Source organism: Amblyomma mixtum, chromosome 1 (genome assembly GCF_055824585.1).
Source record: "Amblyomma mixtum isolate Tamu chromosome 1, ASM5582458v1, whole genome shotgun sequence".
Lineage (NCBI taxonomy): Eukaryota > Metazoa > Arthropoda > Arachnida > Ixodida > Ixodidae > Amblyomma > Amblyomma mixtum.
Window position 1 is genome coordinate 157,087,574 of NC_143012.1, and position 258,497 is coordinate 157,346,070.

At 47.4% G+C, this 258,497-nt stretch overlaps 1 protein-coding gene across 6 annotated transcripts; it reads right to left on the reverse strand.

Annotated features, from left to right (window-relative positions):
• Nucleotides 1–32,943: 32,943 nt before the first annotated feature.
• On the reverse strand, nucleotides 32,944–144,971 carry LOC149369481 (luciferin 4-monooxygenase-like). 6 transcript variants are annotated; one of them, XM_089558853.1, is made up of 11 exons: nucleotides 131,533–131,656; nucleotides 131,270–131,279; nucleotides 129,926–130,078; nucleotides 121,549–121,750; nucleotides 101,707–101,810; nucleotides 92,015–92,217; nucleotides 75,342–75,510; nucleotides 72,951–73,232; nucleotides 51,631–51,775; nucleotides 47,494–47,763; nucleotides 32,951–37,769 (listed from the first exon to the last, which is right to left on the reverse strand). In XM_089558853.1, the coding sequence occupies exons 3-11, from the start codon at nucleotides 130,046–130,048 to the stop codon at nucleotides 37,651–37,653; spliced, it is 1,617 nt and encodes a 538-aa protein (XP_089414979.1). In that variant the 5' UTR covers nucleotides 130,049–130,078; nucleotides 131,270–131,279; nucleotides 131,533–131,656; the 3' UTR covers nucleotides 32,951–37,650. The 6 variants fall into 6 exon arrangements, with proteins under 6 accessions (XP_089414981.1, XP_089414982.1, XP_089414983.1 ...); XM_089558852.1 differs by lacking the exons at nucleotides 131,270–131,279; nucleotides 131,533–131,656 and adding an exon at nucleotides 144,812–144,971 and having other exon boundaries at nucleotides 32,952–37,769; XM_089558854.1 differs by lacking the exons at nucleotides 129,926–130,078; nucleotides 131,270–131,279; nucleotides 131,533–131,656 and adding an exon at nucleotides 144,812–144,940 and having other exon boundaries at nucleotides 32,950–37,769.
• Between the last annotated feature and the right edge of the window lie 113,526 nt (nucleotides 144,972–258,497).

The window sequence follows — 258,497 nt, forward strand, 5'->3', positions numbered from 1 at the left end:
CAGACGATTTAAAAGAAGCAAAGTTCCAACCCATTCCTAAATCTAGAGGTACAAACTTACCCTCTAACTACAGACCTATTTCGCTTACTAGTGCGCCGCGTAAAATTATGTAGCAGATCATCTCAAAACACTTTACGCACTTTCTGGGTAGCCTTGACTTATTATCACCTCATCAGCATGGTTTCTCGACGTGGCTTATAAACTGATTACTCATTGACATCCACCCGAGCGCAGCCATACGGCCTAGAACAAAGGCTTGGACCAAGCGGCGGAGGTCGTATTCCTTCCTCGCCCCGAGGAGGACAAAGTAAACAACCTCATTCGCCAGGCGTATAAGTTGGCCCTACCCCTTCCCACACTTACCTCGATGACTCTACTCTTGTCCATGGGCGTCCACAACTTCCTTAGGAGATGACGGAGGCAGGCCCATCGTATGGCGCAGCTCCTCCGTCTCTCCCGCAGCCGTCCGGGTCGCGCACTTCTCTCCACCTTTAAGCTCTACCCTCTTATCCCCCTTCCCACCTCACTGCCCATCCCTCACCAAGTCTCCTCCCTCCTAACCGTTCCGCACGGTTCCTCCTGTGCGCTTCAAAATTTAACTGTTGATTTCACAAAGTACAGCTGAACATACACTGCGGTAGCAGTCATGCAACATTTATTTCTCTAGGAACGCTGAAGGGCTCAGACAAAATGCTCAAAATGGTGTCCTTGCATGCCAATACATAACTGCGCGTGATCTTTCACTGAACGCACAGAAAGCACGATCATGTCCACGGGGACTTTGGCCAGAGCTGGTGTGATTTGGCCCTTGAGATCCTAAAGGCTTCTCGTAGGTGTTTCATACTCTTTGCTTTTTACATGCCCTCAAAGAAAAAGTCCCATGGGGTCAAATCAGTGACATCGGTGGCCGTGGAATGTACCCGAGGCACCCAATACATTGCGCAGGAAAGTTCACGTCAAGAAAACGCACAGCACGATAAGACGTATCTGGTGGCACTCCATCGTGTTGGTACCACATCGAACGCACAAAGCTGAGTGGAAGTTCCGATACGAGGCCCGACACCATATCCTTTAGAAGAAGTCTGTGGGATGCTTGCCTTCAGGAAGTATGACCCAAAGATGCGGGAGCGAAAAATTCGACGCCACACATTTACAGAAGTTCACACTCGTGCCTGTGTTCTTGCAGCCAGTGTAGGTTTCCTGCTGACCAGTAGTGCACGTTCTGCAAGTTAACTCCCGCATCTCTATTGAAGTGTGGCTCCTCGGTCCAAAGGACAATATACAGAAAATTTTCATCTTGGTGACAGTGATGAGGCACCAGTTGCAGAAGTCCAGCCTCCGCTGAAAGTCGCTGTCTGTTAATTCCTGACGTAGAGATAGGCGATACGGGTATCACTGATATTTACACAACACTCTCCAAATTGAAGCGACATTCCATTGACACTTTTCAGCGACTTCTGTCACGCTCGCCTCTGGCTTCCAGCTAACGTAGGCCTAGACGCCGGTCTCAAGATCTTCGCTGAGGATATGGTGCCGTCTAGTTCTTTGAGGATGCACCGCTCCGGCGTTCGCGATGACCGGGGAGTCGTGTAGCATAAAGACGTGCGGCTAAAGTGAGCTTTCCATCCGCGTTCACGTATGCAGTAACCTTGTCGCTTCTCTCAGCCGTCAAAAAATGGCCACACGCAGCTGCTGCCATGCTGAGTGGCGGACAGGACAAAACAGACAATATTAATGAGCTCCGACAAAGTTTGATATTGCGGATTTATAGTCCGCACATTTCTAACTTGAGTGAGTGACGTGAGTGACGTGAGTGACGTCAGCATTTGTGAGTCATGTCAACAAGGGGGCGTGACTTTGGGGCGCGCAATTGATGCACGGAGCCCGTGCGCGCGTCAGGAGAGCCCAGACTCTGAGCACTGTAGTTCGGCACGCAATTACATTTTCGGAAAGCTAACGACGGATAACGGCTTGACTGATGATCGTCTAGAATTTCCCAATTACAAACAGACACCTAGTTGCAATAACAAAAAAAAAGCCAATGAACAAAGTACACTTAATTATTCTCCTAAATACCACTTGAAACGCGTTTTACAGCGCCGGCTACGGCCCCTGATCACTTCATGCAGGAAAAACAATTTTACTGTAGAAAGCCTATCTTGAAAACAACTTAGTCTTCCCTGTGACACCCTGTATATGAAAGACGTTCAGCGTTGTGGTCAGTCCGTGCCCCAATTTAAGTTCGGAGCATAGCTACCGCACGCCTCCCAGGTCAACACCACTCGCCCAGCCACGAACCAGCGAGGCAGCGTGCGCCTGTCTTCGGGACGGCCCTGTCGGTTCCTCGGGTCGCATTGTCGCAATGCCCGGCGAACAAATTGCGCTGTATTTTGTTTGTCTGTCTCGTGTGTTACTGCAGAAAGAGAATGGCTTTTTGTTTCAAATGAGGAGATAGGGTATCGCATGCCGGTGCCTCTTTGTACAACAGCGAGAAGGAAGTCGTGAGTGCCGACCGCGCTGAGCGGATGTGCTAAAAGAAAAGTCTAATGTCATGCATAGTTGCGTACATCTGAACATCTCTAACCGATGAAAAGCCGGTTATGATTGGAAAAATTCGAAGATTCTGTTTTGAGAAGCATAGGATGCACCGGTGTTTTAATCAAAATGAATTGGTTACCGATGAAGGACTTACTGGAGAGATGAGCCCTGTGCATTTCTTGGATGGTTCTGTTCAGCTGTTTCTTCAAAGCTGAGTGCACGTGAAGACACTGCACTTTATCGAGAAGTGACAGAGCTGTGCATGGAACACCGGCTGTATGACCTAATCCCGGGTAACATCAAGGGCGTGAGATCCTCGAGCGACCCAGAAGTATGGACGACCGATGTAGTTGCCAAGGCTGTCAGAGTTGTTGAGTGCTGTCGTCAGCCCGTGCCGCAGTTTAAGCTTCGGAGGAGCGCGCCCGCACGACTCCCGGGCCAACACCACTCGCCCAGCCACGAGGCACCGCGCGCCTGTCTTCGGGATGGCCACGTCGCTGTCCTCCGGTCGTCCGACTGTCGCAGTGCCCGGTGAACAAATTGTATTCTGTTTTGTTTGTCTCTCTCGTGTATTAGCGAGCTTAAGGTGCAAGGTTTCTCTCCTGTATTGTAGTATCTCTCCTGGCTCCCTTTGCATAAGGTGCATTTAGTGCATTCACTTTGTAAAAGTGCTATTACGAGTAAATACAAAATACTATGTATTATCTCTTTGCTATATAGAGCTTTTTTTGTGAACCTTTTGCTCTGACCTATTCTCTGGCTTGTGACCGGCGAAAGCTGGGCACCAAACGCTCCCCCCCCCTCCCCCTTTGCCACATGGTAGCTAGTTTCTGGTTGAAATTCATCGTCGGCAATACCTTTTAGTAGTTGCCGACCGTATTTGCCGGGGACATGTGTTTGTCCACCTTACAGTACAAGGCCAGGACGTCCTGGATGTAGGCGATATAAGTTGTGGATGACGTTTGGGTGCGCGAACCGAGAGTATTCTTGGCGACGAGTTGACGCTCGACAGGCTTGCCGAACAGGTCGCGGAGTTTCTGCGTACACGTGTCCCACCACGTCAAATCATCTTCATGTGTTTCAAACCACACTCTCGCGATACCGGTCGGATAAAATGCCACCTTTGGAGCATCGGCGCCGCATACCACGTGTAATGCGTGCTGACACGTTCATAGAGGGTGAGCCAGTGTTCCACATCAACTTCGTTGGTCCCGGAGAACGTATCTGGTTCGCAGGGGTGGGCTAGGGCGATGGTTGGCATTGCTGGCGGACATGAGGCAGATTCGCTATATATGGTGATGGTGGCGAGGTGGCAACCACTGCAGAGATCCAGCTTGCAGCCCGGGTCGACAAGCCCGTGGCCGTCAATGGTGTTCCTCGTCAGAAAGAAAGACCCCACCTTAAGATTTTCTGTCAGTTACCGTAAACTGAACAACGTGACCAAGAAAGACGTTTACCTGCTCCCCAAGATTAATTACCCACCCGACAGTCTACGTGATGCCAGGTTCTTTTCTTCATTACATCTCAAAAGCGGCTACTGGCAGATGGAGGTGGACGAGCGAGACCGCCAGAAAACTGCTTTTGTGACGCTTGATGGTCTATACGAATTTCAGGTGCTGCCGTTTCGTCTTTGCTCAGCGCCGGCCACGTTCCAACGCATTATGCACACTGTCTTATCTAGGCTCAAGTGTTATACACGCCTCGTATACCTGGACGAACTCGTCATTTTCTTGCCAACCTTCGAGAAACACTTGGAGCGGCTGCAGACATTGCTCCGGGCACTCCAATGTGCGAAACTTACGATCAAACCTGAGAAACGCTATTTCGGTTTTGAGAAGCTTGGCTTCCTCGGGCATGTTGTCAGCATGCGTGGTATTCTGATATATCCCGACAAGACCGCTACTTTCTCCAGTTACCAACGACCCACTGACAAGACTCTTTGACGGTGTTTGGGGCTGTGCTCTTACTATCGACGATAGGTCCAAGATTTCTCCAGAGCAACTGAACCCTTAACAGTTCTGACCAGAGGCGAAACACCCTTCTTGTGGGGAAGCGACCACGAAGAGGCTTTCGGGGAGCTCCGCCGCCGCCTGCAACGTCCACCGATACTCGAAAATTTCGATGAGGCCGCATGAACCGACATACACACCGATGCCAGCAACGTAGGCCTTCGGGCGGTCCTGCTACGGTGACAGAACAGCGCCGAACGAGTCTTCGAGAGAGAGACACTCTTTAATGAAATGCAGAGAATTTAGCCGGCGTTTCAAAATATCTGGCATTCTACTCCGCGTTGGGAGGCGAATTCGAGAGATAAAGACAGAAGGAGAGCATTGTGGAAGGGGTAAAAAACGAAGATAAAATGCGGCCATGAAATGGGTACTAAGGATGCAATGGCGAGTATTGATGTAACCTATGGAATGATGCAATGCTTAGTCCGGCAAATGGGCTGACGAAGTTCACTGCATGAAGAATGCATGAAGGTAACGTGCAAGTGAATTTAAAGCTTATCAAGATGTCCAAAGTCTTTTAAATATGTAAAGTTCATTGCAAGTCTCTGTTGCCTAAGGCAGGCTAAGGGACCTAAAACTTCTATTGTTAGGGGCACTGGGCAGAGCATCTGCATGCAATGTTCATGGTACGCACGCTCGGTAGCATACGCAAGGCACTCAAGCAGGATATTGCCACGTATCATTGCAGTGTGTGTTCGTTCACGCTCAAGGCAGCAGGAAAGGGTCGTTATCACTTTTGTTCGTGGCGCGAGAAGCGACGAGACTAATCTCGATTGTTCGCAGCCATGAAAGGCTGCATCTAGGTTTTTCCAGATTACCGTAGATGATCTTGACCTGTTATCTGGAAGTTTCCTTGCCGGCTTTAAATTGAGCGATGCCGCGAGCGGCGGACATTCGTAGTTCGACTACCGACGAGCACGTTTGTTGCTTACGCCGCCGCCGAGTGATTCAGTTCTTTTGTGGGCGCAAGCCAGCCCAAATAAAGAGCTTCGTTTCCAAGACTGGTTGGTGTCTTCCTGACCGCTGGACTGCCGTCACTGTCTAGGCACAGTTGTCAAAATGCGGACTGTTCATTTCTCCAAAACGGTATCGCAAGCCGTTTGCATGTGCAACATTCAGACGAAGTCGACGATAAAGTGTTTCCAGATGTCGAGGAATTCCGGGTGAGTCTTGATCTAAGATGTGGGTCGATTGAGTGAAGAAATTGGTACTGATGTGTCGGCAAACTCCAAAGACGATACGTTTCTTCGGAAGTAAAACTTTTAGTCATTTGGGACGCATCAGATTTCGTGAAAAAAGTTCGAATGTATCTCCGATGTTGATGGCCGTTACGGGTAGCTTCATCTGCTTTTTCATTAGCCTGAATGCCACAGTGAGCAGGTACCCTCTGAAATGTAGCGATAGCTAAATGATGTAGATACCCGTTGTCCAGGGAAACTGGCTCGTGATTCGTTTTCTTCAACAAGTTGGCCAGGATCTGCAGAGATGCTTTTGAATCGGTGAAGATAACCCAACGGCCGACGGTTCGGCGCAGGATGTAAGAAACAGCTTCCTTAATGCCGTGAAGCTCAGCTGTCGTAGAGGATGTCCTCCGCTGCATCCAGTAAGCAAGGGCATGGCCTGTTGAGGGCACATAAAGGACACAAGAAGAGGTTTCTTTAGTAGTTGAACCATCGGTAAAGATATGGGTGTGCTGCCTATATTGCTTGGCTAAGTAGGCGAGAGTAGCTTGCAGAAGCGCTGCCTGTGGCATGCGGCTCTTTGCATTCACACCTGGAATAAACTTCTTCACCTTTAGATGAGAGAGTGTCCATGGAGGAAAGGCCGGAGGTAGTAGTTTCTGTGGCTGATTAATAGTAGAGAGGGGCAGGAGCTGCACTGCCTGCCTAAGCTAGAGTTGCTGTGAGTTAGGTGGACACGTTGCAGGAAGTGCTTCTTCCCTTGCAGGACATGGCGGAGATGGGTACGCATAGTTTCCTGGGCGGCAATCACCTCTAGTGGGAGGCTTCCTGCCTCCGCTACTGTTCCTGACGCAGAGGAACCCTTCGGGAGGCCAAGACATATTCGCAGGCAGTTGTTCCGTGCGGCATTGAGAGTCTTATTGCTTGATGTAGATAATCTTTGAAGCACTGGTAGAGAGTAGCGCAAGGTTCCTTCAGCGTAGGCTTTTTCAAGCATTGATCGGCAGTTGCTACCCCACCTTGTTCCCGCCATGAACCTAAACACTTGCGATGCTTTAGTGATGCGCTCACGGAGTTTTTTGATCTGAGGTGACCATGACAGATTATAGTCGAATACAACACCCAGGAATCGCTGAGATCGTACATGTGGTAGCGATCGTCCGCCTAGGAGCAGCGGATATCGGGTCATCGTTTTTCTCGTAAACGCCATTGCAACACTCTTTTCTGGCGAGAGACAAAGACCTCTGGAAGCCAGGTACATCAAAATGTTCAACAGCGCTCTCTGAAGACGTTGCTGGGTAATATAGTGCGAACGGGATGCGGTACAGATACAGATATCATCAGTATAAATTGTTATGCGGACCCCTCTCGGTAGGTTTCTTCATATGTGTATAAGGACAATACTGAACAGGAGAGGGCTGAGCACTGCTCCCTGTGGTACGGCCCTCTCCACTGCGTCAAAGCGTGTTGGACCGTTTGGAGTGGTCATAAAAATTTGCCGTTCTTTTAAATAATGCCCAATCCATTTGTATAGCTTTCCTCCAAGGCCAAGACTGGCAAAGGCTGCGAGAATTGCATGGCGAAAGACAGAGTCAATGGCGCCCTTGATGTCTAGGAAAACGGCTGTCGGAATGTACCCAGCATGAAGTTACTCCTCAAGTGAAGAGAGGAGGGCGATGATATTGTCAGTCGCGGACCTGTTTTGACGGAACCAGTTCATTTCTTGGAGGAACTCATTTCGGCTTTCTAAGAACCAAGTTATGCGTTTGCAGATCATGCGCTCCATGAGCTTACCTACGCAGCTCAGTAGGGCAATGGGCCGGAATGATGCGTAGTTTGTTGGCTGCTTACAGGGTTTCAAAACGGGCACAATTTTCGCCAGCTTCCATTCCGTGGGGACCTCACCAGTCATCCAGGAAGAATTGTAATACTCCAGGAGTCGAAGACGGGAGGTGTGGGGTAGCTTTGCAATGGCGTCATAGGTCACCTCATCATGACCCGGAGACGCGTGTCTGTTTGTCTCCGCGATAGCTGTGGGTAGTTCTTCCATTGTGAAAGGCAGGTCTAACGCTGGCACTGCCGCTTTTGGGATGCCTGTTGGGCCATCTGCGGAGAGTGTCGAATGCCGTGACCCTGCTGATAGTAGCCTGCAGTATTCTTCTCAGACTTTTTTAATAGATTTTTGTTCGTGAGGGGAGAGTGCAGCGAAGGGGTGGAGTTGTTGAAGTGGCGTGCGCATACCTCTAACTAACCGCCAAACATTAGTTACTGATTGGCGCACATCTAGCGTAGAACAAACGTCATGCCACTTTTGCCGACTGATTTTATCCATATAGCGTCGAATGTGACGTTGTGCCCGTCGGCATGCACGTAGGTCATCGAGGCTTTTTGTGCGCAGAGCTTTCATTTCAGCTCGCCTGCGTATAGCGCAAAGCCTTTGAAATGTGTCATCATTTGAAGGTAGGCTATCATATTTAGCTGTAATTTGTGTACTCGCTCTCAGGCAATACGCCATTGTCGATGCTAATTCCTCATTGCGAGTTGCCGCAGTAACTCCTCTCCTTACAGCGTCCTTGTATGCGTCCCAGTCCGTAGATTTTATAAGGAATTTCTTTGGGATCCTCTGCGTATAGAGTATTGGGTAATGGTCGCTTCCGCGTGTCTCCCGATCAGTGCACCAGCCAAAGTTGTGGGCGAATTAACTTGTGACAACGCCCGCCGCGGTGGCTCAGTGGTTACGACGCTCGGCTGTTGACCCGAAAGACGCGGGTTCAATCCTGGCCGCGGCGGCTGAATTTGTTGAAGGCGAAATTTTAGAGGCCCGTGTGCTGTGCGATGTCAGTGCACGTTAAAGAACCCCAGGTGGTCGAAATTTCTGGAGCCCTTCACCACGGCGTCTCTCATTGCCTCAGTCGCTTTGGGAAGCTAAACCCCAACAAACCAAACTTGTGACAAATGTCACGTCGATGCTTGGTTGTCGTCGGGCCTCGGAGTTAGGTGATGTTGCAGTCATTTAATGGCTGAACTGAATGCTTGGAGAGAAGTTTTGCAAGCTTGGCACCACGGGCACATGCATGTGAGCTGCCCGAAATTTCATTATGAGCATTGAAGTCGCCGCATATAATATGCGATGTGGGCGTCCTTGCTATGAAGTTTTGAAGTCTCAAAGCATCAAATGGCGTGCCTGGCTTAAGATATACTCCAATTAAAGTGTATTGTTTTCCGGCAATAACTGAGACAGCGCACACGTAATCATTGTCGCTGTGAGGCGGGACATCAACCCATGAGGCCGGGATATCCTTGCGAAAGCCTATCAGCAATCTGCTGACGTTATCTGGTCGTTGTGAATGATGGAAATAGTATCCGTGCAGTCGGAAAGTTTCCTCGACGCGTGATTCACAGATTACTATGAAGGGGAAGCGGTACACTCGCATGAGCTGTCGGAAATCTGAGTGTTTTGAGCGTAGCCCGCGAGCGTTCCACTGGAAAATAGTGCATGTACGAAAGATTTTGTGGATTGTCAGCTGTGGCGAAGTTCTCGCTGTTGAAGCCATGATTACTGAAGTGTGGTATTACGCTCCTGCGGAGCGTAGGAGACCGACACCAACGGCTCCATTGCAAGGACAGCTTCTACTTCTGGGAGCCCTCCTAACGAGGGGTTTGCACGAATAAGAGCCTTGATGGCTGCAAACTGCATCGGAATCAGTAGGCATGTGATATCTTGTTCAGAGCTTCCGGTTTGCTGCCTGTCACTGATCTTCCTGTCATGTTGTGGCGCCTTAGACTCAGAGCGAGCGACGCTGTTTGTCGGGTCTTGTGCAGTGCCTTGCAGCAGCTTTGATGCAGGAGAGGAACCAACGGACTTCCCATGCTTCTTTTTTACCGCATCTGCGTAGGTCTTGTCAGCTGCTTTGCCACGCTGTGCTGACTGATTCTCGGAAAGAGCTGCCGTAGTCGTGAAAACCAAGTCGGGGTAAGGTGGTGGTTCATGGCGCTTAGGGGGTTTTTCTTGTGTTTGCTCTGCCGTGCGAGCAACTGTGGCTGCTTTCTTTTTATAACACCCTCCATAGGAAGCACGGTGTGGGCCACAGCAGTTAGCGCATTTAGGTTGCGCTCTCGAAGTGCATTATTTGTGCGAGTGGGGGCCAGCACACACTTTGCATCGCACGGGGCCGTTAAAATGCCTTGATATGTGGCAATGCCTCTGACATTTATAGCACTGAGTTGCTGTTCCGACGTATTCAGTTACAGGGTAACTACAGAACCCAAGCGTTACTGGTTTTGGTAGCGGCGCATCTTTTGCGAATTCCAATATAACTGTGCGACGGCGTACCTCTTTGATCTTTCCACCATCCTCAGGAGTGTAGGCGGTTAGCCTCCTTGCTTAAAGGACACCTTGGTCGCGCAGACATTCCTGCAGAGCTTCGTCTGTGTAGGTGACAGGTACATCTTGTATTTTGCCATAGCTTGCCATGTAAGAGTATGGGACTCGGGCCTCTACAGTCACTCCAGCCAGCTTAGTTACCGTGAGCAGACGGTTGGCGGCGGGCAGCGTCGATATTGTAACCTAAAGGCTCTCATCCTTGTGAATGCTATGGCTGAGGATTTTTCTTGAGCCGACGCTACAACCGCCGAAGCCACAATGTTGGGGTTGGCTTTCCATAGGCTTCCTCCTTCCTCCGTGGACCTGAAGACTACAGGAACACCGGTAGCTCTCTTTTTCTTGTACGAGACAACTGTGAACGATGCTTGGTCCATGCCCTCTGGATGGTCGGTCAGAGGCTCGTTGCTGGCTTGGTCGTCGCGCAGTTTCTTGTTTGCCGGGCCCTGGTCTGTAGTCGCAACTACAGGGGCCGCTGGACCCGCCGCTGCCGCTGCCGCCATCAGTGCAGCATGGAGTTCAGCTGATCGTGATGTTCCGTGTCGGCGTGGATACGGCGCACAGCGCCGAGGAGGTCGCTTGACGTGCTTTTGCCGGCGGCCAGGGACCCCCAGGTCGTCGCACGTCGAGGACACACGCCAAACAAAACTGAAAAACCTCGGAAGTGAGAAAGTAAAGCCGAAAATTACGGACCGGTGTCAGACAGCCAGTCCACCACGAGTCTTTGCATACGCAAGGCGTACACTTTCGCGCTCGGTATGCAACTATTTAACGACTGAGAAAATCGCGGTAGTCTGAGCCATCAGTATGTTCCGCCCATACCTTTAAAGAAGACCCTTTCGCGTTGCCAACGATCACCACTCGTTATGCTGGCTGGCCAACCTAAAAGGCTCATCTGGGCGGTTGGCAAGGTGGAGCCTCCGTTTACAGGAGTACCATGTAACGGTTGCGTACAAGTCGGGTCGAAGCACCAAGATGCGGATTGTTTTTCACGCGCGCCAGTGGACCTGGCTTCCCTGGAACTCATTGAAGACTTCTCTCTCCTGGGTGCTGTTAGCTTAACCGACATGGCGAAGCTTCAAAGGGTGGCCCCAGAGTTAGCGCTGCGCATCGAGTACCTGGAAGGCTGCGATGGTTCCCGTTGTCCTCGTGTTTTCCTTCGTGGGCTCCAATATTTCTCTCTGCAAAACGGCACCATCTAGAAGTGAAACATTGAGAGCAACACCTTAATATTTCTGCTCGTAGTCTCGTCACAGCAAAGACCCAATTTTTTGAGCGCTTGCCACGATCAACCATCTGCCGGCCACCAGGGAGTTAGTCGTACCTTAGCAAGGACTAGGCAGAGGTACTACTGGCCGAGATTACTTCCATCAGTACGGACACACGTCAAATCCGGCCTCGACTGCCAACGCTGTAAGCCTTGTGGGGATTGAGCTTCTCTGGATACCAGACAGCGCGCTCGCTTCGGCCGTTTCGTTCGTTAGAGAGATTCCCCGTGGGAAGTCTGCGAGCGGAATGCGGGCAGCCGCGCTGCTTGTCCTCCGTTGCAAGGGAAGCTCTTTCGAGAACCGCAGTAAATAATCCTCCCTTCTCTTCTTCCCGTTTCGACCTCGCGTACCTATTGGGTCACTCCGAGTGACAATATATTTCGAGGCGTAAAAAATTAATAAGAAAATTTGCCTCTCCCGCACCACTGATGTATCGCGGGTGTAAGCCCAGTAGTAATATATAAAAGATTTGGCCCGAGGGCAATTGCGATTTTGCCACCCGTAGGTGGAAAGAAATCAATAGGGGAGCTCTACTGTAGCGACCCACGACCGGGGGAGCAGGCCCGGGGAGACTCCCCAAGTCTCCCCTGGGAAGTAGAGGGCTGGGATGGGCTGTGGGAATGGGAAGTTGGAAATTGGTTTGGGTTGTGGGAATTAGGTGGGATTGGGGACAGCAGGGATTTTGACGAGATTTGATTTGATCCTGAATTTCTTTTCAGGCCTCCTTGGAGGGCGAGCACTCAGTTCACCAATAGTGGGCCCTCGGCGTCGAGCGTACTCCCACACCACAGAGAACGTATCGCCGGCGATCTCCGACCGTCCGAGAAAGGGAAGAACCTACAGGGGCTCGACTAGGATCCCCTCCCCCAAGCCATGTTCCGCCACCCCGACCGTCCCACCGTACTAAGATGACGGATGATTCGCAGCACTCGTTCGGTACTTCGGCTCTTACTCCACCAGTACTCGCACTCGCAACAGCTATCCCTTCACGGTTTTCGCGGCGTTCGTGGCCCCAACGATCGCCCCTGGCATAGTATGTGAAACTCCAATCCATTCTCCCACACTTTCATGGTTGAAGTCTCGGTTGATGTCCGCAGTTATCATCACTCCGAGTGACAGTTGTAAGGGGGGGGGGGGGGGGGGCGTTGTTTCGGCTAGAGGTCCAGAGCGGGAAAAGAATGTGGAGATCGCCACCGACTCGGGCAGCAGAAAGGTGCGTAGGGTATGGGTCCCGGCAGAGGGACCAAGAGCGCGGGTGTTTTAACGCCCTCACCTAGTACGTATGCTTGAGTCCAGGCCTGAACCTCCGGAGTCGGGCCCGCTTGTGCGGCGCGGACGTTCTCTGAATTCGGAAGGGCCTGATTTGGCTGGTTCTCCGTCATCGCCGGCCATCGCCCGTGACGGTGCGCGATGAGCCATCGACGTGCGACCTGCGTCGTCGAGATGTGCTCCGCGTGTTCCCCATCCTCCCTCGTGTTGTGCTGCACGCGAATTGACCCTTTGGTTGGCCGTACGGCATGCCATTGCCCCTTGCTGGGCCGTCACGCGCGTATATAGTCTTTGCTTTGCGCGCGCGGCTCCACGGGTACTGTGGCTGGGCTATGGGTTGCAGAGAGGTCTGGGATTAGTGCAGTGTTCTGTAATGCAGCTTACTGTGTAAAAATCACTTGTGCTTTTGAATAACTACGCCTTCTTTCCCTCAGAGCGAGAGCGCTGATGCGCACCAAACACTGGCAGTGCCCGCAGCTTGCTCTGGCCCGAACCCGCGTTATGTGGGCGAAGTGCCACCTAAGTGACACACCGTCACTTGGTGCTGGTAAAGCTCCACTAAACTTGGGATTCCACATAATTTGGGATATACGCACGTGACGGTGCAGCTAAGGGAGATCGCATGCCACACGGCCAACCGAACGGTCAATTCGCGTGCACCACAACACGAGGGAGGATGGTGAACACGCAGAGCATGTCTCGACGACGCAGGTCGCACGTCGATGGCTCTTCGCGCGCCGTCACGGGCGATGGCCGGCGATGACGGAGAACCAGCCAAATCAGGCCCTCCCAAATCCGGAGCGCGTCGGCGCCGCAAAGGCGGGTGACACGACCCCGGAGGTTCGGGCCTCGACTCAAGCGTACGTACTAGGGGGGCACGTTAAAACACCCGCGCTCTTCGTCCCCCGGCAAAGGCCGGGGCACCTGGGAGCAAAACCCTACGCACCTTTCTGCTGCCCGAGTCGATGGCGATCTCCACGTTCATTTCCTGCTCTGGACCTCTCGCCGAAAAAACGCCCCCTTCCAACTGTCACTCGGAGTGACCCGATGGTGACGCGAGGTCGAAGCGGAAAGAACGGAAGGGAGGGTGATTTACCGCGGTTCTCGAAAAAGCTTCCCTTGCAAGGGAGGACAAGCAGCGCGGCTCCCGCATTCCGCTCGCAGACACCCCACGGGAGGTCTTTCTAACGAACGAAACGGCAGAAGCGAGCGCGCACTCGGGTAGCCCAAGAAGCTCAATCCCCACAGCCTCCACCCTTAAAACCCGCCGGATTTATTCACTCGATAGCGCCTCCGAAGATGCCTTTCCAACAAGTAGGTATGTACCTACTCGGCCCTTTCTGGAGGTCTTCCACTAGAGCGTTGGATTGCTCTCGCGACGGATTGTTTGACGCTGTGTGGTCATGATTACTGCGCTTGGAGCTGCTTTGACGGCCCGCTTGACTAAGGCAGTCCTAGATCTAACCCACACCAGCCATAGGCGTACTACGGCGTTCCACCCACAGACAACTGGCTTGGTGAGGGCAGCGGTAGCCTACAGGTCTGAGCATCCGCCTCGGATGCGGGAGGCGCGGGGTTCGATTCCCAGTGGCGTCAGGTACCCACCGGTGATACAATGGGCACAAGCTTTCTCCTGGTCTGGTGCTCGGCCTATTAGGGTGAAATGCTGGGGAAATTGGTCCTGGACCCCACCTTCAGTAGAAATGCTTGTGCCATGGCGCGCTTTGCTGCAGATGCCCTTGCGCCATAAAAATCCACCATCACCATCAGAAATGGCTTGGTGGAACGCCTTAACAGAATCCTGCCGACATGCTCTTCATGTGTGCGGATGTGGAGCATAAAACGGGGGACCAAATTCTCTCATACGTAACGTTCGCTTACAATACGGCCCTCCAGGAGACAACGCGGCTCACGCCCTTCCAGCTTGTCTTCGGTCGTCCAGTTATTACTTATTTGGATGCCATGTTGCCCGTCGACCCTCAGTGTGACCGAAAGCCTGATCTTGACATCGCCGCTTTCGTTCAGCGGGCTGAAAAAGCACATAAACTGGCAAGGCAGCGAATACACCGTCAACAGCACGTCGACGCTGACCGCGACAATCTCGGGCGGCGATTTGTTGCGTACAAGCCAGGCGACCATGTGTGGGTTTGGACACCATTTCGTCGCCATGGGTTATCTGAAAGATTACTGCGCCGATACATCGGGCCTTACCGTGTTCTACGCCGCATTAGCGACGTGACGTGCGAAGTTTCACGGGCAACCCCGGCCCGCTCGCCACGCAGACCACTGCATCCGGATGTTGTGCACGTCGTTCGTATGAAGCCGCACCACGACCGTCCTGCTGATTGTACTGTAGTCTGAGTGCCGCCGTTTCTGTGTCATGATAACCGGTTTAATCTTGTGCGTATAGCCCCATTTTTCTCACTGTGAAAGCAGGGCGCATCGATGCGTTGCTGCAGAGGAGGGAGCAATGATACAGCTCAGAAAAGGAGGAAGTATAAGTTATTCCTCATTGTGCTTGTGACCGCTTGGCAGCCTGGAGCAGTTCTGTCCCCGATTGTGTGGAGCGTAATATTCGAGATAATATATCGCCCCTATTTGATGGTTCGCATAACGGCTCTACCTGTCCTCTGTTCTCCCGATATTGCCAGTTCCACTTCGTTACACTAGCAACTATTTCTGTTTCACTATTTCCCACTATTTCACTATTCCGCTGTTTCTCCGGACTGGCAGTGACGTTCCGTTGCATCCTAATAATGGCCCTGGATGTCTACTGTGCCACTCCTATTAGCATCACCATTGTGTTACGCTGACAACGATGATCTTCGATGTGTAACCTTTTCCTTGGTTTTGCAACGCCATTTTAACAAGCTGGCCAAAATGGACGATTGCTTGCCACTAATCCTGAACCTGAACCAATGATTTCAAGAAAGGTGCACCGGAGCTGCCTGAAAACAGCGACACACTGTTTTTGTGGTCGTGTGGCACTCCTTGGATTGTTTTTAAACTTCGAATAATACGTTACATTGTTAAGATTCATTATGCTAAATTTTAAATAATCACTTTAGGATGACGTTTGTTTAGTTAACTTGTACAGGTGGTTTGGCAAGAGCTGGTCCTGTTTTTTGCAGTAGCGTGCCTATTACGGGGTCATTTTGTTGGATCTTAAAGCCCCCCAAAATATAAAAATCGCATGACTGTGCTCATGCGCTACTAGGGTCCCTGTATGCTCCAAAGGTAGCGCGAACCATTGGGCGCATTTGTTTTTCTGTCCCGGACTGTCCGGGACTACTTGCGGACTCGAGTCTGGTATTTGTTTTTCTCGGGCAGCCCGAAAGCTCCGCCTACCTGCCTGCATCGCCATAGCAACGCGTTAGTTTTTAGCCTATGGCAGTCCGCGGGCTGCTTGGGGCTGCTGAGAAGGCAGCAGACGATAGCTGCGCGCCGCGCTGGCAGCCATATTGAGTTAGACTCCGTGTGCATTTTGAGTATTTTTCGTGTTCCTTGAGGTCGATATCATGCGTTAAACCTTCACATGAGCTCCGTAGCTGCTCTCTGAGCCATCGCAATACATTTTGTTCTTGCATCTTCGTTTATTTTCTTGAAATCCACCGCACAGGGACGCGCGTTCGAAGCTGCGAGCGCGTATTGTTTGCTCGTGTCGTCAAGAGGTTCTCGTTCGCTTGTTTTGCGACATGCTGTCTGTACGCTTACCTGAAAGCATCGCAGGTGAACCACTCGTATACTGGAGCAGCTATAGAGCTTGTTGTCAACATTTTTGCGAAGGTTTTCGTCTATCTGCCAATCCGCAACGAGTTGGGCTACTTTGTGCGAACTTCGCCGCAAGCAGTAGCGGCGAGCATACCTCCAAAGCTGAGTTATGTAATGCACCTACGCTAAGCTGACAGTACAGTCTTTAAATCGACTCAGTATCATGATCGAGCGCACGGCGTTGCTTCGGCGTCGTGGTGGCCGTGGCTTGCGTCGTCTGCTAGCAGATGACAGCGTCCTAGTACGGTAACCGAGGGGGAGCCCGGCTCTGGCGCCGAGTTCGAAAGCAGCCTATGGCAAGTAGGTCATGTGACCATGACGTTGTTTCCTGTCAGAGCGGAAGCCGAGACCTGTCAGCAAGTAGTCCGGGACTGGAAAAACAAATGCGGCCATTGTTCAAATAGGAAAGGAGAATTTCTTCCCCGCCCTCTACCCCTGTCCTGACTTCTTCGCCGTTTTCACCTCTCCCATTGGACGAGGCTTACTACGTGACGAAGAACACGCGCGGCTTTCGTTATCGCTAAGTTATCGCGGGAAAACGGTGCCATTAGTGAGCGTAGAAACAAAGCGACGCATGTGCGTTGTGCGTGACGTAGGCTTTCTAGATTCTTGAAGACGCGCTAGGCTGTCTTATTTTATCTTACATACTGCCGCGTATCATTGTAGTGCCCGTTCGTTCGCGCAAGGCAGCAGGAAAGGGGTGTTATCATTTTTGTTCGCGACGCGAGAAGCGACCGGACTTATCTCGATTGATCACAGCCATGAAGAGCTGCATCTACGTTTTTCCAGATTAATCTAGATGATCTCGACCTGCTATCTCGAAGTTTCCTTGCCGGCTTTAAATTGAACGATGCCGCGAGCAGCGGGCATTCGTAGTTCGACGACCGACGAGCACGCTTGTTGCTTACGCCGCCGCCGAGTGATTCAGTTCTTTTGCGGTCGCAAGTCAGCCCAAAAAAGGGCTTCGTTTCCAAGACTGGTTGGTGTCTTCCTGACCGCTGGACGGCCGTCACTACAACGTGACATCTGGCGGAGGTGCTGGGTAGCCTTCTATGTTCCGGACACCCCCTACAAGTCGTGACGCCAGCCCTCAGAGTCATTCACCGCAGGACGTGAGTCCAGTCCACCGCGCATGCCGGCGTCTGCAAGGGGACGCACCTGAGTTCGGGATTCTGCCGGACCCTACCCTGAAGCGAAAACCAGTAGCAACGTCCACCATGAGCTTGCCCCGGACGACGACTCCAATCATTCTTCAGCAGCCCCGGGTGCCACCAACCTCCGACGCTTTGCCTGGCGCCGACCCCGAAGAATGGCTGGAACAGTTCGAACGTGTGGCTGTCTTTAACAACTGGGACGATGCAATGAAAATTAGGTACGTCTTCTTCGCCTTGGAGGGACCAGCAAGAATCTGGCTTGAGAATGAGGAAGCGAGCCTTACGGATTGGGAAACCGTCAAGGAGGAGCTTCTCAAGACCTTCACAAACGTCGTGAGAAAGCAGAGAGCCCAGCAGCTGCTACAGTCTCGCATACAACACCCAAACGAGACCGTTGCAGTGTACACTGAGGAGATGAAGCGTCTCTTCCGGCGTGCCGACTCGAGCATGAAGGAAGTTGAAAAGGTCAAGCTGCTTATGCGAGGAGTTCAAGAGGAACTCTTTGCGGGCCTCGTGCGGAACCCACCCAAAACCGTCGCGGAATTCGTCGAAGAGGCATCCACCATGGAAAAAAACTCTTGATGCCCGAGCCCGCCAGTATGACTGCCAGCAGCGTGTTTTCTCATCAAGCTGCCTGGGCACCGCTAATAATGATAACCTGCGGGAGGTTATACGCCAAGTTGTGCGAGAAGAGCTCCGACGATTGCTGCCAACGGGAACGCAGCCGCAGCTTACATCACTCACTGACGTAATGCGGGACGAGGTTCAACAGGCCTTGGGTGTGACGCCGACACCCACGCAGCCTCTGCAGCCTCCAGCCATGACTTACGCCGCAGCTGTGCGCCGTCCTGCACCTCGACGACGGGACCCAAGCCCCTATCGTCCTCAGCCAGCAGCGTTGGGCCGCCGCCCTCTCGCCTTAACCCGCCCGTCCTACGAGCGTCGCACACAGCCGAGGAAATGCGACTAGTGGAGAACTCCCGACCAGCGCCGCCCACTATGCTTCCACTGCGGCGAAGCCGGTCACGTCCTCCGGCACTGCCCATACAGAAGACTGGGCATCCGAGGGTTCTCTTACGACGCTCGACAACCCCGACCCGGCCAGCGACCAGCCAAAATCGAGGAGTTTTTGCGTCTGGAAGAATACTCATCGCCGAGCCGCCTATCACGTTCCCAGTCGCCATCGTCCCCGCGCTTTGTATCTCCTAGCCGAGGTTACGCCGTGCGTGGACGCTCCCCCAGCCCCCGAAGGTTAAACTAAATAAAGCAGCCTCTGGAGGTGAGGTTGCTTCTAAGCGCAATGACAATGATCCTCCATCGACGAGTACTCAAGACCATGCCTCAACTACGACGACAGCACCGACGACGACGACGCGGCCGGACTTGAAGCTTTTACCGCCGGAGTACCGGAGGAAGTAACGTCGGAGTACGCCCACCGCAGCCTCACTACTCGACGAAGGCGAGATCGGAAACCGAAGACAACGTACAATACGAGAACGCGAACGAGCGATCTTGAAGTTACGGTCGACGGTCACGCGGTTACTGCCTTGGTCGACACGGGATCTGACTACTCTGTGATGAGCGGGCCACTCGCTGTCCGACTCAGGAAAGTGACAACCACTTGGGATGGCCCGCTGATCCGCACCGCAGGTGGTAACCTTATTACGCCGTCAGGACTCTGCACCGCGAGAGTTAGAGTAAATGGGCGAACATATGCTACAACCTTCCTGGTCCTACAGAAATGCTCGCGAGACGTGATTTTGGGAATGGACTTCCTGAATGAACATCGGGCGATCATCGACCTTAGATCCAAGTCGATCAAGCTTTCCACGGACAAAGCCATATCTGCCGCGACGACAGCGACTCATCACATTGCCTTAAACGTCCTCAACGAAGCATTGAGCGTGCCGCGCCGATCAAGTGTCGTCGCCTGCATAGGTACTGGAGACATCGAAACTGCCGAAGGCGTCGTCGAGGGGAACACCCAGTTACTCCTTGATCGAGGACTGGGGGTCGCAAGGGGATTCGCCCAAATCCGAAATGGCCAAGCCCAGGTGCTGCTAACCAACTTCACCGAAGAGTACCGGCATCTAAACAAAGGTACGACGATCGCTTTCCTCGATGAGCTGGCAGACATCGGAGACATATTTGCCCTACCTGACCAACCCATAGAACCAACTGACCAAGGCCATCACCCCACGTTTGATATCAACCCAGCATTAACCCGGAGGAGACAAGACCAAATACGCAGCCTTCTTGAAAAGTACAGCGACTGCTTCTGATCAGCATCGAATGTGCGACGAACCAGCCTTGATAAGCACCGCATTGTCACAGACGAACACGCCCGACCACTGCGGCAGAGCCCCTACCGCGTATCGCCGTTAGAACGCCAAGCTATCCGCAAGCAATTTGAGGAAATGCTTCGTGACGACGTCATCCAACCATCGAGGAGCCCCTGGGCAGCACCAGTCGTCCTAGTGAAAACGAAAGACGGCACCCTTCGCTTTAGCGTCGATTACCGCCGCCTGAACAGCATTACGAAGAAGGATGTCTACCCCCTCCCCCGCATCGACGACATATTGGATCGGCTATGCAACGCTAAGCACTTCTCATCGATGGACCTGAAGAGCGGCTACTGGCAAATTGAAGTCGACGAAAGAGATCGCGAGAAGACTGCGTTCATCACACCAGACGGACTCTTCGAGTTCAAGGTGATGCCATTCGGCCTCTGTTCTGCCCAAGCGACGTTCCAGCGAGTAATGGATACGGTGCTCGCAGGCTTGAAGTGGCAAATTTGCCTAGTCTACTTAGATGACGTTGTTGTCTTCTCCTCAAGCTTTGAAAACCACCCCAGAAGGCTTCGGATAGTGCTGGAAACAATCAAGTCTTCAGGCCTAACACTGAAACCACAGAAGTGCCACTTCGCCTACGAAGAGCTGCTGTTCCTTGGTCACGTCGTAAGCAAGTATGGAGTTCGCCCAGACCCTCAGAAGACGGCGCGATCGCAGAATTTCCACAGCCTAATGACAAGAAAGCTATACGCAGATTCCTTGGATTGTGCGCTTATTACCGGCGATTCGTCAAGAACTTTTCGCGCATCGCTGAACCTTTGACCAAACTTGCCAAGGCTGACGTGCCCTCTAAATGGGAAAGGCCGCAAGAGGAAGCTTTCAAAGAGCTGAAGCGCCGCTTACAGTCCCCTCCTGTGCTCGGGCACTTTGATGAAAACGACGAAACCGAAATCCAAACCGATGCAAGCAGTGTGGCCTTAGGAGCGGTCCTCGTTCAGAAAAATGGAAGACAGGATGAAGTAATCGCGTACGCTAGCCGTTCACTGTCGAAAGCCGAGGTCAACTATTCGACCACCGAGAAAGAATGTCTCGCCATTATTTGGGCCACGTCGAAATTTCGCCCCTACCTGTACGGACGACCATTCAAGGTTGTGAGCGATCACCATGCTCTGTGCTGGCTAGCCAATTTGAAAGATCTCTCCGGCCGCCTTGCTCGTTGGAGCCTGCACATTCAAGAATTCGACATAACTGTAGTCTACAAATCTGGCCGCAAGCATTCCGATGCAGACTGCTTGTCACGAGCCCCTGTGGACGCAGCACTCGAAGAAGACGACGACTTTTTCTTAGGGCCGGTAAGCGCCAGCACTTTCCCCCGTAGTGGGTATGTGCCATTCTACTTGAGGCCAACCAACCAACCAGTTTCCCTTGGAGCGAGAGGCGTTGCGCCTTTGTTTGGGCCTTCCAAAATTTGTGGCGAATTCCGTTTTGTACCTGGAAGCGCGTATTCCATCATTGACTTCTAGATTTCGGCTCTTAACGGTGAAAACCTTCTTAAGAATGTGCGATTCTTCGCTTCATGCCTCCAATTTTATCTTCCTTCGTCAGCCTCGACCATTTTTCAACGAATCCTGGTCTCGTTTCCGTACCCCTCAAATATGTTTTGTGCAATCCCTTCTTGACCCCTTAAACGTCCGCATTTCGGACATCCGTCCGGTATGCGCCAACTCTTTATCTATTCAGATTGTCTTCGATGACATCTTTCCAAAACACGCAAATTAATGCGTTTCCATTTGCTCAGCGGTTTATTGCAGGATTACCTGCTGTGCTTTAAATCTCATGTGCTCATAGCGACAGACGCCTCACAGTGTGAAGAAAAGGCCGGGGTTGACATTTTCTGCATGTCCCTTTACTGGTCATTCTCACTCCGCCTTCCCGATTACATCATCATCATCATCATCATCATCATCATCATCAGCCTGACTACACCCACTGCAGGGCAAAGGCCTCTCCCATGTCCCTCCAATTAACCCTGTCCTTTGTCAGTTGCCGCCACTGTATCCCTGCAAACTTCTTAATCTCATCCGCCCACCTAACTTTCTGCCGTCCCCTGCTACGTTTGCTTTCTCTTGGAATCTACTCCGTTACCCTTATGGACCAGCGGTTATCTTGCCTTCGCATAGCATGCCCTGCCCAAGCCCATTTCTTCCTCTTGATTTCAACTAAGATGTCATTAACCCGCGTTTGTTCCCTCACCCACTCCGCCCTGTTTCGATCTCTTAACGTTACACCTATCATTTTCCTTCCCATAGCTCGCTGCGTTGTTCTTAACTTAAGCTGAACCCTCTTTGTTAGCCTCCACGTTTCTGCCCCATAGGTGAGTACCGGTAGGATACAGCTGTTGTATACTTTTCTCTTCAGGGATATTGGTAAGCTACCATTCATGATCTGAGAGAACCTGCCATATGCGCTCCACCCCATTCTTATTCTTCTAGTTATTTCCCTCTCATGATCCGGATCTGCGGTCACTACCTGCCCTAAGTAGACATATTCTCTTACCACTTCGAGTACCTCGCTACCAATGGCGAACTGCTGTTCCCTTGCTAGGCTGTTGAACATTACTTTCGTTTTCTGCATGTTAATTCTTAGCCCCACCGTTCTGCTCTGCCTGTCTAACTGATTGATCATGCTTTGTAGTTCTTGTCCTGAGTGGCTTAACAAGGCAATGTCATCAGCGAATCGCAAATTACTCAGGTATTCTCCATTAACTCTTATCCCCAACTGTTCCCATTCCAGTCCCCGGAATACCTCCTGTAAGCAGGCAGTGAAGAGCATTGGCGAGATCGTGTCTCCCTGCCTGACACCTTACCGTATTGGAATTTTATTGCTGACTTTATGGAGAACTATAGTAGCTGTGCAATCGGTATAAATATCTTCCAATATTTTCACATAGCACTCTTCTACACCCTGATTCAGCAATGCCTGCATGACAGCTGAGGTTTCCACTGAGTAAAATGCTTTCTCATAATGAATGAAGGCTATATATAGGGGTTGGTTATATTCTGCGCATTTCTCTATCAGCTGATTGATAGTGTGGATGTGATCTATTGTCGAGTATCCTTTACGAAAGCCTGCCTGATCATTTGGTTGACTAAAGTCCAAGGTTGTCCTGACTCTATTAGCGATTACCTTAGTAAATACCTTGTAGGCGACGGACAATAAGCTGATTGGTCTGTAATTCTTCAAGTCCTTGACGTCTCCTTTCATATGAATTAAGATAATGTTAGCGTTCTTCGAAGCTTCAGGTATTCTCGAGGTCACAAGGCATTGCGTATACAGGGTGGCTAGTTTTTGTAGCACAATCTCTCCTCCGTCCTTCAACAAATCTGCTGTTACTTGATTCTCACCGGCTGCTTTCCCTCTTTGCATTGCTCCTAAGGCTTTCTTTACTTCCTCCTTCGTTACTGGCAGGATGTCCCATTGCTGTGCTCGACTGCCTCCCTCAGTAACTTGATGATTAGATTCGCTACTGTATAGATTTTTGTAGAACTCTTCGGCTAATGCAACTATCTTATCCATATTGCTGATGACATTGCCCTGTTTGTCTTTTAGCGCATACATCTGGTTTTTACCTATGCCTAGTTTTCTCTTCACTGATTTTAGGCTACATCCGTTCCTTAGAGCATGCTCGATTTTCTCCATGTTAAACTTTCTTATGTCGGCTACCTTGCGCTTATTTATTAACTTCGATAGCTCTGCTAGTTCTATCCTGTCTGTGGAGTTAGACGTCCTCATGCTTTGACGTTTCTTAATCAGATGTTTAGTCTCCTGAGATAGCTTGCTGGTATCCTGTCGAACAATCCTACCACCTACTTCTGCGGCGCACTCTGTAATGATAGCTGTAAGATTATCATTCATTGTTTCAACACTACGGTCATCTTCTTCAGTTAAAGCGGAAAATCTGTTTTGCAGCGACATTCTGATTCCTCTACCTTCCCTCTTAATGCTAACTCGTTAATAGCCATTCTCTTCACCAGTTTCCTCCGTTCCCTCTTCAAATCTAAGCTAACACGAGACCTTACCATTCTGTGGTCGCTGCAACGGACCTTACCGAGGACCTCCACATCCTCTACGATGCCAGGGTGTGCACACAGTATGAAGTCTATTTCATTTTTAGTCTCACCATTGGGGCTCTTCCACGTCCACTTCCTGTTTGCTCGTTTGCGGAAGAAGGTATTCATAATCCGAAAATTATTTCTATCTGCGAACTCTACTAATAACTCTCCCCTACTGTTCCTAGAACCTATGCCATAGTCACCTACCGCCTTGTCTCCAGCCTGATTTTTACCTACCTTTGCATTAAAGTCGCCCATCAGTACAGTGTACTGTGATTTTACTTTGGTCATTGCCGATTCCACATCCTCATAGAAGCTTTCAACTATCTGGTCATCATGGCTTGATGTAGGCGCGTAGGCCTGCACCACCTTCAGCTTGTACCTCTTATTAAGCCATAGCTGCCACTCTCTCGTTAATACTGTAAAACTCCTCGATGTTGCCAGCTATATCCTGATTAATGAGGAATCCCACACCTAGTTCTCGCCTATCTGCTAATCCACGATAGCACAGTACATGCCCGCCCTTTAGTACTGTATACGCCTCATCTGTCCTCCTAACTTCACTAAGCCCTATGACATCCCATTTAATACCAGCTAATTCCTCCAATAGCACTGCTAAGCTAGCCTCACTTGATAAGGTTCTTGCGTTAAACGTTGCCAGGTTCAGTTTCCAATGGCGGCCTGTCCGCAGCCATAGATTCTTAGCACCCTCCGCTGCGTCACAGATCTGACCGCCGCCTTGGTCAGTTGCTCCGCAGCTGCTGGGGACTGAGGGCCGAGAGTTAATTGGTTTGTTTATAGAAGGTTATGGCCATGTACTACACCAGGGTGGCCAAATCCTGTTCTTGTGAGGAAGTGCGTTGTTGGTTAGGTTCACCGAAATCAGGCCGCACTCCAAGCCTGGGTATGCAATTCCATCGACACGCGGATTTTTTTTTTTACACCCCCGATTACACCCCTACAGCGATTACACCGATTACACCCCTATTTATTTGGCCGAATTTCTAGCAGTAGCCTTAGCGTTGCGCAAATTAAACAGCTCCTTGTCATCTGTCATAATTATGAGAGATTCATTATCGTTGTGTTCCTCTCTCACCGCGTCTACAACATCTCAGGCATTTCGGTTACTCAAATGATTGGTTCCACCCCACGTGTGTTCATTACGGTTGGTCTGGGTGCCTGGGCACAGAGGATTCCATTTGAATGAGGTTGCCGATACCCTGGCGAAGGCATCTCTTCAAGGCCCAGTCGTATCTGTGCTTCCACCCAGCGCATATATTACGGCGGCCAGGTTTCGCAGGTATCGCAGGTAACAGCTCTAGTGCATATGTTTTAATGTACACAAAACAAAGAATTGATTTGGTAACACAGGTTGTTGCTGCTGCCGGACGGCGCCCTACAAGCCCAATTGAGGCTTTGGCGCGTCCGCGTCTTGTATTGTTTCTTTGGTGTGAATAAAGTATTTATTATTATTATTATTATTATTCTCTTGAAGGAATTCGCAGCATCAGCTCTGACCTCCTCTCCCGAATTCCGGCATCTCCTTTACCCGCGGTGCAGTAAAGGATGGCGATCACGCAAGCTTGAGGTTTCCTTCACGCGTCTACGTTGTCGCGTGCCTCTCTTAAACTTCTACCTTTATAGATCTGCTCTGGCGGTCTCCCCATTGTGCCCGTTCTGCGGAGAACCCGAAACGATAGATCATTTCTTGTTGACCTGCCACCGTTTCTCCTCTTTACGGAGCCGCCTGCTGGAGCTTCCGTTACGACAGCTTGGTCTAAGTCTGTCTGCCGGGGTTGCTCTGTCTCTTGGGGCTTCCTCCCTTGGGCACAGCAACTGGAATGTGCTCTCCGCCATGCAAAACTTCCTTACAGACACTAAACGGCTGCCGTCTTAAGCTCTGCTCTTTTTCATGATCAATATTCCTCTGGAACGAAAGCTTTCTGAAACGTGGAATATTTAGCCCCGTTCTCTATTTCAGTCACCGATCTCACAGCATTTGTTTAGCCTATTTTAATTACACATCTGAGATCCTTTCATTTATGTCCTAATTGCTATTATTATCATAATTATTTTATTTTTCCCAACCATTATTTTCTTGTTTATCATTTTGTGCACCTATCAGTTGCCGCCTCTGTCTTGGCCAATCCCCCGCAGTGGGTACGCGCCATTATCTAGAGGACAACAACAACAGTTTTGCGCAGCAGCAGCACTCGGATCCTTACTTGCAAAGCCTAGTTGATTATCTGAAAGGCAAGACCGCATCGCCTCCCCGAGGGTTCAAGCGGCAACTGTCGTCCTTCGTCCTTCACAATAATGTCCTCCTGAAGAACTTCGCGCCGAACAGGAGAGTGCATCTTGTCGTGCCCAAAAATCTCAGGCAAGAAATTATGCAGGCATGTCATGATGAGCCGACTGCAGGGCATCTCGGGATTGCTCGCACGTTGCAAAGCATCCAGGAGAAGTACTATTGGCCGCGGCTAGGTACCGACGTTTCCCATTACGTGAAAAGGTGCCGTGAGTGTCAGCGACGCAAAACGCCTCCGACTAGACCAGCCGGACTCCTGAACCCCATACCACCACCAACTAAGCCCTTTCAGAAAATAGGGATGGACCTCCTCGGCCCCTTTCCGACCTCTTCATCAGGAAACAAGTCGATCATCGTGGCCACCGACTACATGACCCGCTACGCCGAAGCAAAAGCGTTGCCTAGTGGTACCGCAACAGAAGTCGCAAAATTTTTTGTCGAACAAATTCTCCTGCGACACGGTGCCCCGGAAGTGCTCATCACAGATAGAAAAACGGCGTTTACAGCGGAGCTGACGCAAGCCATTTTAAACTACAGCCAGACAAGCCATCGGAGGAGGACTGCCTATCATCCGCAAACCAACGGACTCACAGAGGGTCTGAACAAGACCATCGCAGGCTTGCTCTCCATGTACATCGACGCCGAACACAAGACGTGGGACTCCATTCTGCCCTACGTGATCTTCGCCTATAATACTGCCGTTCAGGAGACAACCAGGTTTACCCCATTCCAGCTGGTATACGGCAGGAAGCCCACAACAACACTCGACGCAATGCTCCCGCACGTTTCCGACGAAGACAACCTCGACGTCGCCGCCTACGTTCATCGCGCCGAGGAAGCCCGCAGACTGGCGCGGCTTCTCATTCAAGACCAGCAGCACACCGACGCCCGACGCTACAATCTGCGCCGACGAGACACGCATTACAAGCCAGGTGATCGTGTTTGGATATGGACGCCAGTTCGCCGCCGTGTATTGAGTGAAAAGTTACTGCGACGCTACTTTGGCCCGTACAGGGTTCTCCGTCGCATCGGTGACCTCGACTATGAAGTCATCCCCGACGGCACGACAGCATCTCAGCGACGCCGCACACGCCCGGAAGTCGTACATGTCGTACGCCTGAAGCCATATTATGAACGCTAAAGGACTCGAAGTTTGCATTCTCCATGCTTTTTTTCATTTTAAAGCATCGAGACGATGCTTCTTTGGGAGGGGGGTAATGCCGCGTATCATTGTAGTGTCCGTTCGTTCGCGCAAGGCAGCAGGAAAGGGGTGTTGTCATTTTTTTCGTGACGCGAAAAGCGACCGGACTTATCTCTATTGATCACAGCCATGAAGAACTGCATCTACGTTTTTCCAGATTAGTCTAGATGATCTCGACCTGTTATCTCGAAGTTTCCTTGCCGGCTTTAAATTGAACGATGCCGCGAGCGGCGGGCATTCGTAGTTCGACGACCAACGAGCACGCTTGTTGCTTACGCCGCCGCCGAGTGATTCAGTTCTTTTGCGGTCGCAAGTCAGCCCAAATAAAGGGCTTCGTTTCCAAGACTGGTTGGTGTCTTCCTGACCGCTGGACTGCCGTCACTACGATGTGACAATACGAACAGCCTTGTGAAAATGCGCTCGGAACAGTCGCGTTTAAAGCAAGCGCTCCAACGCGCCGCATACGACAAGAAATGAAGCGGGCGGTGGCGGCCGCGCGCTTCGCTCACTAATGGCAGCCGAGAGGGAGAGAGGCGAGGAGGAAACGGCGACGAGAGGAGGAGTTCGCGCTACCTTAGAAAAATACAGGGACCTTATGCGCTACCATATTCCTGCGCTCCCCAGCGCATTTTCAACGAACGAAACATGCTGGCTGACAGTGCCCCAGTGAGCGACGGGCGCTGAGTTCTACGGGCTGCAGAACGACAAAGATAGAGGAGGCTACTTTGAAATACCCGACTTCACTGCTTTCCCTTCATTTGTTGTTTTGTATGCGCCGTGTCTCAGTAAAAGCCGAGTGTAGATAGGCTGTCAATGATGTGCATACCCCTTATCGCAGATCACGCCGTGCATTTATCATTTTCAGGAATAATGTGCAAACGCACTTTTAAGACTATGCTGAGAGCGGGGCCGCCACTTCAAGACAGTGAGTGTGCCCGCATCGCTCACTCAGAACGCGCTTGGTACCGCTTGTCACTGTCAGGAATTGAATGAAGTGGCGCTGATAATATTCGGAGATCAGAGGATAGGTAGGGCTCATTAGAACTGTCACATACTGGGCATCAATTGCCTATATTGAGACAACAGTGGCGACACTAGTCCTTTGTAGAACCGTCCTTCGCCGACACGTTCCCAATATTGGGCTAATGTTCTGAGCTGCTTGAAGTTTGATTCAATCTAAAACTCAAAATCCTTAGAGGAATTGGCGGATACGTCCTCGAAAAGGTTCTTGAAATTATCTATGGCGGTATTGAAGAGGGAACATGACAAAGTATCAATGTGTAAGAACTCCTGGCGTAAAGACACGATCTTGGTAGTGCAGTGCTATTCTCACCCACGCGTTTGAAAGTTTAGTTAATGGCTTAATAAATTTATTGGGTTAATAAGGTTAGTGGAGAATATGTCAGCAAAATCAGATTTGGCGATGACATTTGTTTGCTAAGTAACTCAGGGGTGAACTGCAAGAGATGATTTAGGAAGACAGGTAGAGCAGATGTGTGAGTCTGAAAGTTTATGCGTTGAAATCTAAGATTGTTAAGCAGTGTTGTCAGAGAACAACATTTTACTATAGGCAGATTTGCATCTGCTTTGTCCAGGTAGTAAATGCAGATCTGGATCCACAGTCACTGGATCTGCACTGCAGTGACTTCAGGTATATCTACATATCTGTATATAGCGGAATGTTTACCCATATCTCCTCCTTAGATGCATGCCATATGTCCAACGACTTGTCTGGAAATCACTTAAAGTAAACGCTTTGTAACACTGACATTGGTGCCTAAAATGATGTTTTCAGTGCTTTTTTGCGATGGATCTTTGGAACATTGCCTGTGTATTTTTTTTAATGTGAAAGGTTCATATCTTGGTATTTGTACTTGACCCATGTGCGCTGTAGCTCTTGAGCTTCTCGAGCTCTATATAACGTAACAAGAAGCGTCGATTTCTTGATGATGATGATGAAAACGTTTATTAAAGCCTTAGTTGAAGGGAAGGCTGATCGGGTCCCTAGTCCGGGACGCCGTTGGTGAAAGCCGCTGCCCGTGCTCTGGCGACGAGGGCTCGTTGTTCCTCGAGGTTCGAGCTGGACAGGGCCGCCTCCCAGCCCTCCCGCGTTGGCTGATTTATGATCTCAATGCTGTCATTTTTCTGACAAGCCCATACCATGTGGTACAAGTTTGCCTTCTGGCCACAAAATTTGCACTGTGCCGAAAAGGACTTGGGCTCAATGGCGTGAAGCGTAGCTGGGTTATTGAAATACATAGTTTGTAGCCTGCGAAGGTGACATTCCTCTGATTTACTGAGACCCTTAGCGGGCCTCGGGAGTGTCTGCCTTTCAAGGCGCAAATGTTGCAATATTTCTGAATATGTCGTTAGCGGAGAGGGGGAGCCAGAATCAGGAAGGGAGGACGTAGAAGGATGCCGGGGAAGAAAAGCTCGGGCCGAAGCGTGTGCGCGCTCGTTTCCTTCAACTCCCTGGTGACCTGGTACCCATATTAATTCCTTCCGTTCAGCTGAAGTCCTACATTGACTAAGAATTTTGCACGCTAGCGGCGTGATTCTGCCACGCATATAGTTTCTATAAGCTGCCTGGGAATCTGTAACTATGTATTTAGATTCGGAGTGCGTTGCGGCTAGGGCTATCGCTACTTCCTCCATAGCCTGTGTATCCCCGTTACGAACTGAAAGCCCGTCCACGACTTGCATTTGGTGCACCACTGAGATTGTTGATATTCCTTGTGCAGGACCCGCAGCGTCCACGAAGAAGGCTCCTTCTTTTGTTGAATAACACTCGTTCATCTTCTTGCTCCTCGCCACTCGTCTAGCATGATGATGCTCCGGGTGCATGTTTTTGGGAAGCGGAAGGGTAAGGAATTTGCTCTTCCACTCTTTAGGTATATCTTGTCTCCCAGCTACTTGCTGCGGAAAGCTAATGTTTAAATCTTCTAAGACCCTGCGGCCGGTCGTAGTTGTGGCCAGTCGCACTACCTGGCTTGTAAGATGGGCGCTAATCGATTCATCAGCCGTGCTGTGTACCCCTAGTTTTAGTAGACGCTCCGTATATGCTTTCATGGGTAGGCCGAGTGCCTTCTTATAAGCCGTTGGAATGATAACGTCCAGGTGGTTTAGATCAGTCTTCCTCAAACGAAGGTACGGGGCCACGTACACTATCCTGCAGATGACAAAGGCCTGTATTAGTCTAAGGGTATCCTGTTCTTGCATGCCGTTTTTCTTGCTTGTGATCCGAGATATCATACGGATGACTTGTTCGCACACCGTTCGGAGCTTGGCGATCGCTGCTGCGTTCACACCCTTGTTGTTAATGAGCAGCCCCAAAATCCGTATTGTTTCCGCCTCGGGAATAGGTGTGTCATGGACCGAGATTTCCAGCGATGCAGTATCCCGCTTCCCTCGCGTGACGAGGAGCTCCGACTTGTCCGGGGAACAGCGCAGTCCGCATTCTTCAGCATACTTTTCAACCGTACTGGCAGCCTCTTGGAGGGCCTCCTCCATCTGTCCCATGTTTCCCTCCGTTGTCCATATGGTTATGTCATCCGCGTATAGGGCGTGGCGGATTCCCCTTATGGCATTAAGTTGTTCCGGCAGGTGCATGAGGGCAACGTTGAAGAGCAGTGGATAAAGGACTGCTCCCTGAGGCGTCCCCCTGGTGCGCATGGGTATCGCCTCGGACCTCGTGTCGCCAATCCTGATGTGCGCTTGCCTATCTTGCAAGAAAGCCTTGATGTAATTAAAGGTACGCTTTCCGCAGTGAGTACCCTGTAGATTGTCCAGAATCTTGGAATGCTTCACGTTGTCGAAAGCCCCCTTCAGATCTAATGCTAGTATGGCCCTACTGTTTCGTTTGCGCGGGGGATCGATAACCTCCATCTTCAGCTGCAGTAACACGTCCTGGGTTGACAAGTGTGCCCTAAACCCAAAGATTGTGTGAGGTATAATATTGTGGTCTTCTATATACGTAGAAAGTCGCATGTGTACCGCCTTCTCCATCAGTTTCCCGGCGCACGACGTAAGCGAGATGGACCTAAGGTTATTGATGTTCACCTCCTTTCCAGGCTTGGGAATAAAGCTGACATCAGCCGTCTTCCATGCCTTGGGTAACTGTCCACTTTTCCAGCATTCGTTGATGTACTGCGTGAGATGTTCAAGCGCTTGCTGATTGAGATTGACAAGCAATCCCACCGTCACCCTGTCGTTCCCTGGCGCCGTGCCCCGCCTCATGGCCATAAGCGCCGCCTGTATTTCCTCGACTTCGAACTCTCTGTCCAGGTCCGGATTGTCCATACCCTCATAATCCCGTACTGGCTCGTTGTCTTTCACTGTACAGAGGTACTTGCTCACGAGGGCTGCAACTAGCTGCTGGTCCGTGCCCGCGAAGCCGTGTAGGGCTCTCTTGAGATTACGTTGCTGATCCCCGCGAGACTTAGAGGTTTCTTGAGAAAAATTGTTCCCGTTTGAGGAACCAGATGACAGCACTACAGCTTATCGCAACTCGTTTCATACGCGAAACCTGAAAACAAAAAAAGAAACGCTGCAAGGTCTCATCCTATTCGAATAAAAGTTAGACACCGCCCGTGCAAGCTTCAACAAGTGAAAACAGGCTCATTTTCTTATAGGCCAACGAATCTCCTTTGTTGGCCGGATTGTTGTACTAGTATGAATGACCCTTAATACTGCAGCAATGGCCGAATGCTGCGAAAGCTCGAGAGTGCCGTCAAGCAGCGTTGTAGTGCTCGTTCTTTGTTTGTAGCTGGTCTGGGTGTCTGCCTTGCCGAGTTGAGCGATCTCACCTATAAAAAGGGTAGGTTGAAATATAGTTGTAATAAACAAATCAGAAAAAAAGGAATAGTTGGCGCGCTCGGTTTCTTTTTAAGTATTCAGGAAATAAACAACAGATACTCGAGTATAATCGGATTAAGACTGCAAGTGGAATCGCAGAATCGCGTACGAGTATACTCAGGCGCGCCCCTCAGATAAAAATAAATTGCTGCAGCATTCATGGCACCTAAAGCCGGCACTTTCTTACTTGAGGAGATAGCAGCATTTGAACACACAAATGCTTCATTTTCGCTTCACCCCAGTGCATCATCGGGCATAACATTCAGCAGTGCCCTCATAAAAACATGGGAAGTAATCATTGGCGAGCGACAAATAGCCGGCCGAAATCAGTGCCGTGTGTTCGTTGTCGCAGCACCTTGAACTATAGAGCTATTATGTAAACCCTCTCTACTTTTTTTGTAACCGTGGATGGCAGCCATCTTGTTACTTCGCTCATGGTTCCCCGCATGATACAGACGATCTAGATCAAGTCTGACGGTTTGACGTACAATACAGCGTACTAACCTGGCAACTACGCCCAGCATGGCCGCGCGCTGCGTAGTCCGTGCTAAAAAGCTGTGCGAGGAATGTGAGCGCACAAAGACAGTTACAGGTGGTGGTGAATCCTGTGCTGCTCATTACGTGTGACTTGTGTTTGTGTGAGCCGAGATCAACGAGGATTGGTAGTGAGGTTCAGCAAGATTTGTTTTGATGTACGGGGCGTTAGAAAACATGCATGCCCCCTGCATTTTGGCGTTACCTGGAGTCCCTTTAGTAGAGTGTGAACCATCGTCACCTCCTGTTTTCTCGCGCAGTCAGACTTCGTTGTTGTTCCATAATGGATGTGAGGCACAAGGGAGACGACACACGCTTATAGTGCAGCGCCTGCCTTCTGCACTGTTTTCATTTTCTAGCACTGCCTGTCAAGATGCCAATTCCGTTTGAATACAATGCAAAGTCTGTAACGGACTCCGCTCTGAATGGTTTAATCTGTGTGCAACGAACCACCGAAGCACCAACAAAGCGTACATACATGAAAGTACTTTATGCAAGAGACGTGTGGGAAACGTCGCGCTCAGAGAGCACCAGCAGAGCATTGTGCAAGGTAAACAGAAATGTGGAATGCAGTTTTCTCGTGTACAGCTTTCGAAATATTAAACATTCATGCCATGTTCGTATAAAAAAATTTACAACCACTGTATCTTTACAACCACAAACATGTGAGATTACTTACTATACAACCTGCACTGCAAAGTTACAACTGGCTTCATTGTTGACAGTTATTAACTTCAGGAGTTATGTTAGTGAATGCGTTTTTTTATTTTTTTCTGTAGATTTACTGATATTACTGTTGTACACATGTGACAAATAAAAATATCGTAGCATGTAAATAATGCCTCAGTCATGCAGAATGTAGCATTCAATATTCTGCACATCTGTTCACATGCTGGAAGAATGCTCATGAAAAAAAAAGAAACAGTGTCAAGACTTGTGCTCTCAATTGTTCAACACCTAATAGGGCTGCCTTGATGCGGTATTGTTGGCGCTTAAAAAAAGAAAAGCGTGTTCAACTTAGTATCTTAATACAATGATTTCGCATGAACAATTTTGGAATAAATGTTTCATGTCACTCTTCATAATGTCTGTTATTTATAGCACAACTGTGCGTCTTGTGCAGATCCCTCCAGAAATAGTGTCCCTCGTAGCCTGTGCCACACTTGGATGTTAAACCCCACAAAACCAAGAAATCAGACCTTCAGAAAGGCACATGAGTGTCTGTGTAAAAGCTGAAATGTGAAACGGCTTTGCATATAGATTGTTCTGACACTAATAAATGAGTGAGTACTTTCCGAACACATCAGTGACCGTAGCACTGTTTTTACATTACACGTATCAGATGTGCTTTAGAAACTGCAACAAAGAATCTTATTTCCTCTACTACAATCAAGAGACAGATTTACCTTGCGTTTGGCGTATCATTGTAATTTATCTGAAATAAGACAGAATACGAGATATTTGCAATCTAAAGGAATGCAGGCCCGAATTTGACACTGGGATTCTACTTCATAAACAAGAACATTGACCATGTTCATTCCTTCAATGTACTGGTGAAGCTACCCCTCTAGTGCCACTGTATCAACAGTTGTTGAATGCCAATTTTTGATGGTGTATTGGAGGAGCATTTAAGGGAATATACAGTACGGCTAGCTGGAACAACTAGTGCTCTGTATTTTGTAATAAATTCGTGGCATGTACAATAACCGCAGGGATTGAAATTAATCAAGAAACCTCTTTCTTAACCCAAGTGCAACTTTGGCTTGTCAGAGGAGGCAGTGCATCGTCTACCTTTTGCGTGTTACCTGCAAGCACTTGCGTAGAGATTTCCCTGGTGATGCTGCTATGAGCTGGGGGTTTGTGATGTAGACTTGTCCTAAAGCAAACTCAGTTTTGACCTGAGGTTCTAGCTATTTATCTGAAGCATCTCGCCTACTTTGCTTGCGTGGGGACTTTGTTGTGGGAGTGTACAAGTGCTTGCAGGGGGATTTGCATTAAGGCTGATTTGGTTTGGTTAATAGGGTTTAACGTCCCAAAGCGACTAAGGCTATGAGAGACGCCGCAGTGGAGGGCTCCGGAAATTTCGACCACCTGGGGTTCTTGAGGTGACCGGTTGGCTGAGATACTTTGTCACACTAATAGCCTGAAGTAAGAACACTTACATCACCGGAGACACCAGCATTTTGATTCATTTTGTTTTACCTGCAAGCGTTGACCTCAAGGTTGACTGAGCTCGTGAGGGGGGTGAGGACATTTTTTGTGAACTGCCTGTTTCTGAGCTCGCGTGCTCCTACAGAGAGATACCCTGAGAGAAATTTTTTTTTTGCCTGAAGCATTGGCCTTTCAGCTCACCTAACCTTACCTGCGTGCGTTTTTGTGGTGACATAAGTGGCGAACACTGCAGTAATGAAATATCACTGTGAGATGTGCTTGCATCCTGAAGGAAAAGTATTCCACGAGCTGAGGCACTCACTGTATTGTAACTTATCACCCTACGCCCACAGATTTGGCGAGACACCACGACCTCTGTCAGAATCCTGTGCGATAATGTAGACATACCGAACACACAGTCTCTCCTCTATAAACCGTCACATCTAGTGCACCACTCTGAATTGCTGATACATGATGGATTTTATTTATCATGAACCGGATTCTTTTTATGCTGTATTCCTGCCTTTACTTTCGTACTGACATAGCAGGTGGTAAATTTTTAATTGTAACTTAAATATTTAGCGTTTTGTTGAAAAGATAAGTTTACTTCTTTTAACTTAGGATTGGGCTGTAAAGGCTGTAGCTAGGCTCAGCATAATTATCAAAACCCAGTCGTAACAAGCATAAAAAATTTCACACTGAATGCAGCTTCTGCTAGACATAAACAGAGAGCAGCAACAATTTTCACCTACCTGCTCACTATGTACTTTTTGGAATATGGTGGGCACTGCATCTGGTTTCAAAAAGTACCTAGTGTGGCTTCTGTAAGAGCATGACTGCTCAAAATGTCTTGATATGATCCTCTGCCCTATATGTAACTAGGCAGTGGTGTCGTAATAGTGCTTAGCCACTTTTGCGAAACTGTTTATTGTTCTGAGGCAGTCAAGTACTGTTTCAAAGCGAGGCCTGCAATATATACCACTAAACGTAAGGCTCCACGAATTAATGCTTGTCATGCGTGCTGCATGCGTACAAAAAAATCTTAACGAAAAAAACGCACGATAGTGCCATTATGAATCTTTCAGAGAAGGACATTACTCACACATGAAGCGAAATGCCCAAGCGCTTCTGACACCTTGTTTTGCATATGATGCACGATGGCGGTATTGTTCTGAAAGTCTATGCAAGAGCGAGGCAAAGCGGTAGATAGCGTCGCGCGGAGTCACAGCGCGATGCGTGCCTACGCCACCTACTGGGAACTTACAGGCGAGCGCGTATGAGTGGACGGTTTTGTTTTCTGTGTTCTTTTCTTTTTGATCAGTGTTCTTTTGCTTTTCAGAGAAGGCGGGCTTACTCGTTCGGCCGACTGCTCTGGCGGTTTCGGGTGTCCGCTTCAGCGGCGGCAATTCGCCGCGAACTCTGCCGACGGGTCTAGTGTCCAGTCTCTTGTACGCGATCGACCGACGTGCGCACAAGAAATACGTTCGACCAATGTGCGCACGGGAGACGTCTGGCGTCTGCAGTGCTTTCCCGGCACTGAATCAGACATCGAAACATAAAACCAGCAGAGAAGCCTCGTGCGAAAGACCGTGGACCGAGCGGCGGGAGTGAGTGATTCCTAAGTACGCACGGCGGGGAGAGGTGTGTAATGCAGTGCGCATTGGGCGTATTAAACTGCCGTATCCTAATTTTGTCCTACAGTCTACGCTGTAAGTAGCAAAGAACTAGCACCCATCGGTAACCTGCAGCTGCTAGAGCACACGAAAAGAAAACGAAACTTTCCTAAGTTTTCTGGTACACGTCTGTATATTTCAAAGTTTGCAACATGGAAAGGATTAAGTGTAATGATCAGGAGCGTTCTTCGACGTTTTTTAGTATTAGAGGTTTATTTTTAATGTGTTCTGTGTCGCTGTATTGAAAATGATCGCTTAATTTTCAATAGCCCGATCCACAAATAAGTGCAGGCAACTATGGGAGTAACAAGATGGTGCTGCTCGAGTGTAAGACAACCTCTTCACCGCGCTTTACCCCCCTACCTTGAACCCGGTGATTGGAGCACAGATGGACTACGATTTGTCTTCTCCGCTCAAGTTTGGAAGAGGAGGTCAAAGGTCTGCCTAGCATGAACTTTTTTTTTCCGTGTGCCATCTTTTCAAACGCTAACAACAAAAACAACGGCCTGTGTCGCACTAAGGATTGCTACTATGCTGAAATTTATCAGATGTTGCAGCATCCAGTCATTCACAAACATTCATGATGGAGCAATTTTTCGTCTTCTATGGATCGAATGCTTTCGTCTCTCATCAAGTTTTCTTAGAATGAAGACCAGTATCAGAGCAAAGGCAGCAAGCATATCGTCAGCTTTTGGAGCACATTCCTCCTTTTCGTCTTTCTTTTATAAAGGAAGAAAATGGTAACAACTGTAGACGTGAGATGGAACGCCTCTTCAAAACATGCAGCTGCAACGCAAGCCTTCGCTGATGTACGCAACTCCAGTACAATTACACTGTAGTAGCCAGTTTCTACTGTGGAGCATCTGGCCCTTTCTTTTCAAAAAAAGGCGTATACGGGAACTTTGCACGGGTCGCCGGCCTTATGTGCAGCATTTTTTTACTTCTTGACGCTTCACTAAGCTCGAATGAGAGAGCGGGAGAGCGCTGCTCTGATAATTTTCCCGGTCTCCGTCTTTGGCAAAGAGTCCACAAAGAAGACGCCACCGTAGAGATGCTTGTGGACTGCCAGGTTACCTGCGTAGAAAGAAATGAATAAAAAAGTCGGGCTGTCTCGCATATTCTGTAGCCAGAAATTCGCAATAGAGACCATACTAGTCACTCGGACGTTAGCCACAACCAACACCTCTGTAAAGACATCATGAGTATTCATCCGCGAGCACTTAGGTTTTTCTTAAGGATGAAGTTGAGTTGCCGGGTTGCGGCTCAGGGACCCATCGTGCACGCACCCCGAAGCCGATAGCCTGGCCCCCTTGGTTTTGTGTGTGTTAATTGTTTGTCGGGGCTCCTTGAGGAGCCGCCGTCCCGGCGTCGCCGAAATGGGTTTGTTTTGAGACAAACGCGGCAGATGGCGGCAACGACGGTTAACCGACAAAGAGGAGGCCCGGCCTTGCAAGGGCGCGTTCGGACCGCAAGGCGCGGCCGATGCGCGGACCCCTGGGGCTTCGAGAGGGGTCACGGGCAAATTTATTGCTTTTGACTGCAGAGCGCGTGACGGACGGGATGCCCCAAAGACGAGCGACGAAGGGGGAGAGCGCGGCCGGTACAGTGCGCGCGGTTCGAGCTGAGTGCTCGCTTTCCCTGTGCCGCCGGTGGCGTTTTTGTGTGTTTGTGTGTATCGGTGCTGTAACCAAGGGGAAATGCGTAACGTCTTCGTGGAATTCGCGCGGTGCTCGCGTAAACAACAACCCCGTGAGCACTGGCGCGCTATTGGCTCCTTCAGTTTGAACAAAATTCTCCTGCTTGGCTCTGACAAGCGCATTTCCTATTGGTTACAAAACTGGTCCCCAGAATGCTGGGAGAGTGTATTTAAGGGCGAGTTTTTGGCGCGAAAAGGGGGATTGGAGATCAGACGGGGCCAGACGGGGCAGATCGGACCGGGGGGGACTTGGAGATCGGAGCTCGAGGGAGTCCGGAGAGACCGGCCGGCACCGGAGGAGAGACCGGGCGAGGTCCGAGAGAGGGCTCGGAGAGAAGTCGCTGATGAGCGCTCGTGAATAAACCACATAGTCCCGAAGAAGTGTCCTGTCTGTTCCGCAACGTGTCGCCGGATCACCGAACCATTAGAAGGCTACAAGATCAACGCCATCGATCATTGCTAAATTAACTGGCGCAGTCGACAGGATGATTCCGGCGGCTTTCTGCGGAGCGGACACGGGAACGGGCACAATTGGACACCAGCGGAGAGCAACGCCTTGGTGAGAGTCCCCATCGCTGCGGCTGATCATCGCGACACCTGGCCGCCCGTTGCGGGGAAAGTAAGCGGGCTGCTGTTGAGAGACCCTGGAGGCTGTTGGGAGCGAAGAGAGGCGACATCCTGGTGCGAGACCTCTGGAGCTGTTGGAGGCGAAGAGGGGACGGAAGCTGAGGAGTGTCCTTGGATGGAGAGCGCTGCAAGTCTGTGGAGCGCCGAGGAGGCAACGAGAGGCCTACGAGCAAGAGAGTGCTGCAGCCGTTGGAAAGGACGAGGCGGGATCTGAGTGAGAAGACTCGGAGGAAGCCACAGAAGCCATGGACGCCGACACGACGGTAGAGTGAGTCCCCCTTCCCATTTTGCTTGCCTCCGTTGCGCTCGAGCCGCAGGGTTAGTGAGCAGCAGGTGTGATGGCCGCGCTGGGGCATTCGAGTGGGCATTATGCCAGTCGCACGTTGGGGCCCAGGCGAGGCAGTTATCTCAAAAATGAGCTGGACGATGTGAGTTTGGAGTCTCTCGAGCTCCAACTCGCAGTGGCTAAAGAAAAGTACAGGCAGATGACAGAATCTCTCCAGGAAGATAGAAGTGCGGAGAAGGTTGTGGTACAGCCGGAGCGAACTGATAGCCGATCACCCCCTTCAGACAGAGGAGATGCCAGGCAGGAGCAGGACAGTGCGTCAGATGAACGGGCAAGTTGCGACGGCATGAAGCCGGTTGAAACTGATAGCGTGCCAATGGAACGGCAGGTGATGGCCGCGCTGAGGTGTTCGAGTGGGCATTACGCAGGGCGCACATTGGGGCCCAGGCGAGGCAGTTATCTCGAAAATCAACTGGACGGTGTGAGTTTGGAGTCTCTCGAGCTCGAACTCGCAAGAGCTAAAGAAAAGTACAGGCAGATGACAGAATCTCTCCACAAAGAGCGAAGTGCGGAGAAGGTGGTGGTACTGCCGGAGCGAACTGAGAGGCGATCACCCCCTTCAGGCAGAGGAGATACCAGGCAGGAGCAGAGCAATGCTTCAGATGAACGGGCTAGTTGCGACGGCATGAGGCCGGTTGAAACCGATAGCGTGCCAATGGAGCGCCAGGTAATGGCCGCGCTGAGGTGTTCGAGTGGGTATTACGAGAGGCGCGCTTATGGGTCCAGGCGGGATGGTTATTTCAAAAGTGAACTGGACGATGTGAGTCTGGAGTCTCTCGAGCACCAGCTGGCGATGGCGGAAGAAAAGTACAGGGAAACTCAAGAATCTCTCCAGAAAGAGTGAATTGCGCAGAAGCCGGCGGTACTGCCGGAGCGAGTTCAGAGCCCAATACCCCCTCCAGGTAGAGGAGATGACAGCCAGGGTCGGAGCGGTGTAACAGAGGTGTTAGGTAATTGCTATGGCTTCAAGTTGGTATGGGCTCAGAGCGCCTCAGGCGAAGCACAGGTCCCAGTAAACAATGCAGAGATCGCAGGCGCTGAGTTGCCGGATGTTGCTGTGTCGGCAATCGAGGTTGAAAGAGAACAGCAGTCCCTGCTTGCCTGTACTGAGCTGAGCCCTGAGAGCGTGCCGGGTAACATACAGGCTGTTGTCGAAACTGTCCAGGTTACCGACGCGCGTGAGGAAAAGGAAGACATTTGCGTCGAACCGCATGAGCATGCGGATGCGGGCGAATCGCCAGGCGCGAGTGTCAATTATGAACATTCATTGCGCGTCGATGTGGAGACAGTGTGTCACGAGTGCTGCGCCAATGATGCAGTTCAAACAGCGACCTCAGTGGTGGCGGCGTCGCTAGAGGAGCAGCTGTCGCAGCTGACTAGGGCTGACTCTGAGGCAGGGGACACAGATACGGGCAATGCTAATCGCGGAGAGATTGCCGTACGAACGGAGATCAGCTGATGGGGACAGTGTCTGTGGCTTGTACTGTGAACAGAGCACGGAAACGCGGCGAAAGATTGCGGCGCACCCCAAATCACGGCATGATCCTGGCGTGCATTTGCCTATGCAGCTCAAGGGGAAGGCGTCTGGCGCAAACAAGGTACTGCAGTTGAGCACGCAAAACATGAAGAGGGCCAAAGAAAACGTGGCTCTGCCCATCGTGATGGCGCGTGGCCTGCGTGCACTGACCGCCGGTGAGGATCGTGAGTCAGATAGACCACGGCGCAAACGGAGTATCGCCTCTGCGCAAACTGCCTGTGTCGCACCGATGTTCCGTCCTAGACGGCAGGTGCGTGTGTTCGACCCGGGAGGACACCGCTGAAATCGTCGGCCGCGCTGGCCAGGGCCACTCCACCCTTAGCTGCTTCGCCATGTCGCAACAGGGAGCCATGCACTTCATATGCGACTCAGCTGACGTCGGTAGCATGTCGAGATTGAAACAAAAGGCTCGAGTAAGTGCGGATGCAGCAGGTGGAAGTGGAGGATCCAGAGGTGGAAGGACTCAGTGTTGAGAGACCATCGCATGGACATGACCGAATGTTGTTTGTGCGGAAGTTTTGTGTCGATTTTGCCTTTTGTGCTTCAGTGATTACAGACATTGTGGTATGAACTGCTCGGAACTGGCGTCGTGTGCGTGTTACAGAATGTTGGAGTGCCCTGAGATTGATGTGTCTTGGTTACAGGTTGGAATGTATTTGTCATTAGCACTGCATGGTTTAAGTATTGTTCTCTTATATCGCCTTTGCTACGTATGTGAGTGTGCAAGATGTGTCGGGACTCTCGTTAAGACGCGAGTTTCTCTTGTTGATGTGGTAGCTGGTATTATCGGTGTGCTTTCCTGCATGTTTTGTTTCCTATGTCCCTTCGCATTTTTTTTATTGTAACGTGCTTTGTGTTGTGCGTACAGCAAGTGTACACACAACATTCTCGGTAAGGAGGAGTTGAGTTGCCGGGTTGCGGCTCAGGGACCCATCGTGCACGCACCCCGAAGCCGATAGCCTGGCCCCCTTGGTTTTGTGTGTGTTAATTGTTTGTCGGGGCTCCTTGAGCAGCCGCCGTCCCGGCATCGCCGAAATGGGTTTGTTTTGAGACAAACGCGGCAGATGGCGGCAACGACGGTTAACCGACAGGGAGGAGGCCCGGCCTTGCAAGGGCGCGTTCGGGCCGCAAGGCGCGACCGATGCGCGGACCCCTGGGGCTTCGAGAGGGGGTCGCGTGCAAATTTATTGCTTTTGACTGCAGAGCGCGTGACGGACGGGATGCCCCAAAGACGAGCGACGAAGGGGGAGAGCGCGGCCGGTACAGTGCGCGCGGTTCGAGCTGAGTGTGCGCTTTCCCTGTGCCGCCGGTGGCGTTTTTGTGTGTTTGTATGTATCGGTGCTGTAACCAAGGGGAAATGCGTAACGTCTTCGTGGAATTCGCGCGGTGCTCGCGTAAACAACAACCCCGTGAGCACTGGCGCGCTATTGGCTCCTTCAGTTTGAACAAAATTCTCCTGATTGGCTCTGACAAGCGCATTTCGTATTGGTTACAAAAATGGTCCCCAGAATGCTGGGAGAGTGTATTTAAGGGCGAGGTTTTGGCGCGAAGAGGGGGATTGGAGATCAGACGGGGCCAGACGGGGCAGATCGGACCGGGGGGGACTTGGAGATCGGAGCTCGAGGGAGTCCGGAGAGACCGGCCGGCACCGGAGGAGAGACCGGGCGAGGTCCGAGAGAGGGCTCGGAGTGAAGTCGCTGATGAGCGCTCGTGAATAAACCACATAGTCCCGAAGAAGTGTCCTGTCTGTTCCGCAACGTGTCGCCGGATCACCGAACCATTAAAAGGCTACAAGATCAACGCCATCGATAATTGCTAAATTAACTGATGACCAGTCATTCCTTTTTTGTTTCAGCTTCCCATGTTCCTAAGTTTCCGCTGAATCTGGCTGTAGGCTGCCCAGACTGCATTTCCGCCTCTTCATCTTCATTCCAATTTTCAATTTCAAGAGACAAATGGTTGGCAGCTACGTCCATTATATGCTGTTCTGATGGTAATTCTATTTTTCTTTTTTGCTTAATTTGGAAAAAACCCTGGAAATCAACATTTCCTTTCACTTTTCGCATTCATTCTACTGATCGCTGGTTGTTGTTACCAGCATCTGCAGCTTTTTTTCGCCAGAAGTCTTCACTCCGCGTGGATTACTCGGGGGTATACTTTATTCCGCGTAACACTTCATCCCTAGTTATTTCTCTGATAACGTTAAGGCTTAGGACGGAATAACATAACGTTCCTGTCCTTCTCTAAATACATTGATCGGCATTAAAAGAAAGGAACAGCTGAAGCACTGAGATGTGTCCTTTGTTCTTCTCTCTTTTTGATCAGCTTCGCATCTTTTCGTGTTCACCAGACAGAACGAATGGATTGCAACATGTGTGGATGGGGCAGCATGCCAAATGCCACGTGACCTCCTGTGCACGAACCCGTTCAATATCGCAAACAGCATTCCCAGAGTAAAGGTTTGGTTTGGTTTATGGGGTTTAACGTCCCAAAGCGACTGAGGCTATGAGAGACGCCGTAGTGGAGGGCTCCGGAAATTTCGACCACCTAGAGTTCTTTAAAGTGCACTGACATCGCACAGTACACGGGCCTCGAATTTCTCCTCCAAAGAAATTCAGCCGCCGCGGCCGGGATCGAACCCGCGTCTTTCGGGCCAGCAGCCGAGCACCATAGCCACTGAGCCACCGCGGCGGCCAGAGTAAAGGGTATAGGTAACACGGACATTTTGTCAGATTACCTGGCTTCGACAACTTCACGGCACAGTGCTGCTGATGAGGTGAAAAACACAGTAGACTTCCTGAAGAGTGAAAATTCGCACCCGCGCGAAAGTTTGCCGTGCTTTCACTCCACTCGTAACGTGAAAGCTGCGATAATAAGTCAAGAGTTAGTTGGGTGTCGCAAAGAGAGTGAGTCCCTAAGCAGACAGGTTTCCTTTTTAAGCATGTGGATGTGTTTTTTTTTGTTTTTACTCAGCGCCAATTTCAAAAATCTTTTTGCGTGCCCTTTTTTTTTTCACATGTACGGGCTAACCAAAGAAAATTCATTTTATTTATTTTGCTTGAACCTAAACTCGGTCGTTAGAAATTAGTGGCCCATACTGTTTGGATCATTGGCTTTTAATTCACCCGAGATAATAAAGAATGCAGACATGCATCAACTGTTGCAGAAGCGAAAGGAGAGCACGCTAACATTGCCGCCTAGTAGCTACAGAAAGCTCTAGCTGCTACAGAAATTCTACAGAAATTAGAGTTAGGACAGGTCACCGCACTTCTTCGACGGGTGCAGAACTCACCGCTCTTCGTGTCGCCATTGAAGACATCAGTCAGCAACGCCCTCAGCGGTGGTCTATTTTCACTGATTCGAAAGCTGCCCTCCAAGACTTACAAGCTGCTCTTCGCCGTGGAGCCCATGAACAACTGGTCGCAGAAATTCGACAGCTACATCACTCTGCCATCAACAAAGGACATGACATTATCTACCAATGGCTACCCGGGCACAGCGGCATAGCAGGTAATCACCGCGCGGATGAGTTCGCGCGAACTGCTCACAACGACGGCGATTTTGTGTCGATCCCCATTTCGAGATCGGATGCAGCGAGCAGGCTTCGCGCACTTGCGCGGGACATCACGCTCGCCGCGTGGAATTCCGGCCAATTTTGCAATTCCCGTTTACAATCCTTGGACCCAGATCTGAAGCTCCGGCTACCATCAGGCCTACCAAGACGAGAAGAAACTTTGCTGTGTCGCCTCTGGCTTGGTGTAGCTTTTACCAACCACTACTCATTCTTAATCGGTATGGCTGATAGTCCTGCATGTTCCATCTGCGGGCATGACGAGACCATAACCCACATTCTTTGTGACTGCCCTGCCTACATCACCGAAAGGCAGTCTCTCAGCCGTGCGCTGGAGCGCCTAGATACACGCCCTTTCACGGAAATGAAGATTCTCTGCCACTGGGCGCGGCGGTCGTCGGCGGAGAAGGCCTGCAAGGCACTGCTCCGCTTCTTGAGAACTTCTGGCCTGCATGATAGGCTGTGACTTTAACGAACAGTGACGTTTTATAATGACTTCAATTTCCTGTTACTCTCCTTTCTCTTTCTTTTTTTTATCCCCTCACCCCCTTCCCCCCGTGTAGGGTAGCAAACCGATTATTCTTTCGGTTAACCTCCCTGCCTTTCCTCTTCTATATCCTCCTCCTCCTCTAGCTGTACTCACTATTCACGGCTTTTCCCCGAGAGTAGCTCAAAACAATTATTGTTCACAACAATGAGCGGCCGATCGATGCCACCTTTGTTAATCAAAAGAACAAGCCCTGCGCCAGAGAAGGTCATTGAGACCGCACCAGATGTCATACATTCTGGCGGGGCGTCCAATTGCTGGCGAAACACGCAATGACTAGCAGCACTTTGAGCATCTGCTTAACATATTGTAAGGTGCAAAACTGACCAGGACACGTGAAATGCGATCAGGGTGTGTAGGTGCGATGCGTCAATGCACGTCTAGTTTCACAAACATGCTAACGCACAAAGGTTGCTTCGTGACACAGATCCTCAACACCTTTTAGAAAAGGCTGTAGCAGGGTATGTGGGCGTAACTTGGCTGTCCGTTCAGCTTAGCAGCAAAGACACACTGAAAGCGAGAAGAAAACGTGCCGATGAACTGAATGCTCAATAATAAATACAACAAATAGTTTAGAAATTGATAATAGAACATTCGTCAAATAATGTACATGACTGCTCACATTACCGACCACAAATATTTTTTTGAGCGTTGTACTTAAAGCTGAACTTATTTAAGTGTAGCAATGACTAAAGAATACAAAGAGGAGCAACAGAAGTTATACAAAATTTGAAGGCATGAAATTTGGGCTCTACCTCTACCAGCTTTAAATTCAGCACGGCCAAGAGCGGCGAGCATTCGATTCGACGACCGCCGAGCACGCTTGTTGCTACGCCGCCGCCGACTCGTTAAGTTCTTTGCGGGCGCAAGTCAGCGAAAATAAAGAGTTTTGTTCAGAAGCCATTTTCGCCGTCTTGCTGCTCTCCAGACTGCAGTCACCATTGCGTGACAATGTATTACAGTAAGTATTTTAAATGACTTGACACATCAGCGTTTGAAGATCACTAAAACGAATTTTAGAAGAATATACCAACAACCCTTAATATATTTTCCATTGTTTTGCATTGTTTTATGCATTGTTGCATTGCATTGCATTTTGCATTGTTTTATGCTTCCAACAAGTATGCGCAGTGCATAGAATCTAGAATATTTGCTGTTTTTTCATGTAATGCGAAGAGCAATAGTAATTTTTCTTGTTTTTTTTTTGTCGCGGTCTGGGCTGTCTGCCTCTCTTTAATCTTGATTTTAAACGTTTGCTTTCTCGGGCAGACGAGAACAAATTAGGATTATTAAAAATTTCTCAACCCCATCCCATCACTCTGATGGAGTTAAATGATAGTATTGAATGGTGTTTTATTGAAACACTGGAAGCGCCGGCGACGAAGACCATTACAAAAGGTTATCGATGAAGAAGCTGGGCACAAGCGTCAGCAGGCAGCCTCAAGAGTTTCATCATAGTTTGCGTCGGCGCATGATCTTTTCATTCACAACATTTCGATGTCAGGTAATCGCCCAGGCGGAGGAGACAGCGATTGCTCTGGTTATACTTTCCCGGAAGGTTTCGTGCATAAATACAGACACCCAGACTGCTTGTTAAAACTATAGCATAGGAAGGAAGGTAAACACGGAAGCACAATGCTCAAAACTGAAGACAGAAACTTTAAGCCAATGATTGTTTGGGCTCCCGGACACTCTGTTGGAAACGAAGACGCTCACGCGGCTACCCGCTCTACATCACACGGGCCCCCAGCACCCGCAGGAACAGAATTATTAGGAGCCGTTATGAAGCTATAGGGAGTTACTCCAACATTTGAGGTTAGCAAGGAAAGTATACGCCGAATCACACAAAAATGTAAACAGACACTAAGGGGTCTATAAGGAAATGCTTAACAAGACTTACATAAACCCAGTACAATTCAGCTATATTTTTCACAATTCGTATGATTCGCATCTCGCCTTCTCCGATGATCTGGCGAACTTATACAACATGACAAGGGAATGCCAAACGAATCCATGTATTGGAAGAATCAATAACCCAACAACTGGGGACTGGGGGGCGACGCTGTCCAGTTGACATTCGGATGGCCAGTTTTCGCTGTTAACCGAGCAAGAGCGGCCAAAAAAGCCAATGCGCTCCTCTAATAAGGGTCCACTCAGGTAACTACAATTTCCTCTATGCATTAAACGTTTTCTCACTCACTCCAGTTGCATCATAGCAACCTAAGCTTATTTTAGTGGGATCATACGTGGTTAACAAGGATTTGTAATTGGGAGCTTAGCTTACTCACTTTTTAAAAGAGCAAGTTTTGAGTTCGTATCATTGGGATGTGCGAAGGCAGCTTACTTGTAAGCACTATACTGAGCAGCACATAACATCAAACCCAAACGCGCCTCCCAAGGGATTCTTAGCGCCTCACTAGGCCATACCTTCGTATGCGCGTTGGTGAAAGCACACTGCAGCACGAAGCACTCACGTTTCACAGTGTCCTTGATGCTCTCGGCGAGCCTCTGGCGGTCGCACATGCTGCCTTTTTCCGTCAGGACGACGGCCGCCGCAGGGGCCTCGCCCAACTCGCTATCCGGTATTCCCACCACGGACACCTCGGCGATCTCGGTCCCGTGCTCCCGAAGCAGCAGTTCCTCCAGTTGGGCAGAGGCTACCTGGTTGTCCATGCACTTTATCATCTGCTTCAGTCGGTCGACGATGTAGAACCGCCCGTCCTCGTCATAGTAGCCTGCATCACCTGCAAATGCAATTGGAGGGATATGAAGGAGGGAGCATCATGAGCCCGGTAAATACGTTGCTGTTTGAAGAGTTATATTTTCTCAAATAAGGGGAGGGGGGGGGCGTAAACTGACTCGGCAAGGTTCTTTTAGGATGATTGGCGTCAGAGAGCGTCATTAGACAGTGTTACTTGGCGTACGCAGTAAGCCTTTCACTGATTCCCATGCACTCTAAACGACGCGAACTCGACACTTAGTTTCGCATGCCATAGCAATACTCAAGTGGGCTACACACGGCGGCGCCGTCAAGTAAGATGAAGTGAAAGCACGTAGCGTTGTCTTAAAGTAACTTTATTCCTCGATTATTAATAAGGAGGTAGGGTGCATTGCCAGCGTTTTTATTTTTGTTCGCAGAACAAAACGATGCAAGTGGGAGCAAACCTAACAGCTGAGAAAAGGCTGAAGGCAGGGGCCTGACGGCGCGGAGGGGAGACGCAAAGACAGCTCCGGTGGGCTTTGCACGGGTACCAAGGTACGACGGCTCAACTCGCGGACACCCTTTGCGACAGATATCTCTGCCGCATAGAGGACCCAGTTGGGCCCGAGTAAGAGTACGCGGGAAAGCCGAATCCCGACATTGATGCCCCTTTTGAATTACACGACCTTAAGGCGGCTTTAGCTAAAATGCGTCGAGGTACGGCTCCAGGTCGGGATCGCATAACAGTCAATCTGTTGGCCAACCTCCCAGATTCGGCCTACCTCCACCTGCTAGTGTACATTAATCAGATTTGGGACGGGCGTCCACTCCCTCCCGAATGGAAGACCTCCTTGGTCACTTTCATCCCTAAGCCAGGCAAGCCAGTGAATACCGACAACCTGAGGCCCATCTCACTAACCTCTTGTGTGGGCAAGCTTATGGAGACGATGGTTAGGGATCGCCTCTCTCCACACATAGAGACCAAGGGCCTCTTTGAGATACTATGTTCGGGTTCCGACCGCATATCTCTGCGCAGGACGTCCTCCTCCAGTTACACCGCTACATAATACGACCCACTGCCATGCGCCACAACGACAAAGCCATCCTTGCCCTCGATCTTAAGGGGGCCTTTGACAACGTTCGTCATGGCAGCATCTTGGCTAACTTGAGTACCACCGATTGTGGGCGCAAGGCATTCACATATGTAAGAGACTTTCTCTCGAAGCGTCAGGCCTTCCTCAAGATTGACGACGACGAATACGGACCATACACGATGGGTACACGGGGTACACCCCAAGGGGCGGTCTTGTCGCCCCTTCTTTTCAACATTGCCATGTTGCAGCTTCCGCACCAATTGGCCCGGGTGGAAGGCATTCATCACGCACTCTACGCGGATGACATAACAATTTGGACTACAGAAGGGAGCCTTGGGGAAATGGAGGACCGCCTTCAGCGGGCCGCCACCATAACCGATAGCTACGCTATCGGCTGTGGTCTCCAATGTGCTCCCGCAAAATCGGAACTTCTGCACATCAGATCCAATCCCAAAGACACCACGAGTTTGCAAATCTCTGACGGGAGGTCCTATCAAAGAGGTCGGGGAGCTCCGCATACTAGGTCTGTTCATCCATAACAGGCTCAGCCCGGAATCCACTATTGCCAAACTCAAGCGCGTAGGCGAACAGGTCGGACGTATGATCCATCGCGTTTCTAACAAGCGCGGCGGGTTGCGAGGCAGGGACGCGCTTCGGCTCGCCCATGCCTTCGTGACCAGCAGGATCCTCTACTCCGTTCCCTACCTTCGCACTACGCAACAACAAGAAATAAGAATCGACACCATCGTTAGGAAGGCTACAAAGCGAGCACTGGGCCTCCCAGTGGCCACCTCCAATGCTAAGTTGTCAGCGCTGGGGGTGATCAACTCCTACCAGGAGTTACGGGAGGCCCACCTCGTGAACCAATATACGCGACTCTCGCAGACGGCATCCGGGCGCCGCCGGCTAGACCGCTTGCACATCCAACACGAGTGCACTCCAGAGGAGACGTGTCGGATTCCGGAGCTATGGCGTCACAAGCTCTGAGTCCCTCCACTCCCGCGCAACATGGACACACATACACACGAAGGCAGACGAGAGGCGCGCGCTCGGGCACTCGAGCACCAACACGGATCCAAACAGGGTGTATACTACGTTGACGTGGCAGGGCCGTCGCCCAATGGATTCTACACGGCCGCAGTAGTTCACCAGGCTCAATGCGTTAACGGGCTCTCCTTTCGAGCTCGAAATTCAGCACAGGCTGAGGAAGTAGCCATTGCGCTTGCCGCCTCGGACTTGAATTCGAAGGTAATCGTGACAGATTCGCGTAGAGCCTGTCAACACTACCTGGCTGGCGAGATTTCACCTTTAGCCTACAGTATATTAAAGCGTGCAGTGAGGGAATCGGACCCTTCGCCCAAACGCATAGTTCGGACTCCGGGCCATCAGGGCGTTAGAGGAAATGAGGCTGCGGACGCGGCTGCCCGAGCGCTTACCTACCGGGCACCTCATCCAAGCTCTTCCGGCTCGGAGATTGTGCAACCGCTTCTGCGGTTCAGAGAAATTCTGGACTACTATTGCGAACGCCATGGGCTTTTCCCGGTCCCGGCTAAGGGCCTACGTAAAGCTGATGAGCGAACTCTGAGGCGCTTGCAGACCAACACTCTGTTGTGTCCTGCAAGAGTGAAACATTTCGACCCCAAAATTGATGGGCGCTGCCCTCACTGTGGGGAAGTATCCGATACCTTCCACATGGTTTGGGCCTGTCAAAAGAATCCTTCCCTTCCCCCAAATCGTTCCCCTTCCCGAGAGGCATGGGAGGCAGCCCTGCTCAACTGCCCGGGGCTGGAGTCTCAAAGGGCTCTAGTCCAACGGGCGCGAGTAGCGGCCTTGACCAGCCGGGTCCCGGACTAAGGACTCCACCTATGTAAAGGGCCAGTTTTGGTCTGCAAACTCTCCTTTTGTTTATAAAAAATTTTAAAGTATCTGTTACAAAATTCTTCCGAAGTTCCATACAAATATCACCAAAAAAAACATGACGCGCAAAACTCACACCGCTTATTACGTAACTCTGCCTTTTGTCTGGGAAATATATGTGCTTAACGCGTAGGCTCAGTTGACATAAAAAAAAAACAAAGTGAAACAGCGGAGAGCCGCCAGAGACTGATTGACCTGCCTTTGCAAAAATGGCTTCCGCTTTTACCTCGTCGTCGAGAGCGGGTTTAAGCGGGAAATAAACTGAACGAAAGGACCCAGCGCATTAAGCACGGCTGACAGCTTATGAGGGGTGCACATCAGGATACTCCAGAACATTTAGCTGCTCAACATGTTCTTGCCTTCGGCCGCTTCTGATTTTCGAAGACAGCAACCATTGGCTCCGTAGCTTTATTCACTGCTTGAGAAGCCTGTGTCATCAGCCACTTTTATTAGCTGGCTATCTTGCTGGCATTCCTCCACCACTTTTAGCGCTTTAAATTTCTGCTTCTCCTGATGGACAGCGCGCTCTGCATCCCTCACTGAGTTTGTCGTTTGACGCGCCATAGCGCCCTCCTGCTGCCTTTTGGGTCAATGGGACAGCGCTTTCACTGAGAACTTTGAAGCGAAGACCCAGTGAATGAAATATGAAGAATGTGAATTGAAAACCCTACCATTTACGCAGATTGTGCAAGTTCCATTTGCACAATCTCGGCCCCGCAGCTGCCGTTTTGAAGTAGTGAAGAAGAATTTTCTTTAAATTTCGCAAGATGTGTAGGATAGAACTTGACGGGGTGTAATCCGATTATAGCAGCCTTGATACTTCGGCGCAAAGATTTTTTGCAAACATCAATGTATTCATGTGGAAAAAAGTCGTATGAAACGCCTCCGCCATTTTGCACCTGACTTGCTCCAGCCTTCCATGTCGAAGAGCTCAGCGGTTTCTTCGGGCCTCTTGTAGTAACTCTTCACCATGGATGGGATGCGGTAGAAGATCTCTCCTGTTTGATGAGGTCCAAGTTTCTGGCCGGAGACCACATCTACCACCTAGAATTCGGCAAAAAATGGCATCAGATGCTACGAAGTGGATACGGCAAACTTCATGTGCGTGAGAAATGTCTTGATAGCTGCCAGACAGCTGTCGTGAAGTGCACAAATTTCCCTGTTTATATCTTTTCGTTCACTGTTCGCGGTTAGTATGCGCAACCGAAATAAGAATCCTTGTCTACGCTAGCAGAGGATGGCATGAAGCAGTCAATACCTTTATTAATTGACAGTTTTTGAAGTAAAATGGACCATGAAGAATTAGACAAAAAGCAATGACTTCCATGCTTCCACAAAAACTCCTGACTCTTAAATTGCGGAATTTAAGCATTATGATAACAGCAATGTAATTATAAGAATTCTTGGCGAAACATAAGGAGTGTCTTGCCATAGATGTGTTTCAGCTTAAAGTAAAGGGAAATTTTGCATTCAATATAGCGATGACAGTAATGTTAGTCACCGCATGCAGTTAAAGGACAAAAAAAGTAAACGTTGAAGGCGATTCTCACCTATCCCGCTCTGTTAGCAACAGAATAGTACAGAAGCAAAGAATTCATGCGGTCTCCTCGAAATTGGGGCTATGAAGGCAAAACCTCGTCTATATTAGTGAACGCTCCATATTGAATATAGTTTTCCATTTGTAAAAGGTATTACTCGAAAGAGGAAGAAAGATTAGGAGTTTAGTTGGGTTGCCAATGAAGACACTTGCAAAGAATTTTAGCAGCTCAAAGAACATTCAAATCCGATTTGAGAGTGATTAAACTTTTTCTTTTGGAGTATAGTTAAATAATATAGTAATATGAATAGTATTCTCCATATTTATGTGTATCCCAACATCGGACTCTCTCCATTGGAGCGTTCAGAGACTGATTAAAAACTGTTCAAAATTGCCGTGTGCTCACCGGGTGTTAAGTTTAAGTTCGTTCTTTTGCAATTCTGCGGTAACTCCGAGCTTCACCTTATATTCAAGTTCAAGTTCATTTAGTGACGTACACAGAAGGCCAAACACAATAAAGTCAGTAGAGAAGGAGGTCCAATATTAAAAGACTGTCCGGGAGACCTCCTAGAGTTAAAGCAAGTCTGCTGAAATCCCTAACGATGGGAAGCAGTATAGGAAGTAATTAGTATAAAATGCAACCAACAACAAAGCAACGGTACCAATATTATGTGTGACTAAAAATGTCACAAAAATATATACTCTGTAAATTAGTGTTTATAATGCAGACATAAAAAACTTTAAAAAGGGGTTATTAGTGTTGAAGCATATTAACTACACAGAAAATTGTTTAAATATTATTTAATGCGATGATATACTGAGTGAACGGTGATCGACGCTTTAATTTCACTTGGTAAAATATTCGAATAGGATATGCCAGCACACATTGGAGTAAATTTTTCCTAGTCAGTACTCACTTTAGAGAAAACGAGAGTATTACGCTGTTGAAACCTAGAAAAATTAATATTAGCGAGTCAATCAGTAACGCCACCTGTATCAGTGTGTATATTATTTATCTGCTGCATAATTATGGATGAATTGAGAGCGAGTAATTGTTGAATTGGAAGTATGCGCAAGCTCTGATTTAGCGGTAGATAGTGTGTTTGGAATAAACTGAATGACATGAGCCTGATGGTTTCATTCTGATGGCGCTCTTTCGATGTTCGCTAAATATATATTTCCCAAGCAACATGATCAGTAACTAAGGCGGCTATGGATATAAGCATAATATAACGGACGTATGACGCGCAGTTGAAAATATACACGCGTTTTGATTAAGACAAGAATGCCGAACAAACATTATGCACAAGTGTTAGAACTTGGCAATGAAACAAAGTGCTCATCTAGAGTGACGCCCAAAACTTGGAAGTGTCGGAGATAGGCAGGCCATAGTTATTCAGTGTCAGCGATGGCGGAGCATTTATAATTATAAGAGGAGAGTGAAATAACATGGAAGTTGTTTTCCTGAGGTTCACTTGCATCAAGTTGTTTCGAAAAAAAATTTGCTGTGGCTTAGCTTGTATAAGCCCGGTAATTGCAAAAGCAATATCCGTACCTACGCCATGGTTCAGCTGGTAGTGTAGCTGGTGGTGGTGCTTGTGGTTAGACTTGTGGCGATGCATATGTTATACAATCCAATCCAATCGAATGTATTCTAATGTAATCTAATCTAATATAATCTATTCTAATCCAATCCAATCCAGTCCAGTACAATCCAGTCCAGTCAGGCCGCCGTTCATGTGCACCGCCGTTGCACACGGATGGCGCGAGATCACGAAGCAATGTTAAGCCGCTGGTGGTTGGCAAAGCTACTGCTTTCTAGCGATGTGAGTCGAGCCTAATTTCTTCAGCGTAACGCCACAATCGCGCTTCTAGCGGAGAGCGCAGGAGTTAGGCGCCGGTGGTGGCACCGCCGCGGCTTGCGAGGGCGCAAGTCGGTCGCCCTTCTCTTCGGCGTGACGTCACAAAGCACTAGTTGCGCTCCTAGCGGAGAGCGCAGCGGTTCGGCGCCGGTGGTGGCACCGCCGCGGCTTGCGACGGCGCGAGTCGGTCGCCCTTCTCTTCGGCGTGATGTCACACATGACGTCACACAGAGGTCAACTAAAGGTCAATGGTGGCACCGCCGCGCTACGGCAAAGGCTGAAAGTGCAAGTAGTAATGCTTTCGCTTTAAGGTGGCGGTCCCACTCTGACGGTGAGCGGGAACCATTTTTGGTGATATTTGTACGTCGACTGTACCTCGCTCGTTCGCTTCATAAATATGGTTCAGATATCTCCGAAAAGCTATTTTTCTCTGCTTTCAAAAGATGCATTTTGATTAACGGTAGCTGCAAATTTGTTTCAACTGTAAAAGAAAACGCAAAGATGAAAACTGGCAGTTGAGCTCAACTTGTCTCAGGAAATGCAAAATTGTGAAAAACCTCTTGCACCTAGAGAAATATCTTTCGAGATACTTTGAGATCGGATGCTAATCAACATATTTAAGCATTTAGAAGTACGTGTATAGATTAGTTTATTAGTCACGCATGTTTGAAAAGCATAGAAAACAGAACAATGTAATCTGCAATAACTTTTGGGATATGCATTGCACTGCAGCGCCTTTTTGAACAGTTTGAGATCGTCTAATCGCCCTTCCATTCTGAAAATTTCATCCGTCTGCCTTGTTTAGTTTAAAAGTTATTCCTGATCAAAGTTAGCGTTTTTTCGAAATAGTTAAAAACGGAATGCAAAACTGTTCAGGTAACCAGCGCGTGGCAGTTTTGAGATTTTGCGTGAAGAAACTTGATACTTCGCTCTACGCGGCTAAGCATCGCCTTTACTCTACGGCTTTTGGGGAATGCGCAATGTCTAGTTGATTTTAGCTACCTTTTTTGTTCTCCTCATGAAGGACACAAGCTCTTGAAACGTTCCGCGGCTTCTTTTTTTCTGGCAAATATACTCTTAAAATGTAGGTCTCTCATTCCTTTAATCAACTTGTAACAATTGCCAAGAACAAAGTCCACAGAATACAAACAATAATAGCAATAACGCAGCGACATGCGATAAATGTAGATAAATTTAGTAAGTAGCGCCATCTACACACATGCACGTGTACTAAATAATCACAGTTCAAAAAAATAACGAGTGTGGCGCTGCTAAACATTTACAATCAGGAGGTGTTCACGAGAGGGAACGATACCTCTACGATGTTCGCACGTTTCCCTCGATTTTGCCCTATGTAGTGTGTGTCGAACTTCCAAGCAGATTTCCGCCATATTGCTTTGCTGGATTGTTTTGTAGCGTAAAGCTAGTAAAGCCACACTACGCGGGTCAGAGCCGAGTTTTGCGCGAGTGTGCGCCGCCTGTTATGCGCATGCGTGAGAACCGCGTGACGTCACGAGAGGCGCAGGTCCGCCGGTGCGTCGCCTCCTCGCCACAGCCGGTGTGAGCTCCTCGCTGCCGGCGCCGCCGGCGTGCGCTCCTCTCCGACGCGTGACCTCGTGTTTACGACAGTTGCGCCGCGCGCTACTGCGCATGCGCGAGGAGGGTGCGCGGAGAAATGACGGTCGCGCTCAACATGTAAGCTCTGGTAAGCTAAGGAGAGTCGAGCCGCTGCCAAACGGCGCAGAAGACTTGAAAATGTAAATTCTTCCGATCCCGAGGTTGTCGCCTGACAGTTTGCCGTCGAGCAGCCAAGGCGAAACGTGCTGCCGAAACACCGGATCACTTTACGCTACGTATATCCAGGCATAGCAGAGCTAAGCCACTGCCAATTTTTTTCACCTGACGCTACGAAACGCATTCTGGGCGTCGTATTATTTTTCGAGGACAGCTTTGGCATTGCTAAAGCGACAGGAAAGGGAAGAGACAGGCTTTCGCTTCGTGCTGCCGGTTCGTTGTTCCGGCTAGCGCCGTGGAGGGGAAGTTGGAGAGCGCTCGATTCGCCTGCACTCAATGCACCAGTTCGGCAAAGTTCTGCGGCAGCGGCGGTGCGGCGGGTGTGTACCGCTAGCTCCGGCACTTTGAGCGCAGTTTGGCACTGTCTGCTTCCAAAACGGATGGTCGAGTGCAGGCCTGGTCGTCGCTAGCCTTTGCGATGCCAATGAATTGCAGCCAGCTGTTTACAGCCTACATAAGCGGCAGCCAACCTCTCGTATCTCATGAAGAAATGTGCAAACCGCACATCACAATAACATGTTGCCATGAACCAGCCTCAATCCGTTTGTTTGGAGAACTCGAGCAGCGTTCTAGCTTGTCGACGAGTGAAAGTTACTTGAGTCTCCGCCGTTTATCACAACCCGCAAACAATCATCTGCTTCCATGGCGGCTGCAGCTGCACTATTTCAGCACTAACCATGGAGCAGGTGCAGTTTTCCTGAACTAGACTCGCACATCTTTCAAACGAATGCCGTGGTTCAGAGGGCGCCATGTTCCACCGCTGAAATGAATCCATGTGGTATATAAGTCGGGTACAACTCAAGAATGAAGCAGCACATGCCCATCAAAGGAGACCGCCCAGCCAAGCGCGTCGACCGAAAAGTTTTCTGTTCGGTCTCCACAGGTGCGCCGCGACAGCAGTGGAGGCTGAAGCTGCCACGACCGTCTGTTGCCGAATATGACCCCACCTGTAACATTCAGCGCTTTTGCGAAAAAGACGCTCTCGCGCGGATCTATGCGAAAGGTGAGCAGCCCAGCCCTCTCTCCCCCCCCCCCTCCCCCTTTAGTGGCCAGTGCAGCTGAGACAATAAACGGGGGCACCACACCTACTAGTACCTTCGCCTTTCTCCCTGTCTTTTCCCCTGCTCCTGCTCAGGTGCGCCTAGAGACGATGGCGGATGCCGGGGCAGCAAAATCTTTTCCTTTCTTTTTGCGTTATTATTCTTTTAGCCTTATCCCGAACAAAGGACATCCACCGTCGGCGACACGGGGACAAAGCGCCGACTCCTTCGTTCTCTTTCGCAGGCTTGGCTGCGTGCACAGCCACACAAATCGACGTGATTGGCTGGAGAGCTCTGTCTGAGTTGCGTGTGCCGCTTCGTTCTTTGGTTGTAACCGACTATAGTGCTGAGAAGTCCCCTTTTCGGGAACTGGCACAAAGGACCGCCCCCTCCCCTTGCTGCGCGCTCCTCCTGCAGGCGGGGTAGACTAGCGCCGCAGGAAAAGAAATTCTCGGAAAATGATTACAAGCACGTTATAAGCGGTGTTTACATGACGGGTTGAGTGGAGGATTTGAGCTGAAAACCGGTTACTGGGTTCATGTAAACGAGTCGGGACCGGGAGTCGAGGGAGCGAGTCCAGTCAACTCCGCTGCAGGGGGTGGGTTGACTCACTCGACCCCAACAGCAGATAGCACGTAAACCGGTCTGAGTTGGGTTAGTGGAAGGAGGGGTGATAAATGCGAACCTGTTATTCGCTTGCGCCGTAGCGCCTGCGAGGCAGCCGTGCATGCCGCAATCTTCCCGGCTGCCACTGCCCTTTCCCGCTGCGCCGTTCGACGCTTGGTGCCGCTGCTGTTGAACCGGTCGCGACTCGCTAAAATCGAGTTCATGTAAACATGCAGTCAAGTTGGGCTGACCTTGCTCAACTCGATCTCCTGGCTCGACCCGCCGAAGTCGGGTTCATGTAAACGAGGCTATAGTTTCCTGACAATAGACGGTGTGAAAATAGCAGCTGTTCCTACAGTTTCCAGGTACGCGCGCGTGGACACGCACGCATACACACACACATAAGCGGGCGCACTTTTTCAATCTTTGATCCAACCAAATCGAGGCAAATCGACGCAAGGTTAGAAAGATATACATTTCAGCACGCGATGGAAAATTCTGGAGGGAATAAGCAACCTAATGATGCAAACTGGATACAAGAAAGACGTACGTCTAAAATGAATAAGAGCACGCAGTTGAGGGTCCAAACGAGAGAGGGGAGGGGGTCGCCCTAAGTGCCTACAGAACTATCGCTTTGTAGCCGACCCCTTTTTTTTTTCAGCATTCCTGCACACCTCGCCCCCCCCCCCCCCCCGTTCTTCTTCGTACAATGTCTATAAAAAAGTCTCGAGTCCGCCTCGTGAATGGTATGCATCTGTATACTGCATTTTTGTGAGCCTTGGCAAAATTCCGTCGAAGTTGATCGGAACTGGTTGCAAGGTGCCGCCGCATGTACGACGAATATTTGCTTCTGAGGTAAACACATTCCGACACCATGCGGTGCTAACCAGGGTGTCGAACCGGCATTTTTTCGGGTTCGGTTCGGGTTCGGGTTCACGCCCTTCGGGTTCAGTTCCGGGTTCGGCTCCAGAGGGACATTCCGTTCCGGTTCGAACCGGTTCGGACCGTCTCGAACCGGTTCAAACGGGTTCGGGTTCAGGACAAAAAAAATTAAAACGCAGATGGGTTTCAGTCAACCTTGCTATGCGTTTTCTTTGTTCTTCCACATCGCTATACAAAATAAAAAATGCAAAGATTTGTTTTCGAGAACATAAAACTGGGCCAGCTGGTAAGGGCTCCCAAGCAGCGCAGGTATTTGGCCCAGTATTGGAAATAGATGGTTTCACATTGGTCCATTGTAGGGCCGGCCTATGCCAATACATTTACAATACTGGTCCGATTACCTGCGCTGCTTGGTTTCATGATTAAACAGCGCAGTAAACAGGACAAAAGGAAGTCTGGAGACGACACAGACGCTGACTAACAACTTGTTTTTACATTCTCGGAGAAGTATATGAAGGCGCAGGACACAGTGAACAATCCAAAAAACAGGAGAGCAATGATAAAAACTAAAAACCCTACTGCTCATGCACATCACAGTCGAGTAACGACAACTTTTTCAACGAAATTCGAAGACTATATTCCATAGTGGACGGCACTCCCTATCTCCTGGACCTCACACAGTTGCCAAGAAAGCCTAACTCCTTATCTACGAAATTTATGGATGGTGAATCAACACGCTCATGTGCTTCCTTCCTGATCATAAAGGCCTCCACCATCTCCCTACAAATTCGATCAGGGTGATTAAACAGGAGACTTGTCTTTCTAAATGGGGAAGCAATGAGCATTTGTTCGAACATCACAGATGGGCGAAAAAAATTGGCGGGGGCTTAGCTTTGGTTAAGCCTGGTAGGTTCCGAAAGCAAAACCGCAGCGCCTCCAACTGAAGAAACGCAGTGCGCCGCGTCTACAGGTCACGCGTGGATACAGGCCGTCGCTGCGCGACGACTCAAAGCGTCTTCGGTAATTTTTTTTATTGCGAAAGCAATACTGCTCGAGGTTTCCGCTCTTGGCCGTCGTCCCGGAGAATCCACCATTGACCTTTAGCTTGACCTAAGTGTGACGTCATACCAGCTGCGGAAAAGCGGGGCCCCAACTCGGCTCGTGGCGATCGTCCCAGCGAATCCTCCACGCGCCACTGCCGTGGGGGAGGCGCTCGCTCTACGTGACCAGCCAAACCAGGCGCAGCCAGGGCTATTGCTTTCGCAACTTACCGGGCTTAACCAAGCTAAGCCTCTGCCAATTTTTTATATTTTGTTTTTGATGTTGTTGCGACTGAGAGAAAGAAAACGTAATCTACAGCTGGTATGACGTCATAGCGGCAGTAGCGCCACAGGTGCGCAGCGCGGCAAACACACACCGTGCCTGCAGCCGGGCTATCTGAAGGAGCGTGTTGGTCGCCCTTATTCACTGCGCTAAAGGTCAAACGTAACTGCGGCCGGGTCACGCGAAAGCTTGAAAGTGCGAGTAATATTGCTTTCGCAATAAAAGTAGCGGTGTCGTACAACTTGGCTTTGCATTGGAGCGAGTGCAACGATTGCTTCCCCCAGTAGATAAGACAAGTGTCCTGTTTAATAACCCTCTTTGCATTTGTAGGGAGTTGGTCGGGGCCAATGGGATCAGGAAGGAAGCAGATGAGTGTGTTGCTTCACCATCTATTGATTTGGTGGATATGGAGTCAGGTTTTCTTGGCATTGAGCGAGGTCCAGGAGAGAGGGGGGTGCCGTCTACTATGGAAGATACTATTCGAATTTCGTTGAAAAAGACGTCACGACTCGACTGTGATGTGCATGCGCAGTATGGTTTTTAAGTTTTAACCTTTGTTCTGTTTTTGGGGTTGTTCCCTGTGTCCTTCGCCTTTATATACTTTTCCCAGAATAAAATAACCAGTTGTTAGTCAGCGCTCGAGTCGTCGCCCCTCTTCCTTTTGTCGTGTTTACTGCGTTACTTGAGCACGAAAAAATTGTTTAATGCGTGGTGTTCTCACTTTACCCATTTTATTTACTGCCCGCAGCAAAAAGACGAATGTACGGGAAGAGCCGCAGAATGAAAGGAACTCAAAATTAATTAAAATCGGCTATGTACATACGTCCCAACGAGAGCCTAGTGTTAGCACTGGCTGTCCCTAACATTCAGAACTTACCAACCATATTTTATTTAAATCACCTATTCGACATCGCCTTTGTGACTCATGTTATATATCCCAAGCCCCTATAGCTCAGTATGTTCGAAATCTTAGCTTATCGTGGCTGCTCACTATAGTAAAGTAAGAAATTTGTTTGTGATAGAATGTTTGTTTTTTTCCTGGGGTGCTATCAAAGGCAACATTTGCGTCAGCAGAATTTTTTGCACCCTTGATAAAGTGATAGAGTGGGTAATCTAGCGTGCATCATTTGTCCACCAACTTGTTTCGAGCATTTATTTTCAAAACTAAAAACAACCCCTTTCTGGCAGCTGTGCTTAATAGTGCTAAGTGCTCGCCTGTCTTTTCTGGACATGCTCACAAGTGCTGATTCGTTGGGTTTTCTCACTCTTCGCTTTTACTTATCTGTATGGCCTCTCCACAAGGCAGATGACAAATGTTGTGATCGGTCATTACTTCCTCTAGTCATTAATCTACAGCCTTACCTAGACTTTCTTGATACTAGTCAGCGAAGTCAGCGAAGTCAGCGGATGTACAGTGGAGCCCACTTTAATGGCCGCAGATATAGCGAACGCTCGCTTATTATAAGCGGGTGTGGTGCTACCGTGAAAATATGCATAAGGGCAACGGAAATTCATCGCAGTAACAGCGAACAACTCAGGCCACACCACTCGGTTATAGCGAACGAGGTGGCGTGGTGAAGTACCGCGAGATTGTAGAGGTTGTTCTTCCGCTAAGCACGCAGATGAAATAGCTCCTCTCAACCTTAGCCTCCGAGGTGGCTCTGTGGTTATGGTGCTCGACTGCTGACCCAAAACACGCGGGCGCGATCCCGGCCGCGGAGGCTGAATTTCTATGGGGGCGAAATTCTAGAAACCCCTGTACTGTGCGATGTGAGTGCACGTTAAAGAACCCCAGGTGGTCGAAATTTCCGGAGCCCTGAACTTCGGCGTCTCTCATAGCCTCAGTCGCTTTGGGACGTTAAACCCCATAAACCAAACCAAGCCTCTGAACCTTCACGACACCGCCCCGGAACGAATATGACAACAATTAAAAGGCGGCACTGCTGTGCGCAACGCTAACCGGAAAGTCCGGCGCCCGGTAACACTGTAAACGCTAAAGTAAACACGGTAATAATATGCTATAATTCTCTATTGAAATAGTAAGTAACCGCCGGCCAAACCCGCGTCGATGGCCAACGATTGCAATCATTGCCTACGCGTTCGCCGGCTCGGCAAAGCATCTCGAGTAGAAGAAGCGCGGTGCGCGTGAGAAAGGGGCATCGTCAAAAGCGAAGCTACTGGCCATGGTCGCGGATCAACTAACAGCAGCGATTAGATATTTCTGAAATCCTTGCTGGCCATGCCAGTTACGTGGTATGCATAGCCTGCCCAGTCGTCTGCATCGTTTGCGCTGCTACCATGTGCAGGCATTGTCATATAGCGGACAGTTCAACGGATGCATTCTGCGCCACAAGCGCTGCGCTACTTCGTCGCTGCATCGGCCCAGGAACGACACAAGCAGCTCGAAAACACACGTGGCCATATGCCTGCAGATTTCTGGCAAAGCTTCGTTGATCCGTAGCCGACCGGATGTTTCCTCGGATAACTACGTTCCTGCGGACCACAAAATCGCAGAAGCGCCTGCTGAGACGAAGACGTTGAATACCAAGTGCGAGCTCTCCCTACTGTCAGGAATCTCATTTATGTGGCCGGCCTGCCACCAGTTGCCATGCACACTTCATCCATAATTAGTTATACCCGTCCCTATATTTGATAGTTGGCAGCAAGGTCTCGACGCGGATTAAATGACCGCCCTAGATAGCCTGGAAAGAGCCGCGACCGGCTCTGCTTTGCACAAGTAAACACGCATAACGCAGCTTTATAAGAAATAATTGCCACTTTTAGCGGCCTTACTATATTTGGCTGTTGTACGAAGAATGCACTTGCTACGAACATCAGATATAACGAATGGTACCCGGGTGACCGTTAGGTTTGTTATAAGTGGACTCGACTATAGTTTCAATCGGCCACAAAAACCTCTTTCACCCTTCAGACATGGACCTTACATGTTAGGACGCACCTTCGCGCCAAAGGGGCGTTTGTGCTGTGGTCAGTGCATTTCTACCTGTGCGAGCAACGAGAAACAATTTCAGCAATAAAATGATATTTTTGTCATGATGCTGTATTCTTTTGGGACATACTTAAGCAGTCTCTTAAAAAACCCATTGACATCATACATTTCACTATAACATTTATGTCTGCGATGAAAAGCTCCGGAATTCTGTGCGAACACTTCGTGTTCATAGGACGCAGAACCACCGTGTTCCACGAGGTCACTGTTCAGAACACAGTGCACTTTAACGCAGGAGGAATATGCTGCGCAAGTTCAACCTCCTGACTGGTTCCCCTTTCATGACGTGTGCACCGTCTGAAATTTTCATGTGCGGGCGGAGGCAGGGAGTTATGGTGGCATGAGGCCTGATGCCGAGATCGCTGAATTCGAAGCGGTCAAGTAAGACATGAGGAGGGTCAGAGAGATTCCAAATATTCTATGCATTGACCGTAAAAAGAAGCCTACAAGATAGCCAAATAGCCTAAAGCATCTGTAAACAGAGTTTTCTGTTGCGCCGCCATTAGTAAGAATCCCGCTCGGTGTCAGAAGTTAGACGATGCGTACTCTTTTAGTTGTTCTTTTTATTGCGTTAGCAGCATAGCTTGCTTTCCCAAAAATAACCGCGCTGCGTGCGTGCAGCCTCCATCCTTGATGTACACTCTGGTGGGCGCACATCAGGGCCTTCACTGGTAAAAATGCACCTTCAAAACTTTCACCCATCTCCCCACCCCCCATCACCCTCCTGTACCCGATATAGCCGAGGAAGATTGTTGTGAAGGCTCAACGTATAGTCAGTCGCCCAAGCGTTTTACGAAAAAAAAACGCTAACAATCATAAGCCTGTCGTGTCAGACACTAAGAACGGGAAGTATGACTGCGAGAAGTAGATATAAGTCGCCAGACAGAGAAGATCGAGCCGCGCTCTGGCGACTGGCAGCAATTTTTTCTTAGAAGCAGAACGATTTCAGCAAATCGGCATAACGAAATCACTTCATCGCAGTTACATTTCATCGCAGTAGCATCTTTTTGGACGTAGCACCTTTCTATCGCATGCCAGCGAGCGCATGTATTTCCGTATTGCCCTTTTGTGTAATCGGTATTTAATTTTTTTCTTATTAGTACATCTCCACCGTTGCCAAGAACCCGCCTTTCGTTGCTTATTTCCGTCGCGCGCAAACAAGAATATGCGGATTCTAAAAAAAAAAAGAAGCTGCACCAATTTATACATCCTTCTTTTGGTAATACTACTAGTAATATCTCGGGTTTAACGTGTCGAGTAGACATTGGGGCTATATGACAGACGGTGTAGTGGAAGGCTCCAGATTAACGGAGACCAGCTGGCGATTTTCGACGTCACGCTGGTTTTTGTATTTTCGGAATCAGCAGCCGAGCTCCACAGCCATTGAGCCATTTTTTTTCTTTATTGCCCTACAGGCCCGTCGTGAGGGGTTTTGTTTAGAATTTGCTGTCTAAGACAATGAGCGCCTACAAAAGTAAACGTTGAACTACCCACTGCGGTTGCTCAGTGGTTAGGGCGCTCGGTTACTTATTCGGTGTACCCGGGTTCGAACTCGGCCCCGGCAGCCACGTTTCGATGGAGGCGAAACGCAAAAGGCACCGTCTGCTGCACGATGCCAGTGCATATTAAAGGGCAACTGCGCCACTTTTTGAGAATTTCGCGATACTCCAGGATTCAAATCTATAGACCAGATTTTTTTACCCTCGCACGCAGGCTGCGGACGCGCGCCTACTCTCGACGCCAGTCGCCATCTGTCGGAGCGCGCGGCCCGAGGGACTGCGGGTCGCGCCGGCGCCGCGCATAGAACGCGTGTTTACGTGTTCGCTTCTGCCGTTTTGTGCTCCATCAGCTAACGTATGAGGGTGTGTGCTGTGAGTCACTACTCACATTTGCCCTCTTCCAGACAGTGCTGCGGTTATCTTGTGCGCAGTTACTCGTTAACGTGACATCCGAGTGTAGTCGACCAAGTAGTGTACGGACTGGAAACCGGCACTTCTAAGCAGATTTCTGCGCTGTCGTGTCGTTTGTCGTCGCCTTTTACGTGCGATATCATCTATGATAATTTTATGCATCAGAATGTAGATCTATTGGTTTGACTCAGTGGAGTAGTAACTGGATAGGCGAGCTGCAGACTGAAGGTTGTCCCGACGGAGCGCGTGTTTTCGATCACCATGTACGTGTTCGGCACCCTTGCGCTGAGCTTGCTCTTGTTCCCATTAAACACATTTCATGCAGAGGATTGTAAGCACGACCGCTACCGATTTCAGCTGCTTTTTCCGCGCGCATGTTAGAGGTATCTGGGGAAAGGTTTATCTATAGTATCTTTCTTCTGTTGGTATCTACACTAGTTTGGTTTGGTTTATTAAGGTTTTACGTCCCAAAGCGACTCAGGCTATGAGGGACGCCGTAGTGAAGGGCTCCGGAAATTTCGACCACCTGGGGTTCTTTAACGTGCACTGACATCGCACAGTACACGGGCCTCTAGCATTTCGCCTCCTTCGAAATTCGGCCGCCGCGGCCGGGATCGAACCCGCGTCTTTTGGGCCAGAGCAGAGAGCCGTAACCACTGAGCCACCGCAGCGGTGCGGTATCTACATTATTCATAGGAAAATATGCGCGATTTCATTACATTTTCCACACTTAGCCAAACGCCTACGCAACGCTCTCACACGCGGCGAGAGCTCCTGAATAAAATAACGCGACTTCGGACCTCGGAATTAGTGAAAGCTGGATTAGCTGCTCATATCTATTCAAGCTTTTATAAATTAAGCGGAAGTACGTTTTTATGCACCAGGTTGCATAAACCATGACAAAATTTGTTTTCTGTTGGCGCTGCGACTCAGTTGAGCTCACAGCGGTAATTTGTTGATAAACTGGCGCGGCGACCAGAAAGCCGTTTGTGGAAGGGGGGGGGGGGGGGGGCTTTATGGCCGGCAGGAAGGAATAAGAGTGCATGGGAATTGGAACTGCATACTAGCCGCACACCTAATTCTTGATATTGAATAAAAAGTTTCTTTGCGGTGGAGCACCAAGACGGAATTCGATTAAGCACGAGCGCGTTCTAAGCGCCGGCACAATTAACTTGAATGTCAAACTAAATGTCATTAAAACGCGTCAATGTTATCGCTTTGATAACGTAAATACTTCCTGCAACACAGCCACGCAGCGGAAGTATGCTCGACAATGTTTTTTTAGCGCCCGAAGCGCGGCTATATGCAGGCGCGGCCGCGGAACTGCCGCAGCCCCGCAGTCCCCAACGAAACGCCCGCACCGCGGCGCGCCAGTCGGTGCAAAATGGCCGCGCCCAGGAGAGGCTCAAAAATCTGGTCTATATAGCTGAAGGTAAAGCGTGCTAAGTTTTTTGCACTGCCATTTAAAATAGTGACGTAATCGACGATTAAATTTTGCACTTCTCCTCAAAGCAACAAAGGAGTGCGGGGAAGTTCAGTGTGATGTCACGGAAGGTATGATTTCAAATTACTGCTAACGTCAGAAACGCCCTGCCGTGCCTCGTTGCCCGCTTCAAACAACGTTCGGCGGGCTTTGACTTCGGTGGCGTTGGTTTTTTTTTTCCTTCAAAGCAGGCGTTTATGCGTTAGAAATGTACGGATAATTTCGATGACGTCATTATGCGTCCACCACTTAGCGTTGTGCGCTGCGGAGAAGCTTGAAGGCCGTCGAAATTTTAATTGGTGATTACATCACCGTTTCAAATTCTGGGCCAAAAGGACTTCGCATACTTTACCTGGAATTTTCACACATTCGACCCTTTTAAGCTTGTCGATTTCTATAACCTATGCAGTTGCCCTTTAAGGATCCCCAGCTGGTAGAAATTATTCCGGAGCCCACCCCTACTGCGCCTGTTTCTCTTTTTTCTTTCACTCCCATCTTCCTCCCTCTTTTACGGTGCGGTTCAGGTGTCCATCAAGAAGTGAGACAGACTGCGCCATTTCCTTTCCTCAAAAACCACCATCAAAACACTGCTGGGTCCTCGTGCTAGTATTTCGTCTATTTGTGGGAAATGACGCAAAGAAAAGGAAGGCGTTCTCAATCTGTACTAAATTGACTATAAACGCGCAGTTTTATTGCGTGTTTTCCCCTTTCAAATGAGGCCATAGATATTAGAATACATGGATCACCGTGTGGTATTCGTCTACTGCCACTAAATAATTTAGAAAATAATTTTTTCTCCCATGCTGTTTCGGTTTCATCAACCGAATGATCGCTTTGACGTGAGTTCAACACTAGGTCACGTGAGGCACGGGAAAACTAATACAAACGTTGATACGTTGTTTTGACTTACTGTAGCACTCAAATCAGCCGACTTCAAGACCTATATTATAATTACAACGAACGACATATCAGCAGTTATAGTGCCGTTTTATAGCGCCTCACGTGACCTAACTTCCACTACACGTCACAGCCATCGTTATGTTGGAGAAACCGAAACAGGGTCAAGAAGAAATTGAAATATAAATTATTTATTGCGTGTTGGTGAATACCACGCGGTGCTCCATGTACACCAACGTCTAACGCATCGTTTGAAAGAAGAAAGCACGCAAGCAAAAGTTTGGTGCCTTTAGTACTTCATTGAGTTAGAGCAGTCCTAACATTTTGATTAAAGATTTCCGCAAATATGTAAAAGGGGGGAGTAATAACTCAAGATTTCGCATAAACCTGATGTACAAATGTTTAGAATTGGCGGTAGTACATTACAGAAGCGTCTATTAGGCTTCTTCCCAGGCAGCAGACCTCCTGTAAGTTTGCTGTCGCATATACTGGGTATCATTTTCTCACTTCCTAGCGCACACAGCTACAGGTGGGTAAATCTATGCGATAGATCATCTCATTTTGTCGGAAAACAAGACGTATGCCTAGATGCAAAAAAAGTGGGGCTGAACCGGTCCCGAACCGGTTCGGAACGGTTCCTTTGAATCGTTCCGGTTCGGGTTCAGTTCCAAGATGGCGAAAAAAATATGGGTTCGGTTCGGTTCCGGTTCCGGGCGAAAATTCGGGTTCGGTTCCGGTTTCGGGTTCGGGTTCAGTTCCGGTTCGACACCCTGGTGCTAACCCTCTCAATAGCAATTTCACGTCTCTTGCGCAATGTCGATTCATCTCAAGGGTAAACAGAAATTGACAATTGCCCACTTCTCTCTGCCTTTTTCTTTACCAAGCATAGTTTATAAGGTTGGACAGGCATACGCTGAGCGTTGACTAAATTGTATAGCTGTCTTTGTTATAGTTTTCTTATCATAGATGCAATATCATTTGATAAAAAAATATATTTTTTTTTGAGCGCTATAGTTAGCAGGTTACACTCTAGACCAGGAGTGTTCCGACTACTACTAATATTACTATGCATCAACAGTGACGAAGTGATTGAACGCGCAAAAGACGAGGGCAGAAGGAAGGACACAAGAAAGGCACCGATTTCAACTATAAGGTTCATTGAAAAAAAAAAAAACGCTAGAATTATATACATGGGACATAAGCATAATTAATTTTCTTTATTTCACACCTTCCTTATTTTTGGCGTCCGCTTCCTCTTTTCGCTTACTTACTAATTTGCTCTTTGCAATTATGTCGACAATTATCACTAACTCTCCCAAGTTTCCACTGTGTCGACGTTGTGCCTTTTGCGATGCGGGCTGGGCAGCATTATTTTTTTCTTTTTCTTTGCTCCCACTAATATATGTCACGACATTGAAAACAGGAAAGTCTGTAGTCGCGTAAAATTCAAGAACGAAACGGCACATTCCCTCAAAGGAGGCCCTCCAGAAAGTAACATCGACGGTACAGCTTTCTGCGGCTATTTAGCCAAGGCTAAACAAGAGAGAGAAGGAAACGGTCCTCTGTTCCCGTGCTGGCATCCTTATCCCGAACAAGGATCACCTCACCTCTGAAGCCGTTTGGACAAAGACGGTACCCTCTTTGCCCCGGCTCTCCAACTTTTTCCCTTCACCCTTCCGGAACCATAGTCCGAATAAAGGAAGCCCCACTCTCTTTGGCTTTGGCGAGGGACAGGCAGAGAAAGAAGCATGCGGAACCACCCCAGCCAACACCTCCCCCCACGCACGACGGGGACTAGCAGCCGGGCTTGCCGTGGTTCGTTTGTAATCCTCTGAAGGCAGGCGCAGCAACAAAAGAAAAGCCTTCACGCAGCTTGAGTGCACGGGTCAAGAAAGGACCGGACACGTATCTCAACATCTCAACCAAAACCAGTCTCGGGTCGCTGGGGGCAAGACGGGTAGACACTTTCTCAGTGATGGATCAGTGTCGTAGCCTGGTGGCAGAATATGAACTACTCGCAAGATGGCGGCAGTGGAACCGCCACCTTAAAAAAGAAAAAAATGCACCAACCGTCCTCAAGAAGGAATATTAACCCTCCGCTAGTCCGCTAGTCCAGTCCAGACAACGCAAGTCGTTTAAGTCCTAACACGGCATCGACTAAGCGTAAACCGACGCTAAAAGCCTAACTCCATCGGCGCTTTTCGGCGCGCGTCCTGCGCGCTTGGGGCCCCCGTGTCGGCCAGAACAGGTCTGCGCATGCGCGACGCGTCGGCCGCCGCCCAGCGCGTCCACGACGCTCGCATCCGACAATGCCAGATATCGGTGCCTGCGCGCGAGCGCTGGCGCGCGCGTCGGAAGCGGGGTACGGTTTTCGACAATGGGTGGACCGCGGGTCTCTCGGGGACTCTTGTCTTCACGGCTGAAAGCTCTTTCAGGTTCCCTCAATTTTTCTTGGAATCCTTCAGCTCCCCAACCATCTTTTCTTCACGGCTTGACATTTTTTCAGTCGGCTCGCGAGGGGGAGCGAGCCAGCACCAGGAGCATGGAGATGCATGCCACTTTTCGACGCTCGTCGCGGCGCGTGCTAGTCGCGCGGGCGCTGCGCGCGCACACCGAAAAGCGACGATGGAGTTGGGCCTTAAAGCCCCACCTCCATGGACACTTCCCAGGCGTACACGCGAAGCGCCTGCGCGCCCAGCACGCGCCGCGACGGGCGTCGAAAACTGGCATTCACCTCCATGCTCCTGGTGCTGGCTCGCTCCCCCTCCCGAGCCGACTGAAAGGATGTCAAGCCGTGAACAAAACATGGTTGGGGGGCGCTGAAAGGACGAATTAAACCGCGAAGAAAAGTTCGGGGAACACGAAGCTATGAAGAAAAGAGTCCTCGAGAGCCCCGCGGTCCTCCGATTGTTGTCAACCGGACCCCGCTTCCGACGCGCGCGCTAGCGCCCGTGCGCAGGCGCCGATATCTGACATGCACAGATATCTGCGCCCCGCTCGCGCCTGCTCGCGCGTAGCGCCTCGCGCATGCGCAGACAGGCTCCAGCGTACGCCCGTGCGCGTAGGCGCTCCGCCCGTACGCCTCGGAAGTGTCCATCGAGGTGGGGCTTAAGAGTGCGCACATCACCGCTCGCCGGTGATGTGCGCACCGCTCCTTGTGGATTCGTGAAGCTCGCATTCTTCGCCGAATATAGTTTAATCTCCTACATACACCAGCCAAACTTCATCTGTACCGGTACTCTTCCACACCACAATGCCCAAACTGTCCACACCCATATGCAGACATAGAACACTGCCTTACACAGCTTCAGGCAGCCTTCGAGTCCCCCCCTATTCTCCCCTCCCCTTCTCACCGTGGCCCATCTGGCTCGCCTCCCTGGATCTAAAACTGCAACGCGCCCTCGTCACCTTGGCCCAGGACCTATCTAACGCCTAGCAGAAAGGCTGTTTTAATAAAAACGTGTCACACCACCACCACCACTACTGAAGAATTCCGTCCGTAAAGTTGTGGGGTGCACCCTGAATGCCTCTTTTTGAAATGTAAAAGGTTTTACCGTTTGTTGAATTAACAGATACCGGTTCATAACACGGTATAAGACATTCCTGAAGTTTAATAACAAGACGTGTTTATCGCTGTTTTATCTGAAGCGACGTCCTGACGTAGAGTACTCTCTTCACAACTAGAAATCATGGTTAGTTCCGTTTTCTAGGACGGGCCATGGACGAAACCGAATTAACAATCGTATAATCATGCTTGTGAATAAATTCATTTCAAAAGATGCAAAAGTGGATGAAATGAGCCGAAATAAGGCCTATCTGCCGAACTTTGAACAAGTGTGCTTGCAACCGCTCTCTACTCGTAGTCGGAACTGCTTAATATTTGTAGCATTTTCTTTTCCTTTATGTACAGTCTTGGTCAATAATATGCAGCCAAAGGTTTGGCGTCCAAGCCGTGTAGCGGGGCTTTTGAACACATTTGACAGTCCTAAGCTTGGTAGGGTCGATGACTTAAATTCCTCCGGCCTTCTTGAAATTGGGGTCCCTCAGTATGAAAGCGCAGCCGCTCTGCAGTGCTCAGAAGCGGATCCCTCGGGCTGCATACTTTTGACAAAGACTACCTCATTTCTTTTTGATTGACATAACAATGTCATATTGTTTCAGTACATGACTTCACGATCCTTTTGTTGCACTGTATACCAAAAATTGGCATGGGCGCAGGGGCCCTGCCAAGCTGTCTTCTCACAAGGTTTTGTCCCTGTGCTCTTCATTCCGTTGTATTGAATGAGAAATAAATTTTTGGTTTGGTACCAAAAATAATACCGGAGTAATTTCTTAGGAGTCCGGAAAATAAACAACAATCTGGTTTAAGCAGAAAAATATCGGGACTAGTGGAGACATGTCGCAGCTGTAGTCTATGTTGTCAGGAATTGTAGATTTAACGACTGGCTGGGCAAGGAGTGATTCATTTATAACAGTTTTGGATAAATTTCGATGATGACTGGTGCAAGAGAGGAATAATTAAACGCAACAGGAAGCAGCCTTTGCCGCACAAAATTGTCAAATCGTCTGTGGCGATGCCATTTCTCAGCTATTGAGGGGCTACGCAATGACATTAAAGCGGAAGCCTTTAACGCCTCATCGTTCTAAGCAGGAGCTGTCGACAGAAATGTCACGCTTTTCAATTGGCCGAAATGGTCGTGACGTTACCGTGCGCGAATTTCAAACGGGGCCAATCGTACTTTGGCTAGTAACCATGCAACCAATTAAAGGGATGATATAGTAAGTGCGACTGAGTTTAGTTAATTAGTTATTTAACCAATTAGCCTAATTAACCTTTCTAGTCAGACCAGAAATAAATAAAACCGAGTAGGAAATTGGTCGAGTTGGGGAACCGAACCAGGGTCTCCGGAGTTCGAGACGAGCACGCTTACCACTCCGCCACGCCAGCTCGATGGTTTCGAATGAACAAAGGCGCGTCTAGTGAATGCGGTGTCCTCGTTCACTCCCATCTTCCTCCCTTCACGTTACGGCGAAGTGCAGGTGTCCACTGAGATATGCGAGACGATACATTTCCTTTCCTCAAAAACCAATTTTCCGAGTAGCAAGGCGTAGAGCCGAACTGGCGATGGCGTTCTGTGGACTCTCTGGCAGCGTTGCAAGACGCTGCCGCGTTCCGCTCTTAGAGGCGAAGCTTAGAACCTTAACCACACATCAGTGACACAAGCAGCTTCACCGCGCTTAAGGCTTTCGCCTCACCGCACTTTAGGTTAACAAAGTGCCTCCCTGAATTTTTTTTTACAAGGTTAAGTAAAGCACACCAGCACTAGGTATTCCATCACTTGCCATCCACAGCAGAAATTTTGTGCAAGGTTCAGTAAGGTCGAAGATATCGGCAATTAAAAATGACGTTTCCGCTTTAACGTCTCATCTCATATATTCCGCCAAAAAAAATAAAACAGGCTGGTACTGTGTACTGCCTGTGAAAATGTCACCCGTCACTTCCTGGATTACCTGCTTCCAGGGGCGGCGCCCGCGTACCGGCCCGTCGGTGCAATCGCTTGCGTAAGTATAACGTAATTTTAGGGTTAAACTTTATGGTTAATGTACTCGGATGAAACTGCTCTAACACAGCTTATTTTCGCAAGGAAGCTGCACCGAATACATGAGGGCATATAACCGAAGGTCAGCTCTTTTCTGTGCCGCCATGTTTGTTGCTTCATCAAGCGGACGCACTCACGAGAGAGCGAACAGCACTTGTCTGAGATTCATCACTAAGCTTCTGAGCCAAATGCGCGGTTATTTTATCGCATAAAGATCTGCGATACCATGCCATCAAAGAGCCTGCTCCTATTGGGAGCACACAACATGAACGCACCTTGACCTGAACCATCGTTGCGGGAAAACCAATATCAGTGGCGGTGTGGGGCTTGCCAGTTATCGGTTGACAGGTAACAATGCCACAAGATTCGGTCATGCCGTATATTTGCAGCAAGTTCTCGATACCGACGAATGCCTGGCTAGCTGCTTCGGCCACAGATGTCGGGAGGACGCTTCCACCCACGGCGATGCTCCGCATACTGGGCAGGCCTCGGCCTGTTCGCTGCATCTCGCGCACCAAGTCTTGTAGCTGGGACGGGAACAATATGGTTGCCGTTGCCTGCGCAGAGGCGGATACAGAGATTCAGCCAAGTAGTGATGGCGCATGTGTCGGAGCTGACGTTCTTAAAGGTGCCTGAACTAGCTCGTGAACTAAACAGCTAGCACATATCACAAAATTACTAATTATAATATTTGTCATGTTCCCCAGACCTAGCCAAGTTGCCTGGGTGGTTGATCTGGGTGCATTTCCTCTGGTGGTACCTCAGACGCGTGTTTAATTACCTCTCAGCCCAATATCTTTCGCTAAATTAGAGAGGAATGATGCAAAAAAGCAGGTCACATTTCGTGATCTTCTGCTGATGGTCGATTCCACACGCGATGCTGACCCTCTCCTTTCTATGAACGCTGTTCAGTTTTTTACACATCAAAATCAGGTTTTGTGGGGCTGAAAAACGACGGGTGTTTCCTGTCTCCCAGAAATTTTTAGCCTGTGTGATGCTCTGCGAATATAAGATACCACAATAAATTTCGTCTTTTGGGTATTCGTCGTCTACTTATCTTCTGGCTGGGTTAATTGCATAAAAGGTCCCTGAAAACAATGCTCGAGGTTAGATATAAAATGCTTTTATTATGCAAAGTACAGGCTACCGAGCGTCGGTGCTGCGCAGGAGGCCTCAAAAGTGAGCCTATAATTTACAATACAATCGAGCTTCTACGCTTTACGGCAACCAACGGTGCCAGGAGTTCGCCCGAATCCGCGTGCAATGCGTCATCTGCCGCTCGTACGTTAGCAGCACAGGGCTATCACTGGGTCGCTCTGCCAACTCTTTCAGATGTCACGCAGCTCCTATGGTCGCGGCGACTCAGCCGGGCAACTCAGGCGGGTCAGGAAGTTGTGCCGCACCGGAGACTTCAGCAGCACGTTTGCATGCTGGCGGCAAGGCCGAGTGGATGCGACCGGCGGAAGAGTGCTGACATTTCAGCGCGCAAAAAGTGGTGAGAGGAAAAAGAAAGCCGTGATTATGTGGGAACCTAAAATTTGACAAAACGTAACCCAGCTTCTACAAAATTCTAGCTGGAGCATAGCCACGAAGCGGCGTCCTTTAACATCCCCGGCTTACAACTTTATTGAGGGCCCCTTTCAGAGCCCCTTATAGCATCTTCTTTTCAATGTCGATTTTGGCAAAAGACACGTGGGGCAGGCCGAGAGATGCGCAAACACCCGACTGCGGGAACACCAAAGGAACTGCGGCCAGAGTCGCCACCCGGCAGCGTGACTAGGCGTGTCGCTCAGTATAACCGGGCTTTTCAGACATCTAACTGAAAGATGAATTTACGAGGCATTGAGATAGCACTAGCTAGATTTGAGGAATGCGTGAGCGATGCGTCTATATTGTTGACGCGAGGTGAAGCAGAATTGCTGACAGGCACTGCTATAGAGAATGGGGAGCAACATGTTTCGGATTCTTGATTTACTTATCTCATCCTGGCTATGCATTTTTGTCATTTTTTTTGTACATCCTTTTTCGGTAATCGCATATATAAACATGATGTAAACAGCGCGAACTACAAGGGACAAGAAAAGAAGGGACACAGGACGAGCGCTGACTCGCAACTAAAAGGTTTATTCACTGAAACCTTCTTATATGAAGGTTACAGTGAATAAACCTTTTAGTTGCGAGTCAGCGCTCGTCCTGTGTCTCTTCTTTTCTTGTCCCTTGTAGTTCGCGTTGTTTACATCATGAATATCTACCAACTCGCCCAACTGAACGTTTTGCTAAACGCATATATAAACAATAACCGTAACATATCGTTCTTCCTTCCTTCGTATACTGTGCTACTACTAAACAGTGGAAGTTCAGACACGTTACGTGTGTCGTCTCGTGTTCCCTTTCCTAGTTAAGTACAGCGCGCCGATGCTTTGAAGATGCAGATCCAACTAGCTACCTTTGTAGCTATGAATTAAGCTTCTTAAATGATGATGAGCAATGAAGAAGGCGAATAACACATTATACTCCACGAAGACACAGACGCGGAAAGGTCTATTGCGCAACAATACGAGTACTATTATTTACTTCTACATTGTAAGAAAGATCAGCGCGTCATCTCGCGCAATGTGTCTCAAAGTAATTGTGCACATTGAGAGTGAGATCTTCTGTAGCGCTACCTTGTACTTTTCAACAGCGTCCATTATGTGCAGGGGGGCCATCCTGATGGGCGTGACAGCGCACGTGGCGCCATCCAGCACTCCAACGAAGGTCATAAGCATCCCCGACAGGTGAGTGATTGGGCACAGCCCAAGTAGGATGTCATTTTCTCCCCAGGGCACATGGAGCCTGCAGAGAAGTATGGCACTGCGTTGTAGATAAACGGAACAATCCCGCCGTTACAAGCGCAAGAATGAGAAGTGCCGGTAGCTTAGAAAATTTATGCGTGCGCTATCCTCGTACAAGCGCGACATAGAGGTCAGAAAAAATTGAGGAGGAGGAAGAGGTAGAAGACAAAAGGGAGGGAGGTTAACCGGAAGAATAATCGGCTTGCTACCCTACACGGGGGGAAAGGAGTGAGGGCATGAAAAAAAAGAGAAAAGAGAGCAGCAGAAAATTGAAGTCACTCTAAAATGTCACTGTTCGTTCAAGTCACAGCCTATCGAGCAGGCCGGAAGTTCGCAAGAAGCGGAGCATTGCCTTGGAGGCCTTCCCCGCCGACGATCACCGGGGCCAGTGGCCGAGAATCTTCGTTTCTGTCATGGGCGAGGATCTAGGCGCTCCAGCGCACCGCTGAGAGACTGCCTTTCGGTGCTTTAGGCAGGGCAGTGACAAAAAATGTGGGTTAGAGTCTCGTCACACCCGCAAATGAGAAAAAAAAAATTGCATAGCAGCAAAATTGAATGCATCTGCTTTGCCTCATTAATCGCCACTCGTGCTACACCTGGTTCTTAAGGTAGTGCGTTTAATAAATGTTTTCATTAGCAATGCATCCTCCAGTAAGCTGAAAACTAATAGACGGTTGTGCACCACGCCTGAACAACAATCCTCTTTACTCCGGCAGTTGTCAGGAACTGCCTTTGGGATGCGTGACTGGAAAACAAATTTGAACACGCTTATCTACAGCCGATTTATAATAACGCTAATGGGCACACAAGACGTGGACATTTCCCCTTTTCCGCATCGCTGATCTAATATGTGCAGCGGATACCTAAGCTCCGTTTTAAGGGTATGACGAGATAGCCTTAACGAGTAGGGCCCATATAAGCGGAATTGGTTATTCTCTACTTTGCATTCATAGATCATCGGGTGTCTTCGTACCACACCTTGCGCAGTGGTGCAGCGGTTAATAGATGCTCCACTGCCCTGCGGCGACCTGTGCTTCCACCGCGGGGCCTTGTGTGGCCCAGGTTGCTCTTCGGGAGCAACCACTCATTAACCTCGCTGCCACGGTGGGCAGTTTGCTCACAATCCGGTGGGCAGGTCATGTTGGCGTGACTCGCCTTTTTAGCTATAGTCGGCGTCTCCGATGCGGCTAGAGCTTGAGTCGATCTTGGAAATGATTACTTCCGCGGATGGTTATCGCGTCTCAGAAGCTAGAATTAACACCAGCTGCTGGTTTCATATATAATAGATACTTCTCGTAGCTTCTAATGAAACAAATGTAGCCATGGTACTTTCCTGTGAGCTGCGGAGCCAGAACAAAGTCTCCGGTTCACTCAGATATCCATGACTATCCCAAATGGTAAATATTAGTGTGAAACACAACTTCAGAAATACCAATTCAGATCAAAAATCTTGCCATCTTTACTTGTGTTCAGCTCTCAACTAACCCGAGTTTAACCGAGTAAGCTGTTGTAAGCTCAGGCAAGTTAGGAGGAGCGTCGTGCAAGCTGCGGCCAATGAAAAGAAGCTCGGATAAATTCGGAGGAGTGTCGCGGCAGCTGTAGTCAATGGGAGGAGGGTGTTGCACCAGTTAGATGACGTAACGTTGCGGCGTCGTCAAAACCTGCCCTGGCAGCTGCCAGCTAAATTAATGCTTGGTCGCGAAAGGTTTCTCGGGAAGAACAATATCGGTCACAAAGTCCCTACCGGTGGCTGTGATAGAAACAGCCTCCTGCTTGTGCAGTGGAGCATCGATTAACCGCTGCGCCACTGCGCTAGTGGTATGAGAACTCGCCGCGATGGGTTAATGTTACGTACAAAATATACAATTCTGAATATATGGGCATTAACCCACTAACGATAAAGCATCTTTCACTTCAGGCGGAGCTCACATGTATGGTGGAATGAAATATTGAATACCTGCTTCTGCACGTCTACTCAATTTAACTACGTTAAACGCCTTCCACTTTTTTTTTCTCCGATTCATATTTCTTCCCGGCACGCTGAATAATACGGAGCGCCTGAGTTACTGCGAAGAATGCTGAGCCAATGCTGCTCCTTTCTATCAGGCGAATCACTTTGTTGGGCATAGAGTGAAAACATTTTGGGTGTTGAAACAATGAAGCGGCACAGGAACAAAGAAGTAACAGCAGTGATGAAGCACGGCGTCGGCATACGACTGACCGTTCAATCCAACCACCGCTCGTGTAAGTATACGCCAACATCTCCTAAACAAAACGATAACAGAGTAAAACACAAGCCGGAAAACCGACCATGAAGAATACATACGCACTGGCAATTGAGCAACATTACCAACAAGAGAAACTTTTATTTGATTCATATTAGAGATACATGAAGATCGAACGCAAATGCTGCGAGAAAGTGTGCATGAACACAGTGTTCATATCGCAAAGCTGGAGGTACCTATAGCCTGCCTTATTGAAAATAAAATTACTGAAGGCATAAAAACAAGTCCATATATCACACTACAACAATATGTTTCGAATAGCATAAAGTTTTTGAAGCTGTGAAACATGATAAACGCAAAAAAATGTTATACTACTGCATGAGAGGTGTGTCCATAGATTTATTTAACAGTTAACATAAAACATTTGCTGTGGTTTAGCTCGGGTTAAACCTGGAGTTGTGGTGGTGGTACAAAACATTTATGGACGGGTACACTTCAGGAGGCTACGCATGAGCTGGCCCAGATGGGGCCAGCCCTCAGAAGTACTAGGTGGAGGTCTCTAGTTCGGGACACCAGTGGCGTCGGCCGCCGGCCAGGCTCGCGTGACCAAGACCCGTTGGGCCTGCAGGTCAGAGCAGCCGATCAGGGTCGCCTCCCAGTCCTCTCGGGTTTGGTTGGGGTGAGGGGAAATAGAAAGGTTGGAGGGGCAGGCCCACACCATGTAGTAGATGTCCGAAGACTTCTCCGCTCAGTGGGGACAGCTGCCCGAGAAAGAAGGGTCGAAGTGTTTGAGAGCTGCCGGGCACAGCACAGTATTAGTCTACAGGCGAAGCAGAAGCCGCTCCTCCGCCTTTGAGAGTCCTTTATATGGGCGGGAATAAAGGTCGTAGCCAGATTGATAAAGTAAAAAAATGTTTTTGAAGAGTAAGTTGGAGTGAATGCGAGTTCCTGATGGTCGGGATCGGAGGGGAACGTCCGGTGAGAGAGCGCGCAGGCGTTGGCGTCAGCTGCGGCACTTCCCAAAAGGCCCATGTGAGCAGGAGCCCAAACGATACGCCGGTGAGCGGGGTCCCCGGTGTAGACGCGGTTTTGGAGAATGCGGTAGGCTAGGTAAGGTACCCAGCTCTGCTCGACGTTCCGACAGACCTCTCGCGAGTGGGAAATAATTGTTTTTGAAATGAGATCACATGCAGCCAACGCATGGTGACCTCCTCCGCGTGTCTTATGTCACGGGCTCGGAAAGTAAGGCCATTCACTGTTTTGGATTGGTGGACGACTGCGGCCGTGTACCATCCCCCATGGTTATGCCACGAACTCGGAAAGTAAGGCCGTTCAGTGTTATGGATTGGTGGACGAACTGTGGCCGTGTACCATCCCCCATAGTGGGGGCCGGAGGCATCCACGTCGAATACGCCGGGTTTCGATCAATAGTGGCAGGCCAGGGCTTCCGCCCGAGCCAGGCGCCGGCCATTATGGTACTTACGGTTCATGTTCGCTGCAAGAGGGCGCACGTGGAGGGCGCATCTCCACTGGGATGGAATACGTATACGCTCTTCAATGAGAGTGGTGTGCTGGATGTGTAGTCGGGCAAGGAGGCGGGGACTCGACGATGTCTTCGAGAGACGTGTGTATTGGTTGTTCAAGTGGGCTTCCTGGAGCTCTCAAAATGTGTTCACCATGCCCAGTGACGCGATAGCTACAGCTGGCCGAGTGGAACTTACTGAGTCGAACTGCAAAGTCAGCCTTTCGAAGCTGCGTTTCGCTGGGCGCGCCTTCGTCATCTTGGTCCCTGGACGTGGATTCACCGTTACTGCGTATTTTTTTCATTCGTCAAATTGATTTTCTTCATTGCAGCCCCTCTTCCTGTTTCTTCATTCACTCCCAATTCCTCCCTTCCTGTACAAATGGATGACTGATGTCCGTCGAAACATGAGAGACAGTTACTGCGTAATTTGCTTTCCTGAAATACAATTGGCATTTTCTTCACTACGTCCCCTCTTTCTCTTTCTTCTTTTACTCTCACTTCCTCTCTTTATGTACGGTGTGGTTTGGGTGTCCTCCGAGGTGCGACCACGGCCGAGGTGCAACCACGGCGAAAGTGCGACCACGTCGAAAGTGCGACCATGATGAAGATGCGAAGCGGCTGGCGTAGTGTGACTGTCGCTACAAAAACCTATTTCAAAAGAGGTCGGTGGCTTAGTGGTTATGGCGCTCGGTTGCTGACCCGAAAGATGCGGTTACGATACCAGCCACTGCGGTCGAATTTCGACGGAGGCGAAATTCTAGAGGCTCGTGTACTGTGGGATCTCAGTGCACGTTAAAGAACGCAGGTGGTTTAAATTTCCGGAGCCCGTAACTGCTGCGTCCCTGATTGCCTGAGTTGCTTGGCACGTTAAAACCCCTTAAATCAAGCATATTTCACACTATATTCTACGTCCAATATATTCTAGGTCCTCTTGCTTTTTAATATATATACGGCACACGTAATATTGCTTAGACAAAAGATGTGGTTGTCTACACTGAAAAAAGCAAACGTCTTTTTAGTGCAGAACCAAAAATATACACAATAAAAGACTAACCTCTGCTTATCGAGAATCACAGACAGGCTTTAGTCCGGCATACATTGACTAAATGTCAACAAAACCTACTAAGTACTGCTTAGCATTGATGATCATTTCTTTAGTCGTGAAAGGAATATAAAATTCTTAGGTCCATATTTTTAGGACCATTTCCAATGGTCCATGTGACCAGCGACCACTATGTCACAGGGACAGAGGGCGCGCACTGAAAACTTAAAGATTATAGGCGGGAATGCAACCCCGAGTCCCTTAGGAAATTCAGGAGCGCTTTCACCGCTCTCCGTTGCCGCTCTTTTTCCTTTTTTCCCCTTTGTTCCCCTCCCCAAGTGTAGGGTAGCCAACTGGGCATCGCCTGGTTAACCTCCCTGCCTTTCCGTCTTTTTCTCTCTCTCTCTCTCCAATGGTCCAAACCTGTTACAGTTGTGAGGGGTGAGCACGTACTCTGCTATCATGGATTAGCGGACAGACGAGAACTAGGTGTGGGATTCAACATCAATCAGGATACAGCTGGGAACATAGAGGAGTTTTATAGCATAAACGAGAGGGTAGAGGCTATCGTAATTAGTCATAACAAGAGGTACAAGCTGAAGTTGGTGCAAGCCTGTGTTTCTACATCCAGCCATGATGACCAGATCATTGAAAGCTTCTCTGAAGATGTGGAACAAGGAATCAATAAAGCAAAAATACAGTAGAGTTTACTAGACAACACAGTGCGCTTTGTAAAGAAAAATGATAAGTGTAACTATATGAGACCGGAAGCGGGTAGAGTGGTTGAGGGGGCAAATGCGGGTTAATGACATCCTGGTCGAAACAAAGAGGAAGAAATGGGCTTGGGATAGGGCATATAATGCGAAGAAAAGATATCCGCTGGCCCTAGGGCTAAGAGAGTGGATTCCAAAAGTAGGCAAGCATAGCAGGGGATGGCAGAAAGGTAAGTAGACAGATGAGATAAAGAAGTTTGTGGAGATACAGTGGCCGCAGCTGGGGAAGGAGACCATTAATTGGAGATACAATGAAGTGGCCTTTGCCCTGCTGTGGGCGTAGTCCGGCTGATGATGATGACGAGGACAATTTACTGATGGGCGACTTCAATGCGAAGGCAAATAAGAAGGCTGGATACGAGGCGGTAGACGAATGTGGCATAGGCTCAAAGAATAGCGGACGGGAGTTATTAGTAGAGTTCCCAAAGCGAAATAATTTAAGGATCATGAATACTTTCCTGCGGCAGCCAGAGAACCGGAAGTGAACGTGGAGGGACCCGCTTGTGAGACTAAACTCAGAATAGACTTCATACTATGCGCTCACCCTGGCATCGTGCGGGATATGGAGGAGTTCGGAAAGGTGCGTTGTAGTGACCACAGAATAAGGTCTCGAATTAGCTTAGATTTGAAGAGGGAACATTAGAAACTAGTGAAGCGGAAGCCCATTAACGATCTAACGGTAAGAAGGAAAGTAGAGGAATTCAGGATATCCCAACAGAAGAGACATTCGGCTTTAGGTAAGGAATACGATCCTAATCTTCAAACAATGAACACTAACCTCAGAGCTACAGTTACATAGTGCGCAGTAGAATTTCGCGGTATGAAAGGGGAAAGTTATCCCAGAATACAACAGATCTGATTGAGAAACGTCAAAACATTAAAGCGTCCAACGCTACAGAAAGAATAAACTGGCAGAGCTATCAAAGGTAATAAGTAAGCGCGCAAGGTAGCCGATATAAGGAACTTTAATATGGAGAAAATCGAGGATACTGGAAAGACCGGAGGTAGCCTAAAAGCGGTGAAGAGGAAACTAGACATAGGCAAAAACCAGATGTAGGCGCTAAGAGAAAAAGAGGGCATTTTCATTAGCAATAATGATAAGAAGGATAAAACAGTCGAAGACTTCTAAATAAATTTATACAGCAGCCAATGTAATCACAGAGAGGCGGTAGCAGACAGCAAAGGGAAACCCGCCAGTTACAAAAGAGAAAGTGAAGAAACCCTTAAGAACAATGCTACAGAGTATACCATCTGGTCAGGATCAAGTAACAGCAGATGTCTTGAAGGATTAAGGGGAGAGTGTGCTAGAAAAACTAGCAACCCTGCATAACCAATGCCTTATGACCTCTAGCGTACCAGAAGCTAGCAATGCTAGCATTATCCTAATTCGTAAAGGAGAAGACGTCAAGGACTTGAAAAATTAGACTGATCAGCTTACTGTCATTTGCGCACAAAGTATTTACAAAGGGATTTGCTAATAGAATAAGGACAGCCTTAGACTTCAATAAACCAACTGACCAAGCATGATTTCGCAAAGGATACCCGAGAGTAGACCATTATCAAACTATTAATCAGGTGATAGAGAAATGCGCAGAATGTAACCAGCTGATATATATATATATATATATATATATATATATATATATATATATATATGTATATATATATATATATATATATATATATATATATATATATATATATATATCCTTCATGGACTACGGGAACGCATTGATTGAGTGGAAACCTGAGGAGTCATGAACGCGTTGCGGAATCAGGGTGTAGAACAGTCCTATGTGAAGATACTGGAAGATATCTATAACGACTCCACATCTACAGCAATAAAGTAGGCATTAAAATTGTAACAAGGAAAGGTGGCAGGCAGGGAGACACGATTTCCCATTCCTATTCACCGCCTCTTTACAGGAAGTGTTCTGAGGCCTAGATTGGGAACAGTTGGGGATTGGGGATAAGAGTTAACGGCGAATACCTATAGTAATCTGTGATTCGCTGAAGACATTGCCTTGCTAAGTCACCCAGGACATAGGCTCCAAAGCATGATCGATGAATTAGACAGGCCGAGCAGAATAGTTGGTATAAAAATTAACATGGAGAAAACGAAAGTAATGTTCAAGAGTCTAGCAGGGGAACAGCAGTTTACATTTGGTAGCGAGGTATTGGAAGTACAAAGGAAATACGCCTACTTAGGGCAGGTAGTGACCGCTGATACGGATCATGAGAGGGAAATAACCAGAAGAATAAGAATGGGGTGGAGCGCACATGGCAGCTTCTCTCAAATCATGAATGGTAAGTAACCGATACCCTTCAAGAGAAAAGTAAACAACAGCTGTATCTTACCGGCCGGTACTCAGCTATGGGGCCGAAACGTGGAGGCTAATGGAGAGGATTGAGCTTAAAATTGCGGACAAATCAGCGAGCTATGGGAAAAATATAATAAGTGTAACCTTAATAGAAGCGGGCAGAGTGGGTGAGGGAATAGATACGGGTTAATGACATCCTAGTCGAAATCAAGAGGACGGAATGGGCTTTGGCAGAGTACGTAACGACAAGGCAAGACGTCCGCTTGCCCTAAGTATAACGGAAGGCAAGCGTAACAGGCGGCGACAGAAAGTTGGGTGTGCGGATGACATTCAGAAGTTCGCGGGGATAAGGTGGCCCCTAGCTGCTAGCAAAGGGTTATGTTAACTGAAGAGACATCATCATCGCCAGCAGCAGCCTGACTACGCAGTGCAGTGCAAAAGCCTCTCCTATTAACGCTGTCCATTGCCAGCTGCAGCCACCTATCCACTTGGAATGCAAAACCAACTAGAACTTATTTCATTGACCAACCTAACTAAGATGTTCTTTCAGAAAAGGGAGCAACGATGAGATGGAGGAGGGCGTGATGGTTTGGTTTATTGGGGTTTAACGTCCCAAAGCTACTCAGGCTATGAGGGACGCCGTAGTGAAGGCTCCGGAAATTTCGACCACCTGGGGTTCTTTAACGTGCACTGACGCCGCACAGTACACAGCCCCCTAGAATTTCGTTTCCATCGAAATTCGGCCGCCGCGGCCGGGATCGAACCCGCGCCTTTCGGGTCAGCAGCCGAGCGCAGTAACCACTGAGCCACCGCGGTGGGGTGAAGGAGGGCGTGATGGGAGAAGGACGGTAAAATACAGAACAGGAATTTGAAAAGAATGTGGTGCAGGCGCACAGGCGATACAGGTGGATGGTAAAGAAGGCGGAGGTATCAACGCCCTCTCTAAAGCTTTAACTCCAATTCTACGCAAGCAGTAAGATGATATTTCTCTCACTACTTCACTTCACCCTCACGGTCAACTATTTTTAGTTAGATAACTCTTGTTACTTGGAAGTATTTGGAGCAAGTGCGGGAACTCCTTTCGCACGAACCTCTGAAAACATATAGTTACATGGTGGAGACGGCAGTCCAGACAGTGAGGAAGAAAGCGAAAGCATGCTTCCAAAAGGAACTGTTTATTGGGTCTGAACTGCTATGAACTGAATGGCGGACGGGGTGGCTCAGTGGTTATGGCGCTCGGCTGCTGACCCGAAAGAGGCAGGTTTGATCCAGGCCGCGGCGGTCGAATTTCGATGGAGGCAAAATTCTGGAGGCCCGTGTATTGTGCGATGTGAACACACATTAAAAAATCCCAGGTGGTCGAAATTTGCGGAGCCCTACACTACGGCGTCTTTCATAGCCTGAATTGCTTTGGGACGTTAAACCCCCATAAAGGAAACCTAATAAAACGAACTGAGTGATTCTAAGGCGGTGAAAGTAACAACCCTAGTAGCACAGTATGTTACTGCAACGTTGCAACAACATTGCCAATGTTGTACTATGTTGCGCTAACATTCTTCAACATTAGATAATGTTGCTGCACTGTTACCAAGCAACATTCTGATAATGTTGCTCTAAAGTGGTCTTTTCACATTGCAGCAATATTGTCAAATGATGAATAAATGTTGAACCACACACGATGGCATTGCTATAACATTTATGCTATAGGCTAATTGTCTGCCCTCTCGGGCTATTTCTGAAACCCAAATAGAAAAGCCAGTCCCAGATCACTTCTCCTCACGATGACAATATTAATTAATTAATTTATTTATTTTTACTTCTAGTGCAAGTTTGCATGTGGTGTGTATGCAAATGGTGAGCAGTGCAAGTAAGTGTACTTGCACTCTGTGACACTAAGGTAGAAAGATATATTTCTATCTAAAATATTTTCAAACAGCTGGAATTACTTTGTTTTTCAATTAAACACGCAGACAAAATTAAAATTGCCGAAGAAATTTAGTTCTGGTTTCACTGACGCCCCGCAGTCTAATGGCCATGGAGATCACTATCACAAATCCAAATCCAAACCGCGGCTACTCGCAGCCGCGCCGAGAGCCAATCCTGCGACGCGCGCTCATCCGAGAACCCGCGTGTCAGCGGCAGTCGTGGCAAGATCTTCACGTTTTTTGCTCTTCTAGTACAGTTTTTTTGCGGTCGCCGTGCCTGCGCTGCTGTGTTTCGTTGTGGTTTCACTGGAATTCAGCTGAAACAACAAAGGCTTGCCCAGAGGATGACCTCAATGGTGAGTGATTTCTAGACTTCCATTGTTGTGCTGCGACTTGTGTTGGTTGGCACAAAGCCAGTAGTGTATTTACCCATGCCCTTCCTGATAATTTGATAAAGTGCTACATTCGTTGTATCATGAAGAGAATGAAATGTTCGCTAAGCGAAGTGTCCTTTCGGAAACGACGCCGAAGAACAGCAGAGGCTGTTCACGACGAACTGGAAAACTATTTGGCAGTTGTCAGTCTTGATAATGGTCATGGCAGCAGATTGTGCGCAACAGGAGCAGAAGAGTATCAAGATGCCTTTTCATCGCATAATGTTATTTTATCCTCTTTATCAGCGCCAGCCGAGGACTCAGATGAAAGCCGCAGTTCTCACTGTATTTTGGCACCGCGAGCAGCATCTCTGACATACGAAGGGCAACGTAAGAGTTGTCGCGGATTTCTGAGAATGAAGAGTTGGTGGTTTATGAAGATAGGATGACACTTGAGTCTGGTGCCGCTACTCAATGTCTAGAGCACGACTTGCGCGTGTGGGCAATTAATAGCCTACTTCTCACCTGCATTCCCTGCTTAAAGTGCTGAAGCCATACCATCCAGAGTTAACCACGGATGCTAGAAAATTACTAAAGACGCAGAGGCATACTGACCCAGCAATGATGACCGATGGTCAATACCACTGCTTTGGAATTTTTCGTTCTCTGGAAGAACATGTGCATGTTCCTTAACGTCTGCACTTTGTGCGAGGGCATTACACCAGTTCTCATGCATTCTACTGGAAGATAGCATAAATCCAGCGGCATTTTAAGCAAGGAACCAGAATTTATTCTTTCACTCGAAACTGACGCTGCTGCATCATGCCAGTAGTTTAGTCTTTACCCTCTCATTCCCAATCAAATGTATACTCTTATAACCAACATTTATGGGACTGTGCAGCGATTTGCGCCAAAGGTAAGGAAAGTGAAATATTTATTGGTATTCAATCATTCTTCATCATCATCAGCCAGACTATACCCACTGCAGGGCGACAGCCTCTCCCATATTGCCCAAATTAGCCCTTTCCTGTGCTAGCTGCATCCACTTGGCCCCTGAACCCATGATCAGTTTGTGATAGAGCTTATATAGCCCAGGAAGAATCGGCCGTTAGCAACTGTGCCTTTCAAATTGTGCACAGCAGTGAGGCTGAAAAACACTATAGGCTGGGCCTGCCCTCTTCGCTCGGTTTACTTTGTCGGCCACCCGCCATGGCACAATTGAGGGAAGACAAAGGGAGTGATGTGCAACCACCTCCAGCCACGCCTTCATCTAGAAACGCTCTTGTGGTTTTAAGCAATTCAATGGCCGTCCCCATGGCTGACACCAGTAGGTCCGCTTGTAAGGCAGGATTCAAGTGAGACAGCAGCACTGGCCATCGTTGTGTGATGCGGGAATGCGAATTTTTGTTTGTATATTATTTGCTTGCTTTTGAGGAATTTTAGGTGGCATGAATAGTCGATGTCTTTTATGTAATGAATGCATTTTTAGCCACTTTCAGAACAATTTGTTGCTCAGGCTGTTTAAATATGCTCACGGTGCCAGGGAAGGGCGTTTTTTTTCACTATTTTGGCTTGAGCCAAGTGACTGGACATAAGTTCTTTGTACAAAGCTGTCCAATGTCTGTGTCCATTGAGGAGTGTAAAAGATTTGTTATTAGATGTGTTCCCACCAAGATGCTTATATTAAAAAATTTTGGTTCTTTCTTTTTTTTGCAGGGATGCAGCTTCGCTTGTGACATCATGAATTAGAAGAGACCATCATCGTGAGCAGCTGGAGGCTACCAGAAGACAAGCATATTTTAGACGTGCTAAATTGTTCAGGCAAATGTTGACAGTACTTTAAATTTGTAGTTTTCCAGTGCAACGGTGCATGACCAAAGAAGGGAAGAAGGATACTTGAAGAAAACAGCGCAGCAACAGGGACAAGAGAAAAGATGAGACAAGTGCTGACCAGCAACTGAAGGTTTATTGAAAAGGAACACATAAAGTGTACTCTCTTCAAAACCAAGAGTGCGCATGAGCTGCGCGAACAGCACTGATAACCTGTTAACTTCAGTCATAATGGTCAGGATATAATAGTTCATAATCATGAACAAGGATGGAGGGTCGTTCATGACTGTTGAATCTTGACCACCATGACTGAAGTTGATTGCTTATCAGTGTTGTTCCCTCAGCTCATGCACGCTCTTGGTTGTAAATTGAGTATATTTTCTTTGTTCCTTTTCAATAAACCTTCAGTTGCTAGTCAGCACCTGTCCCATCTTCTCTCTTGTGACTGTTGCTGCGCTGTTTTCTTCAAGGATGTACCAACTTGCCGTTTTACTGAAGTTGGAAAGAAAGATAAAACACAGCGCTCACTGACAACTGGTTATTTAACGGCGCATACACTGCTTAAATGCCCTCAGACCAGCGCAGCAGAAAAAAAAACTTATCACACATTTATCATAAAAACTATGAAAGAAACATCATTTCTGCGTTATATGATACAATTGAAGTTTTGCTCGCACATTGTGAACCAGCTTTTTTAATATGATGCGTCTCTGTCGCTTCACAAGTGGTTTGTGGTCTGCTTCTGCTAAGGATCTTCACACTTGAAAATCTCTGTACAATCACTGCAGTGCTTGAGAAGTTTGCAACCTGTCCTCATTCTTTAGATCTCTTGCATGAAGATGACATTTACGGGCCTCTAGCATTTTGCCTCCATCTAAATGCAACCACCGCGGCCGGAATAGAACCCGTGTCTTAACAGGCCAGCAGCCTAGCACCATAACCACTGAACCACTGCAGCGGCTCATGTATATGTGTGTTTGTGTTCTGTAGGGCTGGAAAACGATTAACTTAAATCAGTGATGTTAACCAGCCCAGCAACTAACTCTGCTGTTCATAATACCTCTGCTCCTTGTTTCTGAATGGCCAACTAGGTTGCACTGCTACTTTGTTTATTTGTTGCAATTTTGTGCACAAAATGAATGTCTTATATTTGGGAAATACAAAGTCCAGGTGGTGCATGTTTTCAAGGTGTGCTATTGTTGTGTAAATAGTTTACTGAAGTGTTTTGTATTTATAACATGCCATTCGAGAGGTGTGTGCGAATTTTCTTGCTATGGTAATGTGCCTAGTAACTGTTTAAAACATTAGCTCTGGTTCTTGTTCCTGAGTAGCTCACACGTGTTTTTTAGATTTGTTGCAAGTTTCTTTATAAAGTAATTAAATAAATCATATCTGTGAAAGTGTAAGCCCACGTGTTGCATTTTTCAAGCTATGCCAATGTGTTTGTGTAAATGTTGAGTGTATTATAAGTCTGCTTCCTTTTTCTAAATTATATTTCTGTCTATTTAAATAAATCAGTCTAATTGTCAGAATAACCATGTCATGGAATCTTGTTGCATCTAAACTATAGGAGCACTGGTAGAGAGCTGATGAATGTTACATTTGAGGATTTATTTAGAGTAAGTGGTCTGGAAAGTATGGAAAAACAATGTGTTGTGCAGTGCAGTCTTGTATTTGTATTCTATAGCAAGCGCCGCATTACTGTGTAGCAAGGAGTAATGCTCAATTGTTCATCCTTGCGACCTTAAGCTGCTGTAACCATTCTGGTATCAAGATGCCATTGTACACAGTTTAGCCTTTCAAGCGATCACTTTATTGAGGAGCAGCCCTTGGTAGCTGAAATAGTTCAGTAATTTAGATTGCTGTCTGAAAGTTTCTGAAACATTATGACAGCATTGCAGCAATATTACAGCAACATTGTCGTGGGAATGTTGCATATGTGCAAATAAAAAGTTGTATCAATATTAAGAACATGTTGTAGCAATGTTGCATTAATATTGTCTCCAGAAGTTGCTTTAACATTGACTGAAAGTTGATGTAACATTGGAGCAGTATTGTCTCAACGTTTTCTTATGTATGTTGCGTTAACGTGGCAAAAAGAGGACGCTAACCACGTTAAGGCAATGTTAGCAGCTGATGTTGTGGCCACACTGAGGCAACAAAGCGTGCTACTAGGGAAGCGGGCTCGGCGGTCATGGAACAGAATGCCTACTGCTCTCAGCGCGCACTGAATTTAAAGCTGATAGCGAACATTCCAGATACGCGTGCCGATTTACCAATACATTCTGGAACAACGTATAATCGACTGCACTGGGATGCGGTCAATCGAGATAAATCTGGTCGCGTCTCGCATCACAAACAAAGCGGCGGGCCGGCAGCTTTGAAGAATGAACGAAGAGACACTCCAAAGATTCGCAGCAATATATAATAGGTTAGTGGAATCAAAACTTAATAATTTGTTTTCAGGGAGACAGCGCACATACTTGCGCCGCATAGATGGAATTTCGTTTTATATGAACGCAGATATGCACTAACAGCTTTGCTCTCCCACCTGAATTCACTTAGTTCGTGCTTTCATATTGTTACAATTTGCTGGGTTCCTCTGCATATAAGTTTAGTGGCAGTAGCAGAGGAGGAGTGTCGTGGCAGCTGAAGCGCACAGCAGCACTGGTTGAAGCAAAACAAGGTGGAACAATGTGGAAGTTGGGCCTGATGTAGAGACTTTTTGCACTTGCTACGCGGGCTTAGAAACTGGCACAATGCCCGCTGAAGACGGCAGAGGCGCTAATGTAGATGAAGGCCGAGATCCACACGGTGCGTTTCGACGAACAGCACATGCAGTCAGCCCACGATAGGCGCGCGTGTACATGTATAAAATTTACGCGACTCTCAGACAACGAACGCGAAAGTTCTGCGAGGGGGTGAAAGGGAAGACGAACACAGGGCGGAAGGTTTGGCGTTGCGGGTGGAGGAGAATGAAGAAAGGGTATGGCATGCCACAGCACTGATTGCTGGATTGGATTGGGAGTGTGGAACGGGTGTTGAGCGTGTGAGGGAATTATTGACGGACTGGATAACGCCACCCAGTCGCACAGTCTGAACACGCCAGCTGCAGCGGATGCTTCTCCATGAAAGACACTAATGGAAACGCAAATTGTGCCGTTTGAATAGCATTTGCGGTCTATTACTTTCTCGTTCCGCTGCTCCATAGAGGCTTTGTGAAAGGCAGACCAAGGAGGTAGTGATGGGTGGAGCTTCTGGAGGGTGAAAATGGAGGGGGGTGGAACGGTGGAATGAGGTAAACAGCTGGTGTAGGGGGAGCATCATAGCTTGAGGGGTGCAGTGGGATGGCTGGTGGTGGGTGGGGTGTCTTGATTGTGTAGGGTGCGGTGGAGGCTCGTCGTTCGGGCTAGGCGTTGCACTTCACATGACGTCAGATTTTTCCGGTGGATGGTGTTACAGCCACGCGGTTTTCGCAGTAAAATGTGTCAAAGCGCGCACGTTCTACATCGAAAGCCATGAATAAGCAGAACCGCCCGAGTCTGCCGCTTTGCGTCCCATATCTGGAGAGTGTTTTGCTTTGAACATTGACCTGCAAAGGCGCAGGACAACAGCGCACGGGTGTCCCTGAAATGTGCGCACTAAGCAACAGCGAATAAATGTCAAATTTCTTGCCAGTGTGCTCCGGAGAAGGCGCCTTCCAGGTCTGCTGTATCCAGGAGATGCTCTAATGAACTGCGATGCGCTAGGGGTCGCTAGCTGGTGAAGGCTTCATGCACTCAAACACACATGCCCCCACATAAACACGCACACACTCGCGCACACACACACGCAGAGAACAGTGCTTCATCCCCTAAAAGGACGAACTTTAATTGTCATCTCGGCAACGGATGGTGCTGCTGGGAAGAAAGGCCGCGCAGCAGTACGAGTGTAGGAAGTGTCAGCAGCCAGTAGCAGCCACCTCTGGGTGACTTTTGCCGCCAATGACGGCTATCGCGGAATGTTCTAAGTACACCATAGGCCTGTTCAGGATATAATTTTTAAGGAATACAGTGTCAGCAGCGGTGGAGGTCATCTTCTATAGAAACAATAAATTTGGTAGGTAATTATTGTCCGGTTGATTGTCCAGTTTTTATTTAGCACAGTGTGTAATTTAGTGCCATGACGTGTTCGTAGCACCACAGCCACGTAGCCACGGGCTATGTGTCAACGTGTCAGTCTGCATGGACGTTAAGAAAAAGTCTTTCGCTAAGGCCCTGCAAGGCGAGTAAATACTGTTGTTTTTTCCACACAAGGCGAAAACTGAGTGCTTGAGGCATACAGAAAGCGCACCACAAACGAAACATTCACTAGAGACAAATTGAAATGCCTAGGCCGGCCATTTCCTAGTGCGTGCTGTATTGTGCCATGGCATGCACTTTGTTCTGTTTCGTCGCTTCGTGCAAGGAAAGATATCCACCGCCAGCAACGTAGCCATATTTCTGTATTACCTCGTTGTGTAGAAGCAGCAGACGTAGTTGTAGTGCGTGATCTGAGTGCCCTTGGGCATGCCTGTGGTTCCGGACGTGTAGCACACAGCAAGGACACTGTTGCGGGGATCGGTGACAGGGCTCTCCTCGAACTCTCGCTCGTCGAGCGCCGGAAAATTTGTGGTGGGAACGAATCCCGCCGCGCGTCCCATGCAGAAGAGGCCCTGAAAGAAGATAGCAGGCTAGATCGCGATTTCCCAAAAGCGAAACGTGGTGGAAGGTAGGCAGCTCACTAGGCATCAGCAAGTAATCTACGTGCAGGTGCCTACACTTATTAGGGTGGGCGGTAAGTGAATGAAAACAAATGCTGCCGTGCCCTCTCCCCCTCGTCTCTTCTTTAGCTCTATACACGCTGAGCACGGAGTGTGCGAAAAATAAACACCAACTTCTTACCCTTCCCGCAAAGGCCCATCATAGATAGACAGATATGTTTATTTGAGTGTGCCTCAACAGCCAAGTGGCCTGAACGAGCGCACACTAGGTCAGATACATCAAAATCACCACTTCAAAACATTTAAAAGCAGGCACGAAAACAAGGATTAGGCAAATATGTACATGTCAGTAAACGTTTTGTTATATAAGATTTGTAAACGAGTCATTGTACAAATGGCGTGCAAATCGGGATAAAATGTGTCGAAACATTTTGCAGCTTTTGCATGCGGCACACGAAAATTCAGCGACATCAGTAAGGTCCCACAGTTAATGAAACCGCGCACGACGTTTTGCAGAAACTGCATGTCACGTATGCGTCGCCTGTCGCCAAGGGTAGACATATTGAGGTCTGCCAAGAGAGAATCATAGTCGTAGAAACGCCGGCGACGAATATATCTATCATAATAGATGCGTATGAATTTACGCTGGACATTTTCAATTTTCGTGCAATAGGCGACAGATACGCTATTCCAGGCTACTGAAGCGAACTCAAGACGCGGTCTCACAAGGGCACAGTATAGAGTGCCCATAACAGTAGCGTATCATAACAATATAGAGTATCATAACAGTAGCTGTGTCCTCCTTGCACCATATTCAACTTTGAATTCACGAACCCGTACCGACATGGATCCTATTTGAGCTTTCAAGCACTGTCCATGCGCTGTAGAAATAATTTGTTCTTTCTAGTTTCCTCATCATCATGTGCCTGATTTCGCTCACTTGAGGGCAAAGGCCTCTCCGCTTACACCCTCTCCTGTGCCAGCAGCGGCAGAGCTTATATCCACAAACTTTTTAATCTAGTCTGTGATCTACCTTTCTGCGGTCCCCTGTTGACTTGCCTTCTCTTGGAATCCAGTCCGTTGCTCTTAACAACCGTTCTCTATTTCGTCTTCGCATAACATGCCCTTCACAAGCTCATTTTCTCGTTTTGATTTCATCTAGGAGGTCATTTACCTGCTTTTGTTCCCTGATACGCTCGGCCAACTTCCAGTCTCGTAACGTTATACCTACCATTTTCCTTCCCATTGCTCGCTGCGTTTTTCTCAGTTTAAGTCAAACCCTTTTCATTAGCCTCCAGGATTCTGCCTCATATGTTAAGATACAGCTGTTCCAGCTTTTAAGATACAGCTGTTAAGATACAGTAAGATACAGCTGTTATATACTTCTCTCTTAGGGATAGAGGTAAACTGCCCTTCATGATCTCAGACTACTTGAGAAATGTGTCCACCCATTCCCACTCTAATTATTTCACGCTTGTAGTGCGCATCCGTGGGCACTACCTACCTTAGTAGACATATTCTTTTACCACTTCCGACCCGCCGCGCTGGCTCAGTGGTTACGGCGCTCGCTGCTGGCCCGAAAGACGCGGGTTCGATCCCGGCCGTGGTGGCCAAATTTCGATGGAGGAAAAATTCGAGAGGCCCGTGCACTGTGCTATAGTGCACGTTAAAGAACCCCAGGTGGTCGAAATTTCCGGGGCCCTTGACTACGGCGTCCCTCATACCCTGAGTTGCTTTGGGACGTTAAACTCCAATAAACCAGTAAACCAAACCTTTACTACTTCCAGCGTCTCGCTACGAATTATAAAGTGGTGTTCCCTTCAGAGGGTGTTGAGTAATACTGTAATTATCTGCATATTAAGTTATAGATCCATCGTTTTGCTTTGCTGTACAGTCATTCATCGTGTTTTTAATTTAATATCCTGAGTAACTTGGCAACGCAATGCCTTTCTCAGAGCCTCACAGATTACTAAGGTATTTTTCATTAACTCTAACTCCATCTATTCCCAATGAAGGTCTCCAATTACATTCTGTGAACAGGCGGTGAATACTACTGAAGACATCGTGTCTACTTGCCTTACATCCTTGCTTATTCTGTTTATTGCTGTCTTTATGGAGGGCTATGCTGGCTGTACAGCTACTATAGGCACCTTCGGAGATTTGTACGCAAAAATGGCTTATAGAACCTCATTCCGCAATTCTTTCATGAACGCTAAGGCTTGAAATGAGTGGAATGTCTTCTCGTAATTTATGAGGGCTGTATACAGGACTTGGTTATATTGTGCGCATTTCTCAATCACCTTACTGATAGTGTGAATTGGGCTGTTGTCGAGCAGCTTTCACGAAAGCCAGCCTGGCCACCTTATGATTGCTGTTAAAGGTTTTACTGACTCTAGCAGTGATTTCCTTAGTAAATATATTGCAGGTAGCGGAGAGTAAGATGATCGGTTTGCAGTTTTCCAAGTCTCTGACGTCCCCGTTCTTATGGATTGACACGGTGTTGCCGTTCATCCAAGAATATTGTAGTCTCGAAGTTATAAATCACTGCGTGTACATGGTGGCTAGTTTTGCTAGCATAGTTTTTTTCGCGGTTTCAACATTTGTGTGTTAAATGACCCTCAGCAGCTGGTTCCCTCCTTTGCTTTGTTGTTAAGTATTTATTTTTTCTTTCTTTTCTTTGGTCCATGCAAACAAACACAAAAATTTTCCTGAACACAAGAAAAAACGTTTACGCAAGGGTCAAGATAACAAACCATTTTCCCACAGATTACCTTAACGCAGTACGCTTTAACGATTCTGTCTGTCTAGTGATAAGCTTTTTTAATTGAATTAAATGGAATTTTTATTTCGAATTATCAAAATCCAGGATCCCGGAGCTAAAGGGGCCCCAAGCAAAAAAAAAAAACATAAGTAGAGATATTGCCGCGAATCTTTTTCATCGACCTCAATTTGCCAGTAGGCGCTCTTGAGGTCCATCGATGAGAAGTACTTGGCGTTGCAGAGCCGGTCCAGTGTGTCGTCGATGCGGGGGAGGGGGTAGACGTCCTTCTTTGTGATGTTGTTCAAGCGGCGGTAATCAACGCAGAATCGAAGTGCACCGTCTTTCTTTCTCACTAGAACAACCGGTGCCTAGAGGCTTTTTGAAGGCTGAATAACGTCGTCGCGCAGCATTTCTTCCACTTGGTTCCGGATGGCTTGTCGTTCTCGCTGCGACACTCGGAAGGGGCTCTGGCGGAGAGGTCGGGCGTGCTGGTCGGTTATAATGCGATGCTTGGCCATTGGCGTTTGTCGGACCTTCGGCGATGACGAGAAGCACTTGCTGTAGCTTCGAAAGAGATTGCGGATCTGCGACATGGACTACTTCTGGTCGTACGCGGCGTCGCTGGGATGCAGTCATTTGGCCAGGAGACCGAGTCTGGGTTTGGACGCCCATTCGCCGCCGAGGATTGAGTGAAAAGCTTTTGCGCCGCTATTTCGGCCCGTACAAGGTTCTTCGTCGGCTAGGTGAAATGGACTATGAAGTCTTTCCTGACCCAATGGCTGCATCCCAGCGACGCCGCGTACGACCAGAAGTATTCCATGTCGTACGACTAAAGCCCTATCATGCACGCTGTAGGACGTCGTGGATCCACATTCGGTGTTTATTTTTGCACAATCCGTTTTTGATTGTTTATAGCCGCATTATGTTCTAAAGCATCGAGTCGATGCTTCTTTGAGAGGGGAGTAATGCCGCGAATCTTTGTAGCGTTTGTTTGTTGTGTTTATTTGTTCATGCTTCAAGGCTGCCGGCACGTCGCTTTATCGCTTGGTTGGTGACGCAAGAGGCGCCTAGATTTATCTCGATTGATCCCACCCAGGCGGAGCCGATTCTACTTTGTGCCAGAATGTTGTAGTAACTTCCGAAGCTTTATCTCGAATGTTCGCTATCAGCTTTAAAGAGAGCACGGCCGACTGCGGCGGGCATTCTGTTCGACGTCCGCCAAGCACGCTTGTTGCTACGCCGCCGTCGAGTAATTCAGTTCTTTGCGGGCGCAAGTCAGCCCGAATAAAGAGTTTCGTTTCGAAGACATTCTCGCTGTGTTCCTGTTCACCGGACTTCAGTCACCACTACGTGACAATATAAGTTTACAGCAGCAACACTGTGGGGCAATGTTTAAAAAGAAACATCAACACAAAATAGGAAAATGAATGCATCCACTGAAGCATGAGGCACGCATTGCATTAAACACTAAACAGCGGACAAGGCCTTAAACATAACGTATGGAGCAAATAGGGAATAAGAAAACCGCGTTAAATACAAACACTTGAAAGTAGGTAAAGTTTAATCAAACAGTTGAAAGTAGGTAAAGTTTAATAAAACTTTTAAATGAACGAGCAGTTTTGAAATCTTGAGACAAGGGGTAAATGAATGGGAGTTTATTAATTAAGACCGAAACAGCGTACGAGGTCATCTGCATACTGTAATTAGTTCTAATGCGAGGAGTGACGTATCGTGTATATCTGAGGGAGTGTGGGTCATGTTTAATGAATGTTGTATTGAAAGAATTCAGATAAAGTTTTATTTTTTTGTAAACATACATACACAGCAGTTTAAAATAAAGTAACGCTTCCTAAACGAAGTATTTTGGATTTAAGAAAATAAGGCAATGTGTGGTCCTGTGCTTCTCAACAATAAATGGCTCGAATTGCCTTTTTTTGTACAGTGAACAATGAGGTAGGATTTTGTTTTGAGGTGGTACCCCAGACTAGCAAACAAAACCTTAGTCGAGAGTCGAATACTTTAGTCGAATACTTTAGTTCAGTCAATTAACTTGGTGGTATTTACTACCGAGCCAATAGGTATTAAAGCAGAGTGTGAGTGTTTGATTGGCATGTTTTATTCAGTGTGACGTAGACATAGAGAGAAGTGTCGTTGAAACTTCTCTTTGTGATCATTTATCAAAACATATTTTCATGAAAAAGAAAGTTGTGCGAAAAAAAGGGTGGTTGCTTCAGTAATTTTTTCTTCCCAACAAAATCATCATTAGCCTGCCTGCACCCACTGCAAGGCTTCTACAATGTATCTGCAATGTTCGACAATGTACAATGTATTAGGAGGTCGCAAACTTCTTAATATCAGCCACTTAACTTTTTGCCGCCCCTTGCGGCGATGGCCTTCTCTTGAAATCTACTCCACTAGATTTCAAGGGAGGCCATCTGCTGGTGTTTACCAGCAGTTATCTTCTCTTCGCAATACATGCCTGCCCCAGTCCATACTTCCTCTTAATTTCGACTAGGATGTCATTAACGCGCGTTTATTCCCCTACCCGCTCTGGCCGCTTCCGGTCTCTTAACGTTAGACCTATGATTTTTCTTTCTATAGCTCGCTGCGTTGTCCTTAACTTAAGCTGAACTCTTCTCGTTAGCCTTTGTGCTTCTGCCCCATATGTGAGTGCCGGTAAGATACAGCTGTCGCATATTTTTCCCATGAGGGATAGTGGTAAATTGCCATTCATGATCTGAGAGAATCTGTCATATGCGCTCCACCTCATTCGTGTTCTTCTAGTTAAGTCCGTGTCCTGATCCCGATCAGCGGTCACTACCTGCCCTAAGTCGATGCATTGCCTTACCACTTCCAGCAAATAGCTACCAATTATGAACCGCTATTCTGTTTCGAGGCTGTCGAACACTACATTGATTTTCTGCATGCTAATTTTTCGACGCACTGTTCTGCGGTGCCTGTCTAACTGATTGATCATTCTTTGCAGTTCATCTCCTCAGGGACTTAGGGGGGTAACGTAATCAGCGAATCCCAAAATAAATTACGAGGAACTTTAGCGGCTAAAGTGGTGAAAGGCGAAAGCCTGAGTGATGCATTCTGCTACGTGATTGTTCACTGTACATTTTGTTGGTGCATTAATTAACTGCCAATTAATGACGCTTAAGCTTCGCCTTTAGGAGTGGAACGCGACAGCGTGTTGTAGCGCTGCCAGGGAGTCCACCGAACGCCACCACTCGTTCGGCGCGATGCGTTGCCCTTTGAACGCAACGCTTTTTAAGGAAAGGAAATGGGGCTGTAATTCTCTGTCGTCTCGGTGGACACCTGAGCCGCACGGTACAGGAAGGGAGGAAGTGTGGGTGAAAGAAGAAAGAGGGGCCGTAGTGAAGGAAATGAAAATTGTATTTGAGGAAAGGAAATTACGCATTAGCTGTCTCACATATCTCAGTAGACACTAGTCGAAAATTGTATTTGAGGAAAGGAAGTTGTGCAGTAACTGTCTCACATATTTCGGTGGACACCCGTCAAAATTCGCGCGTGGTGACGTCACGACAATTTGGGCCAATCTGAAACGCGGACAAATACGCCTTGCTCGTCGGTAAATTGGTTTTTGAGGAAAGGAAATGTATCTGTCTCTCGTATCTCGGTAGACACCTAAACCTCGCCAAAACGGGAAGGGAGGAAGATGGGAGTGAACGAAGACACCGTATTCACTAGACGCACCTTTGTTCATTCCAAACCATCGAGCTGGCATGGCGGTGTTGTAGCGTACTCGACTCGCACTCCGGAGACCGGGGTTCGATTCCCAAGCTCGACCAATTTCTTAATCGGTTTTATTTATTTATCTGGTCTGACTTGAAAGGTTAATTAGACTAATTGGTTAAGTAAGCAATTAACTAAACGCAGTAAAACTTACTTGGAGCATCACTATACGATCCCTTTAATTGGTTGCATGGTTAGTAACCAAAGTACGATTGGCCCCGTTTGAAATTCGCGCACTGTGACGTCACGACCGTTTCGACCAACTGAAAAGCGTGACATTTTCTGTCGACAACTGCTGCTTACAACGATGAGGCATTAAAGGCTTTCGCCTTAATATTAAAGTGTTCTACATTAACTCTTATCCCCAACTGTTCCCAATGCAGGCCTCAGAATAGCTCCTGTAAAAAGGCGGTGAACCGCACTGTCGAGATCGTGTTTCCCTCCCTGACACCCTTCAGTGTTAGAAGTTTATTGCTAACTTTATGGAGGGATATGGTAGCTGTGCAGTCGGTACAGATATTTTGTAGTATTTTCAAAGAAGAACTTGCAAATTTCAAGCAGCAGCTCTTTTTTAGCATACAGGGCACCATTATAGGACTGCAATTGTGTGGATGCAGTTTACAGAATCCTTATGTTAATTCTAACTGGCGTATATGATAACTCTCATTCATTTGAGATGATTACGGAAGGATACAGAAGTTATGCACTACAGGCGAGTGCTCCAAGTGGTATAAGAAAGAAAACCGCCATTTACGCGAAATTTATGAAATCTATTAAAATGGAGGACCTTGTGAACGTGCAAAATTTTAAAATTGCTGTCATGAGGATTGTCCTGAATGGTAAACGTACTGGTTTTATGAGCCTGTTCAATGCCCTCACACTGCCTGTGCTGATGAGTTCTGCAGCACGTTAAAGGGGGTTGAGACACCAAAATTTGAGGCTATGAAAAGCTGTGGGCATCCGCTGTGTGTAAGGTTATCCCCGACCTAGTATTAGATGCGGCCGACGATTGAAATGTATTTTAATTCAGCTCCAAAGACTCCTCGATTGCTCTTTTTCATGATCGAGACCCATGGCTAGCGTAATAGTTAGTGACGTAGAGCTGCAGTGACCTCGCAGCACAGTAATGGCGACGACGCGCAACATCGACCATTGGAAATTTTCCCAAGGGCAGAATCTCCCATCTCTTTGGGAATTCTGAAGAATTACCCGAAAGACAGCAAAGACGTGGAATTTGTCTGGGAACCCCCTCAATTGTCAAACGCCGGGTATGAGGCAGCCAATGATAAAGCTCGAGGACCTATGGACCGAGCTGTGGATGCTAACTCGGACATCGGAATGACAAGAGATGGCCCTAATACCTATCGCGAGATAACTCATCATTACTGGCTAGAAGGGCTAATTTTACCACCTGCGCATAAAAACTTAAGCAAAGAACAGTACGTACCGTGGAGGCGCCTCCAAACTAGAACTCTCCCTAACCTCGCTGTCCTAAGTCATGTGTACCCGGATAGATTTAAACCGGAGTACAGCAAATGTGTCGGCAAGGCCACCTTAGACCATATCTTCTGGGACTGCCCAACAGATCCCTCACCAACAACGCTTCAGAGCCTCACGCACTCGCCCTCGTGAGCAGGACCTGTTCAACAGCGGCCTTATAGCTTCGCCGCCGCTATGAAGCATAAAGTAAGCAGAGCATAGATATCTGCCCCTTCTATAGATGAAGAGAGCGTTGACGTCAGGAGGAAAGAAATGAGCGATCCAGGTGCATCGGCTTATCGCATGATTGGGCGCGAACGGCCTATCTTTAAATTTTGTTCCCTCACTTGGTTGCTACGGCGTTGATCTCCGGGACATAAAATGCAAGAAAAACCATTCACCTACTCACGCTGCCTGTCCCGCTTAAGTGTGCTAATGTGGGGTGACGTCCTTAAGAAGGAAGAGCCTAGCAGACGACGGGCCCAGCTGAAAGTGCTTTGTGGGCATGCGCTTAGCCTCAACCTTCTTCCAACTTCCTTCCTTGATATGGCGCTGACGCGCAGAAAAGTGGCAGCTCTCGCCTGTACCATACACTTGTGCAACTGTACCACCTGCGATGTAACGAACTTCGGTTGATCAACCTCGAGTGTAACAAAAGAAAGGCTACTAACTGAAGCGATCCACCGGGGATCGCCTAAGAGTTTTTTACGTTTGTGCGTACCCCCCCCCCCCCTTTTCTTTTCAGCAGTGGCGTGAATGTTTCACTCTCTCTCCGAAACCATGTTCTTTCGTTCGCCGTCAGATGCCTAAGAAAACAAGGTGGCGTCGCAGGTACTATTTGTTAACGCACACCTGTGTCCTTAGCTTAATATTTTATCCACTCTGAATAATGTGGTTTAGAGAGTACCTATTACAATGTTGTCATGTCGAAATAAACCGTATGGCGCTGCTTCCCCATGTGTGGACACACCCTGAACAATTTTCAATGCTTGTATACAAGACACAGTGTCGAAAGTTGTGGACACGATTCAGACTGTCCTGAAATCAAAAAACCTTGCCCGGTACCACCTTCGCGAACATAAGCAGTTCAAAGGCATAAAACATGGTGATTTTTGCTTAACGAATAAGCTTACTTGAGAAATATGCTAAAAGAAGTAAACTGAGACCCCGAAAACGGTGTTGATTGTGGGTGTAGACACATTAGGATACGACAGAAGTTGCAAATTTTTTAAAGGAAGGCGAGCAGCTTTTTGTGATCATACTTCATATGATTCTTACTGCAATCCCTAAATTTGAAAATTTACTTCCAAACTGATATTATTGCACTTTGAGAGATGTTAGTCCTACTTCTAGAGCCCTCTTTAGCAAGGTCTTTCCTTATATTTCGGCTGTTTGATGTAATGCCCGTTAGAATATGCAACTCTGCCAACTCTGCCACATACCTTCATGGCCATATTGGCAACGGCTTTGAGGGCCTTCTCTGTGTACTCCGCATCGGTTAGGATATGCGTGCTGTCGCTGTCTTGTGCTTGGTATCGGAGTTCACCTGCACATCAGAATAGCGTCAGTTTTGATGATGGTCAGAGCTATGATGAAGTAGTAAAGTTCCATTCTGAGAAAAGTTTATACGACAAGAGAGGAAGTTCATCGAAAAGCCTTTTGCACCGAAAATGAAACAAGTACAGATTTGTTTGCTGTATTGGGGTTTAAAAACCGTATAAAATTGGAGATAACATAGTAACGTTTGTCGATAAATATAAGTACCTTGGCATAATCATTTCTTCAGACTTAAAATGGGACAAGCATATAGCATACGTAACATCCAAAGCATTTTCCGCTCTTTGCTCATTAAGGCGCTCCATCAATTTCGCCTCACCCGACACAAAATTGCTTGCTTATACATCCCTAGTGCGACCAATTTTAGAATACAGCATAATATGCTGGTTCCCACACACAAATAATTTAATTACCAAATTAGAAAACATACAACGCAAGGCAGTTAGGTTCATCTATAACAAATATCGCCGCCACGAGTCGCCATCCGAACTTCTCACCCAGGCTGGTCTCAGCACTATTAGTAGTCGCGCCAAGCATACACGCATCAAATATATGTATCTTCTCTTGTCTGGAGCCTTTAAGATCAACAGTGAGAGTTACATTTCCCGCTCAGCTCACCGCAGCACTAGAACACAACACTCCAAGCATTTAATCGAATTCCGGGCGCACAGCAACACTTTTAAGTACTCATTTTTCCCCCAAGCAGTCCGTGAATGGAATGCCTTACCTGATGACGTGGTCAAGTGCCCGTCCCTGGAAAGTTTTATTTCAAAGCTGTCAACTGTACCCTGACTGCAGAATGTTGTCGATTCGTTACTTTTGCCCACCTGAATTTTTTTTTTTTGTGACTTATGATCTCTGACTGTAGTTTTTTTTTTTTTTTTCCTTTTTTTTCTTCTGTTCCACTGTGCCAACTAGAACTGTATAACAATAATTTAAGTGTACTTTTCTTACTGTTGTTTTCTCCCCTTGTATATTATGCCCCAATCCTGCAACAGCCTCGGCATGAGGCTAGCAGTATGTACTAAATAAATAAATAAAATAAATAAAATAAAAAAACGTTCCAAACCGAGTCAGGCTATGAGGCACGCCGTAGTGAAGGGCTCCGGAAATTTCGACCACTTGGGGTTCTTTAACATGCACTGGCAGTACACTGACAGAACACAGGCACTTACAGTACACGGACCTCTAGAATTTCGCCTCCATCGAAATTCGGCCGCCGCGGCCGAATTTCGATGGTTAGCAGCCGAGTGCCGTAACCACTGAGCCACCGCGGCGAGGCAAAGCAAGCAAAGAAACGAGTTGTCGGGCGGTGCCTTTTGCGCGGTAGCTGTGTACACATGGCCAGAGGTCCCGATAAAAACTTCGGACTGCCTAAAAAGGCAGAATCTTCCATGCGCCTCAGAGTTTCCGTATGGGCTGAGTGCAGTTAGGACACTGCGGGCCACTTGATCCAATTATTGCTTTCAGCAAAAATTCGTTGTCGTTTTATCAGGATTCACAGCAGTGGGGTACGGTTTAGCGTAGGGCTGTGGGGTGACAGCGGTATCTCGGACTCTTTCGTGTGGACAGAAATGTCAATATGCGGACGTTTTTGTTCATTGCGCGTCAACGGTGTAAGCAAGGACGAATGCACAGACAAGCGCAAACTATTATGCTTTTTTTGCTTATTTTTGCTTATTTTTTTTGAAGAAGCGGTGCACATTTCAATAGAGTGCGAAATTAGAGCCAAACAAACTTTTGAAGATGTAGCTGGAAATATAACAGCTATGACGAGTGAGAGTAAAGATAGCCCACCTCCTTTCTAAACAAGGTCACAGCCGTATGATTTATGCGTGCTACGCTGTTATCGTGATTGTAGGCCTGTATGATTTCGCCGGTGTGTTTGTCATTGCGCCGGAAAACAGTGACCTAGTTAGTAAACAGCTAAACACATACCTATTATAATGATCTGCAATAATGGAAATGAAATCTTTTCAGTGGCTCTTTCATGCTCTGCAGGCGTGTGTTAGCATATCTCTCAAGAAAAAAATTAGCCGGGGTTTAACTGGGCTTAAACCGATGTGTCACATGCGAAAGCACAATGACATGAATGGTGACGCCACATTCGACACCGTAGCGACAAAATGTGGGAAATCTGAAAGCCGTGAACTACTGTTTCGTGGGTGGCCCGGGCGAAATTTTTGCAACTGACCTGATCTTTATTTTTCACTACCACAACTTATCACCATTCCCACGCGTCGCACATCGTGTGCCGCCAACATTATATATTTATTATGAATAAATAATTCCGATAGTTGTTCAGACATTGCTGATTTAGACTACATTTCGAGTCAAGGTGTAATAACAGGACGCATCACAGGTTCTGTTACCGAAAAGAAAACTACTATTAAACAAATCAGATGTTACAACAGAGGTAAGTATGACAGAAACAAATTCCGAATCAGATTATTTCTCCACCCAGCTCATGAATCAATACTTGTTGCGTGCTGTTGAGTAAAACTGGGATTTTTTCAAGAGTACTTTTAATAAACTAGTTGATGACTTCGTGCCTCTTATGACCATCAAAAAAACGCACCATCGTTTAATCAGAAGTTGCGAAGTAGAAATAATGAGAGAAAGTGATTTTACCGGCATGCAGTACACAATGTCTTCTCAGCGCGTGGGAAAAGCATAAGAAATGTGAAAAGGACTACCAGTCACTGCTAAAATCCCCTCGACGCCAGTTTTTCAATCATGACCTGTAATCTCTGCTAACCAACAACCCTCGTAAGTTCTGGCGCATCATAAATCCTACCTTTCATCCTGGCATTTGGCTTGCCGACAGTAACGACGTCATAATTAATTAGTCTTAATCGGCTCAGGTTTTTAACGACACCTTCTGATTAGTATTCACGAAGAATGCATTAGCTCGTCCCCAGGCTTAAATACAATCCATGATATTTGCATGCGTGAGATAGTTATCAATGAAACAGGTATATTAGCTTTATTAAACTACCTTAAAATTACTATTAGTTCTGATCACCTCAGCTTTATCAATAAGATACATATTGTACATTCAAAAGCATTTCCGCTCTTTTGTTCGGTTTGTTTTTACAGTTATTATCACGTGGACTAATTCCTAATGGCTTGAGGATAGCCGAAGGATTACCTATATTTAAATCACGTAAGCGTCCCTCTCCCCTGAACGCTCGACCAATCTCATTAACCAGCACTGTTTGCCCACTTCTTGAGCATATCATCAACAGCCAAGTCATTAGAGAGTTTTAGCTGAGCGGGTTTACTGTCCGCTCCGCTAGCAGTTCCCAGCGGAACCTCAGCGGAGCGTCGCGCAAGAGTAGAGTTTTAGCGCTGCGTCTTCCCCGTCCGCTCAAGCGAGGCGACTCGTTGCGCCTCCTAGTGGTGGTAACTGGACTTGCCAGAAAATGGTTATAAGCAAGCCTCTCTGATATATGCGTGAATAAATAAATAATAGCTGTTTACGTTTGCTGTATGCTTTCTGGTAACAACAATGCTTTGGTTTTGCAGTGAAATTTTCGTATTACCAAAAAAAAATGTAAATGTCTGCCACTGCGAGAGCCAAGCCAAGACCACGCAAGTCACCCCTCGCAGCGTGCGCGTGTACGCATTTGTAGCGATGTCTAGCGTGTGCATTCATCCTCTACGTGCGCGAGCGCCGATCGTGATCGAGTTACGTTCGCAAGTTATCCGACACCGCCTGCAATCTGTTCGCCATGCCAAAAAGTATCCGGCAAGACCTGCGCTGGCGGCCGCCATGTTGAATGTTTACGTTTGGTTCGGCTAGCGCGAGCCCACAAGGCTTTGCGCGAGGCCCGCTCGTCGGCCCGCTCCGGACTCCGCTTGGCTCGCGCGGGAGCGGGGCGGAGGAGCCGTTCCGCTCGCGCGCTCCCGCCTGAGCGCTTCGCGCATGCGCAGTAGCGCTCCCGCTAGCTCGCTGAGCGGAGCGAGCGCACAAACCCGCTCAGCTAAAACTCTCTACTAACTACCTCCAAGATCATAACATTATTTTCAAATATCAGCTTGGTTTCCGCTTGGGATTGTCATGTGACACACAACTATCTGGCTTTCTTAAACACTTCTAATAATTACTGACACTGGCTTTCCGGTCGACGCAGTGTTTTTCAAAAGCTTTCGATCGCGTTCCTGATCACAGACTTCTTCTGAAACTACTAAAGCTTAACATCCACCCTAACGTTCTCGCTTGGATTAAAGACTTTCTATCTTCTAGAGCTCAGTTCTTCTTAGTTAGTCATTCTAACTATTCCGCTGCTTATGTGACATCTGGGGTACGAAAAGGAAGCGTGCCTGAACCTTTGTTTTTTCTAATCTATACTAACCATTTACTTGCCTGTGTAACGTCTAGAGTTTAGCTTTTAGCTGGTGACTTCGTAATTTACCGTAACATTACTAGTGACACTGACCGCCGATCCCTAAAATTTGACCTGAACGCAGTAAGCTTATGGTGCTAATCCTGGTGAATGACATTAAACGCTTCTAAAACAAAACACATATATAACTCCTCGTACTGCTCGCATTCCAACCACATATATTTTTTAACGGCAATGCTGAAGAACTAATAACATACAAGTACCTTAGGGTGCACCTTCATTTGGACCAAACATGTGATCACCATATCGACCTCACCCTAGCGTCTAGCCGCCGTGGTGGCTAAGTGGTTATGGTGCTCGGCTGCTGACTCGAACGACGCGGGTTCGATGCCGGCCGCGGTGGTCGAATTTCTATGGAGGCGAAAATCTAGACGCCTGTGTATTGTGCGATGTCAGTGCACGTTAAAGAACCCCAGGTGGTCTAAGTTTCCGGAGCCCTTAACTACGGCGTCTCTCATAGCCTGAGTCACTTTAGGACGTTAAACCCCATAAACCTACCAAAAAATCACCCTAGCGTCTGCTAACCGTTCACTTGGTCTTCTTAAACATAACCTGAGGCACGCGCTTATATACGCTAAAAAACTTGCTTATGTAATTCTAATATGCCTTAAAATCGAATATGGAGTTGCTATTTGGGACAGTGATCAAGCCTACGTTATCAGTAACATCGAATCCTTGCAGAACCGTGCTTTTCGCTCCATATTTTCGGACTACGCACACTTCACAAGTTTCTCAGCATTAAAAAAACGTGCCGAACTGGAAGATTTGTCGCATCGCCGTAAACTTGCTCGTTTGACACTTTTCCATAAGCTTGATCACCGCCCATCACTTCGTAGTGATTTGTTTGAATCACCTCATGCCATCTTGCCACGCCATGTTCATCCTTTCAAAGTTAAACGCGTAAAGTATCATTCATCGTCTTACGCCAATTCATTAATTTCCCGTACTATCACTGAATGGAATAGATTGCCATCAGTCTTTTCCACAGAAACTGACAAAAAAAATTCCAAGAGCTTCTTTGTTGTGACGCAAATCTGTAAAAATTTGCTGTTTTTTGTTTGTGTCAATTTTTTCTTTTGGTAGTATGCTTTATGTTTTAATTACGTATTTTGCACTTCTTGCTAAAATGTATCGCGTTTAATAATATGATTGTATCGCCCCCGTATGTAATACTCTCCTCTGGAGGGCCTTGAGGGGCAATGTGAATAAATAAATAAATAAATTGTCATTGTCAACAACTTACGATGCGTTGCATCAATAAAGGTGATCCTCTAAAGCAAAAACTAATTGCGAGTAAATGAGAAATTACGTGAGCAAGAGCAATAGCCCTCAGTACTAATTAGGATATAGCCCAATAAAATGCCCAAAAAACAACAATATGGAACACAAAGATTTCGCGAAAAGGAAAGAAATAGCAAATGAAAAAACACGGGAAAAGGCGCGATCAAAAGGAACGAAGTACGGAAGCGTAGGAATCTCTCAACGCGTGGCCGCCTGCGTTTATGAAGCTGGCCTAATATTTAGCACGTGCGCAAAGTATAATTCTAAATTACGAGGCCACGGCTTCGTTTCTGTATGTTGATAAAACTGCACACAAAGTCAGTTGAGCAAATCCATCTGCTCTAAGGTATTGCGTTTGACTTGGGATCTATATAGCGCTACGCCCCGTGCGCAGTGTGGCAGTGAATTAGTGAAGCAAAAAAAGCAATTTTTGATTAAAAAACTGAAATAAATTAAACTTCTTTGATTTTTTTTTTCAGAAGAATATGCCTTTGGGCAAGTTTCTAGAAAATCGCGCGAGCGGAGCGTGCCAAAACTCTTTCAAATGCTATATGTTTCATGACATATAGGCGGTTTATTATGCCGAGAAATCGGACAAAGGCTAGAGCGTGAGCACTCTCCGAGCGTTCTTCAAACAAAGAATATATTTTGTTGATCAGCGGCTTGGCTAAGTCAAATATAGTTACACGAATTGTTACCCCTGGTCGGGCCAGCGCGCATTCCTTAAGTTCTAAATTTGCGGGGCATTTTAAAATAAATTTTAGGGGCAGTTGCACCCGCTTCTATTTGCCCAGTATTAACGATAGAATCCTATACATCTGCGGTCATTCGTATCAACGGTGTCGTCGTCGGTTTTATGCGACAGATCAAAACTTTGGTAAGGGCTCGTCGGTGACTCTTCTTAAAGGGTCAGTCTACTGAATTTTACCGACCATATTTTCTTTGCGGCAACCAATAGCTCTTTACTCAAATTACCGTTTAGCCAGCTGTGGTGCCAAGGAGTGCGGTAGAACATTTTAAAATAGAATTTATTAATGTGGGAACACATCTGTATGAGATGGTAGTCTCATCTGGCAACCACCTGGATTTCCGCCGCGCGGCGACAAACATGGCGGCGCCCGTCGAAGCCGGACCTCTCGCTTCGGACTGAATTCTCGTTGTTGCTGCCTTTTTCAGTGCGTTCAGTGGCCATAAATGGGGCGCCTGTCTTTCGCTTCGTCTCATCTCGCCTATAAGAAAACGTATAAGTGATAAATTTGCTTTATTTTAATAATTAGAGTGACGATTCTGCCGCTCCTAGGCTTAAGTGTAGAGTCGGTTTGTTTACAGCAATGGTTCCCGTCCTGACGACCAGATGGCGCCACTATAGGCTGAGTTTATTTTTGCGTCTCTGCTAGCATACGCTGAACTAAAAGTGGGAATGTGCCTGCGTTTTGCGTACGTGTAACTATAAATATTCATGAGATTTACAGAAAAAGCGAGTGGTACGCCTTCTACAGTTTACTAGAACAAAACGTGCGTTTGTCTGACATTGGGGCATACAAATGGTACGTAGTATATTCACTTACTCTTCTACAAAAAAAGACTACCACTTTCTTGAAGAAAATGAACGTTTGGGGTCGCCACCATGCTTTTTTACGCGACTTTTAACGCCGAAATAAAATATAAATTCCTGCCTAAACCGGGCGCAGACCCCTCGTTATTGATGTTATAGGGTTCCAACTACCAGAATATGCCATTATTTATACACTCATCTCGGTGAGTAGACTGACCCTTTAAGGCGGGGGTACCACGGCGGCCATCTTGGACAAGACGTTAGTTCAACCACCAGGGCGGCTCCACTTGTCCGTGGAAGCGAAAAAGCGCTCCTCCGAGACGGTCTGGTCCCCCTCTCTGCGTTACCTTGACATCCTCTCCCTCGCATTGTGGCAGAAGGAGGCGGTTAGTCACGGAGGGGGGGATAAACGCCCCAACAATGACGACCGCGCTCGAACGTGTTTGGCACACTCGTACTGCTTCTTTCGCCCCTACGCACCCCTTCGCGGCCCTGCCATGGTGTCTGGCGATTCTTTTTTAGGAGGCACTATTTCGAATGTGGAAAGTCTCCATATCTTTGACATTTACAGAAATTATATTTTGTTTCCCTTTTTTCCAGAGATGTACACATTGTTTTATAGTTATTCTTTTCTCACGACCCTGAACAATAATTTGATGACTAGCAGCGGCAGCCACGGCAAGCAATATTACAAAATAAAGCTTCGTAGGTTCCACTGGAATCCATAACAAAGGGCCACAAGACATCTATGGGCTATGGCCTTCGTAAAACAATATGGATGATGTCGAAATGGATGCAGCGGAATAGTAGATGACCTCTTAGTTTCAAAGGGCGGTTTCCATGTGTGTTGTCACAGCCTTTTCTGCTGTCAAAGGCGCGTGGTGCGTAGCTTGTGTGCTATTGATTACCGTTCGCCATGCAGACGTTTATTTCGCAATTCCAGGAAAAACACCTGCAGTGAAACATCAACCCGAGATTTCGATGCATGGCGAGTGTTTTTATTGTTTACTCACACACTGCCAGTGCTATGTAGAATTCTAAGAGAAAGCTGATATGGTAACAGTAAATAAGAGAAAATGGGCAGAATAAGGCATATCAGAATGGTACAAACATATTGCGTTCAAGTACTTATGTTGTTGGGTTAGTAGCTACGGAGAGGAAAAGAAAGCAATATCACAGTGTGTTAGCCCCCTTCATCTCCCACCCGTTCCCGATAATAGCTTGGGAGAGGTAAACCCTTTTGTGCTTCAGTCTGTGACGTAGAGATGCGTTGCAAGTAATGTTGAATTTTTTTTTCCGCCCACGCATCCATGCATGATAACAAAGATCCCGAAAGCGCTTACGGCCGCAGCCGGCAACATTCTTTTCTTTCACTTTTTATTGTCAAATTAACCACTACCACCACCAAGGTTCGAAGAACTAAAAGGAAACACTGGCTGTGAAACTTCGACTAGAGACTGCGGGACATAGCTGGCAAGAGCTATGTCATTACATTACAATCGCGTGGAGTTTCTCCCTACTGTGGGCTTAGCATAGCATTTCCATCCATTCATTGGAACTGCATTTTGTTGCCACACGAGGCAACGTTCCTGCTTTTCTGGTATCGTTAGTGATCAGCACGAAAGTGTGATAATTCCAACAGTTCTGATTCCCTGCTGTCTTGTGAACACGGATGTGAGCGTGTGGCAGCATATCTGTCTAGAAAATAAGCGATCGAATGTGGATTTTGCACTACCCCCCCCCCTCTTTTTGTACTGGCACTGTTTGTGTAGTAAATTTGTATAGTAAAAGGCTAATTTTTTCTCCATTCCGTGGAATGCGGGAAGTCAGAGCTATACGCACCATGGTAGTCCTCTAGCTGATGTCCGCAAAATAAGTGGACTTTTGCTTTCACGTCACTTTTCAACTGAAATCGCTTCTGCTGCTCTGTTTCGTTATGTTTGCTCTAGCATAAGAAAACATTTTGTGCTCACGCTGAGGTCTGGGGCGAATCGATCCTTGCACAATTAGTGAATTTCGGCGATAGGTAGCGGAAATTCGCAGATCTGGCCTCCCAGTGGTCTGCATTGTCCAAGAGCCGATTCGAAATATTTGGCGGCGTTTCAGGACAGCGCTTCTCAACCGATGAGCCATAGCGCGAGGCAGGGGTGCAAGATCGTGTCTTCGCCCTAGGAAAATTCTCTCTGGCCGCCTCCTCTCGCTACTCACAGCGTTCCCTGTGCTCCTTCTAACATGGAGCGCCCGGTAGCTCTCTCGCTGAAAAAAAAAAAAAACCTTTTAGAATAGCTGTGGAAACTGCGCAACTCAAGCGCATCGGAACCGGTTGTCAGAGTGTCAGCCAACACAGGGCATTCACAAGGCCATTTATCCCGTGGATACATGAGCCCGACAGAATTCGAGTTGAGTCCGCATTTTGAGGGAATGTGAAAAAAAAAATCGAGGAAGAGAGTAGAGGAGTGTCGGTTTTCCTTCTCAAAAGTTGCTCTTTCGAATACTCAGCTGGACCTGCACTCTGTTCGCATTTCTTTTGATCGTGATAGTACGTTCAAAAAAGAGCTTTAGTAAAGGCCTCAAGGGTCCAACTGCAGTCCAACTGGAAATTTTGCAGTAACGCTTATTTCGTCTGTCGTGTTCAAAAAACTGCGCGAAAAAATACCCAGGAAGCGAGAAATAAATACGCCGACTGGCAGTACCGTTTTTTTTTTTACTTTTTCGCGAAGTGTTGCAGTCACCTGATGCGCTAACCCCAGCGCCTTAGCAGCGACACGCGGTACGCCGGAGTCTCTAACGTCATGTGCGAGCCATCTTGGGCCTGCACAGCAGCATATACTCGATATCCGTAGCGGCAACTATTTTTCTGAAGAAACATGTCTGTTCCAAAAGAAACAACAGTGGAGCGAAGGCATAAGTCTAAACACATCATGTCAACATTTTGAAAAAATAACATCATCTACCAACCACGCGCACGGATGTCGAACCTACTTCTTCAGCCACACCTGACTGTATAGTTGTTATAAAGGTTATTCACGTGACAAAAGCGTGATAACCCACTTGCCCAGAAAATTTGATAATGGCATCCACTGCAGAGGCACACGAGGGGCATAGTTTGTCAGTACCCTCCAGCTGATGCCTTCTGAAGAAATGAGCACTGTTAGGGCACCCCTGTTGGGACCCTCATTTTCTGTACGATGTGCACGATGATCGGCTACAGGGATACAGGGTTGCCACAAACGAGCCTCCTGGAGCCCTCAAATCCTCAATAGTCCTGGAAGCCAGGCCAGTCGAGGAAGACTGCATACTACATGTCTACTCGAAACGCTTAGCTCAGCGTAGCAACTAATTTCTCATGATGAGAGCTGTGGCCGCTTCAGCACTCCTGCGTAACACAAGAACTGCAACAACTAAAACTCTTTATTTTGAGAAATAAATAACCAACCAAAATACAAAAACCGGAAAAGAGAAACAGACAATAAAGTGGCTGAACTACCAATTGTTTATTCGCAAGGTTGGGGCCCAAATATATACAGGGCACTAAGTCACTCGATCCGCGCACAACTGCTATCGCATCAACCCTCCTTAGTGGAATCACAGTGTGCAACGACTTCAACATCTTCAATCTTACAGTCGATCTCCAAGTTCCGGTTTCCTGCTTATTGTACAAAAGTATCTTTGCAGAAGCAGCGTCAGAAATTAATTGCAAAATACAGTGATTTACAGTAAATCGGCAAAAAACAACAAACAAGAAACAACAAAAGCGACAGAACGCTTTCAGCGCATAACAATAAATCCACAACATGCAGAAAGGACTTCTTTATTAGAAGTCATTTACTATCAAGGCCTGGTGATTATGAAAAACGTGTAATGAATGCGGGTTACTTACTTCGAAGAGCAGCAGAACAATCACTACAACATGCGGCTCCTTTCTTTGCAAAGAGAAAATCCCAAAAAAACCTCGCGCGCTGTCTTATTCGCGACTCCTGCCAAGAACCTTGATACTGTCAAGAGCCGGCTAACATTTCCACTCTGCGCAGTGAAAAGGTAAATTAGATCCAGTTCCCTTTTCTAGCGATTTTGAGTGCTCCCATGCTGCGAATTTCATATACCACACCAACTTCACAATCCGCAAAGGATTCACCATGCCTCTTTTCGCACTGGTGCTTTTTTCTACGCCCATTACGTGTGCACAAACCGCTGAGCTGTCTCGTGGCCGAGAAAGGTTGCCAAGCCGGCACGAAGGTACGAAGGAAGTAGTCTGCATGAAAAATAAGCGGAGGCGTTCTACTCCAAGACTATTCTGTGGCAGGGCGACAGCGTGTCGTCAGCAATGTACCATGTATTGAAAGAGACTGGTCTTTGTCACTGCACAGTGCCAAGTGGGCTGGTCATTGTTCGGGCTACTGGTACGAAGTGGCGAAGGAAAGCAGTCGGGGCGACGGTTAGGGATTAGTCTAATTTGTCAGTCTAGAAAGCTTTTTATGCGCTGATTATGGGGTAAAACACTCCTGCCGTCACGAGAGCAATGCCAGTTTCTTTTCATTTCCTGCCTAGCCTCTGCTGCATTGCTACAGAAGGTCGGCTGCGAACTTCTAAATTGTACTAGCGTACTTTCTCGACAGCTCCCTAGGAGTACTCTCGAAGTTACATGGCGACATTTCAAAGGTTTTTCATCAGCGGAAACATGGCTCTGTTCGTTTAGCAATTATATCTGCTATGAAATATTCTCCAAGTATTTGCGAAAACAAACTAATTTTCACAATGTGCTGCAGCATCGACCGTCACTACCTGCAACACCCATCGTCACTATCATGATTTTCAAATAGCACTTATTTTGCAATGTTACAGCGCAATGAAAGTGCTATTCGTTCATGGGGAGTGCACTTCGTGAAAGTATCACTAAAGTTGCCCGTGTGACAGGGGTAATAAATCCCCCCACGCACGCGCACAAACGCGGAAAATGGTACGGTTTCAAAAATAGCTTTGTCTTGTGTGATCATACACGGTAAACTATTTTTGAAAAGTCACTAAATTGCATTTCACTTCTTTATTCCAGTTTTTCGCGCAATACAAAAAACTGAGGACGGCGAGAAAAAAGCAGTGTTCCACCACTGCTTGACAAGCCTCGCCGCCACTATTCGAAAACTATTCGAAAACTATCAAAATGTAGCATTTACTACTCTAACATGATGCCACTTCATTTTCAGAAATTAGGGTTTAAAACTGTTGTTAATTATCGTCACGTTTATATAAGTACGCTCGACGAAGTTCCTACGGTAAACTCAGATTTCTGGATTTCCTGCAGCGCACATAGACCCCCCACCCCGGCGGCGCAACATGTAGGCTCTCAGCCCTCATACTGCTGCCGAAAAAAAATCGACTAATTTCCGGGTGGACGGTCGCCTTTAGATAATGGGACTCTGTCAGCTAGGGGGATAGGGGAAATGAACAATAACGCCCCTGCAGACTGCTTTGTTTTCTTTCTCCACATGGACTCAACAAACGCACTCGCGCAGGGCTCGCAAGGCCTCGCGTATTTGTGTGTGTGTAGCTATTTTCGTCTTGTTATATGTCCGCAGCTGCATCCATGAGCAGGCATACCGGGGAGGCTAATAGCGCAGAGAGAAAAAAAGAAAAAAGCTGCTGTGTTGGTACTATCATGTCAGCAGTTCGGATACTCGAGCCTGTACTAACGGCTTACTTTATTGCATTATGCCAAGTTTTCCATTAGCGTACCCTCCTAGCGGCCGCCAGGCGGAGCACATTTTATGTTAGGTTGGTTGGTTGGTTAGGGGTTCAACAGCGATACCAGACACTCACAGAGAGTGTCTCACAGACACTCACAGAGAGAGACACTACAAGGAGGCTCCTTCTGTGGGTCTTATCTTATTCTCTGTCAGTCCACTCTAGATCAAGTCCGCTCAACCCCTATGAATCAACTCCAGTAGCCCAATCTGCCGTTCTTCAGAAACGCGTTTGCAGGGTTGCCTGAACGCCCTTGAATGTTTTCTGCGAATATGCATTTATAATTGTGGGTGCAGGTGGTCTCCAGAGCAGTAACGGGCAGTGCTGGCTTCAATAGCCAGAAATGAAAGGGATGTGACAGAAGCCAACAGCCACAGAAACCAAGGGGCACAGGTTTTTTTTTTTAATTTATTTATTTTGTGGTGTTGATCAATTTAGAATATTACTGAATATGTTATCGCTTAAAGCTAATTGATTAGAAAAGCAGAAGAAAAAACAACCACACGCCGCCGGTGGGATCCGAACCCACGACCTCCGAATTACGCGTCCGGTGCTCTACCTCTGAGCTACGGCGACGGCTGTCAAATCTTCTGCTTTCGGGGGTATTTGTGTTTACAAGTAACCTAACCTTGAGAGTGTTCATCAGCGCCACCCACGTTCATAAACGGCGGACGTAGAACGTCCTGAGTTACCGCAGGTGTGACGTAAACGTCATCGAACGGAGAGGGTGGAAGCTGCGTGAGAACCCTCCACCCTCTCCGTTCGATGACGTTCTACGTCACACCTGCGGTAACTCAGGACGTTCTACGTCCGCCGCTTATGAACGTGGGTGGCGCTGATGAACACTCTCAAGGTTAGGTTACTTGTAAACATAAATACCCCCGAAAGCAGAAGATTTGACAGCCGTCGCCGTAGCTCAGAGGTAGAGCACCGGACGCGTAATTCGGAGGTCGTGGGTTCGGATCCCACCGGCGGCGTGTGGTTGTTTTTTCTTCTGCTTTTCTAATCAATTAGCTTTAAGCGATAACATATTCAGTAATATTCTAAATTGATCAACACCACAAAATAAATAAATAAATTAAAAAATCCCTGCGCCCCTTGGTTTCTGTGGCTGTTGGCTTCTGTCATATTTATAACGATCCCCTCATCCCCCTTCCGTTGTTTGCAGAAATGAAAGGGGTGAGTCATCTGTGGACACGCCTTCCCCGGTGCACTTTACAAGGCTACGCTGGCGAACCTGACCGCGTCTTGTCGCTCGAGTCTGGTGACTGTCAGGACCACGCATGTAACTGCGAGCGCCTAAAGGCTACTGGCAGTGTACATTCCCCCCACCCCCCGCAGTTGTTGACCGAGCAAGCGTCGTTCCTGGAAAGAAACGCGGAACGCACCTCTTCACCACGACGGTGAGAGCAAGGGTTGGGTGCCGCGCTAAATATTTTTATTACAAACCCCACTGCGCCCAGGGTGGGTGCGCCCTGAGAACTTCTACCCACTCCCCGCAGCAGAGGCGCACAGGTCTGTCTCCTCTTTCTAGCCTGGCCTTGGCTGCAGAAGAAGCTTGGATTGGAACGGCCGCATTTCAATCGCCTTCGCAAAACATCAGCTTCGCGGAACTGTGAAACCCTCCCTATTGTAAGCAGCATGACGTCAAAAAATTGTGGCCCGGTGGGCAAAATTGACAACTTTTGGTTCTGAGCCGGTGTTGTTGGTCCCAAGGGCTGCTTCCCCGCCTTTCTACCCCGATTCGAGACGCCTCGCCGGCCCTCACAGGAAAGAAGAGGGGAAACGCTTGCGCTGAATGACTTAGGACGGGGGAAATTCCTGCCATGACTAACAACGAGGGACACCACCCCTTTTGAGCACCCGCGAGCAGGTTGGCACGTGCACATAGAGGAAGTTCCAGCGGTGCGAGCAGCAAGCGCACCATAGCAGACTTCCATATTTATGCAACTCACCTACTCCTATCTAGACTCTAAACGCGCATTCGTGCAGCGCCATGCGCAGTAAATGTCGCTGTACTATTGCGGAGCAGCTCTTCCGGAAACCGCGCCATTTACAAGAGCTAGTTTTGAATCATAATACTCTGTAGCCGAGACTGACAACTAATTGCATTTCTAACGATTTCGGTATCCGTGGTTTGCACACCGCTGAGGGAAGGTACTGGTATTTCATGCAGTGCAAACAATGGCAAGAGATGCTGGCATTGTTTTTGCTGCATTGTGCGCATGCATTTCACCAGCTACGCTCCCATATACCTTTCAAGAATGTTATCCGTGCATTCTGTTTTTCTTGCAGTGTGTGATTGACATATAATTTTGGGGGCATGCTTTTGCATTCACTACAATGCTAGTGAAATCACACTGTCCACACATGCACTTCGCCACTGGTAGAGGCAAAAGCGGGGCTTCATTCACTTCCATTGATGTGCATTTTCAAAAGACAAACGCATGTTCCTTATAAAAACAGGACCATTTTATTGCAACATCTGCTAAGCACGTTCAGATGCCTTGCACAACTCCCCCGCACATCATGATGGCTGCCTGCAAGCAGACAAGTCCATACCATTGTCATATGCGAGTCTATTTTCAGGAAGTGACAGGAAATGTCAGTGCTCAAAAGCATCACAAGTTTTGCTTTCTGGCCCCTTTTCAACACTACAGTCAATAAAAAATGAGAAGTTGGGCTTCTTCGACATCCCTGAATTGTACTTCACGATCGCAATAAACTGGGATGATTAACTGAAGAAGTATACACACAAGCAACTTATTCTTGCAGCGAAGTAGGAGAAGAAAAATTTACTTGCAGTGAATACGAAACAGAAGCATGCACTGACTAGCGCATTTCTCTAGCCACAGTTATGCAGTGAATTTCACGAGCACAATTATATTTCTTTAAAAGCACCGGCCTCCTAGCACGAAACTAGAAGATAATCAGCATCATAGGCGCGTGCTAGGTGCATGAATGAAGAAAATTGAACCTCCTCACCAAAAAATTTCAAGTGCTAAGAACTACAGTTTTTCACCGGTACTAAGGTATCTGCAGTAGCTACGGCTCGCAGTGCGCTTGTACGATTTTTCATCACGCTTTGCCCCTCCCTCATCGTAATCTACACATAAGCTACCAAATGCCGCTCGCATAGAAAGGTGTCCATCCCCCACAACGCAAACTGCCGCTTCCACGCACTGCGAGCTCCTAACAAACTCAGGAGGAATGCAAAACGCAAACGCGAAATATTTTGCGCAATGCAGAATCAGCAGGTGATTTTATCGCCATAGATAAGCTGGAGTAGATTCTTTAGAAATGCCAACAGTTTATAGACTTACTTCAGAGCGGAGTGAAGAAAAAAATTCCATCTGCCACATCTGGGATCCAACCCGCGACGTGCGCATGCTGAGGACGAGAGTCGTCATATACATAAAATATCCCTCAATGCCCTCTGGGACTTTTAAAACTCATCGCTTATTTCGAAACACAAGCCCCTCAACTCTCCAATTTAGAGCCACTTCTACAGGCCCCCAGCTAAGGAACAAATAATTATGCAGCAGATTTCTGCTCTCGCCTTACGAAATGTCACAGTGCCGTAACACTGGTAATCTTGCACACGAGTTCATGAAAAACCGCACTCGATAACACACACTACGAGGTAGCTCACGCACGCGACACAGGTACAGTTGGGACTTCAATGCAGATTCTAATAACAAAATTGCGGTCCGAATGGCTCACCTGCGTTTGGCCTTGACATCAGCCATGCGCGTACGAAGCTTTGTCATCGTCGACCTTTTGCGCTGAAGGTATTTCCGCCGATTCCCCATTTGACACTTTTACACACACAAAAAAAATGGCAAGATAAAGTGATAAAAAACGGCGCTGCACACAAATACAAAAGCACAGTAAAAAAAAACACCAACAAGCAAAACAGCACGATACGCCGATGACAGCCTGCTGAGCAGCCGAAGAAACAACCGAAAGGCAGGACAGGTTTCAGCGAAGTCAGTCGTCTGTCTCGTAAGTCTTGCTTCAAAATGTTTGACAGCGCCACTGTCGTTGACCGGCGGAACTCCATTGTTGAGTCAAAACGCCCGCGAGATTCAAATGCAGCAGCCCCGTCGACCAACAAAGGGGCGAGTGCGAGCTAACATGAGTCGTTTATCATACCCAAATTTACATCACTGGTAGTATTAAGACCAGCCACTTCAGTTCCTGTGAAAAAAGCCTGGAATATAACAGTGATCTTTCGCGCTGGATGTATTTTGCGGAGGCTACGGCGCACCAAAAAATGGCGCAATTGAATGGCGCAGTACTACCGTTCTGTTTGTCATAGCAAAATGCCGCCTTGAGAGGATTTCGAATATTTTCTTAATATTTCGTGTGCCGAATTTGTTCCCTATACGACGTTTACTTGCTTCTAAAACTCAGATAAAAAAAGCGCAGTTTCTAGGTTACGACCAACTTTGAACAATGAAAACTAAAAAATTATGACATGTAGCTCAATGAAATTTTCAAGAATTAACAACATGGATACTATCTACAATCCTTCTAAATATGTTTGTGATTTATGAACAGGACTAGGAGTTATTAATGCATCATTCTTTTAAATTTCACACTTATTTATGGCACCAGTTCTAAATAACTACTCAATATAACTCAATAACTTGCCTGCAAGGTTCTCGAGTCACACTTCATCTAAAAGCTGCAGAAGCAGTTTTCTTTTCGGAGCAGTAGTTTTCGTAAACAGCAAGGCAAACGCAGGCAAGTCGAGCAAAAATATCGTTTTATGCCCCTCGCTCTTTTGCTCACTGCTATTATACTAACGTGAATAGCTTTTAGCGACACATACCATCGCAAAGAAGATACAATTATCTTTACAATGCGCTCAATATCATTTTTCTAGCGCAAACGGATGAGCCACACCGCTCACACAAACATGACGAAAAACGGCTGCTGACCGCCGCTAGCGTGGTACCGCCGCCTTAAGGAAAGTATATGCAGCGCAAAAAACAGGGACAGCAGAGAAGGCAAAAAAAAAAAATCTTGATGGCAGCAGCATCATTGCTGTGTAGTGAGCGAATGAGTTGAGTGCTTCCGAATCCGTTTGAAATGGTTATGAAGCACCGCAGAACTCCGTGGGGTCCAAATTCCATTCGATCAGAAGTGTCGAATGCCATTGGACGCAAATGCCACATAAAGTCCGCGTAGCACGGGTATTATGATATAAGTTCAGTAGTAGTAGTAGAGTAATAGCACAATGCTACTATTCTAATCGTGCTCGAATACTATAATGTGCTCCAGGGCCATGCGTTCTGACCTCAAGAATCAACGTGAAACATCTACTGTGGCGACGTATACATGCTAATTATAGTTAAACTGAGATGAGACAGGCCTATACAGATCTCACACCTCTTATAGTGAACTCAAGTCAGTTTATACAAGTTCGCAAAGTTACAAACTGTCAAGAATGCGCTTGTAGCGATAAAATAAGTTTTCTCTTTCAGTTATAGGAATACTGAACATTGTCACGTTTTACCAGATGGCACAAGGTTGACCAGCTTTTGCCAGTATAATTTTAACATTGGATTGGTGATGGGAATGGTAGGCTAATATAGACAGCTTTCTAGAATGGCATAGCCATTTCTCGCAAACAGACAGGGAACTCTGCCTAGCATGTCCCATGATAGCCATGGTTCTGCGGTGGAGCAGCCAGCAATGACAGTGGGAGAATTCTCGCTAACCTGGCTCGTGATAGCCATGACTTCATTACGACACAGCCGGTACTGCGAAAGCGACGGACAACCAGGGCCCTCATTGGATGTGTTAATGAGTGGTAGAGGCAATATCGAATACCCTTTGGCAATTCTCGGCCTATCTAGGGCCATGCTTTGCAAACAGGTTTCTAATATTGGCACCCTGTCATGCTGTAAAATAATTTATGATGCAATAAAGTCATACAGTTTATCATACAAATACCATAAATTACCATACACATTATAAAGTATTATCATACAAATGTCATACATTTCAAGAAAATCAGAGTCATCATACAGATGTCTACAATATCGTACAAATTGTATGATATTTCTCTGACGATGCCTCTGAGGATATTGCATCATGGAACATTTCCAGCAGGGTGTCGTGAGCTACCGTGGTTATTGTTGAGGTTTAGTAAAGCCACGAGCCTTCGCACAGTGATTAGGCATATAAATTCACGGTTATAGGCAAGGGTATTATTTACTGGTAGTAGTTTTATTCCGCCTGCATATTCACAGTGAGTTTTCGTGGCTTGCCATAGCGAAATAGCCCTAAGAGGAGTCGGAGCAGACGAGAAACCACTAGAGTCTGGTCGGTTATTAGGAGACCAAGGTGTTTCACCCTTATTTCGCACCCCAGCTAGGGAGTCGTTCCGTAGCTGTGAAGTCAGCCAGGCAGACCAGCCGGTTTCGACAGGAGAAATTTAAAATTGAAATTCGGATTCTGAAGAAAGGAAAATGGCGCAGTATCTGTCTCACATCTCAATGGACACCTCAACCACGCCGTAATGGAAGGGAGAAAGGTGGGAGTGAAAGAAGAAAGAGAGAAAGAGGTGTCGTAGTGGAGGGCTCCGGAATAATTTCGACAGGAGGTCTGCGTAGTTTTTCTGCAACCTACCACTTTTCCAGTATTGGTTGCACCCTTTGTCTTCACGGGATATTTAGCGTTCCAACGCTCGTGTGGCTAAAAAGCCTCTCGCTTCTTTGTCGACGTCTCACCTTCAGTGAGCGATGTCTTCGCTAGGACTATCGTCGCTCCAGCCAGAATGCAGCCATACATGGCGATCAAATTTTCCACGCTGTTCTTGAGATGCACGCAGACGCGGTCCCCCGGGAGCACGCCATGTCGCCGGAACCCAACGGCGAACCGCTGCATGTGCGCCAACACCTCGGAGCGGCTGAGGCTGGTCACGTCGTCGACCTGCAGCGCGTGACAGAATGCTTCAGTTGTTCTCAACAATCGGGGCGCCCACCTTACAGCAGCGCCACCGCTGCCTTCTTGCTGATAGCGCGTGCCTTTCTCGTCGGTCAGAAAAGCGTGCAACCTGTTTTCAGTATGTTTTTTTCTGCCTCAGAACAGCAAAATAACACTGAACCGAAATACTGAAAGTATTGCGAGCTCATACAGAATACAGTCAAGGTCAAAAGTGTTTGTACCGCGTCATACGCAAAGGAAACCGATTGATCTGCTATGATCCGTCAGTTGGAGACCATAGTTGCGGAGGGAGACGGTGTCCTCTCATTTCACCTCCACAAGTAAGAGTATGGACACTAGCCGGCGGCTAATAATAGACTGTCGACTTGTGGGGATCACGTGGTCCACAAACGTAGTGCGAAAGCGCTATTTCGATCTGTAAGCCTTGAGCGAGATCTTGTGATAATTGTGTGTTTGTGCCAAGTAAAGAAGGAAATAAAAAAGAAGGCATGTGCGCCCACTTCAGTCAACCTCCTTCCTTATTAAACACTTGTTCGTTGAAAGCTTGAATATGCCGTGTCGATATGGGACCGTCAAGCTAAGTCACTTACATTTGTTTTGGAAACTGTTCAGAACCATGGCACTCGTTTTATCCTTGACAGCTATGACCGCACGTCAAGTGTCCTACAAATGAAAAGCACTTTGTCACTACCATTACTTTCACTGCGCAGAAAAAATTCACTAGTCTGTCTTTCTTTTTCAGATCTACATTCTCAATCCTGTTTTCAAAACGCTTGCTCATTCCACCCACCTATGTTTCATCGCGCATTGACCATCCACGCAAAGCGGGCGTTCTACCTAGTCACACTATCGCTGGCTTAAATTCTTCCATTCCAACTACATCATAGAAGTAGAATCACTTGCCAGCAGATGTGTCACTCATCGACCATCTCGAGTATTTCAAGAAAAAGTTAAGTGCCTGCTTTTCTAACTCGCGACATATGTGCCCTTCGGTTAGCAGTGCCACAAGAACTCTGTGTTGCTGATTTGTAGTTTGTCTTCTTATTGTTTGTCTTTGTTCTCTTTTCTCATTTGAAAACTCAATTTGACGCAGCCTGTACTGTTGCCGTGACGAGCGCGGTCGCTTTCCTTCTTCCATGGTGCGGGTCTTAGGAAGCGCATCGCTTTCGGCTTATATCCCAGCTGCGCGCCTCTGCACATGCGCAGTGCGGCGCAGCGGCCGTGGCACCATGGTTGCCATGGCACTGGTTGCCTTAGTAACATGCATGCGCAGTAGTGGCGTTTGGCAGGCACCGCGAAATGCGCCTTTGCTAACATAGTGTAGCTTTCGTTAGTAAGAGGAGAAAACTTTTATTGCAGCACTGTACTGAATTGTGAAAGGGAGGAGTGGATGATCGTTCATCTGGGTGGCAGTCTCTATTCCGGGACGCCACTGGCCGCCGCCGCTGCCCGTGCTCTTTGCACCAGGGCCCGCTGGGTCTGTAGGTCCGAGCTGGACAATGCCGCCCCCTAGCCCTCCCTAGTGGGCTGACTTATAACGGCTATATGTGTATTTAACAGGCAGGCCCACACCATGTGGTATAGGTCAGCATACTGCCCGCTGACTTTGCACCTGCCCGTGCATGTCGGGTCCACATGTTTTTAGTACGGCGGGATTTTAGAAAGACCCGGTTTGGAGCCGTCTGAGGTGGCACTCCTTGTTTCTGTCGAGACCCTTGGCGGGTGCCGGGAGTACCCTCCTCCAGAGGAGTAAACTGTTCGTAATATAAGAGCTTTCGCTACAATATCTGGGATTCAAACGCGCGGCAGCGAGAAGAGATCAGCTTCGCTGGCCGCTGCGCGGGAGCCCTAGGCTAGGCTCGTGGTAAAACTGCAACACACTCGCGCTCTGCATCACAGATTGTCTTTTTCATTAACTACTACTGCATCTGCAATTACAGGATTGCACTTAAGTCTGCTTAAGAGCGCAAATGTGAAAGTCATTCTCTCGTTTTTATTTTTTAATACGTTTATTCTTGGTATTATTTTAGTTTTTTTGTTTTTATGATTCTTTTTCATTTTTATGAATGTGCTTTGTTTACTTTTACTTGTCTTGATTTTGTTTTTCTATCTTTTATTGTTGATATTTTTTTTTCATTACAGAAGGTGCAGTTGCTTATCAACTGCACCTTAATCAGCTTTTACATTCTAGTTTATTTAGCACACAACTTATGAGTGACGGTTGCTGCGGACAACTTTCGTCAACTGACTTGCGTCTACAACTTCTCTCCACGCCACTCATGAGCCAAGGAAGGCTTACGCCTTGAAAATAATATTCTGGGCTCTCATATGTGGCAGCAGCGGCAGAGAAATGTGGGCTGCATGCGCTGGCATGGGCAACGCTGCTATAGAAACATGGAACTAGAGCAAAACGCGTTGGCGTTGGAAAAGCTGCTGCAGAAAAGCGACTCTGGAGCATAGGTCGCCGGCATAGACTGGTTAAGTTGGCATTGATTGTGAAAAAAGCTAAAGACGGGCATTATGCGGCTTCCTGGGTCAGTGGACGCTTCAATTACGCTTTCAGGTACTTGGCGGTGGTGTCCACCTGCTACAACATGTGTTTCGCACATGATTTCCTGCAAAGCAATGCTAAACCGGCAGACATTTTTTCGTCCTGGTGTATTATCGGGGACAAAAGTGGTATACTCCACGCGGCGGGAGCCGGAGCAACGGAGAACTGGGGCGTTCTGGCGAGCTAAAGCATTACATATAGAAACGAGCCATGCGACATGCCTGCTGATAATAAAGGTCACACATTGGCTGTCTCAATCTCTCGATCTCTCGATCTCTCGGCGAGCTAAAGTATTAAACATAGAAACGAGCCAAGCGACATGCCTGCTGATAATAAAGGTCACACATTGGCTGTCTCGATCTCAGGTGTCGCCTGTAGGTTTCGTTGCAACACAGTTTTCCGTTTCTCTGGCTTCTGCCGCGTGGAGCATATCCCTTTTGTCCCCGATATTACATCTATCCATTCCATGTTGCCAAGGCAGATACAGACTTTCATGAAAAAAATTGTGAGCGAGTGACAAGAAAGCTTTGGACCACATTTGACAGGTAGTGCCAGGTCACGACGACCAGCTTAAGTATCCCTATGAAGTAAAATACGTAAGAAATCAAACCTGCCCGTGTAAAGAAACTCTATCTAAAACACTCGTAGCTCACTCTAGATTATGTGCGTCGGTAATTTATTACTGAACCACACATCAGCGACTATTCTGTATGACATGTTGTTTGCCTTCTTCTTTTAAGCTACTTTCGAGGCCTTCAACGTTACTGGCATACCTCCCACCTTTAGGCATGATCCTGTGTATTTTGTTAAACTGTTTTGGCTGCATGTGTTTTTAAATACGTCTTTTAGATCAGTTGTACGTGTCTACTAGTTAAATGTCGTTTGTTTTCTTACCCCTGCCTGCTTGTAACTTGTGATTTTCTTGGTGCCATGTTTTTGATACTTATGAGAGTGCTTATGTTTTAGTGAAACTTAATTATTTTCTACGGTACCCACTTGCTGTACCTTTTTGTGCTTGTCTTTTTAAGGTTTCATTCAGCCTATCTAGTGCATCATAATTTTATGGTCGTTAGGGTTTATAGCTTTTTTTCTCTTGGTTTTCTTTTCCTTCTCGGCAATTTATAAATCCTAACCATCTTTCATGTCACATGCTGCATCATTTCTAGCATCGGATTTTATTACCTTTACTCATGCTCGCATGACTCACAGTTCGTTTCAATCACCTGCCTTTTTTCAGATTATTATTATTATTATTATATGACGGGTCTACAGCTAAGTGGCCCAAGCGAGGTCAAGAAAAAGAAGCTGAGCGTATAATCGTTACCATCTGTTAATGAAATTCAGGTTCAAATCTAGCGTGTATCCTGTCTTTTCTCTAGTGCCTGGTTGTTACTTTGTCTGGATTTAGTAACCAAATAGCCCCATCAAGACCGTTAGGTGTTTGCCTATATATCTATAAATTGAAGTTTTCTGAAAAACATGACATGAGGCGGGCATCAAAGGCAGCAAAAAAAAAAACGAGGTTCCAAATAACCTTGAAGTGTTCACTTGTCTTACACAAGTTCATGAGCAGGCGATGACTACCATCATTTTTCGTCGGTCTTAAATGACGCTGTCTCACGAAAACATGTCATTGCCTTTATTTTCTTCCTACTTTCTCCTCCAGGCAAAGGGGCTGGTGTTCTGCACCAATTCACAGTGGTACAACCCGCCCCGTTGGGGCATAAGAGGAACCACACTTACGGAGAAAAAAGTGGCCGGAAACGCCGCTTTTGCCGTTCAAGAACTGCAGCTCAACTGCATTCTTATGAAACCTACGACCAGCGAGCGATAATTTTTAAATGCAACGTAGAATCAATGACTCCATGACCTGAAAGAATTCTTTTCCAACTCAGAACCTCTGAACTGCACCAGCCTCACACATCGGTTGCTAACTTATCATATTTCTTATACCTTGGAAATAGGGTTAGCAGCGATATTAAGCCAGCTATCAACTACAAGAGGCGCTCCTTCAAATATCGAAGCACAGAGGCAGAGAGAGAAACACTTTATTATAAGGAATTCGGGGCACGCCCCGTGGGTCCCCGCATGACCGCACTGCACTCAAGTGTTTATGTTAAGTTCGATAGCACTGGCAGCCCCGCCGGTGGCGATGGTATGCACGGCCAGCTCCTACGAGCGCAGCCGGGTACCCCAGTCCTCTCAGGTGTTGAGAATCTCTAGGCCCCGTGGGGGAGGGTCCACTGTGTAGAAGGAGAGGATGTCGATGAAAGAGGGGAAGCGTTCTGGGCATAGGGTGCAGGCAGGAGTGGGGAAGCAGGGATGATTGTGGGCTAGGGTAAGGGGTGAGAGAAAAGTTTGCTTTGTAGTCTGCACCACAGTGTGGCGTGTTTGTTATATAGGGAGAGATGTGGCGGGGGCTGGCGCGAGGCTCTGTAGGCCTACGTCAGCTCCCTGAAAGACTGCATGCGCTCCTTCGTGAATCCCCGATCTGAAGCCACCTGAACCTGGTGTAAAGAAGGTCGGGCCAAAGGGTTGGCGGCCTCATTGCCGAGATTCCCGGAGTGCACAGGCGCTCATATCAGCTCCACTTGGCTGTGTGTGTGTGTGTGGGGGGGGGGGGGGGGGGCATCGAGTGCGCCCAGTATGCAAAAAGCAGCGACATGGACTCAACCTCACGCAAAATTCACACTCACAGCTTTGGAGCCAATTAAAATGTACCGGGCTTCTGAACGGGTGATGGCAATTGCAATAGCGGCTTCCTCTGACGCCTCCGGGGACGTGTCTGAAGGGATTGATTGTAAACTTTATTTAGAGAGTAGCAATTATCGGAGCTTTGGGTTGTCCGCCTATTCCGACAGCCTATTGGCCTGCGCCGCAGATTGGGCCCTGCGGACCAGTCCTCCTTTCTGGTCGGGGTCCTCGCTGTGCACAATGGCCTCCCACTGCTCCAAATTGGGATTAGGAATTGTGTCAGTAGCAGGATTGAATTGGCATGCCCACAACATGTGAAAAGCTGTAGCTATTTCTCCGCAGTGTGGCCACTGTGGTTGGTGGAGCGAGCGGTACCATTGTTGGAGTTTGATACGTTCTACGAGAGTGTCTGTTTGGAGAGAGGTATCGTCAAGCCACAGGAAAAGGTGTGGAGGCTGGTTGGGTGATTGTTACGAACTCGGAGACCTGTACAGCGTCTTGTGCAGCAGAAGCTTATGGGCTGGGACATGGTGAAATAGCAGAAATAGCTGAGGGTGCAGGTTGAGGAATCCTGCCTTCTCTCTGAATGCGTTTCGCAAAAAGCCCCAGCCAGCAAAAGAAATATGAGCGAGTGGTGCGTTTGGTGAACCGGTGTTAACGGGTTGCACAGAGCGTCCTAGTCTCTTGTGTGGTGAACGTGCAGCAGCGCGACGCGTTTCATGGAAGCCTACAGCGCAATCGTATAATCTATATTACTGGGTGATGCAAAAGCATAGCTTCAAGTGAAGCGCCACTTCTCGGAGGCATCTCTGCCACCTCTTCCTGGCAGCAAATATGGTCGTCGCTTCTGCCTGGACAAGGCATCTGTTTTGCGGCGGAAACACTAGTTCGCTAGCAATCCTGGGAAAGAAGATGTCTGACTAAAGCATCTCAGATAGCTTCAAAAATTAATAATATTGCCGTGGCTGGATTTTGAACCGGCGGCGGCGCGAAGAGATCAGCGTCGCTGGCATATGCTCAAGTGCACTATGCTACCGCCTTAGCCGATTCCGGCAGAACACAGCCCTTTCGTCAAACCCCCACCCTACTCGAGAGGACTGGAAAGCAGCCCTGCTCGCCTGCTCGGACCTCCAGGCCCAGCGGGCCTTGGTGCAAAGGGCCCGGACGGCGGCTTCAACCAGTGGTGTCCCGGACTAGGGAGTCCTCGTAGTATGTAAGGAGGATTCCCACTAGGGGAAGCCCCCGAACGTATGTCTGTACATATATATAGAATAAATACTTTTCATCACCAGCTTGTAATCAACTGCAACACTTTATCGCGCTTTGCAGGGCACGTCTTAGGTTTCAACTTCTATGTGTACACAAACTTCGCGAAAGGAAAGGAAGTGTACGTAACTGGCTTCCTGCGTGCACACCTCAATCGCGCTTTGAGCTACGTGGTGTTAATGACAGAGATGTGTGCTGATTGCGTTTGCGTTGATAATGATATGGCAGAAATGACGAACTGGAAATGTCAGGCAGTTACTGCGCCATTTCCTTACTCAGAAAGGAAAAAATTACCAATTTATTTTACAACTGGCCACTGGCGTTCAATGGGTTCATTGGCATTTGCGTTGACAACATTGTAAGCTCCATTGGCTTTGAGGAAAGGAAAAGCGCATAAATGGCTGCCTGGATTAGTGGACACCTCAATCAGGCTTTCATTTTCGTGGCGATTGAATCCACCATCGAAAATCTGCTCTCGCACAATACTCCGTGCATAGGAATGCTAAACCGCCAGTACTTTATTTGCTACATGTCCAAAGTATATGCATATTTTGCTTTACGTGGAGTGCGTGTTCAGTATATTATCTAAGCGCTCTCATTTGAAGCATTAGAAAAAAGTTTCAGTGCGGTGCCGTTTTGATCTCCGCGTTGGATAGGCCCCAAAACATCGTTTCTTTTAGCCTGCTTTCGCATTCATGCTTTCAAACAGCAATGTAGAAGGCTTCCACTGCAACAGTTGCAGTGATATCTGCTGAAAAATACCCGCCATCGTTTTAAAAAAATTACTTCGAGGTGTTATGCGAGGCTAGTGTTTTTAGATGAGGCAAGCCAAGCGGTCTGGGAAGCGTACATTCTGAATCCAAAGAAAAGTAAAGAACGATGAACGGCGTCTTGCTTGACTCTAACGGATGTGCAGTGAGAAGCATGGCCTTGTATAGGATAAGCTTCCGTTCGGGTCACGTAGATCAGTACGGTTATGGAGGCAGAAATTGATCGCACCTTTCTAACTGCTCTGAGACATATCGATAGAGAGAAAAAGAAAGACCTCTGCGTTTTTAATGAATTTTACGGGGCAAATATTGCAATAAAGTAGAAATGTCTTTTTTTTGTCGAGTCGCCTTCGCCTCCAAAGTCCAGCCCTGGTGAAAAGGAGAAGGCGCAACATTTCATATGTGTCATTCAGTAAGTGATCGATCAGTGATTTAACAAAAAAATTGGCAACACCTTTAGCAGCTAAATTAATGTTAGAGCAATGCATGGAAAGCAACCGGATGCATTTAAAATCCGGCACTCTGTTTGGATAAGCTGAAGAAGCACTGGCATACCGCGGCAAAAGCAAGGCTGAGCACCTTACTGAATTTATGCCTCAAGGGTACAAATATACACGATTGTTCAAAGAGTTACATGGAAATACAGAAGCATTACTGTTTTTAATATTCAGACAGCTGATGCAGATGCACAGATTGCTGGTCAGCCAGGTGTTCGAGACATCGCGCATCGTTGTCAGGGAGCCTATGGATGGTGACGTAGCCAAGAAGCCGGCACTATCAAGTATCGTAGGCTAGCTCATGTAAAACTGCGACTGCATTTGGGCCACTGAAGAGTGGCGGAGTTCCCTTTACGCGGGATCGAAAGCGAATCCTGCTCACCAGCGCCATCTTCTCTGGATTTGTGAGAAGCTTCTCTCTGAGCAAGTCGTACAAGGAGCAGACGGGGATCTCGATGCTGGGATGAGGCGAGTAGACGACGCCATCTTCGATGTGGGCTTTCATGTTTCCTGAATGGTGAGTGGCTTCGAAGCCCTGTAATAGAGAGGCAACATGCGTCAGCTACTTGCCGTGGGCAGGTGACCAACACTGCTAGGCTTGCTTGGTTACAGGACTCATTTTAGCAACGTAACCACGGGGTACGTAAAGCATCACGGGTGAAGCAGCCGTAGATCCGCATTACAATGTGCCCCTGGTTAACTTACTCAAAGATGACGCTCTTGATCGTCTAAAAAAATCCTGTGTGAACGGGTCGCGAAATTGCCCCAGTTTTTCTGGTGTTTTGAGATGCAGTTGTCCTGTGACTGGAAATTTACGAATTTAGAAGGAGGTCCTTATTATTGAACAAAACTTCGAGAATACTGTTCGTTGCTACAAGACGGAGACAGATACCCGAAATAGGAAAAACGCCGACACTGCTTCTTTAAAATTGACTACTCTCTCAATCAAGCATGCGTAACTTGACAGATCCTGCGGGCAGCATTCATACCTGTATTGTGAAATGCACTTTTTCACTAAGTGCACAGAAAGTGCGTGATCAAGTTTAATGGAAGGGGCATTTCTTATTATAAATATACAACTCGACCGCTGTTGCCGGAAGAATGGCTTGAATAGCGCATGAAAGGATAAATAGTTTGAAACAGTGGTAGGAAACAGTCGGGCCTGAATGGCAGCGTAGGAAACAGGAACGAAGCCTAGCATAGAGCGCAGGTGGTTTTCGGGAGCCCCTCTTGAATATACTGCTCATGCGCATCGCAGTCGCTACCATCCCTGAGTGGAACGTTGTTCCGTGAAGCGGTTGCGGATTGTTTCTTTAAAAGCGCATGTACAATTACGTAGGATTTAGGCAAACATCAGCTTTCTTGGGCAACGCACTTTCGCGTTGATGTATGTACAGGGTCAGTCAAAAGTTCCAAGGCCACAGGGTATGCTTCTGAGGTGCATAGTCGGGCTGTTGAGATACCCTCGAAGCTCAAAATATCTGTAGATAATAGAAGGATCGTTCTACCATCTGAGAACCTCGATAGCTCTATCGGAATCTTAAGGGCCAGGATATACCGCTGAAAACCGGACCATGTGGCCTGGGAACTGTTGACCAACCCTGTACAGTCTTTGTCAAAACAAACCAGGCTGCATGGTTTGCTTCTAGCTCGTACGTTGGAGCCGTTACAGCTTCCCTGCAGATGAAATCGTCGTTATAACGAAAAGAACTGGGGATATTCTTACCTTTCAACGCCTTTTGATATAGGCCGCCGCGGTGGCTCAGTGGCTATGGTGCTCGGCTGCTGGCCCGAAAGACGCGGGTTCGATCCCGGCCGCGGCGGCTGAATTTCTTTGGAGGAGAAATTCGAGGCCCGTGTACTGTGCAATGTCAGTGCACGTTAAAGAACCCCAGGTGGTCGAAATTTCCGGAGCCCTCCACTATGGCGTCTCTCATAGCCTTAGTCGCTTTGGGACGTTAAACGCCATGAACCAACCAACCAACCAGCCTTTTGATGTTTAGGAAAGCCACAAGGGCGCCACTATACAAGCTAGAAGCAAACCATGCAGCGTGGTTACTTTTGACAAAGACGGTACGTGCTGATCTGCAACACATGTCGAACGGCAGCAAGCATGACAAGAATAATGGGACTGCCGGGCAACGTAGTCCAAACAAGTCATACTGCCAAGAAAATGTGCACTGTTTGTTTGTTCTTGTTCAAAGCATACGCCACGCAGCTTTATCACTTTGTTTGGCTGGGAGATTCCACGAGGTTTATCTCTAATGATCGCAGCCACACACACCGGCTTCTATATTGCTGAAGGTGGTTGCAACCGCTTTTGGTGGCTGTTATCCAAGGGTCTTAGCTTGAAATGGAGTGCGGCCGTGAACGGCGGAGATTTTATCAACGATCACTGAGTCCTTTTGCTGCTATCAGCGCAGCCGAGTTGTTCAGTTGTTTGTGAGCACAGATAAGCCGAATAGTTTGTTTTCAAAGATTTTGTGTGCCGCCTTGAGTACCCGAATCCCGTTGCCACTGCGTGGCGTCTGTGGGAGGTGCTGGAACGTTAAGGCTCCATGCTGCAGAAGTGGAGCCTGCCGCACAGATATCGCTTCTGGGTTGCTTGCGGCCCCGTGAGCCGCTCATCTTTCAAGACCTATCTCATTGAGATGCGGGAGAATGGATAGATATCTTAGGCAGTACGCAGCATTCAACGTGTGGAATGACTCAGCGAAATTGAGACACCTCTACTTCGCACTTCAAGGACCATCTCGAATCCTGTCTGAGAGTCATAAAACTTTTTTTGACAATTGGGATGCCTTCAAGAGCGTGCATTCAAAGGCCTTTGAGACCGTCGTCGAAAAGAAAGAACTCAGAGAACCCTCCTGTCGAGGAATGAATTCCCGAACGACTCCAACCACGCCTCTATCCAAGAGCTGAAGCGTACCATTCGAAGTGTTGTTCCCGATGTGAACGAGGGAAAAAAATGAACTTCCTAGCGTGTGGCCTTAAAGAGAAAATTTTTTCCGCTCTTCTACGCCAGCAGCCTTAAAGTGCCGCTGAATGTAGCGAACAGACATATGCCATCTAGAAGCCCATTGATGCCGTGATCCGGCAGTAGAAGCGACCACTTCAAAAGCTCTTGGCTTGCTACTCAGCCGACAAGCCTACGAGTGAGGATAACGTGCGGTATCTATCCGCGAGTTCGGGGATGTCGTGCAGGCTACTACCGTTTTTTCACCAGTCCGAGGTAGCGACGCTCATGAATGTGGTCCACATAAAGTCCAGCATGCGCTTAGCTCCCCGTCGTCGTTGACTGCAACGGAAGCTCAAGCAATTACTTACGCCGCAAGAGACCGCATCAGCGGGCTCCGACGTGACCCCTCAAGCCCGGTTCAATGTAATTTGCAATTCTAGACCGCCGCCTGTCCAGACTACGAGCGACGCTCCTGCTGCGATGTTTGGATAAGTGACAGCCGTGAGCTGTGGTTTTCTGTGGTGAAGCAGGCCACATCCTCCGGAACTGCTCATACCGATAAATGCGCCTCCGAGGATGGGCCTCCGCGACCGGAACCCGGCTAGGAAAATCACATGGTACAAGACTACCTGCGTGACGCCCATCACACGACGATTCCTCCATCGAAGTCACTACTGCCCTCATCTGCACGCTTTGTGTCGCCACGCAGCAGTTGCGCAACGGCCTCGCAGCGGATTACCCTACGGGATCCTCAAGCCTGCGTAGGGGAATCTAAATACAGCAACTTTTGGAGGTGACGGTGCTCCACGCCCAAATGAAGAAGATCCTCCACGATAATGATGGATGACGACATCGCATCCAGTCCGATGACGCTGCACACGAAGTAAGTCCTACGACGAGGGGGCGCAGAATACTAGGCAGGTGACAGAGTCTGTGCGGGAGCACTATCTGCCTTCGAGGACTTAGTAGAAAACTGCTACGGCGTTATTTCGAACTTTACAAGATACTTCGATGAAGAGGTTAAGTGGGCCTTGAAGCCATTTTCGATGCGGCAGAGTCGCAGCGACACCGCGCATGCCCAGAAGTTGTACTTGTTGTGCGCCTCAAGTCTTGTATGCGCGCTAATGAACCCTTTAATTTTGCTTTCCCTCTGTTTATTTTTGCCTTCGTTTCTTTTCGTTGTAAAGCGTAGCACCGACGCTTTATGCTTCTTTGAGAGTGGAGTAATGCTACGAAATTTCGTACTCTTTTTTGACGTTGAAAGCCGCCGCCACGCGGCTTAATAATTTGGTCGTTACGCGAAATAGGTTTAAGTCGAATGATCCCAGCCACGAAGGTTGAGGCTAAGGTCGTTGTTCGCAACTGGTGGGATTATGTTCTGCTGACAATTCCTCCACCGTAGCGACACTTAGTCTTTAAATACAGTCAGCAATTATCGATACAGAACTGAGCCCTGGCACAATTGCGTCGACATGTGCACAATCCCTCCAATAATCAAGTGCAGCTGTCGCCATCTGGAGTCCGAGCTACAGTCTTCGGAGAAATTTTGGAAGAAGACGGGAAGTGGTGTACATGCGGGTAAACATACACAACAAACACAAGCAACTGCTTCTACATGGTTAGAGAGTTCAGTAGCTGCTTTAGACGCCGTATGTGGAAGGTTCTTAGCTTCAAATCGTGCGTGCCTGACAGAGGCTGTATTGTGTTCGATGGCCGCCGAGCACGTTTACTGGGTTAGTTGCCGTAGCCTAGTTGTTCAGTTGTTTGTGGGCGCAGCTCAGCCCATAAGTAATTTATTTTGTAAACCGTTTTCTGCCTTCCCGTAGTCATACCGGACTGCCGTCTCCACTACGTGACAATATTGTTACGGGGAGGTCTCCACAAACAATTTCCCTATGGAGATATGTACAGTACGGCCTCAGGCTTAACGAACGCTCATGCACGCACACTCAGCGTCATTGTCGTCTCAGCGTCGCACACTCAGCTGAACACCGTTGAAAGACGAAGGTACGAAGCTAGCGCTACCAGGAAACGACGGCGGCTTGTGTCATGCTAGTTTTTCTGATTATGTAGACTTTTCATTTGCTGTGCGCATAGTTCGTACTTGATTGTGGTGGGATAGTTCATAAAGCACTTTGCAAACGCCAGCGCGAAAGTTCGGCACTGAAAACTATGCCACTCCTCCTTACGCGGCCCCTAATAATCAAAAGTTGACGAAGGTTCTTCATACCTAAGAATAATTTGCATCTCATTGGTTGCCATAGTGCTCCACTAAATGACTAGGAAACAAACCGCATTGCCACTTTTCGCAAAGACGGTAGATATCTTCTACGGGATAAATCCAACAGCCGCATAATGAAAAAATTATCTCACCGACAGAGCGTAACGAAACGAAAAAAGACGGGAAAAAGCGCACAAGATGACATCATCTACAAATATTTTATGGGGATCTAAACAGTACCTAAGCTGAAGTATAAATATCGTCACCTACCTTGTGGTGGCGTGTGTCTGGTCGCTTTACAAGAAGACTAATAGATGATGCCCGGAAAGTAAGGAACTGCAATGGCAGTTATCTAGCCGTCCACTCCACTGCACCTGCTTACGATCGCTTGTAATACAGTACACCACGCCATGCAAACCGAGATAATATTTCTCCGTTTCCTATTGCGGGCGTTATCACTCACAAAAAGGGATCGGCCTTTAGAGTGCGGGGCGTGGCGTTATCCAAAGATAAAAGATTACTGGGAACAAGCAGATGATAGGTTCGCAGCAGCTTTCAGGCATTCTGTACGGGAGACTTATTTTCATATTGCTTCGTTCATTCGCTCCTCTAAAAGCGGGAAATGCTTGTTAATTCCGGGCGTCCGAATGTCAGATGAATATCGTCTCGACATCGCAGCTAGCCCGGAAGCAATTCGAAAACCGGCAGCGAAAGCAGTGCAGAATAAGAAGCCAACTAGACCCAAGAAATGCATCGTTTCGAAGCAAAGTTGGCGAGCAGTCAGAAGTTAGCTTGATGCGCCGACCCTATCACACTACTCAAAATAACAGTGCAAGAACTCGCCCTAGTTGGCTTTGCATCATATGTGCAAACACTACAAAGATAACTGATGACCACGAGAGAAATGACACGACACACAAAGCGCGATATGACACACTGAATATCCAGCCAGTACAGCGCATTTCTCCTTTTTGGCATGACTTAGTCGGAAGGTGGAGCTGCAAGGTCGATCCCTCGGACACCCGTTTCTTATCAATATCGCCACGATAGCAAGACCTTTTCCAAGGTCACTTCACGTTAGATAGTAGTATGACGGTCACCGTGGCAATTAAAACGCGTTGCAGCCTACTTGGGGACAGCCTGTCGCTGCATGGCCAAAATTTTAATGTGATAACATTAGAGGTACTGTGGCGGGTGAAACCTGGCAGCAGAGGCGTGACGATAATTCGGATTGACCAAGACGCTCATTATGTGATACAAACGTCACACGTACTACATCATTGTTGGAGAGTAGTGGCGCCATCTTGTCACGTAGTGTGTGCTGTCATATATAGGAACACTTTCGCGCGCCCCGATATAGTTAAAAGTTACCTTAGTTACGATCACGAGGCCTTAATATGTAGTAATTTAAAGTAGAACCAATAACAAAGCAGCTAGTGTATTTGAGCATTAAATTTGCAAAGCGCTTAAAGAAATTTTCTCGTCTACAGGTAGAATCGAACCTTCTACCTCGTTTCGTGAGCCTTTGTGAAGGTCCCTCAAGAGGAAATAAATGAGGGGCTTGCAGCTGGCGAAATGTCAACCGCGTGGGCAAGACGACGCCGTGGAAATATCCGTCACGGTAATGCAGCCGGTGTGAAGCTTACTGCCGATGAGCCTATATTTGGCGGTCTGGGAAGCCGCTCTAATTAATGCATAAAGTCGCCAAATCAAAGGCAATGAAATGAAACGCAAGGCAACCTATGGGGGTCCCTAACCCTACTGCATTACACTCACTTAAGATAAATTTTGTGTTCACTATGTTTTATCATCGTCTCACCCAGTATAAATAATTATGTGTTCACTATGTTTTATCATCGTCTCACCCAGTATATTTTGACCAGATCGAGAAAGTACAAAGTTACTTTTTCTAGTTCTTTGCATCATAATTGCTAGATAATAGCTAAAGCTCGGTAGCGTGTACTAATCTATGGCGCTTTTGTGATGACTGGAAGCACCGCCGTGGTCACGGTAGTTCATTGTGCACTAGGCAGCATTAATTGCTTCCAAAACCAGCAGGGAACACAAACCGGTGCGTGAGTCGCGTATCCCACACGGAATTCAAGTGCTCGCGGACACATTGCACTAAACCCTCGTTTCATTTCCGAAGTATGAAAATCATAAGAACTGCCCTGACTTCTCTGTGCATTGCAGGATATGCGAGAAATCGCTGCGGTTAACCTGATGCGGATAACTAGACGTTTCGGGCGGTCGACTACGGGCGATTAATTTCTCTTCCCTTTCGAGTTACACACGAAGTGAAAGTGGCACGCAGTGAGTGTGAGACGAGATACACGTTTTTCCAGGCATGCAGAATTGTACTCATGATTGTACACCTTACTCAAGATACAGGAGCGAAGGTGCCACAACACGCGATGTGGTACTGAATCAAGCGTTCACTGATTGCTATTCATTATCGAATTTATTTTTTACAAAAAGTGGTTTAAAACTAAATTCACCAGTTAACTTTACTTCAGTCCATGGCAGTGCTGTGGAAATTATATCTAATTGATCTTATCCTGTGGCAGCCATTGTTAGGCTATCGCACTTAATTAAGCTTGTGGCTTCGTTTGACGCTGAGCCACCATCATTCGTGTCTCTACTCTCTAAGCACTTGTTCTAGGCATGAGGCCCCTGGATCTCCTGATTCATTCATGTCGGTAGGTCCCGGCTCGCTGAGCGCAGTGAGTCCATCTCACATATTTCCAGCACGGAGAAGAACGCTTCAGACCGCGGTAAAATGACAAACACAAGCAGAGCTCTACATACCACTCAGCTCTTTAAATAAGGTGTATGATCCCCAGGCCCCTAGCTCGAGTATGCGGTCATTTTGCTAGTTCTGAATAGGTGGTCGCTCTCAGTATCTTAGAGTAGCCGCCTAAAGCAGAAGGCGCTTCAGCACCTTTTCGCAATTATTATGGTAGTGAGGGCTATCCTGCCTCAAGGATGGCAGCCACGGCTTGGACTGTTCTTTCAAGAAGGTCTCTCTGAAAGATGCCTTCCTATTGACACAGAGGCCACGTCAGCCTCTTGACAGAGAGGCCATGTACAGGCGTGAAGAAAGTATAGGTAAGGCTGCTGATATATAGATAGAGGAATTATTAACCGATGAGAACCTGTGTCCTCCGCCTTCTGGAGAGGTTGCACAGGTATTCTAAACAAAACCCAGCAGTGAAAAACCCTAATGTATCAGGTTGAAATTTGTCCACGGCCATCTCCAGAAAAGACAGATGAGCAATTAGTCGCCTAAAAAGCACAGGTTCCAGTAAGCGGTGGTTTCGGTTTTTGAAAAATGAAAGCTCTGAAAGAAGTTCTTGGGCGAAAAGCGCACGACACATTCACCAGCCTCTATAAAGGGAACAAAAAAGTTTGTCGGTGCTGAGACTCATCTTTATAGCGACCCAGAAAAGTCACAAAACTCTATGCAGCGCATGCAACTTCTTCCTCCTACAATGGAGCACTTGCAACAGTGTCGAACACTCATTTTATCAGAGCAGAAGAGGGCGGCGTCATCATCATTGGCCAAAATGTTGATTTTACTGTGTGGCAGCGAGAACCACGCTTAGCTATTTTTGAAGATTACAGGTGCTCGAGATATATAACGCGTGTTAGAAAGGCGATGTCGAACAGGCGATTTGAATAAAATATGTTGCGGGAAAGATATATTTACAGTTATTTACAAATAGACAAGAACAGCTGCGAGCGGCCCCGAGAACACAGTCCGAACTTCGTTGTCCTCTTCTACTCTTCCCACTCGTGCCATCGCTCTTTGTCGTCGTCGTCTACCCGCATCAGGACCCCCGGCTGCTGAAACGCCGTCTCGGCGTTAGGGCGGCGACGTATGGGCGTCGTGATAAGGTTTAAGGCGACAGACGTGGACGATGTCGGTGGTGGCGCCAGAGGACGATGGCGAGGTTTCAAGGGGAGCAATTTCATAGTTCACGTCGGTAACACGGCGCACGACACGGTAAGGGCCACGGCAGTGCGAAAGGAGCTTCTCGGAGAGACCGACGCTGCGAGAGGGCGTCCAGAGAAGGACGAGTGATCCCGGGGTAAATTCGACGGCCTGGTGACGGCGGTCGTAGGCTGACTTCTGGGAAACTTGAGAGGCTTGGAGCCTACTACGTGCTATTTGGCGCGCCAGCGTGGCCTGGGAGATGGCGTCCCGAGCGTAAGCAGTGGTGGGGGCTGAAGAAGGCGGCAAGAGTTTGTCCAAAGGCAAGGTGGGATGCCTACCAAACAAAAGGTAGAAAGGAGAATAGCCTGTTCTGTCATGAAGGGAAGAGTTATATGCAAATGTCACATAAGGCAAGGCTGCGTCCCAATCTCGGTGGTCTGGCGATACGTACATGGCTAACATGTCGGTGAGCGTGCGGTTGAACCTTTCCGTAAGCCCATTGGTTTGGGGGTGGTAAGCTGTCGCTGGCTGGTGCTGCGTGTCACACGAACGAAGAATGTCGTGAACTACTCGGGATAGAAAATAACGACCGCGGTCGGTGAGCAGTTGACGAGGGGCGCCGTGGTGAAGGATGACGTCTTGCAGAAGAAAATCGGCAACATCGGTAGCGCAGCTGGACGGCAAAGCACGCGTGATGGCGTACCGAGTCGTATAATCAGTTGCGACAGCGATCCACTTGTTGCCGGAGAGGGACGTCGGAAAAGGGCCAAGAAGGTCGAGGCCAACACGGTGAAAAGGTTCCGGAGGTATGTCGATGGGTTGCAGAAGACCGGCAGGCAAAGTGGAGGGCCTTTTCCGACGTTGACACAGGTCGCAAGCGGCCACGTAACGCTTGACGGAACGATAGAGACGAGGCCAAAAGAAGCGATCCCGCACCCGAGCGTACGTGCGGGACACGCCAAGGTGACCGGCTGTCGGTAGGTCGTGCAGTTCTTCAAGGACAGAAGAGCGTAGATGTTGGGGTATCACGAGCAGGAGCGGAGGGCCATCGGAGCGTAGGTTTCGGCGATACAAAATGCCGTTCTGGAGCACATAAAGGTTCAGAGACGGAGATCGGTTTGCAGAACGGATGCCATCAAAGATAGGACGTAAAGATGAGTCGTGGAGCTGTTCGTTGGCAATATCGGCAAGATCGGAGATAGCTAAGAGGCAGGGCAGGGTCTCAGCGTCCTCTAGGTCAGGTGGTTCCACAGGGTATCTGGATAAACAGTCAGCGTCCTGGTGATGGCGCCCTGACTTGTACACGACGGAGTATGAGTATTCTTGGAGGCGCAATGCCCAGCGACCAAGGCGACCGGTGGGATCTTTTAGTGAAGACAGCCAACAGAGAGCGTGGTGGTCAGTGACAACAGCGAATGAACGGCCGAACAGGTAGGGTCTGAATTTAGCCACTGCCCAGACAAGGGCAAGACACTCGCGCTCAGTAATGGTGTAATTTTGCTCTCAGTTGATGGGGCCGCAGGCAGCCGGCATTGCTGAGTGGAAGGTAAGCAGGTGTCCACCACTGATATCACACATTGGGCAGCAGGGCACAGCGTGGCGAGTGAGATGCCTCGCGGGAGCGGTTGGATGGATGAACCAAAGTTCAGGACCGGAAGGTACGCTCGGTTGGCCGACATTGTAAATACAATGTGTGGAAGCGCAATGCTGCGCGTCAGGGCGACGTCAAGTTCCGGAGTGACTACGTAGTGACCATCAGGTACAGGGGGAACAGATGAGAAAGAAATGTAAGTTGCGGCTTGAGGCGGTAGACGGACAAAGTCGACAGCACAAAGACGGTGTATAACTGGGGACGGCGTCTCAGCAGAAAGAGGAAGGTCAAGCTGAACAACATTAGTGGCGCAGTCAATGAGGGCTGAATGCTCAGACAGGAAGTCGAGGCCAAGAATGACTTCATGAGGGCACTGGTCCAGAACAGAGAACAGAACGGATGTAAGGCGGCCAGATATGGTCACACGGGCTGTGCATAGTCCAACAACATGAGGCGTTCCGCCGTCGGCAACGCGGAGAACGGCTTTGGGTGCAGGGGTCAGTACTTTTCGGAGGCGGCGTCGTAGGGCTGAACTCATGACGGATACGTGCGCGCCTGTATCGATCAGGGCTCGCACAGGCACTCCATCGACATGAATGGCGAGCAAATTATGGTGTGCGCGAAGGGCTAATCGAGGATTTTGGGACTGGGGCTGTACTGCAGCATCACCTCCAGACACTGCAGCGTCTAGTTTTCCGCTTGCGAGCGTCCGTAGGGGCCAGGAGAGGAGCGACGGCGTTGGGGCGAACGAGACTGTCGACGCAGGGGGGACGGGGAGCGGCTGGAGCGGGTAATCTGGCCGTCGACTGAAGCACTGTGCTGGGCTGGAGGGGGCGTGTAGTGGCTGGGCTGTTCGTCGTCGCGGTGGGAGCTGAGAGGACGGTATGTGCTGCGACGGGACCAATAATTTCGACAGTGGCGGGAGATGTAGCCAATGCGGTGGCAATGGAAACAAATGGGCCTGTCGTCGGTTGTCCGCCAATCGTTAGGGTTTCGCCGACGTGGAGAGAAGTACGAAGGTCGTCCAAGAGCAATCGCAGTGATTTCGGGTGGTGGTGAAGACCGTACAGGGCTGACGGGCTGGAAACCAAGGTTTGCAAGCTCTTGGCGGACGACAGCCTGTACCAGAGAGATGGTAGGCAAGCGGTTGTCGCCATCATGTTGATGCAGGGGGGCAGGGGACATCGCTTCGAGCTCGCGTCGGATGATGCGGGTCACATTTTCTGGGGGCGCTGGAGTTTCCCGGTGTCGCAGGTCTTCACATGAAGAAGTCGCAGCCGTGTTGGGGAGGCGTGTGTACGGCTGGCTAATACGCCTGCTTTTGGCTTCCTCGAAGCGTCGACATTCCTTAATAATTCTGTCGACTGTAGTGCAGTTCTTGTATACGAGCAAGTTGAAGGCATCGTCGGCGATTCCCTTCAACACGTGGCCGACTTTGTCAGACTCGGGCATGTTGGCGTCAACTTTGTGACAGAGGGCCAGCACATCTTGAATGTACGACACATAGGACTCCGTAGATGTTTGAGCTCGGGAGGCGAGGTCCTTCTTAGCGGCAAGCGTTCGGCCGAGCGGCCGTCCAAACAATTCGCGGAGTTTCTCTTTGCACACGTCCCAGCTGGTCAGATGGTCTTCGTGCGTCTCATACCAGACCCGGGCGGTGTCTTTTAGATAGAATATTACATTTGCGAGCATGAGGGTCGGATCCCAGCGGTTGTAGGTACTCACTCGCTCGTACATGTTGATCCAGTCGTCGACGTCAGTGTTGTCGGTACCAGAAATGGTCCCAGGTTCACGAGGGGGAGAAAGAACGAGTGATGTCATGGCCGGGGCTGAGGTTTGCTGGGCGGCGTCTTGGGTCATGATGAGGGAAGGCAACTGGCGGCCGCTGCGGAGCTCCGTCGTCGGTAGACGTAGGGGAAAGCCGCACCTCCACCAAATATGTTGCGGGAAAGAATATATTTACAGTTATTTACAAATAGACAAGAACAGCTGCGAGCGGCAACGAGAACACAGTCCGAACTTCGTTGTCCTCTTCTACTCTTCCCACTCGCGCCATCGCTCTTTGTCGTCGTCGTCTACCCGCATCAATATGTTTGGTAAGCTTTTGTTTGTTAGGGAGAGGGATGGCCGGTTGAAGGCCACTCGCATATTCAAATACCGTGCGTAGAGGATTGGGGCTGCTCAAAAGATACACGTGGAAGGTTTGGCGGGGAGGTGTTTTCAACGTCGGTTTTGGGGCGACAGAAAGCTGCCAGTCTGTATATAGCTGCTGATACAGGGCAGCTTCGCTCTCAATAGTGCGAGGAAATGTAGAGGGCGGATGTGGCAGCCTTAACGTTGCCTGTGTAAGTTCTCTAGATAGCATATTGCGACTGACACGAGCTTCAGGGCAGACCTGTTACTCGAACGACGACGTGTCCGAAACTTTTGATGCTCGTGGTTTTCGTAAATCCAAAATCCATCAACATTCAACCTTGTGCACCTCATCAGATGGATTCTAGCGTATATATAGCCAATTTGTATCACGTTTTAGTACATTTATTTTGCGGCACTTGCCGTAAATTTCTATTTTTTTGCTGGGGACAGTAAATTAAAGCTGGTAAAGAAAGAGCAACTTGCATTAAAGAAATTTTGCACTTATATTTCATGCCTACTCATATTCCATGAGTGGTCATGGAAACACCTCCGGAATGAGACACTTACTGGTGTTCTTCTTCGTTGCGCAAATTCTCGGTGCTAATTCGGTCGACAACACAGGTCTTGCTATCGACGCCTTGCTTTGTGAGCGCTCTTCTGGCGCTTCTGCGGAGTTTGCAGTATGTAAGATCAAGTCGGAAGCAGAAGGTACAAAAACAGCATCCTGGCGACCAGCCAGGACGGACACTACAACGGTAATGTGGATCGACTTGCCATTCCTCGCTTGTGCGGATCCGTGCAATCGTTGGTGTCAGCAAGAAGAGCGCAGGCAGAGCAGATCAAAGGCGGCATATGCTAGGTTTTCACCAGTGGCATAGAAACACCGTCAGAATGAGACGCTTGCGTTCTTGTTTGTTGAGCAGGTTAGTTATTTTTATAAGCTACCTTGCCACCATATAGAGAATATTTCTAATAGGGTGATTCCATGCCCACAGGTACAATACGACCATTATTTGCTTCCGTTCGTGCTTATATGTGGCGATGTTAAAAGTAATCCAGGCCCTACGACCAAAGACACTGTAGACGCTATAGAAGAAGTATTCTTGGCAGTAAGAGATTTCAATGCGCATTCATTCAGTATGGAAACAGTGCAAAATAAGGCGTCTACAACGACGATAGCACTTAAGCACAGCAGCAGGTAGTTTCCGGAGATATCTGATATCAATGTAAGACTTCAACATGTGGAAAACCAGATTGCTGGCTTTGAATAGTGGCAGTCCCATATGGTTCTATTACGCAAAACGGTTGCCGTCGTCGAAAAAGTTGCATGTAAACTTCATTCTCGCCTTAACGATGCATGGGAAAGCTCTCGCCGAGACAATCTCCTATATTTATGGCCTACCGGATGTTGCAAAGTAAACAGCCGCACAAGCGGAAAAAATAGTTATAGAAGTGGGTACCAGCAATCCAGAGCTCTCAATAGAAAGCCATGACCCCCCACGGGTGCACTACACTGAGACGAAACCTCGGCGAATGATAGTAAAATCTGCCAAAGGAATTAGTTATTTCCAAGCGCAGTCGGTTCAAGGAAACAGAAACAGTCGTGAGCGAGGATTTCTGAGCGGAAACACTGGCGAACAGAAGGAAGCCGAAAGAATTTGCGAAAGCGCGCAGTGACCTTTACAAACTGCGTTACAGAAACGTAATTGTTTAGGGCGTATACTGCAGGTTTCACACAGCTAACTACAGTCTACAGATTTTTTTTTACGTGTTTACATATTTCAAAAAAAGGTACTGATAGTATCGTGAATGCCGCCTTCACGGAACGTATATTCGGCTCGGCGGACACAAGATGAGGACATAGCGGTCAAATGTATCTAATGAATTAGCTAAATTTCGTTAATTAGCTTTTTAGCTCTTCACTTTATGCTGCATATTGCAATCGCGGTATTGAAGACTGTAAAGATTCAAAGCTAATGCAATCTGCAGCATGTCCCTGAGTGCAACAGGTATTGACACATTCGCGACTGAATTTTCAGCCTTTTCAGATTCGATCCGGGAACTGAACGCTCAGGGTGCGCTGGAAATCTTACACATGATACTACACAAGAGACTGACGAAATGATGACGAAATGAGGCTAGCTCAGACTGCGACAGGCAGGCGCTCGAGAAGAGCACATAGTTACCGCCTCCGTGGGCAGCACGCGCTCTTTTTTCGTCATTGGCATTGAACTTAGAGGCACGTTAGAGGCACATTAGAGGCACAACCCGAGAACACTGACAATGAAGAAAATTCCACTGTCTGTTTTATTTTGTTCGCATAGCAAGATAGAGTACCCAGCTACTTCGCATATCCCGAATGAAGTCTGCACCTAAAAATCGTTCTACATATAACAGTTCAATACGGATTTCTCGGCTACATACCGCTCTACCAGGCGCTGCTTAGCCAGCCGTGGTGCAGTGGTTTTCTCCGGACATTTGACGACTGCAAAGGGTAAGTTAACGAGCAAACCAAGCATGCGCCATACTACGAGCTTGCACAAACAGAAGTGATTGTCGGCCGGACAACTTTAGTGCTCTAACATTTCCACCTATCACCGAGAGTCGATAAGGCGTACTAAAACAGTGACGAGGAAAACACTGATAACGCATCCGCTGAAGCGACTACAGCCAAGCGATTACAGCCATTGCCTTTGTAGGCAACTTGCCAGCCAGGCTTTCCTTTCGTGAAGATTGCTTTCTTTTCTACGATGGCGACTCACCGCGGTGGTTGTAGGAAGTGGGAAGCATAATTAGAGTACAGGACCCATGATTGCACCACACACGGTAGATGCCACAATATCGCAATTAGAGAAGGAGGACGCACCAGGCAACAGGAGGGAAAGTCGCCTTTAATACTTTGCATTTATACTTGTTTCTTATTCGAACGCAACGCACAACTCGCCAGTATTTCGGCAGTCCACATTCGTTAAATAACGGCTTCCGCAGCCACGATTCTATTATGCGATGTTCTTAGCTGCTCTGCACGCATAGAAGTACGGTATGATTCTCGATATCGAGAACCACTCTCGCCATGCTACATACTCATGTAAATGGCAACTGTGTGCAAGTTATTGCTAAGCAACTATTGGTGAACAATTTTTAAATTCGATGTTAGGAACCATATACATTTCTGCACAAGGGTTCGTGGAATTTACAAAACACCTTTCAAGAAGAAACTATTTCAGAGTTTTCTTGGGTAATTTGCTTTCTGCGGTAAGTGCATTATTTTCAAGCTGAGAAAGAAATTAAAACGAAAACACGCCTAAATAAAATACGTAAGCATGAATAAAAAAATAGCGCTTTTGACTACGAATCAAACGCGAAGATAACAGAAGCCGGATCCTCAAAGGGACATTTTAAATGAGGCAGCAATTAAACCCGCACACGCTATATTAATTTCGCCTGCCAGAACACTTCTTGGAATAGTTATTGCACCCTACTTGCTCCTCCAGCAGGTAATTGTTTTGTGTTCTTGTGCTCGCGTTACAAGCATCCTGTTCTCGTTTAGTTTGTTCCTGATAGTACATGCTTTTGTTAAAAACAAGTTGGACTTAATGCATTACATATTTTGTGCAAACGATGTTGAACGTGTTCAAGCGAGGCGCTGTCATGCAGTCATATTTTATAAGCTAAGGTAGACTATTTGTCTAAAATTTTACACTTGAAAAGCGGTAGGACAGAACAGCCTTCGCATCCGGTGTGGCTTAAGAAAACCTTACTACCCAGAGGTGCTTCTGCCAAAAACTCTCCGCTCTCAATGTGAGATAGCACAATAAGAAACCCAAATTTCCTGCTGATATTGAACGCCGACGCCGGAGGAGACGTTTCTACCACACCTATTTCACCAAATTTAGGACAACAAACACTATTAAAGGGCACAAAAACTACTTAGTTTATATGAATGCAAAAGCTTCCACGCTTAGTGTTCGGCTGCGGCGCTGGCGTACTAATCTTATGCAATGGCCTGAGAACCTAATCTGCTTTCCCCGGCCCGAACGGAAGTTAATGAAGACGATACCTAAACCCAGAGCAAGAGATTTGCAGTCAAGCGCGCGGGGTGTTGTGCTGGACTTCGTAGCCTGCGGAAAACACGCATGTTGGCCCGTATTGTTGAGCATCTTGACTCACCCAGAAGCCATTTTAGCCGAATGTTCCTCCATGTCAAGACGTACTCGTATATGATGAAAAGGACTTTCACCGAAATTGTTTTTCTCTGGTGATGCGGTTACCATCATTACCTCCCTTTTTGTTGTGTGGTTTTCAGTGCATCCAGTAGCTTAGTGCTTTGTAAATAAATTGTAAATAGCCCATTCCCCAGTATAAGCTCGTGTAGTAAATACCATGTTATAAAATATGGCGCAGGGCTCCTACGAAGTGGTCACTGAGCTGACCCGCTCGTGCCTGCCTGGGTTTGAAACCCAGTTCGGGAGAAACTTTATTTTTCTTTCTTTCTTGACATTGTAGGCACTGCCGATGACGTCATGGGGTCACGTAGGTTTTTGGACAGTCTGGCGTGGACAACGCCGGATTTTTCGCCTCATGAGCCATGCACTGCTTTTCAGAGTGCCGCCTACCTGGCCAAGCAGTTCCCGAAACGCAGATTTGCTCCTTCTTCGCCGCGCCTATAACGGCCTGCCACTTTGACCACCAAGGCTCCCATTTTCGATCCGCACTCCAGCCTTTCTAAGAGCCAAACATCGCCGACCAAAGGCACAGGCGAACATTCCCTGTGATACTGGTTGGTTGGTTTATGGGGTTTAACGTCCCAAAGCGACTAAGGCTAAGAGAGACGCCGTAGTGGAGGGCTCCGGAAATTTCGACCACCCGGCGTTCTTTAACGTGCACTGACATCGCACAGTACACGGGCCTCGAATTTCTCCTCCAAAGAAATTCAACCGCCGCGGCCGGGATCGAACCCGCGTCTTTCGGGACAGCAGCCGAGCACCATAGCCACTGAGCCACCGCGGCGGCACCCTGTGATACTGCAGAGCCTTTAACGCAGTCCCGGAGGCAACTGTTCAACATCTAGGCGAGCACCATCATGGCGGACTGCAGCTCTGTATAGATGCACGTCTTCAATTCGGGGTTATTACGAACCCTGATATGCAAACTGTCAATTATGAATTTATTATGAACCGCACAGCGGGGCGTATAGGTAAGTCGTGACCTGACAGCGCGCATGCGCAACCAGCCAAAAAAAAAAGTTTCAACGCAAGTATCGAAATTCGTTCGAGGACAAGGCGATAGACGGCTTGGACTCAGAGATATCTCCCAGAGTCAATCACTTCGTCCTCAATGATTTCGCGCATCATTTGACAGCTGCTGCTTGTGATGATGGGGCAATCCTGATAGTATGGTGAACAGTTCGATGTCACCCTTCCCTTGGAGGTTTCCATCCACGGGAAAACTCCAAGAGAAGCCTATCGGGCTATCAGCATTGTTCCATCACCCCAAGAAGCAGCGGCCAACTGACGCGCGAAATCATCGAGGCGTAGCTGATTGACGATTTGGGGGATATCTGTGTGTCCAAGCCGTCTATCGCCCTGTCCTCGAACGAACTGCAATACTTGCGTTGCAACAGATTGCAGTTCTGGCTGCACATGCAGCTCTCGGGCCAAGACTTGCCCCATGTTCCGCTGTGCAGTTCATAATAAACTGTTGCAAGTTAACGCTCGTCTGTTCCCGTCTTTCTTCATTATCTTCGTCCGATTGTGTGCTGAAACTTTCATATCATTTCGTACCAACCCGACCAGACTGCAACGTTAATGAGCTCTCTGGAAACCGTTTCGTTCTTGGGCGCTAGCTTCTGTCCTATTTGTGCAGAGTGTAAACTAAGCGAGTGCTAATAAATAACCTGTTCTGAGACCGCGATCAATTAGGTCCGAGTGAATATTCATTTGTTTCATATATTTTATGGGCCAAGATGAACAGCAGCACAGCTTATAAATGTTCCTCACTCCATATAATTACCGGGGGTGATAACTTGTCAAAGGACAGCCTGCCTGCCTGCCATGTTGCCTCTTCGCGTGACTCCAGCCCTTGCCTAGCAGAGGCAAGGGCAGGAGTAACTTATAACCGTCGTATCAGTGTACGACACGTCACCTTCGGCGTGAAACGTTGTGTTTTGACGGTCACTGCGTTATCACGAATTATCGGCTTTCCGAGATAAGCGCCTCCGTTTGAGCTATAAAAGGATTCTGTCAACAGCCTCTTTTGCTTGTGCAAGCTCGTAATACGCCGCTTGTTAGGCTTCCTCGACGTCGTCGGTGGTGGCGTCGTCAAATATATAGAGATTACCACTGGTGCACAGCCGGCTAAGGAGCGTCCCATAGGGAGGTATGCGTTCTAGAAAGGGGTAGCGTATCATGCCATATACAACACTATTCATTCGGGGTTCGCGATATATAAAAGTTTCTGAGTGCGTGAATTAGTTACATACGTAGTTAGATTTGACATACGTATAGATCAGATGTTCTTTAGCACAGCTTGGAATATCTCAGTGGGCTGATTCAGTGCAGGTTGTAATGACGCAGGCCAACATGTGCAGCAGAAATCATTCCAAAATATTTCTACAACTACAAATAGTTGCCGATAAGCGCTACTGGCGGTTCTCCTTACGCAACCTGATTAGTGTACTTCTACTGGAACCATGCTAGTATTCATTGGTTTCTACCAGGCTACTGTTAGAAGGTGAACCTGGAAACGTTTACCACTTGAACCCTCTAGACTAGGTAGTGGCTCTACGAGAGCTATAAGATATTAAATACAATGCATTAAAGCTCAGCTAGGACAAGGCGACCAATCTCGCTTGTTGACAACTTAGTAGCAGGTACATCCTCTGCTAGAGGCCATTGGGAGATGTAACATCAGATATAAGTTTTATTCCTTATAAAGGGAAACTTATGGGGTATATCAATCGGCAATCTTGGGCACAGCCCTGAGTCCACGAAGGAGCACAAAAGCGGTCTCGGCCACTAAAACTCAAGATTTGAGTTTTTAGCATACAACTCAATTCAACTCAAGATTTGAACCGAAATCGCCCACTGAGTTACACTTACGCGCACGCGGATTAAGAAAACGTGCTCTAGACCGCCGATTGGAATACGCCATTGGATACTTCAGCCAAAAAGATTTTGAAATCATTTAAAGGGCAACTGAAACAGTTATAGAATTTGATAACTTTAAGGTTGCCAAATGTGCAAAATGTGCAGGTAAAGCCTGCGAAATCGTTTTGCTCTAGTACTTGTAATGGTGGCGTAATCGCCGAATGAAGTGGTCGTAGGTGTTCAGGCTTCTCTGAAGGGCACAGCGACGGGCAGATGCCCCGATAATGACGTCACGTATGACGGCACTGCGTTTCCAGCGAAGAAACGGCTTTTCCATGGAAGAGAACAGACGCCATCGAAGGTGAAGCTCACGATGCATTGTTTGGAGCCATCTGACGACGCACAGAAGCATGTAGGTGTAAGCAGCGGACATCTGCAATTTCGGCAACAATGACGTCCCTGCCGAGTTTCCTCGCACTCTCCCAACGTAGTGAGGAGAAGCCTAAACATCGTCGTGGTTTTAATCGACGATTATGTCACCGATTTAAAGGCTAGTGCAAAAATATTTTGCATGCTTTACTAGAAGCTTGATAGATTCGAATTATTGAACAACCTCGAATTCTCAAAAAACCGCTTCAGCATCCGTTTAAGAGAGAGGTGTGGAAGGATGCGTAAGCTGTGCAGATCCAATTATGAAGAGGAATAGTTCGAATTTCAGTGAACGTGTGCATAAAGGAAGGAATTAAAAAAGGCGATGTACTGCGTCGATAGCTGGATAAAGGCAAAAACAGGAAAGCTCACAAACGTACAGGCACCCGAAAATGTGCCATTGGCTTCATTATTGACGGAAGATTAATGCTGTATATTCCAGGTAGCATCCTACAGCGGGCCAATATTAGAAAGCTGTTGGCAAAGCACGGCCCTGAGTAGGCTTAGTGTTCCCAATAAATATCTAATTGTGGATGAGTCACTTACTAGCACATATAATGATTTCGCTGGTTTTTCCGTCACTTTCCCAGTACTGGCTGTCTCGTCATAAAATCCCGTTTAACCAGAACACACCCACTCTTTGCCATTACTAGTTGTGCCACCTTATAATTATGGATATCAGAGGCCATGTTAGCCAGAGTTCCCCATTGTATGCCATAATTGGTTATGCCAGTTTAGAAACCTGTCTATATTGGCCTAGCTTTGCCGCCATGCATTCAGTGTTAAAATTATACTAGTAAATGCTGATCAACCTTGTGCCATCCACTCAAAATAACAGCAACGTTCAATGTTGCTACAACAGACAGAGACAGTTAATAGTTTTTCAAACTCGAAAAAACTGAGAGCTTTCTACAAGAGGTGTGAGACCTGTATAGGCCTGTCTTATCTCAGTTTAACTATAACTGGCTTGTATACGTCACCAAAGTTGATGTTTTAGGTTGATCTTTGAGACCAAAACAGATCTTTCTAGAGCATATTATAGCATTCGAGCAAGCTTAGAGTTGTATTACTCTATTACTACTACGGAAATCTATCATATGCCCGTGCTACGGGGACTTCTATGTGACATTTGAGTCAAATGGTTTTCGGCACTTCAAATGGCATTCGGACTATAAAGATATCTGCGGGGCTTCAAAACAAATTCCAAACGCATTCGCTCACTGTATAGCAATAGCGCTGCCGCCGTCGAGTTTTGTTTTTGTCTGTTCGCTGATTTTGAGTGGTACAAGGACGTGACGATAACTTCGGTAGTGGTCAGTGGACTGTGCATATTCCACCACAGAGGAACCGGTCTCTCGCATATGACCGGCGGCGTAACCTTCCAGACTGACCACAGATCTATAGAATTTTATCGCAATAGTCGGCAAGTAGAAGAGGCTACAACTAACTACTAAATGTTTTTAAAAGGACGCGTCACTTTAGTAATTAACGAATGCGCGCTTGCGTGACCCAATGGCAATGGTTCGTGCAATTATATGTCTTAGCGAAGCAGCTAATCAACAAAATATATTGTTTGGTTCAGATATGCACAGACACAGCGCACTCTTGCTTTTGTCCGATTTCTGTGCATAATAACCCGCCCATTCTGCGTATTGGAAAGCGTTTTTCACGCTCTGCTCGTGCGTGTACCTGGAAACCAGGCAAAAGACGCTTCCTTAGAAAAATTAAATAACTTTCATTTAATTAATTTTTTATATCAAAAACGCACTTTTTTGCTTCACTCTATAGAATTCATTCCCGCACTGCGCCACAGGTGTCAGCTTAATCGAAATCTCGAATCAAACATAATACCTTAGTGCAACTGTAGTCGCTGAAAGGACTTTGTGGGCAGTTTTAACAACGTCCAGAAAGGAAGGAGTGGCCTCGTAGTTTAAAATTATACGGCCGTCACGGTGGCTCAGTGGCTATGGTGCTCGGCTGCTGGCCCGAAAGACGCGGGTTCGATCCCGGCCGCCGCGGCTGAATTTCTTTGGAGGAGAAATTCGAGGCCCGTGTACTATGCGATGTCAGTGCACGTTAAAGAACCCCAGGTGGTCGAAATTTCCGGAGCCCTCCACTACGGCGTCTCTCATAGCCTTTGTCGCTTTGGGACGTTAAACCCCATAAACCAAACCAAAATTATACGATGCGCAGGTGCGAAGTTTTAGGTCGGCGCTTCATAAACGGACGCGGTCAGGCGGTGAGAGATTCCTACGCTTTCGTACGCCGGTCCTCGTGATCGTGCCTTCACCATGTTTTTTGACTTGCTATTTCCTTCCTTCTCTGCAAATCCTGATGTTGCACATTGAATTTTTTTTTCTGTTCTGATGCGTAATTTGCTTTGAGGGCTATAGCTCTTGCTCACGTCTTCGCTTGTTTCGTCGGAAAATTTTCGTTCGTTTTCGCTTTCTTGCGTGAAACTTAGGCAGCAAAAAAAATGAGAGGTTTCTTCAAATACCAAAGAATAAGTGCACCGATAACTGGTGCTAGTTCGACGAATGTTAACCTAGCTTGTTTGCTGCATGTACCGTATATAAAAGTATGAAAGAGCGCGTATTCTGCTTGGGTAACATTTTATTAATTGTTTTATATTTTTGTTATTTCATGGTAACATTTTAAGCCACTTTGAAATATCAGAAGGCACATCACAGGGCCCCACAAAATACGCGAGTGTCTGAAGTCGTTTTGGCGATATCCATATCGAAGCTCCACGTTTTTTGCTTCAAGGTTTTCGGGCACCGAACATGATGCGTTTCCTGCGGCTTTGCAACAATACTTTGACGCTTCCAAGTTTCCCATCCCCTTGTTTCTTATAAGCATTGCCTTCTGAACTGCCCATGACTCATATGAGTATTCCGAACCCCTTTCACAAGTTTCGACCTTCGTACCCTCGCTCTTTCAAGTGTCATATCATCCCGCCTCTTCTTCCGACTGCGCCCTTTTCCAGGTAGCGAGCTTGCCCCCCAACCCGCGATATGCTACTTTTTCTGCGCTATTCTGTTCACTTTCTCTAAGCTGTTTCTTCTCGCGCGCGGCTACGAGCTTCGCCGTTCGTGCAACCTCCCACGATCTCTTTCTCCACCTTTCAGATAGGGACTTTTTTCCCGACCATAAAACCTGTGTAACGGATAATGACGCTCCCCCTCCAGCCACCACCCTGCCCCCACAACTTCGTCTCCCCTGCCAGTCATCTTGGAGCGGCGTTATGCTTCACCATTACACATCGTTGACAGGGCGGGTCGTGCTTTAGCTGGCACGCCGGAGCCGAACCACACAACCAGCGTGGCGCACAGTCGCACGCACAGTCGAGCTGGCACCTCTCGTAGCCTGTGCAAGGAACAGCCACATCAGATACGTTATGAGAGCTCCGAGCGGTTCAGTACCCTGGCCTGCAAGCTCTTATTTTTAAGTACTGCAATTCTTTTATCTTGAGATACGTTCGGAAATTAATGTGGTTTTAGGAGTAAATGTTGCATTGACTACATGCGGCTTTATTTTTTTTCAGCAGAAAAAGAGAACGAGAAAAAGTACGAGGACGACTTCTGTAACTCTCATTACGAAATTTCTGGCTTGACTTCATGTGCGGAGCAAATCTGCTGGAATCGTAAGAAATTCATTTTGTAGTGAGAGCTACATTAGCCGTACTCTCGCCGTTTCGGTGTGACCGGTGGCCACACCGCGAGCTGAGCCGTTGCCTAGCAACCGCCGCAGTTGGCAGCGCCGCTTGCCGCGTCGTCTGACATGACGTCAGAGGAGGAGCCGGTGAATGCGCGTTGCAACAACAGAGTAAGAGCCGGCGTTGCATCCTATATATAGAAGGGGGGGGGGGGCTCGGTGGGATTCGTCGGCAGATATAGAAAGTGAGTCGGAGAGGCTCAAATAAGACCGGCTTGTTCGTCGGAACGAAAACAAGAGGACGCAGCGAGCCGAGGAGGTGGAGGAAGTACGAGCAAACAAACAGAAACAAGAAGAACAAACAAGAAGAAACAAACAATAACAAAAAACAAGAACAAACCTTCGAATCCCAGTACTGTGCTGGAGCCATTCAGATGGCTGCTTGCTACTTCACCGACCGTTGGGCCGTCTTTGTGGCAGTTGAGAAACAACATGATGAAGACTTTGAAAATAAATGCGTTACGCTTTCAAAATGTATTGTCTTCAATGTAACCATAGCTGAAAGATAGGTAACAACAACCTAAACACTGATAAACACTAATGCTAAACGATAAACATATAACCGTAGAAATAACCAAGCTAAACAATAAGATTAACCCTACCTCTCGCTGCGCACGTCCAGGCACATATGAGTTAAGCCATAAGCCATAGGCAGTTTTTTCGTCTTTGGTGAGTTGAATTCCCTAATAATCATTACTTTGTCTAACAGCGGGATCTAATTCATGTGACCTGAGATTGGATGCGTTCGGGAATACGTTTCTCATTTACCGCTTAAGCACTACAGGAATCAGAACCGCTTGGTGTTCGACTGCAAGCCAGTGGATAAGAAAATGTGTAATACTTCCGTACTATTTCTCATTGTCTTCCACACTTGCAGGCGCAGTAGAAAATCCGCAATTTGTAGTTAAACCTTTTGCCCAAGCTATCTCATTGAAAAAAGGCATTACTCTGGACAGTCAGACGCGTGTTTTTGTGTGGTTTTGAAGTCAAAGTTTCGAATCTCATTTTGCATGCATTCGAAACGACTAAGATATACTGTTTGCTTTCTTAAAAAACAAGGTGCCCTGAGTTTTCCCTTGCGTCCAGCGTACCTCGCAAGAAGAGACAAGCCTTATTTTGATACTCATTCAAAAAAAAGAACTTTGCCAAAAATTGTAGTTTCGACGTCAGTGGGGAGGAGGTGCTACAACCTGCGGAGCTTTACTACAATAAAAAATGAGCTCGCAATTTAGAGACAAATAGTTATGATATTAAATTAAAATTATAGATTATTTTCCTTTAAGTATCACATTAATTTGCTTTAGTCACTTAGTAGGATTACTGAGGGTACAACACGGCGCATTAAACTAAATATCAACCATTTCGTACATCACAAATTTACTAAATTAAATTCCACTTTGCAATTATTGCGGTGTTAGTTCAGAAGCATCAATGACGAATTAACCTATAAATTTTGTTGCGAGTGTCTTCATGCATACTGCGCCTTACAAAATTCAGTGTTATTTAATCGTTTTTTTCCCCCTGTAACGGTCATAATTAGGCTCGTCATGACATCCTGCATCTCTTCGCAGGCTCGACGCATCGTGAGGTCATCGTGCAAGAGCTGGACGATGAGTTTCTTTGAATGCAGTGCAACAGCTAGTCCACTTGCAAGACGAGTGCAACGACTACTTCGGATATGACGGATCAGTTCACTGGAGGACAGCTCCGTTAAACACTTTATGGATGCCTTAGCCGTGCCACAGCAGCTTACCGAGCTGCGTTGTCCAACCGGAATGATGGGCACGCACCAAACGTGGAAATAAATGACTTTCTCACATTCTCTGACACCATGCTCTTGGGCCACCCTTTATTTACTCCGCAGGCTGGTGGTAGCGGAAGCCATCCTGCGTGCGCTAGAAGCGCAATTCTTGTAACTCGATGCAATAAACCGGTCTTCTACCTGAATTCTTTGGCACCCTCATTTATGAATTTTGCTAAGTAGAATGGTATATCCACAGTGCCCGTCATTGCCCTGTAGGTTGTTAAGATGAATGAGCCAGTTTTGAAAAGCAAAATACCAATGTCTGAAAGCTAGATATCAATATTTGAAATCTGTATATGCCAGTGCCTGAAAACTGGATACCCATGTTGAAAAGCTAGATGCCAGGGCTAGAAAACTGGAAAGCCAGTCGGAGGCCTTTACTGGCCCATGTCGCGGAACGAACGCCAGGCCTGCGTTGGCAGCTCGGCCGATCAAAATTTGGCCCAAAACTAGTATGGAACTCCGGCCACTGTGTCAAAATAGTAATGCTCTGCCTAAATGGCAGTGTAGGACAACTATTCACTACAATGTTTGTCAATGATCACCCAGTATTCGTCCAATGTTGTTGTGCTGCCTGAGATGTTTCTGGAATGAAATAACCGTTGAAGTTATTCAAACCTTCTGCACGCGCGCGCCGTGTTGGCTAAGTGGCTTCGGATTTTGGCTGCTGATATCGGGGTCGTGTTCGATCCCGCCCACGGCTTCCGCATTGCGATGTTGGCGAATTACTAAAACAGCAATACGCTGTGTTGAAGAACCCCAAGTGGTCTACATTAATCTGCAGCCTTCCACTACGCAGTCCCTCAATTAACAAGTATTTAAGCTTTCTTCGAAAAACGAGACGAAAAAGTCTGCCTGGAAATGCATAAATGGGGAGGCTGAGATAAAAATGAACTTTAAACCATTTCTCAGGTGTAAAATTTACAATATTTTGCACATTATTAGCGAGATGCAAGAAAAAGGTGCCCTGAAGAATTATCCACGGAAGTTGCGTGTCCGGAATAAAAGTCCCAAAGGAAAAGTTGCCCAAAGAATGAATATTTTGGAAGCCAGTTGACAAACCATTGTCCTTTTTATTAGGCTCTTCGTCGACTTTAACAATAGATCAAAACATGAAGTATTTTGGAGCATCAGATGATACGGACATGCAGTGCAGGTCAAGCAAAGAAAAAACACCACAAAGCGGTTGGTTGGTTGGTTTATGGGGTTTAACATCCCATAGCGACTAAGGCTATGAGAGACGCCGTAGTCAAGGGCTCTGGAAATTTCGACCACCTGGGGTTCTTTAACGTGCACTGAGATCGCACAGTACACGGGCCTCTAGAATTTATCCTCCAAAGAAATTCTAGCCGCCGCGGCCGGGATCGCACCCGCGTCTTTTAGGTCGGACCACAAAGCATTACCTTACCTGATTTAGTTTACCTGATTTAGTTGAAGTGACGAGCAATCCTAAGACGCACCTGCCATCAACCACTCCTTTCTGTGGCCATCATTCTTTTGCGGACGCCCTGCAGCGATTCTCTCTTTGGTCACTTATATTCCAATGAGCTGTAGCACACAATGCTAGATGATTGCTGGTGCTGTGTCCATCAAGAGTGACCGAGTGGACGGTCTACATCGCAGGGGGATACATGGTAGGCGTTCGCCGGAAAGTCACCTTGTTTTAAGGCGGAAGCCTTTAATGCCTCATCGTTGTAAGCAGGAGCTGTCGACAGAAATGTCACGCTTTTCAATTGGTCGAAACGGTCGTGACGTCACAGTGCGCGAATTTCAAACGGGGCCAATTGTACTTTGCCTACTAACCATGCAACCAATCGTATAGTGATGCTCCAAGTAAGTTTACTGAGCTTAGTTAATTGCTTATTTGACCAATTAGCCTAATTAACCGTTCTAGTCAGACCATATAAATAAATAAAACCGAGTAGGAACTTGGTCGAGCTTGGGAATCGAACCCCGGTCTGCGGAGTGCGAGTCGAGCACGCTAGGACTTCGCCATGCCAGCACGATGGTTTGGAAAGAACAAAGGTGCGTCTAGTGAATACGGTGTCTTCGTTCGCTCTCATCTTCCTCCCTTCCCGTTACAGCGAGGGTTAGGTGTCCACCGAGATATGAGAGAAAGATACATTTCCTTTCCTCAAAAACCAATTTACCGACGCAAGGCGTATTTGTCCGCATTCCAGATTGGTCCAAATTGTCGTGACGTCACCGCGCACGAATTTTGACGGGTGTCCACCGAAATATGTGAGGCAGTTACTGCGCAACTTCCTTTCCTGAAATACAATTTTCATTTTCTTCATTACGGCCCCTCTTTCTTCTTTCACTCACACTTCCTCCCTTCCTGTACAGTGCGGCTCAGGTGTCCACCGAGATGACTGAGAATTACAGCGCCATTTCCTTTCCTCAAAAAGCGTTGCGTTCAAAGGGCAGCGCATCGCGCCGAACGGGTGCTGGCGTTCCTTGGACTCCGTGGCAGCGCTCGTTCCACTCCTAAAGGCGAAGCTTAAGCGTCATTAATTGCCAGTTAATTAATGCACCAACAAAATGTGCAGTGATCAATCGTGTAGCAGAATGCAGCACTCAGGCTTTCGCCTTTCACCACTTTAGCCGCTAAAGTTCTTCGTAATTTTTGAGCCCTGTTTCCCCGCCTGTAGATACCGGAAGTATATCATGTATCAAACCAGTCTAGTATTTCGCGAGCAGCTTCTGGAATTGGTCGCTTGAGTAATTCTTTACAACTAAGGACTTGTTTAACTGATTGGCGGAAAAGGCTCTAAAGCTCATAAATGCGGTATCTGCATGGGTCTTTGCTAAATAACTCAATTATCCAGATTTAATTAATTCGGAATAGCTTTGAAGAAGTGTGCCAGCTTCCTTCTCACGTTGTTGACCTGTATTCTGCGATATAGCAGGATAAAGATGGCTGCTAGAATATCTGCACGTATCTGCCAGAATACAGGTACCCTTACTGTCCACGAGTATCAACCGGAGTCTGTAAGCGAACCTGCTGTCACCTATTAGTACAAGATTGTCAGCTTACATAAAACTCGGGAGCATCTCCTCTATTACCACTCCACCTGATTTGTTCGAGATTGATTATAATGTAGGTTTGTTGCTTGTAACCTTCTCTCGATACTGATTTTATCATGTTGAACTTAGAAAAGCGCAATAAAAAGACAGGGACAATAAGAATAAGAAGCACGCAGGACAAACGCTTGACATCAACTAGTTCTTTACTCGGGAAGAAACACATATATACAGATACATAGAGGGCGGAAACAAATTATTAACCAAACAATGAATCGGCTTTATCACAAGTGTGTTTAGCGTGAACAGGTATCAAGGTAAGCAATTTCCTTGCGTGATAAGGTCAACGAAGGAGTGCTGATACATTTTTAAGCTTTCTTTACAATACGATAGGCCTCTATAATTTCTCTGTGAAGCCTCTCTTTTCCTTTACCGCACGTGCGTGTGGCATTGAACTGCGGCTCATTTGCTTTGCATTTTTTACATGAGCCGCAGTTCAATGCCACACGCACGTGCGGTAAAGGAAAAGAGAGGCTTCACAGAGAAATTATAGAGGCCTATCGTATTGTAAAGAAAGCTGAAAAATGTATCAGCACTCCTTCCCTGACCTTATCACGCAAGGAAATTGCTTACCTTGATACCTGTTCACGCTAAACACACTTGTGATAAAGCCGATTCATTGTTTGGTTAATAATTTGTTTCCGCCCTCTATGTATCTGTATATATGTGTTTTTTCCCGAGTAAAGAACTAGTTGATGTCAAGCGTTTGTCCTGCGTGCTTCTTCTTCTTATTGTCCCTGTCTTTTTATTGCGCTTTTCTAAGTTCAACATGTATTACCAACTCGCCCAACTTTCTGCATTGCTTGATTTTATAAGTCATAAAAAGCAGCGGTGATAGCGGACAACTCACCATTAATCATTTGTGTATATCAAGTGTCCTGGCACTTTGTATAATTGTTACGCAATTTCAACTCTGTTATCGCGGTAAATTTTCTTTAGGATATCCATTATCTCCTAAAATATCACTCATTGTTTGAGGACGTCCAATAGGATCTCCCTATTCACGTTATCGCACGACTGGTTTATTTCGAGGAAGGCTAAATACAGAAGCGTGTTTCAATGCGAAATCACTACTTGAGGAGCTCTAACCGGCTCACCGAGTTCGTGTGAAGCTTGCCCTTGAAGGCGACCTTGGCAAAGCCTGGCATAGCAGCAGCTTATGCAAAAATGAAATAAATATTGAGACGACTAGGTTTCGAACCCCGGCAGTGCGAAGGGATCAGCTTCGCTGGCCACTGCACGGAGGCATTATGCTATCGCCGCAGCCGTCCACGCTTCGTTTTCGACGGCAACACGCTCTCGCGTTGCGCATTACACATTGTCGCCTTCATCAACTTCCGTCTGCGGCACAAACAGATCAGATCAGCCTACAACCTCGATCAGAACTTAACCTGAGTATAAAAAAATTCGCTGTGGCTTAGCTTGGTTAAGCCCGGTAATTGCGAAAGCAATATCCGTACCTACGCCATGTTACAGCTGGTAGTGTAGCTGGTGGTGGTGCTTGTGGTTAGACTTGTGGTGATGCATCGGTTATAGAATCGAATCGAATCCAATCCAATCCAAAGCAATCCAATCAAACCCAATCCAATCCAACCCAATTCATTCCAATCCAATTCAATCCAACCCTATCCACTTCTATCCAATCCAATCCAATGTAATCTAATCTAATCTAATATAATCCAATCCAATCCAATCCAGTCCAGTCCAGTCAAATCTAATCCAATCCAGTCCAGTCCAGTCCAGTCCAATCCAATCTAAATTTAATCCAATCTAATACAATCTATGCAATCAAGGTCAAATGAAGGTCAATAGACCAATCTCTTTAACCTCTCATGCATGTAAAATTTTAGAGCACATTATTTAAAAACACATCATGGAATACCTCGAATCACATCATTTATTAACAAATGTTCAGCATGGCTTCAGACGCGGTTTCAGCACTTTGACACAACGAATTTACTCACGACATTTGCAGTAACCTTGATGCAGGGAATCAGATAGACGCAATATTCATTGATTTTTCGAAGGCATTCGATACAGTGATTCACTCAAAACTTATGTATAAACTTGACATGATCCTCAATAACCCCCGCCTTCTCAATTGGATTTCAAGTTTTCTTTCCAACCGTTCTCAATTTGTGTCCTTCAACCGAACTAATTCTAGGGTAGCAGACGTGCCCTCAGGAGTTCCACAGGGTTCTGTATTGGGCCCATTGCTTTTTTTGATTTTTATAAATGACTTACCTTGTAACATCACCTGTAACCTACGTTTGTATGCTGATGACTGCGTGTTGTATCACAAAATTTCCTGCCTTGATGATCACTTATACCTTCAGAAATCATTTTCAGAATTTAGCTCTTGGTGTGCTACATGGCAAATGACTATTAACATCCGCAAAACCGTTGTTATGACTTTCACTAATAGAACGACACCTTCCGTGTTTACTTACACAATTAGCAATACCCCCATCCAGAGTGTGAGTCAATACAAATACCTTGGTCTTATTTTCACACCCAGTATGTCATGGTCCAAACATATAGATTTCATAACCTCAAAGGCACTTAAAAAGTTAGGATACCTCCGTCGCACAATAAAAGCTGCTCCTAGAGATACGAAACTACTGATGTTTAAATCGCTAATCCGTCCACTACTTGAATACGCCTCCCCTGTATGGAACCCGCACAAACAACGCGAAATTAACCAAATCGAGGCAGTGCAGAAGAAAGCCGTTCGCTTCATATGTCACAGGTTTGGTAGAGATTTTTCGCCTTCCACAGCACTTTCATCACTGGGCCTGCAACCACTCTCATCTCGACGAAGGACTGAGTCTTTAAAATTTTTGTATTGCATTATTAACTCTTTCTGCCGGACCCCTGCAAATGATTACCTAATCCCTGCTATACCATCTAAAACTAGAAGTCACCACAGCCTAAACATCACGCCTTATTTTGCCCGCACGGACACTTTTAAATACAGTTTTTTTCCGCGTGCAATCGAATACTGGAATTGTTTATCCGGTTCTACTCGCTCTCTTCCTTTAGAGCTGTTTTTAACGGCTATTGAATAGTTTTTTCGTTTTTCTTGTTTTCACTCGTACTGTTTCGGATGTTTGCCATTGTTGTGCTCCATGTTTTCCTACACTGTTGTTCACACCCACCCCTGCAATATCCCAATAGGGCTGCAGTATGTATAAATAAATAAATAAATAAATAAATAAAATAAATGGTGGTCATCGCCGCGGCACGATGGTGGTCACCGCCGCGGCACGGCAAAGGCGTGAAAGTGCAAGTAGTATTGATTTCGCCATAATATCGTCGTCAGTCGTGCCGACGACCCAGCGACGCAATAGCATGAGCCGACAATTCTTAACACATGCTTCCGCCGTCTGTTCGGTTGAGAGAGAGAGAGATAAAGAGAGGGGGAAAGGCAGGGATGTTAACCAGAAAGGTTTCCGGTTGGCTACCCTGCACTGGGGAAGGGAATGAGGGGATAAAAAGGGAAGAGAGAAGGAACGAGAGACAAAGTCACAATCTAGCAAGCAAGGCAGTCTCTCGGAAAGACAAAACAGTGCCTTGTGAGCCTTGGAAGGTAGTCGGCTGTTGTGGCCACGGGCCGAGGTTGGGCCACGGGCCTTCTGTGAAAGGGCGGGGATAATCGCTAAATGTTGAGTAGATTCGGTTCACAGATCACCAGAATGGGAGCGGTTGTGTCTGAAATCCAGGACTGGAACCCACGGGCATTCCACTCAGAAATAAAAGCTTGCTTGACTTTCTTCCGAAAAGATAGTTCCGGGGGAGCCATGGTGTCTTCTATTGTAGAGCTGCAAGAACTGGCTGTAGCGCGTCCAGTACTTGCAAAGCGTTGTGTGCTACTGGTGTGCGTAAGCTGGACAGCAGATCACGGATGACATTCCTCAGTTACGTGAGGATTGGAATCACTTGCATAACTTGGCCATGGTCGGAATCATGCCTTTCGCCCAGATCAGTCGTAGGTGTCGCAGGCATGGGGTGCGGCAACGTATCTGACGCAGTGCGCGCTCTAGGCTTTAGTAGTGGTGGCCACATGGTATCCGAGGCAGCAGGTTGTGAGTCACCGGTCGCCGGGCTTTCCTGATATGTTGTCGGTGGAGGCGGACAAACTGCAGTGCCGCTTGGGGACTTCTCTTCGAAGGTATTTGTTTCCTTCAACGACCTTCGGCGGCGGCGCGAACGACGTCGTCGCACCTTTGCAGCGGCTTCTCTGTGGGTGGAATGGTCACGCACCATTTGCTTCAGTACCGCCCTCTCGGTCTTTAGGCGAGGGCAGTCCTTCGAGGAAGAGTCGTGAGGGCCACGACAGTTGACGCACTTCAAGGCAGTCGCGCGGCAACTGTCGCCGCTGTGTGGCTCAGAACATCTTGGGCACACGATGGAGTTGTGACAGACGCCGCTCACATGGCTTGTCCTCATACATTTCCTACACTGTAGCGGCTTATGTACGAATGGACGAACTGGGTGACGAAAGTGCCCCACCTTCACGTATGATGGAATGCAGTCACCCTTGAACGTCAGCTTGAGGCATGTAGACCTTCCAAGGCGCTGAACTTGCATTATGGAAATGCTTTTGGTTGCCGGCTTGATTAAGATGGGCAAGTCGGCGTCAGGGATGGCGATGTCGACGTTGTAAATTACGCCAGCCGTGGTTCCGCTGTCTTTTAGAATAAGAGGACGTACACTGAAATTGCCGAGTTTGGTGATGGCAGCCAAACTGTCTAGCTCGCTTCGCTTCATGACATCAATGGCAATGATGTTCTTGTGGGGGTTTATTCTAACGTCTTTAATCCCTCCTGGTACGAGACTCTCAAGAAACACAGAGATGGCTTGCCTGTTTAGGAGATTCAAGTTGTCGGTTGACTCCAATGGCACGAACAAGGCTGTATGTGCCTCGGCACTTCGCGCCCTGATGATCGTATCCTTACTTGAGGGCGTCGTTAACGTCGACTCATTTTGTCTGCGCAGTCTGTGCTTGGCCTTCTTACTAACGACGGGTACGAACCCATCGTCGGTCGAGGAGTCATCACTTCGAGGAGCCGAGTAGTCATCACCATACACAACGGTGTCCTGGCTGCTTGAGTCACTCGGGACGTACAGGCGCTACCTCTGAGCGGTCGTTGCCGACCCACCGGGATCCACAGAAGGCACAGTGGCCTCCACTTCCATCGCCGTGACACAAAGGGAGCGGCGCCTCCCTAATTATGACACAAAATATCCAATAACTGCAAAGACATGAAGCCGGCGTTCTGACACCGAACAACTTCCCACATATTTTGCCCAGCTATTTTTTATATACTTAACAAGGACGAACAGCTCTAACAGAGGCGCCAACCGCCTCTTAACCCGTCCTGAAGTCCTCCCAATATCTTATTACTCATATTACTGCCGGCATTTAATTAAACTGACTACATTGGCAGCCTGTACCCAACGTAATATAACGCAATCGGTCTGAAGGAAACATGTTGGTCCCACGTTTTGCCAATGCTTGTAAACTGCGCATCTTTGTTGTTTGGATCAAGCTCATAAATGGGCTTGAATGGGACTTCGTCTCTCACGGCGTAGGTGCATTTAGGAATATTTATGTCCGCCTTCTTCAAGTGCCGTACCTACGCACCACCGAACAAGAAGAACAACGCAATGACGCCATCATCAGGAAGGCAGGAAAGCGAGCACTGGACCTCTCGGGGGCTGCCGCTTACACATCCAACACACATGCATACCAGAGGGGACTGAGAACATCCCGGTGCTGTGGATACATATGCTCAGGGTCGCTCCGCTCCTGTGTAACATGGACATGACTTCACATGAAGGCAGACGACAAGCGCGGGTTCGCGCGCTTGAGAGGCAATATGGATTTAAAAAGGGAGTCTATTACGTGTACATCAGACGCCCGTCGCCCGTGGTATTCTACACGGCTGCCGTAGACCAACGCTGAATGAATGTTGATGGGCTATCTTTGCAGGCCCCAAATTTAAGGCGAGCGAAGGAAATTTCAATAGCTCTCTCTGCCGCCGATCCAAAATCGAGAACGGTTATCACACAACCGGAGGGGGGGAGGGGGGAGGGTCCGGAGCGGCGAGGAGAATTAAGCAACGCCAAGGAGGAATTCGCCGCACAGACTCCCGCCGGATGTGTGAACACTATCTTGTAGGACAAATACCACTTCTTGCCTCCCAAATTCTAAGACTGTGTCCCGTCGATCCAAATCACACAAACGTAATCTGGGTTCCTGTCCACCAAGACTCCAAGGCAATGAGGCCGCTGATGCGGCCGTCCGAGCGCTCACACACCGAACTCCTCATTCTAGCTCTCTTGGCTCAGAAGCTCAAAGATCGCTTCTTCGGTTCCACGAAATCTTAATTCATTATTACAATAGCCAGCAGCTCTACCCGGCACCTGCCAAGGGGCTGAGTAAGGCGGAGGAGCGAACTCTGCGGCGCCTGCAGACAGGAACTCTTCTCCGTTCTGCCATTGCAAAACACTTTGATCGGTACACAGATGGGCTCTGCCTGCACTGTGGAGAGATCTGCGATATCTTTCACATGGTGTGGGCATGTACTCAGAATTCTCACCTTCCCCCTTCCCCCATCCGAGAGGCATGGGAGACTGGCCTCCTCAACTGCTCCACACTGGAGTCCTAAAGGGCTCTAGTAAAGCAGGCGCGAGACTGGTCTTCGTCGTGCGGTGTCCCGGACTAAGGATATCGACCATGCAGCGGGGTCTCATGATCCCCAAACTCTCTCTCAGTATTAAAAAAGTTTTCACCACCACCACCCTCTTCAAGGTTGCTCACTTATGAACTCCCTTCCGTTATCATGTGCTGCGCTGCACCTCCACTCAGTGAGATTACCCTATCGGTGCTCCGAAACAACTGAGCTATGAGTGATGTAGTGCATTTCACAGTGTTGTCCCTCATTAAACAATTTCCCTCAGCGTCTAGAATCAGTTCCTTCTTTCTTTGGTTATGTTTAGCCAGAGAGCTTATATGGTTCCAAAATTAGAACGGCCCGCTTTTAGTTACATTGCGAACTTCAGCAATCCAGCGATCAGTGGACTGTTTCGTATATCTTCCCTTAGACGAGGATCGGTATATGCTTGCTTTAAGCAAGGTTAAGGTGTATGCCTTGATGTCGAGATTTCAGAGATAGTGCGCCCTCTCCTTTCCTCAAAACACGTCCTTTCGAATTCCTCCACGTAAGACCTCAGAATTTTTCTTTTTCCTTTGAGCGGTATTCTATATCTAACCACTCAGCTCTCATTCTACCTCTCGCGTGTTTATGTAACTCAGTGTAAGACGTTTTTATATTTTTCGCTCTCAACTTTCGAGTGGCCATTTTGTTCTGCTCGGTGTTCATATTTCCCTTTCTTCTTCCTGTCCCTACTGCTGTGGCCGGAGTTCCCGTCGACCCCGTAAAAAAGCTAGTGCATGGTCAGCTAGGCGCGCCAGCCCATACCTGTTCCCATCTCCCCAATAAAATGGGTGCCATTTTGTCCACACCTGGCAACGCCTGTATTCCACACTTCCCTGCTTGTTTCCGTCATTTCGAAGTGCTTCTGGTTTGGTTTATGGGGGCTTAACGTCCCAAAGTGACTCAGGCTCTGAAGGACGCCGTACTGAAGGGCTCCAGAAATTTAGACCATCTGGGGTTCTTGAACGTGCACTCATATCCCACACTACACAGAGCTCTAGAATTTTGTCTCGATCGAAATTCGAGCACCGCGGCCGGGATCGAACCCGCGTCTTTCCGGTCAGCAATCGAGCGCCATAACCTCTGAGCCGCCACGGCGCCTCGAAGTACTTATCTTTGCCTTACTTCTTGTTCTCTCGATTTACAGTGACCACGTCCTTTTGACCTCTTTGTTCCGTCCTAGCACCTCCGATATAGTGTACACCACTATCGGCACCTGCGGTATCACTGGCCGTATATCCTCCATTCCCTGCGCTAATGCTTCCACTTATTGTGCTGCTTGGCTTTTGAGAACACAATTTAGTCCTGCCAGCACCATTACCAAGCTAAGCCTTTCAAATCCTTTGGAAATCTGATTTTTAGCACTTGAAGCACCGCGTTCGTTGTCCTCCCCGGGAAAATCCCCACTGCTACTTGCTGGTCTCCCTTTACCCACTCCATTAGAATTCTAGGGCACGTTCTCATGTTTGAGTCACCAGCGATAAGCACCTAGTACTCCTCCCTCTCTCGATTTGCTGTGTTTGCTTGCTGTTATCAGTCTGGCCCTTTTTCCCAGTCTTCTTGCTGGCTTACACCGCGACCTCCTTTCTGGGCGTTACATGTGCACTGATTCCATCCTTGTTATCGCTTGGAGACTTCTTTGTAGGGAATTCGGCCAGACGGTCTTTCTATGCCATTCACACAGGAGGAGAGTGAGGCGTTTCCTTCCTCAACCTTATCCAGTCGTTCACTTAGTGTACAATATCAGGGCTCCTGTAGTTAGCGCCTTCTGTATTGTAATAAACCCTCGTTTTCTCCAAATTTATAAACTCCTCAGAGTCCCTATATACAGTATAACCTACTTTTTCTCTGCTATCTAAGCATGACCTCATTATTGCTACAAGAAAAATTGCCACATTATGTACACGGTCAAACACTACGTACTAAAAGATATTCGAATCAGGTTGCGGAAAAAGCGTCCCCGGAAGAATCGTTCCCGGATAGAATGTCCCCAGAAAAAAATGTCCCTGGAAAAAATGTTCCCGGAAGCAACGTCCTCATTTTCGAAGTAGGAAAAAATTAGGCGTGATTTAGCTCTGGATAAGCCTGGTCAGTTGCGTTAGCTGCGACGCTTTTGGAGTCGTACAGCGCGTTCTTCTGATGTCTCTCGAGCGCATTGTCTCTTTCTAGCCTGGTCCTGCCGCCGTTGCTTCTCTTTAGCGCTCTCCATAACGACAAAATTCTACCGAGGTGAAGCGCGCATATACCTCCGCGAAGCACTACCTCCTCACCCTCTACCTTGGCGGAGAGCACGCATCTGGCGGGAGCGAGCGACTACGCGCTCGGCAGCGGCGTGGCGCTGACGACGGCGACGCCACATGGCGGAGCTCGGCTGAAACTGTTGCTAGGCGACGGCTGTTCAGGGCCGTTAATGCCTACCGGCCACCAGCTACGCGACGAGGCGAAAACCTGGCGTTGTGTTGCTAATGCAACAAAAATGCCATCAAACGGTTGGCGGAACATCCCGTAACCCGCTGTGACTTGAGTATCCGCCTCACATGCAGGAGGTGATGGTTAGATCCCCGTCCTGCCGGTACCCAGCGGTTTTATAACGGACACATGCTTTCACTGACCTGGTACGGTATGTAGTGTGCTCTAAACTGGATATTTGTCCTCGCTGGCGCTGTGCTAAACGTAATGGCGGCAGAAGTGCTTTAATTGTGGACCGTTCCTAAGGAGACTAATGCCAGAAACTGCCCGAGACAAACCAGACTCATTGGGTACATATGTTTCCACCACCTATTGGCGGGCAAACAAAGCTAAAACATAGTAACTTTCTGGTGAGAGCCTCACACTTATCCTCCTGCATTGCGGAGCGTCCAGTCGGCCAATCTTGATGGAGGAACAGGACCAACAATGGACCATTGTACACTGCAGCCATTCTACCCATCGGCCTGGAAGTGACTAAACAACGAACAGATTCCGGTTGTTCATACCTTCGATGGTGCTGAGACAAACCTTATGGCTAGTATCGAAAAGCCCGAGGGGTCCCGAACTCAGCGACGAGTGTCACAATCGCTCTTGAAGTTTTTAGAGGGCACGGTCCTTATGAAACAGTGGTAGAGCTACAGTCATTTAAATCAATAACCCAGGCGGAGCAATTGTCGATAGGTTAGTTTAAGTCTAATTCCCAACGAATTAAAATTGGGTGATTTTTCGCTCAGGGACCTTTTTGCCTAGAGGGCGATTCCTCTGGCGATATTTTTTGGGGATCGTTTTTAGGGTTCGACATGCTGCCGCCCCTTTTTGACATGTACTGCTTCGGTCTGCTGTTTTTCCGCTGGCCCTTCTTCAGGCTGTCGCTCAGTCTCTGTTCCAGTCCTTCCGCCCAAAATCAAAACCTCTGGGGGGCGGATGAATAGGAGAGGCGAAATAATGAAGTTGTGCCTTATGTCGAATCTCGCATGGCCTGAAGAGAGTAGCCGGCAAATTCGGCATGGAGGTCCTTTTTTCTGCACCTTGCAAGCTGTCGAGTTTGTGCAGTTTAGCGAAGAAAGATAAGCAAAAGAAGGTTGTGTGGGCATTAACCACAGGAATAAGTTTGGGCACTTTACATCAAATGTAATCTATCAGATTCCGCTGAGCTGTGGTAAGGTGTACGTCGGGCATACTGGCCGCTGCATCAACATTATATTATTAGAGCATGCAAATTCCTTAGCTGATTCAAAGGGGCCGCATCCGCCTAAGCATTGTAAGACTTGCAAGTATGACGACAAAAATTGTAATCCGCTTTTCGACAGGACCAAGGTCATCGCACGCACGAGGGATAAGAAAGAACGGGAAATTATCGAAGCCCTGGAAATCGCGAGATTAGGATGTTTCCGTACATCTCTACCGCAAGGAGTTGGAGTTTCTTGGTTTCACGAAATTGTTGTGGCTTTTGGTTTGGTTTGGTTTATTGGGGTTTAACGTCCCAAAACAACTCAGGGTAAGAGGGACGTCGTAGTGAAGGGCTCCTGAATCATTCACCTGCTGCGGTTCTTTAACGAGCACTGACATCGCACAGCACACAGGCCTCTAGAATTTCGCCTTCATCGAAACTCGGCCTCTGCGGCCGGGATCGAACACGCGTCTTTCGGGTCAGCAGCCGAGCTCCATAACCACTGAGCCACCGCGGCGGGGATTGTGGCTTTTGTCTTTGTGGTTGGTGCGCATGCGCTTTGTAGTTGAAGGAAGGAGGCAGTGGTGCAATAAATCAGTCTACGCTTGTCCCGTGTGGTTCTTCTGTCTTGTCCCGTCATTTTTGCGGTATTCTTTTGAAAATATTGTTTTCATATTGCATGTCTGCATAAAAAAAGAATAATCTAATTATTAATTTGACATGCTTGCAGCCTGACGCTATTAATTTCAGCAGAAATTGTACGAAATGCAGCTCATACTGCACTAAATAGGGGTCACACCTAAAGCTGAATTTCCGGTGTGGTGCAGACACCAGACATGGGCTGGTGTTTTTTTTGGGCTGGGTAACGGAGTAGATAAAAAGAAAAGTGTTGCAGCTAGTGGCACAAAGTTGGGTGGGCGGATGAGATGAAGAAGTTACCGGAGATACGATGGCCGTAGCTGGCAAAGGAATAGTTTAATTTGAGAGACGTGGGAGAGGTCCTTGCTCTGCAGTGGGCGTAGTCAGGCTGATGTTGATAATGATCGGGAGTGACATCGGCGCTGTTTTTAAACCTCACTTCCGCCGTTTCGTTTGTCCTGTCTCTGATGCAATTGAATAGACTACTATATGACATTCGCTCTTCGTATTAATTAAGCATGGACAGGGGATGCTTCTCCCGGTTTCGTGGAATATCCAGCTCCTAGACGGCTTCTCTTTACACCACCAAACGAAATGGCCAGAGCTGTCCTCAGCAGCTGCTGGCACTAATCTACTTAATCTGCTGTCAACCTTAATGCCCAGTTCTGTCGCGGAGTCCAAAAGAAAAATACACATACACACAGCAGTTATCACATCCATTGCCCCTTCTTTGCTGGAATGATTTGTCACAACACCAGGCACTGACTCACCGCTGCAAATGGCATTAGCCTGCAGTGCATCTCCTTTATTCATTCATTTCTTCTCATTACTGTCCTTTTCTTGAGAGGAGAGTTGTCAATGCATAAAATTCATCACATGCGTTTCTGATGTCCATGAGTGTGCGCAGGGGACTGCAGAGCACGGCTTCCCTTGCGTGAGTGTCGAAAACAATTAGCGCTTTGCTAGAAGTGTGCGCCGAGCGCACGCATTTTTAGCTCTTCCTCTGGCGCTTGGAGCTTTTTGGAGCAGAGCGCTCTTCCGACGGATCCCTGCCTTCACTGTGCAGGATGCGCGAAGGATCTTCGTCTTCCTCGTCCAGAATGTCGCTGATTTTGAGGAAGGAGCGGATGTGCGCCAGTACGTACTCTCCGAGTTCATGAAGCTGCGTAGTTCCGTCGCTCGTAGCGTCAGCTCTGTCTTGCGACCCTCTGCATTCGAGGTTCTCCTTCACAATTCCCGAAAGCTGCCAGAACTGCGCCAGCGTAGAAACAGAGCAGTGGTCGTACATTAGTCCGAAAGCACTATTTGGATGGGTGAACCCTGAGCAAAAATCTGGGGATGTTTGTGGGTTTGTGCAAAGTGAAATGAAGAGAAAAAAATCAAATAATATCTGCGATCGGATTTCGATCAAGGGGTGGCGCGAACGAATAAGCTGCCCTGACCACTGTGCGAAAGCACTACGCTATTGCCGCAGCCGATCGCGCCTCGCGTTAAACTGCGATAAACTCTCGCGCTGTACATTGCACACTGCCTTTACCAATTAATACCACTATCACACTTATATTCGCGCTTTGAGCTATGAGCAGTAACGGATGTGCGCTGCATGCTTTGGTGTGGCCAACGGTGTGGCAGAAAGAAAGCACTAGAGCATTGCGCGTCGTTATTGAAAACGTTGCTGCAGAATCACAGCACTGGAGCATAAGCCGTTGGCGTATGTTGCCATTGAAGATGGCAAAGTTCTGTATTGTCATAACTGCTTTTAAGGCGGAAGCCTTTAATGCCTCATCGTTGTAAGCAGGAGTTGTCGGCAGAAATGTCACGCTTTTCAATTGGTCGGAATGGACGTGACGTCACAGTGCGCGAATTTCAAACGGGGCCAATTGTACTTTGGCTGTAACCATGCAACGAATTAAAGTGAATGTATAGTGATGCTCAAAGTAAGTAGGAATGAGTTCAGTTAATTGCTTAATAACCCAATTAGCCTAATTAATCTTTCTAATCAGGCCAGATAAATAAATAAAACAGAGTAGGAAATTGGCCGAGTTCAGGAATCGAACCCCGGTCTCCGGAGTGCGAGACGAGCATGCTAACCACTCCGCCATGCCAGCTCGATGGTTTGGAATGAACAAAGGAGCGTCTAGGGAATACGGTGTCTTAATTCACTCCCATCTTTCTCCCTTCCCGTTAAGGCGAGGTTCAGGCGTCCACCGAGGTATGCAAGACAGATAATTTCTTTTCCTCAAAAACCAATTTACCGACGAGCAAGGCGTAGAATCAAACGGGCGATGGCGTTCTGTAGACTCCCTGGCAGCGTTGCAAGACGCTGTCGCGTTTCACTCTTAGAGGCGAAGCTTAACATCTTAACAACACATCAATGACACAAGCAGCAACACCGCGCTTAAGGCTTTCGCCTCACCGCACTTTAGGTAAACAAAGTTCCCCCTGAATTTTCTTGGTTAGTGGACAACTCAATTTCACTTTCAGGTACGTGGCGGTGTTGTCCACTTAAAAAACTGCTTTTGCACATTATTACGTGCTTAGCAATGCTAAACCGACATTCATTTTTTCTGTGGTGAAATCCTGAACAACGAATGTGGTCAGTATTGTGTAGTTGTCAGTCGTATAGCTGTTATAGAATGAAAAACATGCTTCTTTCTGTGCTCGCTCATAGTTTTACATGCAGGACGAATGCGTTTGTCGAGTTTTGATTACCTGCTTCGCGTAGAAATGAGCAAAGCATAGCAAGCTCCATCTATTGCAAAAAGGAAGTGTATTTGTTTACCGCTAAACACCGCTCAGTGCTATATCTCACCAGGCACATTGCCAGTGCGGGACTAGTTGACTACCATTAAGACGGTCCTGGCCGCGAACAAAATATTCTTGATATCGTTCTACAAGTTTGATACAGAAAATAGGTTTTGCTGTAGTTTAGCGTAATCGGTTTCACTCCGCTTACAAACGAAGCAATAATGAGAAACAGCATATATAAATATTGTTTGGAACTGCTTGTTGAGCCATTTGATATTTTAATGATACAATAGATGAAAGGGCGAGGTGTACAAAGGAAATTAATTATTTCCATCTTGTTTAGCCATAGCTTAAGAATTTTCTTATCTAGACTCGTAAGTATGCCGTGCCTTACAACATGAGTGCCGGCGGAAATTGTGAGAGTCCACTGAAGCAACCAGCATAGACCCTTAAAAACGGTTACTAACTTCTTTAAAGTTTATATAAACTTTTATGACTGTAGTAGAAAAGTATTAAATTTACATTCTATCAGCAATTGTTAATGGACAGCTGATAGAAAGTTGCTTTGTATGAACTCCTCTCAAAAGAAAGTTACAAGAGAATCTTGAAGCAGTCTGACACACCGAGAGAAAAAACGAACTTCATACTGTATCCTGTTTAGGATGGTTAAAAGTACCTTATTCGCATAACCGCGGCGACCTCTTGACTGAGTGCATGGTGAAGTCTATTGCAACCGGCTATTTCAATTAAATCGAAAAACCTCCCACATTATCGGTTGCAAATGCACTAATAATCAAACGAGGGTATGGAAAAACGGTTTAGATCAGTGAAAATAGACTACTCCCACTAAGAATATACTACAAATTGAGAAAACATTTTTGGTCGCTGAAATAGATGCCTAAAATAATCAAGTACTGTACCCGAACATTTCAAAGTAATTATAGCAACCTTGAACACGTAACAAAATTTAGGAATCGCATTCTTTCAGGCGAGCACTTTAAATTAACATTTGTTGATAGGAAGTTAATAAATTCGTACTGCTTTCTATGTACTGCTGTCAGTAGAAATATGCTAGAAGCAATAAAACAATATTAGTCGTGTGAATAAATGCCTAAAATAATCATGTACTGTAGCCGAACACGTCAAATCAATTAAGACTACCATTGAATACGAAACAAAAGTTAGGAATCATATTCTCTTAGGCCAGCATATTCTATTAACAGTTACTGATAGGAAGTTGAATTTTTCTTTCTGTGCACTGTTGTCAGAAGAAATAAACTAGAGACCGAAAAAAATTTTAGAGCGTAAAGCTCTACTCCTCCTACGCTGAGCCTGAAGGTCATCTAGCCTCCAAGGTCATCTAACCTCCAACAGGACGCACGCAGCATGTGCAAAATTGCGCGTGGCAGGTGCTTCGATGTTCGCAATTGACGCCATAGCTGCGCGCTTGGCAGTCACGTCCGCCCCTGCATTGGCTGCTGCTCGGCCGCTGCTCCTCGCCAGTTGTGGCATGTGACGTGTCACGTGATCCGCTCTTGCGCTTGGCAGTCACACCCCTGCGCCGATCGCCGCTCTGGACGCTCACTTTGGCACTTGTGGCACGTCATGCTTCACATAGCTTGCTCTCCCTGAAACTGTTTGCTACCGCTGAGGTCTTGAAAAAATATAGTTGATCCAAAGCTAAACCGTGTCTAACCATGCTGAACAGAGCTTTCACTCTTTGTATTCTGGTTCAGCTGAGTTGAGCCACAGCCACACGTGGTCACTGGTAACAAACTGCGCCAGTGATCGTCACGTGACTACATGTGACTGTCACGTAACCGCGAATCAGTGACCGCGACGTGGCGATCAACATCCGGTCACATGACCGGCAACGAGATATGATCACGACGGTCTACTCAGTCAATCCTAAATCGTCGTAGGAGTGCTTCGTATAATAACTTTCTCTTGAAAACAGGCAAAGGTTGGTCCTGCTGTAGCTGTCTGCCATGTTACTCTACACCGGATGAGGAGTGAGGGAAAACGACAGTGCTATGAAGGCGATGAGGAGATTATAGAAGTGCGAAACATGATTAATGGGACTGATTAAAGGTACGTAAAGGTCTGCCTTGCCCAATGAAGGCTGGTCAGGCGCCGTCCGAGCTGACCGTGGTATAGGTACTGGTAGAGGGCTATGCTGACTAACCTCTTTGCCGTAGGATGAAGAAAAGTACTCCTACGGGTCGGACGGTAACATTGCTGTCTAATCTGGGATCCATTCACCAAATAATAATCTGGGATCCATTCACCAAAACAAACGTAAATAAAATTGAAAAAATACAAAAGAAAGCAGTACGTTTTGTTTACAATAGCTATGGACGCACATCAGTAAGTGACCTCTTAAACAGGGCTGCTTTAATATCTATAACCGAAAGGAATCGCGTTGCTCGACTAAAGTTCTTATACCAATTGGTCAAAGGTCATTTTAAAATTAACATTGATGGACTAATATCCTTCTCTTCAGGTTATTCTACAAGACAACGTCACAATCTTACAATCACCCCTTTCACCCAGCGTAATAACTGCTTTAAATATTCTTTTTTTCCGCGAACAGTAACGGAGTGGAATCAACTTACTAACGACGAAGTCCTACAGCTATCTGTAACATCATTCATCGGCAACCTCAGTACACAATAATGTCCTCTGTCATGCATTCCCGTTTCCCATTTTTTATGACCTGACTTTAATATTGTGATCGTTTTGGTGCTCTTTCTTCATTTAATTAATTCCCTGTTGACCATGTTCACTGATGACTTGATAGTAGTGTATTTATATGCCCCAAACCTTATTGTACTTTTTTTGCTTTGTTACGTCATTGAGCCTTTCATTTTTGCTGTTGTGTTTTTGTTGCTTATTATTAATTTGTGGCCTTTGTACTTTTTTTTCTTAATATTTGTACTTACCAATTTCCTGTATGCTCACCCTGCGAAAATCCCTTCCTGGGATTGCAGTATTAATAAATAAATAAAATAAAATAAATAAAGAACTGCACTCTTTGTGTTGACATGGCCTAGTTTAGAAGGCCGCTTGCCCAAACAAAGTGAAAGTGAGCACCGCGAGCTTGCGATGCTTGTTCCTTATTGCGTACTGTGGAGCACTACCGAATGAAACCAAATGCGCACACGTGCGCATGCGGCCCGAACAGTGGTGTTTTGGGAGTGTACGTGCCAGAGTCCTTTCCTGAAGCTGGGCAGGCAACAGACGACACGGCCGAACGCTGGCCGCAGCAAGGAGCGGCGCCTTCGAAAATAGAGACCCGACTGCCTTGCGGTCGCCAGTAATGGCGTATAATTGGATAGCCCCGTATGCTTGCTGTGAGATCAGGACCTGTGCGGTGCCGTGGCCTTCCCCACAAATAGTTATCTACAAGTGAGCAAAGGTCCTCACCACCAGTAGACGCACGTTACCTAGACATCTTCATCCTCCGCAATAGAACTGAGGCCATTCCATTTCGTTTTAAAGGTGGTTAAGGCTCTGGTGTGGCGACCAAAGCAGAATTTCATTCAATCTTAGTCGCCGCCGCATTATTGTTTGGTAGTGTACACTTTCGTCCGAGCGGGTTTCCGTCAAAAATTTTATTTTATGCAATACCGCACAACAGAAATGGGTGCGTGAGAAAAGATCCCGCGAAATTCAGAATCTCTACAAACCTGCTGGATAAATTCCGTAACCATTCAGTACGAAGCGATATTGTCCAGCTTAATGAGGATTATAAGAAGAGGGATAAAAAAAACTGATTTGGCTGTTACCCTTGGATCATGAATGGGTGTCGCAATGTCATGCTCGGTTGCAAGCCTGTGATAATGTGCTTATGGCGAACAAGAAATGTCGGTTCTTCTGGCCTGCACTCAGGAGGTTCTTAGTAAATTTAGTGCGCTATCGTTGAAATACGGTGGCGACAAAGGCTCTTGGGCGTTAGGCACAAAACGGAAAATGTCTCAACTCAAACCGATGGTCTCCCGCAAGGAATGCGCATGGCATGCTCGCTTCAGGAGTAGTATGCAGAAAGGAACAGCGCAATAGCTCTACCGGAATGTGTCCCCTGAACCGCGCTCTGCCGGAAGGTATGAACGCGGGCTAAAACTTCGCACCGGAAGGACACCCGTTGCATGCTAGACGGGAAGAGACGACCCGCAGTGCGACCTGGCAAACACCGCTTCTTCAACGGGTGCGAGCTCTTGTTGTTATGGTACCCGGATTCTTAGAAGTTAAGTGCTTGGTCAAATGCGTATTATACAACATGCCGTATAGACAAACCCCCCCCCCCCCCCACCTCCCCGCCTCCGTCGTGGAACTTTCAAGTCAAGCTAATCTCGCAGCGCTAAAATGATGAAAAAGGCTCATGTAACCGGGATGAAAAGCCATTTTGTACTGAGCTGTGATCGATCGACATTTGGCATATTTCAGCCGTATAATACGATCATCACAATAAAAACCGCGGTCTTCAGGGAGTGAAAGAGGGAAAACAAGGATTGCTGTTCAGCGGTCGTGTATCTGTCTTCTAATGAAGGCGATAGACTAAGCCTGGATCGCAGCCTGGTCCTTCACGGTGCAGCACTGACCTTGTATCGAACGCATCGCAGTCCTTCCGTGATCCTTTGCTCTGCTTCAGCTTGGCTCAGGGATCCGATGCGCTGGGCGGCTTTTGGAAGCTGCGCGTGTGACGAGACCAGCTCGAAGGCCCCCGCCGCGCGCTTCGTCTCGGTTCCGAGGAGGAAACCAACAGCGCAGTGCAGAAGACCGTAATTTCGACCAACCTGCAATGCGGAGCGATTGGGGACACGTCTGTGCGAGAAATGCGTCACCATCTCGCTTAACTGTGAGACAGAAATCTCTCCCGACTCCTTCGACTCGAGAGTTTCTCTACTGCCGCTTAAGAAGCATTACTGCAAAAACACGATGTCTGAAGCCTGCTTTGAGGAAAAGCAACCTGGGTCGGACAAGCCTTACCAGTGGCAGCTTGCTATCGCGTGGCCGTGGCACATTACTTCAGCGCTCCACCCTGTGTAGGCACTCACAGGGCTCAATGAATTTAAACCGATAATGACAAACTCCGTCTATGTGCAGATGACCCTTCAGTCGGATTTTGCCGAGTTTTGTAGCCTGTCTGATTTGGAAAACATAACCTCAGGCCAAAACCGAGGTGAAAACTAATTTGTCAGTGCATTAAATTCGCATTTGACCTACCTACGCTAAATCGTCCATCATTTTTCATTGCGTCAAAATGACATCAGTGTTGGCGGTAATAGATTCTCTTAATCAGGAGGAAGAGCGATGGTATCCAACTTTCCCACCGCCATTTTATTGAAGACCGCGAGAAGGCATCACGCATTGGCGGACATTAGGGGGACCTCAGGAGATGTACATTTAGGACCGACTGCATGGTGAAGTCCGGGCTTTGTGACGCAGGAGGGAAAGGGGTTGAGTTCGTCCTTTCCTCCATGTAGAAGATCTTTAGGCTGTCGACGAAGTAGCAGCACAAACTGTTGACAGTTGGGAACATTACTGCCGTAAAACGTAGTACATACGCGGTTCTTAATTAGTTTTCGTTAAACTGTCGTCATTCCCTTCACCCAATAAAATGTTCCTTGAAGAAGGATGGATAACTGGGCGAGTTTGTACTGATACATCGTGGGAGGGAACAGCGCCTTTGGTTCCTTCTTTGGTTGGTTCGTTCACTATCGATTCGATACAGGTATTGGTGTCATTCGTTGTTTTAGAGGGCGTGTAAATTGATAACGGCACTGTTGCCGCACCTGTTACTGTAACTAGATGAACTTTTGAAATGGGAAGAATGTTTGCCTCTCCTGTAAAGCTAGCTCGTTCTCTCGAAACTGCAATTTAGGTGACTTCTCGCGATTTCACTTATCTTCAAAAGTGGTTTGTCAGCATTCCCCACAACTGTTACTTACACAAGTGTTACTATTTCGCTTGTCATCAACCGGTGCCCAAACTGAACCCTTTAAAAGTTCTACACAGCGTGAACCTAAAGGCGGTTTCTTTTTAAGCAACAGCTTGCGGAGTCGAGTGTTCCTTCTGGAGGCCGCCACTTCACACTATCTAACTCCGTGAACGATACCATCAGTCTTTTCATGGTGACTGCAGCAAATTCACAAAGGCATTTCACAACACATTCAACTCTCGTATAATGACTGACTGCATTACACGTATAATGACTGACTGCAATACCTTGTGCTTGGCGCATGATGGCCTTAGTTGCCTATGTGCCATTAAACCCAACACAACACAACACGCATTACACGCGTGCTATGCTGTCTATTTAGACTCCTTAAGATGCATCTTCTCATGCCCTTGCGCAGATAATTTTACTTTTATTTGGTCTGCGCCTTACACATGTCCGACATGTGCAAATTCAGTTGGATGTTCGGTACGGAGAAATACAGTTGTGCGGGGCTGGAACTTCGGGTACACTTCAGGGCTGTTTTAGCCTCTGGAGGTGTCTGCCCATGGAAGCAGCGAGTCGGTGACCGCTTTATGAATTAAATGACGAGGTTTCACTGCTGATTTAAATCTGTGCAGCTAATGCATGACGAAAACGGCCAAAAGAGCCACATAATCAGGGAGACACCCAAAAGCGTGTGGTACAGACCATTTTTGCTATAGACTTTAAAGCGGTGCGCCACCTCCCAGCTTGAAATGTTGCAAGTGGCGCTTAAAGGAAGCAAGTGCTTTTCCTCAGCTAGTGTCTTTCAACGGGTCGGTAAATAAAAAATAGCTGAGCAATTATGCACTGAATTTTAATCAAAGTAAGCGAGAGGGAGATTAGTTGTGGTTTTATGAGGTTTAACGCCGCAAAGTAGCTCAGGCTATGAGCGACGCCAGGTAATTTCGACCACGTCAATTCGCACAGTACACCGGCCTTCAGCATTTCGTCTTCATGCAAATGCGACTGCCGTGGCTAAGACCAAACCCGCGCCCTTCGGGTCTGCAGTATAACACCATGACCGGGGCGCCTGAGACGAAGAAAACTACTTATAGGAAAAAAGCAGATTTTACTAAGCGTACATGTAAACGTACTACTGCGCAGGACCAATATCTCATTGCCGATATCGAATTAGACTCCCTGCGTGACGTGCGGAGCTTCTTACAAGCAAAAGTTTGCTAATTTTATTCTCTAATCACATTCCCTGAAGAATCCCTGCTACCTTCGACTTCTCTTAAGCATTCCTTGGGGCTCAAAACAAGTAACGAGTATTTTCTCACAGTACTACGTGCCCTACATATGTGAATTTCCCCTTAGCTTCAGCTACCACGCACTGCTCTCTTCCTGTCTCTTAATGTTGCCCGTCATTTTCTTTGTCATAGTTCGCCGACCTGTGTTGTGTCCAATTTAAAGCCCATTTGTTTGCTTCCAAGTGACTGTCCTATCGATACTACGGACAATATGCAAGAAGTACTTATTTTCCTATTGCGGTATGCTGGTGAGCTGCTGTGTATTCCAAATACATTCCAACGCGTTCTTATTCTCCTAGCTATTCCACTCTCATATTCCAGTTTGAGGATGATTCGCATCAGCTATTTGTATTCCCTTACATTTCCCAATTCCAGACCGCTGTCGTAAATTTCTCCTCATAAGGAGTGTTGGGCATCATATTAGGTTCAATCATTTAAGTTTTAGTCTCACCTATCGCATTGAGAGTTTTCGTCCTTAGGCATGCGTAGCAATACCTGCCCTAGCTCGGCAATGTCCTGAGAAGGACGAACATTTCTATCGTGGCCTCCATAATGCCACATCCTAGCTTCTTCATAACCCAACCCTCTAGTATACACGCGGTAAATTGTAGTGCAGTTATTTGTTTTCATGCCTGACTCTCTAAACTAGTGGCAGTGTACAAACTGAGTATATGTTTTGAGATAGCGTTATATACACCCAAACCATGCCATGGTGTCACGCTACATGGATGAGTTGTTGTGACCAAAAATATTTTCTTGGAATCTACGAACGCTGTGAACATCCGGCGGCGTCCTGCGCAGCTTTAAACTACCTCATGGATAGTGTGAATGTGGCACAATGCCGAATGAACTCTACGTTAATGACCACCTTCCTTTAATTGCCTAATGTCAAAGTTTAGTGTTGATGTATGAATCTTTAGCGTTGAAAGTTCTTGTTACGCAACGGACTACGCAAATACGCCTGTTAGACTACAGGTATTAAGGCGAAAGCCTTTAGTATCTCATACTCTCGTTAGCAGCCGCGTCGGCAGCCGTGTCGGCAGCCGTGTCGGCAGCCGCGTCGGCAGCCGCGTCGGCAGATGTGTCCGCGTTTTGATCGGTGTCCACCGAGAAATGTGAGACAGTTACTCCTTTCCTCAAATACAATTTTCAGTTTCTTCATTACGGCCCCTCTTTCTCTTTGTTCTTTCACTCCCACTTCCTTCCTTCCTGTACGGTGCGGTTCAGGTGTCCACCAAGATGACAGAGAATTACTGCGCCATTTCCTTTCCTAAAAAAATTCAGGGGGCACTTTGACTCTCTAAAGTGGGTAGAGGCGGAAGCGTTTTCCGCACCACCTTCGCTGTTTCTGTGGCACTGGTGGCGTCACATATAATTGAGTACTAATTACTAGGTGATGACAAATCACTAATTAATGGTTAATTACTGATTAATGCCTGAATACTAATTAACTGCTAATGAATGACGCTTACGCTTCGCCTTTAGGAGTGGAACGCGACAGCGCGTTGTAGCGCTGCCAGGGAGTCCACGGAGCCCCACCACCCGTTTCGGCGGATGCCTTCCCCTTTGAACGCAACGCTTTTTGAGGAAAGGAAATGGCGCAGTAATTCTCTGTCATCTCGGTGGACACCTGAACCGCACCGTGAGGAAGGGAGGAAGTGGGAGTGAAAGAAGATAGATAAAGAGGAGCCGTAATGAAGAAAATGAAAATTGTATTTAAGGAAAGGAAAATACTCAGTAACTGTCTCACAAAATTCAGGGGGGCACTTTTTTGACCTAAAGTGTGGTCACTGATGTGTGGTTAAGATGTTAAGCTTCGCCCCTAAGAGTTGAACGCGACATCGTCTTGCAACGCTGCCAAGGAGTCCATAGATCGCCATCGCCCATTCGGTTCTACGCCTCGCTCGTCAGTAAATTGGCTTTTGAGGAAAGGAAATGTATCTGTCTCTCATTTGTCGGTGGACACCTAAACCTCGCCGGAAGGGAATGGAGGAGGATGAGAGTGAGTGAAGACACCGTATTCACTAGACGCGTCTTTGTTCATTCCAAACCATCGAACTGGCATGGCGGAGTGGATAGCATGCTCGTCTCTCACGCCGAAGACCGGATTTCGATTCCTGAGCTCGACCAATTTTTTAATCGGTTTTATTTAGACTAGTAAAGCTAATTAGGCTAATTGAGTAATTAAGCAATTACCTAAGCTCAGTCCCACTTACTTGGAGCATCACTATACGATCCCTTCAATTGGTTGCATGGTTACTAGCCAAAGTACAATTGGCCCCGTTTGAAATTCCCGCACTGTGACGTCACGACCGTTTCCACCAATTGAAAAGCGTGCCATTTTCTGTCGACAACTGCTGCTTAAAACGATGAGACATTAAAGGCTTCCGCCTTAAAAAGCGTTACTTTCAAAGGGCAAGGCATCGCGCCGAACTGGTGGTGGCGGATCCGTGGACTCCCTGGCAGCGCTACAACATACTGTCACGTTCCACTCCTAAATGCGAAACTTAAGCGTCATTAATTAGCAGTCAATTAGTACTTAGTCATTAATCAGTAATTAGTCATTACTTCGCCATCAATTATGTGTGACGTCATTCAGTGGTGACGTCACCGGTGTCACATAGACAAAGTGGTGCGGAGAACGCTTTCGCCTCTACGCACTTTAGACAGTCAAAGTGCCCCCTGAATTTTTTAACATTTATGCTAAGATTTAGCTGAATTAATTTATCTATATAGCAACATAACTTAACATCTGGAGACTTATAAGCGTATTGCTGGTATTGTGCATGGAAAGCTCACCAGGCCCTGGACTTGCAGTTCGAGCGTTTTCAGAGGTATAGTACCATTCAGATAGATGGATGTCAGCACGTAGGATGCGTGCAAAGACGAGGCCAGGGTTTCCAGTGCCATTTTCTGCCCTTTCTCCAGATCCAGATGGAGGCTGTATGTTCGCCGGTTGCCACAAAGCCATGTGCAAAGTCGCTCTGCGTCCTCGTCATCAACAGAAAAACCTGTGAGTGAAAGTGCAAGCAAAATTAATAGGTTCCTTATGATCGCTTGACAGATGTTAATTGAAGCTGTAGCGCCAACACATGGACTGGCGTTTTGGAAAATGTAGAGGAGTTGCCAGACACGCGCCGAGTGAAACGCTGAAGGCACAGCGGCAGAGCGGACGTGTTGTTCGCTGGCCGTCGCCGCTCATCGGGCCTCAGTCCGTCTGCAATAAATTTGGGGCCAAGTGTAACGCCCACATTGTGGTGACATCGGACTTCCCTGACGCGTGCAGCCCACAGTCGTGACACTTCAGCCGCCACGCTTCACACGCCTGGCTTCCCCGCTGCCTGCTAGTTCCCGTCTCGGCACTGCCACGATGCACCCTCCTGCGTCCCGGCTTAGGGTGCCTCGATGGCCAGCGGCGCTTTCAGGATGAAGACAATGATTACATACTCCTATAACATGTCGAGGCATGAAAGAAGTGCTTTTAGCTCATTCTTCCTTAATTATGCCCGCCCGCCTCGAAGCTCTCTCAGCAGCATCTTGCCTTTCTCAATACCGAGCATTCTATTGCGAGCACTCTATGCCGCACTGGAGAAGCCTTGCCCGGCTTGCCCGGATAAGCACCTTAGAATCACAGGATCGCTCTAGGCAGCGTTACGACCGCCAGCGCAAGGATGTCTGCTACCTGCCCGTTGACGTTTTATGGTTGTGGACGACTCTACGCAAGCGTGGTTTATCCCAAAAGCTGCTGTCCCAGTACACAGCCCCGTACACCTTGCTAGCTCGCTTCAATGACCTGAACTATGTGGTCTCTCCCCAATCTACGCAAGGACGCCGTTGTAGGAAAACCCTAGTAGTTCATGTCGCACGGCTAAAGCCCTTCCACTTTCTGGACCCAGATTGAATCACTGGCCCACAGGGCTCCGTCTGCGCACGATGAAGTGTCACTCGTTACCCATGGACCCTGAAGAAAGCGCAGAAGTGCACACGCAGTAAAAAAGGAGGAAGTTCGGTATCTTGCCGCTGACGCATCAGGCTCTGTTCGAGCTGCCTATGCAAATAGCCTTTGTAAATAGAACCTGTAGCAATACGGGGTTTATTGGTGCCAAAGAAATTAAGGCTATGATGCGCCAAAGAAAGGGTGAGGAAGTGTGTTGATATACCTACAGTTTGCTTAAAATACTGGCTTCCTTAAGAAACATGAAAATACTTTAAAATGAACGAGTGCTTGATCGCCTGAACGCAACATGTTGTGTAAGGGATGTAGAATGTTGTAAGATATTTTTTCTTTGTTCAAATTTTGTACATGAAATTAAAATGTTGTTTCAGCACCACATATTCCGCAGAGATTTTTGTCGTGATATGTTAGTAAGAAGTTGTGTGTGTCCAATGCATAGGTGACATAAAATAACTTGTGTAAAATGGTCTTCATGCTTACATGATTTCCATTCTCCTAAAATGGGCTTTTCAAAACGTGGTTTGTTATTTGCTCTTCCCATGCAGCCTACCACTTATTTTGCAGTTTACTACACATTACCTTCATACAATCCCTGTGCGGTATGTTCACTTGTTTTATTTGGCAACCGGTGCTTGTGCAGCACATGCATCTGATTCTCATTACCCACAATTCCGACAAGGCAAGGGGCCAATAGAATTTAATCGTGCGCTTTTCTGCTGTGAGTTTCACTATATTATGTCTAATGCTCCCTATTATGGGTTCAGCAGGACGGTATTTCAGTCGCTTGGTGGGTTCAAGGACGATGGTGTTTTTGATGCTCCCTTTCTACATTTGCTGTACAGCTACGAAGACGGCTTTATACTCGGCCGTAAAAATCAATGCACACTGTGGAAATCGTATGATATTTTCACTTTTGGCTTGAATTACTCCACTTCCAACACGCTTTACTGTTTTTGAGCCATCGGTATAAAATGCAGTGTTGGTGTCCTTTTTCTTGCAGTGCAAAGAACTCCTGTAGCACGTGCTGGTGTGGCGCTTGCTTTCTTGTCTAAATGCGTCAGCGGGAAGTAACATACTACGGGGAGGCCGTACCATGGCGGCAAACGGTCTTGTCTCGATGCAGTATTATGTAGAACATCTATTCCAGCCAACTCTTCACATTTACCTTCAAAACGCAGTACTAATGACCTCATAAAATGTGGTTTGTTTTTAATATTCTTTTGAATGGGCACTTACTGACAATGACATTGCAGAGATGTTTCGGAAGAGGACGGATTGTTAAGACATATTTGCATGTCAGTGCGATTCTTCTGTCCTCTAGAGCGGGCTCATTAGGTTCAACTTAAAGGGTAGTTACCAGGGAAGTTATGCGCGTTCCAGATGACAGGCAAATACCAATATTAGGAACAAGGTCCGATTGTTTCAAGTAAGATGCACTTGCTGAACCATATACTACGCATCCATTGTCCAGCTAAAAGCGCACCAGAGAGCGACAGATCTCCTAAAGTCATGCGCTATCGGACCCCAACCACTTTCGTGTGAGAACTTTTAAGACATTGAGGGCTTGGGAAGCTTTCTTTTTTAATATTGTTGACGTGCAGTAGTAAAAATTTGCGTTTGTTATCGAATGGAACAACTAAAAATTTATGTTCTTGTTTAATTGGTAGTGAAGTTTGGTTCACATATGGACTGGGACCGACCTGTAGGCCTCGTCGCAATGAGTATAGAACAGCTACGGTGTATTGAGGAGAAAACTTGAATCCATATCGCTCTGCCCAAGCAGCCTGTTTATTTAGTGTATTTGAATTTGTCTCTCACAGGTAGATAAGCGGGAGGAAATGCAAGCTAACTGCTGGGGATCTACATAAACCGAATATATTATGGATTTCGGATTTCTTTAACTAAGGAATTCTTTTTTACCAAGAATAGTGTCGTGCTTGGAATACACCAATGGGGTACTCCGTTCCCTTGGGTGAAATTCATAGATCGAGTTGCTACTAGGCGCAGTCGGAGTGTGCGGTTAGCCAGGAAGTGGTTAAGCACTTCAGCTTCTTACCGCGGATACCTAGCTCTGGTCGGTCAGGATGCCGAAATTTATGTGGTATCATAAACGCTCTGCAAGTCTAAAAAGACCCCGATACAGTGCTACTAGTGGATGAGCGCCTGCCGAATGGCGTTTCCTCGTAGAAAAGGTGATGAATGGTCAAAAATTCTTTCCTAAATCTACACTGAAGCATGTCTAAAAGTCGTCTTGAGTAAAGTGCAAAGGTGATTCTAATGGTTACTACATATGTGAAAGATTTTCTAATAGAGCAGGTGAGGGCTACCGGCGTGTAACCACTTGGACTTGGTGGCTTTCCGGGTCTCAAAAAAGGTACATGAGTGTTTTTCACCACTCCTGAGGTATTTGCCAGTTATCCGTATTTTATTGAAGAATTACAACAGTGACTTTTCGGCAGCCTCAGAGAGGTGGGAAAGCGTAGTGTAATGCACTTTTTCTCGGCCAGGTGCTGTCTTTTTACCTGGAGGTAATACCCTATTTAATTCCTGCAGTGCGATAGGCTGGTTGTAGGCCTCATGTGCGCTTGCTCCAGATGGAAGTTTTTGTTTTTCTGTAGTTTCTTTTGCGCTTCTAGAATGTGTTGGTTTGACGATCTTGAGACTTTAGCAAAATTCTCGCTTTATATGTTGGCATGTTCTTCTAATGATGTTTGTTTATCTGGTGTTTTCGACCACGGAAATGAGAAAGGGGTATGGTCTCCAGTTAAATTGCGAACTTGCTTGCGCATTTTGTTTTAGGGCCTTGAACTATTTATAGAGGACACATTTCTTCGAGGAAGTTTTCTCTGCATCTGTTCGAACGAACCGCGCTCTATCCCAAACCCTCTTAAAGATAACCTAGTTCTCTGCAGTGGGATACCGACGCAGTGCGCTCCAGGTATTATTTTGCTGTTTTTTTGCAAATGTCTATTCTTGTGTCCACCACACTTTTTGTTCCTTCTGTGCGAGTCCTGCAGTTTGTGGTACAGCGGCTGATAATATGCATGCACAAAAGTTTTAATTAATTTCATCTATGCGAAGATCTTCACAACATTTTTTTTCTAGAGCGGCACTTGTAAAAACTCACCAGTTCGCGAGGTGAATTTTCCAATGCCGTGGTCTTGTGGGTATGACTAAGTAGACGATGAGAGCCTGATGACAGTAGGGAGGTGATCACTTCCCGGGGCCATTTAAAGCATCCCATTTAAATCCTTTAAAAACAGACGGTGATGCGATAGCTACATCGAGGAGCTTGTTTCTGCTGAGCTCGAACAACAATATAGTGATTTTCCCGTATTTAAAGAAAATAAATTATTTGAAGGATAAACTCTTCATTACTTACTCGCTTCCCCAAAACGGGGAGTGAGCGTTAAAATCGCCAACTACCAGATATGGCTCTGGTAATTCATCGATGAGACCTTCTTAATCATGGATTGTTAATTTGATGGGCAGGGGAAGATTTAATGGGTTGTTTTCTTGAAGATATAAATGTATAATATTTTTTTCTAGCAGACGGCGCTAACCACAGACGCCTCAAGTTCTGTAGCGAGTTTGATTTCTTGAGCAGGGTCGCCATTTTCAATTAAATTTGCGACGCCTCCTGAGAGCATATTTGCGTCGTCGCGATTGCGTCGAAAAGTTTTATAATGTTTGAAGATATTCACATGCTGTTGCTGGTGCTGTGTTGAGTTTAATGGCACTTAGGCAGCCAAGGCCATCCTGCGCCAAACACAAGGCATAGGAAAAGGTTCCTTCAGAATTTTATAAAACTGAAAACTGATCGGTGGTCTAGAGGGCCTAAAACACCACACTACATAGTAACGACAAGGTAAAGTCATTTTAAAAATGGCCACTAGTAGAAGCTTTAAAGAGGGCCGGGTAATCCAGTGACCATCCTTGGCTCGGCAAAGATCTCGAGCCTCCCGACAGACCAATTGAAGACCTCAGCCTTCTTCCCAGGGGGGAGAGGGTGGCGCAGGCGTCTCCTTAATCAAGCAGAACAGTAGCTCAGCATCCACAGAAATCCACAACATCCACAGACGTCGCTATCGACATGTTCGCAACAGTTGCCGCTGGGCACAGATGAATTTATGTTACTCGAGATGCTCATTGTGTCACGAATTACCCAGCTCCTCGCGACGAACACCTGTTAGCGCGTGCAACATACCGTTTATGGTGAGCTGCTCCAGGCCAGTAGCTTGCATGATGCCATCGATGACGACATGAGCTATAGAGGTCGATGTCGGGAAGCATAAATATAGCTGCCGTAGTTGGCGTGCTAAAGGCAGGTAGGCGACCAGAGCCTCTGCAGACTCCAGGTCCAAGATCTCGTATCCTGTCGACAGCATTAGGGACGTCAGGTAATCCCCGCTGTCCTCCGCAAGATTTCGGCACCAGTCACGTACGAAGGACTGAGGCCGTGTAGTTCTGAGTAAGTGGTTTAGACACAAGTGCTGCCCACCGGTCATCAGTTCACGCCAGGTGCGCACCGCCAGGGCACCCATGCGCTCGTCATCAGCATACCACCTGGATCAAAGATACCGTCTTTTCGTCACATAACGTCGCATAACGTCACATAACACGTCGATGGTTTCAGCTGTGCGATAAACTTTACATAGATGCGTTGCTTTTCTAGTCCACGGTAACATTATTACTAATACGCCATAGCGCTTCAAAACTAACTTCGTTGAGCCATCCATATATAGCTATGAAATGTCCATTCCTATGCCACATTGTTGATTGTTGTAAACTGTGCTTCCTTCTTGAAGTTAGTAGAGCGGAACCTTCTCTCGACTTCATTGCCGAAAGCAATTTGCTTAAATCTGTCGTTAAAAGTTTCGGATTGTATTTGCATTCTAGTGAACATCAACGTGTTTTTCCTGAACTTATACCTAACGTTTTTGTTTTGATTCTGTAGTGCGTAGATTTGAAGTTGCTGTCACACTCTTTTGGCTGAGGAATGTTTTATGTATGCATGATTGTACTGTTCTTTTTTGCTCACTTCTTTGCAGGCTCCAGACGCTGTCAGAATCAGTAATCTAACTATTAAATTACCTCTATGAGTAGTTCTAGAGTATGGACGCGAAATATATCTCCAGTGAACACACAGCCAACGGCTACGTGCGAGGATGACCAGCATAATGTTCCGCTGGTTTTCCAGCAGCATAAGAGTAACAAGCAAGTCGCTTTTTTCGTTCCCAGACACTAAAATTTGGAAAATCTCATTTTGCAAGCAATGCACCCCTGCTCGTCATTATAAATGGCCATTAAAACAAAGGTAGATGTTAGTAGTGAATTGTGGAAATGACGGCCCGTGATAAAAATTAAAAGCTCCAAAATAGTATATACCCAAGACGCGATATTTTGGTAAAGTAAATAGAGAGCTCTGAATACGGAATAGCTATGGGGAAACCGGCTAATGTAAAAGACCGATTAATTATGAAATAGGGTGCAGATGAAACACAGCACTGCTAACACTCAGGACAGTTGGCTATTCATTTTTTCTAATGTACGAGGGGGTACCCAAAAACCCAAAAGAGACGGGACTTATTTTTGTTTGAACTTATTTTTTCACATTTTAAGCACAGACCTTCAATCTCCTTCAAAGTATTCCCCACTTGCAATGATACGATTGTCGAATCTTTCATTCCATTTTTGAAAACATTGTTTAAATTCATCTTTTGTGATGCTTGACAGTGCCTCCGTCGTTTTTTTCTTCACCTCAGCAACATCAGTGAAACGTTTTCCATTCACCTATTTTTTCTTTCTAGGAAACAAAGAAACTAGCACGGGGCAACGTCGGGAGAGTATGAGGGTTGAGGAATAGGGGTCATGCCATTTTTGGTCCAAAATTGTCGTAGAGACAGGGCTGTGTGAGCAGGGGCGTTGCCATGATGGAAAAACCAGTCACCCGACCGCCACAAATCTGGCCGCTTCCACCGCACACTGTTGCCCAATCTTTTCAAAACATCCAAGTAGATAGCCTGGCTAACTGTCTGACCCTGCGGAACAAATTCTCAATGCACGACTCCTCTCACGTCGAAAAAACAAATCAGCATTGTTTTGAGCTTTGGTTTCACCTGACGAGCTTTCTTGAGGCGATGTGAATTTGAAGTTTTCCATTGGCATGATTGTTGCTTTGATTCAGGATTAGATTCATCATTCAGGAACACTTGAGTTGTCCCCATAGCATCGTCCTTGTACGTCTTTCTTAATATTTTAAGAGTTTCCATTAACTTTTTCCGAGAAAAAATCAGAATTTCACCGGCGCACGCTGTTCACGAAAATCAGCCATTCCAAAAACGACATTCACACAAAACAGTCGTCACTCTAAAACTCTGCCTAAACTAGTCTGACCTCCTTCAATGACGGCACTCGGCTTACTGACTCTGGAATGTTCGTTCTATGCGCTCCTAGTGGCAAAACGCGGTACCACAGAAGCTTTGCCGACCAAAAAATTTAGTCCGGTTTCTTCTGGGTACCCCCTCTTATGTGCTACCAAGAAAACACAATAGGGCACCATTACTTACGGCACAAGCACTTGTGCTGTAGGCTGTTGCGGCTTCCTGGGCTTTTAAATTAGCGCATAGGTTTGGGAAACTAAGGCCATCTTTTGAATGGAGATTTCAATATGGCATTGAGAAATATGTCTGGTTTGACCCGACTGAGGAGGCTGAAGTCACTTACATGCCGACTGTAAGCTTCTCCGAAGCGGACGTCTTGACCAGCGCTTCGACCAAAGGCTGGAGTGTCCGGAATTCGACTGATGCAAGGTTCAACTCAGCAAGGGATGCGCTCTCACGAGCAGCCAGCAAGAGTTCTTGGATCTCGGTGCAGGAAAAGTCGTACGATACGGCCAGACGACGCAGTGACTTGGACTTCGCAAGGCCATTCACGAGGTTCTGGGCATGCCATCGGAGCCGCTTGTCGCTAGCCTGGAAAGCGGAGGAGAAAGTTTGTTTGTTCGTTTCTGGGGTTTAACGTCCCAAAGCGACTAAGGCTATGAGAGACGCCGTAGTGGAGGGCTCCGGAAATTTCGACCACCTGGGGTTCTTTAACGTGCACTGACATCGCACAGTACACGGGCCTCTAGAATTTCTCCTCCAAAGAAATTCAACCGCCGCGGCCGGGATCGAACCCGCGTCTTTTAGGTCAGCAGCCGAGCACCATAACCGCTGAGTGACGTTTTTCTGCATGCCTCCTTTGGCGGCGCCGAAGGTCCTGTGCTTCGGATAAATTATTGAATGATTTTGTCTTCAATAGTAAAAAAAAAACTCGTACTCTTATACTCAGACTTATGCTTGTTCTTGAATGCATGTGTTTTTTAGGCATGATTTTGGTTTTTAATGGATACCTGGACTTGTGTGCCCCTTCATTGCTGTGTAGCACTGTCACCAACTCGTAGATGTTTGTACGGGGTAAACTCGCACTCTAATGTTCATATTTATTTATTTATATACCATCATGACTCGAAGGAATTACAGAGGGAATCAAGAGGATGTTTTGTAACATAGGGTGTACAGCAACAAGAACCATAACTGGTGCAAGGTGGCAAAAAAGAAAAAGGAAAAGAAGAAAAAGTAACGATTAACGAAGAAAAACACATTTGAGAGAAGAAAAACTTGTTGGTGAAGTTCCCTGTTGAGCCTCTAACACCTGAGTTCAGCTGAGGTCGTTTTCGCTGCAGGCAGGGAGACCCTTGCGTTATGCCTACCCGCAACTATTTCAATGGGGCTACGTATAAATAGCTTTTTAAGCAAAAAAATATTAAGTAAATTGGCGGCGAAGCCAAAATATGACCTCACGACTTAGAATCCAGCTCAGTGTTCTAGGCGAATTGCTGAAGGCGACAATACTGCCTTCTAAGTGCCCTATTCCCACGCAGATAAACAATGTCCGGAAGAGATACGTGTGGCTCATGTACCCTCTTGAAGGCGAGCAGTCTCGACCGCTCCTTCGTGATCGGGACAGCAGATGAGGTAATGTTGCAGTCACCATCAGCTTAACGGCACCCACTACAGGGCAGAGGCCTCTCCCATGCCTCTACAAGTAACCCTGTCCTTTCCCTGCGACGGCAACCGTATCACCGCTACCTTCTTAACCGATCCGCCCACCTGATTGTCTGCCACCACCTGCTACCATTGCCTTCTCTTGAAATCCACTCCGCTACCCTTAAAGACCAGCGGTTATCTCGCCTTCGTAATATACGTCCTGCCCAAGACCATTTATTCCTCTTGTTTTCGACTACGATGTCATTAACCCGCTTTGTTCCTTCAGCCACTGTGCCCTCTTACGGTCTCCTAACATCCTACCCATCATTTTTCTTTCCATAGTTCGCTGGAGGCGGTAAGGGATTATGTCTACTTAGGGCAGGTAGTGACCGGTGATCCGGATCATGAGGTAAGTAACTAGAAGATTAAGAATGGGATGGAGCGCATACGGCAAGTTCTCCAGGATCATGAATGGCAGTCTACCAATATCCCTCTAATGAAAAGTATAGAACTGCTGTATCTTCCGGTACTGACCTATGGGGCAAAAACATGGAGGGTAACGAAAAAAATTCAGCTTAAGTTAAGGTAATGTTATAAATCCCGAAAAAAATCTTCAGGGGAACACAGGGAGAGCGAGTCAGTCCTGTCTTATTCATGCACGCTCGAGTGCGAGTGGAACCTGCGCCTGCACGGTGAAGTAGAGTGGCTCCAGCCGTCTTCAGCCCCTTTGTTACAGATGGTTTTGTTGTGCGCACACAACAGCGATTTGATATGGCTTTTTACTGTCTTTGGAGAATCGCTTGAAAGCTGCTATACCTTTTCTTGACGGTTCCGCAGACACCGCTTCATGTGCGACGTTCTTAGCGACTTCATTTCCCAGGACGCATATATGTGAAGGAAACCTTTGAAAACGTTTAGAGAGTCCCCTCCTATGTAGCTGCTAGAACAAACACCACAGGACCTATTCTATCCTCTGAAGTGAAGGTTTTGAAGGAGGTAAGAAATACCACTTGTTGAGACAACCATGTCCTAAAATTCTGTAAGGCTGCTTCAATGACAACTATCTCAGCCGCTGTGGGGAACACAGAGCGCGAATGGCCGGCATAACAGGCAGCACTCACAGATGGTATATAAAATATTAGTGATCTAGTTGTGGCTATTTTATCCATTGGACCATAAGTACAAACATTCAGATGGTGCTCAAATTTTCTCTCAAAACACTTGATCTGGTGCAAAACCTGTGTCTCCGAAAAGAGCACCTATCTTTCGCCAGTAAGTATAATCGTGACTAATGTTTGAAAAGTTGCCTTGTGAACTAAACCGCGTACTTATGGCTTGGCTATGCGTACTTATTGAATAGTCTTTAGAGTGAAGGCTTCACAAAATGCAGTTTATTTGCCGCTTCCTTCGAAAACACAGACCTGGTATTGTACAAACAAGGCAATGGTGAAGGAAGGCATAGTGTTCACATGGCTTTTAGGTAATTCAGTCGTCTCAAGATAAGCAATCTGTAAACTGCAATGACCTCTGCCTTATATTTTATATGCACTGTTCGCGGTAATGGCTGCCTGAACTTTTATTTTAATGTAGGAGGTTAAACGACATGTTTTTTAAAGGACATTTATAAGGCCTCCCTGACATGATAGCTGTTGTTGCTGCAGGTGTGTTCATGGTTCACTGTTGAATTGTTTCTGGATACAAAGAACATTAGCGAGAAATCACGTGACCATTTTTATGTCACAATATTAGCGTTTGACATGCAACAGTGACTTCATAAGGCTATTTTCCCTAAGGAACTCTTGAGAAAGCCGTTCGTGAAAAGCAAAATATTCTACCAAATATTAGTGTCTTTTTTCGTGCTGTATGCACCCAGAGAAGAAAAATTCCCTCTTACTCAGGCGAAATTTTTAAGGCGTTTTGATTTTAATTCACTTATAGCGCTGGAGCGTTGAGGAGTTTGTGCGGTGGAACAGTCGGAAAGGTCGTCCCCGTCGTCACCAACGTCCAAGCCTACCGCGGCGCCGTGCGTCGTTAGTGAGGGAAAAATCCCAGGAACAGCAATGGCGGAGGCCATGCGCAAGCTTTTCACTTTTCGTGGAGACCACCAGGACCGCTTTGAGTGGGACGATATAGTTCACCCTTGAGAAAGTGGTGTCGTAAGTTTGAATTGCGCACTGATGCCACAGGAGCAGTGCGACGTGGTGCCGTCATGTTGATGGTATAAAAAGTGCGCGCTTGTTTGCCCGTGACCGCTCGTGACACACGTGTGTGATGGGGCAGGTGATGTCTACTAGTGGGGGTCTTTTTAGTGCGAAAGCCCCACTTTGAAGCTTGTCCTTAAAGTTAAGCTTGGCTTAAGTAAATGAAGTAAATCTTGCCGCGACTGAGATTAGAGCCCGATGAGGAGCGCTTCTCAAGCCACTGCGTGAGAGCACTGTAGATAACGGCGCAGCCGAACACGCCTTGTGTTCAACTAAACTACGACACGCACTCACGCTATGCATTGCACATCATCACCTTCATCCTCTAATACTAGTATCAAAATAATTTCCGCGCTCGGAGCTGCATTTCGGTACTGAGAAAATTATGTGCGCTTAATGCGTTAGCGTGGACAACGTTGCGGCAGAAACGTGGCATTGGAGCACAGGCCACAGGTTTACATTGTGTACAGTGGTATTCACACATCTATCGCGCTTTCAGGTACGTGACTTTTGTGTTCACCTCGCAAAAACTGTGCTTTCCCTCAGTAGTTCATGCCTAGCAGTGCTAAACTGGTGGCCAATTTGTATCTGAGCGGCTTCCCTAATTACTGATGTGCCATCTACATCGACGATTGCTGGACCACGAGGAAACTCTATCGTGTTTCACTATTATAGTGGAGATTAAGCGTATGAAGTTATTTTTCAGAATGCTTTGATCGGTTACCTTCGTCGGAAGTTCTGAACAGAACAGCCGCCGCGCTGGCTCAATGATTATTGCGCTCAGCTGACCCGAATGACAGGGGTACACCACAAGCACGGCGGCCGCTTTTCTATGAAGGCGAAATGCTAGAGGCCCTGTACTGTGTGATATCAGTGCACGGTAAAGAACCTTAGGTGGTCCAAATTACCGGAGGCCTCCACTACCGCGTCCCTCATAGACTGCGGCTGTCTGATATGTCAGACGCCATAAACGAAAACCGAACCACAACGCTTCACAGGACCCAGGTAGCCACTACACAGCATAACGTTAGGCTACACAGAAAGGAAAACTTGTCGAATATTCCCTATATTGTGCCCATTTTGCTCCCGTTAGCTGACAGAAGCAATGAAAGATAAATTCTCTTGACAGTTGCCAACTTTGGGCGCACATCAATTGAGCCGAGCACTCTTAACGCCAGTTCACCAGTCCACAAGAGGAGCCACCGCCTTCGAGGCCTACAACCGGAGTTAGGCCAACTGACGACACCGGTAAGGGCTACGAGGTCCACTACGGGTAGCAAGATGACTCAGCTTTCCGGGAGTGCATCCGCGTTGGTGCTTCACACACCTCGGTCGCCACCATCGTTCCACGGTGACCTGTTAGAGGACGTAAAAAACTGGTTGACCAGCTTCGACAGTTTGGCGGGCTTCAAAGAATGGGACGGCGAGCGTATATTGAGGAATACCTACTTCGCACTAGAGGACTCGGCCAAGACGTGGTTTGAGAACTACGAATCATCCTTCACCAACAGGCAAGTTCTCAAGAGCTCTTAGCTACATTGAGTACCAGCAAAAAGAAAGGAGGAGTGTGAAATAGCCTTGCACTCGAGATCACAGCAGCTGAACGAGAGCATCGCCATGTTCATCGACGACATGGCTCGAATCTGCAATCGCGCCGATCTTGCTTTGCATGAGTCCAAGAAGGTATGCCAATGCGCAGCGGAAAGGAGCAGTTGGTTGCCGGGCTAGTCCTTGACCCGCCAAGACCGGTTGCCGACTTTGCCAAGGGAGCAACGAGTATGGAGCGTTCTCTGCGGGAACGGGGCGCGCGCACTATGGTTGTCAGACTAGCGCAGCACCCGCTCACCACTGCACGCCTACGTCGCTACCCGCCGAGGTGTCTCGTGCTCGAACAACTCGAGAAACTTCGCGTCGAAGTTCCACAGGCCAGCGTCGCCACTGTAACGGACGTGGTCCGTGATGAAATTCGGTGAGTTGTTCCGCCGCCACCAGCTCCCCAGCCGGCGCCGTACGAGATGACCGAAGTCGTCCTGGGCCAGTAATGCAAACTGTTTCCCCTCTCACTCGTGTGCCTTCTCTGCGGTACGCAATTGCTGCGGCACTCGCCGTGCTGCAGTAGTCCAGGCCCACCATGAGCGAAGCGCACGTTTGGCTTGCGCCGAAAAGTCGGCTATTCTGCTACCACTTCGGGGTACTCAGTCAAATCCTCCGCAACTGCCCCTACCGCAGAATGTCATTAAGGGGGTTGTCACCTGACGCATCTCGACCACGGTGCGGTAAACGATCGCGGGATATCGAGCAGTACCTGTCCGATAACGTGCCGCCATCGACCTCGCAGCGATGTCAGTTTCGGGCGGTTCTTTTCGCCGAGCCGCCCGTTGTCCTCTGGCCAGTTCAGATGCACGTCCTCACATCGGGAAAAGTGAAACAACGGCGTCCTGTGGGGGTAGGGCCGCCGCTACTGGACCGAAGTCAAGAGCCTCAACGCTATGATCTGCGGTAACTATAGGACTGACGACGACATGACCCGGTGACCTCCACGACAATGACGCGCTGTGACCGAATGGTTTCTGCCGAAATCCCGGCAGCCGCCGACGACCGTGACGTGACCGCATTCGTGGATAACGGCGCTGATTTTTCGGTAATGAGCAGTCGGTCAGCCACGGCCCTCGGAATGGTTCTGACCTCTTGGTCCGAAGCGCAGATCCCCATCGCTGGTGACGATGTGGTCACACCATTTGGCATCTGCGTTTAACGAATACAGATCCACGGTGCTACCTTTCCTGGTTGCTTTGCTGTGCTGCCCAAGTGCTCTAAAGACCTGATACTTTGTTTAGATTGCCTTTGGGAGTACGGTGCCCTAATCAACCTTCAGGAGCTAGTCGTGTCAGTTTCCACCCTCTTGATTACGATACCCAGCCACGTAGGACTAAGTGTGTCTGTGATGACCACGTACTTATCCTGTCAAGAGCCAGTACGTTTGTTATCGTAGTGCGATAACGGCTCCGGAATTCGTGGCATTGCTGAAACCAACTTGTCGCTGCTTCTTGGTCGGCAAGTATGCGTTGCTCGCGGAATTACTGAAATGATCAATTGGTGAACTGAGCTTCTGGTGGTCAATTTTTGTTGTGAACCTCAGTGTTTCTCGGCAAAAGAGCTATTGTGTATTTCGAAGAACTCAGCGAATGCGCGGAACATCACGCTTTGTTCGAAGCACCGGCATCAGTGGAAAAATCGACCGCACCCATAAAAACTGACGTCAACCCGAAACCTCCCGTTTAATCAGAAACGCTCCTTAGAAAGTGTTATCGAATCTTTCCGCGTGACTAATTTCTCTCAACCTCCTCCAATATTAGGCAGACACCATTCATAAAGGACTGAATGGTATTTGACGCCAGGTAGACACCTTTATGTCAGCCACCTTATCGGATCTCTTCAAATTAACGTGATGCCATTCGCCGCAGAGCTCAAGGAATGCCACAGCATGGCGTGCTACAGCCGTCGACGAGACCGGGGGCGTCACCTGTTCTGGAGGCAAAGATCGATGAAACCTACAGCTCTGTGTTAATTACAGACGTCTAAACAATGCCACCAAACAAGGTTTTTTTTCCTGTGCCATGCATTGACCACTCTCTGGGCCAGCTGCGCCACGCCACGTACTTCTCATCGCTCAATTTAAGCAGCGGCTATTTACAAATCTAGGTGGATGAAAGTGACCCGTAAAAGATCGCCTTTATTACGCCCATGATCTGTACAAATTCCGGCTGCTTCCTTTCGGCCTGTGCTCGGCTCCTGCAACCTTCCAGCGGATGATGAACACCGTGCATGCCGATTTGAGATGACAGTTCAGTTCCGTGTAGCTAGATGTCATCTCCGACACGTTCGAAGAGCACCTGAGAAGCCTGCGCGCTGTGTTCGAAGCAATTCGTTCCGCCGGTCTTTCCGGTCTCTGGGCCACATATTGAGTGCTAAACGACTTAACCCAGGACCCCATAAGACAGCCGCCGTCGCTGCTTTTCCTGTGACCACCGATAAGCGGAGCGTGTGCCGCTTTCTTGGTCTCTATGCCTGTTACTGGCGCTTTGTGCTGAACTTCTCCGAGATCGCCGAGCCCTTCTGCCGCCTCACGAAAGATGCCGAACCGTTCTTCTGGGGCCTTGAGCAACAACAGGTCTTGGAGAACTTCCGAACTCGTCTCCAAAGTACACCCATTCTTGGACACTTCCGCGAGTCAGCCGAAACTGAACTGCAAATGAAGGTTACATTCGCAATCGTTGCCTATGTTGCGGACTCAATGATACGAGAGAAGCCTTCGATAAACATTTCGAATGATGTGTATAGAGCTCTATCGGTCAAAGGGGAGACGGAAATGAAGTGATAGAAACCACATTTTTACCCAAGATTACTCCCCGTTTTAAACAGTAAGCAGTAAGCGGCAAACATGAAAGGTAAACATGAAAGGTCGCTATCGTCGGCTTCCGGAAATTTTGTTCTTGGTTTCACAGCATCAGGGAATCGGTGCGTAGAAGAGTCAGCAATAAAAAGCCCTCTTATGAAGCGCGTGAGGCAAGGAGACAGGATTTCGCTAATGCTATTAACCGCCTCTTTAGAGGAGTCACGGAAGCTAGATGGGGAATAGCTAGAGATGAGTGTCAATGGAGAATACCTAAGCAATCTTCAATTAGCTGATGGTATTGCCTTGCTAAGCCACCCAGGACATCAACTGCAAAGCATGAATAATGAGTTAGACAGCAGAATGGTGGAGCTGAAAATTAACATTCAGAAAACCAAAGTTTTGTTGAACAGCTTAGCAAGAGAAGAGCAGTTCACAATTGGTAGCAAGGTTCTGGATGTGGCAAAGGAATACGTCTACTTGCTGCAGCTAGTGGCCGCTGAACCGAAACATGAGAAGGAAATAACTAAAAAAACTAGAACAGTAAGAATCGGGTGGATCACTTATTGCAGGTTCTTTCAGGTCATGAACGGCAGTTTACCAATACCCTTCACGAGAAAAGTATGCAACAGCTGCACCTTACCGGTACTCAGCTATTGGGCCGGAACGGGGCGGCTATCGAAGCGTTCGGCTCTACTTGAGGGGAACTCAGTAAGCTATGGAAAGGTGTAACATTCAGATGCAGAAAAGGGGCACAGTTGGTATGGGAACAAACGGGGGTTAATTACAACCTAGCGGAAATCCAGATTAAAAAATTGAAAATGGACTTTGTCCGGACGTGCAATGCGAAGGCAAGATAACCACTGGTCCTTAAAAGTAACGGAGTGGATTCTAACTGAAGGCAATCGCAGCAGTGGGTGGCACGAAGTTAGATGTGCGGGTGACATTAAGAGGATTGCGGGTAAACGGAGGCCGCAGCTGGCGAAGGGAAGGGTTAATGGCAGAGGCCTTCGGCCTGCACTGGGAGTAGTCAGGCTGATAAAGACCTTGGGTGTGCGGCGATCGAAACTCCCGTGTTCCCCCCAATCTGCCTGCACGGAATCCATATCGAAATCATAATCTTGTAGGGCAGATGTGCCTGCCATTAGCAATGGCATTTTTCCACTCTGTTTTAAGTTGTATGCGCATAATGGTCCTTTCATTTGCTACAATTTTTTACTCAAGCAGTGATGTGTGACATTTTGTGTTAAGCGCAGTAGCGTAAGAGAAAACTGTCTGTAATATGCATGGTGTGTTACGTGAACTGGTACGGGTGCGTTTGATGATGAATTCCTCGAAATTAAAGCAATCTGGAGTAGAGTGGAGACGGCGAATAAGCCACTGAATTGCGCTACAGGACCCATGGAATTCTAAGCAACTCTAATAGCCCCAGTCAGGCGGCCGTTCAATGTAATTTCCGTTGACATACTTCCTTCCGTCATTGTCACGTGACTGTCGTTATAACGTCATTTCCTTATATTTCTACTTAGTACACTTCGAGCTGAAGCCCAGCAATATGCTCAGCGGCGGCTCATCGCTTTGCACGCTGCCTACGCTTAAACATATGTCGCCTTCCTTCAGCATTGCGTGTTTCATTTGCGGTAGCGTAAGGTTGAAATGCTGCAGCAACTGCTCCCAAAGATCGCATTAACAAGAAGCATAATCGACGGCTATTTTTTTCGTTTTTCTTTGAATAACAGTAGAAACAAATTCTCTGGGCCGTATTCCACTGTTGCAGCAAACACACGAACGCACGCTTGCCGCCGTGATAGCCACACGAGCTTGAACTTTCCCGACGTATGAATAATATGTACCCTTCTAGGGCGTGTTCGCGAGCAAAACGCCGTGTTGTTCGGCTCGCGCTCGTGCCTTCTGCAGCATACATACATAGCGATGGTGAAGTTGCGGCTATGCAACAAAATGTTCCTGAAAACATTCTCCTCGCTCTCATATCGTCGTCTGCATAACCACAGAAATTTTACTCAAATGTAGAGATTATTTGCGACATGTGCGACGTGAAAGTTAACCTAAATTGTTATCAGCTCGGCAAAAAGGTTGTTCTTTTTACGTGCAGTGGCACTTGGTGGCGGCGAGCCTTGGCTATCCGCTGACTTCGCTTACGAATCCCAGTCTGCTTTGCGGCGCGCGCTTAGCTGCCGCGCGCTACTTCCGAAATGGTACATTACAGGGATGCAGTCGAAGACGAGTGCGACAGGCGATCGCTGGATTCCTGTGGCATTCAAAGCCATCTACCGGGCGGGCGCAAAAGATGCAGCGTAATTCGGTAGCGTCGGTGCTGACAAGTCGCTGTCGGTTTACTGTTGATTTGGCTTTCGTGCCAGCTTCACATACACATGACCTGGAACGTCCGGAATGACAAACTTACATTTTCGTTAACGGAATGGAGCATCACAAAACAGGCCAGGTGCAATGACCGCTCTTGAGCGATCCAGTCACGGCTACTGGACACAACTACAATAAGAATAAACGCGTGACAAGAAGAAAATTACAATGCCTATGGCCGCAGCGATAAGCAGATGGATGCTTTAAAACGTTGACATACTACAGTGGGAATTGCATATCTGAGGATTTGATAAAGAACTCTCGCATGCTGCAGTGTGCCTCAGAGTTTCTACCGTTACTTACCTGAGTTCTCACGAGCCAAGGGCACGTCACGCAGCTGATGTCCTCGATTGTGGTGTTGGTAGCAAGGAGCTTGAATATCGCCTTTGCATCCGCTCGCCCAAGATTGAACATCTGAACGCTTAGTTTCTTGACGCTAGTGCAAGCCACCAATGCCTCGAACGCCAAGTTTGCTTTGTGGCAGTGCTCGTGGCTGCGGGAAGTGACGGTCAGCTCGACAGGACCCGAAGGGTTGGCTAACATCTGCTTCAAGCTTGTGCCGTATCTGTGCACAATGAATGAGCTGTCAAGTGTCAAGTTTAGTATACTTGAGCTGTTTGTCAGAGCTCGAAGAGTTGCTCCAATGAATTCCACGTGTTTGCTGTTTGCAGCGTCCTGCAGTGAAAATGTTTAGGAACAGCTGTAAAGACAGACCATGTTATAGATATCCAGCATCTCAATGATGTCCGCGAAATTTTAGCACTGGATAGCAAGCACATTTGGAGCATATTTCGAGTGCGATCCTTGAGAACTGACCTCCTGCAGCATCGCTTTGCTTAAGCTTTAGGGATTCACACGATTGTTATGAAACGTAAATTCCTTGGAAACGATCTAGCAAAGCTATGCGGGAGCAAAAAGAAACAAGTAGAGGCAGGCGCTTGAAAACAAACGCCATCATTATCACCCTTACTACACCCACTGCAGGGCAAATGCCTTTCCCGTGCCTTTCCAATTAACCCGGTCCTTTGCCAGCTGTGGGCACCAAACCTAATCTAATCCGCCCACCGAACTTCGAAACATTAAAACATGGCAAGAACATTTTACCCTTCCGACCACAAGGTTGCACGTTGAAGGCCTCATTGGATAGCCACTTTTGTTTACCTTTGTTGTTTATTTGTACGAGCTGCTTGTACCTAACTATGACCAGAATTTTTGTGTGCAAGAAAGCAGGTCTCCACATACAGTGAAATGTGCGCCTTCTGAATAATCCCAGCAAGTGCTCATTACTTTGACTGAAAAAGTGAAATTATAATATTAACAATAAATTAATTATTTTCGGTTACCTCTGCACAGTTTTTTCGGAGAGAATTTAGCATATCAGTGCGTATAGGTGGGCCGGTACATGCAGAGTGTACCATGCATCGGAAAGCGTAATGCTTATACTTATAACATTCTTTGGCTCATACATCACTATTGCGTAAAAACAAAAAGAAAAAGAAACATGTAGCAAAAACGCTGTCAAACTAAAAATGCAGGGCGTTGAAGCGAATATTAAAAAAATTCATGGTTAACGAGCGCAGAACAGACGAAGGCGAAGAGAAGAAGACGAGAACACTAAACGTATAGTGTGGTCGTTTTCTCAAAGTCTTCGTTTTTGTTGCTCTCGTTAGCCATGGATACGTGACAACTAGCCCATCCTCATACGTTAACGTTGCAAAATTCTCTTTTATAGGTTTTGAAATGCGCCATAGTAATAATAGTGTTCACGATCTCTACAGAAGGGGGACTTGATTTACATAGTAAGCTTGGTAACTAACGACTGACAGGAAAAACTCTTTATGCATTTATATAGCATGAGCAGCATGAAAATAAAATGCTCGCTGTCACTACGAATCTCTGAAATAAAACTTTGCGTGAGATGAACTGGCAAAAAAGGGTCAAGGGTAGAACGAAATAAGTAAACGGCTGGTACAATCGTTCACCTTTTTTTTGCCGGTTAATATCTTGTCAGGTTCCATTTCCCATGAGCTGAGCACGTCTCTTTTACTTTACTCTTTTTGTGCAGCAACTTCTGCTTGTGCAGCACTTGATTTATTTATATTTTATTTTATTTATTTATTTAGAGATACTGTCAATCCACTGGGGATTTTAACAGGAAGGGCGCTGGAATAAGGCATATCAAAGTATAAACTACAACAGCGTCAATGAATTATTGACACAAAGAGTGAACAAGAAGAAGGATTGAAGGGCAGTATAAAACGACTGCAGTGTCGTACTTAATCACGGTTAAATACATAAAAGTCATGGGATACAGCAATAGGATCGTCGGATTGTACAGTTAGTTGAAGACAAGATAACATATTCAATACGTGGGATATATGTGAGAATAGAAACACACAAGCACTGGTAAGAAAAATGGAAAGGCAATAAAATGAAGTTGCCAACAAAGGCTCAAGTGTATTTACGAGTGAAGATAATTTTCTACGACTGAGTGAAGATATCTAGTGATGTGCTGCAGGTACTGGAGTGGTCAAGGGTGTTCCATTCTCTTATTGTAAGTGGAAAAAAGGAGTATTTCAAGCAGTCAGTACGAAATGTGTGCTCCTTTAATGTTTCTGAATGTCTGTGACGTGTAGGTCTTGTCTTTGGGTTATTAGGTACATAGTTTTATCAAGGTTAAGCTGCGTATGGTATAACTGGTAAAGTAATTTTAGTCGTGCAAGTTTAGCTCTATTTTCTAGAGTGAGAATGCCGGCTGTTTTGAGTAGTTCGGTGGGTGGGTCAGTAGGCCTGTATTTGTTAAACATAATACTCACTGCCTTTCCTTGGATAGCTTCTAATTTTCCTATGAGAAATTTAGTATGCGGAAACCATGCAACGTTCGCATATTCGAGTACCGATCGTACGAAAGCGTTGTATGCAATTAGTTTTGTTCGAGGAGGAGCTTGTTTAAGATGCCTTTTGAGGAACAGGAGTCTTTTAACGGCGGATGATGTGGCACAGGTGATATGTGAATCCCATCTGAGAACATGGGATATTATTACACCAAGGCATTTATAGCTGTTAACTCGAGTGAGTGGGGCGTTGTTGACAGCGTAAGTGTAGAACGACTGATGTTTTTTTGTGGGTACTGTGAGAAGAGTGGACTTTTTAATGTTAAGGGCCATCTGCCAGTCTTTACACCACCTAGATACGGCTTCTGTAGCGAGGTTTAGGGCTATGTGGTCATCCGGTGTGTTAATTTCGCGGTAAATTATACAGTCATCAGCAAAGGGTTTATTATTAACACTGACATATGAGGGCAGATCGTTGACAAAGATCAGGAATAAAACTGGAGCTAAGACGCAATGCTGAGGTACTCCTGGCGTTACACGTTCTAATGTGGAAGGCTGGTGGTTAATCACAACGTATTGGGAGCGACCAGAGAGGTAGTCCTCAATACAGTTAACAATGGGGCTGTTACCAAGTGTGCATTCCAATTTTTTGATTACTTTTTGTGTGAAACGCGGTCGAATGCTTTCTAAAAATCGGAAAAAATCTTATCTACCGGTTTTTGGTTGTCAATGCTCAAACACAGATCATGTACTAGTTCCAGGAGCTGAGGTACTGTTGATAGACCACTTATAAAGCCATGCTGGAAGGGGGATAAGATGCGTTCTTGTTCAAGGAATGTGGTTATATGCTTAGTAATGATGTGCTCAAGAATTTTACATATTGTGCAGGTTAGCGATATGGGTCCGAAATTAGAGGGTTCGTTCTTGTTTCCATATTTGTGAACAGGGATAACCTCGGCGATTTTTCATTCTTTCGGTAGAGTGCAAGTCGATAATGATTTGTTAAATAGTAAGTAAAAGTACTTAGCGATCCATTCGGCATATCGTTTGAGGAATATGTTAGGAATGTTGTCAGGGCCAGGTGCTTTTTGTGTCTAAGTTAAGTAAAAGATTTAACACTCCTCTTTTGCTTATACTTATCGGTGTCAAATGTGTTCTATATACAGTACTTGAAGGGGGGATAACACCATAATCATCAGTAAAGACATATTTGAAGTAATTATTCATAAAATTAGCATAATTTATATCTTGTTCTTCGGAATTAGGGTTCTTACATCCCTTATTAGGCTTTAGAAAATTCCAAAATTTTAAGAAAGGGCTTTTTAGAAAATTCGGCAGTGTTTTCGTGAAATAAACGGTTTTTACTGCCCTAATCTTTGATTTTCAATCACTAATGGCCTTAGCAAGGCAACCACTGTTTCGAGGTTTGCTTTCTGTCTTCAATGATTTTCTCAGCCGTTTTACTTTGCGTTTGGCATGAATCACATCGCGTGTTATCGAAGGGTTATGTTTCCTAGTTCTTTTTGTTTTAGTTGGTACGTAGTTATGGATGCCGAACGATACGGTGTCTTTGAACAAGGACCATAAAAATTCAATATGTGCGGAAGGCACACATTCTTTTTGTTTGTGTTTTGGCGGGGTTGTGGTATATATTTCGGAATTTCTGAAATAAATGCCAGTTGCTAGTCAGCACCTGTGTTGTGTTCTTCCTCCGTTCTGTGTGAGCGCGGACCTTAACCCAAGAATTCAAAATCTCACCCCTCTGAGATTCTGCAGTTGTTAACGACACATTACTGAACAGAAAATTGGCCGTCATTTGGGCTTTAAATACAGCTGGATCACAGATATCCATGAAGTGATGTGGAATAGCGATAAAGTGAATGGTAGGCCAAGCAACCTTGGTGGATAAAAACAGCGGTTCTACCAGAAATATTCTCAAGCCGAAAAGTTTGCTTAAAGGATATTGATGTGAGTTAACTTTAGGCGACAGGCAGAGATGAATGTTTTGCAGTCTGATTGGAACGATTAAGGTGTCTGATTGCAACGCAGGAGCAGAGAGCGATCTTTTAATGCTTGTTGACCTCGAATGGCTGTTTGCAGTTTCGGGCAGTAAAACGTGCATCGCAGTTTGGATATATTGCCACGTATCTTTGTAGCGTCCGTTCTTTCGCGCAAGGCCGCAGAAAAGGGGTGTTATCATTTTTGTTCGTGACGCGAGAAGCGACCGGACTAATCTCGATTGTTCACAGCCATGAACAGCTGCATCTAGGTTTTTCTAGATTACCGTAGATGACCTTGACCTGTTATCTGGAAGTTTCCTTGCCGGCTTTAAATTGAGCGATGCCGCGAGCGGCGGATATTCGTAGTTCGACGATGGACGAGCACGCTTGTTGCTTACGCCGCCACCGAGTGAGTCAGTTCTTTTGCGGGCGCAAGTCAGCCCAAATAAAGAGCTTCGTTTGCAAGTCTTTCTGGTGTCTTCCTGACCGCTGGACTGCCGTCACTACAACGTGACATCTGGTGGAGGTGCGGGCTAGCCTTCCATGTTCCGGACACCCCCTACAAGTCGTGATGCCAGCCCTCTGAGTCATTCACCGGAGGACCTGACTCCAGTCTACCACGCAGCCTCTGGAGCCCCCGGCCATGACTTACGCCGCAGCAGTGCGCCGTCCTGCACCTCGACGACGGGACCCAAGCCCCTATCGCCATTAGCCAGCTACGCTGGAGCGCCGCCCTGTCGCCCCAACTCGCCCGTCCTACGAGCGTCGCACACTGCCTAGGAAATGCGATGAGTGGAGAACACTCGACCAGCGCCGCCCACTATGCTCCCGATGCGGAGAAGCCGGTCACATTCTCCGGTACTGCCCATACAGGAGAATGGGCATCCGAGGGTTCTCTTACGACGCCCCACGACCCCGACCCGGCCAGCGACCAGCCGAAATCGAGGAGTTCTTGCGTCGGGAAGAATGCTCATCGGCGAGCCGCCTATCGCGTTCCCCGTCGCCATCGTCACCGCGCTTTGTATCTCATAGCCTGGGCTACGCAGTGCATGGACGCTTCCCCAGCCCCGAAGGTTAAACTGAATAAAGCAGCCTCTGGAGGTGAGGTTGCTTCTGAGCGCAAGAACTAAGATCGTCCATCGCCGAAAACACAAGACCATGCCTCAGATACCGACGAGATCTACCGACGAGATCTACCGACGAGATCTACCGACGAGAACCGCCGACGAGAACTACCGACGAGAACTACCGACGAGAACTACCGACGAGAACTACCGACGAGAACTACCGACGAGAACTACCGACGAGAACTACGACGACCACTACGACGACCACTACGGCGACAACTACGACGACAACTACGACGACAACTACGACGACAACTACGACGACGACGACACGGCCAGACTTGAAGCTTTTACCGCTAATGGACTCGAAGTTTGCATTCTCCGTGTTTATTTTCATTTTAAAGCATCGAGACGATGCTTCTTTGGAAGGGGGGTAATGCCACGTATCTTTGTAGCGTCCGTTCTTTCGCGCAAGGCCGCAGAAAAGGGGTGTTATCATTTTTGTTCGTGACGCGAGAAGCGACCGGACTAATCTCGATTGTTCACAGCCATGAACAGCTGCATCTAGGTTTTTCTAGATTACCGTAGATGACCTTGACCTGTTATCTGAAAGTTTCCTTGCCGGCTTTAAATTGAGCGATGCCGCGAGCGGCGGATATTCGTAGTTCGACGATGGACGAGCACGCTTGTTGCTTACGCCGCCACCGAGTGAGTCAGTTCTTTTGCGGGCGCAAGTCAGCCCAAATAAAGAGCTTCGTTTGCAAGTCTTTCTGGTGTCTTCCTGACCGCTGGACTGCCGTCACTACAACGTGACAATATTTAGGAAGTTAACTAAATAATTACAAAAAGGTGGCAGGATTCTACCTCCTTTCTTTCGGCATAGGGCACAGCACCTTCGCAGGGTGGCGTTTCAATCGCCAGCGAAGAGGGCCCTCAGTGAGCGAGTACGCATTTTGGAGCGGGCAGGCAGTGGGAGGCCGACCAGCTCTCCTGAGGCGGACGTGAGTGGCTGCACGCGGGTGAAACTTGTTTCGCGCGTACGAAAATGTTTTTTTCGAGCTCACTTGGACGCCGTGGCTTGCGAAATCCTGAAAAGCACCGAGCGACGACGCGTACGCTCTCGGCACCATCAGTATTTAAGAGCTTGCACACCTATGCAGCTGTTTTAGGGCTGCAAACAAAGAAAGGGCGATTGTTATTCGCGGCGTTGAGCAAACTTTGCAAAACCTTGGTGTTATCCTGAAGCACATTTTCTTTCGTGAAAGAAGGACCACGCGCTATACGAAGTGAAAACAAAGAAAAGGTTACGTTCCCCTAAAGAAATTGTGGCATGAATGCGTTTCGCGTTTTCTCATCTCTTCGTGTCGCACTTGCTCGGCTGGGTTAGCTTGTTTCCGCATGTTTCATGCTCACAACTTTCTGGCTCTGCGCTCTTTCCATTTTGCGGGAGTTTCAGTGGATTTGGCCTTAGTCATTCGAAGATAGCAGAATTGAAACTGGCCGGCTTTTGATCTAAAAGAAATGCGACAACGTATTCCGCGATGTCGCTGTGCGTAATGAGTCCCATGCGGTTCACCTTATAACTTATAACGACCATGAGGCTGGTATGGACGATAAGGTTACCGCTCCAACCATTGCCGTCCTTTCCTGGTAGCTACTGCCATATGGCCGTAGTTACTTTAAGTAAGGTATTTATCCTGCGATGTGCTCTAAAAATTTACTTTTTGTGAAGCCCTTCAATCTGGTGTTGTTGATATTGATACGCGCCTAACGCGCCGCGCGGCCTCCGCGCTGAGTCGAACACGACGAAGCGGCGGTTAGCTCTTAAGGCGCGCTGGCTCTGTTCTGTGAGCTGGGACCTGGCTCTCTAATTAAAAGAAGGCTCTCAGTTTTGGGTTCTCCCCGACGCGTACCTGCACGGCTCCTCACGTCGTGGCAATATTGTCACCGACAAACGTAGGGCGACCCGAGAAGGGGTTTCTAATCGGACGGCCAAGCACACCAGTAGCGCGCACCCAAGCGGAAGCATCGCGTTCCTCGGTTCGACGCGAGCCAGGTCATACTGAGCGGCCACATAGCAGCGCCGGTAGAATGTGAGCAGTGTGGCATTTCCCCCTCCTTTCAAGCGGCATCGCCTCGACGCCTCCGTCAAGGGGGAAACGCTATATAAGCGCTGAAAGTGCAAAGGCGCGCGCCTGCAGTGAACCCCGCAAAGGCTAGCAGCCGTAATATGGTTTCATGTGTGACACGTGGACAACTTCAGACTTGGGCGGTCGAGAAGAGGGGACAGTTCCTTGCGGGAACATTTCATAGTTCACCTCGCTGAGTTGATATAGCACCTGATGTAGCACCTGGTAGGGGCCGAAGTAGTGGCGCAGAAGATTTGCAGAGCACCTGCTCAAAAGTATTGGGTTCTCTACACAGACGTGCGCCCCTTGCTTGTAAATCACCTCCCTGTGGCAGAGGTTGTATCGCCGGGTGTGGCTTTCCTGCTGGTGTCGAATTTTGTGTCTAGCAAGATGGCGAGCGACTTCTGCGTCACGAACGATTCGGTCAGCACCAGTGACCGACAAGGGGGCTCAACCGGGAAAAGCAAGGCATCCAGCATCTTCAGGTCGTCACGGCCATACACCAAAACGGCCAACTGGTTTTGTCGGCAGAATCTTCCGTCGTTGACACTCACGACAGGTTCTAACGTAGCGGTGGACAACCTCAGCAAGCCGAGGCCTGGAGTACTTCTGGCGGAGGCGTCCTAGTGTTCATGAAAAATCCAGGTGGCCAGAAGAAAGGTCGCAGTGGAATGCAGTGAACGTCCTGACGAAGCGCGGATGGGACTAAAGAGACACGCAGTTTCGGCCGGGCAGCAGCTTTTCTTGTAGAGGACGCGGTCTCATAACCAAAACGACGAGAGTCCGCGCGAGAATAGTCGAACGAAGACGGAGCGGCTCCTTCGAGGTACTCGATGTGAGGCAACAATTGGCAGTCGGCCCGCTGGTGTTAGGCAAGGGCGGATAAAGTGACACCGCCGAGGAAAGCTGTATCGTATACGGGCTCATTCGGCGGGCACACGTGAGATCGGGCGAGAAGGTGAACATCGCCATGTTTCTCACCTGACTCAAACGATTCTGACGTGGAACTGTTGCAACCGAAGGCTCCAGCGAGCAAGCCACCCCGATGTATCTTCGAAGTTCACAAGCGAACACAGGGAGTGATGATCGCTCACTACTCGAAACGAAATTTCATGACTGTCAACACAATAGCCAGACACTCCTTTTCTGTGGCGGACTAATTATTTTGGAACGGGAAATGTCCGACTTACGCATGCGATCATGCGTTCTACACCGTCTTGCCACTGCACAATAACCGCACCGCATCTATGCACAGTTCCGAGTCGACCTCCTTGTCGAAGTGGCCAAGAATAGGCCTAAAAAGGAGGCGGGATTCAAGTTCTGTGAATGATTTTTCCTGATCCTCGCCCCAGAAGAAGTGTTCGGCGTCTTTCTTGAGAGGAGTTAGCGGCTCTGCGAGTTCGTAGAAGTTTTGAACGAGTCTTCGATATTAGGCGCAGAGCCCGAAAACGAGGCAAGCTTCGTTCCCTCTCCCCGTCCCCAGCCCTGACCACAAGACACGACGAACAGGAGCAGACACAGTATGACCCGACGACGACCCGAACCAAGACAACACCCCCGCCCAAGCTCTCCGGCGAGTCCCTAAACCTTTCTCTATCTTCGGCTGTTGGCGATAGACTGCTGGACCTGAAGCTCCAGGGACAGCCGTTCATCAGACCATCTCGTTCATCTTGGTGGCAAGCCTTTCATCTTCTATCGCTTCTGATCGTGGTCCGCGCCACCTCACCACTCAGAATCCAAGCAGTCGATCGGGACGATCGCTCGAAGGACCCGGGTCATGTTATGAAGACGAAGAAGAGGGCAGTGGCGCGGGATGGAGTGCTCGCGCTAGGCCCGCAGCCATTAAATCATATTATTTGCCATCATGTCGTCCTTTTCGCAGGCTCTCCACCTCGTACCAATATGTTGGCTGTGGGAATGAAGCAATGACGCCCGCAATAACGCCCTGGGCGCTCACGAGCTGCCTAAATGCGAAGTGGCACTTTTCAGGCTTCAGAGAGAGACCCATGGAACGAAGTGCCTCGAAAACAGCGCGCAAACGCTTCAGGCACTCCTAGAACATGTGGCAGAAAATCCCGACGTCATCGAGATACACAAGGCATGACTGCCACTTCAGGTTAGATAGCATGGTGTCCATCAAACGTTGAATTCGTGCAGGGACTGAACACCAGCCGAAAGGAAGTACCTTAAATTCGTACAATCCGTCAGGAGTAACGAAGGCAGTCTTTTATCGGTCATGTTCGTCGACCTCCTTTTGCCAATACCCGCTACGCAAGTCGAGTGACAAAAGTAGAGGGTGGTCTAAGCAGTAATCAATGCGCGGCAGTGGATAGACATCTTTTTAGTAACGTTGTTGAGACGTCTGAAATCTACGCAGAACCGCAGGATGCGATCTTTCTTTGCGGCCAGAGCAACACGTGATGCCTAGTGCTCGTCGATGGTTGCATGGCGTCGTCGTGGAGTATTTCGGCAGCTTGGTGACGGATGGCATCACGTTCTTTCGACGATAAGGAGGCTGACAGAGCGGTATTTGGTCACCATTGACGATAATACGGTGCTTAGTTATTGGTGTCTGGGAAACCTTGGAGGTGGCGGGTAAACGGTCGCGGAAAGAGTCAATACGGCTTCGGAGATGAAGTATCTGACCGGGCAGAAGTGCGGGTTCACGTCGGTCTCAATGGCTGTTTTGCTGTTCCGTGGTCCGTTGTGGTGGAGAAGGCACATCGGCCGGCATTCATGCCCAGCTCTTCAAAATGTACAGTCAATGTTCTTTTTTTTTCGGTAAATGTTGGGGTTCGCAACTAAAGTTGGTCACTAAGAGCTCGTACACCCGTGAAAAAGATCGACAAGGGCGCGAGCACCGCAAACTTGCAGATACAGTAGCAGCGACATGTTCGCTTCGGAAATGCCCTGAGTGCCGAAGCTGGTATCACAGTGCACCGTGACAAACTTGCTCGCTCTCGGTGGTATCGTTATGCAGTCGTCAGAGACGCAGAGTCCTGCTCTGAGCGGCTCGGGATCGGTATCAACAGCCCGCTGTGTCGAAAACGATGCCAATAGCTCCTGCAGGTTGATAACCACCGCATACTCGTTGAGGAAGTCCATGCCAAGAATACGTTCTTTGGAGCACTTTCGTAACACTGCAAGAGAGCCAGTGAAAATCGCACCACAGATTTGTATGCGGCAGGTGCAGACGCCAATCCGCGCTACCACATGTCAACCAGCTGTGCGTATGTGCGGCCCAGACCAAAGTGTTAGGACCTTTCGAAGGGTCGTGGCTACAGCTGGCTGTTCAAGGCAGACAAATAGGCTCCGGTATCCACCTGTGCTGGCTGGCGGCGACAGCTAGAATTTTGGTGGCGGAAACCTTTCTTTTACAGCTCGTCGGTGAGGTCATCGGAAGGGTTGTCAGAGGGGTCGTCGGTGGGGTCGTCGGTGGGGTCGTCGGTGGGGTCGTCGGTGGGGTCGTCGGTGGGGTCGTCGATGGGGCCGTCGATGGGGCCGTCGATGGGGCCGTCGATGGGGCCGTCGATGGGGCCGTCGATGGGGCCGTCGATGGGGCCGTCGATGGGGCCGTCGATGGGGCCGTCGATGGGGCCGTCGATGGGGCCGTCGATGGGGCCGTCGATGGGGCCGTCGATGGGGCCGTCGATGGGGCCGTCGATGGGGCCGTCGATGGGGCCGTCGATGGGGCCGTCGATGGGGCCGTCGATGGGGCCGTCGATGTGGCCGTCGATGTGGCCGTGGATGTGGCCGTGGATGTGGCCGTCGATGTGGCCGTGGATGTGGCCGTGGATGTGGCTGTCAATGAGGTTGCCGATGAGATCTTTTTTGAAGTCGGCTTGTAAGGTCGTCGGCGTTCGCGCCGCCACATGAAGTAGCCGTATAAAGGCTGTTCACTCTGCGGCAACTATGGTCCTACCTCCAGAGGACGCCGTCTTCAGTTTTCCCGGCGGGGGGATGTGCCTCTGAATTTGCCAGAGGATGATGACCGACTGGGTGGAGCAACCCATCTTGGAGATGGCAAACTAGATTCACATCATGGCAGCGTAGAGGGCAACATGTGATCGGCCGGGTATTCTTTAATGGCCTGCGGTCTGTCACCATAGTGCGGTCGAGATACGCCCGGAGCAGTATGGCAATATAGCCACGTATCATTGAAATGCCGTTCGTTCGCGCTCAAGCTCGCAGAAACGGGGCGTTACCATTTTTCTTCGTGACGTCATTAGCGACTGGATTAACTCGATTGATCAAAGCCATAAATAACTGCAGATTACTGTAGTTGCAGATTACTGTGGTTTTTGCGGGTTACTGTACGAGGGGGTACCCAAAAGAAACCGGACTTATTTTTGTTTGAACTTATTTGTTCACATTTTAAGCACAGACCTTCAATCTCCTTCGAAGTATTCCCCACTTGCAATGATACGATTGTCGAATCTTTCATTCCATTTTTCAAAACGTTGTTTAAATTCATCTTTTGTGATGCTTGACAGTGCCTCCCTCGTTTTTTTCTTCACCTGAGCAACATCAGCGAAACGTTTTCCATTCACCTATTTTTTCATTCTAGGAAACAAAGAAAGTAGCACGGGGCAAGGTCGGGAGAGTGAGGGTTGAGGAATAGGGGTCATGCCATTTTTGGTCCAAAATTTTCGTAGAGACAAGGCTGTGTGAGCAGGGGCATTGCCATGATGAAAAAACCAGTCACCCGACCGCCACAAATCTGGCCGCTTCCACCGCACACTGTTGCCCAATCTTTTCAAAACATCCAAGTGGAAAGGCTGGCTAACTGTCTGACCCTGCGGAACAAATTCTCAATGGATGACTCCTCTCACGTCGAAAAAACAAATGAGCATTGTTTTGAGGTTTGGTTTCACCTGACGAGCTTTCTTGAGGCGAGGTGAATTTGAAGTTTTCCATTGGCATGATTGTTCCTTTGATTCAGGATTCGATTCAGGAACACTTGAGTTGTCCCCATAGCATCGTCCTTGTACGTCTTTCTTAATATTTCAAGAGTTTCCATTCAACTTTTTCCGAGCAAAAATCAGAATTTCACCGGCGCACGCTGTTCACGAAAATCAGCCATTGCAAAAACGACATTCACACAAAACAGTCGTCACTCTAAAACTCTGCCTAAACTAGTCTGACCTCCTTCAACGACGGCACTCGGCTTACTGACTCTGGAATGTTCGTTCCATGCGCTCCTAGTGGCAAAACGCGGTACCGCAGAAGCTTTGCCGACCAAAAAATTTAGTCCGGTTACTTTTGGGTACCCCCTCGTAGTTGATTTTGACCGGTTATATCGAAGTTTCCTTGCCGGCTTTAAATTGAGCGATGCAGCGAGCTGTGGGCATTGGTAGTTCGACCACTGACGAGCACTTTTTTGCTTACGCTGCTGCCGTGCTGTTCAGTTCTGCGGGCGCAAGTCAGTCCAAATAAAGATCTCTATCTGCAAGTCTTGTTGCTGTATTCCAGTTAGTTAGTTAGTTATATGGGGTTTTATGGCGCATAAGCAACAAAGGCTATCATGCGCCAAACACAAGGTTAGATGATGTTTTGTTAAGTGTATAGAGGTTACATTATAATAGATTTAAAACATTGGCTTTCTTTAGAAACTTACAAACAAGTGAAAAGTCGACAAGTGTTTGTTCCCCTAAAAGCAATGGGGGATGAAATGGAATGTGTTCATTGTAAAATACCTTAAAAATTTTTTTCTAAGTCCTTCGAGTTGCGAACAAGAAATGAAAATGTGATTTACTGTGAGCTCCTCACCACACATTTCACACAGAGGTTTGTCTTTTTTGTTAATAAGAAGTTATGGGTGATGTGCGTGTGACCTATGCGTAAACGACATAAAATTACTTCGATAAAACGCTCTTTATGGCGGCATGATTTCCATTGTTTTAAAATGGGCTTTATGGTATGCAGCTTGTTGTGTCCTTCATTATTCCAAGAAGCTTGCCACTTGGCTCTTAGTCTGCTATGCACTAACTTCATGTAATCCCTAGGAGGCAAATTCGCATGTTTTATTTCCATTGTTCTGGCTTGTGCAGCACACATGTCGGCTCTCTCATTATCCCTAATGCCAACGTGACTGGGAACCCAGCATAATTTTATAACATGTTTTTGTGTTGTGATCTTTACTATGTTGTGTATGATGCTTCCAATCATTGGCTCCGTGGCATTTTTGGAGTTTAATGCTGTAAGGACGCTCAGTGATTCTGTATAAATGATGCTGTTCTTGATGTTTTCATTTGTTACTTTCTGTACCGCAACACTAATAGCATAACACTCCGCGGTGAAAACTGTAGCACATGAGGGCAGTCGTACTGCATTTTCATTTTTTCCTTGTATTACTGCGCTTCCTACATGAGCATGCGTTTTTGACCCGTCAGTATAAAATGCAGTGTAATTTCTGTATTTTTTTGTAGTGCTAGATATTCTTGTATTATATGGTTGTGTGGCGTACAGGTTTTACTCAGGCGGGTTAGTGTGACGTCACACACTGTGGGGAGGGTGTACCATGGTGGTAACGCTTCGTGTCTTGGGGCAATATTTTTAATTTCGTTTAGTATGTTCAGAGCTTGGCATTTTTCTTCGAAGCGCAAGAGCAATGGCTTAATTGCGTGAGGCTTGTTGTTGAAGAGTATTCGGGATGGGCATTTCGTCACAAATGGGTAACAGATATGTTTGGGCTGAGAAAGGATTTTGAGGATGTATGTACAAGTTAGTGCAGTTCTTCGATCATCTAAGGAAGGTTCATTCGTTTCCACATACCGACTTGCTATTGGTGAAGTTCTGTAGGCACCGGAAGACAACCTTAAACCAAGATTGTGGATAGGATCCAGTCGTTTTATGTAGGATGGTCTTGCTGAGCCATATACTATGGACCCATAGTCTAACTTAGAGCGAACCATAGAACGGTATATATGTAACAGGCATGCCCTATCAGACCCCCAGCGTTTTCTTGACAGTAGGTTCAGTACATTGAGGGCCCGGGAAGCTTTTTTCGTTAGGCTGTTTATATGTGGCAAGAAAGTGAGCTTTTTATCGAAAGTTACCCCTAAAAATTTATGCTCTTGTTTGACAGGTAATGGGGTTTGGTTTAGATATAGTGTGGGTCGGCCTGTAGGCCTCGTCTCAAAGAGAACAGAACCGCTACTGTTTTCTGAGGGGAAAATCTAAATCCGTTTCTATCTGCCCAGGTAGCCAGTTTATTTATTGTTATTTGTATCCGTGGCTCACAGGCAGGAATGCTGGAAGACGTGCACGCTATTTGGAGGTCGTCTACGTAAACTGAGTACATTATGGATTTTGGGATTACTTTTCCTATGGAGTTCATTTTGATGATGAATAAGGTCGTGCTGAGGATGCATCCCTGGGGTACGCCAGTTTCTTGAATAAAAGTGTTGGAGAAGGTTGCACCTAGGCGGACTCTGAATGTGCGGTTGCTTAGGAAGTCGCTCAAACAGCCCAGCATCCTGCCGCGGATACCTAGGTCCGCTAGGTCACGGAGGATACCGAACCTCCACGTGGTATCGTAAGCCTTCTCCAGGTCGAAGAAGACCCCGATACAGTGTTGGTTGTGGATGAACGCTTCCCGAACTGTGTTCTCAAAGCGAACGAGGTGATCGGTTGTGGAACATGTCCTTTTAAAACCGCACTGATGTATATCTAAAAGTTGCTGGGACTGAAGTATGAAGGTAAGTCTGATGTTTAGTATGCCTTCGAATGATTTTGCTATACAGCTAGTGAGTGCTATTGGCCTGTAACTAGTGGGACTAGTTGGTGGTTTGCCAGGTTTTAGGAAGGGTACTATGATTGCTTCGTTCCATGCTTGGGGGATTTCTCCACTCATCCATATTTTATTGAAAAATTTGAGGCGAGCCTCTATGGCAGTCTCAGAGAGGTGAGCAAGCATGGCATAATGTATATTGTCTGGGCCTGGTGCTGTCATTTTACCGGCTGTTAGTACTGTGTTTAGTTCCTGCATTGTAATAAGCTGATTGTAGTCTTCGTGTATGCATGTTCCAAAGGGAAGTTTTTGTTTTTCTACTATTGTTTTGTGCTTTTGAAATGTTAGTGTGTAGTTGGATGAGCTTGAAACTGTGGAAAAATGCTCACCCAATATGTTGGCCTGCTCTTCTAATGTTGTTTGAGTACTGGGTGTTGTTAACATTGGAAATGTGAATGGAGTAAAATTTCATGTGAATTTCCGCACCTGCTCCCACATTTTCTTTGATGATATTGACCTGTTTATGGAGGATATGTACTGTTGCCATGATGCCCTTTCTGCGTTGCGTCTAGTGTATCGTGCTTTGGCCCTAGCCCTTTAGAAGATGAGCAGGTTTTCTGCAGTGGGATATCTGCGAAGGTTGCCCCAAGCCTTGTTTTGCTGCTTTTTAGCCAATGAGCATTCATTTGACCACCAAACTTTGTGTTTTTCGTGCAATTTCAGACGTTTGTGGGATGGCTTCTATTGCTGCAGATATTAAGCATGTGACAAATTTTTAATTTATTTCTTCTATAGTAAGGGTTTCGGCATATTCTTTTTCTAATGTGGCCTTCGTTCTGAAAAGTGCCCAATCGGCGAGGTGAATTTTCCATCGCCGAGGCTTCGTAGGGAGGATGACTGTAGCTGATGTTAGCTTTAAAACCGTAGGTAAGTGATCACTTCCTCGAAGGTCGTCTAAAACATCCCAAATAAAATAATTAAAAACTGATGGAGATACAAATGCTAAATCGAGGCAGGTCATTTTTCCAGAGCTGGGGCAGCAGTACGTGGCTTTTCCCGTATTGATTAAACATACGTTATTCGAAAGAATAAAATCCTTGACGAGCTGACCTCTGGAATCAGTATGCTCACTTCCCCAGAATGAGGAGTGTGCGTTAAAATCCCCAATTATGACATATGGCTCAGGCAACTGTCCCAGAAGTTCTTCTAGGTCATGCATGGTAATTGTGTTGTGTGGTGGTATGTACACAAAACATATTGTTATTGTTTTATGGCTAATGATGTTTACTGCGACCGCTTCTAAGTTCGTTTTTAATGATACCTCTCTTGCAGGGACATTGCTTTGCGTAATGATAGCGACGCCTCCTGAGAGTCGGCTAGCTTGTACTCGGTCTTTCCGGAAAATATTATATTTTTTTAAGATGTTTGTGTGCTGTGGCCCAAGGTTCGTTTCTTGCAGGCACACAGCTGTAGGTGCCATAGTTTTGAGCATATCGGTTATGTCTGTGTAGTTTCTGTGTAGACCTCTACAGTTCCATTGTATTATATAGGCCATTGTGATAAGTTGGGGATTGGGGAAAGTTACTTATTCTCAGGAGCAGTGATTCGTGGTTTCCCTTTTTTCTCTAGGGAGTCTCGCCGCCGCTGTAGCGGTGGCGAACCAGGAGTTGTATCCATCGCCACTTTCGTGGCTCCGGATTTCCGCGGAGAATCCGCGGATGCGTGTGTTTTAGATGTCAGCGGACTTTCGCTGATATCCATCTCCTCCACGGTGGACGTGGAGGATGCTTCTTGTTTGCGATGGCCCGTGGCCTTCGCATTCGTCTTTTTTGTTCGCACCACTGAACCATGCTCTGCTCCAGTGGTAGAGTCTCTTGGGCCAGCAGTTGCCTTCTTAGAGGGGTGGGGCGACAAGTCCAGTTCAGCAGAGCTGTTCTTGGTGTCTGTCGCCGAGGATGCCGCTGCTGAAAGTGGGGCCTGAGGGCCTCCGGCGAGGATCGCGTGGTCTTCCCGCGAAATTTTCAGCCCTGTGGACTGTGTCACCGACTTCTGTGGTGGGGACTTGTTTGTCGACCCTAGGTCCTTCGGATGGACCTGTGTGCCGACAGAAACTGAAGGCGGCGGCCGTCCCCGCGTTACTGCTTCAGAGTATGTCCCTTTCTGTTGGAAAGAGACGCGTTTTTTTGCCTCAAGGTAGGACAGGTTTTCTGTGGTCTTCAAAGTTATAATTTGGTTTTCTGTTTTCCAGACTGGGCACGACCTGGAGTACGCGCCATGTGCGCCATTGCAGTTGACGCATTTTGGTGTGCGTTCGCATCTTTCTTCTGTATGTGCGTCTTCTGCGCATGTGACGCAAGTGGGTTTACCGCGGCAAGCCAACATGCTGTGTCCAAAGCGCTGGCACTTGAAACATCGTCTTGGATTTGGGTATGTATGGGCGGACTTTGCAATAGAGGTATGCGGCGCGGATGGAATCAGGCAGAGTTGTGCCATTGGAAGTTAGGACAATGTGTTTTGTCTTGATTTCTGCATTGTTTCTCCGGATGTTTATTCTTTGGGCTGCTATTACTCCTTGTTGAGCTAGTTCTTCTTCCATTTCCGCATCGCTACTCTGTAGGAGTTCATATTCAGATATGACTCCCTTCGAGTGGTTCAGGGTGCGGTGCGGGGTTACATGTACGCTCATTTGTCCAAGATTCTGTAATGACATTAATTTGATAGTTAGTTCTTTTGTGTTTACTTCAACAAGGAGATCTCCGGTTCGCTGCTTTTTTGCTTTGTAGTCTTTGCCTACACAGCTTTTTAGGGTGTTGGCGATGACAAATGCAGAGAGGTTGGCTACCGGTTCATCAGTGTTTGAGTGAACCATGAAAAACTTCGCAAACATTTCTGGCTTCTGTGGATTCAATTTCTTCACATCGGTGCGACCCCTTTTCGGGGGCCGATCAGATTTTTTTGCAGATTTTTCCATACGGCATGTATGAACTAAGGGTTCCTGATACTTTGACCCCTTTGCTTCACCCTTATACACAGGGGAAGGTCCCGGGACTCCCCGCCTGGTAGACAGACGAGGAGCCCATCGGCCGAGGATTGGCCACTTCCTCGACCGCCACCGTTCAAGGTTTCTTCCCTCCACCTTTCAACCTATCGCCACGGTACGGATGACAGCTTCGGTATGGGGGCTAAGGGTCCGTGGTGGCGCCAAGCACCAACACCTCGTTACACAAGGTGCCCTTGCGGGCTGTTGCTGTATTCCAGACCACTGGACTGCCGTCACTACAACGTGCCATTTGGTGGAGGTTGCTGGGTAGCCTTGCATGTACCGACACACCCTACAAGTCGTGACTCCCGCCCTCTGAGTCATTCAGTGGAGGACCTGACTTCAGTCCATCGCGCAAGCCGACGTCTGCTAGGGGACGCACCTGAATTCGCGACTCTGCCGGAGCCTACCCGGAAGCGAAAGCAAACAGCAGCTTTCACCATTAGCTTGCCCCAGATGTCGACTCCAATCATTCTGCAGCAGCGCCGGGCACCACCAACCTTCGACACTTCGCCTGGCGCCGACCCCGAAGAATGGCTGGAAGAGTTCGACCGTGTGGCTGTCTTTAACAACTAGGATGATGCCACGAAATTTAGGTACGTCTTCTTCGCCTTGGAGGGACCAGCAAGAATCTGGTTTGTGAATGAAGCTAGCCTTAAAAACTTGGAAACCTTCGAGGAGCAGCTTCTGAAGGCTTTCTCAAACGTCCTGTGAAAGGAGATACCCAGCAGCTGCTACAGTCTCGCATACAACACCCAAACTAGACCGTTCCAGTGTACAGTGAAGAGAAGAAGCGTCTCTTCCAGCGTGTCGACGCAAACATGAAGGAATAAAAGAAGGTAAAGCTTCTTATCCGAGCAGTTAAATAGCAGCTCTTTGCCGGCCTCGTCCGCAACTCACCAAAAACCGTCGCGGAATTCGTAGAAGAGGCATCCACCATGGAAAAAACGCTTGATGCCCGAGCCCGCCAGTATGACCGCCAGCAGCGCGTTTTCTCAGCAACCTGCCCGGACACAGGTAACAGCGATAACCTGCGGGAAGTTATACGTAAAGTTTTGCGAGAAGAGCTCCGACGATTTCTGCCAAAGAGAACGCAGCATCAGCTTACATTGCTCGCTGACGTCATCCGGGACGATGTTCAACCGGCCGTGGGTGTGATACCGACAACCACTCAGTCTCTGTTGCCCCCAGACATAAGTTACTCCGAAGCATTGCGGCGTCCTGCACCTCGACGACGGGACCCAAGCCCCTATCGCCCTCATCCAGCTGCGTTGGACCGCAGCCCTCTCGCTCCTACCCGCCCGTCCTACGAGCGTTGCACACGGCTGAGGAAATGTGACGACTGGAGTCCTCCCGACCAGCGCCACCCAATAGGCTTCCACTGTGACGAAGCAGGTCACATCCTCCGGCACTGCCCATACAGAAGAATGGGCGGGCATACGAGGGTTCTCTTACGATGCCTCACGATCGCGATCCGGCCAGCGATCAGCGGAAATCAAGGAGATTTTGCATCGGGAAGAATGCTCAACACCGAGCAGCCTATCACGTTCCCCATCGCCATCGTCACCGCGCTTTATATCTCCTAGCCGAGGATACGCCGTACGTGGACGCTTCCCCAGCTCCAGGAGGTTAAACTCAATAAAGCAGCCTCTGCAGGTGAGGTCGTTTCTAAGCTCAAGAACAAAGATCCTCCATAGACGGAAACGCAAGACCATGCCTCAACTACGACGACAACACCGACGACGACGACGACGCGGCCAGAGTTGAAGCCGTTACTGCTGCCCAGAGGAGTAACATCGGGCGATCATCGACCTTCCCTCTAAGTCGATCAAGCTTTCCATGGACAATGCCATACCGGCTGCGACGAGTGCGACTCATCAGGTTGCCTTAAACATCCTCGACGAAGCATTGAGCGTGCCGCCCCGACCAAGTGTCGTCGCCTGCATAGGTACTGGAAACAGAAAATGCCGAAGGCACCGGCGACGAGAACACCTTGATTGCTTTTCTCGACACACTGGATGACAGAGGCATATCCGCCCTCCCCGGCCAACCCTTAGAACCGTCTGACCAAAGCCATCAGCCCACGTTTGATATGAATCCAGCATTACCCCGGAACAGACAAGACCAAACACGCAGTCTTCTTCAAAGATACAGCGATTGCTTCTCATCAGCATCGAATGTGTGACGAACCGGGCTTGCCAAGAACAGCACTGTCACAGACGGACACGCCCGACCCCTGGCCAAAGCCCCTAACGCAGATCGCCGCTGGAACGCCGAGCTATCCGCAAGCAGGTTGATCAAATGCTTCTTGACGACGTCATGCAGCCATCGAGGGGCCCCTTGGCAGCACCAGTCGCCCTAGCGAAAAAGAAAGACGGCACCCTTTGCTCTTGCGTCGATCACCGCCGCCCGAACAGCATTATGAAGAAGAATGCCTACCCCCTTCCCCGCTTCGACGACACATTGGATCGGCAGTGCAACGCTAAGTAATTCTTATTTGTGGACCTGAAGAGCGGCTAATGGCAAATTTAAGTTGGCGAAACAGATCGCGATAAGACTGTTCTTCACACAAGATGGACTCTTCGAGTTCAAGGTAATGCCGGACTCTGCTCTGCCCCAGCGACTTTCCAGCGAGTAATGGATACGGTGCTCACAGGCTTGTAGTGGCAAATTTGTTTCGTCTGCTTACATGACGTTGTTGTGCTCTCCTCAGGCTTTGAAAACCACCTCAAAAGGCTTCGGATAGTGCTGGAAACAATAAAGTCTTCAGGCCTGACACTGAAACCGGAGAAGTGCCGCTTCACCTAAGAAGAGCTTCTGTTACTTGGTCACGTCGTAATTAAGGACAAAGTTCGCCCAGACCCTCAGAAGACGGCTGCGATCGCAGAGTTTCCGCAGCCTAATGACAACAAAGCTATACGCAGATTCCTTGGATTGTGCGCTTATTATTGGCGATTCGTCAAGAACTTTTCGCGCATCGCTGAACCTTTTAGCCAACTTACTAAGGCTGACGTGCCTTTTAAATGGGAAACGCCAGAAGTGGATGTTTTCAAACAGCTGAAGCGCCGCTTACAGTCACCTCCTGTGCTCGGGCACTCTGATGAAAACGCCAAAACCGAACTTCATGCCGATGCAAGCAGTGTGTGCTTAGGAGCGGTCCTCATTCAGAAAAATGGTAGACAGGGGAAAATTACCGCGTGCGCTAGCCGTTCACTATCGAAAGCCGAAGCCAACTTTTCGACGACCGATAAAGAATGTCTCGCCATTATTTGAGCCACGTCCAAATTTCGCCCCTACCTGTATGGACGACCTTTCAAGGTTCTGAGCGATCACCATGCTCTGTGCTGGCTAGCCAATTTGAAAGGTCCCTGGTGGTGGTGAAAACTTTTAATTGCTGAAATAGAGTTTGGGAGCCACAGAGTGGCCCCGCTACATGGTCGGCGTCCCTAGTCCGGGACACCGCATGACAATGCCCCGTCTCTCGCCTGTTTCACCAGAGCCCTTTGGGACTCAAGCGAGGAGCAGTTGAGGAGGGCAGTCTCCCATGCCTCTCTGGAAGAGGTAGGGGAAGGGGGGAGGTGGGGAATTTGAGTGCATGCCCACACCACGTGGAAGATATCACAGGTCTCCCCACAGTGCGGGCATCGCCCATCCGTGTTAGGATCGTAATGTTTTAAGATTGCAGGACAGAGTAGAGTACCTCTCTGCAGGCGCCTTAAAGTTCGCTCCTCCGTCTTACTCAGCCCTTTTGCAGGGGCCGAGAAAAGGCGGTGCTTGTCGCTATAATGCGTTATTATTTCCCTGAATCGCAGCAGCGGCTGGTTAGTCTCCGAGCCACAAGAGCTGGGATGAGGAGCCCGGTGAATAAGCGCTCGGGCAGCCGCGTCAGCGGCCTCATTACATCGTAAGCCCTGATGGCCAGGAGCCCAAATGATTCTTTTCGGTGTTGGGTCAGTGGCAGTCTGTCTTAGAATGCAAGCAGCTAAGGGGGAGATCTCGCCTGCCAAGTAATTATCATATGCTTTTCGGGAGTCCGTAATGATGATTCTCGAATTGGCGTGGGCGGCAGCAAGCGCTATCGCTACTTCCTCGGCTCGCATTGAATTCGGGGCTCGCAAAGAGAGTCCATCAACGTGCATTTCCTGGTGAACGACAGCGGCCGTGTAAAATCCCGTGGGCGATGGCCCTGCTACGTCTACATAATATACACCGGGTCGGGAGCCGTGTTCTCTCAAGAGCCCGAGCCCGCGCTTGTCTGTTTTCGTGCATGTCGGTGTCCATGTTACGGGGGAGCGGGGAGACCCAGAGCATATTGAGCCACAGTACTGGGATACGCTCCGCCTCCTCTGGAGTGCAGTCGTGTTGGATGTGTAAGTGGTTTAGCAGGCGGCGCCCAGGGGCCGTCTGCATGAGCCGCGTGTGTTGGTTCACGAGGTGGGCCTCCCGCAGCTCCTGGTAGGAGTTTAGCACCCCCAATGCCTTGAGTTTGGCATTAGAGGTAGCCATTAGGGCTCGCTTAGTTGCCTTGCGGATGATGGCGTCTATTCGTGCCTTGTCTTGCTTAGTAGTGCGGAGATATGGCACGGCGTAGAGGATCCGGCTAGTCACGAAGGCATAGACGAGCCGAAGCGCGTCCCTGCCCCGCAGACCGCCCCACTTGTTGGAAACGCGGCGGATCATGCGCCCTACCTGTTCACCTACTCTCTTCAGTTTCACTATGGTGGAGTCCGGTCTAAGAATGTGGTGAATGAAAACGCCCAGAATACGGAGCTCCTCCACCTCTCTAATAGGGCCTCCTGACAGACAGATGTGAATTGCTGTCCTATCCTTTGGGTTCGCTATGACATGCAGAAGCTCTGATTTCGCTGGAGCATATTGGAGCCCACAGTCAATAGCATAAGCATCTACTATGGAAGCGGCCTGCTGAAGGCGGGCCTCCATGTCCCCAAGGCTCCCCTCATTGGTCCAAATTGTAATGTCATCTGCATATAACGCGTGTTGAATGCCTTCCACCCGGGCCAGTTGGCTTGGGAGGTGCATTAGAGCTATGTTGAACAGGAGCGGTGATAACACCGCTCCCTGAGGGGTACCCCGTGTTCCCATCATGTAAGGGCCGTATTCCTCGCCCTCAATCCGAAGAAAGGCCGGCGATTAGTCAAGAAATCTCCGGCCGCCTTGCTCGTTGGAGCCTGCGTCTTCACGAATTCGACGTAACTGCAGTCTACAAATCTGGCCGCAAGCACTCCGACGCAGGCTGCTTGTCGCGAGCCCCCGTCGACGCAGCACCGGAAGACGGAGACGGCGACGCCTTCTTAGGACCGGTAATTGCCAGCAGTTTCGCGCAGCAGCAGCGCTCGGATCCTGACTTGCAAACCCTAATTGATTATCTGAAAGGCAGGACCACATTGCCTCCTCGAGGATTCAAGCGCCAACTGTCGTCCTTCAACTTTCGCAATAATGTCCTCCTTTAGAACATCGCGCCCAGCAGGGCTGTGCATCTTATTGTCGTGCCCAAAAAACTCCGGAAGGAAATTATGCAGGCATGTTATGATGAGCCGACTGCAGGGCATCTCTGGATTTCCCGCACGTAGCACCGCATCCAGGAGAAGTACTATTGGCCGCAGCTAGCTGTCGACGTTTTCCATTACGCGAAAACGTGCCATGAGTGTCAGCGACGCAAAACGCCTCCGATAAGGCCAGTCGGACACCTGAACCCCATACCACCTCTAACTAAGCAATTTCAGCAAATTGGAATGGAGCTCTTCGCCCCTTTCAGACTTCATCGTCAGGTAAGAAGTGGGTCATCGTGGACACCGACTACATGACCCGCTGCGCCTAAGCAAAAGCGTTGCCTAATGGCACCACAGCAGAAGCAGCAAAAATTTTTCGTCGAACGAATTCTCCTGCTGCACGGCGCCCCCGAAGTGCTCATCACGGACAGAGGCACGGCGTTTACAGCGGAGCTGTCGGAAGCCACCTTAAACTAGTCAGACAAGCCATCGGAGGACAACTGCCTTCAATCCGCAAACCAACGGACTCACAGAGCATGTGAACAAAACTATCGCAGACATGCTCTCCTTGTACATGCACGCCGAACACAAGACGTGAGACACCATTCTCCTTTACGTGATCTTCGCCTATAACACTGCCGTTCAGGAGACAACCAGGTCAACCCTGTAGCGGACTACCACGCGTTGCTACGATGGGCCGGCCGAAATGAAGCGACAACTTAGGTGTGCGCGAGGGCAGAAGAAATTCGGCACACAGTCATGTTTTCAGCCTGGCGAAGTGGGCCTAAAAATATGTAGTTGTGGACAACGGGCAGTGATGTCTGCCTGGTTATCATACGCCACAGATTGGTAACTGAGGACTTCGTGCCTTCGCTCTCAACTCTCGCCCGGCCTCTGCCTCAGCAGCTTTGCTAGGCCTCCCGCTGCTCGGAGCCCGAGCCCCGCCGTCTTCGCGTTTTCTACCTCTTGTGCGCCATGGCCTCGGATTCCGCTCCCGATGCGCCGTCTTTTTCGCCACCCCCGCCACTCCTTGCCGACTCCGGGGTATGTGCCCTGAAGCTTCCCGAATTCTTGTCCTCGGGCAGCGAACTTCGGTTCATTACGATACAATCATTGTTCCGTCGTCACCGCGTCAGTTCGCAGTTGACCAGGTACGACCATTTCGTCTCAGCGCTCACGCCTACTACTGCTTCCGCTGTTCGTGACGTTCTACGCTCCCCCCAGCCGAGCGACTTTACGACCATCTAAAAGCCTACGCCCCTCCAGCGCACCACCGACAAAGGACCGCGTCGATTGCAGCAACTTAAAGTCTACGAGGAGCTCGGTGACCGTAAACCTACAGCCTTACTACGTCACTGGTGCGCATTGCCTAGAGACCTGGATGCACCGGTCGACACAGCCCTTCTGCGCGAACTTTTCCTACAGCGCCTTCCATAGCAGGTGCGCATGCTGCGAACTGTGTCTGCATCCACGACTTTGGACTCCCTGGCTCAGCTAGCCGACAAGTTCATTGGAAGTCGGTTTTCACTCCGTGGCTACAATGCGTCATCCTCCCGACTCTCTGCCCGCCGGTGCGTTTGCTGGCAATCCCTATTCCCGGCTCCTCAATGTTAACGCGGAGCTCATGCGGAAAGTCGCGCAGCTTACAGCTGATGTTGCTGTTGTCCGCACACGCTGTACGCATTCTTCGCAACATCGCCATGCCAGCCCCAGTCATGCCAGCCACCGTTGTTCCCCCTCAGCTTTGATTTGCTGGTACCACCCGTCGCTATGGCTCTCGCGCAAGGCAATGCCGCCAGCCCTGCTCGTACGCGGAAAACGGTCGGGCCGAACACTGACGGGGGCCGGTGTTCTCGGCCCAAGATCAAGTCGCCTCTTCCATGTTACCGACCATACCACCAAGATTCGCTACCTCATCGACACTGGAGCCGAGCTCTGTGTTCTTACTCCTACACTGGCCGAGCGCCGCCGTCCTCCTGCTTTGCCTCCGCTCACCGCTGTCAATGGATCGACCATTGGTACCTATGGTCAAAAGCCGCTGACTCTGGATATCGGTCCCAAGCGTATCTTTCGCAGAGTGTTTGTCGTTGCGGACGTGCGCCAGGCAATATTGCACTTACGCAGTCTTATTTTTCAAAAACAAAACCATTCATAACTGTACGAGAAACCTTCATGCTCTTGGAACATCTTTTATAATGCGAAACGATGTGGGACGAACCACGATTAGGCTTACTGATGAGACCTGTAGATATGAAACAGTGTAAGTCTTCTTACCGCTATTAAAAAATGTGAGAGGGCTGCCGTTGAACCCTGCGGGGAGTCTATTGCGGCTAGAAAACAATGCTGTTTTCGCCAGCCCTCGTGCTCTGAAAGCACAAGCTGCGCCATGGTCATTCTCTTCTCAATGATGTCTACTGGCACTGTGAGGAACTTTAGGGGCTACCTGGTTAATTTTAAGAAAGACAGTACATGGAATATATACGAAGTCGCTGCAGCAAATTTCAAGTTAATACGACAAACGGTGCATGTGGTGAACTTAACTTGAGTTTTGTCGAAGCGCCGCCTCACCTGTTCTATACTTTGTCGAGACTACACCACGATTGAGCTAACAGCAGGAAACTTTAAATGATCGATTGGCTTGTCGTCAGATCCCGCTTGCGAAGCTGGTTACAGCGCACTGACTAACGTGACGTAACCTTTTGTAAGGCCTGGCGCATTTTTCTGTCCAATAAGCTACTAAAAAATGTTAGAGCCATCGAAAAACTCACCTCCGTAAGGATGCAGACATCCTTGATCCTCAATGTCTTCAGGCTAGTGGTGGTGGTCAGGGCCTTTGTCCAGGAATCCAGTGGTGCACATGCCTCCCCGGAGAGCTCCAGCGAGTCCAGAAACAGCTCGCTCAGGTTTAGGCGCAGAAGGCGGCAGATGGCAGTGAATGTGGCAGAGGTGGCTTCCTTGTTCATTTGAAAGTCCCTCAAATGGAGGCTGACCACCGAGGCTGACGATGTCAAAGAACTGCAGAGCAGCAGCTCGAAGCCACGTCGTTGAATAGGTGACAGTAGGAACTGCAAGAATGCCACGTAAAATGCCATATGTCGCCAACGAACGAAGCAGGCAGCACTATAAAATAAACTAAGTGTTGTTACATTAAAAAAATCTTGCAATAAAGCGGTAAAAAACATAAATGCACACTCTGCGTGAACTTTCCCCTACGATAGCTTTCAGCTATTAGAAGGCATGCAAGAAATCGTATGTTCGTCAATAAAATTGAGCAACGCGTGTTCGGACTCCATAGATGAAAGACTCCTTGTCCTTCTGTCGAAATGGGCATTTTCTGTTATGGTTTTTCAAGATCAGCACAACTTGAACTGGCTGAGCGTCGAAGTCTAGACGGTCTTTTCTCGTGCTAGTTACGAAATAAACCAGAGAGCGCACGCTTCGCTAATGCAAGATGTGACAAAAGATCCTGCCAATATTTACCTGCCTTTGCAAAAAGACAAAAAGGTCAGGTGATCAAGTTGTCTGCAATTCATTTACTAAAAACGATGCGGCTGAATTATCCTGGTTTATGGACTGCAACAGTGGCACAGCAAATGGGGCATTGCCTGCAGAGTCACTGCACGATAGTCGTAACAATTCAAACAGGTGTAAGTAGGTGGCTGGTTGAAAACTAGAGGCGCTCGACATTAACCGATATATGCTGAAAAGTGGGCTTTCCTGTTGTAAATAAAGCTATTTTGGATTAGTTGGAAACAAACTGCTTGCCTTACTGAGCATACAAAAAAATTTAAAACACAAAGCGAAGGAGAAGAGGAAAAGATGGCCATCTAGGCGCGCACTTGCGATTTATTGCGTATTAACGCGAAGCGTACAATGCAAGCACTCCTCTTCCTCTTTCTTACTAAAATGTTGCCGTGACCAAGATACGCCTCAGAGACCGCAAGCAAGAAAAATGCATCGAAGCACCAGCGAAGAGTGGACGGCGGAGCAGAAGAAGAGCCTGGCGGAAACGCCGCACTCGACCGAGTACACGCCAGACGGAAAAGTGTTCAACATCACAGCCGCTGAACAATGAACGAACAACAGACCGCACCAGAATCAGCAAGACCAAGGATGATGGTGGATTTTTCTAGCGCTAGGTGTCTGTGGCCAAAGAGTGCCACGGCACAATGTGTTTTCGACTACACAAGATAGGGTCAGAGATCCATTTCCGAAGCACTTCACTCCAGATTTGCCGATAACCAGGCCAGGTGAACCGTGTAGCCAGTTGACCGCCGGTGGGTGCCCGGCGGCCCTGGGTATCGAACCCCGAACCTCCCGCATTCGAGGCGGACGCTCAACCACTTGGCCACCGCTGCGGTAGCAAGACGAAGGACTAATTAGTTTGGATGCGGAAGAAGTTTCGCACGCTAATTGCACAGCTAGTGACAACACAACACGATCAGTTCAGTAGCCATGCCGAAAAACAGACAATAACGCGAGCGCAGGTAAGTGGAATAGCGGGGAGCCTTGAAGACAGAAGACAGTTGACAGAAGAGTGTTGATGCGGAGTTATAGAGCCACTGAATATGACATGAAGATCCACGCTCTGCTGTCACAGCTAGCAACGCACATTGAGACATCAGATAAACGCTATCAGTATTATCACAAACAGGGCCAACTTTGACGCAAAGCGCAATTTAAATGGAAAACTAATGGGTAAAACTACCAAAATTGAAGCTGATAACATTTGCTGGAGGCAAGCTTCAGTGGGAATGGTTAAGTGGCCGTACCCACTAAGCCTGCCGAGGGTAAGCCATCAACGAATTTGCTACTCGGTTCTGATTTGTACTGGGAGTTTCTACTGGAAAGACACAGCTCGCTGGAGACAAGAGTGTGGCTTTGAAAAGAGAGATAGGGTGGATCGTCTCAGGAGCCCATTGTCAACAAATACCAAAGCTGACGAAGTGAGGACAGGCAAGGGTACTTCAGGTTGACGCAACTGCGAAAACGCTCAGGAGAGAATCGTTGCAAGTCGGGAAATTTTAAGACACTTTAACATTACCATCTGACGCACAGCATAGCACAGGAAAGCCGAACTGGACTGAACTGGAACTCCGAACTCGAAATAAGCCGCTCTCTGAATGGCAGCACCCTGGTGCAGGGAAATAGCACTATATATACATGTATAGTTCCGACAATAAATTGCCTGGGCGCGGTGTTTTCGGAAACACTGGTTTGGGACAGACAAATAGAAAGGTTTCGGACTAAAATAAACAAATTTTCTGGCTTCCTAAGCTGCTGTAGTAAGGCTTTATGAAGGGCAAGTTGGTACATATTCATATTTTAAAGGCTGTGCGCTAAAAAGACGTTCACAGGAAAAAGGATAGAGACGACTTTCAACTTTCAACTTTTATGTTCACATTCTTGGGTTTCTTTTAATCTCACTTAGATATGCATTTTTGCGCTTTCTTTTGTTTGGTTGTTGGGTTCACGGTATGTCACGCAGTTCATCTCTGGTTATCAGCGGATATATAAGTGCGCCTGGCTTCTTTTGTCGTCATTAAAGTTGAAAGTTGCGCTTCTTTCCTCTCGTCTCTATCGTTTTTCCTGTGAACGTCTTTTTAGCGCACAGCTTTTCAAATATGCTGCTGTAAGTAGAGTCTTCCAACGAGAGCAAAAATTCTTGTCAATGCCTTTCTCCATTCGTAATCCACTGAAGCCTTCACAGAAGAACATTGGAGAACTGCGAAAAGTGCGCAAAGCCACAGTGTGCTTTACCTTTCGCTTAGCAAAAACTAATACGTTTGGAATATGCGGTGGGCTATTTAAATTGTATTTTAAACATATATTGTATTCATGAATGCACTAAAAATATGTGGAAAATACGTTCCTGAAATTTCATGCTTGGTATTCGAAATATATTCTTAAAATGTGCAAAAATACCTCACTTAAAGCATACTTCGAACACTTTTCAAATACGTGAAAAAATATGTATGCAGTTTTAGCATCTTGTCAGTGTATTAAAAGTGTATTTTAGGAAATATGAAAGTAATTCTTCCAAAGTATATTTCAATTCTAAAAAACGGGAAGTCCTTGTAAACGTATATGTATGCAGTTTTAGCATCTTGTCAGTGTAATAAAAGTGTACTTTCGTAATTATGACATTAATTCATCCGAAATATACTTCAATACCAAAAAACAGGCAGTCCTTTTAAACGTATTTGCAGCACACTTCTAGCTGCCGTTGAACAGTCGAGTGCTGCAAATTGTGTTTCGGGAAATGGCATTTGCGTGTTGTCAACGTATTTGGAGTGTACTTCCGTAAATACGCAATTAATTCGTCCAAAGAATATTTAAATTCTAGCAAACTGGCAGTCCGCCTTAGCATATTTGCAGCACACTTCAAGCTGCTGTTGAAGAACCTAATGCTCGAAGCCGAGTTTCGGGAAATCGCATTTTGGGGTTGGCAATGTTTTTAAAGTGTACTTTCGTAAATACGCTATTATTCCTTCCAAGTAGAATTGAATTCTAACAAATGGGCAGTCAGCGTAAACATATTTGTATTACACTTCGAGCTACCGTGGAACAGTCTAGAGCTCGAAATGACGTTTCAGGGAAACGTGAAAACTCTCCCTTTCCTGCCGTCCTTTCGTGGCAGCACAGTAATCATATGCGGGGGAACAACGCTGGACAAAGACGAGACGGGACGAGAACGCCTCCGTTGTTCCCGCTCTATAATTACTTTGTTGCAATGAATTGCCAACCTGCCAAAGCCTTTTCTGTTCTGAAGTCCTTTCGTTTATGGTAACTTCTGGCAGGAAGATAATCACCACTTATTTACACTACGTGTGGAGAACGTGACAGCATGATACCGGCAAATGCGCCTTGAATACTTCCGGGTCCGAATATGCCGGCGAAAAGAACAACGACCGCCAATGCCGACCGGCTCCCTTAGACGCCCGTGTATCTGTTGGTTGCCAGTTGAACTCCTGATCTAATCTTGATGCAAGTTTAAACTAGCACTTCGGTTCTAGATCGCCTTGAGATTCGAACGCGATCAGTAGGGCACTTCTGGGATAAGTTGTGGGCCCACAGTCTTTGCGCAAAAAAACGCCTCACCGGGCATGATAGTGCGTCGCTCTCGGTGAGTATACGAGGTCTGTCAGAAAAGCATCCGCCTATATTTTCTTCTGCGAACACCTGGTGGATGAGAAACAAGCGCGCTTGCATCAGCCGACCTTGAACCTTCGTGCGCATGCCCGAATTTTTCCCGCCTGCCGATAGCGTCAGTCGCTGGGACGCAGCGTTTGAGTGAGGTCGTGCGCAGTGCTCTCGTCGGTTTTTTATCGCAAGGAAAATGGCGGAGCGAGAGGAGCAGCGCTACTGCATCAAATTTTGCCAGAAACTGGGCGACAGCCAAGTGGAAACCATTGGTAAGATTCAGACGGCTTTCGGTGACAATGCTATGAGCAGCCCACAGATTAAGCAGTGGTACAACCGGTTTAAAGACGGCCGCATATCGGTGGAGAGCGAGCCACGCTCCGGTCGGCCATCAGCGTGCCGAAGTGACGAGGCCATTGCCGAAGTGAACGCTGTGGTGATGCTGGACCGTCGTGTGACTATCCGAGAAATTGCGGAAGAGGTGGGCATCAGCACTTCTTCTGCACATTCCATAATCACCGATGATTTGGCCATGAAAAGAATTGCTGCGAAATTCGTGCCGAAGCTGCTCACGGAAGCAACTTCGTGCTGAAATTTCACAGGACCTGCTGGATTCCGCAACAAGTGACCCCGACTTCATTAACACCATAATCACTGGTGACGAGTGTTGGGTGTACGGATACGACCCGGAAACCAAATCACAGTCGTCACAGTGGAAGCATTCTACGTCAGTAAGACTAAAGAAGGCCCGCCAAGTGCGCAGCAACCTCAAAGTGATGCTCACTACTTTCTTTGACTCCCGCGGTGTGGTACACCTCGAGTACGCCCCACAGGGTCAAACAGTCACCAAAGAGTACTATAGGGATGTCCTCCGTCGCCTACGTGATGCTGTGCGGGGCAAGAGACCGGAGTTGTGGTCGACAGGAAATTGGCGCATCCATCACGACAATGCTCCTGCACATTCCTCGCACTTGGTTCAGACTTTTTTGGCAAAAAACCAGACTCCCCGTAGTTCAACAGGCTCCTTACTCTCCTGATATGGCCCTCTGCGACTTCTGGCTTTTTCCCAAAATCAAGAGGCCACTGAAAGGAGCGCGATTTCAGTCAAGAGAGGACATTATGGCTGCAACGACAGCTGAGCCAAACTCCATTCCGAAAGAGGCCTTTTCGGAATGCTTCCAAAAATGGCAGCCCCGCTGGGAGAAGTGTGTGGAGTTCCGAGGAGACTACTTTGAAGGGGCTTAGCAAACAAGAGAAGGGGATGAGGGGCTCGTTGTAAATATATGAGAGAAGCCAACAGCCACAGAAACCAAGGGGCACAAGGGATATTTAATTAATTTATTTATTTTGTGGTGTTGATCAATTTTTAATATTACTGAAATTGTTACCGCTTAAAGCTAATTGATTAGAAAAGCAGAAGAAAAAACAACCACATGCGACGGTGGGATCAGAACCCACGACCTCCGAATTACGCGTCCGGTGCTCTACCGCTAAGCTACGGCGACTGCTGTCAAATCTTCTGCTTTCGGGGGTATTTATGTTTACAAATAACCTAATCTTGGGAGTGTTCACCAGCGCCACCCACGTTCTTAGGTGGCTTACGTGGCACGTCCTGAGTTACCGCTGATGTGACGTAGAACGTCATCGAACGGCGAGAGTGGAAGCTATGTGAGAACCCCCTTATGCTTCCTATGGCGTCAAGACTGCCAGAACCGAGGCCCTCGCTAAGCAGTTAAGCAAACAAGAGAATGGGAATGAGGGGCTCGTTGTAAATATATGAGAGAAGCCAACAGCCACAGAAACCAAGGGGCACAAGGGTTATTTAATTTATTTATTTTGTGGTGTTGATCAAATTTTAATATTACTGAAATTGTTACCGCTTAAAGTTAATTGATTAGAAAAGCCGAAGAAAAAACAACCACATGCCGCCGGTGGGATCAGAACCCACGACCTCCGAATTATGCGTCCGGTGCTCTACCGCTGAGCTACGGCGACCATGATAGGTGTCCAACGCTCCAGTTATTTATTTTTTTTTTTTTCGGCCAAAGGTCGGATACTTTTCTAACAGACCTCGTATATAAGGCAAACCAAGTATGGCGCTTATCGGAGCACTTATCAGTGTATCTGTGTATGTATCTTTGCTGTTCCCATTCTGTCTCGCTACCTTATAATGTCACGTGCGTCGTGATTGATGATAACAGTGCTTGTATAATTTGTTCTGCAGTTGAAGCATTAACCCCTCTTATTCTATGAAGCCGACCAGTAAACCTTTTTTAAGCCAAAGTGAAAATATTTTTAATGTATTTAATGTATATTTTTAGTGTATTTCAAAAGAATTCTAATGTATTTAGTGTATATTTTTAGTTTATTTCTAATATAATCTATTGTACTTAATGTATATTTCTAGTACATTTTTAGTATATTTTAATGTATTAAAAATATGCTAAGCAGTCAAAAATGCACTTTTCACGTATCTTAAAGAACATTCAAAATATTATTCCTAGTATACTTCGAAAGCATTCGCATTGCAGTTAAAGCATAGGGACGAAAAAATTAGAAATAAATATGAAATTAATACAATATGTTTGAAATGCATTTTAAGAACATCCTGTTTTTCGCTAAGGGTTGACGAATGCAAACGAGTTCATTCCGTTCCTTTCTTTCGTCTACCTTTTCTTGTTTTTATTAATGTTCTTACAGTAAGACGTAGGGTTCCCCACAAGAGTTTTCATCCCCGTCTGTGTGAAGAAGACCCAGATTGCGCAGTTGTAATTTCCAGCTTGTAACCTACTCCAGATACGCGCCTCATTGTTGGGGAAAGAACGATCCTGGGGTGGAACTGTCCTTCTTAGTGATTTATAGTGTTCGGTAAACTCGAATTGCGGACAAAGGGGAACTCTTGATCACATAATTTGGGAATGCGCCGATTACCCGGGCGACAACATAAACAGCAGAGAAGCCTGGGAAGTTGCGCTGCGGAGCTAGGACCCCGCCATCCAGCATCAAGTCACCCGCGTGGCGGCTGAGGCCGTGAAGCTACAATGCAACTTCCCTCGTCCTTAGTCTGCGGAGCATCCCTATCCATGCCCTAGGCGTGCTTGCCGGGACCGGGGATCGGGGGCCGCTTTCTCGGCAGAACAATAAAAGTTTCATTCATTCATTCATTCCCCACTAGAATCTCGTCCATCGACTAATTACCAGTCATGTAGGCATTTCTGTAGCTCCCTACGAGCAGCCTTTATATAAATTCCTTTCACTCCTCCTCTGCCTAATCGCGCCATACCTCTACTGAATATATCACAACAGGCTAATTATCAGTGGGTGGGAATGCATTAAAAGTGAGTTGTATATAGTGGCGTCCTTGACAAGCGACTTCATGATACGTTTCATTCCCAAGCAGACTGGCAGTTCTGTCGAAATGTTCAGTTTTCTTATCTTTTAGGGCAGTTAATGAGTATTTTGCCTTATTGTGGTTGCTTCAATGTTTATACTTTTTCTCAACATCATCAGCTATTACAGCTGGTGTTTTGAGCGAGAAAAACTTCTCAAAATTGTTCAAAACTTCCGAAAATTGGGGTGTTCAGTGACACACTTCCAGCCGCAGCGAGCCCTGAAGCTGGAAAATTACAGTAATTAAAAGTGCATCGTCGAAATTAACCTTACAATTAAAATAGTATTTAATGCTAATAGGGAGTTCGAAGTAAAAGACAGAGTGAAATATCAGTTTTTAAACAAAGAAGCAAGTCGTAGCATGAGTTAACCGTCAGACGAGAATCGAACCCTTGAACAATATATCGAAATCTCGTTTGTGGAATCAAAGCGATGCTAGCGCATCGTCGCACGTCATCAGCTATTAAGTGTCCTCGTTAATTGTTTCTACAATGACGGACCAAAAGAAGCAAAAACAAAGTGCATGCTTTCACAAAATCGAGCTGGAAGTTGCAATTTGGCGCCGTAATCATTCGAAAACGTCATCGGAGGGCTCCCTGCAAGCGTCGTTCGTCCTGTTTCGGTTTAGTGCCCAGGAAGATCTATATTTCGTCGCTCTGCAAAGCTTTAGCGAACGACTTTTCCTGATTTCAAAAACTGCTACGCATCACCCTGCCCATATCTTTAGGCTCCCCATTGGCACCATCTACCAGATGAAGATTATTTAAAAGCTGATTAGAAACCTAGCTAATTAGCCAAGACGGGTGGCTTTTACAGTAAATAGCCATCAGGGAGCATGACAGATTGTTCCTTGAAAGATTTTCTATCGTTTTCGAAACCGCCGTCGTTCGGAATTACACAATTGTTTGCTGTAATGCCCGGTTGTTGTTTGCTGTAACGGCCGCTGTATAAGAATTATGCACCTGTATATATATCGTTTTCCTGAGGTTTGTACACATGTGAACAATTAAATCTACTGTTTATGCCCTCCCTGTATTGATCATAAAAGACCTGGAGTATTATTATATGAATAAAACAAGAAAAATAAAACGTCCAAAAAATTCGTTAGGATGAATTTAGCCTTCATAGTTCGCCTTATATCGGTGCAAGTTAGGAATAATAAAAATTTTTCTTTCGGCGTGCATTGTATTCGGCTGTGTATTGCTATATTCTATAAAATATAAAAAATCACATTTAGGCACAGCTCTGGCTTTTATGTACTCTAGCTGGCCAGGCCAGAAAATTTCCTGAGGCGAGTTCGCGAGTCGTGCTTTGCTTTCCAGCACGCCCTTGTACAAACCAGGCGTTCCAAAACAAACGTTTCATGGTTTTTGCTCAGCATGCTCCTTAGAGTATAAAACCGGGTGTTTCATTTTGATTCCACGCCCACACAGGCAAACACGCCAATTTATCGCTGAGATAAGCATGAAAGGTGTTGCTTTGCAAATGCAACTCGGCACAGAAAGAGCAAACATTTTTTTCATGCCTGGCCAAACAAACGAGGCATGTGAATACTGCCGTCACGACATCGCCGTTATACTTTTAGCCTCCGCATCTTCAGAAGCAAGCGTCCTTTTTATCTTTCGGTTCTACAATACGGCTCTCATTTTCAGTAAGCTATTCTGTCATCAAAAAAAAAACCGTAAAAGCTACCTCGGTTTAGTTTAGTTTATGGGGTTTAACGTCCCAAAGCGACTAAGGCTATGAGAGACGCCGTAGTGGAGGGCTCCGGAAATTTCGACCACCTGGGGTTCTTTAACGTGCACTGACATCGCACAGTACACGGGCCTCCAGAATTACTCCTCCAAAGAAATTCTAGCCGCCGCGGCCGGGATCGAACCCGCGTCTTTCGGGTCAGCAGCCGAGCACCATAACCGCTGAGCCACCGCGGCGGCTGTAAAAGCTACCTCGTTTTACGAGACTTCCGGCGCTAATTTTCTGATAATTCTCCATCAAAACTGTTATATAGACTCGCTCTTCTATGCTCCGTCGTCTGTTTTACGTCAAACCCCCCGGTATGGACCTGACACGGGACCTTGAAGATCCCGTTCTCACCACCCAATAATGTTTACTTTTCAAACGAAACCCCATATTTGAAATAAATTTAGGCGTGATTTTCGTTCTTGAAGTTTTGTTTGTTATATGGAGGTTGATAAAATCCGCAAACAAACTTGCTTGACCACGTAGAAACTGTTGCGCATAAAGTGGAATTCTTTCGGAAGGAAATGACCTCACCTGAACACTATGCACGCAACGGTGCTGAGCCACAAGACAGTGGAGCAGAAGAGCCGCATTCTCGTAGTCCGCTCCGCCATCGAGGTGCCTTGGACGCTGGAAGCCATCGTCAATGCGCACGGCGACTTTTCCGGGGGCGTCCTCCACCACATCCGCCTTCACGGCGGAAAGCATTTCGTTAAGTGCTGGAAGACGCTTAAGAAGGGCGCACACCCTGTTAGGGCTCTCAGTGCACTGTAGAGGAAGCTCGAAGATCTCCCTGGTGTAGGGCAGTCGCAGCTCGAGCAGTCGCCTCGTGAGTGGGTCCGCATATGGTCGGGCTTTGTAGAGTCGCTGCACTCGCGAAGCGAACTCGTGAACAGCCTCCCGAATGTCTGCGGTGGCCATCTCGTCCTGGACTACAATTGGGCAGAAAAAGAAATTCCTTGTACAAAATTCTGTGACAAGAAACGGAAGAAAAGGATTCCTTGTAAAGAAATAGTTCGGCCTGATAACAAAACGAGGCTCAGCGAAACCTGCGATCTGGGTTGTTCGCTGCACGGTGTATACCCGGATAATAAGTTCATAAGAGACATTTATGAACATTTGCTTTGCTCTATTATATGGTAAACGTCAATTTGAAGGTAGTACAGCTTCTGTATCGGCGACAGACGGAGAATTCTTTACCTGCCTTAGTCAGTTAGTTAGTTATATGGGGTTTTATGGCGCATAAGCAACTATGGCTATCATGCGCCAAACACAAGGTTAGATGATGTTATGTTAGGTGTATAGAGGTGACATTATAATAGATTTCAAACATTGTCTTTCTTTAGAAATTTACAAATAAGTGAAAACTCGACAAGTGTTTGCTCGCCTAAAACCAATGCGGGGTGAAATGGAATGCGTTCATTGTAAAATACCGTAAAAAATTTTTTTCTAAGTTCTTCGAGATGCGAACAAGAAATTAAAATGTGATTTACCGTGAGCTCCTCACCACACATTTCACACACAGGTTTGTCTTTTTTTGTTAATAAGAAGCTATGGGTGATGTCTGTGTGACCTATGCGTTACCTGCCATAGTCGTTCATTCTCGGAATGAAACTGCAGTAATGTGTGTGGTATGGAAGAAATGAGCTATTCAAGGAATTTTATTCTGTAGTCTTGCAAATATGGACTGCGGTAAAACGCTTCCGAGTAGTTTTCCTAAAGTGATAAGCCTCTTATGCATTCCTATGGCACCGTGAACTCACCGAAGCTGCGTGAACTTTTTTAATGGTATTTGATTGCATGCCATATCTCTTTTGTCTCTGCACTTTTTAGATCTTTTGCCCTGATTTGGATGAAATGCTACTTTTATCAGGAATTGTTTGAAAGAGAAACCTTGTGAACTTCTGTGCCTTTTCCCGCCCGTTTTGAATTTATGCTGCAAGATTCCTCCTTAAATATATTGGTGCACAGCTGCATATTCACAAATATTTCCCACCTGATTTCGAATTGTACATAGAGGGGGCCCGGAACGTCTCAAACTGCGCTCACGTGGCTTTTACTTGTTACCCCTTTCTGCTTCAGGTAAAATTAAGTTGTAATAAGGCAGTCATTACTCACTGGCACCAACCACTCGCAGCCACACTTCTGCAAAGGAAAGTTGTATACCTTCCACGGAATGTCCGTGCTTGAAAAAAAAATTTATTTTCTTCTCGATGTTGGAAACCTGAACCATCGCCTTATTGGGGCAGTCGCTCTACCACCGGAGCTTAACAGGATGCCTTGCATACAGTAGGGAAATAGCGAATTGATCAACTTGAAGTGGAAATGGTGTTGGTCCAACAACATTCCCATGTAGGACAAGAACCATTCTTAAAATTCGCTCTTGCCCTACAATATGCTAGCCGTCCTGGTTAGTTCCGTTGGTAGAGCGACTGCCTAGGTGAGGCTGTAGTGCCGTGTTCGAACTCCACATCTGAACGAATTTTGTATCAGATATTAAGTAAGCGGTGCGGTAATCACCGTGGCAAATTCGAATCATGCCACGGTTATTCTCGAAAGTTATGTAACCAGATTAACAACGTTGTTTTACGCACACCCAAGACTAGCCCTCCTCAAGAAGTACTTATTCAAGGACGAAGTGTAAAAGGCAGGAGCTAGCAGAGGCGTTTAATCAATATTTCGTCACGCGAGAATACCTAAGTTCGTCAAACCACATAAAAGAGTACCACATAAGTCAAAGTAGTGATTCTATGTATCTAAGTCCAACTACATCTTGCGAAGTATTCACTGCATTCATGAACATGAAGAACAGCAGATGCCACGATGCGGATGATTTGCAGATACGGCCTGTGAAGCATGTGTTAGATATTCTAGCACCAATTTTAGCACATATATTTGATTTAAGTTTGGAGTACGGAGTGTTCCCAAAGCGCATGCAAATTGCTAAGGAGACAGCTTTGTATAAGAAAGGTGATAATCTTTGAGTTTCAAAGTATAGGCCAGTTTCCGTGCTGCCAATCTTTTCTACAGGACTGGAAAAAATTATCCACCCGCGAATATCATGCTTTTGTGACAAACGCCAAATAATAACAGATTCGCAGTTTGGTTTAATCAAACATAAATCTACAGAGACAGCATTACTAAGCCAAAAAGAGTACCTCTTACAGTGTTTCGAGGAAAATAAACTTGCCCTTGGCGTTTTTATATATTTTTCGCAGGCTTTCGACTACATCAGCCACAACATACTTTTAACAAAACTGTTCGACTACGGTTTCAGGGGTCATGTTCACGCGCTTCTTACGTCATATCTTGCACATCGCTTTCAGTTTGTTGATATTAATAGCTGGCGATCCTCAGTAAAAAAAGTACCTGCTGGCGTACCTCAGGGAAGTATCCTTGGACCACTCCTTTTTAACTTATATATCAATGATATCGTTAATCAGTGCCTGCATGTGAAGTGCTTTATGTATGCAGATGACTTTTCACTGTTTTTCTCATCAAGCGCATGTGAAGATGTGATAAACGAGGCCAATATGACACTAAGTACACTCCATCAGTGGTCCCTTAATAATCTGTTGAAAATTAATGTAACTAAAACTAAGGCAATTATGTTCAAATCAAAAAATAAAAACGTTATTCTACCATGCGATCTTAAGCTAGGTTTGGAAACGATAGAGGAAACGAAAGCCCAATTTGGAAAAGCTTACGGTTTTGCAGCGTGCCACCATCAGAAGAGGTCAGAAAACGAACACATTGCAAAACCCGTAGAGTATAATACTTGTTGCACATACAGTTTTCCAGCGAACTCAAAAAAGCTGCGAGCTGTTCGGCGAGGTGAACACGGCCGCCATTTTTCTGAACGCTAGTACTGCGCGTGTTAACGTGAACTTGTTAAGCTGCGCTTCAGAGGTCGGAATTTCTAACACGCCCGGTGCCACTGAAGTCCCTTTTAATGGTGGCAAGGTGGCAGGTATCCCATTGCTTGCTTTGCCCTAAGCTGCTAATGTATCAGGTAATAAGAGCAAGCAATTATTCGTCACGAATACCTGAATATAAAGAATTTGGATTACTACAGAAATGAGGTGTGCTCCACGTTCGTGTTTCGCCCCAGAGCTTGAAAGAGTCCCACGCAGAATGATACAGGTAGGTGAATACTTCGAAACTGGGCTCACGCTCGTGAGTTAAGGCTCACTGAAAATAGAGCGCACATTGACACGTGTACCGCGTTACTCCGTCACAAGATTTTCCCATAAGGCACGGTATAGTTCAATCTAGATAGCTTTTGTTCGCCTGATCTGCGTCATATTACATAGAAAAAGAGGTGGTAACCATGTTAGAAACGTCAATTGTAAATTGTAGGCTTTTAAACGCCCAATAAACAGACGAATCTGTGACATCGGGATACGAACTGCAAACCAACTGTGTCAGTCAGGTCGAATGAAAGACAGAAAAGCTTCTTTGCTTTCGCATGGACGCTGTAAAAGTCATATCAATTGTGGAGCACGAATTCGAACCCTGCTAAGCTCGTTCGTTCATTTGTTTGCTTGGTTTGTTTTTGGCGGTTTAACGTCCCAAAGTGACTGAGGCTATGAGAGACGCCGCAGTGAAGGCTCCGGAAATTTCAAACACTTAGGGGTTCTTTAACGTGCGCTGGCATCGCACAGTACACGGGCCTCTAGAATTTCGCCTCCATCGAAATTCGGCTGCCGCGGCCGGGACCTAGCCTGCGTGTTTCGGGAAAGCAGCCGAGCGCCGTCACCACTGGCTCAGTAAAAAGCAATAAAAATAAATTGAAACTCAGCCTGACACTACATTTTGTTCGTCGTTGGTATATAGCAGGAAATGCTCGATCATAGAGGCCTGGATGAGGTGTTACTGGATCATACAGGCCTGGATGAGTAGATATCAAAAAATTCAGGAGCGCACTTTGTTGACCTAAACTGCGGTGAGGCGAAAGCGTTTAGCGTGATGTTGCTGCCTGTGTCCCTGATGTGTGGTTAAAATGTTAATTAAGTACACAATTGTTTGTGAATCTTAAATGCTGGAGACACTGGAGGGCGCTCGGGAGGCATCCGTCTGATTCGACGCCTTTCTGCAAACACTCTCTAATGTCCTAGACAATGAGAACTACATATGGGTTATATAGCTTTTTTTGTGTGTGTATACACACATACATGTGTATATACCGGGTGTTTTTTTTAGAAGGTCCAAAATTTTTAAAAAAAGGTAAATTGCTTTAGATTTATTTTAGCACTGGGGCTATACTGGAGGCTACGGCGGGCGCCAGGCAAGAGGAAAACTGCTTTAACTAGTTCGCTGATTAACTAAATATGTTAATTAACTTTTCTAATTTTTGTTTTAGAGGATATGTTGTATTCGCAGAATTGGAGATCGTCCTCTAAACAGCCCAACCGAGAAAAAACAATTTTAAATAAAAAATTTTCACGCACGTTACGAGGCGCGAAAAATTCACCCTGGTAGGCATCTTCACACCGTAACGCAGCGGCGGGAGCGCCTGTGACGTATTTCACTCCGCCCTGCGCTTTGCGTCACGCGTACCGGACTGGCGGCCTGCGCTATCGCTGCTTATCTCGCTTCGCTCCGCGGCCTCACGGAATCCGCGCTGGAACAAAAACGCATTGACACAAAGTGCAGGGCGGAGCGAGCTACGTCCCAGGCGCTCACAGACGCTGTGTTACAGTGTGAAGCTGCCTACAAGGGTGCCTTTTTCCCGTTTCGTTACGCGCGCAAAAATTTTTTCATGAAAATATTTTTTCTTGGCTGGACTGTTTGGAAGGCGATCTCCAATTCTGCTAATACAACATATCCCCTAAAATAAAAATTATAAAAGTTAATTAACGTATTCAGTTAATTAGCGAACTAATTAAAGTAGTTTGTCTCTTACCTGGTGTCCGCCGTAGCCCTCAGTATTGCTCCAGGGTTAAAATAAATCTAAAGGAATTTACCTTTCTTTAAAATTTTTGGACCTTCTAAAAAAAAACACCCTGTATATCCTTTCTGTACAAAACCACGTAAATAAGTGTCATGAAAGAAAGAACAAAAAAATGGCTGAGGCTTAGCTAAGGTTAAGCGTAGTCAGATGCGACGCATATTGATGGCTAGGCTTGGTAATACATGGCTTTCCTTGGTTGAATACTTGGTCATTTTAATACAACCACTAGAAGCCTTCGTCGTGGGTGAAGACAACGGCATGGCTACAGCGGAACGCCGACTAACCCCGAGAGGCGCGTTGGGTGAGCGCCTGGATTGCCACGGAAGCCGCGTCCGCCTGCCCGGTGGAGCGAGCGTTTCACCTACACCGAGTGTGAACGCGCGTTCGAAATGCGTGGGAATGCCGCTCGAGGACATTCCGGCGTCTGTGCGATGGCATCGTTCTCCCTCTCCCAGCGCGTGACGGCGATCTGTCGTGACGTCATCGTGTCACGTGGTGTGGCATCATCGTGTCGCGTAATTTGGAGGCGCACAACCACAGCGACGGCGCGAGGTGGGCCCCCGTTTCTCCACTGTCGTGACGTCATCGTGTCACGTGGTGTGGCATCATCGTGTCGCGTAATTTGGAGGCGCACAACCACAGCGACGGCGCGAGGTGGGCCCCCGTTTCTTCACTGTCGTGACGTCATCGTGTCACTTGGTGTGACGGCATGTATCACGTGATTTGGAGGCGCACAACCACAGCGACGGCGCGAGGTGGGCCCCCGTTTCTACATTGTCGTGACGTCACGTGTCACGTGGTGTGGCATCATCGTGTCGCGTAATTTGGAGGCGCACAACCACAGGGACGGCGCGAGGTAGGCCCCCGTTTCTCCACTGTCGTGACGTCATCGTGTCACGTGGTGACGTCATGTATCACGTGATTTGGAGGCGCACAACCACAGCGATGCGCGAGGTGGGCCCCCGTTTCTCTACTGTCGTGACGTCATCGTGTCACGTGGTGTGACGTCATGTATCACGTGATTTGGAGGCGCATAACCACGGTGAAGGGCTGAAGTGGTAGCTGAAGTAGTATGCTTCACATAAAAGGAAGTAGCGTAGCCATTCGCACGTTCGGCTGCGGAACGGAAGGATGGAGGTTCGAATCTCGTCGTGTACAAAGATTTTTCTGGCCTGACTAGAAAAGCGTGACAGCACTGCTGACAACCTTTTTGGTTGGTTGGTTTATTGCGGTTTAACGTCCCAAAGCGACTCAGACTATGAGAAACGCCGTAGTAGAGGGCTACGGAAATTTCGACCATCTGGGGTTCATTAACGTGAACTAACATCGCACAGTACACGGGTCTCAAGAATTTCTCCTCGAAAGAAATTCAACCGCCGCAGCCGGGATCGAACCCGCGTCTTCCCGGTCAGCAGCCGAGCACCATAACCACTGAGCCACCGCGGCGGCCTGACAACCTTCTGTCGACAGCGATGAGGCATTAAAGGCTTTCGCCTTAATAACTGCCGAAGCGATATTTTCGTGTTTCTTTGCATCTAGCGTACATGGCATCCACACGCGATAATGAAGCCGTGAAGATGCAGCCATGTGTTTTCTGCATGACAAAGGTAAAGGGTACAAAGTTCTTGTAGACTGCGGACCCGCGACAGGCGCACACATTCGGGCAAATGTTCCTTATTTAAAGGGCGGTTCGCTCGCCTCTCGACGGAATTTCGAATGTAGGCTGCCATTTGGTGGCCACGCCGGCAGTATTTGTGATACCAAAAGTGCAGCTGCTGAGGGATCCAGCTAATCGACGTACCACCGTCCGCAAACTTAATTCAATCGCTCGACAGCGGCGCTTGGACTGACGTCAGCGCCGCGAAGTGTTGACAGCCGAAGCTGAGACAATGCTCCAGGTGTACGTTAGCGGCGGTTGACAGCTGCTGGGGCATAGCACGATTTCTCCTGATTTTCGCCTTGCGCGGCCGACAGAAACACGTTGCAGTTTCCATTCTCAGAAACCCAACATGCAATGCGACAGGTTGCGCGGCCATAAATAAGATTAGGAAAATTTAGATTAGGAGCAAGCACAATTTCGGGCTGTTTGTGAGGTTAGATAACAAATAAGTCGGTCCCCTGCACTCGTTTAGGTTCTTGATTTCTGGTTGAACTGACAGTACGTATCCAATGGCGGGTTTGTGTTTGGCTTCCGGCTTTGTTCATTCTGCTCGGTAGAACAAATTGTGCCATGGCGCGGCAGAGGAGCTGCACGTGTCCTGAGCCAGAAAAACGATGGACCTCTCTGCTCTGGCTTCCTCATTTGTTTCTCCTTTCAAGCGGCAGCTTTTGCGACCAAAGGCGCGAGCTGTCGCACTTCATATCCGGTTTGGTTTGGTTTATGGGGGTTTAACGTCCCAAAGCAAAGCCAGGTTAGGAGGAATGCCGTAGTGGAGGGCTCCGGAAATTTCGACCACCCGGGGTTCTTTAACGTCTACTGACATCGCACAATACACGGGCCTCTAGAATTTCGCCTCCATCGAAATTCGATCGCGGCGGCCAGGATCGAACTCGCGTCTTTAGCGTCAGCAGCCGAGCGCTACAACCACTGAGCCGCCGCGGCTACACACTTCATATCTGGTTGCCGAGATTAGCAAACAGCAATGCTTCCTGAACGTGTGTGAGACTGCAGCCGCAACCGAAACAACCACGAGCGACAAAATAGGCGCGTCATAAGGGCGCATTCTGCCCGGCGGTCAGACGTAGGCGGATGACCCAGAAGGCAAATCAAAGAACTGCTCTCCAGCTATCGCCAGCCGCTGCAAACGTAACGAAAGAATGTCTCGGCTCCACATGCTTCGTGTGCGGGTGCGCGACCAATCCACGCTGACCATCTAGTTCACCGTGCCTACGGCGGTACTTTCGGATGTGACGGTGTGATCGTAAGTTGTATCCTGCAAAATTTCACGGCAAAGCGCAAATAGAGAGGCCTAGCGCAAATTTAATTGTTTTTCTGTGGGTATAGGCTTCACTGGCATCTGAAATGCGCGTGACATGCATAAGTCATTGTCTACGCTTCGCTCTAACACGAATAAGGAAATAGGTTTCATGCTCATTTGTTCATCAGTTGTTTAAGGGAAGACGATTAACTATTCTCCACCGTTGAAACCTTCGGGGTGGCAGTAATCGATGTTAAAAGCATATGAGCTTCATCTTAGCCCATTAGGCACAAGCGTTTCCCAGGTAACGTTTCGTTAGCGCGAGAAAAAAAATTATACTGGGAAAGAAAATTTTGCAATGGCAATGAAGGCTAACTTCGCATTAACAAACAGTACCATACCACACACTGCAGGACTCTGGCTACAACAAAGCTCGAATAAAAAATTTTCCAGCAGCTGCACGATGAATGAATTCAATTTGAGGCCTACCTTTTCAAGACCACGCCCGGAGATGGCAGCCCCTGCCACAGAGGAATAGGAACGGGGCGTAGCAAGAAGAGCAAAGCTGGCTACCTGAACAGTAGACCGGTGGCGGTGTAAGTGTCAGACAGACGCGCGCCACGCCCCCAATGACCCACAGAAACATGGAACAATCTTTTGCACGACGAAGGCGCCAATCGCAAGGTTATGTTCGGACGGCTGCTAACGTGGTTTGTATTGATAAGGTTCTGAAACTTAAGAAAGTATATTTAGAACGCAAGAACCCTGAATAGAAATTGATGTATCGCAGTCACCAGAGTTCAGGAAAATGCATACCTCTACCCTGACTTGCCAATAGGTCTTGATACTGAATACCAGCCGCAGAATTTTCACTTTAGAAAATCATACTTCAGTCGCGCTGTAGTCGGCCGTAACAATACATTGCGGTTATTTGGGTGCTTGTTTTGGCATTTTCAATTAAGCATTTTGCTCGCTTCTTGATACTACGGAAGGTAGAGAGATATTAGAGAGACGGCCTGTGTTATTCATTTTTTTATTTATTTGTACATACTGTAGCCTCTATTGAGGATGTTGCAGGAGTGGGGTGTATACAATGGAACAACGATACATTGAAGTGAAGAACGGAATTCGTACAGCATTTGGAACAGGCTAGTATGAATTCTTCTAATCATAATGCACGAATCTTGCCTGATAAGGAATTCTAAACTTCAATGGCATGAAGGAAAAAGCTATGATTCATCCTTCTGCTGACGCATCGATGCATAGCTCCCGCAGTCATTGCACCAGCGCACTTCGCAACTCTCGAAAACCGCCGATCAGAATAAATGTAACAACGCCTATGTCGAGATGGAAAGCGTCAATCGGCTTGCTATTGTCGACGCATTCACGACGCTCCAACATAATTTCTGGTGCAGGGCGTGCTTTTAAAACACGTGAGTTTCAATTCGCAGCAAAACTGATATCCACGGCCCGCGAGGACAGCGCGGCATCACTGGGCAGCTTCGATTTACCAGTTCCGGACTGAAAGCTGACAGGTCGCGACTTCCGCTCAGACTGGGAGATGGTCATGGCCACGTGAGCTATTTGTCTGGGACTGCACATGGATCGACCATCGCAAGTCGGGCTTTTTGCTTCCATAGCCACTAAGCTAGACTGGCGGTGAAGGCAAAGGAAGACATTTTTAAAGCGAAAACTTTACTACTTGCACTTTCAAGCCTTTGCGTGCGACGGCGGTGCACATGTAATGACCTTTCGCATGACCTCTGTGTGACGTCACGCCGAAGAGCTCGGCGACCATCTCGCCCTGTCTGCGAGTAGTGGCGGTGCCACCGCCAGCGGCCTTAGATTAGATTGGATTAGATAGGACTAAATTGGATTAGATTGGATTGGATTGGATTAGATTACATTACATTACATTAGACTAGATTAGATTAGATGACATTAGATTACATTACATTACATTAGATTACATTATATTGGATTGGATTGGATTGTATAACCGATGCATCACCACAAGTCTAACCACAAGCACCACCACCGGCTACACTACCAGCTGAACCATGGCGTAGGTACGGGTATTGCTTTCGAAATTACCGGGCTTAGCCAAGCTAAGCCACAGCGATTTTTTTTTTTTAGGTTACGATGCCCGGCCCAAATCGACTTCATCTGTTCTCAGCAAAGGTATGTTTAAATCTCATTTGTTCTCTGCACATGTATGGTGCCTTGCGGTGTCGAGACGTCAGCCCTTCTATTTTTCTCTCCTTACCTTGCTGTGCTGTGCAGAGTTTATTTCAGGAGCTTTCGTCAGCTTTCATTTTCCTGTACCATTAGCATCCGCAGCCAATATATCATGTTTGTGAAATTACTCAGTAAATATTTTTCTTTTAGAAGCCATGATCGGTACGACAACGCAGTTTATGCAGGTGGACTTACAGCATGGCGAAGACATTATATGCTTTAAAGAGCTGTATAATTATGAAATTTTTTGGCAGCAGTGACAAGTCGTGTGGCACACACGGTCTGAAGCACTCTTGCTGCACTTTTCCCGTGCGTGTTGCTACCGATTCCTCGGCATATGCGTCTCTGTGATCCGACGACTGGCGCCAAGCTTCTGGTTTCAATTCCGGGACTGCGGTTTTAAACTTGGCGCCCTACTTCACGTGACGCGGATTCGGCGCTACCATTCATCGCATTCCCGTGCGACAGCGGCAACACATCGGCGCGTTTTGACTGCATCTAGTGTGAGCGTTTAGTGTGAAAGCACTACTACTCTAGCAATCCTGAAAGAGGCGGTCGGATGGATCGACAGGATACCGGCAAGCTACTTCAGGAGAGTAAAGATCTGATTAAGAAACGCTAAAAGTATGACGACGTCTAACTCTGCAGACAGAGTAGAACGAGCAGAGCTATCGAAGTTAATATATAAGCTCAAGGTAGCCACGATCAGGAAGTTAGACATGGAAAAAACTGAGCATGCTCTAAAGAACGGAAGTAGCCTAAAAGCAGTGAAGAGAAAAAGTAGGCGTAAGTATGAGCTAAGAGACAAAGAGGGCACTGTCATTAGCAATATGGATGAGGTAGTTAAAGTAGCCGAACAGTTCTAAACAAATTTATATAGTAGCGAATGTAATCAGAACGTTAATGAAAGAGGCAGTAGAGCACATCAGTGGGACATCCCGCCATTTAGGAGCAACACAAAGCCTTAGAAGCAATACAAGGAGGGAAATCAGCTGGTGAGGAGCAGCTAACAGCTTATTTGTTGGAGGACGGAGGACAGATTGTCCAAGAAAGACTTGCCACCCTGTATACGCAATGCCTTGTGACCTTGAGCGTACGAGAAGCTTGGAAGAACGCTAATATTATCATAATTCATACGAAAGGAGACATCAAGGACATGCAGAATCGCAGACCGATCAGCTTCCTGTCTGTTGCCTAGAAGGTATTTGCTAAGGCAATGGCTAATAGAGTCACGACAACCTTAGACTTCAATTAACGAAATGATCAGGGAGGCCTTCGTAAAGGACAATCGACAATAGACGATATTCACGCTATCAATCAGGTGATAGAGAAATGCGCAGAATATTAACCACACCTACATAGTCTTCATTGATTACGAGAAATCATTCGACTAAATGCAGCCCTCAGATGTCTTGCACTTATTGCGGAATCAGGGTGTAGAAAAGTGTTATGAGGAAATATTGGAAGATATCTATAAAGATTGCACAGCTACTAGAAGTACCTTGGTTTAGGCTAGTTGGTTCGTAGCCATGTTTGAAACAGAAAGGCGCAAATGGTGCGAGCACAAAAAGGAACGCGGATGGATGGACGGACGGACGAAGGGACGGACGGACGGACGGACGGACGGACGGACGGACGGATGGATGGATGGATGGATGGATGGACGGACGGACGGACGGACGGACGGACGGACGGACGGACGGACGGACGGACGGACGGATGGATGGATGGATGGGTGGGTGGGTGGGGGGTGGATGGATGGATGGATGGATGGACGGATGGGTGGGTGGGTGGGTGGTTGGACGGACGGACGGATGGATGGATGGATGGATGGATGGAAGGACGGACGGACGGACGGACGGACGGACGGACGGACGGACGGACGGACGGACGGACGGATGGATGGATGGATGGACGGGAGCGCCCCCTTTGAAATGTGGTGGTGGCAATTGCCACCATGCTCAACTTTTCTTTCTTTATTTTTGTAGAACTGTGCTGTGAATTCTCATTAAAATTCGCCATCTTCTTCACCTACGGTTTCTTACACTTCTAACCCTATGTCACATCTCTGCTTTTCAGCCACCAATCCTCCAATCGCTTTTCGCTAACTTCCACTGCAGATTTATTTACATGACCATTGTTATCTTTAAACCCGAGGGCTTCCGGAAGTGTGACCGTGCCTGCATCGACATTCTGGTGGATAACGCCACATTTGAGTAAGAGGTGTTCAATTGCTTCCACAGATCTAACACGCACTGCACAGGTGCCATTTTCTTCGTTAAATTTCTTTTTGTAGCTGCGCGTTCTAAGACATCCTGACCTAGCTTCAAAAAGTAGGGCACTGCCTCTTGAGTTGTCATAGAAAAATTCTTTCCTGATTTGCCTTTTACAGTACTGATATAGTTCTACACTGTTTCTTTTCCATTGAATTAATCCAATCCAAAAAACGGTGCACATCAAACAGTACTAGTGGTATAAAAAAACAAGCGACAATGGAAAACAATATGACCAACAGGAATTCGAAAAAATGGAGCAAATGAACTTTTAAAAACATTGCGACATATTTTCGGTGTCAAAGTGAAAGAATATGCTGCTTTGGATTAAAATTCAAGAAGGTGGCGAAAGGACGCGAGAATGATCGAGATGGAAGACTTGCTGAAGCACAAGCTTCCTGCTTTTTTGATTTGATAGGCCTCTACTATCTCCCGCTCAACTTTATCTCTGCCGGATTTCAAAAACATCGTTTTGTTTAATACCGGACGGCAATCATTGCAGGTTTTACAGTGGCGTGCTAAGAAACTTCCATATTTGTTGCGGACATTCCGTAAGTGTTCAATAGCGCGTTCGTTGAAACAAAGCTCAATCTGCCGTATGTAAACGAGTCCGCCGCTTAAAGGAATCTGGTACACAACGCATGACCTGCTTATGGTGAACCTGGTCCTCTCCAAGAACTCTCTAAGTACTGGATGCAAGGCCGGATGTTCCAGGATTGGGCAAACGTCCTTGTGTTGCTTAGAAGAGAACCTATGAAGGAGCAGGGATAACTAGATGAAATGAATACGTTGGCGGCAAGGACCTCTTTGTTTCTGTGGTAACGGACGTTGACGATTTTGCTCTCCCGGCCAAAGGAGTCTTCTGGTGACCGATCCAGCAGACTTACCTTTCTTGGAGCGGTGGTTCTTTCTTGGAAAGTCAAAGAGACTTTGGAAAAAGGCCCAAAATTTAGTTTCCCACCGCAAGCCAAGCGTCAAGACTTGCTGCCTATCGTTACCAATGTGCCTAGCCGTGCACCGAAGTGAGATAAAGAGAGGGTCATCGGAGACGGCCTCACCTGCGTGGTGGGATGCGCTGGGGACAACCCACCAAAATGTGCCTCGCTAAAATGAATGTTGAATTCTCTCAAGGAAAATGGCCTTCTAGCACTCCAATCTGACAACGAAGGTGGTTTTGTTTTGGGGCTTACGGGCCTGTTCCGGGAAAAGGCTTTGGCGGCCATCGACAAGAACTTCAAACGTGTCATGTTGAACGCATGTACTCAAAGACTACACAAGAAATTACGATCCTGGATGAGTTGTATTTGGATGCTATCAAGAAGAGAGCTGCAGATGAAGACAATGGCTTCTTTGAAGTGTTATTCATGGTCAAAACCCACAAGCCTGGAATGCCTCTACGCACCATCGTCTCGGAAAAAAGGAACATGGCAACGAGTCATAAGTGGCTTCCTTCAGAAGAACCTTGGGACTTTGGAGAGCAATGACCCCTTCCCTGTGTGTACTTCTCACGTCGTATAGGAACTTGTGTCTTTGCCTCCCAAGGAATACAGTGCTTTTTTCAATTGACACTAAGGATTTGTATTATTGTATTGCTCACGAAGGAGTCGTACGTGCGGTTAGAAGGAAAATTACGGCAACCGGCGAAGTTCAGTTCCAAAATACAGCTGCAACTGATACCTCACAACTATAACAAACTAACGATGCTCCAAAAAAAAAGGTGTGGCGAGTATTTGAAAATTATCATCGAAAACCATCTGATCTTCCAACAGACAGGCTATTTATCAAACATAAAATGCTGCAGCTACAGCTACACAAATATATTATTTCAAGTTCTTACAATACATAAAAAACAATAAATTGTGCCTCTGTGAAGAAAACTCCCAAGAATCAAAGTACACCTTACGTACACACACAAGAAAAATACCGCTCACTAGGACCAATTATGGCAGAAAGACTTTTAATTTCCAAGTGCCTTATTTGCGGAATTTCATAGGACAAGAAGTTAAATTCCAGGAAGCGGAGTTTAAGAAATGTTCAAATAATATTTTTTCAAGAAACGCATTTCTTTCCTTTAATAAGACAGTGTTTGCATTTATTTTCGGTGTAATCAAGGCGTATATATGTTATCAGAGTGCGGTGTGCTATGTGTCTGTAATCTATGTGTGTGTGTGCAAGAGCATGAGTTTTGTTGAGTGCCGAGATGTGCATTTAGGATTCCATTTTCCTTTAATACACTGCTACGCTTTGTCCAATTTCATATTTATATGTTCACTTTTATATGTACAAAAATTTATATTTATATTTTCAAATGTGTTTATGTAACTGAGAGCTGTTCCCTGTTTATCTTTGCTTTTTAATAAGTAAGCACTGAAATGCTGAATTGTGCTAACTGGGGCAAAAGCCTCTGTCAGGTTATGAGCCTTTAGCTCCTGCTCCATTTTTCTTTGTTGCGAGAAAATGAAAATGAAAGAAAGATGGAAAGAACGAGAGAAGAAAAGAAAGAAAGAAAGAGAGAAAGGAAGGAAGGAGGGAAGAAAAAATCTAGAAAAAAAAAGAAAAAATGAAAGATAGGAAGAAAGAAAGCAATCAAGAAAGAAAGAAAGAAAGAAAAAAGAAAGAACGAGAAAAGAATCAACAGTGACAGTTTTGTGACCTTGCTTGAATATTACTTGAACTCCACCGCCATTTCGCTTCAAGGGAGTTTTTGTCCAAAAAAGAGGCGTGTTAATCGGGTCGTCTGTGGCACCCATATTTTGTGACATTTTCCTCTCAGCCGTTGCAAATGAAATAAAAAGTAAACGATGTGATACGCATGCTGTTTCTATTTTTCGTTATGTTGACGATTTTTTATTATACTGAAGGACGTCGCGGAAGCTTACGTAGTCACAGCTGTCGAATGGACACTGTCCGTTTTGGGCATTCACAGCCAGGGCTTACCTTTACAGGGGAGGTACCGGTTAATAGCGAACTGCAGCTCCTAGACTTACGGCTAGTTTTTAAGAAGGATCACCTATGCTGGGCGTACACTCCCAGATCTCAGAAAGGCTTGTTACCTTTTGACAGTATCCATTCAAACCTTGTCAAAAGAGCGATAATCACCAACTCCCTGCAGAAAGCTTTAAGGAAGCCTTGCCATCACATGATGTCTTTGAGCTTTGGCGCCCAGGTTCAGTGGCTGAAGGAAGCAGGGTACCAAACCCCCTTGATCGTGGCTGTTTGTGAAATGCTCATGCAGATGGTCAAGCTACCTCAAGACAAAAGTGCGGAAACAAAAAAGAAGCTGGTGCAGGTTATTCCTTACGTGCATAAGATGTCCCATGACATCATAAAAGTTGGAAGTAAATTCTAGGTGGAGGTTGTATTTTCTGCACCTTGCAAACTTTCGAAAATTTGTTCCATCGACAAGGCAAACGACATACCAGTTTGCGGAATTAAAAATAGAACAAAGTTCAACATGTGGTGTACCAGATCACGAGTGGTGTACCAGATTCCTTTAAGCTGCGGACTGGTGTATACATAGGGCAAACTGGGCGTTGTTTCAGCGAACGCTCCATTGAACACTTACGGAATGTGTGCAACAAACAAGGAAGTTCCTTAGCAGACCACTGCACAACCTGCAAAGATTGCCGTCCGGTATTAAACAAAACGACGGTTTTGAAATCTGGCAGAGATAAAGTAGAGCGGGAGATAGTAGAGGCCTATTATAACAAAAAAGTCGACAGCTGGTTTGCCACAAAGCCGTCCATCTCGATCGGTGACGCAGAGGTGGCTTTCCTCGAACGGTTACTTTAGGTTTTGAAATCGCGATTCACGCGTGCTTTTGCGATCTTCTCGAATTTTAATCCATAGCAGCACATTCTTTCACTTTGACAACGAGAGTGTCTCTCGAAGTTTTTGAAAGTTCGTTTGCTCCTTTTTTTTCCCGAGTTCCTGTTGGTCATAATGTTTTCAATTGTCGCTTGATTTGTTATACCACTAGTATTGTTTCATGTGCAGCGTTTTTTCCATGTTCTTGTTGGCCATTTTGGTTTTAGTTTTTCATTGTCTCTTTTCTTGTTTTGTTTACGCACGAAGCTCAGAAACTTTAACGCAGTAGTGTGTGCCGTGTTTTCTTGTGACGCGTGCGCTTCTGCTTTGTGAAGTAGCTTTCAGGATAGAACTGATTTTCCGCTTTCACTGAAGATAACGGAAAGCTATCTCAGGAGACTGAAGATCTGATTAAGAAACGACAAAGCATGGGGACATCTAACTCCATAGACAGAATAGAACTCGTAGAGCTGTCGAAGTTAATAAACAAGCGCAAGGTAGCCGACATCAGGAAGTTTAACATCGAGAAAATCGAGCATGCTCTAGAGAGCGGAGGTAGACTAAAAGCAGCGAAGAGGCGTAGGCATAGGTAAAAACCAGAGAGACAAAGAGGGCAATATCATTCGCAATATGGATAAGATAGTTAAAGTAGCCGAATAGTTTTACACAAATCTATACAGTAGCAATTGCAATCAGAATTTTTTTATTTTTTATTCATTGTTTGTTGTACCCTCAGGGCCAAAGGCATTAAAGAAGGGAGTGGGTTAATTAGGACAAAGAACAATGAATATAATGAAGTTAAAACAGGTAGTACAAAATAAATTTTCTCCAGAATAAGACAAACAACATTCACAAAGCATAAATAACATGAAATCAATGTACACAACACAGTGGAAACAGATATAGCACATGATCAACTTCCTTCAGAATAAACAATGTTAGCTATTGCGTTGTGAAAGGTTTTGTTATCTGGAATGGTTGCAATATTGTGGGGGAGGCGGTTCCATTCCACACATGTGCGGGAAAGATATGACTGAAAAGAAGATTTGGTGCGGCATGTTGGGATGACAGTCTTCTGGCGGTGATCGATGCGACGTGAAATGTTTTCTGGGGGTGATATGAAATAGTCGTGAAGCGCAACGTGATGATATAGCTTGTGAAATAGTGTTAGGCGACCAATTTTGCGGCGAGATTGTAACGGTGAGAGTGAAACGTTAGATTTCATGACTGTGATGCTTGCCGTACGGTTGTAATTTGAAAGAATGAAGCTAAATAAATTATTTTCGACTAGTTCCAAGGAATAAATGAGTTTTCATGTGTAGGGTTTCATATTGATGCTGCGTATTCTAGTTTAGGTCGTAGAAGTGTTTTATAGAGTACAAGTATAAGAGATGAGGTAGCGGCAGAGAAATTGCGACGTAAGTATCCTAACATGCGGTAAGCATTATTAATAACGTAGTCAATATGAATAGACCATGTTAAATTTTGAGTGATATGAATACCTAGGTACTTGCATGTTTTTACCCAATCAAGAGGAGTGCCATTAAGATAATATGAAGAAATAGCGTTAGATGGACGGGAAACACGCAAAGATTTCCATTAATTAATGTTTAATTCCATATTCCATGTAGTGCACCCCTCTGACACCAAATTGAGGTCTGACTGAAGAGTGTCAGTTTCGTTAACGTTATTTCCCGAAATGTTGCATAATCGTCTGCAAAATGGTGAATGTTAGAAGATATGGCAGAAGGAAGGTCATTAATATACATTAAGAATAGGAGCGGTCCAAGGACCGATCCTTGTGGAACACCAGATGGAAAGTTCGCAGTCGGTGAATTAGTGTTATTAGCATGTACAAATTGCCAATGGTTACGAAGGAAAGATTTAATCCAGTGAAATATGTTAGGATTGAGATTAAGAGGGCTCAATTTATGTAGCAGCAATGTATTACATACTTTATCAAAGGGTTTGGAAAAATTCAGATAAATCCAGTCAGCACAAGAGGAATTGTCAAGTGTGCGGTATAGCTTATCAGTAAAGCCAAGTAATTGACGAATGTTTGACGAAAACCATGTTGCGCAGGTGTGAAAAATGAATTCTCATCGAGAAAGGTAACGACATGCTTGAAGATGATATATTCTAGTAATTCGCAGCATGTGCTAGTGAGTGAAATGGGACGAAAGTTTTGAGGGGAGTGCTTACCACCGGACTTGTGAAGTGGAACCACTTTCCCAATTTTCCCGTCGTGAGGAATTCTGCTTGTGTCGAGTGACCGTTGAAAAAGTTTGATTAGTATAACTGAACTATAAGCACAAGTATCCTTTAGGAATTTAGCGCTAATCGCATCGGAACCAGGAGAAGAATCATTTTTAAAAGATTCAATTAATTTGGCTACGCCAAGTGGATCGATAGTTATAGGTGACATTGTCGGAAACCTGTGGTGCTGTATGTAAGGCAGATTGACGCTTAAAATGGAGGAAAACCTTTCAAGGAATATGTCATTCAGATCATCAAGATCTTTGGGGATAAGTCTACCGGAGGCATCTTGTAGTCTAAATAATGGGTCGTTCGCAAGGTGTATAACGCGCCAGAATTTCTTAACACTCGTTTTCAAAATAGCTGGTAATGTGGCAGACATAAAGTTATTCTTTGCGAGTCTAATCGCGTTGACGTAAGCATGGGAAGCAGACTTGTACTTCGCCAATCGCGCGTTAGATCGTGAAAGCTTCGCACGGCGGTATAAACGTTTCTTTTTGTTAGATAATCGTGTGATGTGAGAGTTGTGCCAATGTGCTTGTGGATTAGAGGTGACGATGCGCTTAGGGATGTACTTATCAGTTAGTTGTGAACTTTCGTTTTGAATGGTATTCAGTTTTCTTCGACAGAGCAGTACTCAGAGTTTGCAATACAGTAATCAACAAATATGCCGAGTTCATTGTTAATAGTAGCAAAGTTGGCGCGTTTGTAATTTAGAATGATTTTTTTTTATTTCGTTCGCTTTTGGACGTGGTATATTAATGAAAAAATTGAGCAGAACGTTATCACTGATGCCTGGAAGATATGTTATATCAGTAGCAAACTCTGCTGGAATGAGATCAAGAGTGTTCGAAGCGTTATTTAGCGTCCTAGTGGCTTTTGTTACTAACTGAGTAAGCGAAAATATCGTGCAAAGTTCTAAGAATTCTTTAGCTTGATACGAAGGGGGAGATGAACACGGCGGCTGAGCAGTCCATAAAATAGTTGGAATATTAACGTCCCCACGTAAAAAAAGTGGTGATGAAGGAAATCGTGCGCGAACAAGATTGATAGCATCGTGAAGTTCGTTAGTGAATGTAGACGAACACTCTAAGAACTAAAGGAGTGCGGGGAACTCCTTTCGATGGAGTATACGCTTGTCCCATATTTCACACCTTTTTCCAGAGTCGCCGCACTCCTGCTAGGCGCACACCCTCCGCAGGAGTAGAAACACTCCTTTATTACGAATGGCTGGGAAAAAAAAGCTGCGCCGGAGGGAGGATTCGAACCGGGAAACTCTAGGTCTCCTCGATTTGGCTACACTTTCTACACTAGTTCCCAAAAGTGCCGTGCCAGTGCAGCGCCAGTTCTTCCAGTGTGAGTGTAGCTCGACACTAGCGCCTTCGGTGCAGCGGTCAAATCGAGGACAAAAGTGTAGAAACGTGCAGGCCTTCGTCTGCTGCGGTAAATTCTTGTACCTATGTTGGCGTTTGTTGCGTGTGTTGACATGTGCGCGGTATTGTGATATTTCAACGCTCAGCTTGACTCAGCACTGTACAGTTGGTCACAATGGCGCATTATTTGGCAGCGGCCATGGAACTCGTTGACTCCGACAGCGATGAAGAATTTGAGTGTGCGCTTTCTGTCGTGCTGTGCAAAGTGGCGCGGGTCGACCGTCACCGAGTCAACGGCTACTTTGAGCAGGTGACAACTCAATACTTGGACTTTGAATTCAAGAGGCTGTTCAGGCTGTCGCGCGAGACATTTGACAGTTTGTGCGCGAGCTTCCTGCAGTCGCCCTTCTACCCGAAAAGTGCCTCCGGTCGTCCGCAAATCACTGCAGAAAAGAGTTGCCTTATAACTCTGACTTACCTTGGAGCGCAAACAAGCATGTACTCGGTAGCTGACAGATTTGACGTGTCTGAATCGTCGGTTGTGCTGTGCATGCAACGGGTACTGAACTTTCTGCAAGCAGTTAGCGGTGAGGTAATATGCTGGCCAAGCGCTGCCGATATGGCCCGCAGCAAAATTGCCTTCCT

What these genes read in the sequence shown, in the direction of transcription:
- LOC149369481 (XM_089558853.1), bottom strand. Translation starts at nt 130,048, where the DNA reads ATGAAAGCCCACATCGAAGATGGCGTCGTCTACTCGCCTCATCCCAGC. An exon ending in GAAGACATCGCTCACTGAAG is followed by an intron (nt 101,811 to 121,548) that starts GTGAGACGTCGA and finishes TCTGATGTGCAG; the next exon opens with GTGAACTCCGATACCAAGCA. An exon ending in TTGCCAATATGGCCATGAAG is followed by an intron (nt 92,218 to 101,706) that starts GTATGTGGCAGA and finishes ATCTTCTTTCAG; the next exon opens with GGCCTCTTCTGCATGGGACG.